A 288,358-nucleotide genomic window follows, 5' to 3' on the forward strand; every position below is an offset into this window, starting at 1 on the left:
ATTTCGAGGAGTGCATCGGTGTGATAAAAAATCCAGTTAATCTATCACCCTAACTAAGAAATCGAATACCGGGAGTAACTATAGGTTACCCTCTTACTGCTCCGTGAAATAGCACAAGCTGAAAATTGGATCATTCTAAAACTAACCTGCTATTTACTAACAAAACCGCATTGACTTCGGTAGTCTACACACCTACGCCTACGCCTAGCAGACGCCTACAAAATGAATTAACAAGTCAAATATTTTCCCCGAAGCCAGCGCACGGCCGTACTCAGGGGAGAAATGGGAACTTTAGACATAATTATTAACAAGACACTTAAAATTAGGGTAAAACTTAAGGCAACCCTTGTCACATTACTTGCAGGATTTAGTTTGCGACTGTTCAACTGACTGAATAGCTAACTTGTTTGGTACTCATAAGTTAATTTCTTGGGTTGTGTGGATTGGCATTTGATTAGGAGATTGGTATCAATAAAATAAGCATAGGTATAACTGTTTGATAACTCTTCTGGTATTCATGGACGACGTCGATTGCTTACCACCAGGTGATCCGTCTGCTCTTTTGCCACCCATTCCATAAAAACTACAAGTTTATAAATTAAAAGATTTATTCGACTCGCGGATGGTAGCATGTAGATGGCAGCTTGGCCAAGCGCATGAACCAAATGTTCGAAACTGCAGTTCCTCTTGTACTGAACAGTATTAAACACATAACATATTTGTGAGAAATCCGCCAGGATTCTGTCGTCAGCGAATAGGTAGATAGGTGAGTGACCAGTTAAGGAATCTTTACTACTGATTGTTATATATCTTGTGTGCTAAATTGTTTTGTATAGTAAAGTGCCTGACACAGAAAACTATAGAGGACATCTATTGGCTTTCTTTTTGTTTTACATCAAGTCACCCTGTGATCTAGCCTATAAACATTAAGCTAGCAAAAGAAAACATTTTCAAACGATCCCAAGATACTCATACATGTTACTCTATGCTCAGATAAAATTATATTATACATACATACCTTTGCACAAACTTCAAACTAAAGCCACATTGCTTACGTTAGCCGCGCATCAGTGAGCACCAAGTCACGCAACTCGCAGACAACTTCACTGTGCAAACAAAGCTGGAATTTATGTTATCTCCTCAAGGAGGTGTGAAATTTCTCGCAGTGTGGCTGAAACAGGGCATACTTAGAAGTTTAATTGTTGTAACAATTTGATTTTACTTAGAATAAGATGTTTTGATGAAATTATTATAGTAATGTCTGTTTTATTGGTTGAGAGGCCAATGTTCTTATAGAACAAGTTACAGAGACACAGGTAGGTCCAAAACTACAGTTACTGAAGTGTGAACAGCAGTGTTCTTTATGCTTTTATTATCCTCAACCAGCTCACCAAGCATGAAGAGAGAATTATAGCAAATCCAATCAAGTGTGTAGAGCCATGCTTTAGCACGAATAGGATGGCCATCAGGTGATCCGTCAGCGCGTTTACCGACTTATATCATAAAAAAATACCTCTGAAAGAGAGACTAACTGGGAGTGTGGTCTTTGGCAATCTGAGCGTAACACTATGTTAGATAATTTAATTGTTTCTTCAGGTGTAGTTTATTATTGGAGTTTCGAGCAAATTTTCGTACGTTTAGGCGTTTTTGGCATACCTATTACTAGCAGCTCACGCATAGGACCCACTTAGTTTTAAGTCAAATTTCCGTGGTGCTTGGCGACTAGGCTTACAGGAGTTGCAGAGGTACGGGAGGTTGTGGCGGGCTTGTCAAAAAAAAGAGAAACTAGCATCCTCGTTTATTGTAAATAACTATTTATTATTTTTTCCAAAAAAGTGTGGTGAAGTAGTGAATACGATTCATTGGCATAAGTATGTTTACCTCGTCATTTTCAATTTCACATTAATCAAGTAAGAAAACTTCAATCCTCCAAAGCAATACCTAAGTATCATAAATTGTGACGTTCGTTACAAAGTTAGTCTCTCGAAATCTCTCAATATCTCCCCTCGACTCAATCACAAGACTGCGAGAGTCTCTCAAGATGATTGTTCAGTCTCTCATCTCGTCTTGTTAGGTGCTTCACTTATTTTTATTATCAAGTTCAAATTAAATTGCATGGACTTTTATTATTGAGGTTTATTTTTGGTTTGGTGTTACTTGTTGGTACTCATTGCAATTAAACTATTATTTATTTATAATCTGTTTCAATGTGTTCACACTTGTAAGTCCAAATACCTTATTTGTCAAGTGCAATTGTTCAACAGGGATTTTAGTATGCTCGGTTTTCAAATCGAGGTATAGGTGTGAACCTATACCTCGATAAATTAAGACTCACTTCATATTATTATATGATGTTTATTGTAAGTGCTGACCAAAGGCCTCTTCTCGCACGGAGATGTTTTCAGCATTAATCAACGCACTTGCTCAGTGTAGCTAGTGATTTCAAACTTATAATTAGAAATTTTATTATAAGCTCACCGTTTGTCAGTGGTGTCTTAATAATCACCAAATACGGAAAAAGTCACATTGGTACTTTGCCGTTGGTAGGTTTCGAATCCTCATGCATCAGAAGTGGGCGTCTTAAACCTCCGAGCCATCACGACGTTCCCATATAATCCAGACGTTTCGATAGACATAACCCAATACAAATATTATCTACGTAATAAAGTAAGCGTAGATAACATAGTGACAGTTTTGCCAATATCATTTTTGTGGGTGAATGGCGTGGTTGAAGAAAAGAGATACAATGTGAAACTTATTTCCCAAGCGTGTTGGATTAATTGGGTTCTACGAAGCGTAGGTATTAATTTATTGTCAATAGACGCTGTAGGTACTCTTAATAAAAATTGCCCTATACAGTTAGTTATGTAGGACATTACATTATAATACCCGAAAGCTTCTTAATCCCTGATGGGATAGGAATGTGCAGGTGTTCAGTTAGTTATCCATAACGAACGGGATATTAATGTGCTTTTCCACCAGAGATGTGCTATGTGACCATTTCCACTGATACTCAGCCATGTAGCTGTGCTAAGAAGATGTCGAAAGTTCGAAACTCGAGTACGCGTACTCGAGCTTCGCACGGGATAGCATAGCCATAGCACACATCCATAGCATGCATCTTTCCATTTAAAAAACATAACTCAGCTGAGGCTGTTTCCACCAGTGCTAAGCTATGAATAGCTAAGATATGAATATGACTGGCGAAAGCATCCACAGCACATCTCTGGTTGCAAAGCACCCTTAACATTAACCTGTCTTCTGTCTTGTCTTTCATCTACCTCAAGCAAATGAAAAAGTATAATACCATTTCATTCAGTTTCCCAGTTTTAAAATATCATTACATAATTATCTACAAAACTAATTAACACATTTCTTTAAAATAGCAACATTGCAATTAAAATCTAATTCCAATATTCCACCGTTCTATTTCTAAAATCAATAGTTCGCACGTAGCCCGCGGGGCGCCACTACCTACGCTACCGACTACCGACACGTACAAAACAGCAACACGCCTTCACATACAATATTTTAATTAACAGCGTGGCTATATCAAAGCCTTACCGCATTACATTAATATCGCAGGTTATTATAAACTCGAGCTTGCAACAGATAACCTTTATTAACTGATATGGGAGCAGAGGGATTAATTACCGAGTGCCTTATCATGTATCTTATCTTAGCTTTGGTCGAGCTGTTATAAGTAAGGCTGCTGAGGACTAGGATCAAGACTTTTCATATATATTTTTTTAGTAATGAGCATTTGTAATCGTAGATTGGAATATTTAAGATAGTTGCGTCAAAGTTAAATTCAAAGCATTTATTTCAATTAATCTTTAATTAGGCACTTTTGAAACGTCAAAATGAGTTGACCGTCAGTTTGTCTGTCTGTCAGTGCAAGCTAAGTGCTCATTCTAAAGTGTAGCTTTGAATGGAGAAGATCGAGCAAGAAACTCCATATATACATAGCATACAGTAACTGTTGTTTTCCCATATATTTAAGACTACTTCTACGCGGTTTCACCCGCTCTGCTTGGCTCCTATTGGTCATAGCGTGACGTTTTATAGTCTATAGCCTCCCTCGATAAAGATACTATCCGAAACAAAAATAATTATTAAAATCGGACCAGTAGTTACGGAGATTAGCGCGTTCAAACAAACAAACTCTTCAGCTTTATATATTAGTATAGATAATATATTAGTATAGATTCTGTCTTGTTGAGTCTGTATGTAATGTATATTAGTCGGTAAGCCTTAATAAATAAATATATCCTCCATATGTATAGCAGTAGGCTCAACCATTATGAATAAGGGTAAATAGCTCTCACATACGACGTTTCTTTTTTGGCATGTCAGCTCCTGTTACGAGAATATATTTCCAGTGCGTTATAGTCACGCGAAACGCACATCGACGTCTTGGCTATAAAACTAACTGGAGAAAAGTGAGTTGGAGGCATGTAATTTGTGTACCTACCGCTACATAACATGTCAGTGCTTTAAAGTATAAGTTTAAATTTTGGAAGAATTGTGGATAGAAAACGTAAATAATTCTTACAGGAGGCCAAATTACTCTCTAATCTTTCCAGTCCCCGATTTTCCGACAACACTTAAATTCCTAACCACCGAAAGCAACGCTCTTGTAACGTCTCTGGTTTTTCAGGTGTCCATAATAGCAGCGGAGATTACTCTCCATCAGGTAAAGCGCCTGCTCGTTTACTGGTGTATAATATAAAAAAAAAACATATTAAGATAAACTAAGACACATACTGCATGCTACACTAAATCAGATAATTTTGGAATTACACAAAAATAATGCTCTCACCAGGGCACCCCGAGGCTATCTAGTCGATTAACTTTTCACACGTGATCTGTTAATAATGGACAAATTAAATTATAACGTTATAAGGGAATATATCATTGTCAGTAAGTACATTACCAAATGTGAATTTAATTTACTTTTAATACCCACTGAGCGCCTACGAATGGACGTAACAAAGAATATTGAATCATAGGTAGAGTTACGTAATGTCTAATTTTGATTGTTATTCGGTATTGAATAAAAATGAGCTAATCATTTCAAACATATTCATATAAGGTGAAATTACTCATATTATACCTACCTAAACATAAGCAGAGGTTTACAATATTATCAACATGTTTACGTTTTACTATCCTCAATTTCAGACTTCCATAGTTTTATTCAATTTGAGCCCTCCAAAATGTCATATATTATCTATTTCTAACAGCTATCTATATATAAACACAGTAGCCATACAAAATACAACACGCTCCGTGCGCTACACTTGCTTGGGTAGGCAGATGCTTAGGCCAGTCAATCAATGTCAATCATAGTGTGAGATGCATGACACCCGACGTATCGATCTCCCCCGTTCCTGATCACAATTTCGGATGTGTTTAGGGGAAAATCGCTAGCACGACATCATACACATGAACTAGAAATAGCTGTAAATTAAATTATACTTAAGATCTAATGTTTCATCATAACATCATCATATCATATCATCGGACGAGTACTTCGACGCCTAACCACGCCTGACGCCTTTATTTTAGTTTTAAGTTAGTTTTTATTCCTTTTTTTTGGTTTTTAAGTTGTAAATAATGTGTTAGTTAATATATTGAAATTTCATCATAACTGAATAATGAATGTAGGTGTCCATGGGCAGCGCTGATCGCTTACCATCAGGTAACTCGTCTGCTCGTTTGCCTCCTTTTCCATAAAAAAACAATACAAAAATGTTATTAAATGGACAATGATAAAGCAACCAATTTCAATCTATTGTCCCATTTAAGACGAATCCTGGATTGATCCTTCACAGATCATGACGACCCAAGATCCAATACGATCCAAAAAAGACCGACAATTAATCCGAAAAGATATCGCGACATGTCACGTTTTTACGCTTGTCAAGTATCTCAAAGTAGTTGGAGCGTCAAACACGCGTAAAGAAGACTTATGACAACCTATGTCAAACAGTGGGGCAGTACCGTAGGGTTGCTACACGAAAAACGTTTTACTTTTACCAGCATTTTATTGGTTTCAATTCCACCCGTCGCTCGAGTTGTCACGGATAACATCGCGCCTTTTATTCGCCCAAAGGCGTAGGCAATGTTGCACATATTGGTACCTAGTTATATTTCACGAAATATTGGCAAATCGAAAAAGATCAATATTACTTACACTTTGTTCGTTTCGAGATCGAAGCCCCGAAGATGCGCTTATTAGTGTACGAGGAGGATTTTCGTATGATGAGTCATGAGTTAATAATACGAGGATTAAACTGGATTAGGAAACTATCTGTAGGTATAAGTATACATACACATATACATGTATGAATTTGTTGGATATTTTGGTAATATTTTTTCCAGATAATTTTAGTCTACCGGATTTGGTTACTCATCTGGTGTCGTTTGTGCGGTTGCGGGTGATATTGACCACTTGATATTAGGTGATCCATCTACTCGTTTGCCCTCTATACCGTACAACATTTCTAACTTTCATCATCATCATCATATTAGCCACAAGATGTCCACTGCTGAACATAGGCCTCCCCGATCTTCATCACCTCCTTGTTCTAACTTTATGTATGACATAATAATGTAACATGTAAGTTTATGTTTTACCTTTATGTTGAATTTCAATGTAGTATAACCGTGTATTTACAGAATCAGAAGATAAATTGGCTGAACGCACTCACTGTTGCAAATATTATTAATTTTATCATAATCACATTGTCAAATGCATTGGTCACAACTGATTTAATTCTGCTAACATTTACCTATTTAAATATTTGATATTCAAAGTGCAAACTTATGTATTTCTGTTTGATCTTTTTTTTGTGTGGTTCAACATTAAGACAAAAATTCTATTCTAATACACGTACCAAGCATTTTTTCTACACTGAACCAAAACATTTACTTCAACTCAGGGGCGTAGCTAGCGCCATATCTGCCGTATCAATTATACGGGGGCCCCAACGGGCTTAGGCAAAAAATAAAAACTTCCGAAACATCAGTAAGAGTCTGACACTCTATCTCGCCTCACCCAGCGACAGGAATAGTCATTGGAAGATTTTCATACCTAATTTTTTTTATACGGAGCCCCACCATTGTACCCTACGTCACTGCTTGAATTCAAAACCGAAAATTGCAGAACAAAATCCTACCTACCATGGTCCCATATTGTTCTTTATCCCAATCCCGCAAATAATAGCTTTAAAGGGATCCGTAAGCGAGAGTTGTTCAGCAAGGCAGCTAATTAAAATGTATCAGTGTTGTCGCTAAGATAATCCTTACCAATCCACGCTAAAGTTAACTTCCACTATCACGGGCTCGGGCTAACAAGAATCCACTCTGTGTGAGACAGATCTTTTACGTAGTATAGGAAGATATAGTAGGTCAATATCAGTTTTTTTAAAGATATGGGGACTTTTTAAGATTAAATGTATATTTTTTTGGTAAGAACCGAAGATTTTGGCTCGTTATTGGTGAGGTCTTAGAAATATTCAGTAGAGTATGGTAATGGACCAATGACAATGAGCTGTGTAATGTTTGTGTCATCATAAGCCACAGTGAAATTCATTTAATGAAACAACCAATATTCAACAAGGCTATTAACAAAAAGTATAAAGGGTCCACTTCTAGTTCCGTGCAATTGCAAATGGAAAAAAGAAACTTTTCAATTGCTTAGTTCAATAACTACTTAGTTCAAAATTCTAAGTAATTAGTTCAATAACTTATTACTTAGAATTTTGAAATTTGAAAAGTTCCGTGCAAATCTGATAGTACTCGACCATTCCTAGAAATTGACCCCGAGTCCCTTTACTTGCTCAAATTATCGAGCGCATATTGCTATTATTGAAGGACAGAAGGGTAAGGGATAATCTCTATTTAATTTCTCCATAAGCACAATATCGTAATTTTCTCTTAAGGGCAGTTCTTACAAACAATCTTATAGACAGAATTGCATAAGATTCTTCCACTATGGGGGTTTGGATTTAGTTCCTACATCGATTAAAGACTATGGGGAGTGTTCCGATAAATTAACCTTTTTAATTTTTGTTGTTACACAGATTTAGGGTACTTTTCCATCAGAGATATGCTATATAGTTATGCTCGAGTATACAATATATTGATAGTAGGTAAACCCATCCATAGCACGCATCCATAGTACATATTTATCCATATAAAAAACATAACTATGGTTGACTGTCAGAGAATGCCTTAAGGATTAAGTCCGTCATTCACTATTCTTGTGATGATGACTAAATAAATAAATAACTTAGCTGAGTCCGTATCTACCAGTACTACGCTATGAGAACTAATGAATATGATTGGTGGAAGCCAAACGTCCACAGCAATGTAGTATAGCAAAACTCCAGCGTAAAAACACTCTTAACACATTCAACGCCGTGGTAGTCACCGGTGACCGACGTTAGCGGAGGATTTACCTTCAACAGTTTTCTATTGGCAGTCAAAGACTTATGTCCGAATACTCAAACGCTACTCAATTTTAAGACGCTTTCAAAACTAGTTCTGTCCCTATCAATTTTTTATAAAATGAGTTATAAACAGAGATAGCACGATATTTAAGTACAACTTAAAATTGTAAAAAGTCAAAATTATTTATTTCAAATAGACCAGGAAGGCACTTTTGAACGTCAAAGCGAATATAATAATATTAATAACGTCTGTCTGTTGGTCAGTCCTCTAGTGAAGCTATTTGCTCGTTCCAAAGTGTAGATTCCTATGTAGAAGAACGAGCAAGAAACTCCATAGGTTACTCTTTTTCAATCAGATTCACAATACAATTCTTGGTTACATTGTTTGTGTAGCATTTCAGTATTTGGGCGTTAAACTACTGTTACTTCTACTCTGTGTACTTGGTAAGTGATACTACCGTCACGCGGGAAGCCTGCCAGAACATGTCACCAAGTTACTCCTTGTGTAACTTTCGACTCGACTTGTCGTTAACTTATGAAATCTATTACCTACTATCGCAAGTTGTAATTATTATTGATTGATGTAATAAATTAATTAATTGTTTACCTGAAGGAAAACGTATTACCTTGAAGATCTTTTTTTAGTTAAGCACTTGCTTAACTGCTGCAACTCCTGTGTACCACCATCTATTGTAGAGATCAACTACAAAATTGACTGCCCGGTTGACGCGATGGCCGGACAAGTGATTCGATTCCTGCACGGACCAATATTTTGTGTGATCCACTAATTGTGGTTTCGTGTCTAGGTGTTTTGTGCATGCGAAATTATATGTTTGTAAACGCACCCACGATACAGGAGAAAATCCTAGCGAGGGTCAAAGTTTAAAAAAGAAAACATAACAAAAGTAAGTAAGTCGAAATTCCCAGGGACTTGAACTGTCTTGGATCCTGGACATAATAACCGATTCATTATTATAACTAACCGCGGTATCTCAAGTAGTACCTACTTCTGACGAAAAAAATATATTGTGAAATTCCGTAGAATACACTAGAAGTTGCTAGCACAGCTAGTTGCAAACAAATTTCATAATACTCCTCGAGTCCAACAAAATAACAAGAACAATTGTATTTGTCTAAGTCAGAAAATTGAAGAAATTCTCCATAATTATATTACAGGCTTGACTTGGACTTCATTCGTGAAATTTTCGTGACGTTAATTTAATTCAAAAATGTCTGCTCCGAGGTCAGTTTTCACAAATAAACAGAAACATCTAAGCATTGGGCGAAATTATTTCAAGTCTCATCATTTCTACAGCGAGTATACGTTGTACGGTAAAACTTGAAGGTGTTGGACGAAATAAGAAAAACCCTAAAAATAAAGAAAAGTCGGATGAGATTTTTAAATTGAAGTCTTGTAACTTAAACTTAGAGTTTGTAGTAAAAAATTCGCAGTTCCATCTGTATTTCAACTATTTCTTTGGTGGAGTATAATTTTTTTTATAGATAGCATGAGCATCATATAAATGCAAACACGTGCAAATGTTTTAAAGTTAAACATCTCCAAACAAACAAATTCTAATGCGATATTGAATAAAAGCTGAAAAGAAACATCAAAGTTGCAATTATACTAAACTCCCATACTTAACTCCAAATTACCGAACATTGACTGCAAATACCTATTTTCAACACCAGCGCCACTTAATTCAAATAGAAATAAAATTAGGCGTACGTACAACGGTATAAGGCAAAGGTAGAACGGTAGAAACCCACGCACTAAACATAAACTCAGTTCAAAGTTTACTTGGAAAGCCGGCCGGTACATGAATGGCTCTCTCTAGAACAGCCCACGCCACATCGTACGGTAGTCGTGTTAAAATTAAAATGTGTTTATCCGTTTTTGAGATGCATAGAAGTTTTCGTAGCAAAGTTGCTGAATGCATTATGGTAATGCTGTGTTTTTGTTTCGGTGCGAAAAATTCTATGGAGATTTTCGTGTTTGTGTTGCGAATTTCGTTGTGATGTTGTTACTGTTTTTTATAAAGGATTTTTATTGAATGTTTGGGTAGTTTCACTTTGGAGGAGATTATAGTGTAATCATTTTCTTGTCACCGATATTTTGTTTAAGTTACTTAACTAACATTAAGTTATTTATTTTAGCAGTATCTCAAATAAACACAGTTTTAATCAGGGACGTAAAAGAAACTAAATTCAAAGTCAAAGTTAAAATTATTTATTTCTAATAAACCGGAGAGGCAGGCACGTTTGAACGTCAAAGCAAATTATTATTTTTTTTAAATATCGATCTGTCAGTCAGACCTCTAGTGAAGTTATATGCTCGTTCCAAAGTTTAGATTCCCATGGAAAAGTCCGAGCGAAAAACTCCATAGGTTTATTAGTTGCGTTCTTATATGAATTATAAAACTGCGACGGCATTTAATCTGATTCTTTTCTGATATTTATTCTGACAAACAAATGAGTCACAATATTTTCTCAGACAACTCATAATGCAATGTTTTAGTTTCCATCACAATAGTCTGTCTATTGTCTAATCGAACTTTTAAATCTATACATATAATAAAATCGTAGAAAAGTGCTGTCTGTACATTGAAAATAAAAATAAAAAAAATAGCAAGGGTTATTGTTATGTCGATGTCGAACCCAAAAATGTAATTAACTTTTTTTTTGTCTGTTTGTCTGTTTGTCTGTTTGTCTGTTCGTCTGTGCGCGCTAATCTCAGAAGCGGCTGATCCGAGTTGGATGCGGTTTTCACGAATATATTGTGGGATGCTTAAATTTACATTTAGTGTTTGTTTCATGTCAATCGGTTCATAAATAAAAAAGTTATGTCAAATTAAAGAATCACGTCGAACATTCTATGCTTATACCATTAATCTCCGCAACTATTTGACGGATTTGGTTGAAATTTGGTACAGATATAGTTTAGAACCTTAGAAAGGACATAGATATATTTTTATTTCAAAAATCAAAAAATAAAAATAAGAAATAAATTATTTATAAATAATTCTATGTCGATCGTTACACGACTTCGGTTCATGTTATTGTTTTAATTCATCGAAAAAAGTAAATAAATAGTAAAAAGGTATGAAAAAAATAATATCAATATAATAAAACATTTAGTACAAAGAAAATGCTCTAACGGAGTATAGATAATTCTATGTCGATCGTTACACGACTTCGGTTCATGTTATTGTTTTAATTCATCGAAAAAAGTAAATAAATAGTAAAAAGGTATGAAAAAAATAATATCAATATAATTAAACTTTTAGTACAAAGAAAATGCCCGAACGGAGTATAAATAAATAATCCAAGTTGTCTTTATCCTCGATAGATGGCGTTGGGATCGAAATAGATCGCGCTATGGTTTCGTTACATTCATAACGTCGTTACGTTAATTCATATAATACAGTGGTTGGGTATCGGCCGAGCGCTTCGGTACTATCGTAGAAAAAGTGTATTATCAGTCGTATGATTATTTGTCTGTAGGGGTCCTGCTGTTTCGTATATTCTAAATTGGTTTCGTTGTATTTGTCAATTAATAAGTTTATTTGTTGGGTTTTCCTGGTTTTCTGGTTAAATTATTTAACGTAGGTTTAGTTTGATTGATATCGATTATTAGTAGTTACTGTAGTTAGTTTTTTTAATAAAATTGTAAGTCTAATTTATAAATTAATTAGATTAGATTTAAGTCGTTTCTTTTAAATTATTTAGTTTAAGCTTGGTTATTATAGCATAGAGGATAGGTTGTAATATAGTTTCTTTTTTAATTGTTATAAATTCGTAATTCGTAGCTTTCTTTAGTTTTAAGTTAGTTTAAGTCCGTTTTTAAACTATTTTTTCAATGCCCTAAGTGAGTATACATCTATTAAATTCAAACGCAGAGCTCATTATGTTGATTTTTGAAGAGTTCCCTGGAATATCTTCCACATCTCATTTTTGAAGAGATCCCGCGAGATCGGGAACTATGTGGTTAAAACCAAAAAATTGCCGGAAGTCACTATTCCACGCGAACGAAGTCGCAGGCAAAAGCTATACTGTAATAAAATAAGACTTCGGAAAAATCTTCAAAAGGCGTCGAGCTTTTTGGGGAGAAAGACTAGGGAATGTGGGATTTGTACCTCACTAAAACCACCCCGGTATCCACCTTCAGCTCCGATAAGGGGCACCGAGTCCTCTAATTAGACCTGCTGCGGAGTTCCTAGAGTGCAACGCCTGTTATGGCACAGCCCTTTTTTGAGGGGGAAATCATCCAATGACTTCTCTTGCCTTGGGCGAGGCGAGAGGGAGTGTCAGACTCTTACTGACTAAAAACCACCCCGTTCCTACTCCTACTTTTCGAACCGGAGCCCCGGTAAACCCGCTAGGTAGTGTTTCCAACGAGTCTTGCTGTGCAAGTTACACAGCAGCACGTGACCACTGTGCTAATGTCTTCCTTGAGGTCGCTGGATGGGCACCTCGAGTACCGGCTCTATGCACCCTCGGCCCCAAAGGTCCTCCTGCAGTGGACGCAGACGGAGAATAGGACTACCTACATAGTTATTTATTACAGTTAAGGATATTATTAGCATTTCGTAGCAATTGCTACGACTAGCTACGCAATTACTACGAGTGTAGCTACGAAAAAGGAAAAATCTTGTAAACACTATATCTGTTTATTTGACACGAATATTCATAAACAATCAAAATTCTTGAATTAAAAGCTTTTAGCTTGACAACCCAAGACTAATCATAGCTTTTATAATAACTATTGTGAGACATACTAAATTATTGCGCAGTTTACCGACGTTAAACTAAAGAGTCCCTCTGTGACTCGAAACTTGTAGCGTTTTCTCTGTATATTAACGTGAGTAAACCAATATTTTTAGTTACTATAAAATATATGCTGTTAAAGTTGCATTTTGAAATAATGAACTTTACATACCGCCATTTCTTCTAAGAGGAAATAAGCGTATAGTAAGCGAAAGTAAGTGGCTATAAGTAGACATTTAGATGAAACATCATCATCAGCAGCATACACCGCTGCTGTGCAAAAGATTTTTCTCACACGGAGAAAGAATGAGCTTCAATCACCAACTTACTACCTTATATGACGTGTGAAACTTGCGAAACTTGCTCAAGAGTCTCATTCTTAGCCACAAATCTAAGGGTCGCCGCACGCGGTCACACTCGCTTGAACTTTGGCTGTAACGAGCCGCGTGCGAGTGGCAGTATTTAAAACCAACTGCGCATTAGCTCTCACATGTCAATGCGACCAATGTCATAGAGGCGCAGTGTCGTGAACTTGTGGTATGTATGGGTTATGTGGCAGCCCTAACGAAGCGGTTTACACTACCATCATTGCCATTAGCCCTAATTGAAACAAAACGTTTTACCTTTCCCTTTGACATTATCGACCGATTACAAATTATTTGGACAAGCGTAAAGCAATTTCCCTTACGTCATTCCGGTTTCCAGTGACTGCATTATAATCGTATGGAGAGTGAAGTGTTTTTCGCAGCTTCCGGCACGAACGCCCACGCCGGAAATTGACGTCAGCGCCCTCTCCCGGAACAACTTCCGGTACATAATCGCGAACGACACACAACGGCCGCGTTCATTTTTATAATGACTTTTTATGAAATGGACACGTTCGTGATTGTACGGAATGAAATAGATTGATGGGTTACTGTTAGTACCGACCAAGATTTTTATTATAATACTAGCTTTTGCCCGCGACTTCGTTCGCGTGGAATAGTGACTTCCGGCAAATTTTTGGTTTTAACCACATAGTTCCCGATCTCGCGGGATCTCTTCAAAAATGAGATGTGGAAGATATTCCAGGGAACTCTTCAAAAATCAACATAATGAGCTCTGCGTTTGAATTTAATAGATGTATACTCACTTAGGGCATTGAAAAAATAGTTTAAAAACGGACTTAAACTAACTTAAGTAAACTAAAGAAAGCTACGAATTACGAATTTATAACAATTAAAAAACCGGCCAAGTGCGAGTCGGACTCGCCCATGAAGGGTTCCGTAACAGCAAGTAGATGACATAATATAAAAGTTGTAAAATAACTTGGTTTTACATAGTGTTTGTATGAACGACAAAGTTATATTTGCGGTTTTTGAAAATGTTTTATTTCTTAAAAACTAATAATGATATCTCGTTCAAACTAATTTTCGTTGTTAGTTGCCATTAAAATCTACAGCATATATTTTTTTCAGTTTTGTCCCACTCTTATTTTAAAAGTTAGAGGGGGGGGACACTCATTTTTCCACTTTGGAAGCGTCTAACTTTCAAACGATTGATTTTAACGAAAAGTGGTTTTAGGAACCTTAATGTCTTTTCTAAAGACCTATCCATAGACACCCATTACGGATATGTTAGCTGAAAAAAATTTTTTTTCAATTCCATGTATGGGGTGCCCCCTTTAATTTTTAAATTTATTAATTTTTATTCAAAATTCGAATAGCGGTTATCGAAATACATCATCCTACAAAGTTTCAACTATGTAGGCCCAACAGTTTCGGAAATAAATGGCTGTGACATACGGACGGACGGACGGACAGACAGACATGACGAATCTATAAGGGTTCCGTTTTTTGCCATTTGGCTACGGAACCCTAAAAAGAAACTATATTACAACCTATCCTCTATGCTATAATAACCAAGCTTAAACTAAATAATTTAAAAGAAACGACTTAAATCTAATCTAATTAATTTATAAATTAGACTTACAATTTTATTAAAAAAACTAACTACAGTAACTACTAACAATCGATATCAAACTAAACCTACGTTAAATAGTTTAACCAAAAAACCAGGAAAACCCAACAAATAAACTTATTAATTGACAAATACAACGAAACCAATTTAGAATATACGAAACAGCAGGACCACTACAGACAAATAATCATACGACTGATAATACACTTTTTCTACGATAGTACCGAAGCGCTCGGCCGATACCCAACCAAATGAATGTAACGAAACCATAGCGCGATCTATTTCGATCCCAACGCCATCTATCGAGGATAAAGACAACTTGGATTATTTATTTATACTCCGTTCGGGCATTTTCTTTGTACTAAAAGTTTAATTATATTGATATTATTTTTTTCATACCTTTTTACTATTTATTTACTTTTTTTCGATGAATTAAAACAATAACATGAACCGAAGTCGTGTAACGATCGACATAGAATTATCTATACTCCGTTAGAGCATTTTCTTTGTACTAAATGTTTTATTATATTGATATTATTTTTTTCATACCTTTTTACTATTTATTTACTTTTTTCGATGAATTAAAACAATAACATGAACCGAAGTCGTGTAACGATCGACATAGAATTATTTATAAATAATTTATTTCTTATTTTTATTTTTTGATGGCAGACGAGAGGGAGTGTCAGACTTTTGAAATAAAAATATATCTATGTCCTTTCTAAGGTTCTAAACTATATCTGTACCAAATTTCAACCAAATCCGTCAAATAGTTGCGGAGATTAATGGTATAAGCATAGAATGTTCGACGTGATTCTTTAATTTGACATAACTTTTTTATTTATGAACCGATTGACATGAAACAAACACTAAATGTAAATTTAAGCATCCCACAATATATTCGTGAAAACCGCATCCAACCCGGATCAGCCGTTTCTGAGATTAGCGCGCACAGACGAACAGACAAACAGACAAACAGACAAACAGACAAACAGACAAACAGCAAAAAAAAGTTAATTACATTTTTGGGTTCGACATCGACATAACAATAACCCCTGCATTTTTTTTATTTTTATTTCAATGTACAGACAGCACTTTTCTACGATTTTAATATGTATAGATAATAGTAAACCCAGTACGTATTTCCTTTTGGTCACTAAAAGGGCATTGGCAGAGATGGACATTCACAATATGAACTGAAAGACGATTGGAATTATTCTCAATGTATTTTCTAGGACACAATACCGAAAATTATTCATTATTAAGATTTTTGTTTAAAACTGAACCAATCTTATAGTACTTTGCTGGACACTGGTATCAAATCCGAGATTTCTTACCCAGGCAATAGAACTTGCAACCTCTAGATCTACAAGTCAGTCAATATTGACTTTTCATATAAAACTTTTATGTAAAACGCAACAACATATTTCCTACAAAATATACACAAAGTTACAAGCATACTACCATCGATTCAAAATTTCCGAGAAGGGAAAGTAACAAAATCGAACAGTTCAATCGAGTTCCGTCAGTAAAGTGCTAATTACTGGCGATGGCGATAGCAATCGCCCGGCGTAGGCTATCACGATCGGCCATAATGACTAATTTCACGAGCCTATTTGCATGAGCACGCCCATGTTTGGAAAAACACTCGATTTTTTTACAAGAAGCGATATGTGTGTGTAGGCAATGTTTTTTTTTATTTACTTTTTCAACAGACATTGTAGATATAGACATCAGATAATAATACGCAATACATAACGTCACGTTTTATAGTCTCTGAAGGAATTTATATGCAGGAGAGACAGCCCATTTGTACCGAAGCATGGCCGTCTCGACCGGAGTGATACTACGGCCTCACAGAAAATCGACGTGAAACAACGCTTGCCTTGTGTTCTGTTGTGTGAGTGAGGTTACCGGAGGCCCAAACAGTCCCCTTCCCAATCCCCGGCTCCCCAACAACCCCTAAATTCCTAACCCCCAAAAGGCCGGCAACGCACTTGTAACGCCTCTGGTATTTCGGGTGTACATGGACGGCAGTGATTGCTTACCATCAGGTGATCCGTCTGCTTGTATTCTTTACCTGAGTTAGGAATAGATCTGAAGAATCTTAGCTTCTCAACTGCATTTGTGACCCATCAACCAACGAAATTTCTTCTTTTTCGTCACATCAAAAAGTAACTCAATATACCTATACATAGGCACAAAATATTGTGTTTGAAAAAGTAAACCAGTGAGTAATCCCTAGGCATCGGCCATCGATTAAATTACATAGTTGATTACGTTTGCTGATCCGTCGCAATAAAGTTATAGCTTCGCATATGGCCGCCATAATCTCGTTATACGCGGCGCGATATGCCATAGATAATATTAGGGGTGTAAAATGTTGTCCCACTTTTTTAGTTGAATATTTTTACTACATAAATCTATGTATATCACACTCACACACACACGTGGCGTCTCGTCAGTTTGGCAGTCAATCTTTGTATATCGTTGCGTACGATGCGCGCCTGTAAAAAAACGGTACTAGTACTAAATAAAACAATGTCCATTTAATATGTACCTAAAAATATAATACTAATTTAGAAAAGATAAACAAAGAAAGTGACATAGACGGATTACTAACAGAAATAAGAGGCAGGTACATAAATGTATTGGCTACATGGAATGGGTGGTCCCAAGTGATTGATATGTTATTTCATAGAGCCAACTTTTATTTTATGTTTCTCTACATATTTTGTGAAGATATTACCTACTTTGAAAGAGATTAGATTATCCTTTTACCTCAAAAGAGATCTTGAGTACTCTTAGTACTTAGTTCAGGGTCAAAACAATAATAAATATCGTCATGCCTTTTATTCCCGAAGGGGTAGGCAAAAGTGCTACTTACAATGACAACTACTTTTTGCAATTTTTATTTAAGTCCCATGTAATAGAAGGTGAGTCTGTTGCCATATACCGGGCATATTTTCAAACTCTATTTGTACTGAGAAATGTTTGAAAACCCAAATAACCCAGCAATATCTTGCCCGATGCGGAAATCAAACCCGATAATACTTGAGACCACTCGACCAACGAGGCATTCAAACTTTATTTTAAACTGACTTTACAAAAAAGGTTTAAAACTCTAGTTTTCAAATCTGAAAGAAGATCTATAAATACTTAATACAATAACACAATCAAATAGAACACACACAAATTTTTCATAATAAAAATTAAATAGTAGGTAAAATTGTTCACTTATTACGTAATTTAGGTACTTCCTAAAGATACTGTTCATAAACAAGCACTTCAAAAGAAACCTAGAACGCTAGTAGAAATTCTACCAAACTAAAAACTTGAGTGCCTACACTAACAAGAAAAAAAAAACATCGCATCGTCAAAGGATATTTCAGATTCAACAAACATTGACTTAAAAAAACGACGAAGAAATTTGAATGGCTGTAAAATTGGCGACAGCTTCATGCGGCTTCAAAAAACAATTTTCCCAGCTCCCACTCCTTTTTGCGAATATTCTGGGGAGCTCCGTCCAATCAAATTCCAACTGTGTATCGGATGGGCTTCGAAGTAAAAATGAGCAAGATGGATGACGTGTCACCGTAGATACTGGCAACATCGCCTCTTCTGAAATATTGCTGATATTAAGAAATATTCGCGTCTGATAGCTGGCAACATTTGCTTACCTGTTGATGTACTTGTTTTGATCAAGTTGAAATTCGAATCGTGTTTTGAATGTGGAATGAGTTCTTCTTTTTAATTTCTTTTTTGAAGTAATTCCTTGAGGGTCATATGATGGAGGCGTACCTAGTTACTTGTGACGTAGTACATTTGCGCCTTTTCCGCTATTTAGTATTATCATACAACAGATGTTTATACCTATGTATATGGGCAATAGCAGTTTAGGAGCTACTTAAGGATTACCAATGATTTTTATATTCTTCATTTCGAGTGGGAAAATCATGCAATGACTTCTCCTGCCTTGGGGGAGGCGAGAGGGAGTTTAGAACTATTATTGACCAAAAACCACCCCGTTTTTACTACTGCTCTTCCAGCCGAAACCCCGACAACCTGTGAGATCATCCGCAGCTCCGTACCAGGCATCAGGCCTACTGAGATCCATCTGTAGTAGTCTGATTGTTCTTTGAACTGACACACAATAATGCTAACATCATAATGTTATGTAAGGAAGTAGATAACATTGATATTACATGATCAATTATTGTAACCTTGCTATCAATTTTACGGTCATTAACATCGGTTTGTTGCCAGAACGGTCCCTGTGAATCAAATGTCAAATGAGGTTAATTCTTGGTAAATGGAAGCCGAGAGTCAAGGCTTCTGATTTTATTTACTCTCAGTACGGTAGTAATTAGGTAATTCTGAGAAAATGTTATTGAAGGATCATTTTCTAAATTTTTCTGATGCTGCTCTGAAATTACTTAATTAAAAGTTGTTCACGACAGAACCAGTACTTAGAATTAGTACGAGTTTGCTTTACGTTGAACGAAAACGAAACGAAAGTGTGTTCGGCGCTCTGATTGGCCGGCGCGAATGAACCAACCAATCAGAGTGCCGAACGCGCTCTCGTTTCGATTACTTTTAACGTAATGCAAACTCGTACTAATGGTACTGATTGGCAGGCGCGAATGAACCAACCAATCAGAGCGCCGAACGCGTTCTCGTTTATTCCAAATTGTGTATGTGTATGCCAAATATTTTGATTGAAATTGATGACAGTTTTTAACAGGAAACGTAATATGAGCATTATAAGCCAAATAGTTTTAATTGCTACTATTAATTGTTATTTAACAATTGTAATGCGTGTTCTCTTGATTAGCAACGCTGATCAATTCTGGTCAAAAGCAGTTTCTATTAATGTATTATTTTAAGTGTGATGCAAATTACTTCTATATTACATAAGTCAGTTTAGGAATCAAACTACTTATAATTTCAGCACGGGATTAGTATATTTTTGGAATCGGTGGCAAACGAGCAAACGAGTCACCTGATCGTAAGCGATCAGCGCCGCCCATGGACACCCGCAGCACAAGAGGAGTCACTGGTGCGTTGCCGGCCTTTAAAAAGTAGTATGTGAAGAGATCACATTTTTACATTTGTAAATGCACCCAGGATTACAGGAAAAGTCTAAGTTTAAGACAAATAAAATAAATATATCCGATTTGGTTGTTGCTTTACGAAATTATATCAAAGTTACACTACTTCCACTTCCCCATCACTACGTCCATAACTTCCAAATTAGGGAAACCAACTAGAAAAAATAATAACATTACCAAGCCTCCTCTAAAAAGGGCTCTCTTAATATGAAAATATGACACAAAATACAATACCAAGGCTCAACGTCTTGCCACAATGCACCAAATGCTGACACAGCACAGTCCTAAGTACTATGATTTACCTATAATCCAATAGAGGTAAGGGTCTTCCTAAGATAAGCCCAAACAAACCGAGCCAAAGCCCGTATATCTGGTAGAAGAAGCCCTCAGATGCAATGTTACGAAAAGCGAATTTCTCGTGTGTTCCGTCGATCACGTTTTATGTAGCGAAGCGAAACGAATCGATGCGAATGAGGGATGTTAGCGAAATACAGAGATAAGTCACGTTCGCTAAGACCCCTACCATTTGATGGATTAAACGCTTACGGCTTCAACTAGATCCTATTAATCATAATTTTGAGGGAAATTTCAAGAATCACATCTTATTAATCGTTGTCGAATGAATTATTCAATAGGAAGATTCAATTTTCTGTTTAATTTTAATTAAAATGGATTTTAAATTAATTTATTTTGAATTTTTCATGCGGAAAATTTTTAATTTAATTTTGCCTCTTTTGATATTAAAGTGTATCAAAAGGTTCATCATTACCGTCATTTAAAACATGTATTACTTGTGTCACTAACACGCAACACCACATTCACACTTCTCTACAGAAAATATCAACCTAAAGAAATACTTTTCCTTCAACTAACCTAATAAATTGTATGAAAAGAGATCACAGACTCATGGTACGGTCACTAATCTCAAACGACAGCTGCTTACTTCCATCGCTAATGTAGTGAACGGGAACAAATCTGTGATACCCAGCTATCCAGCAACGGGCGCTCAACCAGATAAAGTGATACTTATCAATTTACAGACTCAATGGAAAGTGAACGAGGAATTTAATCATTTTTGTTGTAACTGACATCGGTCAAAAGGGATTCTGAAGAATATTTATTAACTTTTAGTTAGGTTTGCATTGCTGGCGAAAAGTGGTAGCTATATTTCATAATCGGTATAATTAAAACTGCACGTTTAGTGTGATGGATGAGCAACTGGCTGCCATGCAACGTATTGCAGGTTCGATTCCCGGACGAAACAATTCTTTGCGTGATCCACAAATTTTTGTTTCGGGTCTGAATAGGTATACGAACTTGTATGTTTGTAAACGCGCCCACGACGACACAGGAGAAAATCCTGGTGTTGGGTGTAAATCATCATCATCAGCCGAGAGACGTCCACTGCTGAACAAAGGCCTCCCCTTTAAATACATTAGGTGTAAATACGTTATTTTAAAAAATACTGAAAAGCTAGATGTGACATTCACATAAAGAAAGAACACAATAAATAACTTGAGATTAAAGTGAAATTATAAGATTAAATGTAAGTGATAACTTGTCCTTACATCTTGATATCAAATTCTTTTTCACAGAAATCATAAGAGTCATACAATGAGCTCATGTTCGCGTGTGTATTTAAAATGAAAACTATATTTTCTTTGAAATGTCACTCATTCCACTTAGTTCCACAAAGTGCTTGTAAACCAATCGACCTACATCGTGCACCTAACAATTAGGTAATAAAAAAATGGAACAATAACATCATCACGCCTTTTTTCTACGAAGGGCAGGGGTGGGTGGTGGGCAACTATTCATCTTTAAGTTTTAACATCCATGTTATAGGATATGATTGATGAGTCTATGATACGGATCTAGACTCTATCTAGCAATTGACAATAAAAAACCCAATAATATTTTTATAAGAACAGTCATAAGACATACTAAACCAAATAAAACAATCACGGTTTACTTACGTATAGATATTAATTTAGAAAAGCTCTACCAGCTAGTAGACTGAGCCACGTCGCCGCCGTTCTGTGACGAAATAGTAAACCAAACCTTTAAAAAAAATATACTAAAAGCATACCTAGTCAGACTAGTACACAGTTACCATCGTAACACACACACAAGCACGCACCAACCTTGCCATAACCTTAGCACATTTGCGTATATACATAACATATGTACATTCATGTATACCATCCATAAAACCGTGCCCACCCAATATCAGGTAATGCAGGCCCCCACACTACTTTTATTCCTTAATCCCCCAAATATGCAAGGGCCATATTTCAGGGGCTACGTGCACCTGTAGATAAGAGGCCATCAATCACACTTGGCTATAAACAGAGCAACACCATTACCCCCCCTAGTTGGAAAACCTTTGGGAAGCCATATTTCAAAGCGTGTTTATTATAGGAGGTAGAGGTAGTGTATTCTTTTTACGTTTATAGAGTGTGAAATTGATGGTGATGGGTTTTGTTTATGAATGGTGGAATGCAGGTGGTTATGTAGAAAAGGAATGTATGAAAAATATTTTTCTTTCTTTAAAAATGGTGACCCAAACTAGGATTTTCTCCTGTGTCGTGGGTGCGTTTACAAACATACAGGTTCACATACATATGACACTCAGACCCGAAACAACAATTTTTGGATCACAGAAAGAGTTGCTCCATGCGGGGATCTAACCCATTACACGTTGTAGTGCAACCGGTCGCCCAGGAAACATACTAACTGCCAACCGTGCAGTCTTAGCGTAAATAAAACCTTAGCAATAGACTTGTTATGCACGATGAACTTTGATAAAGTTACGTAAAAATATTTTAAAAATTGCATGATTAAACCACATCTGCTTATTCTCCGCTGAAAAAGACAGAGTTATTGTTAACACTTAAAATTCAATTAGTCAGGAAACACCTTCAAAATGAATCCACAAAGGAAAGTTTCTTTACGATATCTTTGACCATGAACTACATTTCTACTAAAACATAAAATACGTGACATTCATCTCCAATGCATATTGCAGGTCCCTTTGCTTGAACCTACATAAGAAAAATAAATAATTCCAGTGGCAATACTCTTGCCCCAAATATTTACGGCCAATAAAGAAGGTTACAGGTTAAGTCGACCTAGATACTCCAGAAGTTTCCTTTTTCAAAAAAGTGTATCAGTGCAATATAAGTATTGTCAAAACTTTTAGGTTTGCATCGGTCCACTGTCCAGGATGAATTAGTCTTCCGAATCCGAAGTCTGACAGAAAAATAAGTAGCAAAAGACTCTTGACAATTTTTTTTAACGTTGATAAGTCTGCATTTGGCCACCAACCCGCTTACTGCCAGGACGGCGAAGCGAAGATGGAGCCCACAGACTTAGATAGTACCTATTCACTATGACATTTTTTGCAAATTTTCTCGACATCTTCAAAACATTGATCGACTTTTTAACAAAACCTTACTTCACCAATCGCCACAAATCACAAATCCGAGTCGATTTCGTAATGCGAAAAATAATTCACAGCAATTCGAAACGGAATCGAGAGGAGCGGATAGCAGCGATGGATCTATCCGCATTTGCACGGAATTCCGCAAGATTAACGTCTACTGGATGGGAAGCACAACGTTCCCCCTCTTATTGGGATCCTGAGATCTCTCCCCTCCCCTTAAGGGAACGAGGATTCTTGCAGCCCTTATTGTGGTCCGTTATTATTACAAATGCCAATTGAGATGACAGATCAAACAATGGACCCTAACTAATTGCGATACAGAAGTAATTCGTACAAATACTAAAGTTGAACGTTATTGGCTAACTTTGTTTGGGGATTGTTTATAATATTTATTATTAATTGTCGTGCTTAAAGTTTATAGGTATGAATTTATTGATGCTGACATTCTATTTATATAGGGAGTCACTGAAGTCGATGTCCAAGTAGCTTTAGGTGATCGAAAGATTCCAATAATTATCAGAAAAATATGTATAAGAAAAATTCTAAGTCATACATTTTTTAAAGTACAATGACTTATGTGTTATCCACGATAAAGTACACCCATTACAATTTTTTTTTTTCGTCTATCCTTTTGCTTACGTTATCCTGAATAGTGCTTCAGTACGGTAATAATATAGAATGATAAAGGAGATGGCTAAATGACTGACCCAGGCATAATAACAAGAATACGAATTTCACGCTAACCCGTATCATTTAAATATTCACTTATGAATTATTTTGTGTTTAACTAATTCTTATAACTTGGTGAACATAAATTAACAAAAAATAAGTTTCATATTTGATTTTTTTCTGTTGTGATTTGACATGACAACAGGGAAGTAGGTACTGCAAGCTATTATTAGGACATTAGTTTCCCCGAAAATCAAATCGAAATAATTAAACGAACATCAATTTTTAATAACGGTAATATACTTAATGACTTTTTTCTGAAACCAAATAATTGTAAATGTTTTGATCGACACAAAATATATATTTTGTATAAGATTGCACAATCTTACTATATATTTTGTGTCTGTCCTTGGTTACTTTGTGTTCATTATCTAGTATAAGCAGAATTGTTTACCTGTCTACCTCATATATAAATAACTTTCGGCTCAGGTACATCAAAACGCCTTGGTAAAAGTTTACAGCAATATGTTATAGTTTGAAGTTTTTGTAACGTAGTTTGACGTAGGAACGCTACTTTATTTTCAGGATTGCGCAGATATGCCAAGTTTCTGGACCTTCTTAATGACAAAATATCAATTTTTAATTATGCGGCTTTATTTATTGCTAGGTACCATATTTATACAATATTTATTTGTACGGGTTACGACGTCCATACTTTGGTTTAGCCATGTCCTTTGTAGCATCAAGAGTCAAAAGACAAGGTAGGCACAGGGTATATTTTTTCGTGGACAACACATAAGTCACTGTAATTTAAAAAATGTATAACGTCGGCTTCGAGGGCACTTTGCATAGACATTATTTTACCTGGGACATTAATTCTATAAAGAAAAAAACAAATATTATTTTATATAAAGCTTGTTTATTAACGTCATGTTTTGCAAAATAGACAAATATACACTTTTAAATTGTCATTTCACTTAAAAAATCCGCATCAACATTTAACAATTATTTAATATAATACATAATTACACACGCATACATGCTAACTTTAATACAGGAGACACGTTTACCATATATTACAAGACACTGCATTTTCAACCTTATTAACTAGATTTTAAAAATAATTTTCGCTATGTGAAGAAAGTTAGTTCAGAGGCCGATGGTCTCGTAAAACATAGTAAATATGTTCTAGTTTTTAAGGTAAATACACTTTTTACAAACTCAGCTCCATATACATTAGTTCCATAATAATATTCGTTTACTGTTAATAAAGATTCAATAATTTCATAATAGAAAGTAACAGTTTGGGTTTAAATAAATGAAAATGTACTTAAAGTTACAAGACTAATTATTGTCGTGGGTCCTTTAGATTTGGTTTAATTTTTTCCACACGAAAAATAATATTTAGCGAAAGCATAGCTGATTTAAGAAACGTGGATAGAATTAGCTTCGTATTCGGTAAAGGACAAAACGTTGCATGCAATAATGAACCTTATTTTATCAACTAAATAACGTACAATATCTGTTATTTACATTTCTTGAATTCGAGGAATATTGCCACGTTAGTGTAGTTCCGTATTATTTGGTTTCTAATTGTAAATAGAACAGACTTAAGTTTGATTCGTGTACTCGATGTGTTAATTAAGTATACACCCATCAAATTAAATAAATTGACATCGCCTGCTATGACATCAAACGCAGGTCAGACAAAACATAATAACACAAAGAAATATTACTTTACTAAAATGAGTCTAAGGATGGACCTTAGATTCACCAAAAATTACCTGAATTTTTATAAACCCCTATGCCAAAATAGGTGACTATAATCGCTGCGTTATGTGTCGCGGAATGCTACTCATGATTATGGCCTGTAGCACGGCTTGAAATTAGTCGAGTTCCTCATCAAACAGTTACGTGAGAAAGCCGATAACATAATAATCAATTTAGCGATATTTTGAATTTCACCAACCTATAAGTGACACCTATAGAAGTACAAGTAAGGGCTTATGTCACGCTAGTAAATTTTAGTTAAGATATGATTCAAGGATGGTGACGGCCATGACTGTCTCAAATATAACTTTCTGAAGATTTTCCCTAAACGTGTTCAGTGACGTAATGATGCGCAACATTTGGTCCCGACCGACTACGACTTACATCATCTCGCTCAGCATTCTCCGTCAAACCTTACACATACATTTCCTTATCTACACGTAATGGTATTTTAATAACTCTATTACGTATTCCCGTTTCATTATTCATACGACCAGTCTTATCCAGAATATTATTTTAATTTAGTACCGATAACATTTGCAAGCTAGTTTTCAAAATAAATAAATAATTTTACTTCATTGAATCGCAATAGAATATAATAATAAACTAATATAAAAGTCAATAGGATGAGTTGAGTGTGAACATTTGTTAATTTTGCAGAATTTGTTTTGTTTTTTTTTTTTGGATTTTCTGCTCCTCTTTTTATTGTTAGACCCTTCGACTTTAGAAATGACGTCATCTTATCTTTGAGCCACCATATATGGACTGCTCGAGCAGTTAGCTAGTGATTAACATACCCGGACTGCTCTTGCATTTAGAGTCAATAGCTTGAAGCTGCCATTGCTAACTACTCGAACAATCCATGTATGTACGTACGTAGAAGTTTATAGTTCACTTTGCAATCACAACTAGGCTGTTTTAAGCAGTCCCTGTATGGTGACCCTTAATGTGATACTATCAATTCGAAACAAAACTAACACCAGATATGAAAAATTAAAACTTCATACATTTTCAGTACTTACGTACTTTTTTACAAAGTTACATAACTTCGTATATAGCTAATTAGAGCAACAAATAACAAAAAGTGTTCGAGAATTACCCAAAAGCGAATTCTGAATAGCAAATCATGTCAAATTAAACAAAAATCTTAAAACATAAATTATTTTCCTGTCCCCATTAATTATGAATGAGCATTGAACATTAACTTGTAAACCACGTTATTTATAGCATAAGGATAAATATTGAATAACATAAGTCAACAATTCAAAGGAATTTTTGTTTTATCTATTAGAAAATGCGAGAAACAGACGTGTTCTTATGTATTTCAACCTAATAGGACTAATGTTTTGTGTTTAGCAATATAAATGCAACAATAAAACAAGTTGACGTCATTTCTCTACCATAAGTGTCCTTGACAGCAAAACCCAGTATTTTGATACAAAACTGTACATGTACAATTCCAAAAATGTCCACCTTAATAATTATAATTACGAAAATAAATTAAATAACCTACTTGCTTATAACATTTATTAAATTTAAATTATGACTAGCTCTCGTAAAGGAAATAAAATGCACCACTTTTTAGTTCACTATTTTCTATCGTATGGCACTACATATTTTCGTCTATCAAGAATGTAGGTTCCGATGCAGAGGTCACATCAGCTAATGCTTAGATAAAATCATTAACTTGGTCATGTACGTTATAAAAATATTTAATTTTCTTACACTAAGTATTAACAACCATATGTTTAACAAGCGAGGCTGGGTTAGGCAGATCTTGGCCACGGCTGCCTTGAATAAACTCAAATATAATCAATATAACAATTGCATAAAATACGTAACTAAAATAATAAAGTAAGCCTTGTGAATCGTTGTATCAACTAGAGCACCCAGCCATAGAACACGGTAACTTAAACTCTTAAATTAACCTAATAAACAGTTTGTTAGTTCATAGTACGTACAATACACTTATTATAATTATCAAACAAACAATTCAAGCAAAACAATATGACGATAGAACTTTTGCAAATAATATTATAAACAAGTTTTAAGGCTCTATCACAGGAATGAAATCATGAATGAAGTTCATACACCTTTCACAGTTACTCCGCAATGCTTTGAAGATTTCAATGTGAGCGGTTTCAAAGCGAACCTTAATCCCATTTAAGGAAATGATTCAGAACTCAGAACATTTTATGGACTATTCGTGGCTGATGTTACAGTCAATTCAATCAAGAATTATTTCGTTGGGATTCCTTGCAAAATAACATTCAACAACAAGTATTATAACATAAATATTTACATCTAATTAAAATTTCTAATAGACTCGATCGCCTACATCTCAAACATCGTTGGTTAATAACTTGGACTTACAATAACATAAAATAATTAGTTATTTTGCTTTTATATTCGTATAGTCGAGGAGCACCACTCACCACTAAAACTTCAAAGCCAATAATACTGTTACCATTATCAGTCTCGAGTGTATTACCTTGAATGTGAACAAGTTGTTCACGAGAGGAGTCTTGTTCACTATCATTCACTTGATCACTGACTACATTGTCGTTCACTTCACTGCACTACACATAGTCCCTTCTCCCAGCGCCTGCGATGATACTATTTCTTTCACTCACCACAGATACTTCTGAGCCGTCTTTTTTCCTTCTGCAGGTCGAGAAGAGATGTGAGGACTGTTGGGAAAAATACTTATTTTAGTCAGAAGACTTTACTTACTACGAATTCTTTTATTACAGTCGTTTCAGATAAAATTGCATCAACACGTTGCAACATTCCACCACACCTTAAGCAAACAGTTTGCATATTTTTTATCTCTAATCAGAAATGATATAAAAATTCAATATAAGATATATGAACATGAAATTTTATTTGGTTAGCTCTGGGTGTAGCCCAAGGTGACATTCTAGGTCCAATATTACCTTTGACGATTGTTACGTTATTTGATTTATCATGATTGATTACTTACTTATAGTATTTGTTTAAGTCTATATCTGTTCTATACTGACCTTAACAAGAGAACGGACGGGTTGTTGTAACACAAATATAGCGAAGATGACGACTCCTTGCAGCGCGTTCACGAGGTCGAACACCGACCAAACGGACATGACATCAGAGCCTGCACCTGCCGCCCATGACACTACTTCCAGTACCCATGACAATCCCATGATGAACGAAAGGAGGCAACACATGCGGAACCTGGTAACAAAAGAGGTTGTATATAGAATAGAATCAGGCGTTGCTTTGCGGAATATTAAAACTAAAAATGTAAGTAATGTATTGTTAGAAAAGAGGTTATATTTTAGAAACAGAGAATTCATCTGTTAGTTAATATGTTTCGTCGATTGTATATATGTGTCGCAACAGTATTAGTAAAGAATAGAATGCAAAAAAATGGAAATAAGATCTTCTTTTCGTTTAATTCTAACCTCATTTTAATTTCTAAAGCACTTTAATTTTTCGATACTTAACTACGATATCGAAGTAAATCTTAGAACAGATAAAATTTTCAAACAAAATTATAAATAATATAGAACTCACAATTTCTTGTACTTCTTGAGCCTCTGATTAAAATTCGTGGGAGCTTCTTGCGGTGGTGAAGATGTTGTTTCTGGTACCGGCTGCCCCAGCACCGACCTGAGCCGTACCCAGTCATCTGATGTACTGAAGTCTGAGTGTGTCAAATCTAAAGCTATTGAAAAAAAAGGAAATTATAATCTAGACCTTATACCCTTTGAAACAGAACACAAACTACCTAAAACCTCGTTATATTTAATGGCCGACTAATTTAATTTAATCTTTGAGAAATGGAAGATAAGAATGTTTTTAAGGATAAATTTAAGGATAAACGACTAGAAACTTGTTTGAAATAACACGGAGATCATAAGTCAACAGAGACTGACGCAGGATAACAAAATAGCTGAAGAATGCATGCCAAAATAGAGCATTAAATCGCAAGTCACGATTCGTACAAGCGAGGGAAATAACTAAGAAAAGGACAATGACCGATGTGAATTGTCACTACAGCTGTTATTAAGCAGAACATTTTACAAGGAAGTAATTCTTCTTCTGTCCAAATTCTGTCAATATTGACAGTTGTTAGTAATTAGGTGCACTTGTCATTATTTCAATTAGGAAAACGGTTAACGAGTTTAAGCCTAGAATGGGCGAATTTTTTTTTTTTGAATAAGAATCTACATTTCTTATGATATCTGTAGTTTTAGCAATTTTTGTATGGATTATTTAGTCGGTGTCTATTATATTATAGCCAAAATAACTTTATTTAAATGTAGTCTTATGTAATTGGAACGCTTAGCGGGTTATTTTATCTGTAGCTCGAAAACATTGCTCCACACTCAGTTTTTCGTGTCAGTGGATGCGTTTAAAAACATTCAAGTTCACATGTACAGGACACCCAGACCCGAAATAACAATTTGTGGATTACACAAAGAGTTGTTCCGTGCGGGAATCGATCCCGCTACACGTTGCATGGTACCCAATCGTCCAGCCACCGTGTCAACCGTGCAGTCATCTGTCTCTTTGTTTGATCGGACTCTGTGTCACTTTTAGAACATATACTATGTATGTGTGTATTCCAAACTACAGTTTACATAAGACAGCAAACAGTATAAAGTCTTCAAGATTTAAACAATAACATGAAGATACCAACCACATGTCATGCTTTGCATACGAAAACATATGACTCGTCTATTAGGAAGGACAAACGTTTGAAAGTATTGAGTAATGAGTTCAAAACAAGGAAAATATACTAAGAATTAGCTAAGCTTTAAACAAAATTCCTAAACAAATGTCAAACAAGATTAGGTAAATGTTTTTATGTTTCTCATGATTCATCAATTATTATTTTACGACCGACTACATACAAGATTTACTGTTTCTTATTCCATTCATAATAAAAATATAATACTTCTTATCATTATAATGTTTCACTACTTAATTTTTAACCGATCTCAAAAAAAAGAAGGTTCTCACAGTTACAGTCTCAGTTTGACCTGTATGTAAGTTTATGCGCGATTATCTCGTCTTTGGCTGAACCGATTAGAAGTGGCAGCATAATATTTTTCAGACTTACTTACTGAGAACCACTATTTTTGATGTCGATTAAAAAAGTAAAGTAATAATAAGACTTAGTTTCAAACAGAAAGTATTTCATTCAACTACAGATACTCGTACCCACTCGTACCTATACCTTCTTCATTAGATCGACTAATATTAATAAAGGAGAAACATAATTTCTACTTACGCGTAATATCCTTTAGTTTATCATAATGTGTAGCTATAGCTCTTGATGTGAAGAAAAATATACATAGGTTGCTGCATAGGATCAGCGCCACCGGTCCATAGAAGTATGGTAAGGCTGCTTGATCCGCTGCGAAAAATACAATAAATTAATAAAACATTTTAGTAACATTTTTCAATTACTTAACTTAGTAAGGGAAGGTCTTGTAGCCATTTTGGATCTTTCAATAACAGGAACGATGACTTGGTATAAAAATTAATAATCTGTTTAGTGCTTTAGGATTGGGAGCTAGCTACGTCATTTCTAAGTATAAAAAGTACCTAGATGCGTCGTCGCGTGATATTTCAAGTCAATAAATCGTCGAACATATTTGTTTCAGTAAGAAAATAAAAAATATGTGTCTAAAGTTACGGGCGGACTTAAAAATAAAAAATTGTTATCTACACTATTGTTAATATCCTAAACAGCTCTATACTGATCTAAAGGAACATGGACATAAATAATAAAAACCTACCATTTATGCTTTAAGTAAGCGTTCTTTTCCACCAGAGATGTGTTTATATGCTTGTTATTGCAAAGTTAAAAAAAGACAAAAGAAAGAAAGTTATATTGAGTGCTCTAAACTATGATTGCAGTTCTTCGATAATAAATATTTATCCTTATAGCGAAGCCTTATCAAACGGAAAATATTTTTATTTGATTTCATTCAACAATCTTACTGTTAAACAAACAGAAATGCAATTGATAATAAACGGATTCCACTAACGAACTGAGCAAAAAGTTCACAAATATCTCGAACAAATATTGAATTTTATGAAGAAAAAAAATGTTGTGAAACGAATAAAAAGTAATACTTGTATGCATTGTAGATAAAAGATTAAATTATCTATGTGACCGACGAACAAACGTACTATAAAAAATATTGTTCAGACAATATTAACCTACGATATAAAAATATTCTCTAGAGCATAAAAAACGTACCTACATAAGTGGATACAACCCATGTTTCTTTAGTAATGTACTATACGATATTATTGAATAGAATTACTTCTTAAGAAATATTTCATAGTATTAAAACTATTCAAAAATCTCAATCTCAATAATACTCTCGACCCGACAAATAGAATTGTTACGAATTTATTATTTTATTTATTTATTCAATTTCCATATAATTACATTACAATATACTAAGCCCCACAAAACCGTTTAAAACCGAATATAATAATATATACCATAACCACATCAACAACAACTAACTAATCAAATACAAACTGACCAAAAAATATGTCTTATAGTTTTACAGCTACAAAATGACCAAAAAGTTAAGAGTAGGCTGAGAAATCATTGAAACTTAGGCTTGACATCTAACCTCTGGTAGGCAAATCTACCGATAGGTAGGTTATTGGAATGCGCCGTAAAAGAACTTACTTTTAAACCAGCATCCCTTGACCCCGAAGTTAGGCTTCAGGTAAGTGCTAGGGACCGCTGGTGAGAGGTCCATGGTGATGGTCACTACAAGCAGCAGGATTGGGAAGAGCACTGCGTAGACGCAGTACCACGCAAATCTTCGTCTCATGCTGCGTCTTGTTACTGATGCGTTGATGTACCTCCTGTTTAAGAGAATTAACTTGTAAGTATTTAATATTAAGTTTAATAAATATCACTTATTCGGTGACTCGGAAAAGCATATTTCAATCATATAAATCACAGCTATAACAATATAGCATCATCCTTCATATCATGTGATATTCATAATGAATATCACGTGATGAGACTAATGATTAGTCTCATTAGTAAGACTACATATGACAAATACAGTATGGGGCAAGCCCATTATCGTATTCCTATTCATTGCTACTGAAAACTGTATACAACTTGATCAGGAAATGGAATCAAAAATATTTTTTTTATTTGTCAGTCGCGCTTACGAGTTTTCTACCACTAAATCTCAATCAATTGTGAAATTGCGAATTCAAACCTTTGCATTATTTAAGTGCTTACAATAAAAGTCTTAAAAGGAAACAATTCAAGCGTCACAAAGCAACATAAGAAAATAATAATGGACACAATTTTCGATATTATTATACTCATATATCACTCACATACACATCACACGTAAACACTTAACATTATAAGCGTTAAAAGCCCGATGAAGTAACTCATAAAGTAACGAGTAATAAATGTAACAGCGATACATTTAATGTCGTTACATTTAACAACGGAGTACTTACCGAACATTCAGGAATATATCGAAACACATCACGTTCAGCCAGAAGAAACATGACACGAATGAAAACTGGATCAAGTATGCTGTAACAAAATTATTTGTTAGATACCATATATGAAGAATTTGTACCATTGTATAGCACGGTCGATTTTCATCATCATCATCATATCAGTCCCAAGACTTTCATCATCATCATCCGCCGAGTGGTGTCCACTGCTGAACAAAGGCCTCTCCCTTTAGTTCTCCACGTAGAAGACGACGTCGTTCACTGGTGAATAATAATATAGACCTATATCGACCATTTGCAGATCGTCCATTATGCGGTTCCATAATAATATCAAAATCATCAAACTGTAACACTATCTGAAAAGGGGCCTGTCACATGAAGATATGCTATAATGTACGTAGTAATTACAAAATTGTTATCTTGGCGTTCCACGTGGAGGACTAAGGGGGATGCCTTTGTTCAGCAGTGGACGTCTCTCGGCTGATGATGATGATGAATTACAAAATTTATAAATATAGTGTAACAAATACTAACTGTAACAAAACTAAACTAAAATCTTTGAGATAGGATCCATTTTTGTCACCTAGATCAATCCAAAGATGTCTTGATCGGTCATTAATTTCGATCAATAAAGACAGTTTACGTGGATATGAAGACGCGAATATCTAGTTCAATGGCGATTAAAGAGAACTATATCCAACATTGAACAAAAACAGACCAATGATAATGATGATTTAACCAACTTACCCATAACATTGCAAGCAGCTGCAGGGAATGCATGGCCAGCAAGCTGCGTGGCTGCTAAACATGTGAATGCAAGCGCCAGACACACGGTGTGGCAAGCCAGGGCTTTGCCATGAGTATCCCGTAGCTCCGTGATGAAGAGGTATACTGATGCCGTCGCCAGTAGAAACGGTACTGATATTAGCAACCCTGGAAAAAAAGAACTGGTTAGTTTTGGAAGATTATAACGGATCAGTTACATAGAATTTTAAACCGTAACATAGCCTTGCTTTGGCACAAATGGAACGGCTTGACTGGAGTAATATTAGTGACCCGTCTGCTCGTATACCCATAAAAAATGTTTTTTTATTGATTTTCAACCGCATTATTTAAAATATTAAGTTAAAATCTATTTAATTATTTGTGCAGTTTGAGATACCTTCATGAACTAAAGGCAATACATTTAAAATTATTTAAATAAACAAATATCAATAACAAGAGCAGGTAATATCTCTGAAGCTTTGTCTTACTTAATTCCATTTAACTAAATGTTTCATATTTGTTTTAATTTCAATAAAGATCAGAAGGATTGGAAAGTGCTCCTTACAAAATTGAATAACGAGATGTTATTAATTAAAATACTATTTATAATTCTTGCTCTCAACCCGGCTTTGGGGTACAAATTCTTCAATAAAACCTTTTATGCTATACTAAAATAAGTTTTACATAAAAGGTTGGGAAAGTTGTGAAAATCTTCGGAGACTATAACAACGACGATCAAATAGTTAAGTAACTCGGTAACTAGAGTCTTCGCAACAAAGTTAACAATTTGTTCTTGTTACCAACAACATAACAAAAAGTGGAATTAATTAATGATCAACTTCGTATTTATTTGGGACGGAAAACACAACATACAGTTGGTGATTCCCATGAGGAACACATGGAAAGTTACTTATTATTTTGTGTTTACACTCACCGAAATATTGTATGAAAAATATTTACCAATGTACAAAATAAAGTGAAAAAAAATCGGCAGTAATTCTGAACAAAATTGCTAAATAAAAGATCGCGATATCATGTTAGTTTAATCAACTTATAATTCAAAAACGGAATACCTTGATTTTAAGGATCTTCTAATCACTTTAAATCGGCATTTTATCATTAATTGAAAAGGAAGTCCTGATTTAAAGATAAATCGCTCCAAATATTTGCATATAATAAATTAATATAGATCATTGATAAAGAATTTGATAAAATAGCCAGCCGTTATTTCTAGTTGTGATATAATATTTCATAATAATAAAATTTTACTATCTACATTTTGGTTTCCGTGATATTTTGTTATTACCTATTCTTTAACTTTTTCACTGAAACTCCATTGCGGTGCAACCAGTCGAGCCACAATGTTATCAGTAAGCCACAAAACTAGACACCAGAATCGCCACATCACCCTGCCACCGTATTAAAATGGAACTCGAAGATATAGCACTGGCGATGGCGGCCGGACTGGCGACTGAGTGTGTGGCACACCATATAGCTCTATAGTAATTAGTGGTGGCGCGCCGCCACATTGGTTGCGCCACCTAGAGACCACGTGAGATACTCTCTATAGGACTGTATACGTTTTATTGTTAGACTAAATATAGCCTTTAGGTAGTCAGTCATAGATTCCTTAATACTACAACTCACTTGAATTTGCGCTAGGGTCTACAACAAATAATCAACTTAAAAAATAACAGAAATAATGAAGCCCGGTATATACATACATGCCATGTCATATAATTGCCACAAAATTTGCCAAAAGATGAAGAACAAAAAGAAATCCTATTATCGGGACATTAAAGTTTACTTTGACTCTTTGAATACAAACCTGTAGCATAGGCGATAAGTGTGGACGATGTCTTAGTGTCCTCCATAGGAGTATCAAAGCAGACAACTGGTAAAGTAACCCCTGCTGGTATCGACTCGTTCCAAAACGTCTCCATACAATAATCTCGTGTACCGAGAAGGTAAGGTCTTGAATACGGGACAAAGAGAGACCCATTCACCAGAAGGTAGAACTCATCTTCACTGCGAAGGTCTGGTTCTAATTTGTACCTGTGGACAAGAAATATTCATTAGTATTCATTTTATCAATGTATATTATTAGAAAACCTCCTTTACACTTTTAGGACCATAACTCTCTTGACGCAATGGCGACGTGGCCAGAGACGTTGCTAACTAGTTAATTTTGAGTGTGTATACTTGGCAACGTCGCCAGTAGGTCTCCAAGTCATATATCTCAAACGAACTAGTTGGCGACGTCGCTGGCCACGTCACCTAAGACTAAAGACTTAAGCATTTTATAAAACAAACCCAAGATGAAATAAAAATAAACAAACAGACTCGCAGATTCAATTAATTAAGCGATTTTTTCTATTGAATTTAGTACTACACATGTTTTGAAACCAGACTCACAATTTCATGGATGAAAAAATCGGTCTACATTTTCTAATGAGTTTCAGGCACTTAGAAACTCTTACACAAGATTACAAAACGTTGGACAAAGCTTATCACCATTATCGTAATTGGGTAGTCCCCAATCAAACGTGATTATTTATTAGTCATTTCTGTATAATATTTTGCTTATCTTTAAATGATAAGTAAAGTAAAGTTTTGAATAATAAATAAATCAAATATTCTCACAAAATTTAACCAACGAAGCAATGTAACCAAGAAATGTATAGTGAACCTATTTGAAAAAGACTTCAAAAAACCTATAGAATTTCTTGCTCGTTATTTTCCATAGGAGTCTATAATTTAGAACGAACAAATAGGTTCATTACAGGATTGATTAATCTACGTATAAATAATTCTAAAGACTCACTTTTCATAGCGGCATGGGTTCCCAACCAGGGTCTCATAGACATTAGTGTCATAACTGAAGATATGAGTCTCGTTTGCTTGATGGAAGATTGGCGCGAAGGTCAGTGTGGACCGGGCGCAGAAAGTCTTCACATTGCCATCCACTATCTCCACTGTGAGGTTCTGTCCGCTTGGACAGCATTTGGGGACCACTGCCACCTCCTTGGCTTCTTGCTCCTGTGGACAAAACATCAAATTAAAAACAGTTACCTATGTATATTGTTTATATGTACAAACAACTGTAATAATAGATTCATAAACAAAAAGAGGACAGGTATTTCAAGTAGTAAATTATACATGTAGCCTCAAAATTATCCGCCTTAAAAATAAATTATCGTAATTGAGTTGAGAATTAATAATTCAAGTAGTTTCCGTAGAAAATTGATGGGTAGCTATACTGAAGAATGATAAAAAAATGTCGACCAAGTAATATTACCCAAATTATGTTAAGTAAAGACCGTACTCAAACAAGAATCCAATTTAATAGTCATTATTTGAAAGCCCACTTAGAATTTAGTCACATAATGTTTTTTTAAGACGTGACGTCATATTTTAAATTGGGTCATGCCACAGATATAAGTAAGGACAAGATAATTACGGATGTCATTCGGACGATGATAAATTGCGACCCAGTGTAGCTGAGTCCCATCAAAATTCAACATACGCATTTGATCTTTGACGCACATAAAAGAAATTCGACTGAGGTTGATGACGTAAGACGTTCATTTAGAATCGGTCACGTCTTTCAGAATAGTTAATTCTTGAATATTAGTCGGCGAAGCAAAGCTAAAGACGAAAGGGTTGAGAGGAGGCCAACAAAAGTCAAATTCAAATATTGTAATGAAGTTTGAAAATATATCTACCCACTTAAATTCGAAATTTCGCTGAATAAACAAGTTTATTTATTTGAAAGGACGCTCCAATGTCAAGATTTATTCAACAATTAATTTGAATCTCAATAAAAGTTGGTGTTCTTGTTCTAATTACTCTGTTATATTGATCATCATTGACAACTGTATCAAAGTATATTACATGGGACATATAACACAGATGGTGAAAAGTGGTTGTATATTGTATAGCGGCTTTACGTGCCGTAATGTGCACCTCTGCCAACCCCTTCGGGGATAAAAGATTTAACGTTGCATCAATATCTATGGCGTAAACTCATCTACTACAAGTTAATTTTCATTTACGACTCATATGAAATGTTTGAAACTCACGTTTAAGAAAACTAATACTGTTATAATATATAAAATACAAATAATCACAAAAAAAATACTCTCGGCTTCGATTCTAATCCAATTGGGCTAAGGCCAGAAGATTAGTTTAGCCATTTTCACTTGTAAAAATAAAAGTAGGAAGAAGCAGGTACAATTATAGCTTCAACTAGTGAATAGTTGATAAAAATATCTGTGCACAATATTCCGATGTCGACGAATGCCAAATGTACTACAAACTCAAAGTGAAAAATAGAGTACAGTCTGGAATTAAAATGCTTTGTTTTATTGCAAAGAAAACCTAAATTTAAACTGACGTATTAGATATTCGATATTTTATTGTGTGAGAGCCATGCATTCAGCATGAATGGGTCGGCTCGACTGGAGTAATACGACGGCCTCGCAGAAAACCGACGTGAAACAACGCGTTGTGTTTCTTTGTGTGAGTGAGTTTACTGGAAGTCTAATTACGCCCCTTCCTAATCTTCCCAACCCATAAAAGGTTGGCAATGCACTTGTAACACCACTGGTGTTTCGGGTGTCCATGGGCGGCGACGATTGCTTACCATCAGGAGATCCGTCCTTTACTATAAACAAATATATTTTTCCTGCTCCAGTTCTCACAATTCATACATAAATTAAAATATATAGTGATATAAAAACAGTTACCTAATAGTAAATAGCACAACGTTTCTTACTTTCATCCACCTAACTAATCTGTAACATTTCGGCTGAATACAAAGCGTATAACAAATACCAAAATAGGAGAAAACATCAGCCTACAAAAGGTCGTCTACGTGCTACGGAGTTCGGTACATTACATTTCGTTCAGCTAAAATGTACGAGTAGTGAGACGGTGGTATCGAACGCTACGTCTGTCACGCGTCTTGTTACGGACGTGCCCGCAACGGTAATGAGACAACTGGTGACATTCAACATCCCGAGCCCGTGTGTAATGCACAATCTATGGAGTGATACATCCAGATGGAAGGAATGGAACATTCCACCAGATATGTGTTTCGTTCTCTATTTTGTTCTATATGTGACGGAGTACTAGAAGTCTTGGTAAAATGTTCATATCTTCTATGTTACTCTATTCGAGTTAGTTATTATTTTTGAAAATGTTAAAACGAGATGCGATACTATCATCACCGGTGTATTTGTCGTTCGTCGCGCTTACATTTCGTTATTATGAACCCCGATATGATTCGAAATTAGTCGATCATCTTGGAATAACCATATTATTGAAATATAATTTTACATTACACTCCAACCATCGTTAGGTTGAAGATACTTCCCTTCTTCTTTAATAATAGTTTTCAGTTTATCATTAATTATTATTAACGTTGTCTTCTACCAAGGCCCTCACCCTAATTAAACAAATATCCTTATTTCACATTTATAAAACCCTAATTACTTCTAACTACGAAGAAACAAAAGTTCAGAGCCACCCAAAGGGTTTCCAAATTTAGGCATATTTGTTCTTCATTTAGAAGATTTGTTTCTAAGTGGGTGATCACGGTACTGTGTTTGTGAATCGTATGTGTTTAGGGAAAGTTGTGATTTTTCTTGCAAACAGGCTTAAGTATCAGATTAGGTTGTTTGCCGTAGCATTTTGTGGAGTTCGGACCTTAGACCTCACGCGGTATTAAGTACGTTTATCGTAATTGGTACTGACTACACATTTCTCGTACGGTTCTATTATTTTATGTTAAACGATCATTGTTGTGGTGTAAGGATCTGTTATTTTGTGATTGATTTGTCATTAATTTATATGTGTGACAGCTTTGATATGATTCAATGAAAGTAAGATTGTAAAACTGTAGCAAAGAATACTGCTTACATTATTCACATCAATAAATAAGGAAAAAAAATGTAAAAAAATATAAAGGCGTTTATATTTATGAGTACACTGATTGCACACGCAATCAGTGTACTTTGTTTTACTCGATCTAAATAAAAGAACGGTAGACCAACACAACGGTAAACACATTAAACAAATAAATAATGTCTAGCATTTCTATGCCTTTTCAACAGAATAATACCAACTCTAGTACAGCTAAGTAAATATAATTACGAAACAAAAAGTCTCATTTGCCGAACAAGGGTTCAGAGAGCCATTTGAGTCGGGAACTCTCAGGCTTCCTAAATATTTAGAACAATTCCTTTCTTTCTAAGGATTCTTTATGGAAATATCCGGGAACTGAGGACCGTGACGACACAAGACAACTTCCACGAAAATTTCGCAAAGGAAACCCTAAAAAATAGTCGAAAGAGTTTTTACTCTTTCCTAGAAATGGTTTCCTGCTTGTATTTAAGAGCGGGGTTTTTAAAATGAGACTTTATGCCAAGGTAGAAAGGACGATGTTGTATAAACATTTAAAATTAAGTAAAGACAAAGCAATATTTATTCAACATGTTTAATTAAGAAAATATTTCTTAAACAAGAAACATTACTACCTACTGGCAAATATCTTTGTTTAAAATAACGTTGCCTCACACGAGGATTTTCTCCTGTGTCGTGAGTGCGTTTACAAACATATCATTTCACGTACACACGACACCTAGACCCGAAACAACAATATGTGGATGACACACAGAATTGCGCGACAGCCGTTCTGTATAAAAACATCATAATGAGGAAGGGTATGGAAATCTAAAATTCATTGCTGAAGCAATATTCTCTTGACCTGTACCTTGATCGAAATCATCATTAAAACTGACATTACCTAAAGATAAAACCATTTTCGATCCACCTCCAAACCATACCTAAACTTTGAAATTGCTAACAACTGGCATACCAAAGAGAGATCTCCTCATACAAGCACCAACTAGTAATATTATAAATGATCTCTGGGCAATACCTACTCCAGTAGTCAAACGGCAGGTCGTCAAAGCAAGCTGACCCAATTCCAGACGTACATAGGTACATCGGTAAACACTGAATATTGGCAACAGGTCCCTAGCGATCATCGAGAATTTGAGGTACGTCGACGTTCTGCAAATTATATACGAGTATACGTAACCTTTACGGTGAAAATGATTCGACGGTTGCATATAGGCTCGGTATCTGGCAATCATTATTTTACCTAACCTAAAGAATTTCTTCTATGTTGGTAAAATTTTACATTTAGTAGCATAGAAACGCAACGCCTTTTATCTCCGAAGTGGTAGGCAGAAGTGCACATTACGTCACGTAATGCCGCTATACAATGTACACCCAGTTTTCACCATTTGTGTTATAAGTCCCATGTAATAGGGCACAATTCCAGACTCCGTGGTACTACTGAGAAATTTTCGAATAACCGAAAAAAACCCAGTAATATAACATAGAAATTCGGCAGTGTTAAGACCAGAGAGGCTTCAGTGTTTCAAAACAGTCATCAAGAAAAATAAGTTGAAATAAAGACTATTCCTTTCAATCTGTCTTGCAACTCTTTGTGTGGTTTTGGTGTCATAATTATGTATGTGAAATTATATGTTTATAGACGTAACCACGACACAGAAGAAAGCCCTAGTGTAAAAAAAGTACTTTCAATGATATTATAATATTCTCGTGAAATGTAAGAAAGATTCATTTAAATAATAAACTGCACATCACGCGTGCACCAATAAAACATATTGTAGACTACATTACATTAATCCATCAAGACTTAGACTACATTATTATAATGTACCACTGAGATCAAATCCAAGGCAATTTGCCAAGTAATAAAAACACACAAAAATAATTTCATCAATTGCTTAGCTGTTAAATGATAAGTAGTTTGTTTTGCATCTTGTAAATGCATGGTATATGGAATGTGGAGCCATTGGAGAGATGCCGCAAAACTCCGATTGACCGCCAGATCAAATGTCGCAAGTGGGGATGGATAGGCCATACGATTGGATAGGTTCCCGACCATATTTCCAAGCTGACCTTGGGCTGAAAACCCAAAGAGTTAAGGAAGCATGGCTGTCCTTACCAAACCTGGCGGCGTAAAGTGATAGCAGAAGCGACGGGCATCGGAATGACGTGGAGCGAGGTGAAGTGGGAAGTTCAAGACCGATCGAGATGGAAGATTTATATGTTTAGGTCAAAATATAAATGGTTACGGTAATTAGAAATGTAAAAAAACTGTCAAACCGGAGAATAGTCGAGGGTAGTTCTACTTAATTCTATACAGGCCATGAGGCCAGGTGGCCAGCTGAAAACCTAGATTAAAAAAACAGTTTAGACGTGAACACAGTGCATCGGTTATTTTCGTACACTTTTCCCACGAATTGACAAACATTTCTTGGCACTTATCGCAATTTTTATCGTTACACAACTGTAACACGTCACAGTGATAATAACGGAATCCCGAAATGTTCTAAGAAATGTTTTGAATTAAATATTTCTTCGAATACTATATTAATATAGTATAAGTATCTTATCTACAGATAATAAGGTATTATTTTGAACAACAATTTTTATTAGACCATTTCTAGACCGATTATAGAAATCTAAGTCATAAAAATTTATTAAGTACATTTTGACAGGAATTTTCGCAAAATACATTGTGCATACACCTTTAGTTGTCTTTCAACAATCAAATTTGACTTGCCCGCTCAATCAAAAGCGAGGTATATCAAGATATATTACTATCTGAATGAAGTCTTATCATCGACAATGTTTTACGAGAAATTCAGAAGGAAAAAGTAATCTACCTTTAGATAATACATAAATTCGGGCACTGGGTATTTTAGGGATTACCTATTCTGATACTGTATGAAGATTATATCTATAGAACAAAGTATTGTTAGTTACATAATTCTTTATGATATTTGCTTTTTGGTATATATTAACAATAAATAAATGGTGAATTAAATCCCAATGTCTCAATGTTTCATAACAGGATTACACAATGTTTAGTCATTTATTTGGTTGTTACTTTCTGTAGAAACACCATAAACTTATTTGCTACAACATTCTTATACAAAAGACAAACAAGAGACTAAAAAGAATATCTGTTTCAAAGCAAAAATATTACATTCATCACATCGGATCCTGATGTAATGTAATTTGCTTGAAACTGATATTTCCTTGACAAGTATTAGAATTAAATTCATAAAGGGAAAGCTATCAGATACCAGGAGGACATAACACGCAAGCGGGTAACAGGAATGAAAATATTTCCACGACGCGAGGCACGTATTCGTTCCGCGTAATAACTAGGACAACGCGAGAAAGTAAATATGCCTGGAAAACCTCCTACATATTCTATTTACCTGGTTATGATAATACGTATCGATAATAAGTTGATAAGTATTCCGTGGGAGATTGGAAATGTCTTAAACACGTCAGCCCGCCTAGATACGTCTCATGCCTTTCGAATTTATGTTTCTACGTAGCTATATTGTCATAAAATATTCAAGAGCTACGTAAGAATGGTAGATCTGACGTTTATATTGCACTTTTCATATTCTTTATACTTTGAGGCTCTTACAGAAGGAAATATGAAAAGTTTAATATAGTAAATGAAAAAAAGCTTGGGAAAAGAAGATTTTGTGTTGGTAAAAAAGCAAAACTACATCGTAGTTCTTATTTATAGATTATATCGTGGTACTGTGTTTGGTGTTTTGCAAAAAGATAGGTAACAGCAAAAGCAGAAAACTCAATAATAGGTACTTCAACGGGGATCGAACTAAGAGCCTTGAGCTTAACATACAATCTGAAGAACAATAGCAATATTTTATCATACTAAAACAAAGTTACTTCACATCAAAGAAGCAAGGTTAAAGATAGTGGATTTATCGATAAAATCTGATATGTTTTGATAAAAACTGTAACCATGCAGTAGATGCAAAAACTAAACAACCAAGAAACGGTCAGTCATCATGATGAACAGCTTATGACCGTTCTTCAATGCAGTCCTCGACAAAGAGGTATAATTCCGCGATTGACAAGTGGGTTGAAGATCACAGTTGAACACATTGAACGCCGTAGTGGTCACCGGTGACCGACGTTAGCGGAGTATTTGCCTGTTTTCTATTGTCAGTCAAAGACTTAAAAAGTACGAGTCAGAAAACGCAGGCCTGTTTCGGTCAGTGGGTCGATTTAGATTTCTAAAATAAATGTATAAATCCTTGGTCGGATCTAACAGCACCCGCGAGAAGAATAGAGGTGGCAACGAATACATTCTACTCTACCGGCTATAAAGTAAGTAAGCATGACGTACTTATATTTTAGGTTCCATACTCAGGTTTTACGGTAGGTAGTTTGAGAGCTATTCTAGGCATTCACACCTTATGCGGCGTATTTCGGGTGAATACACTCCTTCTTCTTCCATTAGAGTCGAGAGCTCGAGAGTATGATAATTTTGAGTCAGGTAAAGTATTATTGAGTAAATTTAGGCATCACACTAATATTATAAATGTGAAAGTTTGTTTGAATGTTTGTCCGTCAATCATGTTGAAACTACTGAATGGATTTTGATGTTTAATATACAGACAAGGTATGAGCGGACTTAAGTGGTTTCAAATTACTAATTTGAAAAGAGAAATAACAATTTCTTTGACCCAACAGAGTCCCAACTTTGACCCAAATTTTTAGATCAATGACTTAAAAAACTAATAGGTATACGCTTTATTCTGAATTCCTATTGGTTATAAAATTTGGGTCAAAGTAACCCTGTTACTAAACCTTACCGGTATCGAAACAAAAGCACTGTAAAGTTATTCTAAACTTTTATATCGTATCAACCACTTCCAGCCTCAAGCGTTAGGATTAAAATCCACGCAAAGGCGGCAGACCATCAGTATTTGTTGAAGCAATCTGCTCACAGTAAGCCGTGGCAAGCCGCGGCTTTACCCGTGTATCACTCTCACTGTGCGGCCGGCTAGCTGGGAAAATATTTACTTTCTATTACCTGCCTTGAGCAGCTGGAAAGCAAAGCCCTTTGAATAATTCGTGATGATATCCTTCGTCTTATCGATAAGATAAAAATATACGCATACTTATTTGTATTTTCAGACTTGATTGAATACAGTTAATATTATTATGTACTAGTTTCCGCCAGCAGCTTCGCCGACAATCCTGCGTGATAAAAAGTACATACCCTATCACCCAAAGCAGTTAATACCTTTTCTGTATACCAAATTTCATCAAAATCCATTCAGTAGTTTCAGCGTGATTGACGGACAAACTAGTTGCTTTTTTCGTGAAGGTTTAAATGTCGTATCGGTTTGAAAATACTAAATGAATTGTAACAATAAAGCAAAAAGAAATATGGTAAATTACGTCTTTATTATAGTTTATTTAAGCATGATGTAGGTAATCTAAATATAGAACTAGTCGCTAAGATTCAAACCTTTATATTAGGTGTCAATATCATACCAATTGGTGTTAATATGCGCTCTAGGACGCTAAATTGTTGTGTCTGTCTGTATTTTAATAAAACATCAGGTATTGTATGTAAATGTTCTAGACTTTTGGTAACGTAATTATGTAATGACTATTGTTTATAACCCATCTCTTGTTCGCTGTGTGAATACGAAATCTGGAATTCGGTGATGATTGCACAAATATTTCCAGGAATCTGTATAACTTTATAAAAAAGAGTCCCTATTACCTTTGGAAGTAAGTATGCCTAACTTCAAAGAACAACTATGGGAAGAAATGATGTAACACGCACGAGAATACTAACGTGAAACAACGCTTGCGTTGTGTGCGTGAGGTTACTAGAGGCCTAATTACCCTCCTTCCCAATGTTCCCAATCTCCGATTCCCCAACAACCTTTAAATTCCAAACCCCAAAAAGGCTTCTTCTTCTGGTGTTTCGATTGCTTACCATCAGGTAACCCGCCTGATCGTTTACGGCGAATACCATAAAACAAACAGTAATAAACTACACATGAAAAATTGTTACGAAAAATCCTAATGATACACAAGACACTTTATTAAGTATTTTCAAATGATAATAAACGCGTGTCACATAATTCTCTGGTCGGACAATTCAACAACGTAACCGCAGGCTCACTAAGAATGTAATGTCAATATTAATCTAGGCAAGTGTCTTAGTGAAGGAAAACGAATCTTATTGGAAATTCAATTAACATTGGCACCTAAATTCGTTGATGATATTAGATTAGGAGGAAGACTCTCGACCGTGAAAGACAAATTAGGAAAGGAAAGGAATATTTGGACAAACAAATGGAACTCACTATTATTTTAAAGTAGTAAATAAATGGAAGTACATACCTTCCTAAAAAAATAATACTTAGTACTTCGCGGTTTTCTACTTAGTGTTATTTTTATCCAACAAAAATCTTTTAAACCAACAAAGCTTTACTTTACAAGTTCTATATTTAACTAAACTAGCAACAAAAACGCGAACAACACTTTAATTACACCAATTTGACTTAAGCGCATTTCGTGAAACCAGCTCTATATAATTACCCCTATTAGTTATAAATACCAACAAATTCAGCATTAACACAACATCATTTATTGTATTTCTTTCCACCACACACACATACATACACTCTCTTTATCAATGAGCCTTATCTGAAGAAGATATAGGTCCTTCTAAGGGGGTATCTGCAGCAGACGGTCCTGCGGTACTTAACAATATTTATTTCGGCACTAGGGGCAGTATATTTTTTGCGAAGAATGCTCATATTAACTGAATCCTATCTTGTGAGAATGAATGTGGTGCGTGGAGTCTCGGAGCAATCTCTTTAAGTGGCTCTTGCCACAATACAGGCAGGGTACAGTATGTGAAACTAAAATAACATTCCGGTCCTTCGAGACGTGCTTGTAATCGTTAAAGTGAGAGAGTATTTTTGGATCTCTGTCTTATAAAAAGTGAACTATTTTAGTCAAAATATTGTTTGAGGTTGTTTTTATGATTATATGCCTATGACCTACATTATATAAATACAAACTTTAAGTTAGCATTAGTTCATAAATGATCATGATGAATTCATCACGGAAGGTAAAAATAAAACACAAACTAATCCAATATGTTATGTTACACTAATAAAGTCCTGAACATAGAAATCAGTTTCAATTGAAACCACTTTAGGCAAATCTTTATAATACCCTAAAGACCAACCTAAAAAACCTATCCAAGTTCTTTCGCCCAAAACTTCTGTAACGTTCATTTCATTCTATGTCTACGTAAATACTGTCTTATCGAGCTTTATTAGATATTTATTCACTCACATCCCACGCCCTGTGTCCTCCATGTAACTTGCATTATAATATCGTTACAATTTGTCACTAACCCTGCCCAGTACCAGTTTGTTTTACGTTAACGCAAGCGACACATTTATGATGTTCGACGCTCTGATTGGCTGCTCCAAGTTAACCAACCAATCAGAAGGCTCTATCGCGGTAACGTAAAAATAACTAGCACTAGGCCCTTGCATTCTGCACAAGCTCGACCTAATTCCCTAGAAAAATTCCAAGGTCGTGCAATTAAGTTTTTTAAAAGCAATTTGCTTTAAGTCATGCGAAATGCAATTTTCTTTGTCTCGAGCGCAAAAGAAATTAGGTGAGAGCAAGTTATTTAAACAATTACTGAGCTACCTGTATTCTTTTATTTTATTTGACTTTGCAGTAGCAGACTTTGTTGGCTTTTTATACTGGAAGTCTCTTTTTAAGCGGATATTGGTTTTATTAAATATTCTTTCATCGTCTTTGTGGCATTTTCATTGTAGTAGTATTTTTTACTTTGTGCTAAGTTTGCATTTTGTAAAATTGTAACGTGTAAGTAAAATTTTGTGTCACCAGTCTTTTACGAGTGACGTCATTATGACAAGTCACAGTCGAAACTAATAATTTTAGGAATCCAAGATACGATATTTGAATTTCTTGCGAAATGTAAGAGAATGCAAAGAATTCCTAAAATTCCTAAGGGCATAAAAATAACCCAGTACGTACATCGTACACGTATCGAAAAGCAAACAGCGATACACTCACATTACGTCATAACAAACCATTATTATTTAGTAGTTGATAAAAATGGATGCTCATATTCTTTCGAAGAAATAATACCAATGAATACATGACTAACCTTTCCCCTTGTATCAACACGGAAGTGAGTCATATAACAAATATAGTTTTATAAACTATGTTACAGTATAGTAGGTAGTATTATTATTTAATCTAAAACCAATTTGTATAGCTCAATGACGTAAGTATATTTAATTATTATTTTTTGTTATTTCATGATAAAAATTCATTAAGTAGTGTAAAAAAGACCTTAAATGAAATAATCAGTTTTTAGTATTTATTTTTTTATGCGTCTACCACACGTGCATGCTTGACCGCAGTTTTACTTGCGCATGCCAGCTTGTACACTGAACACTGTGCGTGTAGTTGGTAAAACGGTAGCATGCGCAAACTCCAATGCTTGGCTTGATGGTTTTTAAACTTGATATTCTGGCATGCGCAAGCTATACTTGTACAAACTTGTCTGCGCGTGTGGTTGGTAGTTCAGTGTTCAAGCCGCTCTAAAGTCGAGTGGAGTAACTGTACGCGCACGGTCGTTAAAAATGAATAAAAATAATAATTAATTCCGCCAATCGCTTGGCTCATCTCTTAAATCCTTGAGTAGATGTATATGTGAATGAATTTTTCTATTCAACAGCCATTTTTTTGTCCACTTTGATCGTTTACACTTTGACTTTTGTATTTTCTTTTTTTTCACAAGCAAACACTTGAAAAATAATAGCAGAAGAAATAGTTCTTCATTGGGAAACATTGTTTCCACGCCGACAAGAATGTGGCTTGCGCGTACTTAACTGTGCCGTGTGGTAGACACATCCGTGTTCAGTCTTTTCATGCGACAAGCATGTGCAATTAAAACTGTGGTCAGGCATGCACGTGTGGTAGGCGCATTAGGTAGTCAAAATTTTTGTCAAGCACACTTATGCGTCTACCACACGTGCATGCTTGACCGCAGTTTTACTTGCGCATGCCAGCTTGTACACTGAACACTGTGCGTGTAGTTGGTAAAACGGTAGCATGCGCAAACTCCAATGCTTGGCTTGATGGTTTTTAAACTTGCTTGAAATTCTGGCATGCGCATGCTATACTTGTACAAACTTGTCTGCGCGTGTGGTTGGAGCAGTGTTCAAGCCGCTCTGAGTTTAGTCGAGTGGAGTAACTGTACGCGCACGGTCGTTAAAAATGAATAATAATTTAATTAATTTCGCCAATCGCTTGGCTCATCTCTTAAATCCTTGAGTAGGCTGTGAATGAATTTTTCTATTCAACAGCCATTTTTTTGTCCACTTTGATCGTTTACACTTTGACTTTTGTATTTTCTTTTTTTCACAAGCAAACATTGAAAAATAATAGCAGAAGAAATAGTTCTTTCATTGGGAAACATTGTTTCCACGCCGACGATGTAAGAATGTGGCTGCGCGTACTTAACTGTGCCGTGTGGTAGACCATCCGTGTTCAGTCCATGCGACAAGCATGTGCAATTAAAACTGTGGTCAGCATGCGTGTGGTAGCATTACTTATCGAGTGACAATGTAACGGGAATTATTTTCCACCTCTAGTGGTGGGAAATGAAAAACGTCTTGTCAGGTTGCATTCTTCAGTACTTACTAAGTCTATAGTATAGACTGATATTTGACTACTTAATTAGACTTGTATATAAGACTAGCTATTTCCGCGCGGTTTCACCCGCTCTGCTCAGTTCCTATTAGTTGTAGCGTGATGTTTTATAGCCTATAGCCTTCCTCGATAAATGATTTATCCAACACAAAAAGAATTATTTAAATCGGACCATTAGTTCCTGAATTACGCGTTCAAACAAATTTCAGCAAAGTATAGATATAGAAGTATTACAAATGTTACGCTCTATTATTAATATCTATAATACTATAATCACAATACGAATGTTAAACCTATTTTACCAAAGATTTAAAGACATGCTTACAATATGCTTATGTCAAATAATATTTCCTTATCTGCCACTCGTTAAAGTAATTGACTCCACAACAGCTTGCGTAATGTTTACCACCAGCATATAGTGTACCTACTCACTCTACATTTGCTCAGTCCAACAGTTGACTGTAAACCGTAAGCGAGTACCCATCACCGACCACACACGGCTATTTATTTGACTTGTGTTTTATACTACATATGACTCAAGTTGGACTGTAGTTTTAACTTTTAGCGCTAGGTTCAGTGGCTAGGCTCTTGTACTGCAGGCGAGTAATCTTTTTTTATGGTATAAGCCGGTAAACGGGTAGACGGATCTCCTGATGCTAAGAAATCACCGCTCCATGGACACCCGAAAGACCAGAGGCATTGTTACAAGTGCGTTGCCGACTTTTAGCGGGTTAGGAATTTAAGGGTTGTTGGGGAATCGGGGATTGGGAAGGGAGTAATTGGGCCTCCGGTAACCTCACTCACACAACAAAAAACAACGCAAGCTTTGCTTCACGTCAGTTTTCTGTGTATAGCTATCACTCCGAAAAATGCAGCCTCAAATTCGAGAGCACATTCACAATAGTTGAACACAACAGAAAGTATTGTTACGTAATGCTCCATATTATCATAGAGTACCAACGAAGTACCAAACAACCTACATTTAAACGTTTCAATAGATCTGGTAACTGAAAGCCTGCGTAAGTGCTAGATAAGGACTAGGAGTGACTGACTGTGAATCACTTGACATTCCAACTCTAGGAAATGTCCAACAAGTCCTACACTCATTTATTTATCATTAAGTACTATTGAGTAATAGAAAGAAAGGTATTTTCCGATTCAGAATTCGCTAATTAATGAAAATAAGCATTTTGTACCGGGACCGAGGAAGACTTAACGGGTTGTCGGGACTTCGGCTCAAAGAACAAGAGGAGATGGGGTGGTTTTTAGTAACTAAGAATCTGACACTCTCTCTATCTCGTCACTCGGGAGAAATCATTGGATTTTTATTTTCGCCAAAAATTAAAATGACGAAAAAAATTTACTAATACAATTATCTAACACAAATAATTATTTTGAACGGATAGGAAATAATTGTAGGTGGAACAAACATGTACGGTAAAATTATACCATAGTTACTGTCTCGTTATTTGTCAAACAGCCAACATTTTGTCTCATGTTCATCATGTTTATTGGATCAGGTAGTTGTACCATTTCCTTGTTTTGAGTTCGTGGTCGTAATTATTGTTAGGATATTGGTTGTTTTCTTAACAATAGCAAACGAGTTTGACTGCCTTGTTCACAATCAGCTACAAGGATTGATGAAAGCCACAAAATTGAAAGAAATAAGGTTGTATGTAGGTAGGAATAACATTGATATAAAAATACTTTTTCCAGAGATTCATTTGGAAATGTTTAACTTCAATAAAGTTACAAGTATTTACTCTTGTTAACCTACTTTTGAAGCCGAGAAACCTAGAAACTCCATATCGTTAATTAAGGATCTGCTCCTTACGTTCTGAAATGAGAGAATCCTTCAAGATAGCTTTGCGACTTGAAGAGGGCTCATCGCGGCGTCCGGGACACAGTCGAGTTTTGAAGATAAGTAATCCTTTACGTTCATATAATTTTCTTTTTATTTCAAAGCAAAATACATAAGATAGTTTACTCCGATCCCGTTTTTAGGTCAGCTAAGATGTCTCGGGAGCGTTGAGAAACTCTCTGATCGGGACGCAAATAAAATAGCTGGATAATGAACCTAGACGCTTTCTTGATTAACGGAGTAGGAAAATTAATTTACTTCATCCAGATGCAGCTCTGAAAATATGCGCTTGAAACTTGTATTTTTGTAAACGACGCTACTGTGACCCAGTAGCTACATCGCCTCTAACTTAAAGTATATTTGCATTAAAATAGTATTGCATCTTGAATCTTGCCTAACAATGTCCCTATATTTATTTTTTTGCCATTAAACGAGCTGACGGTGGTAAGCAATGGACAGAAATGGGGGTTAGGAATTTAAGGGTTATTGGGAATCCGGGGATTGGAAAGGGGGCCTCCGGTAACCTGGTTGTTTCACGTCGGTTTTCTGTGAGGCTGTGTTCACTTTCCGAAATAAATCATTTAAAAGCATTTCATATACAAAATAAACCGGTAGCATTCTTCCAAATGTACAGAGTTAAACATAGATACTCAATTACACGCAATACACAGTTAAAACCCAAACAAAACTCGTCTCGTTGCTTCCAAACGTTTCGTAATGTTCTCATAAACCGTGTATTTAATAGCGTGTGCGCCTTATCTGTGGACATGACGAGTAAGATATCGATGCACCGCGACTGCGACTCGACGGCGACGCGGCTACGGTAGCAACCCACTGACAGCCGAAGATAAGATCCACCCACGCGACAAACGCCGTTACACACCATTTATAAATCAACTCCCCAACACTACCGACTAAATTAATGTACAATTTATTTTAATTTGTCCGTAAAATTATTCCGAATTCCGTATATAACTTAATTCGAATCGATAAAATGTAATTATTTATCGGTTTATAAATTAGTGGTGTAATTAACGTAAATTAGTTTTCGGGTAAAAGCTTTGCGTTGTAAGGCGTGTGATGGGTAAGATGAATGCATTGAATGCTTTACATGGCTATTCATCAATGTTTTATTTATTATTCGTTAGAATTTATAGCGTATAAGGGCTAGAGTTAACACTGTCTGTATAAATGATACAAGTTAACTAAAAATCTTAAAGCATTAGCACACTTATCTTAATATGACTAAACAGTACGTAGGTACTGTGATTGTGATGACTGCACGATTGATGCGGGGGCTGGGCAAATGATTGCCGTACAACGTATAACGGGTTTGAATCCCGCACGGAACAACTATTTGTGTGAGCCACAAATTAGTGTTTCGGGTCTAGGTGTCATGATTATGTGAAGTTGTATGTTTCTAAACGCACCCTGGAGAAAATCCAAGTGTGGGGCAATTTAATAAAAATGGTATTTTAATTAACCATTAACCATTCAATTAACCTTAGCCCTCAAGACACAAGGTAAAGCAGCAAATTCTTTTGTCAAATAATCCTTTAGAAAAATCAGCTCCGACATCAAGACTGAACGACAGGCGACAAGAATTGCTCAGTTTTTTACATTTTCCAAGAGAACCCTAAAATTGCGAAAGCGGATTCTTGAAAATGATTCTCTTTTCTTTATTATATTAAACTAGCTTATGCTTCGTATTTTCTCCTTTAATCTCGTGGGACGTTGGTCCTTTGGTCGACATACTTTAGGATCAATATTGCAGATGGCTTTTTGTAGGTCTATTAAATTATCCATCCACTCTCTTTTGTCTGATACTCTTTTAAGTTGTGCGCCAATAAATTCTTTGTTAAAACATTTTTCTGTAATATTCTTGGAAGTCTATGGAGACTAGTGGGTGTATTATTTTTTCTTTACTCACATTAAAAGCTGGTCGATATAGAATTAAGTTAGTTAAACTTAATTCTATGTGATAATTGTGTGATACATTTATAATAGTCACTGATTGTTTTAGGTACCTATCTGGTGTTGCGGTTAGCAATGAGTTACAGGCAAATATACTTTCACATTTATAATAATAGTATAGAGCCATAGTTTAGTACATGTTCATAAGTCTTAAAACTTATTGTTATTTCATGTGTTTCCATTTAGAAAAATGGGGAAATTTACCAATAAAAGTAAAAGATAATCTATCATTGTCATTGTGAACTAAGTTCTTGAGTATTTACCAAATGGCTGTAGGAAACAAGACAATTATCATAATAGATCTGTTATTTTTATAGATCTGTTAAAATCGAAAGCACGACTTGTTTTGCTACAACTGGTCCCCCAGTCAATACACCAATTTACAGTAGTTATATGCTAAAATACTTCTAGGTTCAATCCAAAATTCCTAACTCAAACCTAACTAGCAGCAAATATTTCAGTAATAGCTATTCCAGGTCAAAGTACTCACATTTCAAGCTTTACCAACATTCTGGTTGAAACTAACTTCTGTTATAGAAACATTTGGGAAGCCGAAACGACTGTGGACTTTAATGCCGATTAACGGCCTTACTCTTAGACTTAGACTAGGTTCAGTTTTAGAGGTCTCTGGTGTAATAAATTGTTAGATAGTATCTATAACTAATTTAGTTCAGTTTTTAAATGTAAGAATACTAGCTAGATATTTTTCAAAGAACCCGTCTTCTTCCACTAATACATTCCAAAATTTTGCTAGATTTACGTCGGTTCTTTCGGTTTTTCCAGTAATTTCGTTTGTGTGCTGTGTATTAGTTAGTTTCCAGTAATATCTTTCATTTACACGAATATTAATAGGTAGCTTCGCACATCTTCGCTTTGCCGTTCTGACAGAAAGCGGCAGCAGTAGCCAAACGCAGATTTATCTACGCCAAAAAAGCTTGTGTTTTGCATACATTTAGGTAAAAGTGAAGAAGAAGTAGTTAGGTAGGTAAAGTAAAAGACTAACAGTTTCTATACTTTAAAAAAATGGAATTTAAGCTTTTAGCGACACTAACAAACATCAAATAATTATATATGTAATAAACTTTAATATGTGACCTACATATTATAAATCTACGTCCAATATAATACATAATACTCTAGAAGCTAGAACTAATATAATATTATCTTAAACTCATGTATACACAAGCCTTTGTACAGTAAACTGTATCTTCTATCTTATCCTTTATACCACCCATAATCTCAACTTAAAACATAAATTAGTAAGCAAGCTCTTAGCAAACTATATATTATATAACCAAGCTACTATTTTTCTAAAGAGGCGAGGCGACTTACTAGATAGATAAGTACCTAAGTGGTACTCAAGAATGGAATATAAAAAGGTTTTATAATAATGGAGTTATTCAAACCTTTTGTTCGAGTATTTGTTGAAAAAAGTAAGGTTATTTTTGATCAAATTATGTTTTAAGCCTTTTTTGGTATAATATTTTTCTTTCTTGTAATCGTACTTTTAAAAAGCTATTTAATTGTTTTAAACGAGATGTGGCCGCAAGAAGGACAACTCATTCTTTTGTCTTGAGTTTAATTCACGGGTTGAACAATATTAACAATAATACTTAAAGCGGTAAGTACAGTGTGCATCATAACAGTTAAGTCAAATTACCTTTATTGTGGGCGTGTGTTTATATGTATGTAATTTCAGATATCTATGGGCAATGACGATTTCATACTATCAATATGATCTGTCTAATCGGTTTACAAAAATTACATACCTAAGTAGTATTAAACAGTTATATACTTCAGAAAATAAAACTTATTATGTAACAAATTATAGTCAAAACATTACCTCTTAGTAATAAATCGTAAGCAGAGAACACTTCAAAATAATCCATATACTATAATCAACATTCATCACTACGACGCATCCCTATCAATATTCCAAATATTCATCACAACGATAAACATTTTGCTTCAAAGCATATCTTATATCGTCCTGCATGCTGGCCGCTTATAAAACGGTGTTTACATAAACAGCGAAGCGACAGCCCTAACGAATCTTATTTATAAGCTCTTCACGTCAGAACCGGCCCACAACATAAATAAACTGAGAAGTCAAGATGTGACAACCCGACAACCGGGCCTTTAACTTTTTTTTCCAAATTAAATAACATTTTGACATTTGACATCTATTTTAGTGATGACACGTGATAAGTGAAGTTTCTATTTTGACAAAGAATTTGGTAAGTTGTTGGTTGAATTGAATTAGGGTTGACTGACATCTTGAGTGCTTGTAAAATGGTAGAACGAACGAGTCGTTACCCATTATAATATTTTTGTTTATCATTTTCAATATGTGATAAATGCTACAAACAGACATGACTATAAGGTATCGTTCTCGACGAAACCCTCCCTGAAGGCATAGGTAATGTTTAGAGCTACCATTCTTATAACAAATATTAAACCAGTGTCCGTTCTGGTTATGAGACTTAAAGACAAAACTAAGTAATACAATATTTTTTAACACAAATAAAATAACATAGAACACCATTCTAACCAGTCTCAGTCAGGAGAGGAATAAGATAATCAAATCGTACTGCATCATCCAATAAAATGCAGGATTTTTATCCAGTCACTATCAAGCAAACATAATCTATTCCAAAGCATATCAACTAAGTGGACTTGTTTATTTCTAGTGTAAGATAAAAAAAACACAATTTACTAGTAAAAATAGGAAATAGTGACTATCATGTTCCTATCTTAACGAAACCTGTACAAAACTATCGTTTTATCGGCATTATTAGCCATTTGTAGCTGGCGTATGTCTAACAAAGTGTGATAAGGGCAGATACAACGCATAGATTTCAAGGTAATCTTTGAGTAGTACAAACATGTATTAGGCCGATAACAGCTTATTACCATTCGGTTCGGGTACGAATATTTTTACTCAAACATACAAATTCTTTGCTTATCAACGGATATTCGGAACGATAATACGTATCGGATTTGTGCCCAAGAAATATCTGAAAAATACAACGTAAACACAATCTTATTAAGTAAACATTATGAGTCAAAATTCGAGTAATAAAACGAAGTAATTCTCGTGAAACTAATCTTATTCTAGTCTAGAAATCGGTTTAAAGTATATTGTAAAACAATAACACTGTAACTCATTGCTACACGATTTCCAATCGGTTAAACTTTAACCTAGCCGAAGGCGTTTAGAGAATTCAATAACATTTTGATCGCTGCGCGGATTGCCCACACTTCCCTGCGGCTGAGAAACGAGGATTCTCGATCTGTTTAAGGCCTAAATGGGAACCGCCTACGCAAACTCGGAACTAGACTAGCCTTAGGCTAAGTACATAAAATAACGAAATGTAAGAATATTACCAAAATTTATTATGTGTGAGCTTTTTGAATATAAATCTGAATATGTGTCGACCTTAAATCAGCCACAGACACAATACGACAATTTTCCGTCTTCGTCGCAAATCTGTTACCGTCTAAAACGAAATAAACTTCGGCACAGACGAATCGCCTGAGGTTGTAAATGTAGATTAAACATAATTGGTTTACGTCGGGTTGAAATTGAGAAAATATTTATCATGGAAATGAGAAAACAAGGATCCAAGCTTAAGACAAACTAAATCAGCCGTTGTAATAAATTACGACGTCTTATAAAAATAAGGATTTTATGAAACGAGGGGTTGCCATTTCACAGGCTAATCTGAAAGTCAAGTGTTGCCTTGTAAAAAATAACTTTGCTACTAAATGGGGGCGTTCTCGCATAATAACCTTAAGAATTATGATTTTATGTTGACCTATTTACCTATTAGAAGTTTCTGAGAAAAATTAACTCTAGAGCTTAATTCCAAGCGAGCACAAAATTCTTTTACCGAGTTTAAACTTGTATTCTCTGTACAAAATTGTTTACTGCTCTCAAAAAGATAAAAGCGGTAGTTTTAAGTTTCATCTACTTGGTTATAGTTCACTATAGTTCTATCGGAGCACATTGTGTTGCCACTTATGAAAAATACCATTATTCAAGGAGAAAAAGATGACCACATCGATAAAGTTGAGTACGTGACTGCAAGAGGCAAAGTAAGCGACACTCCAACTTGCAGATGGCGTGAAAGATAATAGAAGGTAAACATTTGCTAAGGTTGGCAACACAACGCACTCCGGATAGATAGGGCTGTCGAACACTTACCTAATGCATTTTTCTATACATATTATGGAATAAACTTCAGAATTAAACCATGATAGTAACCTTGAGACATTTTTTACAACATCACAAATAAGTGTTTAGTACATTACGGATTAGTCTTATCATTATTCAGAGTAAGGTGTGTTTCCCTACTTATCAACTGTAAAAATAAATGCCAAAGAAGCAAAACAAATAACACAAACATTGGATAAATACATATATCAGCACTTATCGTTATCTCTGATAACGATATACTACTAGACTATTGGTAACGTAATTAGTAATAGGTATTACTCGGTCCAAAATCGATACAATATTTCGTTTTGTACTAAAAGGTTCTCAAGACCAAGGTTGTTGCATGTATAATACTTTTGTAGTTATATGAGCCAAATTAATCTTTATTTATATTAATATAAAAGTTCATCCGTGATCATGGCGCTTGCAACAGTGCGCGAAATATCGGAATCTGATAAAATCTAATAAACATGATAAATATCCCGTTTTAAATTCTGATGATATTGAATATAAAAGTGAATAGATAGCAATTACTATAGTAGCATCAATTAATAACAATAATATTTACATAACCAAAATTATAATTCATTAAAGCATAAAGAACTGAGAAGCAAACCATTTTTATTTTTTGTGAAAAAAGTTGTTTGCCAGCATAAGTACAGCCCTACCGTTAGGGGTGACACTCGGGAACTCGTTCGTTTCATTTCATTTCCCATCTGATGTTTGCTCAGTCAACACGTATCCCGAATGCGGCGTTCTTTTCAATCCATCCAGTCCTTGTGGGTGAAATGCTTTACCGTTTTGATTGAGAGCACACCTAAATGCGGTCTACCTTTTAACGGTCCATGTAGCACTGTAGAATTTTAATGAGACCAATTAAGTAAATTCGATTGTAACGGCAATTATTATGAGTGTTTTAAAAAGTTTTCGGTTGCAATTAACATATTTTTTGCGGCATAAATAACTAAATGCTTTTAATAAGGCCAGTTTAAGTCCACGTGTATTTTATCACCAATCAATTTCTTTTTATAACAAATAACAAGAGCCCACGCAAACAAAAAGAAAACAAACCAGAAGAGACGCCATTATAAGTAATATCTCATCACTCAGTACTTAAAAAGTAAAAGTGTCACTCAAATTATCGTATTTCAAACAAATTAGCGCCTCACAAAAAAGGCCCTCTTCCAAGTTCCAATAATACCCAAATAACATAATTAATTACTTAGACCGAGGGGCGAGAAAAATTTCTCGAAAGATTGGAGATTAGAGCGGTTAATCCAATAAATAAGAACAAACTGTAGAGGCTCCGGGAGGGAACTCATCAATCATTAAAACATTTTTTATCATCTCCCTCTACAGAGGTAGAGCTCAATGCAATTATCGATTTACAAATTGAATTATTTTCTGACACTTTTTTCATTAAAAGCGTTATTTATGAGGGTATTATGGGGAGGTTTGAATCATTTTAATGATTATACAATTTCATTGTTTGCGTTAGCGTTCATTTGTGGTGTTCTACTTTGTTCATTAGAGAGTTTGGAGACGTAAAACATTATTAGGGTGCTTTCCTAACAGATATGTGCTATGTAGCTATGCTACGAAGATGTAATAGCTAAGCTGTGATACTATGTGACCGTTTCCACCAATACTAAGCTATATAGCTGTGCGAGAAAGATGTATGATAATGCGTTGCTACAAAGTAACTGTGTGAGGAAGATGCGCAGCATACATAGCCATACACAGCAAATATTTATAGCACGCATCTTTTCGTATAAAGAACAACTTTGCTGAGTCCGTTTCTACCAGTGATAGGCTATGTGTCGATGAATATGATTGGTGGAAGCCAAACGCATCCACAGCAACATAACATAGCACATATCTGGTGGAAAACCACCCGTAGGAAGTTGAATGTGTATTGTCAAATGAGATAGCTTTATAAATATTTCTCTACAGTAAAACATTTTCACCTAAACATCTTTGAAAATAAACCACAATAAGATACAAAATCCTATTCTTATCGACACTAGCGTTGAATGGACCGTCCATTCTAACGTCTAACCTACGCAAGCAGCTTATCGTCATACAGGTGGATGTTACCATTCATCTGATATCGTATTAATTGTAATCCTTCAGCTGCCCACGCCGAGAGATGGACGTCTCAGCCACTTGATCTGGGCTTCAGATTCCATTCAAACTGGACATGGGTAAGCCTACCCGTTTTGTAAGTCTAGATACGACTTGACGAAACCAAAAAGCAAACTAATTTTCATTGGATTCTACTTAAAGTAGATTTTAGTGGCTTAAATACTTTCAAATAAATTAACTCTACAAGGTAAATATCAAAGTGCACAAAATAAATACATAACGGAAAGCTAACAAAGTCTGGCCAACATTTTCCTATTAATTTGGTTATTTTATGTCGCAAAACATATTTAAATGATACCTTTTTATAGGTTACTAAAGCAGTTCCCGGATCAAGTTTAAGTTCTCCCTTTAATAGTAATCAAAGGATGCAGAATTTCATTTCAAGTATCAATTTAACACTTAAAAGGCCTTCTTCATTTTCGTAAATACTAAATCCGATTATGTAAGTAAAAGACGTTCGATACACTAAAGGCACCATGCCTTTCCAGTAATAAGGTTAACCCTCAGACTGCTATCGCGAGGTACTTGAGGCACAACAGCGCGGAGTAGATAAAATCGAAGATAATGCAATTGTCTGGATATCCGCGATATTGGAGCAGAATGGATAAGTGACAATAGTCGAGACTGCGAACATGGTCCAAGTAGATACGTATGTGTATAAGTGTGCATAAAATGGTCAGATTTCCTATTCCTATTGTTTCCTCTTCAATTCTGAAGCAACTTCGATAAGTATGCCGAAGGGATCATGCTCCATTGTATTGTCTTCATATCTTCCGTCAATAATAACCTCTTTTACCATCATCAAACTGTCTTTGTTATCTTTTTTTTTAAACATTGCCCCACACTAGGATTTTCTCCTATATTGTGGTTGCGTTTACAAACAAGTGACAATACATGTCACCCGAAACAACAATTTGTGTGAATTTGTGAATCATACAAAGAGTTGCTGTGTGGGAATCAAATCCGCTACACGTTGCGCGGCAGTCGGTTGCCCTGCCACCGCGCCAACCGTGCAGTCATCTATCACTAACAATAAAAACTCAATGATGGTGGTAGTCGCTCACCTATAAGTTAGGTTGGTCGCTGGCTCTATATAATTCCACACCCAAAAACTCCATGTGTGGCTCAATATCAACCTAATATGACGATCCTATGACACAAACTACTCAACATCTACACAAAAATTTACCGTACACCCATTAAAAATAACATAACATTCCTAGTTTTTTGATCCCCATTCATATTTAAATCGGACATCATTTATTCATTTAAAGGCCTTATGAACGTCAAATAAGCATTGTGCATTGCTGCATAGTTTATTGAAGTTTAGTAGTTGCGGTGCATTGTCAAAATGTTCGGTACGCCTCCGTCACGGACCCGTGGTTGGTGAATGGAACTACTGTGACAATGTTTGGCTTGTTATTGTTACTTTGTTGTCCTACAAGTTTTACTACAACGTTTTCTTAGTAACTGCGGACATAATTGATATTGAATGGCTAACGGGAAACTGTCTGTTTAATGTTTATGTGAGAACTACGATTGTCAATTTGTGCGTACTACCTGTTTTATGTACTGTGGTAGTAGGAATGTGTTTTTAAAGTCCATTATTGTTAGCGTTAGTTAAGTTACTTTTAATATCCTTCCTTATGATTATTCCAGATTCTGCCATCGGAATCTAGTTCTTATTGAATATCTCGATCCACAGAACCGGACAATCCACTCTTTTTCCTGGCAATCACAAAGCAGGAAGCTTACATTTTTAACCATTGCCCGTTTTGATGTTTGAGCGAAAATCGATCGTGCAGCTTCGTCATACAGCCTTGAGCGAAAGGAAATACGATATTGGGATATTACAAATTTGCTCCCAGGCGTGTAATGGTCTGGTTTCCGAACGCATGCTGACAATTTATGGAATCCGTAGTCTGGGGTTTACTGACAGCAATATAACGTGAATTGTGGTTACACCTACAATGCCGGTTACGACTTAAATTATGTCAAAAGCCTATTACCTGCCATTCCAGTAATGAAAGAACATGTTGAAGATTGTTTAAACTTATAAAACATCGAAATGACAGCGTAATAACAAAGCAAACAAACAAACAAAAAGGTAAACAAAAGTTGGTAGCAAATGTTTGTAACACACGGCAAACAGTTGATAATCAAATAATTTGGTAAGAAGTCAGTTTGGGAGCGAGTTTGGCAAACACTGAAAACAGATATAATACCGTGTTTGCTGAGGCGAACAAACACACAAGGCGTTCGAACTAACAGCTTTAACATTAAGCAATTTGTCGTGGAACTTGCGAGGTAGCAACGCTTTGAATAAGAAATATTCTCGTGTGTTGAATGTTGCTAATGCTACTTTATGTATAGGTTGTAACTAAATTGTAAGCGTGTATTTGGATGTTTTATTAATAGTGGCTCTTACAATTTGTTTAATGGAATAAGGAGCAAACGATCAGACGGGTCACCTGATGATAAGCAATCAGCGTCGCCCATGGACACCCAGATAGATACAATACCAGAGATTAACCTAATGGCATTATCTATGAAGAATTAATTAAGATGATCTAAGTAAAAGACAACCATAAAACAATACCAACGATAAAGATAATTTATCTATCGGTGGATTATTTACAGACGATTAAAGTAAAAGTCTAAAGACAATAACAACGATAAACATAAAGATAATTTATCTATTGGCGACAAAAACCTAATACAATAGGCACGTCCTTCCCATTCAAATTATTTTAACAAAAAGAAAAACGAAAAACGCCCACAATAAAACGATTTAACTCGCATCTCATTTCGAATAATAGACTAAAAACTTACAAATATCTGATCTGGAACGTGGCCAAACTTTATACGACACTCTTGATTTCAAATGAACGCATGACTTCTGGCACTCTACAGTAAAATGCTAATAAAGTTTACTATGACGGTATGCACTCTTCATGAATCTATTCACAAAGAGAATATAATGAAATAGCTTTAAGAATGAAAGATGATAAAATGAGTCGATGAGATGTAGATATCGATGGCAAAGAAGTCTAGAGAGAACATTATTATATTCATTAAATTGACTATCAGAAGTATTATAATAACGATCGTGGTACATACAAAATTAACTAAAAATCACGGTTTGCATCAAAGTTAGTTTCGAGTCACAGAGGGACTCTTCATAATGAGCAGCGTGCGCAAACGTGGCGACCAAGGTCGCGCAATTTAGTTGACTATCAGAAGCTTCAAAAGAGATCACGATTAATGTGATCGACATGTTTGGAAAAGACATCAGAGTCAGTAAAGGAATTGATATCACATAAAATATATCACACTTACACTATCAATTTTTAACTACATATTATGAGTCCCATAACTTCCATCTAATAATTATATTTAATTATTATTAAATCTATTCCATAACTGTGAATTAGGAAAAACTGCGATCCTCAGAAATATTTATCACAATCCGATAACAGGATTGCGTTAACAAAACTGTGTCAAAAACAGAAAAAGTATAACAAAGTCCAATCCACAACAAGAGTTCACACCTTATAAAACTTTAAAACGTTCCACAAGAAATTGGACTTGTAGTTTCAAGCAACGTATACCGATGTACGATGTTTTGGTGTTAGTTGTAAGAACAAACAAACAAACAAACAAGTCGTTCCATTAGCACTAATTGTGTTAGCTTGCGTGCCCTGTACAAGGAGTGTAGAAGCTACTGAGATACGGCATGTGAACATGCTACGTTAGTACGCTCATAAAGTGTATTATTATGCACGTATTTAGTAGATGTATGTACATTGTACATTTATGCAATGTAAATAGGTGTGTTTGTTAGTAAGTAATTTAGCTGTTTTGTTTTGATAAATTTCTAAATAGGATTAGTTTTGTTGGTCAATAATATTACTTTATTTTTTACCGATGGTTGAAAGACTTAATTGATCTAAGCGACATTTTTTTCCACATATTCGGCGTCACCAAATTTTGGATATAACTCAATATCGCAAAAACATGTCTTTTAGGTCAATTAGCCTCTCACCCGTTGTTTTGATAGTATCCATTTTGTATATAAAAATGTTATGCTCCTATTCTTTAATCATTCAAAAACGTACCTATATCATAAATATTATACCAAAATTAATTCATCAGTCATCAAAATCTTACCATCGTATTATCAAGTAACCAAAAATATAATTAAGAGTATCCACTGATCTAGTTTCTACGATCGGTGTAGACTGCTCTTCCCTTTCCCCATACATCATTGGGTACAAGGAAAATATTTCTCCGTAGTCCTTCATTTCTGGTTCTACATTTTTCCTTTTGTACTCTTCAAAAATAATAGTTGTTTGTGGAGTATATAAGCATGTCGGGGAAATAGGTTTTCAATATACACTACAGATTTTTTTAAGGGGGAAAATCATCTAATTACTTCTCTCGCCTTGGGCAAGGTGAAAGGGAGTGTCAGACTCTTACTGACTAAAAACCACCCGTTCCTGCTACTGCATTTTAATCGCCACTTTTGCGCAAGCTGCTCTTGATGAAGAGTCATGATCATGATAGTTATTATAAAAATCTTTAAATTAAAAACACTTCAGTAAAAATATTCCATAATTTTAAGAAGCACCAAAAATATAATTATATACCAAAACTGTCGACGAAACCGTAAGTGTGACTCCGAAACTAGAACAACTTAAAGAAGTTATAACATTAGCTTTGACTAAAAGTCCCAAACAATATTAAGGAAAATCCAGAGAATACGAGCGTTATGAAGGATCATTTATCAAATTGGACAAAGTAATGTCATTTTCTTTTCTTATCATAACAGTTTTTCCTCGACACAGAGATAGCAACGACGCTTTATGAAAATTAGAAATGTCACCACTATGCCCCAACTTTACAAGCGACCGTTTTATCTTAAAATTCTTGACAACATTTCAGCTCTATCTTGCTGTCCAGAAAAGTGATTTAAAAAATCTTAGTTCTACAAGAATTTAGTTTGCTTTGTGTACTAGTTTTTCTCTTGTAGTTATGAAGAATAAACCTCTTTTCTAGAATCTCATGAACCTATTATCTTAGATTGAGAAAAATATCAGTCATAAAAGTATACCCACTGGTGTATAACTTTAATCCAAATCCCATAACATATAGGAATCTAGAACAAATCGTTTATTAGTTTTTCATTAGTCTAAAAGTTTGGGTCAAAATTACCCTGTAGGGTCAAAGAAATTCGATACGGTAAGCCTAAACTCGGCACAACACACAATTCTAAGAATTTATCTTAGAATCCAAATTGAAAATTACGTATGTACAGCGTGTTTTGTAATCTAAAATTGTTACTTCGTTCTCTTTCTTCCGATTCAAGCCAAACAGCTTATAACTCATCAAAAACAAAACAAAAGACGGAGCAACTCACGTAACCCATCACAGAACATTAAACACATCCATTGTTACTCGTTTACCAAAAAATACAAAAAAGACTGCACGGTTGACGCGGTGGCTGGGCAACCGTCTTCTTTTCCTTCGATTCCCGCACGGAGCAACTCTTTGTGTGATCCATTAATTGATTATTGTTTTGGGTCCCCAGACCCGAAACAATAATCAACCTTACAACCCATTGTAAGAGCACCCACGACACAGGAGAAAATGTTAGAAAAGAGGCAACGATTTAAACAAATCGTACGCCTAATTTTTGTAAGGTAGGTAATCTCTCATCAGGTGATTACAAAATAATGAAATAAAGATATTTATCTTCCTAAACATTGGACTTTATCTTTTACGTAATTGCCTTATTAAGTTCAGTCAAACAATTCTGTCATTACAGATTTTATGATTGAGCGTAAAAACGATCGGTGTATATTCAAGCGTTAGCTCAAATGGGAAATAAAAATATAAACTCCCTTTTTATTTGTTTTTAACCCGACGGAAATTTTATCAGAGCAATCAGTAGGCATTTGTTTCACGGACTTTTAAATCCGTTTTATAAATGGATTGGGAATCTCTTTATTGAGTGTTTTGCTTTATGTAATGAAGTTGAAATGTTGAATGTGATCCGTGAAATAGAGAACTCTGATTTGGTTAAAGTCTGATTGTACTTAACTTAACAGAATCTTAGAATCTTTGGGCAGGATTGGGGAACCGCTTGCCACGTAATATGTTGCAGTTTCTATCCCTGCACGGAGCAACTATTTGTTGTTTCAGGTCTGGGTGTCATGTGTATGTGAACTTGTATATGTCTAAACGCACCCACGACATAGAAGAAAATCCTATAACGTTTTTATAGGAAAAGAGAAGCTGGTTACCTCTATATGTATATCTCATATCTCCATCCTCATATTGTACATAGGATTATCTCCTGCGTCATAGATAGGTACTGTTAAAATAACACAAATATGGTTTCAGGTACATATTACACCTGGTATCACAATTTCACGGTCACACTGTACACAAACCAGGGAATACCGAACAAGGTATAGAATCGGACTATCGACAAAATGATGAAGCAGCTTGTCAGCTAACTACTATGTGGCCAAATGGCGCACTCAGAGTCATTTAATAATGATTACTTAATCCAGTCCTTAGCAATTGTTTTCGTAACAAAATTGTTACTAAGGAATAGTTTAAGTAATGATTAAACGTCTCTAACTGCCATACTCAGAGTCATTTAATGGTTACTTAATCCAGTCCTTGGCAATTGTTTTCGGAACAAAATTGTTACTAAGGATCGTTTAATTAATCATTAAATTTCTCTGAGTAGGTACGGCAGTAAGTGCGGCAACAAATGTCTAATTACACCATCAAAACTAAAGTAGATGAAACGTCTGATACATTTTTTTATCAAATACCAAATTACAATCTAATGGCTAATTTTCTATCCATTATAACATTAATGGATGACGTGACCAAATCAAACTTGTTGCCACCTGTCAATAGGCAAAGTTACCGTTATGAATCAGCGAGGAATTTTGCCCGTCATTTCTACCATAGCGGTATATGAAAAGCCGAGATCAAATAAGCAACATTAGCACTTAACAACACGTCATAATGTAGGTAAACAGAATATCCGTTTAGGAAAAAATCGTGTAATGTTATAATGCCGGATTAGTATTCTTACGTATCATTTTAAAGCAAGGATTTTACTCTCGTAATGTTCTTGGGATTGCCCGATTATAATTCGTGACTAATGTTGACTTTTTTACAGATAACAAGCGGTTATAGCCGTGTTCAAACTTAGTGTCAATGTTTCTTTTAGTGTGGCCGATAGCAAACGTAAGAAACAGATAGACAACAAAAATAGACCAAATTATACATATATCTCGTTCGGTTAAAAAGCGCTTTAATTTATTTAACGGGAGGTTTAATAAAATAATAGATGTTTGCATCTGCGTCTTCACCACTCTACTCAGCTTGTGTCGTAGCGTGACGTTTTATAGCCTTAAGCCTTCGTCGACAAATACTCTATCCAACACAAAACGAATTATCCAAATCGGACTAGTAGTTCCGGAGATTGGCGCGTTCAAATAAATTCTTCAGCAATATATATTAAGTAAGTATAGAAGTAAAGATATAGAAGTATAGATAATAAAGATATCTATAATATCAACAACATACAAAGAACTTTAATAAACTTTCAATAAACACAACCCGAAAATTAACCAAATAACGGAAAATATTTAAATTTTGACAGCTGTCATCTCGTATCACACTTCTGTCACTTCGGGACTAAACGGCCGCAAATTGGGGCGCGTTTTGTTTTTGCTTAATCAATTTTTGACTGTCCCGTCGTAATTTGGGAAATTCAATCGACCTGACGAGAGATCATTGGTCTGCGATTAATTCCCATCAATTTTGCCCATGAATCTCATTATTTTGAATTGGTTGAAATTATGTCATAATAATGATAAGAAAAAAAGATTTTTTGTATTTATAGTTTTTTTATAATGTATCCCACTCTAATATTTTTTCTACGTAAGTACATTTCTTATTTTTATAAAACACTTACATTACAATGTAGACACACGACGAAAACCTCTATGGGCTTATCTGTGTGAATCTGTGTGTGAAGATACACGCCAATACAAAATACTGTTTCAAGTTTTACGTTTTACTAGACTATTTTATTTTCTTTACAGAATTTAGTAATTACTCCATCAAATTGGAATAAATGAGCGATATAAGTAATATTATTCCGTTAAAACAGGCATTCGCCGTAATGGCCCCCAATAACATGGAACATTATTTACCAATTAACCGCAAGGTAACTAGTTCGTAATTGGTCCCAGAAGAGCGGAGTGAACACACAAATTACCCTACTCCTACTTTTTATATGGTTACGAAACACCGTACGAAGCTCATCCAGTTGCCCTATATTTATGACCTCATCAACTAATGATTTAGCCTTTCAATGTACTTACATATTTGAAAATTTCCTCGTGATTTTCCTAATGGACATCACGCTGTACATAATTTTTATGCCGCCATAATAAATTAATGAATGCGGCCACTATAAAAGCACCAAAAATAAAATTAAGCAACAATTTCATTCCGACGAACATGGACGCTACTTAGCTAATGACCTTTTAATATAACAAGAAGTTAACTATCACGTATTACCTTGGAGGCGCTAGATAAATAATACTATAGAGAGATAATCGATTTTTATTCCAAGAACTTATAAGTAATGCATGTCGATTCAAAATGCAATACTTTATAGCTAAGCAACAAGGTGAAATAGTCACAATTGCCTTGACAAACAAGTCACCTAATTGCTTCTCTGAATCCCAAAAATTCTCGCAAGACCTAGGTCGCGTAGCACTTAGACCATCAAATTTGACCCTGATGAATCAAGACTCGCAGAAATATGAGTCTGAGTCAGTTGTGCTATTACTCCCAACTCCTAACTAACAGGTTATAACCGTAATGTTTCTCCGAGAATCTTTGCTGTGACATTGATGTATCTACTTCATCTCCTGTTCGTCGGGATATAAAATTATTTTCTCGGAACGTGGATGATTATAATCCTATCAAATCCAGTAAACAATATTGGACGGATATTTTCTACTCACGATTGATGACTATGTAATTTGGTTTCGTAATATTCGCAGAAGGCGTTTAGGATGCATTTTAATATTGTAAGGATGATGTCATTTTGTAATCGGATGTGTTTTGAATATTCATTTCGAATGAGATTCATACTTTTATCCTTTTGAGTGATTTTTTTAGTTTTAAAAAAAAAACGTTGCCCCACACTTGGCTTTTCTCCTGTATCGTGGGTGCGTTTACAAACATACAATTTCACATGCACATGACACCCAGACCCGAAACAACAATTTGTGGATCACACAAAGAGTTGCTCCGTGCAGGAATCGAAACCGCTACACGTTGCGCAATTGCCAGTTGCCTAGCCACCGCGCCAATCAGTTATGTTATGCATTTGTAATCCGCTATAATGGGCCATTCGTTTTCACAATTTATTTGAAGTGAGAATGTTATTAATGTGACACACGTTAGGCCAAAGACCTCACGTGGACTATACTAATTAAGACCCAGATTATATGCTTGATATACTCTTAATATCATTAACAGAACAGTGAAAGAGTTCCGGTTGAATCAATCTTCTAAGAGCAACGTCCTAAGTAAAAAATACGCCTTCACATTTAGTGACAGCGACCATTTAATACCGGAATAATTTATTAATTTGTCTCTGTTTTCCCCTAATTACATGCTACTAATATTTAAATTTAAAACACGTACAATTTATAGCGTACTTCGATCGAAGCTTAACTCGAAAATAAACATAATTAAGACTAATAGACTGCATACAAGATAGTCGGTCGATAAGGCACCTGTTTTACTGTCGAACCCGAGACCAAGGGCTATTAACTAATTTGATAGCTGCACCTGTTCGTGTCAATAACCAGGGAGGTAGCTATTATAAAATTACTTAGTCTTAAAAAGTCGATTAAAAAGGTAGTACAGTCTAGTCGCTTGAATTTGATGCGTTAGTTAAATCGATATATAGTTAAGTGGTAAAATATTTTGACTGAGCAACCTGCGACGCAACGTGTGGTAGGTTCGATTCCCACAAGGAACAACTCTTTGTATGATGTGTAAGATGAGTTGACTTGCGTGATAGAATATAGATAGTAGACGGGCGAAGAAGCTGGCAAAAAATACTTTTAATATACTATAAGAATTTTTATTAAGAACTAAGTAAAAAATACTAGTAAGTAAATAATAACTGAGGACAATAATTTGATTAACTCTGCTTTGAAGTGACACAATTATATGATACAAATAAGGAAGTAATTTATTTGATAATGCTATTCTTACTACATATTTCAAATCTCACGTAGCAATGCATTATTGATAAAGCGATTGTTTAAGTAGTTACTTACCTACCTTTACGTAAAGTACATATAGCGCGTCATTGTATAGCGGCGTTAAGTGTCGTAATGTGCACCTCTGCCTATCCTTTCGGGGTTAAAAGGCGTGACGTTGCATCACGTTGAAACTACTGAACGGATTTTGATGAAATTTGATATAGTACAAACAGTATTTAAAGCTGACTTGGGTTATAGAATACTTTTTATCCCACGGGAACGCGAGCGAAGCCGTTGGCAAAAACTAGTTTCCTATAAAAGCAAAAAATGTGCGTGTTCTATCTTGCGTTAGAGAACGCACCCATCTACCGAGCATGTACTATAGTATCGAAGGTGCGTCGGCGCTCGACGGACGAACCAATTTATCAGACACACTTCCACGAACAAACTATCCGAACCACATTTGTTCACAGAAACCAACCAGTATACGCTGACCCACGTCGTCGCTACCATTAAACTAACATGCAAACAAATTACTTTGAATTTTTAAAACGTCAGGGCTCAAGGTGAATTAGTCAGTGGATAATAGGTGGGTATGTTCGGAAAGTAATGACGTAATAGCCCAGTTTAAGTTACATGTTTAGTTTTTTTGTAAAGAATCTTAATGAACGAATTTTGAATTGCCTCAGAGGCACTTTTTTTCTTAATGATGTGGCAACAATGTGTTAAGTTTTTATACGGTTCCATCCATGATGGTTATTCCTGATAAGCTGCTTGAATTTCCGATGGGTCTTTAAATAATGCTTAACAGGTTTTATTTGCTTTTGGAGTAATTTTAACTATCTAATGATACGACGCTAAATAGTAGTATGTTGTTTCATGAGGATGTTTGTAAAATATTGTTATAATTTTTGCCATGTCAAAAAAATGAAGGCTTATAAAGGTAAGCGTCCACAGGCTCGCATCGTACTCATCGCACGCATCGTACACATTCCGTATGACGTCATCAGTACGCATTGCATGTAGGCATTGCCGATGATGCGATCGGTATGAGTTTCTATACAAGACAAACTAAAATCCGTTACGTCCGTCAACACACAAATAAAAAAAAAAACCTTAAAAAACAAAACAAAAACGTCTAATAATTCCATGAAAAGTAACTATAATCGAATTTATTCTAAATTCAAATCATGTTTCGTCTATGAAATAACGATATTGGCCCAGTAGGTGGCCAGTCGACCACTTACCACGTACTCAATTTTGTTTTTAATACAGCTGTGTTACTGTGGTCAGTAATTAGGTAAACAGCAGGTGAATGATGTGAGTCATGATCTGAATATTAAAAAAGTTCTAAAATGGGTTTTAGATCCTTCTTTTAAAAGGTCTGAAAGTCTTGGTCTTATATACAACCATGGAAACACCGGAACACTGAAGTCCGGCGCGTCCCAAGGACATGAATGACTGTCTTGGATCCCGCAACGAAATAAATCAGAAGATATTATTAGAGGAGAAGAAAAAGAAAACTATCGTTTTCTTTCTATCTCTATTCTCTATTCTATCGTTTTCTATCTACATAATTATAATATGTATTTTGTAGTTACCTACTATTAAAATTAAAATGGAAAATGATAATTCCTCTAATGTTTTATAACCACTGCATTACCTTCCGACTAAAATAAACAGTAATATAAACGTTTTATTTGCCACCTCTGACATTGATTTGCATTGCAAAAACTATTATTTATTTTACAATATGCATTTAAATGGTCATAAAATACAGTTTCCTTAAAAAATACAGAAAAAACCATTGTATTTTGACGTACAAACGCAGCACATAGAGTTACCCTAAACTGTGAAAAATCTTTAATGGAATTTGAATTTAATTATCAAACAGTAAAAGTTGAAAATGTATTGAAGGGAATTGGACAAATTGAGGTAGGTAGAAACGATGGCCTCTGTACAATAGTACAGTCAAGTCGTGCGACACAAATCGTTGGTTCAAAGGGACCTTTTCCTATGTCCGCAAATAGCGACTAGGAACTTTTTACATTCACTGGTTCATCAAGGAAACATTTCTTTTATGTGTACTGCAAAATTGAGAATGAATAAGGTAAACGGAATCGAATTAAATTATCTGGAAATGTACGCAACGACATACCTTACATATTATAACAGAACTAATGTTATAGTAACTTAGATACTAATAATATGTCTGATTTCCTACCAAAACCAGGTAAAAAAATCGTATCGCCTTTTATCCCAGAAGGGGTAGACAGAGGTGCACATTACGGCACGTAATGTACGTACTACTAAGAAACTTTTGATAAACCAAAAACAGCCCAGCAATACTTAGCCCGAACCGGGGTTCAAACTATTAGACTCATGCGAGACAGTCGCATTTGCGACCAGTCAACCAATGAGGCAGTCAGAAAAGTAGGAAAAAAGTACTATCTACAATTCTACACAAATCTCTACAAACTTTTCCAGTCACCATAATTGTAGAAATTATAACAAGTATGGCCGCTATAGTACATGAGCCTCATAATCAGCCCACTTAGCCTTACCACGTGTACTTCCACAGTTGTTCGGTATGCGTCACGAAGGCCTGATTAAGCCCTTAACCCTTACGTGATTGACGTAATTTGAGCAAGCATTTGACGTCAAATTACCATTATCTAACGACATTTCTGTGCCTACTTCAATATAGTTTTTCCCTCTAAATGTAGTTTGGGAGTTGGTTTGTTATCTTTATTTGCATATACGTACGTAGGAGTACATGTATGTAATGGTTGTGTGTGTAGTATATTGTAACTTATATTTTAACAGTTAATTTATCCTTTTACATTTGTAGGTGTGAAATATTATGTTAAAGTTCATGGTTGTTTAATTTTTGTACACAGGCATTCGTACTTATTTTTCGCCAGTTAATATATGAGTCTTATTAGAATTTTACGGTAACAAGTGGAGTATTTTAAGTCAAATAAACAGGATATATCAAAAACTTATATAACAAAGACCAGGATATGATATAAGACATAGAATATATCAAAGAATTAAAAGAATCTAGTCTTCATTGAATCGTAAAATAAACATCTATGTTGCTTTGTACTAACCAAAACTGAATTAAAGAAAACTACAATACGCGTGTATTACATATTACGTTACATAGAGCATATTTTAACCGACTACAAAAAGGATGAGTTACTAAATTCAGCTAGAAGGTAGGTAGGTACCTATATTGACAAATTTTAGCTAGTAAGTATGACGCGTGAGTTATTGCTACCGTAGGTAACTGTGAACGGCAAAAGTGCTGAATATAAATAACAGCTGGTGGGCGTTTTGTCAGCCGTGTTTCGCGGCTTTCAGACAAATTGAATGAATTACTTTATTACTTTCTTATACATAGTTTAGTTCACCGAAGGGAAATATCGCGAGGTCATTCACCATATACTAATCTGGTATAGGAATCATCATCTTTACTCAACATGTCTGTATATCGTTTAAAAAGTAATATAACCTCTTTTAGGTCCATTTCCAGAGAAGGTAGATGTAAAATAACTAAGCTGTGAAACAATGTGCCCGTTTCCAGTTATACTAAGCCTTGCACAGCTCTAGTATACGATGTATCGATAGCAGGGAAACCACCCATCGCATACATTCATAGCACGCATTTTTTCATATTAAAAACATGCTTATCTGAGTACGTTTCCACTAGTGCTAAGCTATGTGTACCAATGAATATGATTGGTGGAAATCAAGCACATCCACAGCAACATAGCATAACACATCTCTGGTAGAAAAGAACCCTAATCACTTATTCTTCAGCTTATCAGTTACTTTAGATGCAATAAGATAAAAGGTAAAAATAAATAAATATAAAGATTATAGTTTAACTAAGCACTGAAGGAAGGTATAACCAGACCAAATCCAGTATTTTACGAGGGTATGATTTAACCTCTATAAGGAGACCGTCATAAATCAGTCGTATTACTATGAAATTCATATTTATTACCTAATTGAATCCTCTGCCTAGCTACCTACGTACCGGCTGTTGTAGTCGTCGTAGATTACTCCTAAATCAAAACCCTAAAATGCCAACTAAATACTTAGGTACCCTTTCTCTAAGATTTACTCATTATTAGGTAAAGATAATTTATGTTTGTCCTTTCAAAAGTAAGAAGAATAGGTAATAACTTTAAACAGCATTCAAATAAGTCTAAACTTACTTACAAAACTGCGTAAAACCGTGTAGAAGTTGAAACGTACCTGAAACCAAACAATAAAAGCTTATAAAACACGTATAAATAGGTCGATAGAGTTCAAAATCCAATACCATTAGAAATTTAGAACCCATTTTCCTCTTGTGTGTGAAATATGAATAAACAAACCTTCAGCCAACCCCTGACTGGGTCAAGAAGAATATGAAACCGCACGACAATAGGGAATTCCTAACACCCATCTCCGTCACCGTATAAAGTGGTTTCAAAGGAAAGTGCCTTTGTTTTGATAAATAACACTTTCAAACACCAATATTGATAGAACTGGAGTGTAATTTTAACGCCGAAATTACAATAAATTTTACAAAAATATTAAATTTTCGTGTTTACTTTAAAAAAAAACAATCAAGGAATATAATTGTGAATTCCACAGATAAAATACAAAACTTACGTTGTTTTTGTTAAAGTTCTATTTTCAAATTCAAATAAAAAACACAACTTCAAATTAAAGAATCATAATATTTTCGGCCATTGATACTGCCAACACAATAGCCACTGTTGCTGGTGTAGAAAAAAAAATAACAATAACACAAAAAAGGAATCACCACAGATTAAAAAAGTGTTTCTCTATGAAGTCAGTGTCCTCGAATTTTTTGTCATGACATTGCTATGTATGTGTAACTACTCTTTGGAACGAACCAGTCCAATTTGCATTGGCTGGTGATTCATATTGCCGATAATACGAACGCGTTACCATAGCCACAACATACGTTGTCGTTGACTAATGTTAAACTCGTTTGTCATAATAAATGCATCATTGCATGTTGTTATCAGATGCATTGACAATTTGTGAGAACGCGTTAAAGGAAAAAAACGGTCTTAATAAAACCTACTTGTAACGCGTATGGTGATGGTAGTGAAGTGTACATTTTATTCCCACCCCTACTCTTCTATTTTTTAAGGAATATTTTCTTTATGCAAACGAGCAGACGGGTCACCTAATGGTAAGCTATCAGCGCCGCCCGTGCACACCTGCGACACCAGAGGAGTCACAGTTACGATTTTTTTCGAAAACAATTACTAAATGACTCTGGGTATGGCGGATAATAATGGACTATCGCAGACTATTGATCATAATAATTACTTTTAAATGAAACAGAATTAGTATATTCATCATGCTAGAACAACATGAACAAAATAACAAACATTACTCATTTTAATTTCCCTAATATTAGGCACACACAATATAATCAGTCGTAAAGTAGACTAGCAAAACGCTTTGTAAACAAGTATCGAACGAGCGAAGCACATAATACCATTAATTCAGCCTAATTAGTGGAAACCATACATTACATTGCAAACGGATGATTAAACCCGCTTTAACTAATCCAGCTTTTGCACTCTATTTCTCATAAAATTATAAAACCACAAAATGAAGTGAATAAAACGAATTTGAAAATCCATTTCGCTTTTTGATTGCGGTTGTATTTTTTTTTATTGGCATTATGATCGTAAAATTATTATAGTCTGTGGGCTAAGGCTAGTTTTTAATCTATGGTTATAATGGCGGCCTTTTTTGAATAAATTAAACCAGTTAGTTATGTATCGAAAGTGTTTTCGTGCCTGCTTTCAAGTGCTCAAAAGGTCATACTCGAAGGTGTATAATAATAATATAGTGCTTGAGAAAGGTAATCCACATTTTCGATTTGATTTTTAAATTAGGTTATTCAAATTACGCAAATTTGAAATTTTCCCAAACCAATGTGTACCAAATGTTTAAAAATCGATTAATAGTGTTTTAATTTATTTAGATTTCAAAGTAAATCGCAACAAACATAGATTTAGGTACTTAAATACATTTATACATCTATATAAATCTCATATTAATACTACAATGAAATGGCGCTGATCAGGTGATACGTCTGCTCATTTGCACCCTAATCCATAAAAAACAATGAAAGTAGGAGTAACAGAATAAGAAAGACAACAACTTAATTACGTCTATTTAAACACATATCCTAGGGAAACCTACACATTACGCAGCCAACCTAGGTTTATTCGTACCTAATTTTGTCACCGAACCTGCCCATGTACCTACGTAATTAACGTGTGTGGGTGTAATTACTGATTACAGACACATAAATCATTTTATCTTCGACCCTGGGACACCGCAATTTCGAAAGTGAGATTAACAACCGACAAGAGCGATTAGCCAAATTTTGTTTACGAATCTGTCATAATATTTTACTTTTGTTACTACCTACTTTTAAAAACAATTATTTTTTTTAAAGGGAACTGCCTTCACTTTCTTTGCCGTCTCCATTTTTTAAGTCAGGTAAAACCTTCTCAGTCTCTCCTCAGTCTGAAAAATACTACGCATTAAAATCAGTTCAGTCAATCGCAAGATAATCGGGCACAAACATACATACAGGGCAAACTGAGAAGCTCCTTCTTTGAAGGCAATAAAAAATAGGTATTAATAAAGACTTTTTGACATACAGAGCAACGAAATCTCGTTAGGACTCGGAAAAGACCTTGACCTAACAATATAAAGGCCATAATTCATACTTTTGACACAACTAACGTTGAAAAATAAGTCTATTAGTTTACTATACTTGTTTCGAAGCTAGACTGGAAAAAACAGCGCTAAATCATAATAAAACGTCTAAGAACGTCACATTAATAGTAAAGAATTCCCGCTGTGCGACCGCTACTAAGTCATGGAGCACAGATACAGTTACTAGCCAAGACATAGTGGATTTATAAGTGTAAAAAATAATCTAGAATGCAGATAATATTGTGTAAACTGAATCAATATCGTGGCGCCGTATCTGAACAGCTCAAATGATCTTATCGTAATGTGTAACGTACGTAGTACAAGAGGTATTTTTGTAAAAACAACAAAGACTGGCAGAAAAAGTACCGTTTTAAGTGTATATAATATTGAAAGTGAAAAGTATACCTACCTATTATAAGTATATTTTAAAGAAGTAACCTAGTACTTCCATAACATTTATTTATTGTCTCGATAAGTATAAGTTATCGATTGAAGATGAATGCCATTACAGTTATTACACGATTAAATATGATAAATATATTGTTGATCCGATCCAATCTACAAAAGTAGGCATTAAAACACAAAAAGCATAAATAAAATAATATTGTAATAAGGATATCGCGCATAGTTTTATCAAAATCCTTATAAAATATGTAACATTCGTATCTTCGAGCAAATTGAATCGCCTTAGCACTATTTACAGAGTTATTTATTCGGACCTTACGACAAGTAATCCTAGTTTGTGTCGGTATCGGGGATTTTCGAATTTCCATAAGCAGTATTTTTTCCTTTCGCACCGAATTCTGATATATCTACCTCGCTTTTTCCTTGAAAATGTGAAGGTTTTTTCTTCTGATAGAAAATGTTGCTACATTTCCACGAAGATTGCGCGAATCAAATGAAAACATGATGGAAATCTGTTCTGTTAATTTTGGACCCGTTTTTGTTAAAGGTTTTTGTTGAACTAATAGGAAAGATCCTTCCTGCCTATTCAAACAAGATTTTATGAAACAATCATACCGGCACTACGGCCTGGTAGCTACGTAGTTTTAATTAATTCAATTTATTTGCCTGTTATTTTACTTTGGTCAGTTTACCACTATTCTGTAACTACTGATATCATACGAAATAGAAACAAATTATATTGCAGAGTTCTGTAGCAATATTCTCACCATCTATTACATGCTACTTATAACACAAATGGTGAAAAGTGGGTACGTACGAGTACATTGTATAGCGGCATTGCGTGCCGTAATGTGCACCTCTGCCTACCCCTTCGAGGATAAAAGGCGTGAAGTTGCATATATTTCAGACAATTTTCGATTCTTGTTTTAATCAAAACATCGCTTGCGAAACATTCCCTTAATTTATTCTACAGTCATGTCATGAAGTATATGACAGCGATCCAAAGAGTACTCTACGAACATGAATGCATTTACTTTATATACTTCATCGTTACATACGATACCCTTGAGAAATAGTGAGAAATGTTGCCACAGTATGGGACTCTGATATCTGCACCGAGATGGTTAATAAATCAAATGCAGGGAGAGTTATCGAGCGTCCGCATCGATACATAGCATGAATTTATTGCACCAACTTGTTTTACTGTTCGAGTAAAAGAAACTGGTAAATTAAGAGTTATTCCGACGCCTCTCGAGTATTTATAATCTGAAAATAAATTGCTCAAAGACATCTTTATGGATAAGAAGAAAATGTAAATATGATTCGCTTGATGTTTAATCAGAATGACGAAGTTCTGTGAAGAATTTCTGTTAAAGAAGCAAAAAGGTTGTGTTCTTAATTCAAATTTAAATTTTTAGCTATTTAATGTTTCGTTTCTTTTTATGTCGTGAAAGGTGCAAATTGCTAAATTCGATTTATAAACATGATGTTTTTTTTTTATTCTAATAAATAAGGTTACATTTAAAATATTTAGTGCCTTCAATAAGGTAGGTATACATATAGATATACCCTTAGAATGAAAGTGACTTAACTGTAACATTAGATTTTATCATAAACTGGCATTATAAAATATACTCTACAACCAAACCACTAATCCATAAATCTAGTAAATATCAATCGTATATCATAGAATACGGAAGAGATACTAAAATGTATTCAATACCAAATATAATTTTTTGAGACATTCTGGCTCATTTCCCACAACTTGCAGTTTTTGCGGTCACTTTCATTCTAAGGGTGCGATATGATGTTGTATAATAAATTATGCGAAGTACACAATGAATATGACGGAATGATCTGGTTTGACGTCGTGATGGTTGTGTCGCGGTTGTTCGCACAGAATGTGGGGCGGCTGCGAGGCTGCGACGCACTCCTTCAGATGACGAGGGTCGTCACAGCTTTCATTCTGTGCCGCTGCGGTACGGCCGCGGTAGGGCTGCCAACTTTAATAATGTTATGAATGAAATGTTACTTGGAAATTGTGTTCTCAATGTTGACAGGCATTATCTGTGTTTATTTATTTCCATACGGCTACTGAATTGTGGTTTGAGTGAGATTTTATGATTTAATTAGATTTGTGGGTCATTTTAACAAACGTAATATTTGTTGTGATTAGATATTTTTTTAATATCTAAGGTATCATCATTTTAGTGCTTAGGTTTCGTATGACTAAACCAAGAAATGTCAAGAATTTTTTATTTATAGGACACAAAAACCAGGACACAGACCTCATAAGATGCAAACATATTTTAAAACACTACAGCAAATAAATAAAAACATTTTCCCTTTCCATACAATATTCAAACCACGTAAAAATACACCACGATTCCGCGTAAAACGTTGCAATCGTTCAACCACGAACGAAATCGTGTCATACAAACATAACCCTCAAACGGCCAAGAGTACAAGAACAAAACACGACACATTTCACAGTTGAACAGTTCGTCTCAACCCTAAAACGCCGGGTGGTCTTTGGTTACGTAATCGTCACCGCTGCGGGCCATTGGGACTCTTAACTTCAACTTGACATGGCCTATTTCTGTGGAATTTGACATCTTTGCCAGTTCCAACAGTGTTTCTAAGTGTTTGACGGACAGAACAGCAGTTTGGAGTGGGACTTCGGTAAGATTGTTTGATAACATGCTGTAGGTATAGACTCGACGACGGACTCGGCAAAATTAAATGGAGGATAAATAAATAACTATTTAAAAAAAAGTTCATAGTATAAAGTTCTGTTGCGACGTGAAAGAAAGACAAATAATATACTACACGTTCGCAATATAATGTTAGAAACATTTAAAACTATGAGCGTGCTTTTCCACCAGCAATATAACTAATACATATAAGAAACATTTAGGGTACTTTTCCACCAAAAATGTGCTATGCTACGTTGCTGTGGATACGTTTGTGCGTCCACTAACCATATTCATTTGGAAACAGGTTCAAGTAAGATAATATGTTTTTTAAATGGAAAGATGCGTGCTATGATCGCATACTCGAGCTGCGCATCTTCCTCGTGCATATGGTGCTTTGCTACGCCTCGTCTTGATATCACATCTTACGCGCACCTACATAGCTTACTGTAGGTTAAAACGGTCACATAGTTTCACAGCTCAACTGTTATTAAATATATAAAATCAATAAAATCCAAATAAAATTTTGAAAGAACTTGTACTAAGTTATCAATATAAAAAGAAATTACCAATTAAGTACACATTAATGAGCAACTCGTTAACCTTGACTTGATTATTTTGTGTTCCCTCGAAACTTGAAACTTGGGATCAAATACCAACTTAGAAATAACAGATAAACTTTAACAACTTAACTTATCTAATAACAAATTCATAACTTAGTTATGACTTGGTCATAGATACGAAGTTTGTGTAATAAGTATCTAAAACATTGGAAATAACATAATAATTAATTTGTTGCGGACTAAATTGGTTATTGTTACATGATATTTCTTTATAAATAACTTTATATAGATTTTATTAACGGGGAATCTCATCCAATTACTTCTCCCGTCTTGAGTGAGGCGAAAGGCGGTTTCAGATTCTTACTGCCACACTCAAAGACATTTAACGATTAAACTATTCCTTAATAACGATTTCGTATCGAAAACAATTGCTAAGGACTGGGTTAAATAATCTTTAAATGCCTCTGAGTATGGCAGATACTGACTAAAAACCACCCCGTTACTACTCTTGCTTTTCGAGTTATATAGAAACGATTATATTTTATTGATAATAAAATGCTGTTATGTGATTCATGTAAACTGCAATCAGCCATTTAAACTAATTTTCCACTTTCTCTACTATTAGTATTTTGTCTAGCATGCCTACCAAATACTTATGTATATCTATCTATTTTAGACATTCGATCGTACATCATTAACTTATCGCATTCTATCGCTATTAATCTTTTACAAATCACTAATTATATCCACAGTCTATTATGGTAAACATAAACCATAATTGCTTCAAATAACTCATAACGAATTCACCATAAACACACGACAATAACCACAACAATACCGTAATACAACCGTCTTCATTCGGACGAATCTGGGTGTTAGTCCCTACGTCCCGTGAGCCCTGTCTAAAAGCCCTTTATTCCGATTCGAATGTCACCGCTTCATAATTTATGGGGACAAAAGGCTTAGTGCTTGTTTAAGTTATGAGTTATTGTCATATGGAATGCATTATGTTGGCAGTACTGCGTGCCAGTGTTTGTCGAATGTTGGCATTATTGAATTTACCGAGTCCAATGAATTTGATTAGCGCTGTATTCCATTGAATACAATTACGTTTGTTTTGTGATTGATAAAGCAGTATTCGTATTCGTGTATTATTTCAAACGATTGATACGTTAAGCTTATTCCAACAAAAGGTTTAGCAAATATATTTTGGAATTTAACATAATTGAGTTGTTACTTTAGGGATAATTGGAATTGGCGCGATTTGAGGATTCAGTTAAGCCTTTTAATTTAATTAATTCGATAATCTGTGTAAAGGTTATCTCCACCTACTTATTTGAATTAATTAAAAGTTAGTATGTTACCTAAATATTGCTAAACGTACAATTAATATCTGATCATTAAAAAACAGAGGAACATAGATCGCAAAATCAAATTTCCCTTTACGAATTGTCTACAAAAAAAAATACAGGCTGATTTTTTCCACAGCGTGTCGTTGAGCTGTTTTGATCCTTCATAAATATACGGGTCACGGGTTCCGAAAGGGTATTTACTGACACTTCCCCGTACCTTCACCACATCAAACAGAAAAATAAACAAAATAAAAATGTATTATTGTATAGAAAACATAATGATGCGATGTAGGTGTTTTTTTTTATCAGTAAGACAACAAATTACAAGGAATAAAAAAATATGTGAGAATGATAACTAAAATTACTTTTTTAAGATAAGTTAATGAATTAAACAATTACAGTAATGACAGTATAAATTAACACAAGGCGTATTGGTGGCCAAACAAAGGCCAAACGACCTAAGTATTGCTTAACTTTCTTCTTCTGTAGATGTGAGGAGCAAAATGATCTTAACTAGTTTAGGGTCTTTCATATCTGACGTAAAATACGTCAAGCGTATCATCGGTCGTACTGACGTATCATCGGTTGAGTGTAAACGGTCAATTGTTTTTCTATACATTTGTCTGTTCTGTACAAATCAAACAGCTTGCTACGATCAAGTGTGGTGCGTTATCGGTCATAAGCTTAAGTAGGCACACCTCTATATAAAAGGTTCTTATTTATTTATAATTGAACAATACTACAGTTTACGCTAATATATTGAGAATCGCAATATAAACAAACTAGCCACCCACCCCAGCTTCGCATGGGTGCAATGGTCATGAGAATCACTCTAAGTAAAAATCGTTTATTAAAAACCGCATTAGAATCCGTTGTGTAGTTTTATCGCCGTACTTAGAGTCATTAAATGGTTACTTAACCCAGTCCTTAGCAATTGTTTTCGATACAAAATCGTTACTAAGGAATAGTTTAAGTAATAATTAAATGTCTCTGAGTGCTGCAGTTAAAGATTTAAGCATACAAAGGGACATATTAAGGAAAGAGAAAATGACTTTGCTTTGTAATATGTAGTGATTGAACAATACTACAGTTTACGCTAATATATTGAGAAACACAATATAAACAAATAATTCATCGGGTAAGGACCGACCGTGACATTATAATGAATATGTTATCAAGAATACTAGAAAGCAATTATTATAAAACATTATACCAATAATTAATGATATGAACAAAACTGACCATCGCTAATTAGTGGCAAAACAATTAACTGGTTTGTTTATAGAAATGAAATGCAAACCACATATAAGTGCCATATTATTGTTTCCTATACACAAAACTATTTAGTTTAATTGCATATTAATTAGTAATGAAAGTGTTTTGGTTGATTACGTTAACTAACCTAATTATTGTTAGTACCATGTTTGTCAAATTGGTCGTCAAAGGGGTATGTGAACCTCTATACAATTTATAGGTTCAGATTATTATATAGTTACTTTGCTACGTGCTACACTGACAATAAGATGTGCATGTGAACTTGTATGTTTGTAAACGCACCCACGACACAGGAGAAAATCCTAATGTGGGGCAACGTTTTTTTAAAGAAAAAAAAAGATATGTTTTTGGTTTCTATCGCCACGCCTTTGGTCACTGAAGGCATAGGCAGAGGTGTAATAGGTGTAATATGTAATATGAAAATCCTCTATTCGCCAGTTTTAGCTATTATAAGTACCTACCATTATTATGATCAATCCAAGAAATACTCAGGGATTTGACAAATTCTTAATACATTGCCTGATTCGGTAATGATAACCTGAACAACTAATTCATATTCATTTATTTGCTTTCCACAATGTATGTACATGGATGTTCTTAAAGATAGAAGTAACAATTATGGACCCAGTTTGGCCACAGCAATTTTAAAGATATAAAAATTCAGGTTTAATAATTCAGCAGTCGCGCTTGCGTTGTGAATTCTTTACAAACGGATACTATCAAGGCTTTTGTCGAATAGATCTACCGACATAATACCTATGTCGGTACTCTCTACTCTATGTCATTACATTATACGTTTGATTACATTCTAACTAGAGTTTACTAGTATTGAAAGTCACACAACTATTCGACCAATGCCACACTCGTATTACAAAACCAAATAAACATTAATAAAGCAGGTTCCACAACTGATTAATTCTAGATAAGGCTTAGATACATGCGCGGCACAATCTCCAATAATTTCTAGATGATATTGCCCAGGCATTATTATCTAGAATCTAGTATTATTATCATAATACCGGTACTCCTACGTGTTTAATAGAATAACTTTATTACAGTGGTTTACTTAAAGGTAGAGTGGTTGCAAGCGCAACTCTTTAACACTAGGCTATAAGCCTATAAGCCTAGTATTCAAGAGTACGTGAATTAAAACAGATGTGTTTCTTTTTTTTTGTAAATATAGTGCAATTTTATTAAGTAACCTTCTCGCACTAGTTTTAACAATGGATATGTAAAATAGTATACTTTTGTGATGATTTTCCCCCCTCATAAAGAAGAGGCTTTCTTCATACAGAAAGTGGTATTTTTCCAGTTATAACTACACCACACTATGTCATAAATAAACTATTGTTTAATGTTTTGGAAAAAAATCAAGCCTAAAATTTTATCTATTACGTATTAAAGGCCTCTGTATGTGTTATTTTGCATTTCAAACATCGGAAGTAACTTTATCACAAGACTCGACTACACACACAGATTTATATTTAGACTGTCAAGAAAATAACATGTGTTGTTACTTTGTTAATATTTATGATATGAATCACTGTTTTAAAATAAATGAGATAACTATGCAGTGGATTGCTTACGTATTTCTATGATACATTATGTGTACAAGAAAGTAAACGCGTCGACTTGAAAAACTTCTCCGTATTTTTTGGTGATTAAATAATATTTTTCGGCTGTAAATTATTAGATTTTTTTTTTAAAGAGAACCTTTAAATTTCTTTACTGTCTCTATTTCTTTTAAGACGGGGAATATCCGTAAACTCTCCTCCTAAGTCTGAAAATCGGTTTACCCAAATACGAGATATTCCCGCACAATAAATATACAAGTCAAACTAAGAACCTCCTTTTTTTGAAGCCGGTTAAAAATCAGCGTTAACTACTAGAGCGAATAGCAAGTCATCAATGCATTGGATCAATCCAATAATTGTAAGTGGACTAAAAATAAAGATAGCGAAGTGTGATTGAAGAAAATTAAAAACAATAATTAAACATTGAACGCCGCGGTGGTCACCGGTGACCAACGTTAGCGGAGGATTTGCCTTAGTCATATGCACACAGTCATCACTCAAATATTGTTTACGCTAATCTATTTCGAATTCGTCGTAAAATAACATACGTTAGAATTCAAAACAACATATTATGGTTGCTGTTTGTAATAAAGTCGATTTTAGTCTCTTCAAACTCATAAAAAGAACAAGAGTCAGAACATTTGTTGGTAAATAATGCGTAGGAACGAATTAGAGCAGTCTCATTGTGAAGGAAATACTCGTTTACTTAAATGTTTTTGTCAATATGAACCGAGGTCAATGATCTTGGCGTATTACTTCTAAAGTAGATCTCCTAAACTCCTAATGAACTGGTTTTGCATCGTTTTGCATACATCGTCCATTTATTTTAATGTCAGATGTGAATTTAGTATATGTATAATTGGTATGCAACAAGGTCACTTTTTTATGTCTTTGCAAAAGTGAACAATGCGCACATACCTATTTTTAATTAGACATAATGAGTTCGTGATAGAAATCTGACCGCTGTACTCAAAATCATTTAATGGTTACTTAACCCCATTCGATTGTTTTCGATACAAAATCGTTACTAAGGAATAGTTTAAGTAGGCGATCTTTAAATGTGTCTCAGTGCGGCAGTGAGTCATTTTTTTTTTCTTATTATTTAGGGATTTTTATCTGGAAAGGTATGTCAATCCCATCGTACCTTTTACAATGAATATTACTAACAACTAGTAATAAGTATCCCCATTAATAGTCAGTAGCAGAACCCAGGCAATCGGAAAAAGTCTTCGAGTTCACAATATCAAATCAAAAGCCCAAAGGAAAGTCTAAAACAAATAAAACCCTAAGTAAAATAATGTAAAGAACGACAGTATACAAACTCGAGACTAATGTTCGCAAGAAAAATAACTCGAACAATTTGAAAATAGCTGCAAAGAATCGCCGGGTAAAAACATTAATCGTAGTCAACGGTCGCAAGCTGACTTGCATCTTAAATCGTCCGTCTGGAACCAGTGAGCGGTCTAAGTACACTATTAAACGTTAACAAAACCGCATTCAAGCATGTTACGTTAAAGGAAGAATTCACTATCCAACTCTTATTTGTTCCTCCCTTAATTACATCACACAATTAATGGTACGTCATTTGCAATGGCAAGAGGATGCTCAGCTTCTATTATAAAAAAGTTAATTTCCTTAATTTGGACGCTTCCCTTTCGTCAGGCCAGCCTTATTCTTTAGATTCATATAATGAGAAAACTCCTGCTCATTCACATTTAGGCATTCTCTTTTTACTTATATTTTCTTAAGACGAATTCCGAATAGAAAATTCTTTGTTATTTTGTTGGCGAACTGTTTTTTCAAGGCCTCTCGTTAACTCATTGGAATACATTAAATAAATGAGAACATTTTATGTCTAACCAAAATTTGGAGTGTTCTAATTGGTCAATTTAAATACAGATTACAGTGATTAGACCGGGCCTAAGTACCTAAGTTGCGTCCATTAGAAGGCATTATTATGTTATCTATACTTTTTACAGCGGTCATTGACTACTCAATGCGTAATTCCATTTGTAGAATGCATAAAAACTATACACTTGTATAGTAATCACAAGCATTAGTGAATACGAGATCCTGATCGGAACTATGAATTGACTATTGAATAAAGTATGGATACATTTTTAACTTGAAGTGCTTAGTAGTAGTATAGTATCAAGATTTCTATATTACGATTAGACTAAGTCTATGATTCCTATATTACGATTAATCTAAGGAATGCTGCTCATGAATATGAGCCTCTAGCATGGCTTGAAACTAGCCGAGTTCCTCGTCAAACAGTTACGTGAGTAAGCCAATAACATAATAATTAATTTAGTACCTATGTCTCACGAAAGTTATAATAAAATTATAGTCTGTTCATTTAGTTTCGTAAATAATAGATAATTTTTGTTCTTATTATATTCTAAAAAAAAAACATTTCATTATAATTATTATGTTTCGTGTTCCCTAACTTTATTTAAACCATATTCCTCTGATGTAAATCATGACAGATTGCTTTTAAAATAGAATTCTTTGGCTGTCTTATCTGACCCACCCTCTACCCGCATTTCAAACGTGATTGATATACTTTCCGTATACGTAAGTAAAGCATAATATACTATTAATATGTTAATCATATTGCGACCTCCCCCTTTCTCATACATGTACTTAATAGGGGCATAATTAATAATCATGAAATATTCATATAACATAAGCTTGTACCGCGAGTGTTGTACGGCCAAGATCTACGTATTGTAACTGTTACTTTTGCTGTTTGTTATACTGTACAGCATAAATTAGGCAATAAACCTCTTTAGTGACACGTATAAAACAAATTTTAAAAATAACTGGCAGTTTGTGAAAAAAGATTTTGAAAATAGAACGAATTTTCGAATGCTTTTCCCGCCTATTTATACCAGTGAAAAAGAAGGTTTGCACTTGAAAAATCATTTTAAAAATAGGACGAATTCTCGAATTAGTCCATTGAAATGTTACATGTGCTTTACATTTTTTAGAGGACGCAATTTTATTTTTTGATCATGTAGGGGGGGTCAATAGAAGCTTAACTTGAAGTTTGTGGGGTCGCCACCCTTGTCCCTCGGCCGCCATCTTGGAAAAAGGGATGGAAACACTTTTTTTGCTATATCTCGGAAACTATGCATCGTAATAAAAATTTTAAAATCATAATTTGTAGAAAATTATTTTGCCTACAAATATGTTTATATAACTTTTTGCCCTAAATTAACAATTAAAGAAGTTATAAGTAAAAAAGTGATTTTTTTTAATAAAATTTTCTCTTTTGCTCTACTTATAACTTTTTTTTTACATTTTATAAATAAATGACTTCAGACCAATCTTGTAGAATATTATTCGAGAAAAATTTTTCCCTACAACTGTTTTCAATTTCATTCATTAGAAACTCAGTTACAGCGCTCCGAAGCTAACCGGGTTCGTCAAATTAGTCCAGTCAAATAAGCTTAAATTAGGTAAGAATCTCGGAATGCGAGATGACCAGCTGTAATTTTGTAAATACTTGTATATTGACCCCCTAAAACTTGTCTCAAAACCATGGTATATATGGTAGGGTGTAAGCAACTCTTAAAATTCAGGGTCAAAGGTCCCAAAAATCGTTCTTTTGCGGTTTTTTGGAAATAACTCATTTCCTATGGGTTTTTGGTGTTTGTATTCATTATCAATATTGTAGAATACAAAATTCTCTACAACTTTTGTCTAAATTTTTTTTTATATGGTGAACCGTTGTCGAATTTGAGGGCGGAGAATGCACGGTCAATTTTCCACTTTGGAAGCGTCTATCTTTCAAACAATTGAATTTGACGAAAAATGGTTTTAGAAACCATAACGTCTTTTTTAATGTCCTATCCATAACCAACCATCACGGATAGGTTAGCTGAAAAAAAAAATGTCTGATGTGATGCAGTGACCGCGCGTTCTCCGCCCTCAAACTCGACAACGGTTCACCATATAAAAAAAAATTTAGACAAAAGTTGTAGAGAATTTTGTATTCTACAATATTGATAGTGAATACAAATACCAAAAACCCATAGGAAATGAGTTATTTCCAAAAAACCGCAAAAGAACGATTTTTGGGACCTTTGACCCTGAATTTTAAGAGTTGCTTACACCCTACCATATATACCATGGTTTTGAGACAAGTTTTAGGGGGTCAATATACAAGTATTTACAAAATTACAGCTGGTCATCTCGCATTCCGAGATTCTTACCTAATTTAAGCTTATTTGACTGGACTAATTTGACGAACCCGGTTAGCTTCGGAGCGCTGTAACTGAGTTTCTAATGAATGAAATTGAAAACAGTTGTAGGGAAAATTTTTTCTCGAAAAATATTCTACAAGATTGGTCTGAAGTCATTTATTTATAAAATGTTTAAAAAAAGTTATAGAGCAAAAGAGAAAATGTTATTAAAAAAAATTCACTTTTTTACTTATAACTTCTTTAATTGTTAATTTAGGGCAAAAAGTTATATAAACTTATTTGTAGGAAAAATAATTTTCTACAAATTATGATTTTAAAAATTTTATTACGATGCATAGTTTCCGAGATATAGCAAAAAAAGTGTTTCCATCCCTTTTCCAAAATGGCGGCCGAGGGACAAGGGTGGCGACCCCACAAACTTCAAGTTAAGCTTCTATTGACCCCCCCTACATGATCAAAAAATAAAATTGCGTCCTCTAAAAAATGCATTATTCGGCCCTCAAATTGTAACATTTCAATGGACTAAATGCTTTTCCCGCCTACCTATATTTATTTGAGTAAAAAAAAAAGTTTGCGCTACGATACTACGACATGACTACAACTTATGAATGGTCGTCGCAGTGTCCATGGAGACTAGCAATACCGAACGAGTTACAAGTACGTCGCCGGTCTTTTGGTCGGTGGTGGAGAATTGAACCACCAGTAACCTCATTCCCATTTCACATCACATCCAGAATCATACCCTTAGTATGAGTTTGCTTTGCGTTTAAAGTAATCGAAACGAGAGCGCGCTCTTATTGGTTGGTTTATTCAAGCCGACCAATCAGAGCGCCGAACGCGCTCTCGTTTCGATTACTTTACTCATACTAAGGGTACGGAATCGATGATTTGGTCACAGAATAACTATTGATCCTCTCTTCATGAAAAGGCATAATCCCTTACGATATCTTATTACAACAGCATTTACTAAATAGAGTAATCAACACACAAGCAATCTTCACGAGGCAGGGTGTCGTAAAAACAGTCGTATCATAAATATCACATCAGCTGAGCTTCATATTACGAGCCCCAAACAGCAATCATTTGTGAGGCAAATTACGCCGACCTCTAACCGCCTAATGTTGTTAAGATTATGCCTGATATGTTCCCGACTTTTCTTTTCTTTTAAGTTATGTAGAAGGAGAATGTTAGCTTTCCTCTTGTTTTGTGTATTCGTAAATGTACATAAATACTTCATGTTCTTGTGTATAAGATTAAAGTCTTGAGACTACGTGTGACAAATTTATTTCTATGATATTTGTTGGCATAGTAATGAGATCAGGTCAGTGTTTAAAACTCACTACTTAGTAAATAATAATTTTTATAGCTAATTAGAAATGCGTCAATCTACACCTACTGCTGTACTCAAAGACATTTTAATGATTACTTAAACTTTTCCTTGGTAAGGATTTTGTATTGAAAACAATTGCTAAGGAGTGGTTTAAGTTACCATTAAATGACTCTGAGTACGGCGGAACGCGCGAGTTCGCGTTGAAAAATTATTTTTGTTTTGGATAGTGTATTTATCAAGGAACGTTACAGGTTATATAACATCACACTACAATCAAAAAGAACTAAGCAGAGCGGCTGAAACCTATACATAAAAACATTAACAAAATCAAGCTCTTTCCTTGTTATAAACAACCTAATGAATACGACCCTGACATTGTAATAAAAACCTTTTTACATAACTACAATCCGAACATTTGAAACCTAAGTAGGGTTAGCCAATTAGTAGCTAAGTCGGAACCAACATTGGATCATGAATAATAATATGTACAAGTACTATAAGCAACCTTACATATATAAAGTGTAATTTATATCATCATTAAACACACGTAACATGCCGTTGTAATCACGGGAACCTAATTAGCCTACTTAAAAAAAAGTATGCAAAAGAAATATGTTTTTAATTATTTTAGTGACATTGTGTGATACTTTTTATGGTATAAGCCGGTAAACGAACACACGGACGAATCACCTGCTGGTAAGTAATCGCTGCCGTCTGTGGACACTCGAAACACCGGAGGTGTTACAAGTGCGTCGGCCTTTTGGGGGTTAGGAATTTAAGGGTTGTTGGGGAATCAGAGATTGAGAAGATTGGGAAGACGGGTAATTGGGCCTCCGGTAACCTCACTCAGTACACACAGCACGGTAACAAAACACAACGCAAGCGTTGTTTCACGTCGGTTTTCCGTGAAGCCGTGATATCACTCCGGTCGAGCCGGCCCAATCGTGCCGAAGCATGACTTTTCCACATATACGTACTCACGTAAATATGATTCAGCGTTTATTTAGAGCATACTTAATAAATACTGAATCATACTTACTTACATTTGTAATATACCTAATATACTTTAGTAGAAGCTAGCGTCGGTAATGTTAATTATTGGTTTTGATTGACGGTTAGCGTTTTAACGAGGCCTAAGCTTCCAGAGAAGAATGAATGACACCTCGTTATCATAGGTAATACCATTATCAGGTAATCAAAACACATTAACCACGGGAAATTACCTATCCAACATTCAAAGCAGATATAGTTTTGTTGGACTACACACTAGTTTATAAGTTTTTAACCTGAACCTTTTTAATAAATAATAATAAATAGCCGGTAACTTCGACAGGGCTTTCAATCTATAGTATACTAATACATTTTCCAATCAAAGAAGTAATTAGTAGTCAGTGCCAATTACCGGCAAATTACTTAGGACACATTACAAGATGGGCGCTGCCGTCCTCAATATATTATTCGCCTACACTCTTGGTGGGTGATTTCTCAAGGTGAGCTCCCTAAGTGGGTCGCCAAAAACACGTATTGCTAGGGCTGACTAAAATACTGGAATCAAATTAATATGCACTTCCAAAACCGATATTTATTTATTTACTTATTTATTTATAAAATGATCGAAAGACTGATTTAGGAATAAAATAAAACCGTTGAGAAATACGGTGATATGGAAAGTAATTATAATGAGTCATTCAATGAAAAAAAATTTGACAATATTTACTAACTAAAACTCTCTCGCGAAAAATGAGGGCGAAATACAAATCTGTCAAATAGTTACTGCATTTTTATACTGACATTTATTCCACTTGGTAGATTACAAACACATTAACTGTATGTAACAAACAGATAAGTACCTATTCTACTCACTAGCAATATAATAATAACAGCTAAATAAATAATTTTCTTGAGACACAAATGAAGCGACAATTATCAACTAAATACCTAACTACTTATAATAATACTAGTATTTCCTTATTTACATAAGTAAGTCTTCACACGTATGTGATCCAATACTCGTTGTCGGCTTCAAGTTCAAGTAGAGGAAAATAGTAATACTAGAAGTAATAATAGTATAACAGGTTATTTAATAAAGTCATAAAATTAATGTAAAAATTTTAATACAGGCAATAAATTAATAGAAAATTGCTTCTGGGGCTTAAAATGTGCATTATAACTACTCATACATTTATGATATTATTATCTACCTAATTCGAATTAACGAAAAAAATAATATAGAATAAAAACTATTTGAACAAACTTAATGACTATTGTTTCACCAAACACATAAAAAACTAAAATGAAATAGCAATATATAAACAATCAATTTCAAAATTAGAATAGAACAAGCAACATGGCGGCAAAACCGATTTAACGGTCAATACAGTGTTGCCAACGTTATCAAGGGCACAATGTTAGCAGCCCTCGCTATCTACCTAGGGATGGGGAGGTCCATTGAGTTCAGAAACTAATCGAGTCTGCCTATCCAATGATCCAGACATGTCGTACACACAATAAGGCCAGGTTATCCCACGGGATAGCAGCCGTCTGTTGAAACAATACGGAATTTCTGAACCAGTTTCGTGTGCCTGGTTTTGATGGGACCCTTAGTTTGAAAATTTACGAGTTTCCAAAGGTATATTGAGTTTAGAATAATTTAATTTTGGCTAATTGAGGCACTCACGTTTCATGTATACATATATGTATTCTATTCGACATGTATAACACCAGGTTAAGTCATATACCTACTACTTATATAATATAAGTACATCGATTTTCAACCAGTTTATTAGTTCTATCTTCGAAGTAAGCGTATTGTTCACAGTTGCCGTCGCGACCATTAATTAGATCAATGAGCTACTTAAAGTGCTAGTTACCTATTTTATCTTTTTTAAAAACAAAGTCTTATTCATCGGGAACTCAAGTGGATTCTTCCGTAAACTCGACCTTAACAATCGATTCCGTTGCTTGAGTAAACAACGATACGTGTTTAAAAAATTACTATGTCCTCTTGAATCATCGTTTCACGTTTTAACAATGATTCAACATTTATTCTTCATGATTTCGAGATTTTACGCGTAGAGAATATCGAAATTCATTCGCCTATTATGACGTTTTTATTCATTTATTTTTGAGTGGGAAAATCATCGAATGACTTCTCCCGCATTGGGTGAGGCGAGAGGGAGTGTCAGACTCTTATTAAATAAAAACCACCCTGATCCTACTCCTGTTTTGAGCCTCATTTAGGCTCATGCGCCTATGACGTGGCGTGACGTCATTGAGATACAAGCTAACGTGACTGACAAAATAAAGGTACTGTGTATCTTTCATGTAGTTAATAAAGGACACTTATGATAAATAAATATCAACATAAAAACACAATTAAGTTAATGCAAAAAGGTTTTATCTAAGTACTTATTTGGGTTAGGTACTTATTGCCGTACTCAGAATGATTTAACTGTAACTGAATCCAGTCCTTAGCAATTGGATTTTCTTATACAATAAAATATTTGAAAACAATCACACTTTTATTCATAGATAACCTACAAATTTTCAAATCTTTCTAGCTAATTTTCTAGTAACGAGTCCGCTATTTGAGATGAAAAGGCAATTTATATAAAATTTGTACAGAAATGTCGTTTATGACGTTTCGAAAAAACTATTGCTATGAGTAGTAAGAAAATAGCCTATTGTTTCCCGAACAAAATCGTTACTAAGGAATAGTTGAGGTAATTATTACCTAAATGTCTCTAAGTACGACAGTGTGTACCCAGTAGTAGGTACCTTCAGCTTTAATCGGCTTATTGCACTTTCTTAAAACCTCTAGCATTGAAATGTGTAAAATCTTAGTCCATATATACAAATCGGAGGAATTTTTAACGAAATAAACAGGAAAAGTGTAAATATATTTTATAAGACATTAAACAATAATGAATTTACTCACTTATTCAACCTTTACTTTAATGCAATCATACTCGTGTCTCATAACATCCTCAATCAATAATCATTTAGCATAAATTATTTAAATCGAAAGGTAAAATCCCTTAACATTGTACCATCGGCTTTCCCCAACACCAATAGCAATATGGATGACGTCAAACGAACTACATATGGATGACGTCAAAATATAACTTTTATATGCCATTCTTGACATTGATGTCAAGACTGATGAAAGCAGATTTACGAAAGAAGTATACAAGGCGAATATGAGTGGGACCGTCGGTAGAGGGCGCCCCAGACGAAAAAAGGGCCAAATTAAAAGTACCTTTAACCGATGAGCATGCATGAAAAGACTGATGACTGTTGATGAAGCGAAAGAAGTGTGTGAGAACCGTGGCAATTGGCGTTCCATTGTCTTTGCCTACCCCCATGGGAGACAGGCGTGAAGTTATGTATGTACATATGTATGTATGATATTGATGTCATCGGATAACATCCTTCATCCATACATCATGGTCAGAATGACTGAATTACCTTTTCATGAATACTACAATGTTACATGATTGCATTGTAGTATGTACCTCGAAATACATAATATTGACACAATATATGGATACGATGAAAAACATTGCGTCATGCAGCTAAAATGTTATAGGTAAGACGAATTCATCATATAAATACTCTAATTACAATACTTGATTGTGTATTGATCACCTTAAATATTGTTAGTGCAATGTGCACCTTATTACTATAGAATACCGGATTAGCTTCCGGCCTACAAAATTTCCTGTGTGGAATTTAGACTTCTCTCAAAAGAGAGAAATATTGGGACAAAAGGTATCCAAGGCCTTAGTACGAGTTTGCTTTAGGATTAACGAGACCGCATTCGACGCTGTTATTGGCCGGCTCCAATCAATCAACCAATCAGAGCGCCGAACGCGCTCTTGTTTTGATCTCTTTAAACGAAAAGAAAAGTCGTACTAAACCTCTGTACTACTTACTGAAAAGTAAACTTTACAATGGTAAAATGGTCTATTAATCGGAGCCTATTTAAATTAATCAATCTAATGTTTCTTTCCTTTTTATAATACAGTTAAGTACCTACTACTAAATGCTACTGCTGTAAGTTATCAAATAAGTCTCGCTGTTCATACCTTTTATCTCAGTCATATTATCAAAAAATACAACTTGTTTGTTTAATAATGACATGATGGGGTATACCGTCTTCCCTATTACATAAATAGATCAAGATCAAACTGATTGATCACAAGTCATACATTATTCCTTAATAGTTTAGATGGATGCCATTATGGGTACGATCCATTGAGCGTAAAGTTATACCTAGTAACTTGAGTAAGCCACGTAATTATGTAGATTTTGACTTGATTTGATATAACGTTGATTTTTTGGGTTCATTTAAAGTAAAAGTTTCTAACATTATTTAAGTAAGTTTAAGTCGTAAATAGTATTTTGATTAGATTTATCAATTTAGAAATTTCGTTTTTTTTTTTAATTTTTCAGTAGTAGCACGGAGTCTGGAAATGTGCCCGGTAAATGGCAATAGGCTCACCACATATTACATGGGACTTACAACAAATTTTGAAAAGTGGGTGTACATCGTACAATGCCGTAATGTGCACCTCTGCCTACCCCTTTGGGGATAAAAAGGCGTGACAATGTAGCGATGTCATCAATTTAGTTACCGTAAAAGTCATTGATACAAAAATAAAAAATAAATGTCATTATGAATTTTAATTTACTAATCATTGCTATGCATTTTAATGACGTTTTAAGTTAAATGCATTAAGAAAAAAAATATAAACACGTTTAATGGACTCGTTTGTTCGTCGTTTGTTATCGTTTGAGGAAAACGTTCATGTTATTCTTAAGACAGGTCGGTTTGTTTACTTCAACTGTTAGGGTGCTTTAGCTGTTATTTACTATGTAGATAGCTACGAATATGTAATAGCTAAGCTGTGAAAATATGTGACCGTTTCCACCAATGTAAGTAGTTGTGTGAGGAAGATGCGCAGCTCGAGAATGCGAAGTATCGATAGTGATATAAATATAGCATTAAGCAGTAGTATGCCGAGACGTAGATCTACACGAGACACAAATTATGTTCTATTGTGTCCTATATACGGCAATTAAGTGGTTAAAAAAGTATATACTCACTTGATACACCACTAACAAACTCTAACAAGACACGTTACACGAATTCCATTCACAAAACTCTTTGGAACAAAATTGAAAGTCAAAATAAACATTCTAGAGAACAAAATACGCAAACTAGTGGCCAGGTATTCCTCTAAATAGGGTTTCTGACACTCACTTTGCTACGTTTTCGTTGGAATAAAAAGGAATTTTCAATAGTGACCGGACTCAGTGCGAATAGATGGCGGGTTCGCGAGAACCAATAAAGAAAGTTAAAGAATTCTATTCAACACATTCCTTGCTCTCGAAGTCTCGAATGTCCGTGTCTTCTTGACTCCTTGTTACACGTACGATGCATATTCAACCACATTGGGTAACGTGTTGGAATTGTCAAGTTTTCTTAGGTCTTTCGTTTGTGTATTTTAGGTAAATTTAGGTATTGAGTATGTTCTAAAGCTGTTACGTGATTTGGTGACCAAACTCTGATCTCTAAATCACATGTATCTTGCTTTAGAGCCAAGCTTTTGTGCCGATGCGGATGATTTAAGGCTGATATTTAAAGATTATATAGGACGCCTAAATCCATCATTTTTATAATAACTATCGTGAGACATGCCAAATTAACGAAAAATCACATACATTAATGGAGAAAAGGTCTACTAGTTTCGAGTCATTTTCTAGTATACACCGTTGTTATTTTAACTATTCATCGTGTAGAGTAGACATTTATATTTTTTGTAATTAAAGTGATTTTATTTCCAGAACAACAGTGCTACGTATTGATTCAAGATTCGTTAGATATCTAAGCAAGCCAAATACTTCAATATTATTATTTAAAAAGTACCAGAAGATAATTAAAATGATAATTACGTCTCGCAGCCCTTAATGATGCTAAAAAGATTATCCGATCTTCGTTAAATTTTCCTCAGATTTGATTTCCGTCATTTTATAATAGGTATCTACTGAATTTTATAATTATTATTATTTTCACTTGCTAACTTACGGTTTTACTTAAGTTTGAGCCCTTATTATGAAGAAATCTCACACTATAAGAATCTTCTTAGTTACCTACATGAACATCTTCATAGAGTAGTTACAGAATAGATAGAGTTAGGCAGCTTGTTTGTATAATTTTACTTTTAAAAAATATTTTTTTAATTTACTCTAGTTGACAAACATACAAGTTCACACAACATACATACATAACATACAAGACACATGACAACCAAACCCGAAACAACAATTTGTGGACCAAAGTATAACAATATGTGTTGCTTCGTGCGTAAATCGAATCCGCTAAACGTTGCGAGGCAACTTAAACTTAATCTTGATGACTATAAAACATTATAATCAACTTTTTTTTATACAACTACCTTTATAACGGATATCAAACGGAAGGACTTTATTGGTACCTAGAATAGAGCTCATTTAACATTGTATGTGAAGTGACGTAACATAACATGCAACATTTGTCAATGTCGTAATAAGTATTATAATTATCACGTCATCAGAATACATTGTAAAGTGCGATTTGGAAATACCGAATGTCACGTAGGTAATATTGTTTTAATCACATGTGTCACGGATGTAACAAATATTCTATGTAATGTATGTAAAATAAGTATCGGTATGTATTGACTAATGAATAATCGATATTTATAGTTTGTATCGATACGATGTTGTGGTACATCACTATGGAATTTAATGTTTTATTGAGTTACAATATTTAAAATAATGTATCTAGAACGATATTTGACTTCTAGGCAGAAGATTTAAATCGACTTAATACACTTTTTGATAGATAATAATATGTAAAAGTATGTCTTGTATTAAAATATTTTTCGCTAGTTACTAAAAACAGAATTTTAAAAATAAGTTCTATTCAAAAAACAAATTACAAACCGTCCTAACCAAATCTACTGCTGTTACTTTCATGGGTTATTAAACTGTAGTTACAGTTACTTACACCAGAAAACGCTCAAACAGCTAATTCACCTCCCAAAACAAAACTACGAAAACATAAACAACCCAAAAAGGTTAGGACACATAAAATCCCCAAATCATTCTAAAATATGTTCGAATCCGCACGAAACAAACAAAAGACAAACAGGGGATAACTCAGAAAAAGGGGTAATACGAAACTTCGCCCTAAATCACTTAACAAAAAACTTTATTGACAACTAGCTTTTGCCCGCGACTTCGTTCGCGTGGAATAGTGACTTCCGGCAAATTTTTGGTTTTAACCACATAGTTCCCGATCTCGCGGGATCTCTTCAAAAATGAGATGTGGAAGATATTCCAGGGAACTCTTCAAAAATCAACATAATGAGCTCTGCGTTTGAATTTAATAGATGTATACTCACTTAGGGCATTGAAAAAATAGTTTAAAAACGAACTTAAACTAACTTAAAACTAAAGAAAGCTACGAATTACGAATTTATAACAATTAAAAAAGAAACTATATTACAACCTATTTTTTTTTTTTTTTTTTTTTTGTATCGCGATGGAAATCCTCATGGACTTCCCACGCCGTGGGGACGACGGAGGGGTGTGCCGGACTCTTACCGGCTAAAACCACCGCGGTGTTCCTCCACTGCCTGTGGCCGTGATCCGGGCTGCCCTCACGGATTCACCGCACCCGGCAGGCTTCGACCTACCGCTACGTTTGCGGCAGGTCCCGCCACGTTAGCGGCCCTGGGAGGCTGCTTCCCTTCCTCGAGTAGCGCGCGTGGAACACTACGCTAACGCCTTCTCTCGCCTATACAGCGGACGTCTGACTCCCCAGTCAGTCGCCCGCAGGCCTCTCCTATGGAGGCCGCAGATCGGCTGCCGCCTCACGGCGCTGACGATTAGTGCGTCTACGGCGGGAGGGAAAAGATCTTGATTCCCTCTCCTTTTAGCCGCTTCTTTTGCCAACATGACTTGTTCACAGAAGGAAGCGACTCCGTCCCATGCACTCTCACTGTCGACCATAGCTTGTATAACAGTCGACAGTGAGAGGTCTGTCCCGCCGAGTACTGCAATGAGTTCACGGCGCGGCTCTGCCCATGCAGAACATTCTTCGAGTGTATGCCGCGCCGTGTCCTCCAAACCACCATCACAGTGATGACACACCGATGTCTGCTCCCGGCCTATGCGACACAAGTACTTTCCAAAGCAGCCATGTCCGGAAAGTACCTGTGTTAACCGGAAGGTTAGGACACCATGCCCTCTGCCGATCCACGCCTCCATGACGGGACTTACTGCCGCTATAATGGCGTGCCCTGCACTAGGTTGCGCAAGTCGTGTTTTCCACTCCGTTATTGTGTCACGACGGAGTTCAGTCCTTCGTGCCTCAAGAACTCGAGGTGGATATCGCTCGCCCCGGGCAGCCAGCTCCCCGCGCCACCTATATAGTGATGCGAGAGCCTTTGCTTCCAAGTCCCAGGGTGGAGATCCAGCTAGGAGGCTTGCAGCCTCGAAAGAGATCGTGCGGTAACCCCTTATCGCTCTGATGGCCATCGCTCGCTGCGAACTTCGTAGCAAAGCGACATTGGGCGCCGTCAGTCCATCCGCCCAAACTGGTGACCCGTAAAGGGCCATTGACCGCACGATCCCCATGTATAACCACCGGCAAGATGTATTGGGATTCCCCAAGTTGGGAAGCAACCGCGAAAGCGCCGCTGCTGCTCCCCTCAATTTGGGAACCAGTTGCCGGAGGTGGGGTCCGAAGTTCCATCTACTGTCGAGGACTAAACCAAGATATTTCATGGTCGAACTGACTGCAATACGAACCCCTCACTGCAATACGAACCCCTCAACTATATTACAACCTATCCTCTATGCTATAATAACCAAGCTTAAACTAAATAATTTAAAAGAAACGACTTAAATCTAATCTAATTAATTTATAAATTAGACTTACAATTTTATTAAAAAAACTAACTACAGTAACTACTAATAATCGATATCAAACTAAACCTACGTTAAATAGTTTAACCAAAAAACCAGGAAAACCCAACAAATAAACTTATTAATTGACAAATACAACGAAACCAATTTAGAATATACGAAACAGCAGGACCACTACAGACAAATAATCATACGACTGATAATACACTTTTTCTACGATAGTACCGAAGCGCTCGGCCGATACCCAACCAAATGAATGTAACGAAACCATAGCGCGATCTATTTCGATCCCAACGCCATCTATCGAGGATAAAGACAACTTGGATTATTTATTTATACTCCGTTCGGGCATTTTCTTTGTACTAAAAGTTTAATTATATTGATATTATTTTTTTCATACCTTTTTACTATTTATTTACTTTTTTCGATGAATTAAAACAATAACATGAACCGAAGTCGTGTAACGATCGACATAGAATTATCTATACTCCGTTAGAGCATTTTCTTTGTACTAAATGTTTTATTATATTGATATTATTTTTTTCATACCTTTTTACTATTTATTTACTTTTTTTCGATAAATTAAAACAATAACATGAACCGAAGTCGTGTAACGATCGACATAGAATTATTTATAAATAATAATAATTTATTTCTTATTTTTATTTTTTGATTTTTGAAATAAAAATATATCTATGTCCTTTCTAAGGTTCTAAACTATATCTGTACCAAATTTCAACCAAATCCGTCAAATAGTTGCGGAGATTAATGGTATAAGCATAGAATGTTCGACGTGATTCTTTAATTTGACATAACTTTTTTATTTATGAACCGATTGACATGAAACAAACACTAAATGTAAATTTAAGCATCCCACAATATATTCGTGAAAACCGCATCCAACTCGGATCAGCCGTTTCTGAGATTAGCGCGCACAGACGAACAGACAAACAGACAAACAGACAAACAGACAAACAGACAAACAGACAAAAAAAAGTTAATTACATTTTTGGGTTCGACATCGACATAACAATAACCCCTGCTATTTTTTTTATTTTTATTTTCAATGTACAGACAGCACTTTTCTACGATTTTATTATATGTATAGATGTGATATTGACGGAAGACGTGCAAGCCTATACGGGCTATTACCGAATAAAATTTCATAGAAAGCTTTGCAAACAAGCCTGATGGAGCGACCCATTAGACTTCATGCATAAATTGTTAGTCGGTATAGTGACAACAGGCGGCGTCACCTCCGTTATGTGTCGCATTGTTTTTAGATCTCAATTTTCGTGTTGTATTTTTATTTTCTCTGTCGTACAGTACTGCTGCTTTTGTACGTTAATGTACTCAGGATTTTCAGTGGGATACGTATCGAGGTTTTATAATGTCGTGTGTTTTGTAATTTGTAATGTACTTCTGCATTGTTCTTTTAGAAGTTTTCGTAAAAAATCTGTGTAAACTTGTTTACATTGGTTTATATTTAAGATGCCTGCTTCTCATGCTTGAGGGCGCGGTTTCGAAATCTGCCAACGGCAAGTACCAATGTGACCGTTTCCGAGTTATATGTACTTTTTAAGATTGTTTAGACACCACTGACAAACAGTGAATAAAAACCTGGGCTTGTTATTTCTAATGATAAGTTTGAAATCGCCAACCCGTATTGAGCAAACGTGGTGATTAATGCTCAAACCTTCTCCGTGTGAGAAGAGATCTTTGGTCAGCAGCGGCCACCTATAGGCTGATGATTTGAAACTCATTTAAAAAACAATCCAAACTAAAACGATATTGCGATTACGGTCCTAAGTTTGAAATAGAATACGAATCATAATGAACATAATATACCAAGACCTTGAAACTTGCTAAACGCCTAACTAGACCGCTAATTTTGTTCTAATGGAACTGACAACACATTTTTCTTCGGCTCCGCAGTCGTTTCGTTCCGACGTTTGGCAAATGAGCGACAAAATCGTTTTTTTATACTGAAAAGGCTCTGAAGAAACCTTATAGTATAGCAAATCTGTATAACAACTGTTTAACACCACATAGCGACTGGAATAGACCGTAAAACTGTATAAAGGTCACACATAAATCCCGCTGCTCGATTACGCAACTCGATCGAAATTACCGTCGCCTTTTGAACGCTATCGTGACGTCAGATCAAGAAGTCGAAAGTTTAACGTTTATGGTAAGAAAAAAGTGAATTAGTTTGTTTAGATGAGACTTAGGCACGATGTTTTAGGCCTGGATTTAAACTAAGCATTTCTTTATACTACTGTATTACATACTTATCTATGTATCTAAGTACTACTAACAGAAAACCGACATGAAACAACGTTTGTTTCGTTTTGTGAGTGAGGTTACCTGAGGCTTAATTACCTAATTCCCAATCCCCGAGTCCCCAACAAGCCTTAAATTCCTAACCCCCAAAATAGTCCATTGAAATGTTACAATTTGAGGGCCGAATAATGCATTTTTTAGAGGACGCAATTTTATTTTTTGATCATGTAGGGGGGTCAATAGAAGCATAACTTGAAGTTTGTGGGGTCGCCACCCTTGTCCCCCGGCCGCCATCTTGGAAAAAGGGATGGAAACACTTTTTTTGCTATATCTCGGAAACTATGCATCGTAATAAAAATGTTAAAATCACAATTTGTAGAAAATTATTTTGCCTACAAATATGTTTATATACCTTTTTGCCCTAAATTAACAATTAAAGAAGTTATAAGTAAAAAAGTGTTTTTTTTTTAATAAAATTTTCTTTTTTGCTCTATAACTTTTTTTACATTTTATAAATTAATGACTTCAGACCAATCTTATAGAATACTTTTCGAGAAAATTTTTTCCCTACAACTGTTTTCAATTTCATTCATTAGAAACTCAGTTACAGCGCTCCGAAGGTAACCGGGTTCGTCAAATTAGTCCAGTCAAATAAGGTTAAATTAGGTAAGAATCTCGGAATGCGAGATACCCAGCTGTAAGTTTGTATATACTTGTATATTGACCCCCTAAAACTTGTCTCAAAACCATGGTATATATGGTAGGGTGTAAGCAACTCTTAAAATTCAGGGTCAAAGGTCCCAAAAATCGTTTTTTTGCGGTTTTTTGGAAATATCTCATTTCCTATGGGTTTTTGGTATTTGCATTCAATACCAATATTGTAGAATACAAAATTCTCTACAACTTTTGTCTATTTTTTTTTTTATATGATAAACCGTTGTCGAGTTAGAGGGCGGAGAACGCACGGTCAATTTTCCACTTTGGAAGCGTCTATCTTTCAAACAATTGAATTTGACGAAAAATGGTTTTAGAAACTATAACGTCTTTTTTAATGTCCTATCCATAACCAACCATCACGTCATTAGGTTAGCTGAAAAAAAAAAATGTCTGATGTGATGCAGTGACCGCGCGTTCTCCGCCCTCTATCTCGAAAACGGTTCACCGTATAAAAAAAAACTTAGTCAAATTTGTAGAGAATTTTGTATTCTACAATATTAATAATGAATACAAATACCAAAAACCCATAGGAAATGAGATATTTCCAAAAAACCACAAAAAAACGATTTTTGGGACCTTTGACCCTGAATTTTAAGAGTTGCTTACACCCTACCATATATACCATCGTGTTGAGACAAGTTTTAGGGGGTCAATATACAAGTATATACAAACTTACAGCTGGGTATCTCGCATTCCGAGATTCTTACCTAATTTAACCTTATTTGACTGGACTAATTTGACGAACTCGGTTAACTTCGGAGCGCTGTAACTGAGTTTCTAATGAATGAAATTGAAAACAGTTGTAGGGAAAAAAATGTCGAAAAATATTCTACAAGATTGGTCTGAAGCCATTTATTTATAAAATGAAAAAAAAATGTTATAGAGCAAAAGAGAAAATTTTATTAAAAAAATTTCACGTTTTTACTTATAACTTCTTTAATTGTTAATTTAGGGCAAAAAGGTATATAAACATATTTGTAGTCAAAATAATTTTCTACAAATTATGATTTTAAAATTTTTATTACGATGCATAGTTTCCGAGGTATAGCCAAAAAAGTGTTTCCATCCCTTTTCCAAGATGGCGGCCGGGGGACAAGGGTGGCGACCCCACAAACTTCAAGTTAAGCTTCTATTGACCCCCTACATGACCAAAAAATAAAATTGCGTCCTCTAAAAAATGTAAAGCTCATGTAACATTTCAATGGACTAAAAGGCCGGCAACGCACTTGTAACATCTCTGATGTTTCGGGTGTCCATGGGCGGCGGCGATTATTTACCATCAGGTGATCCGTCTGCTCGTTTACCGGCTTATACCATAAAAAAAAAACTTTCCTGAATATTTGTTGGATTATAAATATATTCAATATTATTAAATCGAAATCCTAATCATGAAAACGAGGATATATTTGTTTATTTGTTACGCCTTCACGCGTAAACCGCGGTTTAGCACCAATATAGGTACTAAACCACAATCCAATTAGTTTATTTAAATGAATTTTGGTATAAAGATAAATGGATCCCTGGAGACGGCAATAGGATATTTTACGCACGATATTGTATTATGTACTTAATTGTGTGTCTAATAGCAATGATCTTTTATCGTTGAAACTTGTCTCTATTCTGGCACAAAAGAATCAATGGAACAAGTATCTTTTTAATTACACTCGACTAGTTTCAAGCCATGTTAGGTTTTGTTCATATGATCATCAAATTCAAAGAATATGCCTCTAACATGGCCTTAAACTAGTCGAGTTCCTCGTCAAACAGTTACGTGAGTAAGCCGATAACATAAAAATTAATTTAGTATGTCTCACGAAAGTTATAATAAGGAATCTTGTTAGCTATAGGAAAAAATGTCAAGGGAATATTACTAACCACTAACATAATACCACAATATTATTCTTACTTTAAATATTTATTTAATTTTTAATGTACACAATACAGTTAAATAGTGGTACAAAAGGCGATCTTGCCATATGGCATTCTCTACCAGTCAAACTTAGAGTAAGTAGGATTCAAAGGGAAAGTCTACGCAAAGAAAGAGTAAATAATAAATCGTTTTATAAACCTTATACAACAGGACCAAAATCTTCAAAAATAAATCCTTCCCGAGCTCCTATAAACAGCCCTACAGCACAGATTAATTCAGCACTAAACTGGACACTGAACACTGAACACTAGACACTGGACACTTCAATCATGTTTTGATTGAAACAGTGTCCGTTGGACGGTGCATCCTCCATAAATATCGCTTACAAGGATTGACAGTTAGCTGGACTTTCAATTAGTGATGCCAGTACGTTTACCTCATGTGACTTACATTTTGCAAGAAACGGTACCTTTCCGTCCTACCAAATATGGAGCTCTTTTGTAATTCTCAGTTCTTTATTCTTAGAAAGTCTTATCGTAAATGTAAGTGTTTAGTCCTGGGAAAATAAGTCTAAGTTGACTAAAAATAATGGGTTACCCACGTAAATATGTTGAGAAAGCTCTACTAGTTTCGAGTCATAGAGGGACTCTTTCTCTTGAGCAACGTGTATGGACGCGACGGCGTCGCGTACTGTTTACCAGTCATCAGTATATTTACGCGAGTTATTCGTTATTCATAGGATGACGTTTCCATCATCTCGCCTGACAGTAAGCCATGATGTGGTCGACGAAGCAGCACGCCTATGAATAACCTGTTCATTCAGGATATACATACCCAAACCATATTTTTCGGGAAACACAGACAATGAATTCCACTCCTTAGTACTTCCTCTCAAGTCTTAAAGGTTTTATTGATGTTCCTACAATTGTTGTTATTTGAACACTAAAAACGATTTGTTACACAACAAGTTTGAAACCGAGCTTACGCATCGAATGATAAATCGATCAATAATATAATCGAGAAGAAGTTGCGTCACCTTGTTACTATTATTCAAAACAATAGTGAAAACAAACGAGTGTATTGTAATCTACATTGGTTCCATTAAAGCTTACGATCTTATGCCGGAGACAATGATAAATGTATTATGTTTCTATTGGCATTTTTATTTTTATTTTTGTTCTTCGTTAAGTGATGGTACTTTCGATGCTAGTATTGTTTGTTTCTTTAGTGAATTTTGTTGTATATTTATTTAATTAAGAACTTTTATACACGAACTTATATGCCAGTTTCACTGTACTACTCCATAATTTAAGTGTATATTAACTTAATTGTATATTATTAATAGGTATTTAGTGCTTGAACCTCTTTTATACCAGTAGGTACATGAGACACAATAGAAAACACATTGTGTCTCACGTAGATCTGCGCTCCCGGCATACGAAGGGATAATTTAGTTCAAACAAATAGGTAGGTATCAATATAAAAAACTGACAGCCAACCACAAGTTTACATAACAAACAAACAAACACGATGATATCTTCAAATCATCAATGTTTGTAAACCACAGAAGCCAAGGTAAGATCCATACGGTACAAAAATATGGTAAACGATTTTCATATCATAGCCAAGTCAAAGTGGAAAAAATAATATTTGTACAATATTTTTCTGAACGCTACTACAGCAAACATAGTCTGTCAATGACCAGAGCCGGTCGGTTTACACATAAATCGTGGTAAGTAAACATGGGTAAGGACAGGTAAGAACACAAGCTTTGACAAATTGTTCGCTCGCCGTGCGTATTGTTTGAAAACAAAACTTAGAGGGCGACTGTACATTGTTCTCTAAAATTGATCATTGTGATTTAAGATGCGCCGGAGTCGTACTGGAGGTCCGGTAATTAAGACAGTTTATGATATGCCTGTAATGGATGGGACCCTCCTATGAATACGGTTGCCTGTATTATTCTCATTGTTTACACTGACTATTTACATAGATATAAAACGTGTTCGAAGCCGGGTTAATGTCAAAGCGGTACTTGAGGAGCATGTGTTTAAAATTATTACGTCATTCAGTTAAAAATTAATTCTAGAAAACTACTGATGAATGAATTAGGAATGTGGTTGGGTATTTTTTATTGTCAGTGTAAGTCAAATATTGAGCTGTAAGGAAAACGATACCCTCTTTAAACTTCAATGATCATGACTGAGATGATTGAAGATTTTGGAAAGACAACATCATAAAACCATTAATTATTATTATTAGATACTTAACCTGCGAATAGAGCTCGAAACCTCTTGCCCCATATTCGCGCTAACTACACATAAAGCACTCAGAGAAAAATGTTTCTACGACACAAAATTCAGACTGAAAGACTGCATAATTGGCGCGATGGCTGGGCAACTGGTTGCTGTGCAACTGGTTCGATTCCCGACTGGAGCAAATCTTTGTGCGATCCAGAAATTGGTCTTGGTGTTATGTGTATGTGAAATTGTATGTTGGTAAACGTACTCACGACACCAGAGAAAATCCTAATGAGAGATGTCAACGTTTTTAAAAAATAAAAAATTGTTGGCTATCACGATATCTTGTGTACATTTTACGGTATATAAGCAAGAACAACTAGGTACTTACATAAACCGTCACCGTATAATAATTTTAAGAAAGCATTACTTATTGTACCAAATAATTTACTAAGAACACAGAGGGACCAAGTCTCGCATGGCCCATGATCGACCACTATGATTTAAGATCGTTACCAGGCTCAGCGGAGGTCCTATCTAATGCACTATCATAAACTATACACTAGAATATTACACGTAAATACTAGAATTGAAATATAGGGCTTATACCTGTAGCCTAGATCTCGTTTAAGTTTATAGAGAGGATATATTCAATTTTGACTTGAGTAAAAACCTCATGGTAAATTCAGAATTTAATTTTTAAAGTATTATTTGGAAACTAACTCTAAAATGTAAAATTTGATCGATTTGAATAATTCTAAAGGGCCTTATAAACCGTGATAGAAAGTTGTCGATGTACACCATTTATTTTTGATGAGGGGAAAACCTTCGAAATAGCCTAGCGATTTTGGGAGAAAGATTAGGAAGTGTGAGATTTTTACCTCACTAAAACCACCAATACCGGACCGAGTGCTCTTATTAGATCTGCTCCGGAGACACACACAGGCCTAATAATACCTAGGCTCACTTCATACTTAGTATTTTAGTTACTAGTTCTTAGTATCATATTTACCAAATATACACCAATTCAGTATAATCACAAAGCACTCATAACAGAACTAAACTTGTCATCGTATAAAATAAAATAAAAAACAAAAGACGCCTTTAAATACAAACCGCCATAAATTATACAGCGCCATACAAAGCCTTCGTTAAAAAACATATTTCATACAAGACTTTTCATTAGCATTATCAATTATTAAAATAGAGTCAGCATTCACCAACTAAATATTATGAATTTGCATAAGAAACTTATAAGTTTGCCGCGGCACAATGGAATAATAACGTTATGATTGGAGGAATAGAGTCGGTTTTGTTGGTGACAGTGAATTCCTGGATCGTTAAGATGGGATATCAGTCGCCCACGCGACGTCCGAACTCACAAGAACTTAATTAGTTACTTCTCAACGAGAGGCTGAATGTTATTTATTGTTCGACAGACCATTCTGATTGTACGCCGTAATGTATACCCCGTGCTTGATAACTATTTCAAAATAAGACGAATGTACCGCATTCAAATGAAGAGAAATAATTATAAAACTTGTATAACTATATAAGGTGTTCTAAAAGTATGAGACGGCTTTAATGGGAGGTAGTGTTGTCGTTGAAGATTACAATAGTGAAGAAATTTCGGACCAAACCTTGATTTAATTTAAGAATATAAAATAGGTAAATAAACATTGACAAAGTGGTTCACAAATACGCACGATCCGTCAACTTTCAGACAATGAAAGAGAGATAACTCTTTCATAACAAAATACATACGTAGATTTTTTGTATGAAAAAAAAATTCAAACCCAAAATTTATATTTACTATTGTAATCTTCAAACACAACACTACCTCCCATTAAAGCCGTGGCATATACTTTTGGAACACCTTATACACATTATACCCATAACACATCCCCCTAACATATTACTGAAGAAAGTCAATTTATAATGTGTATCGGATGAAAATTTACCGGATTAAAATGGAGATAAATCTTGTAATGAGTAAACTGATATCGTATAATTAGATAGTAAGTTTGTGACGTCACTAATTTATAGAGCTGCTAGTTTCGGAGATAGTTAATCTTAAACTCGAATTATAACTTAAGTTTAAATTACACGCGTACGGTATCTTATGCTTAGTGGTATTTATCATCATATCCAACCTTAAGTTTGATACTGAAATTTATACCAAATCATGTTATAGATGGTTGATGACAGATTTATTATATTTTTTGATTTTTAAAACTCATTCTAAATACCTACCTGTGTTTAGTACAATAAAATTGTGTTTGTTGAAGCAATTAGGTTTTCTATTACAGAGTACAACCGGTAAAACGTCAGTAAATAAATATTATTATGGATAAAAATTAATAGGTAGGTCTAAGTTCATTAATTAGACAAACAAGTTATGGCTGCAGTTTGCATCTTTACCATTTCGAACAAGTAATACATAAAAATATGTTTTATGTTAATCGGTTTTAATGGGCTTATATTGTATGGTCATTAAGATTAAGAGTGTGTACCAAAAATCAGATTGATCGGACGTCAGAAAGGCTGTAAAATTCCAATTATTAAAGACCCAAACAAACAAACTGGTCAAGCTTAATAAAACCGTTTAAAAACAAAAGAAGTTACGTTAATTATGTCGATATTAAACTATCATCTGCATAATAAAAACATTTAGCTTCAAAATATCGACTCAAAACAGTCAAGTTTTAGTGCATTTTTTTAGAAATAACACGCAAAATAATATCGATATTATGCATAGATAACATGTTTTGTTACATTTTTCTTAAATATCAATTCAATATTGCGTTCCATTTTTAAATGCTGCACTAAAAATCCGGCCAATAAATCGTGCACAAAAAACATGTTTTCGTTCTAAATTTGTAAAAAAAAGAATTTTAATTTGATATTTAAAATTCCGAAAACAATGTTACATTTAATATTAAGACGTAGGTTATCAGACGGGTAAGCTAGTTCGGTTATGAGTTGCGTGATACAGTAGCGGGTTACTATTGAAATGTCAAGACTTCTGACATTTTGACGATACTGTCTTGTCTTGTACGAACTACATGACATGAAAGAAAGAACGTTTCACATGATTGTATTGAACATGTTCATGTCTTATGTTAGAAAATCATTTCGATAACTTTTTCTAAGTTTCATTTATGTTTGCAGTTAAGTAAGTAACTAGTCTATTTTTAGGTCTACCAATTTTGACAAAAACGGGTCTAGACTTCCAGGGATTAAAAAACATAGTGTTTAAGACGAAACAGTCAGAAAAACTCAAGTAAAGCCACGCAAATATCTTGTACTAGTTACTTCCGCGCGGTTTCACCCGCTCTGCTTGGCTCCTATTGGTCATAGCGTGATGTTTTATAGCCTATAGCCTTCCTCGATAAATGCAGTATTCAACACAAAAAGAATTATTCAAATCGGACTACTAGTTCTGGAGATTAGCGCGTTCAAACAAACAAACTCTTCAGATTTATAATACATATATAAATATAATATATATATATATATATATATATATTAGTATAGATTTTATTTAACTACAATAATTGCCTCCGCCATAAAGAAATACATGGACGTAGCAAAAGCGGTTGTTTAGAAATAAAAAAATAAGATTAAATCAACTGCAACAATTGACTACAGCATCAGATGCAGTGATATGTTTAGATAACCCGATAACACAACTCGATAAAGCAATGAAGAAACCGTTGAAAAGTCACGTACCAATTTTACCTATAAAATATATTAAACTACAAACAAACAACCTGCTTACTTACTTCTATTAAATACTAGAAACTTTTGCGCAGTTACCCCCACTCTGCTATTGCTTCTAATTGATGGGTAGCGTAATAATCTATAGCCTAAAGCCTACCTCGATAAATGGACTATCCAACACAAAAATAATTATTCAAATCGGACCAGTAGTTTCGGAGATTAGCGCATTTAAACAAACCAACAAACTCTTCAGCTTTATATATTAGTGTAGATATCTACATTCCTACCTTTAGCTAAATCATATAATTAACATTTAAAATAATCAAGCCTCGAAAGAAAACATTAAAGTGTACATTTTATCGGCCCAAGAAACCAGTTGACGCAGCAATTATAGAATGAAATAAGACGAGGAGCTGTAAAATGCCGCTAGTTGAACCATTACGTGCATATATTTTCCAATAACTAACTTAAAATTGCAAAATCTATATTTATATCTATACTAATCTATATACTAATATACTATAGGTATTAATTTTTTTTTTTCATATGTAAAGCTGAAGAGTTTGTTTGTTTGAACGCGCTAATCTCCGGAACTACTAGTCTGATTTGAATGATTCTTTTTGTGTTTGATTGTCTATTTATTGAGGAGGGCTATAGGCTATAAAACATTACGCTACAATCAATAGGAGCTGAGCAGTGGGCAATAAATTATATAAATACGAATGTAACTCACGTCTTTGTCTCTTCTTTACGAATAAACCACTATACCGATTTGAATAATTTGTTTTTGTGTTGATAGTACATTTATTAAAGAAGGCTTAAAATAATACAGGCTATAACACATCACGCTACAATCAACAGGCGACAAGCAGAGCGGGTGAAACCGCACCGAAATAGCTAGTGTAAGATAATGATCGAAATAGTATCGGAGGCTGGCTCCTGTAGGATAATTCCCACATAAAGACTGATGACTATCTCAAGTACAACTAACGAGTGTTATTTACTATCCCACGCATTATATTAATGCTACCTATCTTACGCTAATTCCGCGGCAATAACCAGGGATGGCAGAAAAAACAACATTCTTGCAATAGGCGGCGAGAACATAATCTTAAGTACACTGTCTGTTAGTTTTATCTCAGAAGGTGTAAGAGATAAGAAGCTGTATTTTATTTGTTTGCTCATAATTAAGCTGAGTCTTAATATAAAAGTACGTAGTAGATATCTAGTGTAGGTAGCCATTATAGATTAATTTATTATTGGTACGTCTACATAGCAAATTAAGAATTTTATAACAATAATTATAATAGGCAAATTCCAAAAAAAATACAAACATGTAAAAATTTGAGAGATTACAGATTATAAATGCATGCGTAACTCGTAACTTTGCTACGAAAAGCAATCATTATAAAACATCCACATCTTAAACATCCACCCGCATTTACTTCAGTTCATCCGTGATCATGGCGCAATAGTACCGAAATATCGGAAACTTATAGAAATAGATAATCATGGTAAATATCCCGTTTAAAGTTCTAATACTTGTCTTATAAAAACAATTATTTATAACGATGTATTAGAAAAAAAAGAAAGAGCATTTATTTCGTACAATAACACCAGGCACAAACAGTATTAGTAGTATATAAATTAAATAAAAAGTTAGGAATATAAAGTTCCAAGTTTAAATCTCTCCGGTGTTGAATATTAACCAATGGAAAATAATCGACATCAAAACGCTACCTGATTATAATCCCGCGTAAATGACATTCAAATAAGGAAGGCTTGAGACCAGAGACAAGAGCGGCTATGGCTACCCGTTAATAACCTGCCAGTATTTATGAATAAATAAACACGACTTATGTGGTGTTTCTTCACACAATATAATGCCTAAGTTGCAAGACAAGTTGTAGGTTGAGGCTTGTAATTATAATTTGAAAGTAACGAGTTACGGAAAGTATGTAAAGTTAGTGTTAATTAAAAGGAATATTTACTTATTTAGACATTTCAGTTTATTAAGAGACCCTTAACTTACTAGGTACGGTTTGGCACAAATTACTTATACCTCTGAACTCTCTGTTGCTTATACAGTTCCAAAAATTAAACCCAAATACATTTCTTTTTGAGAATGATATATGATATGATAAACATAAAATTATAATATAAATAGTAATAGGTAAAACAAAACGCAACACAACATTATTTTTTAAATCCTTAAAAAGTTCCAACAAAAGAACAACCAATGTTTCTAAATTCAAAATTAATTACGGCAATATTTTACTAGCTGGCAACCCTGGTATAACTTATAACTTTTAATAATAAACCCGCCGTTAAAGGCATCACTCCCAACAGGTTCCATAAATAGCCCGTTTTTTTAATAACTTAATCATTTCACTTAATTTTAAAGTACACTTTAATGGTATCCCTTGTGTTACCTTGTACCTTATTATTGTAACAAATCGTGGTTATTAATGCAATGACGAGAATATGTAAATGTGAATTAATTTATGTATGGTATGGTGTGATATTCAACATTATAAAGGACTTGCTTCTGCTAGCGGGTTCACCCGCATTCCCGTGGGTTAAAATGTAGCCTATCACCCAAGTCAGCTCATACCCTGTCTGTATACCAAATTTCATTAAGATTCGTTCAGTAGTTTCAGCATAATTGGCGGACAAACATCCAAACAAACTTCCACATTTATGATATTTGTGCCATACCACGAAAGATTAATTAAAGTAAAAGTTAAAATTATTTATTTCAAATAGACTAGGAAGGCATTTTTGAACGTCAAGCATATAAAATAATATTAAAAAAATATCTGTCTATCAGTCGCTCCTCCAGTGAAGCTACATATTTGCTCATTCCAAAGTGTAATTATTATTGTCATGTAATTATCAGTCCAAATCTCTAGGCTCTAGACCCATCAAAACATAACATCCAAAAACGGATGTCAATCCTAAAACTGCACCTCTATTAATACAACAACAGTCTAAAGAGGCTAAACTCTAAAGCCTGTAAAATACGATAGTCTATTTAAATTCATATTACAGAGATGCGTGGGCGCCGCTATTGTTTGTACCTTGTTAACATGACCGGCATCCCACGTGTCTATTTGATAAAGACATTAAAATGGACGCAAATAACTAGGTATGATCCTATTTTGGTACTACGTACTAAAGCGATCTCTAGAATTCCTACTTAGCCTAAATTTCAGGTAGACATTAACTATTTATAGCATCTAGATGAAAATAGAAGCTACCTTTAACGAAGATTGATGTTTTTTACCTTAGGTAAAAAACGAATGCCCTATTTTTACGAACTGTGATAAAAGGTCTCGGTCTGACTATTACATAATATGTACCTAACAGAATAGAATAGATACATAACATTATAAAGAGTTCTCAATAAAACTTTTTTTACAAAAATAACAGTTGTGTTGGAGAAAAAAAAATATAACGTATAACAAGTATAAATAACAGTCTACATTTCTGACCAACAAACAATCACTTTGGTATTCATAAGACTAGTCTACACACCTAATTTTAGTATAAAACGTAGAAAATCCAGTTTTGTACAAAATAGCTCCATATTTACATAGGTTTTACGTACATACATACATATGTACGACCTAACCTACAACCTAACATATTTGACCACTCCGTCCTTTATGTGGTCACCTTTATTTTACATTAAAGTAATGGAAGGGTCGCCTAGTTTATCAGGCGTTTATCGGCTGTGAAGCGAATATATTATCCTTCCGTGTAACTGAATAAAATAATCTCTTACCGCCGTACCCAGAGACTTTTAACGATTACCTACTTAAACTATACCTAAATAAACTATACAACAACCCAAATTCCTAACCCCCGAAAAGCCGGCAACGCACTTGTAACGCCTCTGGTGTTTCAAGTGTCCATGAGCGGCGGTGATTGTTTACCATCAGGTGATACGTCTGCTCGTTTACCGGTGTTTCATTAAAAAAAACCTTAGTAACGAATTTGTTCCAAAAACAATTGCTAAAGACTGAGTTGAGTAACCATTAAATGTCTCTGAATACGGCAGTTAGACATTCAATTGATTTATTACGACTTATTGAATGTTATCTATTATTCTTATAATTGATAATGGTTCCATTGAAATTGGTGATAAGCGGAGAAAGTAATTAATACGTAGTAAAGATGTAAATGATACTGATAACATTTACTTTATGTACTAATCAGTCATGTACATAAGTCGACCTTATAATCGGTAGGGTATCAATATTGCCCTCTAATACAAACACATCAATGTCTCATCTGATCATTATTTACTTAAAATACATGTTAGGTCACCTTAGTAGATATACCGACATAGTTATGTAATCCACTACATTTATTATATTGAATTTTATTACATTATATTAATTATATTTTGGTGTATATTTTTCCACTTGAGCTTTTCTTAATTTGCTTGCTCCATGCACCTACCACTGGTTCTTCATTGCACCACCTAAAGGTTTGGCTGGTAGAGAATGCCTACGGCATTAAGCCCACCTCATGTACACACTCATGTGCATAAAGAATTGAATAAATAAATAGATAGTTTCTTTTTACTTCACCGTAACTTACTCTACTTTCCTACCCATATTAATCCAGAACTAACTTCAGTATATCCCCCCGATATACTAAATTCCCCCGATCTCGTCCTCAATCTTTCTAAGACATATTACGTACTTTACATCGCGCGTGATACAAGCAATCACTTAACGTTTCTCCATGCATAAATCTCGAGGAACTTACTGCATGACACAGCACGACTATATTAGCTGTCTTCGGCGATAATCCCCAAACGAGTAGCACCACTACACATAAAACTATACATAACCAGTATAAACTGATCTTCGAATGTATAGAATGATTATACAATGCGAGACCATCATAAACTGGTTTTGTATAGCTCGGTGTGGAGCCGTGTGTACGTGCATCCGACAGTTTCATCAGAAACTCGAATCGAAGTTATGAAAATTATGTGTTTCTTGTAACTATGTAGAGAAACATGCCTTTTGCTTTTACACAGGTCTTTGAAGATACGAATTCCCCTGTTTATAAACAGGAAGATGTTTTTATATTATGATATGCAATATTGGAGATGAAAAGGTGAAAAAATATTACATTAACGTAATAAATTGAGATCAGTTCCTTGTTCAGAGATCCTTTTTTGTATATTCCGAGAATTGTGTATAAGGAAGCCTTATCTACATTCTTTACTGATTTGAGTTTGATATATTTATGAACGAATTCTTGAAGCCCCTTTATTTAGGTCACGGTTTACTAAGAATCTAAAACTTTATGTATAATAGATTTACTTACACTATAAACAATTTCAGGGGAAAATATAAACATACTATCAATTTTCCTAGGCTACTTTGTAGTTAAGTTAAATAATGAGTCGATTTCAAGATTCACAGCTACCGTCAAAGTCAAAGTCAAAATCATTTATTTCACTTTAAGAACAATGAAGAAAAAAAATCCATAGGTTACTCTTTTTTTAATCAGATTCACAATACATTTCTTAATTAGCATTACCTATTTTTCATTCCGATACATGAGACTATCAACAAAATTACCAAAAGTTTGATAATTTACACCCAAACCCAACTCACACGGGAATAAAAGGTGCGATGTTATAATATTATAACGTAACATTGCCATTATAACGGCACTCCCACACCACTCCTTGCAAACAAACCATAATAACAAAATATCAAAATGGAAACCACTTTCCTTTGTCGCGAATATCGAAGCGAAACATCGGATAAAGATAAATTAAATGATAAATGTCATAGAAACTGATTTATAGTACAAGCTAAAAGCATCACTAATTCTGATTAAGTTGATATCTTTGCTCCTTCCATGAGATTTGTTGAACTTTCCTTTGCATGTTGTGTACAAAGTAAATGGTATTGATGTAATCCTTTGCATGTATTAAAGCATACATACTATATACTGCACCTGTTACAAATATAGCTACGTATGTAGGTACATTTGGTAGTTTTTTTTAAGGGGAAAAATCATCCAATGACTTTTCTCGCCAGGGCGAGGCGAACGGGAGTGTCAGACTCTTACTGACTAAAAACCACCCCGTTCCTACTCCTGCTTTTCGAGCCGGAGTCCCGGTAAACCCGCTAGGTAGTCCGCAGCTCCTGACACTTGGTAAGTAGTCAGATTTGAATTCGGTTTGCAGAAAGAAAAAAGGTATTTCTGAAGTGTTCCCTTGAAATCAGAAACATGACGTTGCGTTTTTCCCGAAATAGAAGGTATAGGTGTATGCCATTAAGAACACCCACGTTTTACTAGTAACAGTATGTGTCATAGAAGGTTAGACGCAAGTTATATAAAACGATTAAAATTCTAGATTGCATGTTCTTCGAATTTAAAAAGTCATACCAAATACTTCAGTACCCTTAGTATTAGTTTGCTTTTCGTTTAAAGTCTGAGGCGCTCTGATTGGCCGGCTCGTATAAACCAACCAATCATAGCGCCGAACGCGTACTCGTTTTATTTTTGTTTAACGTAAGGCAAACTCGTACTAAGGCTACAGAACTCTTGCTCATAATACGTTTACCCATCTAAAAATAATTAACAATTGCACGTTTTTCAATACATACGCATTGTAAGTAACAAAATCTTACATTGTAAGAGGACAAAAATAACAATGGACTAAAAATATCAACGTAATACAATGCAAGATGCTTTCCGGTAGACAGAAATACTCAGTACTATTATATAGCGAAGGTTACCTAACATTCACAATGGGAAGGATATCTCTAATCTATACATTCAAAATTATACACAGTGTGTAAGGGGTCAAGGTCTGTTTTCGAAATCCACGCGTAAATCTGATTATGTGATACTTCAGTACTTGTAGAAGAGCTATTAGAACGCAGAGGTCATTGGTCTGGTTTTTGCAGTTTCATGTTTTAGAGTCTAACGCCCGAATACTCAAACGCTAATCAATTTTAAGTTGTACTTAAATATCGTGCTATCTCTATCATTTTATAAAGAATTGATAGTGACAGTACTACATTTGAGAGCGTTTTAAAATTGAGTAGCGTTTGAGTATTCGGGCATAAGTTTTATTTTTATCATCGTTTCATATGGCTTATGAATATATGGTTTGATTTGTCATATCTATAACAAGCCTTTCTAGTGTTATTGGAACAGTAGCTGGTTATTCTGCTATTAAGGACAATAAAAGACAAGACTGTAGCAATTTGCTTGATTACTCGTAAAATCGTACAATTCTGGATAGAATTAGCCGGATGGCTACTCACTCTACAAGTAGAAAAACTTCTAAGCGATTCAAGGTGGTAAACTAACGCATTTATTCCATACTCTCTTACACATACACAGAGATAAATAATAGATTTCCTGCGAAAAATACCAACAAACAACTACATGTACCTATAAAATGTAGAAAAACATACATTTCCGTGGAAATCGGGTACATTTACCTAACACATCCTGGATCGGTACTCGCGTATATTTTCCCGTTAATCAAAAGCACTTTTCAAGTAAATTACCATTATCCTTCGATTTTACTTCTCAACTACTGATCCTCGTTAAGCCGTTGAGTGCAAAATGTGGTCAGAACTCGGAACCTTTCAATCAGAGCTCGTTTATCTAGTAATCTATCGATCAACGTCCGAATGGCCGGCAACCACTAATTGATAATAATAAAAAGTAGGAAGCCATGTAAGATCGAACTGTTTCGCCTAGACATAAACACTGTCTGCTAAAAATATCTAGAAGAACAGATAATTAACTTAATACTCTTTTTCTGGATTTTCAAAGTCAAAGTCAAATCATTTATTCCAATTAAAAACCATAAATACTTAGGTACTTTTGAAACGTCAACAACGAAAGGAAGAAATAATATTCAGTTAGTCTGTCCGTCAGTAAAGCTAGGCACTTTTGTAGACAGAGGTGAATTAAATAAGTCAATATGATAAAGAGATAAGTTCAATAAATAAAGGAATAGCTATACACCATACGTGTCATATAAGGAGCATAGCTAAACTAATCCCGTGCAACTAGATTCAGACTAAAAATTGGAATCGAAATAGTACTTTGAACGGGTCATCCGGAAATTGTACTCATCTTTGATTTGAAAAGGACCCCTTTGCTCAGCAATCACATCGACGCAGACTGCCCGTATCAGGAGACGCGATTGCAGTTTTTCAGATCTGAATTCCTACTACAAAATAAGTCCTACTCATACAGTGTCCCGGGGATTTGATTAAACCAAATCGAATGTTGTTAGTGGGGAGTAAGTATGGCATTCTAATTTATATTAGGTACCTTTTAGGTAATGGTAATTTATTTATTTAAAACTTTATTGAAATTGGCGGACTTAATGCAAGGGGCATTCTCTGACAGACAACTTTTGGGTGGTGCAGAACGATGAAGTGGTAGATGCAAAGTTACAGAAGAGATACATAATGTAAACCATTAGAAGTTAAGGTAATAGACAAAATTGGAATAGACATAATTATTATAGTCGATTCATAACTATAGTATATAGGAACTGACAATAAATATACATCTTAACCATATACATACAATAAGATACAAATACTATACATAAATAAATAAATACAATACATTGTATTGAAACTTCGAACTCGAACCTCGAACTCAAATGAGCAGCGGATAATTTCAACGTATCAACAAACAAGATTTGTAAAGGCAAGTCTTATAGGTAACATATTAGGGTTTGGGAGTTATTTAAGGTTAGTATTCCGGTCTAAAGTTAGACACTACATCGTAAGCGTAACACACCTATAAGGCTATAACGTATCACAATTTGTGATTCACAGGGGACCTTACCATCAAATTATACTAGACCATTAAACCAAGCGGGGTTTTAACACTGCTTATGACTAAGCGTACAAGGCTTTAGGGGAATTTTTCAAAACGACTACCTAATTGCATTTTTCGTCACACAACATTTTATGCGCCTCTGTCGTGTGAGCGCATTTTTTGCCTTGAAATTATAATATTGTTAGTGTGGTGTGGTTTCGTAACTTAAATCCGTATCATGACATGATATGCCAATTTGTATAATAATTGTTATATCAATTGAAATATAATGCTTACTCACGTAAACTATATACAAAAAGAGAACCTATTTTATTCGATGTTTGATGTCTCACGATAGTTAATAATAACAACAAAGATAATATAGCAAAGTCACGCCTTTTATCCCGATAATAATATGAGGTACATATCACTCGTTTGTATTAAAGTCTCATGTAATAGGTGAGCCTATTGCCATATATGGACACTTCAAACTCAATGACTAACTTACTGGCATTGCAACCTACGAGGCAGCCGGCATCCAACAAAGATAAATAGTTTTTTAAACAATTACGCATAATAATATGCATCATATACTCGTATGTAGGTAAAGTTTCAACTTAGGTTGCCTCACATGACACTTCAAACACAATGACTAACTTATTACATTGTTTCTCATTGGAAATACGATAACACTAAATACCTAATTCACTTACAAATATCACCTAGCGTTTGTTTAGTTAACTTAGTATTAAAATAATGCCTGCCTGTCGCCTGCCTATCTTTCAAGTTCACTGGTATACATATATACCAGTACCTAATATTAACTTACTTTTTTACCCGACTGCGCGACAAATATTTATACCTATATAAATAAACAATATCTTTATTTGTATATAATATCTATAGAAATATTTGTACTTACAATATTTATTGTTTAAGTAAATAAGTCTAGTCGTCTAAGTTTACTTAATAAGTGCTAAGTCAATAATAAGAGTGTTCTACTTACTTTTAATTTTTCCGAAATCAAGTAACTAACAAAAGAGGCAGTGCCAATGCCTGATATATCTGAGAAGATTACGGGACAAACAAACAAAAATCTTCCAACACAAATTTCCGTAATCTTTGTAAAAAACGGGAAATATTATTGTCAGAAGATATTGTTTATATTAAAGAAAAAATATATTAGTGTTCACAGGTGCAGTATAAGGGTAACACAGTACCAGTATACGGAAGTTAAGCCATCGATTTTCGCCATAACACTCGCCTCAACGCTCCTAACGATCAGGGGCGCGAACCAGATAATTATTTTGGTTGACGACTGAATATTTCAAAGGCAGATGCTTGATTCACTAAGGAATTACATCTCCCCTTTTTACAACGCCGTCACAAAGATCGTAGGAACGTCATTATTATTACTTTTTGTTACGCTTTTCTTATAGCCGTCTACATTTCATAAAGATTTTTATAGGAATAATAAATTTAAGGAGGATAATTAACTTTTAAGCGTCGCCTATGGCTCGTTTAGGACAGGCAGCGGTAAGAAACAAATTCAGAATGAAACACGCGGAAATTACTTCGTATTTAAATTGTAATGAATAAAGTTTTTAAAGGTTTGCTTTAATGGTTTCTACTTAAAGTGAGTCGCATACTTTAGTTAGTAGAATTTTGTAACATAATAAAGTCCTTTAGTACTGGGTTACACGGAGAAATTACTCTTTGTAAGTATTAAATTCGTATTCTAGTGTAATGAAGACGGAGGGTGTGTGGAGTGAGTTCGCATTACAGCGCGGCACAATAATATGTGGGGCCAAATGTGTCCGTGAGGTGCAATGCGGTACACTTAATTACACACCTGATCCCTACTTTACAAATTAATTAACATTTGAATGATGTATTTATTCATAATGAAGTGGGTTTCGTAGATAATACCGAGCCCCTTTTCCCTGGAGAGGTAAAGGACAGTACACTGAATTTTCGTCAGATAGGTATACCTACGTTAAGTATGTACTGGTAGAATACAAGTACCTCTAATAATTTATTTTTACAACTCATCATCAGCCTATAAATGGCCACTGCTGACCAAAGCCTCTTCTCACATGGAGGTTTGAGCATTTATCACCACGCTTGCTCAATGCGGGTTGGCGATTTTAAACTTATAATTAGAAATTATAAACCCAGATTTCCTCACGATGTTTTCCTTTACCGTTTGTCAGTGGTGTTTAAATAATCTTAGAAAGTACATATAACTCGGAAAAAGTCACATTGATACTTGTCGTTGGTAGGTTTCGAACCCGCACTCTCATGCATGAGAAGCGGGTGTCTTAAACCTTCGGGCCACCACATCATTTACATTATTTAGAACTATTTCTGTAAAACTGACAATTTCGAAAAATAATTTTGCAATGATAATATCTTATTCCATCTCACAAAGGAATGAGTAAGAGCCTTCAGCTGACACATAGGTAAAGTTTCGTAATATTATACCTAGATACGTATGTCTTAGGGATAATTTCTAAGAATTATATATTAGTTGAGTAACTAACTAACTCAATTTTCCTGTTATTAAAACTCTTTGTACGCTTTAATGAAATATCTTGGTATTTCAAGTGAACATATTGTTTCTAGATTTATCTATCTATCTAATAATTCAATAGACACCTATGTATGTATTCATATACCTATTACTAGTAGGTAACTTTGTTACCTGTGTAGGTAATTTAATTTAGGCTCCTAACAATTTAATTAAGTTATCTACATTAATTATGTTACGTCAAAATCCTCAACAAATTAGTTTCGATAATATTAATTAATTCTCTCATCTGAATGGTCTTTTGGTATTTGCACAGACGAGTTAAACAAATACGTTTAATTCTATAATTATGAATGACAAGTTATTTGGGATATGTATTGTACCTACACCTACTCAATACAACATAGGTATTATTCTCATAACACATATGTCCCTCAATACATAATGTACAAGACAATTATCTTATTTAGTATTCGTCGTACGGAAATAAAACATTTGGGGAAAATTACCTACGCAAGCAATTATAGAAATAATATCGAGTAACTACCTATGTAATGACGACGTCTATACCAAAACATCATTGGATAAAAGGAACATTTTCAATCACGTTGCTGACCGATGCTGATTGAAATTTCACATCTGCCGAATATGAACGGTAGACGAGTCAATCAGACTCTATTAGCGACACCGTGTAGTGGACAGTATCGACTGGGAAATTATTGATTTGTGCCTAATTTCCGGTTGATTGGCGCCGGCCGGGCTGCGGGCAACGGGCGTATACGCGGTCTGCCCCTGTAACTTAGCACAGGTGAACGATTAACTCGCACGAAACGAGATATCGCCCCATCCGATTGGAAACGTTATCGATATATCTACGCAATCGATTTAAATTGAAAATCTCCTCACTACAGCAGGTCTAATTTAATTTGTTTCGGGATGAATATTTTAGTTTGGCGAAAATATGGTTGTTCCGGAAGGGCTAGGGGTCCGTGAAAATTAAATCACAGGAAATGGTTGTAACAATGTAACAAAATGGACTCAAATAGTCGTATATGTTAAAACAGGAAACATGAGGACTGAAAGAGTAATAGCGTGGACCGTGGGGTAGCAACCCTATGTCGGCCGCATGACCCTCGCCAAGTTTAACGAAAGGTTAACATTCTAAAGGTCGAACACTAAAAATCAGTCGTGTGTACCTAATTTAGTTCTCTAGGGACTGGCTATTGGTTCCCGTCGAAATACAGCACACTCAAACTTTATAGTTTAGTAAGTTTCAATCACATATCTGTGAATATAAAAATAATCTGGCGAGTATCCTAAGTGCATTTGCACCTAACATGTTAAACAGTTTAGCGGTAAACAATAAAAAAATAAAAATTTTGTACCTATTTAAGTAGCTACCTAACTCAAAATCGGGTTTTCTACATAACATAATATGTACAAGACAGGTTTTAATTTGTAATTACGATGGTGATGGTATTTGTCATCTCACTAACGCACAATCAGGCCGATGTAATTTGTAATACGAGTGCCGTTAACCAATTACCTGAACACAAGAGCAAAACGGACTCGTATAGATCAGTAGCAGCACGTTCTTGATAACGAAGTTATTCCAAGCGTTATTGAAGTATTTAATTAAATATAGCACAGCAGGTATCGGAACATAAACATCGGCGCCGCTGACAACAAACAGATAATCCGCAAAATATATCTGACTGATAAGGTACCGGTGAGCCAATCTCCCCTTGAAAATTATTTTTCGCTCGCGTCCGCGCAACGTGATAGGATCTACATACAGCGCGCGAGAAAATATTTTAAAAACAATGAAGGGCATTCACTTTTATCAACGCATCGTCGCCCGAGGGGTTATGCTGAAAAGGAGCGGTGAATAGAAATCCCTACGGCAATGCCGGCAGCCTATCAGTTCTGTGAATGGCTATTAACCACCTCGGGGCGACGATAACGATGAAAGGCGACGTTACAGTAATGTATACGGTGTTTGCTCTCACTCATTACCTCGTCCGGAGGCTGACGCAGGTGCATGGGGGGCCCCACGTCCCGCGGCGCATTCACAGGGGAACTGGCACTCTCACTCACTGCACTGGTATTCACCATGGTCCCGCTGTCAGCCTCGATAACGTCCCAGGGCACATTGTCGTCGTACACTGCCACGTTCAGCACCTTGTCGCCGGCGTGGAACCGCCACGGCAAGTCGGTGCCGGTCTGCCGCGGCCGGCGTCGCTTGTGCCGCACTTTATGTCGCGTGAACCTGCCGAACCCTCCGTCGTGGCCCTCCTCCAGCATAGCATCGTACAGCGAGTCCAAGTTCACTTTCAACTTGTGGCGCCTGTTGGAGCGCAAGCCTGGCGTGGTGGTCGGAGCCGGCGTGGTGATGGGATCCCTACTGAGACCCTCCGCATCCCACAACTGTATTCTGAGGATGTTGTCGTGGGAGGGTATGTGGGCGCGCGCGTACGCGAGCGCGAGTACCGCGAGTGCGAGACCGAGCGCGCGCGCGGACCCGTGCATGTCTGGCAGCGGCCGCGAGCCAACTGATGCGAGCGCTCGTCGCCGCTGTTTTCCCGCGCTTTCCCGATAACGCTACGAGGCGCGAGCCACAGTACTACGACTGCACGCATTCGACATCAACGCCGCGCCTCCCTCGCCGCGCTACATTACATATCGCGTACTCTTTATCGCGACGTGATTAATTTGATAACAGCAAACATTACACCTATCGTGTCGCGCCCTGACAGCGATTACGACACGCAATTACCAAAGAAACGAGTAAATAAAACAAAATGTTCAACTAAATAAATTCTATTCCCATAATTTAACACAACTGTTGTGACAACTACAAATTAATCATTTTGTACTACAATTATAATAGCATTTGAAATGCAGCGAATCACGATACACTGATACGGATAGTTAGGTAACTGATAAAATCTTTATCACGTGATATGGAATTTTATAACATTTACACAGAAATGCAATAGCAGCTAACGTTAGGTACAAGAGATACAAGAAACTTTAAATGTAGGTGTTCACTTAAACACCTAGACTGCACGAACTACAATTAGTAGCGATTAAAATGTGCAAGTTCTTTATAATCCATTCAAGTAACTTCAACGTTAGCGAGGATTGGTATCTGGAAGAAAATCGCGAGAATGTTTGCACATTAAAATTGCTACGAATTTGCGTAGCCCGCGTAGCAGCGTTGTAGGCATGTAGGCGTAGCCAATATAACAAATATTTCAACAATTCAGTGCTGTTACATTATCATAATAAGCTGTATACACTCAACTGAGTTAAATATTTACATTTTATACGCATTGAAAATATTTTTGGTTTATTTTATATGCTGTTGCTGTTTTGGTAGGAAATTCTGTTTAAAGAAAACTGAAGGAAAATGATGTTGGTAAATAACTACTGATACCATTTCTATGTGTTTTATAAACTGCAATTTATTCTTATAAGTCACATGTGCTACTTAAAGGTGACCTAATTTAAAGTGCTTCACTCTCTTTACTATACAGTAAACATATAGAAAAGTTGAACAATGATCGAATACTATATAGTATGTATGTCTTTATGGTAATATTAAGGCTTTATCTCATAAGACCGATCTCTATAGACAAGACAACCTAGATAGACAGGAAAGCTAAGATTTAATTCTAAGTAATTCATATATTACCGTACTTTGATATATGGGAATCCCCAACCGATATAAAATGAATCGAAATCAATTAGAATTCTTGGTATTCCCAGAATTAAAAAGATGTTATACATTAACATTTTAAACTTTTTGTGAAGTCTGCATTGATATGGAATTTAATTAAAAAATGTCTGCATCGATAAATAAAAAAGTAATAGGTACATAATTTATTACTTTTTTCTTAGAACGAACTTCTTTACCAAAGTGAATAGAACACTTTTTTAAATAATAACGGTACACTTTAGAATAAAACTGAAGTTAGCAACAAGCATCGAAACGTTCCAAGTTCAAAATACATATTGAATGAAGTGAGTCGCATTTCGCATACCAACCTCTACGTTTCCCGTCCCGATATCCGTTTCCGTTGCCGTATCGGCGACCAAAAACAAGCCTCGCAACACAACTGAATAACATTTATATTTTATACGATTTCCGACCGAAACAGCAACAAATATTTTGTTAAAGTATTGCATGGAACAATTTGATCTAAAACCTATCATAAGTACAAAGTTATGTAGTGGCAAGTAAATAGGAAAGGCCTTAAGATTATATTATTAGTGAATTGTGAGTAAATAATCTCTACATTTGTTAAAATATTTATACATATAAGGAGCTTTAAAAGTATCTGCCACGGCTTTAATGGGTAGTGTTTTGTCCCTTTAAAGCCGTGGCAGATAACTTTAGAACACCTTATATACAACTAAAGTAACTATAGTACGGCCCTGTACTACTTTAAGTAATGAAAAAAAATGTTTCATATTTTCTTTTGTTAATATAAGTAACCGTAACTTAGATATTTTATCTCTGTCTGATCTAGGTAAGCAAGACAGCAATAGAGTATATTAAAGTCTACTTCAAATTAGTTTCTTAGGCGCGTACTATAGGCTACCTGTTGAATGAATCTCTAAGTACAGTCATAAACATACTATGCAGATACATATTGATAACAATATCTATGAAGGAATCGAATATACATAGTTATATAATATAGAACCAAACAGTATTATTTTTATAATAGCAACCATGTCATAACCTCTCTTTGTGTGAAAGAGGCCTTTGGTCAGCACTGGCCACTTATAGGCTGTTGATGTGATTATCATAACACCATAATTGAATTAAAAAATGTACATATACAATCTTTAGATATAGAGCTATTTATAGTACTTACAATGGCGAAAGTAATATTGCGAAAAAACAAAATATTTTAGTTTTTTTTTTAATTAAAGAATTGCTTAGCTACCTGTGTTTATAGAAAAAATAACTTAATTGTTTTTAGTTTTGAGTAGATTTTTTAATAACAACATTTGATGAAGTAGTCATCAATGTCTCTAGAATAAGATATTTTAACCCATATATCATTGGTTTTTTAATAAAATTTTGTGACAAGCCAATTTTGTGTAGTCTTTAGCAATTTGTTAAGACAGTAATTTAATTTGAAAAAGACTGCAAGAATAATATTTCAGCTGCGTGAAGTAGTTCTATGTAGATTTAATTAAGATATATATAATACAATAAGCATTAAGACAGTATAATATATAGACTCAACCATAATTAATTAATATACAGTGCTACTGAAAACAGATTAATCACCGTATTCAGTCATTTAATGGTTACTTAACCCAGTGCTCAGCAATTGTTTTCGATACAAAATCGTTACTAAGGAATAGTTTGAGTAATCATTAAATGACTCTGAGTGCGGAAATATGACATAATATAATTATAGTTTTTAATTAATATATAAATAGGCCATTATAGTTAACAATACATATTATTATAATAAATGTATTAAATATTATTGAAAGCGAGAATGTCATATAAATGTTTCATATACAGTTTAACTACTTTTATAAATATACAATAACAATTACTATATTCTATGGAAAATACTCTAAATTCATACAAACAGTGGTTACATATCATAAGTTTACTTTTCAATAGAGTTTATGTACAAAAAGGTTTTAATATTATTCCATATGGTGATAAAAATCGGTGGTTCTTAAACAGTACCCTTAGTACGAGTTAGGTTTAAGAGTTCGAAACGTCTAACGAGCGTTCTACGCTCTGATTGGTTGTTTCATTCGCGCCGGCCAATCAGAGCGTCGAATGCGCTCTCGTTTCGTTTTCGTTTAACGTAAAGCAAACTTATACTAAGGGTACTGGTTCTATTTCTTGTCGTGACTATTAATATTTTTAGTATAATTGTTACTTATTACTAGAAAATTTCAATTGCTGTGCCCGGGTATGTGAATAAGAATAATACATTATACAGTGACGGATTAATCGCGGGGCCCGTAGCAAAGTCTATTGGAGGGCCCATGATCTTGTACAAGGTATCCCTGACTGGATGGATTAAAATAAACAGAGGGACATGGGGAAGGTTATTTGCAAACTTTTTAGTTCCCAGACCAGTAAGTCTCATTAACACATTGAACGCTGTGGTGGTCACCGGTGACCAACGTTAGCGGAGGATTTGCCTTCAACAGTTTTCTATTGGCAGTCAAAGACTTAAAAAAAAACTCTACAAAGATGAATTTGGTTACACAGGGCCCGTAGTAAATAGTACTCATGCTACGCGATTAATCCGGCACTGATTTCATATAATACAAACGCGTCAAAAGTTATACAACAATTTTTCTACAATGAACATACTTCTCAAAAGACTTGTATCCAAAATTTGTCATTGAGCATGCTAAAGCGTAAAAAAAATATAAAAAAATAGGGACGGGCTCTATTTACGTTTTAAAATAAAATAAAATATATATAATGGCAATGTTTTATGAATCACAACACTTAACTAACAAGTTTATTGTCATTATAGACTGAGCTAGCATTTGCCCTACAGGGGGACTACATAATAAATACTTTTTTAAAGAAAGCATAAATAAAATATGGTAGGTAAGAGTAACAATGCGAAAGCTCACAAAATAATTTCGAAATAATGGTAATAATTTCAAATATTAATTATTATGTTATCGGCTTACTCACGTAATTGGAATACTGCTCAGCCTCTAGCATGGCTTGAAACTAGTCGAGTTCCTCGTCAAACAGTTACGTGTGTAAGCCGATAACATAATAATTAATTTAGTATGTCTCACGAAAGTTATACTTTTAAATATTTTATAGGTAAAGCTTCACCGAGCCATTTTAAGGACTGGTCATGGAATCATACGTATGTTTCTATAATACTGCCTAAAATTGTGTCAAACCCAATACCTTATATCGCCTCCCAACATCCGAATAATATATTTTATTATGTAATATTACACATTATTATATTAAACAACAATTAACCAATGAACGACTTTTACAATGCTATAAAAATTACAAATTGTACTAATATAATCACATAATGAAATATAGATATTTATTATTTACATATTATATCAATTCCTGATACTAGTTAAGTAATATTGGTCGCATAAAGCCGATTATACACCATAACCTCGTAGATATACACTAATAATCTTACATAAGGGTCAATTTACTCTGAGACGCGACGCGACAATACTAGAATAGGTTACTAGAGCAGCCGCCACGCGCAAATTTATATCTTATCGTGTTGAAAATAAAGTTGTATTTTGAGCCTTTCTTTTAAAACGTGCGCAGTATCACGTCGCGTCTTGGTAAGGACTGACCCTATGAATCAATGACCCATTTATAGCTTACACCTTTTTAAACCCTACCTCTATCCAGTAATTGTATAAACCGACCTTTTTGGCTAAAAGCTGTTGTTTTATGTATGTATATTCAACTAGGAAAAATGCAATAATTAATTTGAACAACAAACATGGCTTGCTAACAAATGTTATTAGAGAGCAGACATTAAGGGTGCTTTTCCACCTGAGATGTGCTATGTAGCTATGCTACAAAGATGTAATAGCTAAACTGTGAAACTATGTGACCGTTTCCACCGATACTAAGCTATGTAGCTATGCGAGGAAGATGCGCAGCTCGAGTATGCAATGTATCGATAGTAAGGAAGCCATCCATTGCACACATCTTTCAATACATAAACATATCTTAGTTAAACCCGTTTTCACCAGTGCTAAGCTATGTGTACCAATAAATATGATTGGTGGAAACCAAACGCATCCACAACAACGTAGCATAGCACATCTCTGGTCGAAAAAACACTCTAATGCTCTAACAATTAGACCTACGGCGACTAGACACAGAGAATATGCCTAAACAATGTTAAGTGAATAATATTATGCATAACCTTCTTACCGCATACATAAACCTTACAAAACAAAAGAATTTTGCGACACCAAAACTTAAAATTTTAACCGCGAACATTGTATAACACATTGAGCTATACAAAACCAATTTATCATGGTCTCGCTTTGTATGACTTTACCGTATATTCAACGTTCAGTTTATACTGGTTTAGTATAGCTTGATGTGCCGTAATAAACAGAAAACGTATACAATGCTCGCAAGTAGGCCTTTTATAATAACAATAATATAAATTTGTGACGTTCCGAATAAAATTTACGCTTAAAGCTAGGGGTACACCGACAATAGAAATCTAAACACCGTTATTGTTCTTTCTTAGGTTTGCCGGTGAACCGGGCAGGTAGGTTTTTAGTCAGTCAATGCTGAGATCGTTGGAGAAGTGTCGCGACAGCTTGGCAACATCAAGGCCTGTGAAGTCGGTGAATATGTCCGTAGTAGCGGTTGAAGGTTTGGACCTCCCAGGTGAAGAACTGCTCGAGGCCGCCTCACAAGGATCTATCACAACTAAGCTGTCCTCTTTGCTACTTACTTCGAAAGGCTCCGATATACCTGTGAAAGATAGTGGGTCTTAAGTATTTGGAGTACGGTTTAGTTTTGAGTAACTTTGATAATTTGTATACTGTGTTGAAATTGAGATTTGACTAAATATGAAAAATGAAAAAAAAATTAAGTTTGCAAAGACAACGAGAATACTTGAAAGAATTGATAATTATAGGTCTTAAGTTTTAACCCTTTTACGTCCATTACTAAGATCTTAAAAAGAATTAAGCAAACTTTTGAAACAGTATTTAATTTAGAAATTATCTATCTCAAAATGCCAGAGAAGACAATATACAAGTATGTAAAATATACTTCTTTTTTATGGTATAAGCTGGTAAACGGGCTGACGGATCACCTGATGGTAAGCAATCGCCGCCGCCCATGAACACCCGAAATGTTACAAGTACGTTGCCGGTTCGGTATTTAAGGGATGTTGGAGAATTAGGAATTGGGAGGATTGGGAAGGAGGGTAATTGGGCCTTCAAAAATACATTTCATTTTAAATCCACTCACCCAAAACACTCCTAACATCGTTGTTAGGCTGGCTAAAGTATATGAGCCTGTAGAAGCCAGGTGTCCTGACGCCGCTGCCGACTGGGAAGCTGAGTGTGATAGTGCGAGGCTGGCCGCTGGCCGTCGGTGTCTCGGGGAGGCTCACCTTGGCCAGGTACTCGTACGCTATGTAGTCATCTAAGCTGTGGAAGTTGGCCTGGAAAATGTATAACATTGGTTATTTTATTTGTGGGCTGATTGATGAGACAAATATTTCGTGGTGTAGCTGTGTAGTGTCGTTGGTTGTCACATTAATTAGGAATTATATTTATTGTTAGCATTGTGTCCCATCAGAGAAGGCAGAGATAATGATAATACCAAATATCACTGTTCTAGCATACCTCTTTCGCTTGTTTTACATTCATCAATATTTTCGTGCATGCTCGTCGATGGAGGGATTTTGCCCGTTTTCAAATTCCAAAATTCAAAGATATCCAAAAAGGTACTCTTTTTTACGTATCAAAACAATGCTGACAACAATTTCTTACTACAAGCTCATTTACCAAGTACATGAATACAATGTTTATTATATTGGTAGCAATCCTATAAGCCTTTCGATTTTTTTCTTAGTCTAATATAAACATTGAATGTCAACTTACATCGTAAATACCAATCCAATCGTTAGGATTGACTTCAATATCAGGTGTGAGCGTACACTGCGTCCTAAAGTCGGCATCACCGATATACCAGATCCGTGTTATTGGCGCAAACTCGACAGTCTTCTCCGTGTAGTTTGAAAACGTCTGTGGACAAAAAGATATTGATAAACTACTAACAAGGAAGATAAAGAAAACATATTTATTTATTTATTTATACTTCATCACAAAAAAAACAGTGAATGGCGGACTTAATGCCTTAAGGCATTATCTAAACATATGTATATATATTATGTACTAGTGTTATAAATTGTCACTTATTTATATAGAATAAGAGACAAACGAGCAGCCTGATCACCCAATGGCAAACGATCAACGCAGCCCATGTAGACTGGCAACACTAGAGGATATATCAATGTGTTGCCAGACCGTTAAAAATAATAATAACCTTTATTGTACACCTTAAATCAATTTGAACATAGGGCGCTTTTTAAAAATCAATACTCTTTCATTTCATTATAATACAATATTAATAGGAAAACATCTATAGTTTTACTAGTGAGGTGTGTTGCCAATAACCGTGCAATACTACTACCAAATAGCATGCAAACCATCCAATACATAATGATATTATTTTAAACACTACATCTATATGGGGTCTTCTGTTAATAATATTCTTTTTTATCTATATTACTAAGCAATCATAAAACTTCCTTACGCGTCTGTCAATAAAAATACTTTAAACTATAAACCATCGAACAGATCTTCATATGATTTTCACAAAATATGCACTAGAAGATTTAAGAGTTTACTACATTTTTCTATGAAATAGTTTAGCTCAAAACAGCTCCACCTACATTATATTACTCACATAAGACCCCAGAACAAGCAATTAAGATCAACTTACCTCTGTATTATCAAACCCATCTGTAGTATCGACCCTAGCGGAGTGGAATGCTATGGGACCGTCAGCAGAGTCGGTGGGTGGTGCCATCGGAGCACTAAACATGGCCGCCTGTCCTCCTTCAATTACCTCAGATGAAGCGACGATCATAGACCGCATTCGTATACCAGGAGGTCTCTGCGGCCGCTCCGCTACAAGCTCGCGAGAGAACGATTTCCGAACCTACCATGCAAGCGTGCAAAATTAGGGGTTAATACAAGCTACAATAGGGTATAATGTTGGGTAAAGGTTGTGTAAAATGTACAGCTGGTGCATTGCAAAGATTTACTAGTTTAAGGAGTTAGATTAGTTTGAAAGGGACACTATAATACAAGGATTTTTTATGGTATAAGGCAGTAAATGAGTACGCGGATCACCTAATGGTAAGTCAATCGCCGCCACCCGTGAACACTCGAAACACCAGAGGCATTATAAGTGCGTTGCCGGCCTTTTGGAGGTTAGGAATTTGTAACACCTCTGGTGTTTCGGGTGTCCATAGGCGGCGGCGATTGCTTACCATAAGGTGAAGCGTCTGCTCGTTTACCAGCTTATACCATGTACAAAAACTCTTTAATGGTTAAACAGACACCAACATCAATCTAAAACACGGATCCAGTCAAACAGTTAGTGCGATACACCAATAATAAAAATAAATACAGACACAATGAAAATTAGCGTCGACACGCCAACTGAATTAAGCCGACTGTTCGTGCAATGAGAATAGCATACCAAACAAACTACCGTATTTGTAAACGTAATTTAATAACGCGTGCATCAATAGGGTGATAATCAAATGTGAATGCTGCAGTTTCCGACCAGTTTAGGGCCCACCGTTTGTAAACATTGTAAAGGTAAATCTTTGTGTGGAGTTATGGTAGATACAACAATATTGACCTTAGAGAATATTTCACATAGAAATATAAATATTTCTATGTGAATTTAAGGCGATTTTTTTTTAGGTTTATTTTATGTACTAATAGTCGTAATCAACTGCTTAAGGCTGATGCTGCAATAACATAAAAACAAAAACGATAAAAATTATAAATTAAAAAAAAACTCGTAGCCTTTTTGGGAGCGTTTTGTTTACACCCGGTATAGTGGGAAAGTAATCATTTTACAAGTTTTTAGTATCAAATACAGTATGAACTATTAAACTAAATGAAAGTGGTATTACAGTTAACTTGTTGGCACGCCTATTATCTGTGCAAGCCTTAAATCTCAGTAGATAAAGCTACATAAGTCAAGGTTACTACTAGGTAATCATATTATTACCTAGCTTATAGTGCGAAGATACATAGCTATATCTATGTTTGTCAAACACAAATGCAGAATGTAGATAAATACAAAGGTACAAACAGGTCAGAAATAAGGTCACTACGACTAATGGTGATAAATGTACTTAGATAACCTTGAATTCGCTTTTAGTAGAACTTTGGGTCACACAGAAAAATATTACCCATATCGTATTAAGATACGGACATTACTAAGCTAATGTTTATATTATAACTTTCATGAGACATAATAGATTAATTACATATTATGTTTTGCGGCTTACTCACGTAATGATTTGACGAGGAACTCCACTGTTCAAGTTCAAGTTAGTCGCCGCGTCGTGTGTCGCAGAATGCTACTCATGAATACGAGCCTCTAGCAAGGCTTGAAACAAATCGAATTCCTCATCAAATAATTGCGTGTGTAAGCCGTAAAACATAGTATCCTACTAATATTCCAAATATGAAGTTTGTTAGAATGAGTGTTTTTCGCGTGACAACATTACGTAAATTCTACTGAATAAATCTGAATGAATAGATACAGAGATATATTATAGTCTGAACTATCACAAAGGCTACTTTTATCCCTAGATCGCGAGCAAAACCGCTGACAGAAGCTAGACCTACGTAATAAAATAGGTCACATATCTATCATAGTACATAATATAGGTCGTTCATAACACGACTAATGGGCGTTCCAAATAATATTATTAATTGCTTGAACTAAGTGATTCGAGACATGGTCGGCATCGCGTCAAACGAATTGGGTCAGTATTTATGAGTCCATGTCTAGACTAGACCGACAAAAATATTAGTTTCTTGAAACCAAATACATATTTTACGTAGTACAAGGCGCCTTCTAACTAGGCTTTGAAGTGTGGGAGAGCCATGCTTCGGCACGAATGGGCCGGCTCGACCGGAGTGATACCACGGCCTCACAGAAAACCGACGTGAAACAACGCTTGCGTTGTGTTTCGTTGTGTGAGTGAGGTTATCGGAGGCCCAATTCCCCCCTTCCTAATCTTCCCCATCCCCATTGCCGAACACTAACCCTTAAGTTCCTAACTCCCAAAAGGCCGGCAACGCATTTGTAATGCCTCTGGTGTTTCAAGTGTCCATGGGCGGCGGCGATTGCTTACCATCAGGTAATACGTCTGCTCGATTACCGGCGTGTTTCATAAAAAAAGGCGGAGTAGCGATATTCACAAGCCGGCTGGTTAAGTTGAAGAGATGAAGATCAAGTTTAGTACAGTGCTATATCCAGAAGAGTGGAGAATCAGCAGGAGGTCTATGTATAGTCAGTAGTGGTCGGAAACGGGCTAAACTAAATATCTATTGAGAGACAAGTATTTAATGGCGTTTGTTAGAAATGCTATTCTTTCATTGACAATTTTATAATTTAAAAATCTAATTCTAAACTTATATAAAAGAGTACGACTTAACTGTTAAACGCTAAAAAGTACGAAATAGTATATGTTTTTAAACTTATTATATGAACACAATTATTTAGCGAATATGTAAGATGTAAAGGCAAGATACTGTGTTAAGGCTCTACGTATTACCTGTGGCATTACATTCATCAATCAATGTTACTTCAATCTAAAAGTGTTATACAAATACTACACTCTACGAGACCAAGTATGTAATGCAATGTGGCCGATTCGAATTCAGATACATTTGAAAGTATATTGGAAAAAACAGAGTACCTTCATATTTTTAAACCGATTTCCATAAAAGGAGGAGGTTCGCATTACGATAATATGATGATGAAGTAGTAAGATCATTGAGGGAACACCTCAACGGTTACCTTGTATTTGGACTAAATTAATTTGTATTAATAATAACTTCTCACACGTGTAGATTATAAAGTAGTATAATGGGTCTGTAAATATTAGGGCTAAACTAAAAAGTAAAAAATAATGAAACTAAAATAAAAAACCAACTTCAAAAAACTAAATACAAATAAAAGATAAAACCTAACTATTATCGATCAAATGTTACAATAACAATCTGTTAGGTTACCAACCCACTTATAGGTTACAAGTCGGTTCCACAAGCCTTTAACATACTGTGACTTAATATTCCTAGGAATAATCTGTAATAAAATTGTGATAAAATTAATAGTTAAAAAGTTGTCTAGGCTACGAAGGTTTTAATGGATAATTTTCTTTAGAATTTAATTACCTATCTGTGATTTTCTAATCAGTGGATTACGTTCGATTTTTGACAGAAACTCCATACAACTAATAAATCACTTACACTATTACTTGCGTAAATTAATGGAAAATAGCTCTACTAGTTTCGAATCACAGATGGACTCTTCATCGTGAGCAGCATGCGCATACGCCTACTGTCAGTAGGCTTTGCGAGGTCTCCACGTCTCTCTGTGATTCGAAACCAGTAGAGCTTTTCTCCATTAATTTACGTGAGTAAACCGTGATTTTTTAGTTAATTTAGTATGTAACACGGTAGTAGTTATTATAAAAATACAACTAATGTCAATAATCGATCCTAATCCACAGATTTTGGATTGAGATGGGTTACTAATTTCGGTCGTTCATCGGCTCTTACGACACCTAACGGACGAGTTGGGATACTGACAAATGTATTATTTCCTCCTTTCACCATATATATGGTTAGTTATTATAATTATGAATCCAATCCGAATCAGTCACAGTGCAGTACCAACTACCCAATGCCCAATATGTACAATCGACAAAATTGGCGGTTGACCACATTAGGCGATATTCGCAGTAAGCAAATATCACCTAATGTGGTCAACCGCCAAGTTTGAACACGGTGCGTGTGACCACAGGAAAATAGCTCGGTGGATAGCAAGTTTGAAGCAGGATTTTGTTCACAAAGTGTACTAGTTACGGTAAATTTTGCCGATAGTACCTTTTATAGTCATCCAACACCTGACATACTGACCTTTATATTGAAGAACGCAACCACTGGCTTGTGGTCGCTGACTGTGTAGTGAGCCATGTGGTTATACGACACCACCTCAGCCTTCAGAGTCACGTTCTCATAATTATTCGCGTTCACTTTGTATAAGATTCTGTCGGTCCATGATGGTTTTCTCCTGGGAGATAAAAAAGAATATAATTGAGTGGGTGTTTTTATTTTTGTACATTTATTATAAACAATTATCTACTATATCTATACTAATATTATAAAGCTGAAGAGTTTGTTTGTTTGATTGTTTGTTTGTTTTTTTGAACGCGCTAATCTCCAGAACTATTTAAATCGGACCAGTAGGGTCCGATTTAAATAATTCTTTTTGTGTTGATTAGCGCATTTATCAAGGAAGGCTATAGGCTATAAAACATTACGCTATGACCAATAGGAGTCAATCAGAGCGGGTGAAACCGCGCGGAAGTAGCTAGTATATTATAAACAACAATATATTAAAAAATAACACAACAATACTTTATAAATAATCCTTTTCTTCATCGTCTTTACCAGTTATGTTATCCCTGAGTAAAAGGGAGTGAGTCTATGGCCATATACCAGCCTTGACTTGAGATTTCATAGTACATTTCACCTGGCAAACTAAAGTTACAATAGCAATCGCTAATGCGCCCATAGGTGCAATAATGAGTTCTAAAATGGTGATGGTACCTATTAAAAGCCGTATAAAATTACAATAGGTAAGACTAGAATAAATTATGACTGGCTTGGCAATTTCATTTGTATTTTCCTATTAAAATACATGGTACTATTCCTTGCCTACATTAGTCTTTAGGTTGATTTTATACACATTATATGAATGTATTTAATTATCAAGCATATTAAGGTTTCTTTAAGGTGCGGAATACAATGTTGGTATCAAATAAAACCACTATTATCATCTCAGAATTGAAATCCACATACAGTAGTGTTAACGATAAATATATTTTGTATAATACTTATTTATTTATTTTATTTTTAGCCGTAGTCGTCCCACTGCAGGGCAAAGGCCTCCCTACCCTCCTTCCACTCCTCTCTGTGCAGAGCTTCCACACATATAATACTTACACAAATTATGACAACAAACATACATAGAATCTTTAAGATTCAATTTCACGACATTATACCGAAGTATGTAAAGTTGATATCGGTAATTACCCATGATTTAATACAGTCGTTGTAACTGTGAAATTTGCTAACCATACGAAGTCACGTTTTTGAATTTTATTGACCAACTGATAATTTCTGTTTTGACTGCTGAAGTCTTAGTACTTGGTTGATTAAATGGCGGAAAGTGGAACTACTAAATTAAGTTAGATTTAGTAATTGAACTGTTTTCAAACAAATATCTTCTAATCAATTTACACAAGAGACGGCTAGCAAAGAGTTATATTTCTTTCAACTGCACGATTGACGCGGAGGCTGGGCAACTGGTTGAGGGATCGATTGACTAGCGGGATCGTATCCCGCACGGACCAATTCTTTGTGTAATCCGCAAATTGTTGCTTCGGGTCTGGGTGTCATGTGTATGTTTATGTAAACGCACCCATAACATAGAAGAAAATCCTAGTGTGGGGCAACGTTTTAAAAAAAACTACCATTATATAATTAGACTAACCATTAAAAAATGGGCATCATACTTATCTGTATTGTACATGTGTGCATATTTGTAAACTCTTTTAGGGACAAAAAAGACTGTTCAGAAAGATACGTACTTAACATCATATTCATCTCCTCCAATGATGAACTTATACGTCGGTGGGAATCGTATATCATGCTCGGTGAACTCAGAAAACGCTTCACCGGAGTCCATTACCGCAATGAGCTGATCATGAGCGAGAAGGGAAGCATATTTGTCCTTTTCTATCTTCTGTAATTGAGCGAGAATCTCTTCTGAAGTCGGACTGCTGCCCGCTGGATGGTCCGTTCGGAAGTTTAGGTCGCCCAACCAGATCACGTAGCTGGAATAGAGAAAGAGTTTTCAATAAGTTAAAGCTAAGCAAGTGTGTTACAACACCTAAGATATTGTACTTAAATACCTATATTTATTTAGAAACTTAGAGATTCAGCGACCCCACAGTCAAACCATTACAACGGTTTTGTGGGGCTTAGTCTATAATAATGTTACCTGTGTTGAAGTGAAATAAATAATAAAAAAAATAATTATGTGTGTATAAATACTCAGGAATGTTTACGGAAGCGTACACAGACGGTTTTCTCGCAGACTTAAGAAAAAGATACGCACCATAACACCCTTTTTTAATATCTTCATTAATTTATGAACTTTTGGTCACACAAAGACCATGCCAGACCCATCGGGTCCTAAACATAGTTATATTTACTTAAACACTATCCAGAACGTACAAACAGACGGATGGGACTCTAAATTAACTCAGCTTTAGGTGAGCCTACATATTGCTGTTAGGTAAAATAGTAACTATTTTATTCATCTATACTGTTAATTTATTTGTACTTATTTTATATATCGGATTTCTGCCTAACGTCTGAAATAAAATTATTATTAATTAATTATAATTATTATAAATGTTTGATATTGGTCATAATAACATGTGGCTTTCACACGCGTTTTTAGAGCTAGCCTAAAGTTGTAAAATACCTATCTATCGGTCTAACCAAGATTGTAGTACGTATCGCCCATTGTGATATCGCCGACCACTCCTTATCTTAACTACACAATTAACCACGGGTGTTACCGCAGCCTTGATCATGTAGGTACGTTCCATGAAAATTACTGACATTCAACTGAATCTAAAGACTCAGAGTAGGCAATAAAAGCTACAAAACTTCCCTAAAAACGGTTTTGAGCAGATTTTTTTGTCAATCCAGAAAAAAAATAACAACATATCCTTGAATTAGAATAACAATTAGTATGCCTCTACCATGAGTTTATAATGTCTTTGTCAATACTCGATAACGAAGATAATTTTTTGTATGGCAAATTTTAGTTTCGTAAGTGACCAGTTAAGAGGCGTTGTGAAATTGGACATACAAAAAAATTATGTTGTCACTATCGACTATTGACAAATACTATTGCGTCAAACACATGGTAGAGGTTCATATAATAAATCGGCTTAAGCTGTAAAATTAATGCAAGAATTTAAAAATAAATAACTAATATTTTCATCAGACCGCACCATTGTTTTGATCTTCTTATCTTAATACGAACACAACAATATGTTGAAACAATAGGCCATTCACAAGTTGATGTATCAATCAAATACGATTATTAATGATTAACTATGTTTCAATTCAATTAAAATGGCATGTTGCATCTATTGGTTTTAAATACCACCTACAAATAATCAACATCATATCAGTCATAAGATGTCCACTGCTAAACATGGCCTCCTCCAATGATTTCTGTATTAAATATATACAGTAAAGTAAGCTTAAGTGTGAAAGAGCCATGCTTCGGCACGAAATGGCCGTCACGACTGAAGTGATACCACGACCCCACAGAAACCCGACGTGAAACAATGCTTGCGCTGTGTGTGTGTGATTACCGGAGGCCCTATCTTCCCAATCCCCAATTCAAACAACCCATATATATCCTAATCCTCAAAAGGCCTGTAACGCACTTGGAACGCGTCTGGTGTTTCGAGTGTCCATGGGCGATGGCGATTGCTTACCATCAGATGATCCGTCTGCTCGTTTATCGGGTTATATCATAAAAAAACAGTAACCAAAAAATATATAAAATAGCTACAGTAAAGTAGCAAATTCATAACTACTTATCTTGAAATGCATAAAAAAACATGAAACCGTGACTAAATTCGTAACACTAAGCAACAGTTAGTTCAAATAAAATGCGCCACGTGACGTAAAGTTCAATATTTGCCAGATAAAGATTTATTACGTGGAATCCCCAAGGGCTATATGCTATAAAAAACAGAAATTTTTTCCTGTTTGATAGGAATTATTGGATATACTTGGAAGGGCTATGTAAATTAAAACAAATCGTGTAATTTTCCTGCTAGATAAGGAATTTTAAAGTATTGAATGAATCACTATCAAGCTCTGTCATACCTATATACCTATAGTTATACCAACTTTTTAAGTACTTATCAGTAACCTTAGTATGAGTTTACTTTACGTTTATAGTAATCGAAACGAGAGCGCGTTCGGCGCTCTGATTGGCCGGCTCGAATAAACTAACCAATCAAAGGGTTTAGTACGAGTTTGTTGTACGTTTAAAAAGATCGAAACGGCAGCGCGTTCGGTGCTCTGATTGGTTGGTTAATTCGGGCCGGCCAATCAGAGCGCTGAATGCACTCACCTTTTGAATACTTTAAACATAAAGCAAGCTCGTACTAAGGGTACAGACACGCCTGATAACTAGCGTAACATTTGATTGTTTGTATTATCTATGTATTTTGTTACAACATGATAAGAATTTTATTTCAATTTAAAATACCTATCTATTGATTTTCCCGATAACGCGTTAAATACCTACTATATCTATGTTCGGTGGTGATATATCTGTGATTAAATTGTGCTACTGTTTAGATTTACACTAAATAGAGTAATGTCATTTTATCTTTTGTGTTTATTAACAATAACAAATTAAATAATATAATTATGTTATAATCGCTTTTGTTTTACTAATCTTTGCTGTAGATTAGTATTAGAAATTACGAACATTTTATATAACAAAGCAGCTTTTATTGCTTACTAGGTTTGGTGCCGCGGGCTAGCTGCCGTTCGATAAAAAGAAGCCTATGTGTTATTCAGGATCACAATCTATCCCTGTTCCATATTTCATCCCGATCCTTTCAGCCGTTTTGATGTGATTGAGTAAGAAACATACACACAATCTCACTCTATTAGAGTCAAAATAGTAAGATTTGTCTCTCATAAATGTAACCATGAATGAGAACTCAATTTCAATCAATCAAACCATTTTTGTATGATGCTGCATAAGATCCGGATTTCTAGAGAATATAATTATGTCCGCACGAAGTAAAATGTTTTCAATCTGTGACCAATCGATGATGAGTTTTATTCCGCTTAACATACAGTTTATTATCATTTACCAAGAAAATATACTTCTCGTTTTTATCTTCTATGTGTATACCGTAAGTTCTAAATAAAAATACAGTGACACTACAATTGAAAACTGAGATAAATGATATTGGCAACGTACTAGTAATTTTTTCAATAATTTCATGAGAATTGTGTTTAAAAATAAATTCGTTCGTTGAATAACAACTACGGTTGAACATTACGACCTAGTTAAATGATATATTTCACACCTTTTCGAATGTTACAATTGACTATGTTAATCCCGATTTCCGATTCGTTTTACACAATCGATAAAACGAGAATAAAATCTTGTTATCAAGATGTCCATTTATGGCAAATCACACACATTTGTTGTGCCTATCAGAACAATCAGAATGAAAGTGATAAACAGGTAACTTTTTTATTTTAAGGGGGAAAATCATCCAATGCTTTTTCCCGCCTTGGGCGAGACGAAAGGGAGTGTCAGACTCTTACTGACTAAAAACCACCCCGTTCCTACTCCTGCTTATCGAGCCGAAGCCTCAGTAAACCCGCTAGATAGTCCGCAGCTCCGCCGGATAAATAGGTACATAACAGGTACATTAAAAACATACAAATACTTACTCATGGTACAAAATGTTGGTGGTCTCGGTGACATGGTACATGTGCTGCTTGATGATAGTGTTGTAGTCATTGATGCGATCGGCCAACAGGTGCTCGTGAGCAGTCAGGTGGGAATTCACAAGGCACACCGATACCCCGTATATGTTGAACCTTATACTAACAGCGCCTTTGTTGCCCTGAAACAATTGTGTTTTATAATTAAGGGAGACAAGAAAATAGAAGTTTTAATAGTAATTATATTTGGGCTAGAATGTAATTTGCGGTAAATTAGCCTTTGCTTCAAATTTGCAACGCTAGAAAAAGGCCGTTAAGCTGTTCAAAATATTTAAATTAGGACCTGTGTAATAAACCTTAACATGCAAATAAAGATTTTGAGTTTGAGATATTTAAACTGTTGTAGGAAATTAATAGAGATGTACAACGAAAAATAAGAATGAGGGTTCTTTGCATTTTAATCAGCATTGGCTTTACAAGTTGCGGAGTCTTTCTAGTCCAGTTGGAATCAGATTTTTTTTTTGTTTTAGATATAAATATTGCGTGAATCGTGAAATCCGGACAATAGTAAAACTATAGGTACAACGTTATTGAACACATATTTAACTATTATCCTGTCCTTCAATCAGTTTATTTACCCGGTAACAATCTAGTGATGTGATCTATTTCGATATTTTCAACTTATCATACAAAAGATAAATTCATAATCACGACAATGCTAACTTATAAGGTAAAGAATCCCCTCAAGAATTTAGTCGAAAAAGAGAAAAAATGAATATACGAATATGATCTTTATGGACAGCAAAATTGTAACAAAAATGTAAAGATTTTTCTTTGCGTTCGTGTATGATTGTTGTAATTAAATAAGTGCGTATTTAGCCAAGCAATCAACACAATAAATTACCTACAAGTGTTATGTACAATTGTACATACCTACATAATTTTTTACGACATTAATCATGACGTTTCTGTCATGATCAAAGGTTTATGATGATTAGGTACCTACGATCTCAGGGAAATTTACTGTTTACAATTACGTAAGTAAATGGGTGCTTGCGTAAAAAAGCAGGTTGGGTGGGCCAGTACCGATCGCCTGCAAACATGTCTTATCTACATGAATTCAAAAATATAAGGAAACTAGCAACCTGCCCAACTTCGCATGGGTGCAATGGTGATATGTTATACATATAGGTAAGCCTTCTTCTTAAGTGAACAATATTCGAATTTGGCGCCAAAAATCCGCCATTTTGTTTTTTTCATTATTTTGATATATCCAGTGTTACTCTCACAGTAAATCCGAATCTAACGAGACCTCTTAAGCCAAAATCCATCGAGCCGTTTAGGCTAGCGTGCCAAACAATTAGACATACTCTCTAAAAAAAAACCGCAACAAAATCGATTCCGTAGTTTAAAGATTTAAACATACAAAGGGACTTAGGGACAGAGAAAGCGACTTTGTTTTATACTATGTAATGATAAAATTAAATAAACCATTTATTCTATTACTGGCCAAATGCGCCCAAAATGTCATTTCTATTTATACTAAGGCGTTTGAACTCTAGACAGCTCCTAACTGGTCACTCGGCAACCTACTTCAAATTGAGGGCAAACACATAGAACCACGATAACGATATGTACCTACTTATATACGAAAATCCCACTAACTACAAGCCTCATCGATACAGAATTATAGTATCAGATATGCAAATAAATCGAATTGCTAATAGTTAGTATTTTATTTCAGTCACTCATGCAACCACTTATCGTGATTACTTGTCTTATCTGGCCTATAAAACCTATATCAATTGTTTAGGTATTATTCATAATAAAATGTTTTTTTTTACAGTGTTCAACTCTTTTCTCACGTTTTTTTTTCTATTGTATTTACGCGATGTACGACGAGCATGATTGATGGTACGACGAATAATTACGGTAGGTACTCACTGTCACGTTAATCTGTCACCAAGTGGGTATTAACAACGATTTATTTATTAATCAATCATATTCTATCTACTTAAATAAATAAATTTTACATTAACAAATATTCTTGTCAAATACATATTACCTACACTGGCAGTAGATATATTACGAAGTTCCCATAAGAAAGAGCATTATAAAAAAAAAAAACTGCACACATTTTTAAAAAGAAACTAGTAGATAGTAAAGTACTTTTAAATTGCATGTAATTGTAAGAATGGCTATTAGTATTAGTTCCATTCTACATACTGGTTTAATTACGAAGATCTGTGAGTAACAACTGAGTAACTGTGTGAATGGAATATCAAAAGTCCCAGTTTGAGTATGAGCAGTATTTACCAGGAATACTGGCCTACATGACTAGGTACAGCTAGTTGTAGAAGTGTTATTGCAAAGTCATGCAACCTCCTTTAGGGGTGACCTGAATTGTCAATTTCTTATGAGAATGCAATAATTCATAAACTAAACAATTTACTTACTGAAGTCTTAATGGGTGAATAATGGGGCACTTATATAGATTATAAATGACTTTGACCTGAATGTAACAGTGACTTTAGTACTTTACACAGTAACATGTGTTGTTGTTGAACATGATTTTCTTGTGTAGAAAAAATCTTTAAAGTTTTAAGTTAAAGCTTAATTCTAGAACCTTTATCCTGTGTTACCTTCTTCTAATTTGCATAAACCCAAAGGAAAACTAATGAAAATGGAATGTTGCACTGCACACCAAATGACCAATATAAAAATATCTTCAGTAGTTTTGTAAAAATGTATCACGAAAGACAGACAGCCACAACTCATAGCAAGGCACTTCCTTATAATAACTACATATGTAAGGACATAAAATGAAGATAAATTGATTTACTCACCCACATGCCTCCAAGTCCAGTCTTAGTGTACTGAGCCTCAATATCCCTCAAATGTGTGACATGCTTCAACTGAGTATACACTAACAGAAGTATACCTTGTAACCTAGTACTTTTGGCAATAATAAACCCTTGTCTACATAGTATTTTGTTAAAAGAGGATGTCCATGCATCAGTAAACAAAGAGTCCATAACCAAATTCTGTGGCTGAGATTTTACTTCTTGCAGTCTGTAAAAAAAAAGTTAAAAAAGACATAGACACATTTTGTTTGTCATTGGAAACTTATTGAGTTGTTCTTGCATAGTTAAAAAAGAAAATGTTTTGGTAGCTATTTAGTCCAAATGCAAAGATGTTTTGCTTGACTTATTTATCATGTGTGTTTATTAATATCTATTTTATATAATAAATATGGTTAAAACATTTATGTGTTATATTTTTCCTTATTTTCTTATAATATTTATTGGACTGAAAACAAGTTTCATTCTCATAACTATCAGTAACTAGTTATGTACCTATTTTATTAATAGCAAATAAAAAACAGTGTTTATAAAAAGAAAAACCTACTGTTTATAACAAAAACAGCATATTATATATTCCTTAACCTTCAGTTCTATTGCGAAATACATAAATATGATAAAAAATATTGTTACTATAAGGTAAATTTATGATAATACTTTTTTTGTGTTGATATAAACTATAGGATGTACTTATTACTTATTGGTGACATCATTATTTATATAAGGTGTTGAAACTATGTTCTATTCAACACTTATTGGACAAAATAACTCTTATAACAAAATATTATATACATACATAACTTCATGCCTGTCTCCCATGGGGGTAGGCAGAGACAATGGATTGCCAATTAATATGACTCACATACTTCTTTCGCTTCAATGATAACAAAATATTAATTTGTTATTATAGTTGTTTTATCAAAGATAAAGGATTATGTCCTTAAAGCTGATAGCTGATTGATTCTAGCTTTATCAAATATGGTGATAATTACAGAAATAACTACTATTTTATATTTACTCATCATTCATTACATCCACAGCCTATAACTGGCCAGTACTGACCAAAGGCTTTTATTCATCATTAAAATAGGTCAAATACAACAATAAATTAAGTATATTTTACTGTCCCAAAATAGCATTAGATTGGCAAAATTAGATTGAAAAATCCTAAGAATATATCCTGCCTAAAAAAACAACTTTTCTAATTCATACAGGACCAATTCAATATATATTTTTTTTAATTAACTAATCTTGTTTACAAGACTAATCATTTAAAAAAACACAGAATAAATATAAACATAAAATCACTACATCTGGCATAGTATCACATTGACCCAGAAATTAAGTAGGATACAAGCACACATTATGCAAGAACATAACTCATGAACTACATAACAACTTACCCAATCACAAAAAAGTCTGGCAATGGTTTGTTTTTATTGAACTGAGATGGAAAGTCCAGTAGGGCATTCAAATCCTGCCCTGGATTCTTGGTAGCCACATTCCAGGTGACAAAATAAAATCTGAAATACGTATTTCGAAATTAATTAGTGTAACCATGAAAAGTCAAGAATAACAAACGCTTAACCTTGACTCCTTATGACGCAAATCTGTTAGTACTTAGAAAAAACCCTATACCTTGATACATACATACATAACAACATCAATAATTATGCTCTACTCACTTTAATGTATCCATTTTTCCAGCTACACTGTAACTATCCTTAGGACAACCTGGTATCTATAAACTAACACCAAAAGATAAAAACGCACTTCAGGTATAGATAGATAAGATAGGATTCGAATAAATTAATTAGGTATATTCCACAGTAATTTAATATTACACCATATTGATACACTTAAAAAGTTTCTACAAATGTTTATCATATAATTATACACTGTTATTTTGTTAAAGTGTTATATAAATAAAGAATTGATTATTTTCTTATTTTTATTTCACTCTCACAAAACATCTCCCACCAAGCGCAAAGAAATAACTGACAGAAGTAATATCTGTCAATGTCTGGTTTATTCAAGTGTCATATTGTCAATTAATTTCACAGACATCATACAAATGTAAAGAGTATGCTTCATATTCGAGAAAATTTTTCGTTACTTAATTATTTAATTTTAATTATAATTGCTTGTAATTTTGCACGTTTTTTAGACCGTTTAATTTATTTAAAGTTCTTGATATCTATGTAACAGCTTTCAATTTGGTTTATAATGAACGCAACTTACAAATGGCGGGAAACGTATCTGTCAAACTCGAAAGTTGCTGTCATTAGTGTCAAATCACTTTGTCGTTGTCGAGCAATGCGTGTGATTTGTTTTGTGAACTAGTAAATAAACTAAATATCATTATATTTTCTAAATATCACCGGTTCAGTTATTGTTGCTGAAGATTATTAAACTCCAATTGCTAAAACCTACAGTATTACAAGAACATCATCATGAGTACTCAAGAACAACAGGTAAGTGAAATTTAGCTGTTATGGCATTACTTACTAGAGAACGCTAATGGATTTCTTATGATGTAGACCAGCTTACTACGTGGTATTAAAATGAAATCTTCTATTTTTAAAGGAGACTTCAAGAGTCACGAGGAAATCCCTCAAAACACTTCAACATACGGCTGCAGACCGCGAAAACTTGGTGGGTAGGCCATCAAAAAGTTTGAAGCATCAACTGAGTCAGGAGTCCCCTGTGTATGTATAATTTCTATTTACTAACATTGAACAAGTTATCTGTTTACAGAATTGAAAGTAATAGTTACATTTGTTTTGATTTCAGGGATGTTGAGGTTAAAAGGAAGAACTTATCTACCAAAGAAACTCAAGCAAACTTGGATACAACAATAACTGTTGATGATTTGACAAATCCTGAAGGTCCATCAGAAAAGTATTGGCAACTTCTTGCTGAGAAGCGTCAGTGAGTAAAACTTATTAGATAGATTCTCATGTAATACTGGATTTTAGTATTTGGTCTTAGGAAATTGGATCAAAATTAAAGTGTGTGCAAATGCTAGAACTTCTTCTGATAATAGTGTTATGTTATGTTCCCTAGTCATCTTCACCTAAACAGTTTGAGGCAGTTCACTGCTAAATCATAGGCCTCCTAATATGTATATTAGATTTCTCTATAAGAAGCATTTGGTGTCTTCTAAAGTTCAAATTTAAATTTAGTCAGCCCCAATACTTACTTATAAACTTTTATGCATGATTGAGACCTTTTTATTCAATTCCAGAGTTGCATTACAAGAAGCATTAGATGAGAATGAGAAATTAAGAAAAATAATTGAAGATCTTAAGGAAGAAAACACTCTCTTCAAACAGATGCTGGAAGAGGCTAACAGCTTTGTTGAAGTTATCAAGGTGAGTTACTTGTTTACAATGATACAAAGAGGTTTCCTGTTGTTTTTCTATCTGTATGTGCAAGATAACATGAAAACTGCTAGACAGATTTCTTTACATTAATTATTATATACAAGGAACTCGATTAGTTTCAAGCCATACTAGAGGCTCATATTCATGAACAGCATGATTTCTGTAGTTTACACTAGTAGATAAGTTGAATTCTTGAGGAAAGTTAGGTTCATGAGTTTATGGTGTTTTAACCACAAGTAATGATCTAGTAATAATAGAACTAGCTAATTAGCGATTTAAATCATAATTAATTACTTAATCACTTTCATTATGTACTAATTACCACATTACTTGCAGGAGGAACTGGCCAATAACTCCAACAATGACACTGGCATTGATGTCAATGATGTCAGCACTGCTGATGAAACTACTGATGATGTGGAGACCAAGACTGCCAATCAATAATAGAGTCCTAAAGACCTAGGTTAGGGATGGCTAACTAATGGCTACATTGCCATTGATGGCACGCAAGAATATTTTGGGCATGTCACTTATCACAAAACTAACAGCCTACAACATGCTTATATGTCGATCTTTGGTGTTACCGGGGTACTTAGACTTAGGTGCCACTGACCATGAGCGACACACTAGCATTATAGCTTCTAATAGCACAGTAAAAAATTATAATGAACAAATATGGCAGATTGACATCTAAACTAAAGCTTTGCCATCCCTGTCCTAGGTTCTATATAACTACATGCCAAATGTGTTTCCTATATTATTAGTTGAATATTGTAATAGCAATAAAACATACTATGTCCAATGAACTTAAATAAATCGTAATATTGGTTGATATTTGCATAGTGTGCAATGAATCATAATATTTGTTATTTACATAGTATTTTTTGTGTGAAACTAGACTAAAATGAACCTGCCCATATTGTTTATGCAACTAATAAATATTAAAAGGTGGCATCAAATGCATTGCTTGATTAATTTATTACATTATATTTGGGCAGTGAACTAACACAAGTTAGTTTAGTAAACCTTCCTTGTTTTATCTTTTAACTTTTTTTTTGCTACGATTTACATTTTATTATTTGAGTTTGAAAGTTCACTTAGCATTAAGAATTGCATTTCCTGTAATGTGTAATTTTCTTTTTGTTTGTACTGTAGTAAGAATAAAACAATTATTAAACTTTAATTTGTAAAAAATGTAAATCTTTATTTGATTTCATTTATACATTTTCAGGTACAATTACTACTAAAATATTATACTAAAGCCCCAATAATTTACGTATATTTATGATTATGTATGTACAGTACAAATATCAAGTATAAAAAATAAGGCACAACTAGCAACACTCACTGTTGTTGATATTTTAAGAAAGCCTGAAATTGTGTATCAAAATTAACCTCATATGTCCATGGCATCAAGTCCGGATACATTGTGATTCGTCTAAATAGATCAACATTGGCATTTTGTGGCAACACACTCCTCACTTTCTTGTTGAGGCAACCCGAGGCATGAATGTAGTTGTTTACAATAAGGTTATAAATAAAATTTACATATTTATGGTCCAAGTTATCAGATGTGTTAGGAACAGTTGGATTGTGGGACTTGATTTCATCCAAGTAGCCAGGTGTAATGATGGGAATGATGATATCTGCCTGTAAATAAAATAAGAATTTAATTAATTCATGAACCATGAGTCTCATCTCTCAATAATATTGTGTATGATCTCTCAATTTACTCACTTTTTCAAAATATTCCCTAATAAATTTCTCTGGATTTTGATACAACTCTTCCCTTTTATTGTTCAAAGTGATGACTTGAACATTTGGTATTTCAGTCCAGTTTTCAACATATTCTTGAATATTCACAGCAGTTGGAAAACCATCTTGTGTATAAGTCAAGAAGAATATTGGGCTATCATTAACTACAGGCTCATTCGGTGTAGAAGGTATCTTCAAAGATGGTTGTTTTGGTTTCTTTGGTTCCTTATCTTGAGAAACCACCTTATTGCTAAGAGCTGCTGGCAAATTGTTGGGAATATTTTTTGGCCTAACTACCTCTCTTTGCCCAGAACTTTTACTTTGATAACCACTGTCATCCTTATTGAAGAATTGAGCTATTTTGCAAAGAGGATCTTCCAAAGATTTCAAAATATCATACCGCTTCATCTTAATGAAAGCATCGATTATTTTGTCAATTGTTGCATTTTCGTTTTGTCTAAATACTTTAAGCACCATGTCAACATGATCCTCTTGGACTGAGTACATTATATACTGAAAAAAATGTATGCAATATTATCAATCAGGGTCAACAAAAGTTCACTTAGATTACAAAGTACCTAATTAAATTGATACTCACATTTAATTTATTACTGTCAATCCCTAAAAGAAGGCCAAGTTCCCGCCACGTATTGGGACTACCACCAACTTGAGTTAGTATCCTCTTCCACAGCTCATAACACGAAGAACCCATTGCAGAAGTTGCGTGACGATAATATAACAAATCAGCATGAAGATTACAAGATTTTTTACTCAAAGAATTCAATTCAGTTATCTCTTTGGTCCATTCCTGCTTTACCATGTCTTCTAAAACCAGTGTGTCAATAGTGATCGTGTCAGGATCAGGATACATGCTTTGGGTTTCCCTGTAAAAGTAGGTAATCAGTTGATCAATATGTTATAAATTCTATACTGAAATATTTCATATTATATTGATTTTGGTGATTAAAACTTACATATTTGTACACTATTTTGGTCTAATTTCGTATTTAAAACAATTGAAAGCACTCAAACAGATAGAATTTCATCGGACACTTCAAAGTTCAAAATAAAAGTTAATGAGGAAAAAGTCACACAAAAATATTGTTGTCTACTTGTTCATCGGATTTCCTCGTAATTCTCGTAACTTGCTTGACAGTTAATTTGACAATGACAGATGAATGAGATGTTACTTATTCTTTTTTTGCCTCTGCGTGTGCGCATGATACTGTCTACGGGCGGCGCAGAACGTATAATTATTTTTTAATCTCTGATTGGTTTGTGATTAGGAATGGATGATTTTTCGGATAAATGCTCAAAATAGCTGGGTCTGAGCTACTGGGTGAATACTGTGTATTAATTCACTTTTTTTCATAACACTAAATTAAAAACAGATGATTAAATACTCAGTATTTATGAATTTTGAGTATTTATCCGAATAATCGCCTATTACATATACTATGGTAGCGGTAAAACAAAAGCCTATAAAATACGAAACATTAAAAAAATACAAAATATTTATTAACTTAACAAAGCATAATATTATTTCGACATTATGACATTTTGAACGCGGTACTCGCTACTCTTACATCTTTAATGTAATAAAATAGAAAAATTTCGTCAGCATGAACGTTGGGTGAACTTATATTTTATTTTCCTTACTATATGACACTGCAATTATCAATGCTGTGTAGTACCGCCTTTATTTTTTATATCGATGTTGCCATCTTTTTTTGTCACTGTCATGATCATCTGTCACTTTTGTTAGCTTAGTATTTTGGCGGGATTTATAAAAGTTTTCTTAAATAAAAATAACAAACATTTTATTTGTTAATTAAAGTTTATTGATAAACATCAACAATGACTAATACTCTGTGAGTTAAATCATCATCAGTTTGTTTATTTTTCTGTACAAAAACAGCTAGTTACATTAATATTTATGTATTTTTCAGTGAAAGTTTTACAGATGTTTTGGGCGATGAAATTGGTAACTCCCAACCTCTGTCTTTGCCGTCATCTACTGAAAGTAGAGGCTTGCCTCTGTCTGTCAATAATCCTATTAATGTTGGAGTAACAGAACGCCCATCTAAATGTACTGGACAACGTGGACAATTCAGGAGTGTGGAGGAAATAGGTAAGTTTAAGTTTCCTATTTGACTTTAAAAATTACCGTATTCCAGATACTTACCTGTCTAGGTGTATGTGCTATAATATACTTACTATACCAACCTTTTGACTGTCTACTTTGATATAAAAATTCAATCATTACACTTATTGTACCTGTCTAATAATGATGTTTTTGCAGACCCTAAATACCGGGATGTGTTTTCGTATCCATATTTCAACCTGGTACAATCTAGAGTTATAGAAGATGCCCTATATTCAGGTAACATGTTGTAAACTTTTTTAAGGTACCTAATCTATGAAGAACTAGGTATGTAATCAAATCTATGAATCTGTATTAGGTACCTAAGTATACACACACCTCTAAATATTTTGTCTAGTATATATATATATAATATATGCACCTCTTATTTATTAATTTTAAAACTTAACTTGATTTTCTACTTCTACAACTAACTTAGATAGTTTTTCTTCAGTACTTTTTTTTTTAGATAATATGAATAAAAAATTAAATAAAAAAAATCTAAATAATAAAAATAGTAAAAAGAATGAATGAGATACCTCTAATTCAGTTCAACATCGCTAGAAATTATCTTTGTCTAAATTATTTTTTAGACAAGTCCATAGTTGTATGCGCTCCGACTGGATCAGGCAAGACAGTTGTGTTTGAAATGGCCATAGTGCAGCTTTTGATGGAACTGGAAGACAAACAGTACTCTGAAGATTTCAAAATTATTTACAGTGAGTGCTAATAACTTGTATTACACCATTTTAATAAAATTAGGTACTTATTTTTAAATATGTAATTTAAATAAGGTGGTCACCTTAGTGATTTTTATAACAACTATTATGAGATTTAACTAAAAAACTCATGGTTTACTCATGTACACTAATAGAGAAAAGCTCTACTAGTTTCGAGTCACAAGGGGATTCTTCATCATTAGCAGCGTGTGCAGACGCGGTGACGTCGCGCAGCCTACTGTTTTTTAGTTAACCTTGGTGATTTCATTTACAAAAACTTTTTTTTTATCTTTATTAAATAAATTTATAAAAACTTAATATCTGTAAGGCAACATCATAACTACGTAGCTTGATGTCAAATTAACACTTTAACCACAGGCGCCTCGCATTAATATGATAAAATTATCATTTCAATCCTTGCCATGTCAGTTTTAAAGTCTACTTTTCAGTGGCTCCAGTTAAAGCGTTATGCACAGAAAGATTGACCGAATGGTACTCAAAGTTTACGAAGCTTGGTTTGATGTGTATCGAAGTTACTGGCGACACTGATGTTGATTTCACACAGTTAAAACCTTACAAGTAAGTTTTTTTTTATTAGCTCTCTGATTTTCGAATCTTTTGAATGCCTGGAGTATTGTAGATAAGTGTACGGGTCTTCGGACGGCGGGCAAGTGTAGTTCGCCGACTCGCCCGACCAGAACCAGACGCGTGCGTCTCAAAGAGCCATCAGACCACCACAGCAGGGTTGACGCCTACCTAGCGGATTTACCGGGGCTCCGGCTAGAAAAGCACGAGAAGGAACGGGGTGGTTTTTGTCAGTAAGAGTCTGACACTCCCTTTCGCCTCGTCCAAGGCGGAAGATGGCATTAGATGATTTTCCCCCATAAAAAAACTATAGGTACCTACTTCGCTGAAAGATTAAGAAAACAATGTTCTACTTACAAAATTGGTACTTTTCTTAACTGCAGAATAATAATAACGACTCCAGAGAAATGGGACATGTTGACGCGTCGGTGGCGGGACCACCGCGGTTTGGTCGAAGTGGTCAAGTTGTTCCTGATAGACGAGGTTCACATACTGAACGATGAGACGAGAGGACCCGTGCTAGAGGCTGTTGTAAGCAGGATGAAGACTATTGAAGTGAGCTTTTTTATCTAGGAATTATTCTCCTCATCAATTCTTATTGTTTGAGCCTTTTCATGTTACGATTTTTATCAAATAAAATAGCTTACTCCCGGCAACGCAACTGTGACTCCTCTGGTGTTGCGGGTGTCCATGGGCGGCGCTGATCGCATCAGGTGACTCGTTTGCTCGTTTGCCACCTATTCCATATAAAAAAATATAAAACGTCAAGTCGCCACCTGCATTCCACTGACACACAGCGTTTTCTGGTCCGCGATCAACACTCAATCACCTTCTTAGCCCAGCGGCCAACAATCCTTCGGGTCAGTAGAAAGCATTATAATTATTATTTCGCAACTTCTTCAGAGTTCAGCCCAATCAGTCCATCGTATAGAACAATTGCAAAAAGAGATGCAAGGTGAAACAGTATCGTACAAATCACCTCCGAGGATAAGGTTCGTCGCAGTATCTGCTACCGTTAGCAACCCTGAAGACGTCGCCACTTGGCTGGGAAGTAGTGACAAGCCTGCTGTGTTTTATAAGTAAGTGGATATACCATTTTTATCCCTTATTTGTTGAAGTCTTAGTATGATCTGATGTACGATGATGATAGTAGGTGGTTAAAGTTTTTAGTCTGATCATGACCACGGCTTGGCCCTTGTCAGCCCTTGTGACCTATCTCGTTTTGTCTCTCATAAGGGTTGGTCTAGCTTTGAAAATGGCTGCTGATTAGTTGGTGTCAGAAGCCATTTCCATACTATATTAGGTATCATATCAACATAGCAATGCTACTCCATACTCCATTCATAGCTGAAAGCATGAGAGCGAAATCCAAAATAACACATTACCTGACATTACGTAAAGTTGTTGTATCTGTACCCTTAGTACAAGTTTGCTTTACGTTAAACGAAAACGAAATCATAGCGTGATCAGCGCTCTGATTGGTTGGTTCATTCATGCTGGCCAATCAGTGCGCCGAACGCGCTCTCGTATCGTTTTCGTTCAACGTAAAGCACACTCGTGCTAAGGGAACTGATAGAAAACTTCTTTAATCACAGGTTCGGAGATGAATGTCGTCCTGTAAAGTTGAAGCGTATAGTGGAAGGGTACCCGTGCGCTGAAGGTACCAGTATATTCAAGTTCGACATCATTCTTAACTACAAACTCTGGCCCATTATTCAGAAGTACCATTGCGGGAAGCCTACTCTGGTAAGTTTATAAAATCTACTTTTGTACTATCCTTTTACTGTTTTTCTTTACACTCTGCTGCGCCTAGAGCTGACAATAAAGTGTCCCCAACTCGTTTCTCCAGATATTTGTGGCTATTGTGACTTATCCATAGCCACGGTAGCCAGTCATTGGGTGAACTATATCGTAAAGGATACGACTAACAACAGCATGTCGTATGCTATACGAATCTTCCTACCTATCTAAACATAGAGAAACCAAGTACCTAATGATTCATCTAAATTGGAGCAATTCCTCCACAAAGTTAGTCTACCTTTATGGAGCATTGACGCAATAATAAATAGTTTTGGAGGTACAGTCAACATGATATTCAGGATAACACTAGTGCAAATATTCTAAAATCTGCGATGCATAATATGTCTCAGCTTAGCCCTTTATAAGGCATAAGTAACATTAAAATAAAACTAGTTGTGGTTTATTAAAATATGCGTTTTATAAGATTCACAGAATTTTTCGTTGAAGTAAACATGGTGGTAAAAATATTCCCTTCGTCTTATAAAGCTTAGCTGGCTAAATGCTGAATGTATTAATTACTAGTATAATTTTACAGTAAGTTTACTGATGATAGACTATAGCGGCCATGATATAATAGGTACTTGAAGTATACTATATACCTTACCTAATTGGAAGCCATAACGACATATACAATGATTTTATATGGTCACTTGGGACTTATACACCCATTTCTGAGTACTACATATCGATTTTGTTCTAATAATATTCTGTAACACCCGTTGAAAAGCGTAAATATTGACGGCGGAACTTTATGGCGTAGCTTTAATTACAACGGTGCGCTTGATACTTTATGTGATATCAAAGGCTGTGTAGCTTTAGAAGTCTAAGAACAAGGCTATTCATCGTATAATTAAAATATTGTTGGCCTACTTGGGCCTTATAAACATTTAGGTGTATATTTTATAATTGCAGATATTCTGCAACACCCGTAAGAGCGTAATATTGACGGCGGAGACTTTATCCCGTGAGCTGACAATTAGCTTCAACGCGGAACAAAAGGCGAAGCTAACTGCACTAGCTTCTACAATTAAGAACAAGGCATTACAGGTAAATTAAAATAAAGATGGCTCAGTAATTGGTAGAGTTTCAAGATGCTTGTGTTAGGTCACAGAAAGTTATTTCAAACTGTTTAGTAGTTGCTTTGTATTGAAAACGAAAGAATTATCTTTTTCAAACATTTTGTACTCCACACCATATCTCCTTATTTGTAATATCTATGTATATCGTAATAGGCTCACTTCCTTAGGATGCATTAGATACACTCATAACTGGCGGAATAAGTGTTATTCTATATGGCAAGAGTGTAACTTTTGTCTGCGCTTTGGAGAAAATTATATTTTTTTGTTTGATTATAATAATCTATTTAATCGTACAATTTTTGCTCTTCAGTTCTTTGACTAACTTTACTTTCACAGGCCTTAGTAATGAGCGGTGTTGGGTGTCATCACGCGGGGTTATTGTACGAGGAGAGACAGAACATTGAGTTCGCTTTTAGGAATAGAGACTTACCAATATTAATCACGACAACTACTTTGGGTAAGTTATCTTTCAGATTAAGTACGATCAAGGTAGGCTCTTTTTTAATGGTGAAAATCATCCAATGGCTTCCCCCGCCTAGGGTGACATAGAGGGCGTGTCAGACTCTTACTAACTAAAACATAGGTAAGCTCTCGGATTATGACTTACTATGGCTTCAAAAGTGCTTTCCACAACTTCATGATTCTTATAATGATCTATTTGAATGTTTCAGCAATGGGCGTTAACTTGCCTGCACATCTGGTCATCGTTAAGAACACACAGCAGTATGTCAATGGAGCCTATCAGGTAATTTGACGTCGTACCTTAACTTAAACTCTATACTCCTTACCTCTCCTCCTCTATACTCCTTACCTTAACTATAACTCAAACATTTAAGAACATAAAGTTTTGCATGGATGATGTTGGCGTAGTGGTTATAAGCAATCGGCAATGTGGCGGGTTCGAGCAAGGAGCAACTCTGTGTGATCCACAAATTGTTGTTTCGGGTCTGGGTGTCATGTGTAGGTAAATGAACTTGTATGATTGTAAACGCACTCGTGACACAGGAGAAAAACCTTTTTTTTGAGGGGAAAAATCATCCAATGACTTCTCCCGCCTTGGGCGAGGCGAGAGGGAGTGTCAGACTCTTACTGACTAAAAACCACCCCGTTCCTTCTCCTGCTTTTCGGTAAGCCGGCTAGGTAGTCCGCAGCTCCGACAGGAGAAAAACCTAGGGTGGGCAAACGTTTAAAAAAAAAATATTTTGTTGTCCCTTAGGAGTACAGTATAAGCACAGTACTACAGATGGTGGGTCGCGCCGGCAGACCGCAGTTTGACACTGAAGCCACCGCCGTCATCATGACACGCCTCGTCGACAAGGTCAGCCTATTTTAATACTAATTGTCTAAGAAACAGAGTATTATTTTGGCTGCTTCTTGAATTAGATATTTTGGTAAAGTTTTGTGAACAACTGATTACATTAGGTGCTAGATAATTAATCTATAGCTCAAAGCTTAGGTCCACTTTCAGTATCACAAAACTGCTTATTGATATGTTGCTGTAGTTTTTTAACAGGTTGTGAAACAAAAGTTAGTAGGTAGGTCTTGTCCTTGGCGAATGTCTACAGTAGGCACCATTTGAGAGTGCCCTCTGCTTAACTCGAAACTAGATAGAGGTACGTCTCCATTAATGTAGGTACGTGAGTAAACCGTTTTATGTTTCATGATAGTTATTATAAAAAATTGCTGCAACATTACCATATTCTAGGAATAGGTACTTAGATACCTTACCTACGTCCTAACATTGATACTTTACTAAAAATAACTTTACAAATATATACCTATAAATCAGGAATCGATCACATTACCTACTAATGTTCGCGTAATATATTATTTACGCTAAGACCCCTGTGGTCACAGTGCCGACCGCGACACGCGTCGACAAGGCCAACCAACCAACCATCATGTAATATTATACAATACTTCAGGTTACTGCCGCATCCTTTATAAAAACGACTGCAATTTAAATTATTCAGATTACACGACGGACTTACATAAATTATTAACACACAAAATGTAGTTGTAGGTACTCAAAAATTTTAAGTATTTTTTTATTTAATTAAGTACTTATCTTACTAGTTTTTGCTTACGACTGTACTTACTGGGGCAAAAATCCTGTAAAACTGTAGAAATCACGCTCTATGCCGTTCCCTTAGGCATAGGATAGATGACTAATTTTTATTATAATGTCCATCATGTAGATTATCTTAAAATAAAAGACACGTATTTTTTTTACGGAAACAAATACTTTCGACAATAAATTGATTTGAAATGTCGTGCGACGTTGATGTTGCTCCCACTTCTAAACTTTGATTAGTTTTTTTTTTGTTTAAGTATATGACAGAATAAAAAATACGTGTCTAATATTTTTTCATTACCTATCTGACGGACTAAATATTAATAGTTTTCATACCTCGTCATCATACCTATTATGGGCAACCGTCTCTTGCTTAATAGGTACTCTCTATACTACTTAGACATAACTTAATTTTCAGATATCAGGTTCCTACAACTAAATCGTATTCCACTTTCTGAGATGAAGGTCGTCGTTTTTGGGTTAAAGACAAATAAAACACCATAAAAAGGTTTCAATACAAAAATATTTATAAAAAAAATATCAAAATCTACTTCTAATCGATACACATACAAAATTACAATCTAAGTTACAATTTTATGTCGAACATGGCCTATATTAGAATCGTTCTAATTAATCACAGTATCGGTAACTCGATATTTGCGGTACGATTTATATTAGAAATCGGTGACTGTACACATATTTATTACCTTAAAATATTGGCGAATGAGTTTTGCCTACACCTAGATTAATCATACACTTAATAATGAGAAAATCAAAATTATTTTACGTATACAGTATGTATGGGAGATTAATTATACTTAATCGTGAAAAAAGTTACTAGTGCTTTCGGTAAACGAATGTTCTCTTCAAGCCAGTGCGCCGATACCTAATTCGTTTCATAAATTACGTTTATCATCTTAAGGATCCCTGATAAAATAATTTACACACATTTATTATACAATCTAATGAAAACTGAAGTAACTTTTTTCGGTTTCGACTTCTGAATCCTATGTAGGTATGTAGTGTAAGGTAAAGATGTCTATTAATCGAAATAAGTAATTAATAAAGAAAAAGCAAATGTTTTACGGCATAGAATTCAGAAATCAAAGGTTATATTTGAACTAGTATCAATTGATCGCGGTACCAGTCTTTGTGGGCGTCGTAATACGGTTTACTTTCCTTTGCCGAAGGGGTTGGCGTTGTCTTCGAAGGTGATTTTGGGAACGAAACCGCTTTCTCCCTCCACACTGTACTCGACGGTCATGAGACGACCGTCGGGGAGTAGAACTCGGTATCCTCCGATGACTTTGCCCTGTGCATCTCCTGCTTCGTTGGCCCCGAAGTAGAGAGCTTTCTCTTGATCTTCAACGTCGTATTTGTACTCGTACTGTGGAAGAAATAGTTGTTAGTAGAAGTAGCATAAATTTTCATTTATTAATACTCAGATTTGGTTGAAGTATGAAGGAAAGATTGCTCATTATTTCTGCAATAGCCAAGGAAAATCTTTAATTAAAAACGATACAGACACCATGGCATTACCTAGGTACATCAAATTGTTCTTTAATTCCTTTGATACTGAAGGACTTTATAATTGAAAGTTCGTTTTCATAAAAAAAATGTATTACATAATACTGTGGATTTTGGAGTGGATTCCTATGTTAGAGAACCATTTAGTAGCATTAATGTCTACTTTCGATGCATAATCAGCGGATTTACCTAACAAGCAGACCAATTAAGAAACACATGTATAAACTAATTGCTTGTACATTGTACATAAATAAGATATAACAAGTTGAATAACATTGACAATTAGTTTATTCAGTAAAACGAAAACTTTCTACAAAAATTCACGATGACGAAAGCATGCAGTCATGTTTTTAGATTTCGAGATTAAAAATGCACGTAGGAGGGTTCTATATTGCATTTCTTTCTTAAAATATTTTGTTTAGTAACTAAGGTAGAAGGGAAAGTGTATAACATTGGTACAATCTGATAAAACGTGAATATTAAATGTCCGCAGTTTTGTAGTTCGTTCCTAATTATAATAATTACTTAGATAATGACCCGTGACGTATTTACTCGTACTTATGTAATTGTGTTTGCAATGCCACTTTATTATTTTAAGAAAGTCTTAACTGTTTTATTTACCCGTCTATTTATAAATTACATGTTCATATATTTAGGTGCGATACCTAGGAACTTAGTTATTAAAATACAGTAAGAAGGGATTGATATCATTATCATTTTTAGTGGTTACTGGTACTTTTTTTGCCCCGATGCCCGTTAAGTACTAATAACGAACGATTTAAAATGCGTTTGTTCTTAGTTATTTTAATAAATGATTTGTTTATTATTAGAACTTATGACGGGATATTTACCATGCTTATTCACTTTGGTGAGTTTCCGATATTTCGGCACTGTTGCAAGCGCCATGATCACGGATTAACAATTTCAAAGATGGCTATGTTCAATTCGTATACAAATTGTAAACACGCAATACTCAATAGTTAAGAACGTTTATTGAAAACGTCCTTCAGCACAACGATGTTACTGTGCCAAACTATGATTTATGCAAAAAGTATGACGGTAAGCTATTAAATATTTATATTTTATTCTTCATATATTTCGTAATCGTGTCCGTACATGGCACGAGTAAACGTATGACTAAATAATGGGACCCTTTTAACAGCATTGCAAAGCAACTAAGTATTACTTTAATATTAGGAAATTATTTAATATCGCACACTTAATATGAAAACATTTAATAGTATTTAAATGCTAAATAAATTTCCCCACACCTGTCTATGCATTTTGCAAGCCTAATTCTTATGCAAAGACAAACTACTTGAAATAACGAATAATTAAATTAGTAGTATACACAATTACGTTTATAAAATATATGTATTATGAGAATAAAATTACAATATTTGGTGTGTACGTTCGCATTATTCTTCAGTACAAATTACATGCACGTGATTCAAATAGGTTTTTATTGTGTAGTGTTTGCAATTAATCGAGATAAGCCGTATAGTGCTCACAAAGACGGTTAAACGCAATTGCGTCCAATTAGTAGAGTTTGCGTTGCAAATGTTCACATCGTTAACATAATCGTCGGCTAGATGCGTCCGATAATGCACGGACGTGCTGGAAACTGTACTTCAGTGCGGGCGAACAATACTTAATCGATGGGATGAGGGCGATGTATGAACATGTCGGATGAACATATTAAAGACCGAGGACATAGGAGATATCATCTGTACAATGTACATCTCTTGCGGCTACCATTTAACTATGGGTACTTAAAACTACACGCCAAGACAATTATTTGATAGACATCTATGATAAACTTAATCCGACATCTCGTAGACTCGTAGTACAAGAACATCTAACGAGTTAATGTTCACTTACAAGCAATTACAGATTACTTACAAAAAGAAACAGGAAACCAAAAAAACATAGAATTGAACGATTAAAAACAGTTTCACGCATACATCAGTGACCAAAAAAATGTAATCATTATTTCGATCTTAACGTTATCATTACATTTTGGGACCTTGGGAATCTAATTGTTGACGTTAATTTGGGCTTAGAAAAAATTACCTGGTTTACAATCTATACATATAATAAAATCGTAGAAAAGTGCTGTCTGTACATTGAAAATAAAAATAAAAAAAATAGCAGGGGTTATTGTTATGTCGATGTCGAACCCAAAAATGTAATTAACTTTTTTTTTGTCTGTTTGTCTGTTTGTCTGTTCGTCTGTGCGCGCTAATCTCAGAAACGGCTGATCCGAGTTGGATGCGGTTTTCACGAATATATTGTGGGATGCTTAAATTTACATTTAGTGTTTGTTTCATGTCAATCGGTTCATAAATAAAAAAGTTATGTCAAATTAAAGAATCACGTCGAACATTCTATGCTTATACCATTAATCTCCGCAACTATTTGACGGATTTGGTTGAAATTTGGTACAGATATAGTTTAGAACCTTAGAAAGGACATATATATATTTTTATTTCAAAAATCAAAAAATAAAAATAAGAAATAAATTATTTATAAATAATTCTATGTCGATCGTTACACGACTTCGGTTCATGTTATTGTTTTAATTCATCGAAAAAAAGTAAATAAATAGTAAAAAGGTATGAAAAAAATAATATCAATATAATAAAACATTTAGTACAAAGAAAATGCTCTAACGGAGTATAGATAATTCTATGTCGATCGTTACACGACTTCGGTTCATGTTATTGTTTTAATTCATCGAAAAAAAGTAAATAAATAGTAAAAAGGTATGAAAAAAATAATATCAATATAATTAAACTTTTAGTACAAAGAAAATGGGTATAAATAAATAATCCAAGTTGTCTTTCGATTTCGGATCGAAATAGATCGCGCTATGGTTTCGTTACATTCATTTGGTTGGGTATCGGCCGAGCGCTTCGGTACTATCGTAGAAAAAGTGTATTATCAGTCGTATGATTATTTGTCTGTAGTGGTCCTGCTGTTTCGTATATTCTAAATTGGTTTCGTTGTATTTGTCAATTAATAAGTTTATTTGTTGGGTTTTCCTGGTTTTTTGGTTAAACTATTTAACGTAGGTTTAGTTTGATATCGATTATTAGTAGTTACTGTAGTTAGTTTTTTTAATAAAATTGTAAGTCTAATTTATAAATTAATTAGATTAGATTTAAGTCGTTTCTTTTAAATTATTTAGTTTAAGCTTGGTTATTATAGCATAGAGGATAGGTTGTAATATAGTTTCTTTTTTAATTGTTATAATTTCGTAATTCGTAGCTTTCTTTAGTTTTAAGTTAGTTTAAGTCCGTTTTTAAACTATTTTTTCAATGCCCTAAGTGAGTATACATCTATTAAATTCAAACGCAGAGCTCATTATGTTGATTTTTGAAGAGTTCCCTGGAATATCTTCCACATCTCATTTTTGAAGAGATCCCGCGAGATCGGGAACTATGTGGTTAAAACCAAAAATTTGCCGGAAGTCACTATTCCACGCGAACGAAGTCGCGGGCAAAAGCTAGTACTAAATATAGTTGAAAATGTTTGTCATGGTACGATTGTATTACTGAAAATTGCTGCATATGTGTACATAATAATTATGTTAGCCATCTAAGTATACAGAAACGAACTAATACTTAAAATCATCGCTATTGATTTGTAAAGACTGAGTATATTGCAAATTAACTAAAAACAACGTTATATTCTAAGAAAAGCTCTTCTAGTTTCGAGTCATAGAGGGACTCATCATGAGTAGCGTGCGCAGACGCAGCGACGTCACGCATTGTAATGATCATTGATTTCATTGTAATGATCATTGAGATATGACAAACATATTTTTAAAATAACTATTGTGAGGCATAAAAAATAGGTACAAAAAACACGCTACTCATGATGAAGAGACCCTCTGTGACTCGAAACTATTAGAGCGTTTCTCTATTTAATGCACGTGAGTAAACCGTGATTTTTTAGTTTTTCTCTTCGTCATAAACTTAAAGCTCCTACATAGGTATTATCCTAAATTCAAATATTTAAACATTGTAGTACCTATGTATGTTAATTAAGAATACCATCATATTGATTTAAAGATGTCAAAGTTCGCAAGAGGTCGTACTGGCGCATGGCTGTGTAGCAAAATTATTTTCGTAAGACTTCGTTAGTAGTTAGTTTCATTCTCGTCTTCGTGAATCCTATAACTATTAATTTACATTTTGTCTAACGTAACATGCAAACTATTTACTTTTCGAATAGGTAAGTAGATAAGGTTCCTATGTGAATTTTTAAAGATGAAAGAAATTGAAAAAAAAGTCTGAAAAATGTTAATAAACAAACGTAATTCTATCTTTTACTTGGTGAAAAATAAAGTAACTTGAACATTTAATTTTGTAATGAGTAGCCCGTAGGTACACTAGCTGCAATTTCAGAAAAAGGTGTAATAGATAAGTGACGATCCTTATAAATATTTAAAGATCGATTAAAAACAGATGCCTTTATAATTGGAATCTCCGTTTAACTTATAATGAACATTTGACAAGCATTGTTCTATAAGATTTATTGACTTGCAATCGTTTAGATGAGCGTGATAATCTGCGGTAGCTATTTTTCCCCTTTCAACAATGCATCAGCCATTTAGTCGGTAATGATTAACTTCTTGGTAGTTATTAACTTTTTCATAACCCTATCTACTCTTTCTTTTATAGATAAGTACTTATTTTACAAAGAGAAGCCTAATAAATCACATCGGAGTTCCACTTTTTTATTCAAAATTATACATACCTATATCTAGATTGGCCTGATTACAACTATGAACGGACCTATTTACTATTACGTTAAACGTAGACTTTAGAACAGGTTGTGTATGTATTGTACAGTTTTTTGTAGAAGCTAAGGTGCTCAAATTACCCGAAGACAAAAGAAGCCTTCTCTCTTCACCTATCCCTATTATGCATTACCGATACAGACGCACCCTTCAAGTTATTCAAACTTTATTGTTAGCTTGAATATGTCGTAATTTAACATCTGCTAGACTTAAACTTGCCTTAGTCATAATGCCGTAGGTCAAAGGTATTCACGTTTTGTTTAAATTATTGCCGACGTACGAGCATCCTTGCGTCTCGCTTATATGTTAAGGCAGACAACTTTTAGTTTGTATAAAAACAACTACAATAGTATGTAGGTACACTTAATGACACATTTTAATTAAATGTAAGATGAGTTACAATGTTTTACGTATAATAAAGTATTTGTCGTGAGTCTTTATTCATATTTGTCATACCTGAAGATTACGGCAGAGTTGCTGTGGTCGAGTCTGACTTAATTAAGGAGATGCATAATTAATGTCTAAAATCCTATCGCATAATACATTATAATAAATATATTTTATTAATTAATAGAGGCCCAATAACGGACAAAAGATAAGAGGTAGCTAACAATAAGCTTTCAAAAGCTCAACTTGAATAGACCGCGTTCGGCGCTCTGATTGGCCGACTCTAATGAACCAACCAATTAGAGCGCCGAACACGCTCTTACTAAGCCTATCTGAGAAGATAGATGACGTCAAGAGACAGACATATTTAAATATAACAGAAATATTTTAATATAATATATTTGAAGGATAAAACAAATACACGAGACATTACCATTAAAATACAGTAACTAACAACACAATATTCTCAGAATCTCCTATACTAGGACATGAACACTATAAATAGCATTAAAATGCGAAGATGTTCTCTCATTGTCATTTTAAAGGGCGCGAGACCTTACATGGGTGACTTATTCTATAAACAATTATGTACAGTTGCATTCTGTAATTATATAGAGTTGTATAGTAATTAAAAATGTTGCTTTACTTATTATGTATTTGATCTACATAGAGATAATTATTGGTCATGTAATCCTAGTATGGGTTTAAAGAATTTGTGTGATGATCATTGTCACACAGGTGTCATCTGCAAAGCGCTATTGAAATGCTTTGGTAAATTCTGTAGAATACGAATAGGGACTGAAGGCATTTTAATTGCATATTTCAGTTAAGTAACTGTTTTGTGTATTGATTTTTAATTACATACCTTTAACCTGTTTACATTGATACTTTAAATATGTTCTAGATTATTTAATCTTGTATTTACAATTATTTTAGTTCGCGTTTCCAAATATATTTTTAAGCAAAGCCAATCCAAGTTCAATGACTCATTATTTAAAAAAAATGGCACAAAAAATAAACTAACGATTTTTCAAAGCATTCATATAAAATAAGTATTTTATAATAACTTTATTCTAGTTTTTATAAAGTCTATATTAATAACAATATAATAAAGTTGGAAACTTAATAACGAATTGAGTTAATAAATGTTATTTTTTTTTAGGCATTTTTTTACATAGGTAATAATCTGAGTTCTGTGATTGTTAGTCACTACATTAATCCTGACATTCGATGAATTATATTAAGTATAATGTCTATGTAGGTATTAATATTTTTTATCAAAATTTTTGGTACGGCTTGAATATTAACTTTTGAGAAACATACAATTTAAACTTGAAGACTTAAGTTTAAATTGTTAGTTTTATTCTTACAATTCTGTTTGTAAAAACTTACGGGCATAGGCGGGTATTCTTGTTCCTGCGGCGCCGGCGCAGACGACGCTTGCCTTACACTCACGCACACCACCACGAGCGCACACACCAACCACTTTGTTGACGACATCTGCGAAACAAGCGTTGTTACATTATTTATTGCTAGAAAACGGCAAAGTTCAATAGATTTTGACTTGCCAGGAGTGATGGATGTACGAATTATAGCTGTCTTCAACCCTGTAATGTATCGGTGCCTTAAGGACTTTTGGTTTGCTAAGAAAGTTACTGTAAATCGCTGTATCATTGTGGGCATGGGTACTAAGCGTAAAGTACGTATAAAACTCGAGTCATAGTTGATCCTTACATTTATTCAGTTGTGAATTTACTAAACTACTATAAGATTGTCATCCTGATATTCTTCTTTAGGATAAGATAATTATAAAGATATTAATCTATTCTGCCTTCTTCCATAGTACTTGTTATGTTACCTACCAGTATGATTATATCTACCATAAACTCTTTTTCGTGCCCTTACTTTGAACTTCTTGGACCCCAAGAAGCAAAGGACAAGTAAGTATCTGTGTATGTACTAAATATGTCCTATTTATGTCCTTTTATTTTATTCTGTTAATGCTTTAATTACTGCACATAGACACAATATATGCAGAATAAAAGAAACTTCGAATAAATCTTTGATTTTACTAATGTAGGCACCTAACATGTTTTAAACATTAAGTTATCTCAGCTTATTTATTGCAATGACTAATGTTTTGGACGTAAGAACATTAGGTCACTTAATATGGGTGCAGTGTATTGTTTATTTTTCCTAAAGTTATCTTATTATGGTAATAGCGAAATATTTATTGGTTTACGTGGTACGCCATTAGATGAGAATTATGTGTTTAGAAAAACACGCTTGTATGTAAAAGGACTAATATTTATTTCTACTTAATGCTAATCTATACTAATATATAAAGCTGAAGAGTTTGTTTGTTTGAACGCGTTAATCTCCGAAAGTACTGGTCCGATTTAAAAACAAAATATATTTTTGTGATACATAGCGAGGAAGGATATAAGCTTACGCTTATAAAACATTACGTAACTGTCAATAGAAGCTGAACAGAGCGGGTGAACCCGCGCAGAAGTAGCTAGTTTAGTCATAATTCTTGTAAGGTTTTTTGGGACCGCTTCGGTACACTTAGTAGGTATGTTTTATGGACCCTTTTGAGACACCAGAGGTGTCGCTAAAACTTATAATATAACATACGTCTTTTTTTCAGAAACACTTGATTTGTTGGCTACCTAAGTGCGTAATAAATTGAATAAAAGGTTCAAAGTGACGTTTTGAGTAAATGGCTTATTTATTTACATAATGTAACTTGATATGCACTGTATAAAGACATTAAAATAAATCTTATTTTCGGAATCTTTTTAAAATGTGCGGGTAAACTACACAACAGATTTAAATAATTTTAGCACATAAGTTTAAAATAACATACATTGAAATTAGGTACACGGGTACACCTCATGTACTTATTATTCTGTGCCCAGGCTACCTTCTCATCCCAGTAACGTTTGCCCATTGGCAGAAGCAACTATTTATGAAATAAGTCAGATAGTTATTGTATCAAATACACCTATTGTCTTTTAATCAATATTTATAGTACCTACTACCTATGTTACACACTACAATTAAACCTATTTAAAATCAAACGCTTTAACCACACATCGTAACGTAATTCTCAACACAAATTAAATCATTACCCGACGCACGGTAATTGCCGTTATATACCATAATCGTGTATCTAGTATAATTTTAATATAATAATGTTTAATTACAATTATTTATACGATGTTCAGTTTCTTATTTCCGTGGATTCTTCAATCAAAACAATAAGCAATTAAATAAGCTAATGTGGGTAAAGAATGTCAACGGTCGATGTTTAGGTCGTAAATCTATCGTGTTTGTTTTATAATGGCGTGGTTAGGTAGGATTCGAAGCACTAGTTTTAACAAGGACATGCTTATTATATCGATGATGCATACTAGCTAAGTATCGCTTTTGTCCGCAAAGATAAAAAAACACTGAATACTTCACGGGTGAATTATGCATGCATTACCCTAATTTTACTTTTTTTTTTGTTGAGCGGGGAATATCATCTAGTAACCTTGGGCAAGCCAAGAGAGAATGTCAGACTATTCCTGATTAAAAACCACCCCGTTCCTACTTCTGCTTTTCGAGCTGAAACTCCAGTTAATCCGCTATTTTACTTGCTCAGGCAAAAGTTTATATCTTGTATTCAATAAATTAGGTACCGTAACTAATAAAGTTAACAAAATATTACCCACTTATGTCTTTTAAAGCGGATACTAAGCAAACTAGATATCCTATTCCTAATCAGATACATATTTTTTTCAAATATCCATTTAAATAATGTCACAATACAATATCTTCTTTAATAAAAACGTGTATAACCGCAAGATATCGATGATTTATCTACGGAGTAAACAGCTAGTTATCGACACAGCTATGGAGTGACAATTACTGTAATTATGTTCAGTTTTATGTTTTTGTAACACGCACGCTTTGTGGCCTTTCCCACACGCCCGAGAATTAAGTAAACAGGTCTAGTCTAGGTATTTCAGTATTTACCTACTAATTAAGGGTCTCCTCGCATTTATCAAGGTGCATACTATCAACAACTTTGCTTCCTTTCGAAAATAAGCTATTGATAATGACTGAAACGTCAACGCTTAGCTTTTTGAGGTATAAAAATCATCCAAAGACATCTCCCACCTTAGGTGAAGCGAGAGGGAGTGTCAGACTCTTACTGACTAAAAACCACCCCGTTCCTACTCCTGCTTTTCGAGCCGGAGCCCCAGTAACCCGCTAGATAGTCCGCAGCAACTTACGCTTAGCTTAAGGCTAGTTACAGCTACGAAGCTAATTGTAACTATCTATATTACATCAACTAGATTTTTCCCGAATGATTTCTTTTTCTTTTTTTGTACTCAATGTGAATAAATAGCTACAAATCAAGTCTTTATTATGGAAGATCCTTTTCTTTTTTCTTTGCAATAATGATCTGAATAGAAATAAACTTGATTTGTATCATATTTTTTTGTAAATCATCTTTATTTTTCACATAAGTAGTTTAAATAAAAATGGTCACCGATTTATAAGAAGGGCAAAACATAGATATTTATTTATGTTTTCCGAGTCGATGACATAAAAAAAATATCTAAGATTTTTTCAAAACGTGTCACTAGAGAACACTTTAGCTAAAATCGTATTGCATAAAAGCAACATTAACAAATCTTATACAAAATTTCACTTGATTTCCATAAATCTGAAGTTAATTAGCAGTAACAAAAAGGCTAATTACCATAAACAATACCTGATAGGGAACTTTGGCGGCAATCTGCATAAAACATTGACACAGGTATGCCAATAATTGAGATTTGCCTGGCCTCGCGTGATCGATTCCTGTGTGGAATTGCTTTGTCTTGTCGCCTCGCCTCGCCTCGCCGTCGCAATCTGTTGCGGACGTGTGATTGCGCACTTATTCGGCGGTTTTTACTCGTGAAAAGCCAAGGAAAACACGCGGTGACTTTGAACATTTCGCTCGCAAACATAATGTATTGTGTGAATTTTTGAAATATTTCGCCTCTGTATGGGAATTATTTGGTTAGGAAGTTGTAGCAATGTTTGTAAATGTATAGGTACGGAATCTATCCCTTCGGTATGTACATAGATTTTCGCGACGCGAAGAAACATGGCAAGCCAAAGGAGGACTTCCTAAATTCGATTATTATCGATTAACATATTCCTGCTTTTATTTCCTAACTTTTTCATAATATGTCATCATACTGAATTTAACCGGGTCGTTGTAAAATAATTATGTAGAAGTCGTGTATCGATTAATACAAGAACCATACCTAATTGTTTAAAGTCTACAATTAACCTATAATACGAGCTCAATATCTAAGACAATACAGTACACAGACTCCATCATACCGTTACTTATCGGTCTATCTTTCACATGGCAATTGAAACTTTTTATTTCACGACCTTTAAAGTCGTGGAATCTCATACACATAAAAATTCCATTTACGTTTTGTTCCGAAAATTGTGAGCATTCTTTCTCATAGTCTCGGTAACTGTATTAGGTAGTCCTTGCTCTCAATAAACAATATTATTAGTAAAAAAGTCTCATGGGTCAGAATGCTGTTATCACATGTGTTAATCGTTCGATGACGAGAAACAAAATGTCATTCTCACTGTTTCTAGGTTTACGATAGCAAAGTTAACGAACTGCGCGTGCGACCCGATATTCAACGCCTCGCTTCACGCGTGATTTTGGTTAACAATCTGGCGAGGCGTACGCAATGTAATTTTCCGAACACACCGTGTAATTTTCGGAAAGACCAAGCATTAAATAGCATACAAAATTATTATTTGTGTCAATGTGGCAATTTACAAAAAAGTCATACATATTATCATATGACTTGTATGAGTGTCTTTTAGATAGATTTACTCATACAAGTTCTACTATAAGTTTCAAATATAATTGGTTATTTGAAAATTACGTAAATTGCCAACGGAATTGTTTATTATAATCCCAGTTGATTTAACTAGAATTTTGGCAGAGGGGACAGAAGTTCTAAATAAAAGAGATAAAGTATACTATGTAATCTTTAAATACAACATTACCTGCCTTTAAAGCCATGGCAGATAATTTTAGAACACCTTATATACTCAGATTTCGAGATTTACCTACGATTAAAGTATAATGGATTAATAGATAATTTAATCCGAACCTATTGTCAACATGAGCTGTCACATTTTTTACATACAACGCACTTTATGCTCTAGTTCTATCGTGGGAAATACAAGAGCCCTGCAGCCTCTCAGTTCGGAAGAAATGGCAAAGGTGACGACATTGCATTTTCGCAGTCACTCGCTTAGTTACCAATGATAATAGTATGCAGTAAATCAATATTGTAATAAATTCACACGTTTTTTTTTAAAGAACAATTGATTTTCATGTCAGTATGCAACTGATAACGTTTTAAGATAATCGACTTGAATGGGTGTCGAAGAAGAAGTGATGATTGTAATGAATGAATCGCTTGCAAAGTTCTGCGTGTTTTTTTTTTTGGTAATGTACTGAAATATTGTAATAAGTAATGCTTACCTATGTATTAATTTAATAAGTATGTAGATTATGATATTTTAATTCAGCATCTAGAAGTTAATGAATAATTGTAATCGAGTGATGAGTAACTAATACGGAAATAATTTACATGTTCCAATTTATTTTTGGTTTTGGAAAAAACTAATCCTAATTCAATTTTGAGCATAATTTTAATCTTAATTATGTTTTTATATCGTAGGTGGTTTTTGCTACCACAGAACATACAAAATCACAAATCGATATATGGAAACAGTCTCTTCTTTTACCCGACTGCCAAGGAAGGGTTATGTTTTTAATCAAACGTTTCTATTGCTACCTAAATCCCATTGTTTTTATAGTCCCATGCCAATTAAATGCATATTTTATTCAAATTAGTAATATATTAACTAAGTAGACTTCCAGAAACAAGCCTGGCTGATATTAATCTAATATTATTTATTTTTCTTAAATATTTTTTCATATTAAGGGTCCACTGTGTGTTAAATAATGAACTATGGGTTTCCCATTTGCAGCAGTAGTTACGAAAATACCGTCTATCATCTTTAAAACTAAAGAACCCACATGGCTCACAACTACCATCTCTTCATCATCATCTTAGGGACTCACCTTAGAAGGAACGTACACACAAATAGCACGACACTGCACACAACTTGTAACAATCGGTACCGATGACAATGATCGTTGTTTAGCGTGCAAAGCTGACTGGTGGCGCGCCCCGGCCTCGTCCGCGTCTTATATACGCACCCCACGACTCCCCGACTAAGCGAAGATGCCGCAATGTCGCCCTATCATGATGGATGTCTCTCCAAACGTACGGATCTTGCCTCTGATAGTGCGTCGATAACCGTGACTAAATAGCAACAGTATACATTGATTCACACACGATGGCATGGCTTTACGCACAATCCCATACATTGCTCGCTAAACATACACCAACAACATCTCCCTATACACAGAACCATCAATGAGCTTAATTGTATCGCGTGATCAAACTTCACAAACTTGAAATTTTCGTAACACATGTGTTTCTACCTTTTCTCGGCATTGTACCGGTAATTATTTCATAATGTGATGACTTTTGTGTCTGCCTTCTCGGTTATAAACCAATTAAAAATATAAAATTAAGCGACCGTGAACCTTTATTTTAATTATTTTAAGGCTCTATTGCGTTGGTCTTAAGTCCTTGTTTCGTAATATTAATTGTGTTATCAGTCATTAAGTGTTCCGGACCGACGTATATTATGGTTTATTTGCTGTTGTAATAGATAGGTATCATCAATTTTACAGGTAGTCAAAGAATAGAATAAAATTAAATATAATATACGTACACAAGCATATGTAATACATTTTCTCATAACTAATTAACTATTTCAGCCGTGTACTACTTCGCAAACATTAATTGAATTATCCTCATTATATTAAAAATGTGCTACTGTAGAATGATGCACAAACCAGAAGCAGCCGCTAGTCACAGTGTAGATGTTATCTCAATTTGAACAAGGAAACTGCGGAAAATGTCGTAACGTCTTATTTTGAATCTTTGTAACATATAAGGAGTGTCGTGATATAGATAAATACAAAACCTGTAATAAGAGGGACTTCTCATGATAGGTACGAATATGATGTTTTATTGGGAGACCCGTCTACCATGAAATTAAAGCACTTCCACTGAAATATACTATGATCTAGTGAACTAAAATATGACTAAGTGTAAGCTTGTACTTTTACATAAAATTCATCATGATATCCTAATCATTATAAATTAGTTAAAATAGTGGGAATAGACGCGTGCATTATTCGTAAAGCACAATATAGTTCGTTACACTAAGTAGGGCAGAGCTTCTTCCTTGTAGTTATCCTTGCTTCATCACGTGGTGAAAGCGACTATCTGTCAAACGTTCATGATGAGGAAGTGGATCATACGTGGGCTTTGTGTTCTTTCACACGCTCTTCAAATATCGATAGGCAGACATTAGGCAAGTACCTGACTGAACCAAGTTATTTACTTCACAGAACAACGACAATTTAAATTTAATCCATTAATGCAAAAATACTTGCGTTAATACAAGTTTTGTGTAATATTACTTTATGAATTTAATTTAAAATAAACAGTTTTAACTTAGCACGTAATATTATTCTCGTCTTGCGGAATAATATGTGGGTAACGTTGTGTTATTATGATAGGAATCAATGTTCAATGGTAATTTTATTGTCCCAAGATTTATGCATTTCGTTCTCGATATTCTCTTAATAGCGAGCGGCATTTATAAAGACTGCGCCTAAATTATTCATGCGACTTGGGACGAACGCGATGCGACTGCTACAAAGATTTGCATTTGTATAGTATTTTATCAAACTACGTAACATTTTACTTTATTATATTCGTGTGTGGCGCATAATTAGATATTTTTAGATACCTTGAAGTTAGTAGATAATGAGATTATGAATATAGATAATAAGTAGCGATTGTGAAACAGCCTAAATATTTTTGAATAACGTGCGAAAGTGGTTATCACAATAGTCGTTTAGTTCACCTACTTCAATGACCACATACGAAGTGCAAGGTCGACTGTGTATGTAGCGGTAATAAGTTTAAAATATTTTAATATACTGAATAAACTGTTAGCGCTTAAAGTCAGATAACAGTCGTGCATTTAAAGATGAGTCAGGTCGGGTTAGGTTTATTTATAAAGTGCAGCTAGTTACAAAAGCGGGGCCAAAACAAGAAACAGGTAGGTAGGTACTTACTTAATGTCAAAAAAGCAACGCGTAATGTCGATTTTTATTTTCAAATTTTGCTATAAATAACCTACAGGTATTCCAATGATATCATAAACAAACATAATTGAATGAAAATTAAAATAAACTAACATAAATTATAATTAAAATACACAGAAGCTTTAATCGTAAATACATAATTCGTATTGTCAATAGTATTTCTTGACTACGTATTTAGTCAAACTTGAGCCAATACTATATTTCCGCTCACCAGCCTCTACATGAACCACAATAAAAGAAGTAGGTAATGTCAAAGTGTCATCGTTTGCGCCTCGCAAGGGTTTTGCGTCATTACAACAAGCGCGCGACGCTTGCGCCGTGCCGTGATCGACGAAATACCTAAACGTCACATGGGACTCCTGTGAAACTGCAAAATGTTATGTCATTGTTAACTTCGACGGAAGAGTTTAATGAGCATCGTGATGCACAAACATGAAAAGAATGTTTAATAAATATTCCAATTATTTTTACATCTTTCTAAATATACATGTATAGCTTTCGTTTAAATATTCATTTTTGATTGACGTTCCACTTTCGTTGCTTCTAATCCTCCGTCTATAGCGACCGGATGCTCGGATTTTTGCAAAAGTAGTTTCTGGTCAGCATTAGGTTTTGTGCAAATACATTTCTCGGGGTCGATCTTCATTTTTTTGTCACTGTATTCTTGTATCTTGCTTAAAATAAGAGCGTTTTCTTGTTCTAACAACTGTTTCTCACGATATAGTGCTCTTTTTGTCAATTCTGCTTTGGATATTCTGTGCCAGAGTCTTGTCAAACCACTTGTTGTTGTGATTGCATTTAAAACCAACGAGTCATCTGATTGTTGTTTACGAACGTTCATTCTTGATGCGGTTGGAGAATGAGGCAAATCCGAACCGAAAGGTAGAACTTTTTCCCGTCGTGTCTCAAACTTTCGACACAGCCCTGCCATACGCAAAATTTTATCTACTTTTTGGAAAGCTTTTTCCAACCATTCTACAGCATCATCAGACACTTTAACCAACAAAGCTAACTGTTTAACATCTATAGCAACTCCATTGTACATTTGATGTTTTAAACGAAAACAAGCTTCTCTATGCCTGTTACGACGTTCTCGAAACACAGCCTGTTTGGTGCCAGACTCATAAGCCATCAATTCCAAACGTAATCTTTTAAGCATACCATCACTGTTAGCAATTTTCTTTCCTTGAGAGGCAATTATATCAGCCATCATATTTTCCTTGCGCCTTAGTTTACGTACTGCTTTTTGATTTTCAGCAGTACCCGTAACGTATGCCTTGAGCACGGCCTTATATTCATCCCAAATTGCATTGTAACTGTTCTCAAGAAAAGAGCGTAATTTTTCTCGTTCATCTAAGTATTTGCTGCGGTCTTCGTCTGCTTTTACCATGTTTTCACCCCTTGTAGTCCAAGCTAAAGTGTCAGATATATGGTGCGCATGGTACAGAAGGAGCTGTAAATGTGTTTCAGCTGCAGTGTGGTCAGCCATTATTTTCGCTGCTTCATCTTCAGCTCTTTTTAGTAATTCTCTAGTTGTTTCAACATTCTGTTTTGACATGTTCTCCAAGTCAGCTAAAAATTTATTAATCATTCTATCGATTGTATCGCAAAAGCTAGCCACTGTTCGTTGGAACTGGTCATCAGCGACGTTCATAAGCTTAATGGTATGATTTATGTAGTGATCTTTTTTATCGAAAACCCTTTCAAAGACATGCCACATGACTTCGACATCTTGTCTAAATACGGGTTCTTTTATTTTAAGCATCATCGCGCGCCAACTTTTATCAAGTTCTCCGCGTCTTAAGGCTTGTGCAGCAATCTCGCGATTTAGCTCTTCGCGTTTGAGTTGCTTTCGAGCTTCAATTTCTAGCCTTAACTTTTCCTGTTTTTTTGCCTCTTTTCTGGCCTTTTTCTCTTCTTTAGACAACCCCATTTTTAATTATTGTATTATTCTGCTTGTAAATATTAAAATGTCGTACAAAATACTTCAAATGTCAAAGTAGTACATGTCGTCCATTTTTATTGTCTATTTCCAAAATCGTAGTTTTGTCTGTGTGTCAGCCTGATATAGGTACTCTTAGTAAAAAGTTTCATTTACAACAACTATCTATTAAAGAAAATAATAAACATATTAAAGAAAATGTATTTTATTAGAGTTTGTTATCTTATCTTGATCAAGAATTAACTAAAATTAACGATTTATTCACGTAAATAGGTATACTGTGCTCTACTAGTTTCGAGTTACAGTCACAAAGATTATTAATAATTAGCGACTCTTTCTCATAGAGATAAAGCGTATGCCAGATGCGGCGACATACTTGCACAACTCTTCATTAATGAAAAGTGTATTAAATTATATTATTATGTTTTCCAATAGCCTCGTTACCAAGCGCTGGTGGGTGGATGCGAGCCCTTGCAAAGCTTTTTGCACAAACGTTTGCCAGAGAACCTGAACAGCGAGGCGGCTTTAGGTACAGTCGGGGATGTTGCCCAGTGTGTGCAATGGCTGCGTTCTACCTTTCTTTATGTACGCGCTGCAAAAGATCCTAAGAAGTAAGTTGTATACGTATAAAACAATCAAAACATTATTTATACTGATTTGTGGAATATTTGGTAATTTTGGATGTATGGTATGTTCTTATAGTATTACCTAATAGAGTTTTATTTTTCAACAGGTACCTTGGATTATCACAAAATTCACCTCAACACTTGATATCTAAGAAAATTGAGGGTAAGTTCACATGTTTTAACTCCACGCTATCAAATGTCCCATTACAGATAAATATACAGGCTTCTGCGATACCCAGGGAAACATCCCAAACTCTTATTACGTTGATGACCCATGTTACTAAAAATTATAAATAATTATACAATAAGTCCGAACCGAAAATGATCAACAATACGATGGTTCTCTTGTTCGGTAGTCGCATTTGCGTTTTTCGTTCGTTAGTCGCATTCTCGTTCGTCATTGGTCGAGATTATTCTCAATTTTAGAAGTTCTGTGTCAACATACCTACATTGAATTTTAACATAGATGTATGTATAATTTTAATAAACGTTTGTTTATTAATAAGTACCTCACTCGGTTTACTCACTTTCAGCGTTACAGGATAATCGCGCTATTTATCTCTATTGTATAACCTTTTTGATCTTATCTCAACGTTCATAATAAAATTACATTAATTAAAATTAATTACTCGACCCATTAATTTCACAGTAAATTGTTCCTTTTTTACATAGCTATCACAAAAACGTTAGGTATTTATTATTATTCGTTTTAATAATTTTATCAATTAATCAAAATTGTAATCTGTGGTCAATTTGTTTATTTGTTTAATCCAAAACGGTCTGTTTGTACCGTTATTTTCATTTGCATACTTTTTTGTAAAGATATCTAGCCGTCCGGGTGAACTTCGTACCATCTAACAAACGTCTTAATCAAAATAAAATTAAATGTCGTAATAGGAGCTTTATGTGGGATTTTCCGATAGTTTCGATGTAGTTATTTATCAAATTTTGTAATTCGTTTATGATAGAAACTTACCGCCGCTGTACTCAGAGTCATATTACAACCCAGTTCTTAGCATTTATTTTCGGAACAAATTCGTTTCTAATATACGGAATTGATTAAATAATCAGCGAATAGGGTGGAATGCGCTAAACATAATACTGAATATTCACGTTTCGCTAGATTTGTTATAGGTATCGTAATCTCCTTTAATGAGCCCTGAAATGAGCCTATTCAATAAGATTTTGTCTCAGTAAGTTGTTTGATAGAATCAGCAAATTATTATATTTCCGACCCTTTAGTAAAAACAAAAACGTTTAATGATGGCCATGAACGACTCTAAAAATAAAAAAATATTTTAAACAATTCCTACAAAATTACAAGCAAATTAAGTACCAAGTACTTAGCTGGTTCACGCAACGAGATTACGAGTAAAACCTTAAAATAAAACAAGTTCCAAATCATTAGTTTTGTCGGAAGAGTCCATCAAAGAAAAACAGATATAATTGTTAAGATAACAATATTTTATTGCACAAAAAACATTGACCATTCAAATTATAAAGGCCTCTTCATTAAAGTTGTTTATTTAAAAACATCAACGATAATTATTCCTTAACTTTACTCAAAATAAACTGTTCAATAAAGTAATATCATAAAAATTACCTAATACAAGATGAGGCCTTCAACCCTTCAAGCAAAGAGCGTATTCCTTTTTAAAAGGCCGGCAATGCACCTATGACTCCTGTGGTGTTGCGGGTAATGCGGGTGTCTATGGGCGGCGCTGATCGCTTACCATCAGGTGATCCGGTCAGCTCGTTTGCGCCCCTATTCCATAAAAAAAAACCAAAGTACTTTAATAGAATACCTAAAGAAATAACTGCTCGTAATAAAGTTATCTATTTGTATTATCTATATTTTAATATATTCATAACAGATTATACAATAACTGGCAAGAATCCAGTGGCATCATCATTGCCATATAATTGCTACATTTTATTTAAAAAAATAATTTATTCAATTTATAATTGCATTAACAGTCAACTAGATACTACGGTGGATACCAACTAGATAGGTCATATCACGCATGCATTAATAATAGGCTATTATTTATGTATAATATGACATATATTTTTTCTATTAATTAACTAAGTCTGTCATATATGCCCTTTAATTTCCGGAAGGATCTTTAAACAGCAGTGTACATGTGTAAATGTAAATCGCCCGTTGTTAAGTAATCACTACTGTTCATCAGTTACAATGATTCCCAAGGGGTTATCTCTTACAACTATCCTTACCCACTTATTGCCGTACTCAAAGACATTTAATGATTACTTAAACTATTCCTTAGTAACGATTTTGTATCGAAATCAAATGCTAAGGACTGGGTTAAGTAACCATGAAATTACTCTGTGTATGGCGATTAGTTTCTTTAGGTACGGTACTGTTTGTGTCTGTACTGGGCCCCATATTATTAAGTACCTATTTATTGTGTGTACTCCCACATCCACCCAATGAAAACACTGAAAGACCTCTGTACCCTTAGTACGACTGCGCCGAACAAGCTCTCTTTTCGATTACTTTAAACTTAAAGCATACTCATACTTACTAAAGGTACTGATAACACTGAACTTAATAGTAGGGCACGTTCAGAACTTTTTAATTGCTTCCTATTTTAATATTATGTCCTATATTTTCTATCTTCATGGGTACATATCTTATCTTCGATTGTGTCTACCATGCCAAAAACGCGTGTCAAAATCTTTCGTTTTCACATAACCGTGTCTAATCATCATGCTGCAACCGGCTAATCACATACCTTTGTTAAACTGATAGCCATGACATAAGTAATAAGTATTTGTATAATACCTATTCAATTATATCTCGTCATTTTATGTCAATATTTACCTATAAATCTATGACATAATACCTGAAGATTTATATGAATGTAAATACTTTTTAAGACAAAGATTGACCGCAAAAAGCTTTAAACAGAGAGGAGTGGAAGGCCTTTGCCGTGCAGTGGGACGATCATGGCTGAAATCTAAATCTAAAGTCCTTTTTATCCTTCAATTGTACAAAATACCATTTTTTTTTGGTCTGGGGTTGAAGCTACGTAGATTTATAACTATTCACCTGGTAGGCATTAAGTACTTAGATTTTAAACATGTCTGAGTCACGGGGATATCAACCTTATGGAATTCTTAATTTCTGAAATTCTCATAATAAAAATAAGCATCTAAGTATTACATGGGGAATATCACAGTTAATTGAAAGGTCGCTTATACGTTGAACGCCATGGGGACAACATATAGACCAATAAGTGGAGGATTTGCCCTCAACTGTTTTTTGAGGACAGTTAATGCTTATGTCCATATTCGTATGTGGACTTACACCTTCTGCAAATAAAAGGTTCCTTTACCAGCCAGGAGTCTATACTTACTAACGACATTGAATCCTTGTTCCTACAATCAATCATCAAGTTAGTTGACGCTGCATGTCACTCAGGTTGCTATCCCCGGTCCAGAATGACCTCGCTTGAGTTCCGGATCGTGATTGATGGATGAGCGTCGTCGACACGCGCTGATCCTTAGCATTTGTCGATGCACGCGATCCTCTTATCCTTGGGTCAAGTGAAGGGCTGATGCGTAATTGTAATATGTTAGATTTTTTTCCTTTAAAGTAGTTATATCACGTGACATCACCATCACTATGCACAAGGCATTTCCCCACATGATAAAAATAATCATCCAATTTGGTGCAGTCGTTCAGGAGTATCCAATCTATGCATTAAGGTTCAGGACAAGTGGTGACTTATTAAAGTAACAGTGTTTACTATTACTGTAATCGGTACTACGCCAAGTGCTTGTACCTTACAGCCTATTTATTAAATGCCCTTTAAACGTAAAGCTATTTCTGATGTCGTCGAAGACACTTAATGTGTGTGTGCTTGTGCTAAATCGTAGTAAACGCTTGTAAATATCACGTCATTGGAATGGCAATTATGTTTATTCATCTTCACTTTAGTTATAATAATTGCTGTTTTGATTATATCTTGTTCGCCATAGCTACGTTGTCATTATTCAATGATGCCCTTATCTGGAAAAGTTGAAAGGCGGGCGATGCGTCTTCGCACCATATACATTTGTGCACCCTTATTAATATTGCGTTGTCATTCGTGACTAACATATGGATTTTTTTATAAAGAACATTAGAAACGATTTGATCTCTTCGTAAGGCACAAAGTATAAAAAGTACCTATAACTAACTACCTAACTTTGGAGGACCTACTACATTTTAAATCTGATGGAAGCTCATTATTGCTGTTATAGCGTTTTCTCAACCAGTTTCGATAGACATTTGCTGGTTTAAATCGAAAAGTTTTATTATGTATGAACATTTTTCTCCATGCGTTTGATATTTATGCCACTTGCAGTTATAGCGGCGGTTCGTATCGTAAAAATAATGGCCGGTTTCTTATTTACTAAGCTTGGAACTATAGTAACATTACGTTATGTGCTATCTCTGTATCAATCCAATTTATCAGGAACTAAGTTTTCAAATAACAAGAAAATAAGTTATCTTTTGTCTACCCTCTCCGGGGAAACAGGTGAAGTACCTACCCACCTATTATTACATCGTCGATACACGACATGTTGTCATTACCTATGCCTTTTAAACACAATGCTATCAGCACAATTGATCGAAATCCTTTGTTAAATATCATGCTTTTTGTCCACAGAACTATGTGTTAAAGCAATGAACAGTTTAGCTTCTTCAGGACTTATTACAATGGACGAAGCTAGCTGTATCCAGTCAACGGAGGCTGGACGACTTATGTCCATATTTTATTTAGATTTGGAAACTATGAAGCAGATTATGAAGGTATGACTAACGTAGATAGATATGCTGATCCGGTTACCTACAGAAAGTTTTAGTAATGATAGTATATTTCTGGAGCTGCGGACAACCAAACGGGCTCTGGTTCTAAGCAGGAGTGGGCGTAGGAACGGGTTAGTTTTTACACAGTAAGAATCTAACACTGTCTCGCCATAATCAAGGCGGGAGAAGTCATTAGTTGATTTTCCCCTAAAAAAACACAATGTCTTTAAACTTTCCCTAAAGGATCAAGGATGTAACGAAACTTTATTTTAATAGACAAATTGAATGCTCAGTACTAATTTAAGTAGTAATCCACCTACGTTATTGCATTATAATTGGTAATTTTTACTCTTTGTATCTACATAAAAGATTAAAGTTTAATTCGAGGTCTCCATTGATTTCCAATCAAATCATGTTGGCCAGAACCCACAGTAATTGTACCTTGTTAGGGTAAACATACACAAAATTATTATCTAGGTAACTACCTGCATACTGTAAAGTTCAGTACTGGAAGTGCCATCATGTGTAAGTTTAATTATTGACCTTTTTGTAAAGGTCGAAATGAGTTCTTGAGCTTAATTGAAGAATAATGAAGTAGTACCTGTAATGTGATGAGTACTTTTTGCTAAAGGCTAACTAACTTAGGTTTAGCGGACGAGTAAAAAACGCGTGGAAAAGTCAAGATCTCGTGTGGCTACTAGCAGTGGAATTAATTATGCTAGCTGGGTCTGGTGTTAGCCATGGTTAATGTCAATAAGTTTAACCTTCTCTATTTATCGTTGTTTTTGAAGAGGATTGACTATGAACTGTGGTTCTATAGTTCTTCATCCAATTGGAAGGGTTGTGGCTTGGGTGAAGGCTAGTGGTGGTAATCTACAGCTATAATTAGATACCTACATAGCTACAGTTCCTGATTGGGTATTAAATACAATTACCACTTTTCGCCTATTATGCTAATTGAGTCTTTAGTTTGTGGGTATAGGAATCCCTATCCTCAACTAGTTTCGTTAACAAGTAGGCAACTTACGTAATAATAAGAGTCTTATTATACGCTCTGTTAACGATTTCTCTTCTACTAAGTACCTATCCAATTCTTTTTTTGACAATAACAAGAATTATAATGAAGCCCTATAAAATACAAGAACTTTTTGATTATTTACAGCTATATCTTTTCCTTTTGCTTCCCTTTCCTTCAGGTTGAAGGTTCAGAAACTTTAGAGCGTCTTTTAACATTAATTTGTGAGAGCCACGAATTAGCTGACATGCATCTTCGAGTGGACGAACGAAGATGTTTGAACCTTCTCAATAGGAACCAAGCGGCAGCCACTATACGGTTTCCTATGAAAGGCAAAATCAGCACACGGCAGATGAAACTTAATTGGTGAGTGAATATTCTTAACATAAGGCCCGATACCTACTTATAGTTTTACTTTAAGGAATTTTCATCTGTATCGTTTTGCACATAAAGTCGTAAATCTAACTCTCGTCATTATTTTATTTTTAGTGCTTAAATCAATGTAATAACACAGATATGTTTTGATTATAAAACTAGGCACTAAGAATTATTTTATTCATTTGAAATAAACGACCAATGATAAGTAATAGGTAATCAACACGAATAACCACAAAACAGACGGTGGCGCACCCTATGCAGCTTTAGAAATTATTGATTGCAGTTTTATTGCATACACATAAAAACATATAATGACGCCAAAAATTCATGATTTACTTCAAAATTTTCTAATTTTATTATTCATTGACAACGCCTGAAGGCAAATTCATAACTATAGGTACGATACCTAACCTATGCTATTCGGTTGACAAGGCCAATATTAAATCTTTCGCAACATTGAAGATGCATTGCAATAATGACAAACATAAGGATGCCGTCCCACGCAAATATTTTACTTCGAATTTATTGGTGGAAATAAATATTGCTATTTATTATTAACAGCATCATTCAAGCCGTCCTCGGTTGTCTACCGATTCCCGATCCGTCTCTCAATCAAGAGGCTATGAAAATTATAAGAATTGCTGAGAGAGTTTGTAAATGTAAGGGTTTAAATTTGTAATCAAGTAGATATGACACATTTTACGAAAAAGTTGTGAAGGAAAGTAACCCCGACGTCATCATAAATAGATACTTATGGTAATTGTAGTTTATAGCCCTATTCCAATGCTTCAGAAGCCATTAATTATGTACTCACTACCCATATTTTTCCAACCACAGTCTGTGAACCAGGATCAATACTTGAATAATCAATGTTCTGTACCCTTAGTACGAGTTTGTTTTACATTTAACGAAATCGAAACATGACTGCATTGGGCACTCTGATTGGCCGGTGCAAAAGACCCAACCAATCACAGCGCCGAACGCGGTCTTGTTTAGTTTTCGTTCAAAATAAAGCAAACTTGTACTAAGGGCACTGTTGTCCATTATTGTTTCTTTCTATAGGTCTAGTAACATACGTCACCCGCCCAGACCTAGTAGCTCAACAGCCGATGTTCTACTCAGCTATTCTGAACTCGATACTACTTGCGAAGTGTATAACAGCACATCTTTGGGAAAACTCGCCATATGTAAGCAAGCAACTGAAGGGCATTGGACCGACTTTCAGTACATTACTCGCAACTGCTGGTAAGGTCAACTTCATTCTGCTGGAAGAAAGCCATCCAAGGGATTTGGAACGGGTAAGAGACATTAATATATGAGTAGTTCAAATAGATGATATTGATGCTAAGTAATCTCGTTTTTTTATAGATAATGAACAAAGGAGCCCCAGCAGGCAATGTTCTTCGCAAACAAATTAGTTTGCTGCCAAAGTACCAACTGACAATGGTACCAGTAGATGAGAAGACCGTTACCCTCCAGCTCTTGCTCATCAACCAAGCTTACTTGGCTGAGAACATGGGGAATTTGACGGCAGGAGAAAATCATAAAAGTTACATCATTGTGGGTGATTCAAACAATCATCTGTTGCTGTTGGCTACTTTCAAGTAAGACAATATTATGATCTGTTTTTATATTGATCTATACAGCTATATTAAATTATTTTAAAATTATCACTATACAGGGACAAGGACTTAATAAGCGTTTTCGATGGCATTATTAGTCATGAAATAAGGCGCAAACACAATTTTGAACACAAAATATTTGCTCATTGCGTGAGCTCCTCCTTTGGTGAGTAATTATACTACATTTAATACTGATGTTTATTATTAATTTGAGAGAAATTTATTTTTTGTTGATTTTTTTTTCAGTGGGCATTGACGCTCAAGCAGAATATTTGTTCAACGATTTAGAACCCTTTCTGGGAGGGACAAATACACAAAAGAATAACAGTCAAAAGAATTCAGCAACTAATAAAAAAGTTACAGAACGCCAAACGTGCATAACGGATACATTTAAAGAACGTAAAAGAAAAAATACTGATGCCATCGAAAAGTCGAAAGAAAAGAAGAAACGTGAAAGTGCTATGATTGAAAGTTTCAAATATCTCAAACAATCGTTTGAAACAGCGTCTAAAAATGTAAATCAAAATGTTCAGATGAATACCAATAAAAAGAGCACAAATAATATAAATTTCGGGCACTCAGAACCAAGTAATTCGAATTGTAACGACGTTGGGAATAGAAGACAGGATGATACACAACATTCTACGTCAGTTCTTAATATGTGTCCCGAAGAAATGGATAGTGATGAGTTTATAGATGAAGGAAAAATAGACAGTATCCTCAATGAAATTGAAAACGAAATGAATAAAGGCAAACCAAATCCTAACAACAGCAATGCACGTTTTCGTACTAATATCAATACGCCAACTTTTAACAAATCGACAACACACAGTCTTAACACTATGACTAACTTATATTCCACTACGAAATCTACTAATTACTCTACCGGTCCCTTAAGAAAACGTAAACCTGTGACCACAAAATCGAATTATAATTTCATAGATTTGTTAGAAAGGAAACTAAGTTTAAGTGACAATGAAGACGTGATCGAGGTTCCACAAAAAGACAATGGGTTTTCAGACACTATAAAGAGCCAAATACAAAAATATTTGACCAAAACAAAAACTACAATACCTGATAAAAATGTTGAGATTTTGACAATATTAGATGATCCACAGACCGAATTACCGGATGATACAGAACTAAATCAAACTCTTCTGGTTGAAGAATTACCAAAAACTGTACAACATGAAGATGTAGGACATGAAACTGAACATGTAGGACATGCTACATATGAAATTAAAGAAATATTAGGCCCGACAGATAGTACAAATGTACAAAACAGTCAAGTTCGTGGTACAAATAACATTACATGCTACCAAGATGATAATGATGGAACAAACGAAAAAGATGTATCTGAAAGGAATAAGAAAGTTGATGATAACCATGAATTTGCTGATTATAATACAAATATAGAACAATTGACCGATTTTAGTGACAAAAGCACCATAGTGTTAGATGACGAAACGATAAAGCCTATCGATAAATGCCATGAAGTAAAAGATAATTTCATGGAAGTTATAGAAAGTAAGAATGATACAGAAGAAAATTTTAATGAAATGGGTAAAAGGAACCAAAATGACATACAACTCATAGAAAATGGTAATGAGCACCTTGATGAACAATTAATCAGTCCTACAACTGAAAATATTCAATGTATTGATACAAATAAAACAAGGTATTCCACTATAGATGAGAGTTTAGAAGTAAAGGAAAGTGACTTAACTACACAAAATAATGACACTGAAAGAGTTGAAGATAACGTTGACGAGCCCCTTAGACAAATAGTTCCACTAAATATTAATCAACTTGTATCAAATAATGATACATTAACTACTGATGTTCTAAATAGAGAAGAATTTGCTCCTGATATATCTTCTGATCCGATAGGGATAGATTGTAGACAGAGTAATCGTGCTTCAACTGCGCCTACTTTTTTCTTACCACCTTCTTCCGCTCAAAGCACATCAAATTATTTCTCAAAAACTATAGAAACAGATCAAAGAAAAACTAAATTCGTTCAAAGATTCACTTACGTTGCGAGTAAGATAGACGTTTGCACAAAGCAAACTCCAGAATATAGTATGCAAGTTATCAAAAAGATGAAAATGGATGTAGACATAACGGCGATAGTGTCCCGTAAGAATGATTGTTTTAATTCTAATGATTATGATCAAAGATCCAATAAGAACATTGAAATGATTGAGGTTCTAAGATCAAATAATACTACAAGAGAGGATAATGGACTTATATCCACGTATAATAATGAAAGAAATGATACACCTAAAGTAATCTTTCCACCTATACATTTTTCAACGTCAACTGATAGTTCAGCTATGCTTCCCAGAGAGGGTAGTGTGAATGAGGTTGTAAACAGTCATGTGAGAAGTACAAATACTAATGAAACTCTTCCTAATAATACTAAAAATGTATTAAACGATAACACGAATGAGATACTATCGTCCAATCATTCTGAACATTTAGAGGCAAAGGATAAATGCGAAAATTCAAGCAAAGATATAAGACAAACAGATTCTGGAAATGCTTCTGTTGGTGAAAATAAAATTCAAAATATTTTACAAAAATATAGCAAGAAATTATCGTAAGTTTTAAAACATTTTTTTATACGTAGATTTAATTGGGAGTACTTTTGCGAAACTTTTGGGCGTCCACTAACTTGTTATTAGTTTGTAATTTAAATAAGGAGTCCATGCTTCTAGAATTTGATAACTTATCGGCTATTTTGTGTCTTCCAGGACAAATACAACTATACCACCAACGCCAAGTTGTTCAAACATCATTAGACCTAGATACAACAGTTCACCTAAAATTAAAAGTAGAAAACCATTTAAGATATCCGATCTACACAAATTGCATGCTAGTATACCTGATACTATCGTAGAAAACAAAACAGAAGTTCAAAAAGATTTATTACAAACGCCTAAAATGAACTTGATTGTAGAAGCTACAAAAAAACTCGAGACATTAAATAAAAGTGAGTTGACGCAAAATGTCGAACTGGATTTAGAACCTATAAATGAATATGTATCCCCAAAAATAGACCTAGAACCTAAGGTCTGCAATATAGATCAGTCTATGTTTAATCCTAAAAAACTTTTGCAATGTGTAGCTGACGATGGACCTGAGATAGTTCCTCCACCGCCAGAATTCTGTGATGAGATTTCTTATTCGCCTGAAGGGGATTTGGTAGCCTGTGGCAGAAATGAAATGCTTACATCGCAGCTTCATGATTTTACAAATAATTATGAGGAATGCAATGAGAGTATATTCGACGATAACACAGGTTCTGATCTAACTCCCTCAAAAGAAATTGAGACATGGGTCTTATCTCAAGAAGACGACGATTGTGAATCTAATATGTCTTTGAATATAAGTCCTACTAAATCGTACACAGTGATGCGGAAAAATTATAGCAACAACAGCAATTTCTCATACAAGAATATTATGTCGAGACATGCCAAATTAGGAAAGTTTAGATTCAGTCAAAAAGATAAATTTAGACCAAAAAAATGATACAAAATAAATGTAAATGTTTGAAGAGGTGTCTGTTGTTTTATTTAAATCCAAGCCTCCTATTGACCGTAGCGTGGCTTTTATATCTTTCCTCGATAAATGCATTATCCAACACAAACAGGATTATTTAAGTAGCGCGTTGTCTTCAACTTATATAATAATATGAGAGTAATTATACAGAAAACAAGTACAAGATTAATGTTACGATTATGTATATCTTGTTTGCCACGTTACGTGAGTACCATGGAATGGAAATCAGAAAAAAATCCAGTTAAAGGACCCTCAAGATTTTAACTCGAGTACCAACCCCAAAAAGCCGAGTTCCATCATGAAGTGTTGGGAAAGTCATTTGCGACGCCAGTAGGGGTTAAAAAGTAGTAGAAGTGGCAGCCGCCCAAAGATAAAAAAATTGGCTGCCTCAAATTTTAATAGTAATCGTATCGTACATAGTAACTAATCGAATTCAATTGTGCCCTCTTTCTGTTAGAATTTAGTAAGGAATCCGATTTTCTGATGTTTGTGTGAACATCGACTTCCAGCCCCGGCTGCAAGGGTATTTTACAAGTTTAATATGATTTTTTAAGTCCGACTGTATGTTTAGCTCCATACAAAAGTAGGTGAAGGGGTTTACAATAACAATACAAATTTGGATATAAGCAACATCAAATTTATTTAAATTAGCGCAGAAATAATTCATAGCAAAAATTAAAGTTAGTCTATTATAGTTTCAAAAAAACTGTTTCACATAAATAGGTGAGAAGTGTGATAATGTCATAAAGTTGACAATAATCTATAATTACTTTAAATCTTGAGATTAATCACAAGAACATGTAAAACCAAGACTCACTAAACATAAAAATAATACATTACGTTAAATGCCACGACGCTCGGACATTTCAATTTTATTTAGTTGGTCTTGGTTGAACGGAACTCCAATCCTTTACTCGAATAGTCTTTTCTAACTTGAACAGTGCGATGTTTTACAAGGGCAGGTTGAACTCACACCATTCAATTTAAAAGAAACTGGGTGCGTGCAGGATCCTCGTCATTGCCTGGCATACAAGGCAAAGCACCGACGACGACACTGTACAGTTAGAAATGTTACAACCTCTATACTTTGCATTAAAATAATGCCCATTTTCACAGGCAAGGGATCCTAACTTCGCAACCACTAATTCCAGTGATAAATTCACTCTAGCACGTAGTTCTCAGCTTCCCTGCAAAGTTAACCATCTTGTATTCAAAAGAAAACCTAGAATCACTGGTTCAAATTCAAATAAAATCACTCTGCAATCCTGCCTCACATGATTCATCCACAAATTCCAACCCTTGCGTTTCAAAACAATTCATTTTAGGTTCAAGTTAACCGCAATGTTGGAGCTTGGTACAAAGCAAAGGTCGGGCAGTTCGTCAACAAGACATTACTAGCTGAGAATATTTTTTTCCGTTTAATGCTCAGCATGTTAAATAACTGCTTAAACACACGACACTTAACTAATTTTTATGTAAATAAGTATATATCTGGTTTAACAAAATGAAAAAATATGACTGGCTATGCCATGATTATAATATACATTAAAAGCTAAGACTTCAACTTTTGTTTGATAAGTATACATTTTATTAATATGAATGCAAAAATCATGCCTAAATAATGCTGAATATTAAACTGGAAATATCCACACGTATTTTTTTTTACATTTTATTATTTTATATTTTTTTTGTATTTTTTTATATTTTTTTTAAGTAATTTCCACGCTGGGAAAATTACACTAATTCTATGCAAAGTATAGCTTGTATTTGTTATGTAACCACTCCATACTTTGTTTCATTTAAATTTACGGGCTATGCCATTTATCCTCGCACGTTGGCAGTAATAGTACAAGTGAAAAGTCACTTGCCGATGGTAGAATAAGGATTAAAAATAAACTTAAAGATTATTAATAAGAAAAAAAGAATGCAAAGATAAGATGAAGAAGAGGAGCAAATTGAAATAAAAAATTGGTGAAAAGAATCACAAGTAAGATACTGCAAACATGCCAGTTATAAAGCATAGCCCGAAGTGCTATTGGCACACAGGCATAATGCCATATTCAAATGGGAAGTGGTGATAAAGATAAGTATAGGCTCAAAACCTAACGACATCAATCACCAGCTTAAAAGCCAGGTGTCCATCACAAGAAGTTATTTGTTCAAATAACTTATTAAAATTAATATGCGTGATGAGGTTCACCAAGCAAGTGGCGTTGATGTCGCAAGATAGTGAGACATTCACTTTTTAGTCATAATCTTCAGATACTCCAAAGCATTCTGGGCTGCAGATGACTGCGCATCCTTGCTAGTAAGTCCTGAGCCATAGCAAACAGCCACTGGCAATGTGGATAGCTGGACAAGGCACTGGCAACGACCAATCATGGACTTTTCTTCAATATCCACATAAGTAACTTCAAATGATTGCTCAGATGCAATTTCTTGCAAGAATTGCACAAAGTTGAAGTCCTTGTTGTTAAGAGGTGTTACCTGTTACAGAAAAAATATTAATTAACAATTATAACCACAAAATTTTCTTATCCCCAATATTCCAATCACCACACATCAAATATTAAAAAAATTCGTGCACACAATACAATATTCATTCCATTTCATAATTTTAAATTCATGCATAGTAATCCAAAGTATAGCATACCTGCAACTTGGCCAGGTTAGGGCCAACAGATTGTTTGAGATGTTTGTGAAACTGCGACACCTTGTGGCTGTGACTTGTAGTCAAAGTGGAGATTTTACTATCTTTCAAGTCGGCATAACGGGCCGCGACTCCGCCCTAGAACACAACACGAAATATTAAATCAGATAGTCACTTTTAACGCGAGTGGCCCTTCTGTCCATTCATGCCTGCAGATGCCGACCGAAAGATAGTAAAACACCTGGCCAAGTGCAAACCTCTCAGGGAATGATACAAAAGAGCCACTCACATGGCTGATGTTATTTTAGGGATCTGTTAATAAATATATCAGGTAAAAAAATAACAATCTTTAATAAAAAAAAATATAAGTGTATACAACAGTCAAAAAATATTTAGTAAATGCAATTATTATTCACAATCATGTTATTTCTTTGGCACAAATCAGTAACTTTGGTAGTTAATATGTATATTATACAAGGCACTTGTATTTATTCAATCAAATTGGGACAAAAATATACCTCTTCCTCGGGTTGGAATGATTCTGGTGGGTTGTCCTGCAGAGCTTGCCACATCTTGTAAGCAGCCTGACGCTTAGCAAGTTTCTTAGACTTGCCAGTTCCCACTTCACGACGCTTCAGCAGAGTGCACACAATGGTGAACTGGCGTTCATGCGGCAAACCTACAGTAACAACAAAAGTATTTATTTAAAAAGTATATTTAAAAAAAAGAAACTGTAAACATATAGAAATAGAAATAGTCAACTTACGCCTATTAACATTATCATCGTTCTCAGCATGGTAAGAAGGTGGCGGCCAGAATCTAGACATGCACAGCTCTTGCAGCCATCCAACGGGATTGCCCATCAATTTATCTTCAAATGACGACACCACAGTTCCACTGTAAACATTTGTAATTGCATTTTATTATATTAATTATAAAAAAGTAACAAAATTATGAATGATTAAACTAGTTGAGTTTCTCATCAAACAGTTATGTGGGTAAGCCAATAACATAATAATTAATTAAGTATAGTAAATGTTATAATTGCATTAAAGTACTTACGTCTCAGGCACATTGCCATTAGTAGACTGATCAGCAGGAGCAGCTCCGGTAAGTTTGTCGAGTAGAGCCTTAGCTGCGGAATGCTTAGCTTCCTTCTTAGAGCGTCCCGTACCCATAGCTGTAATTACATCTGTTATTACATGGTCGTAAATGCATATCAAGTTAAGTACATACTTTCATGCCCTTACCAACAAGATCAGCGACTGTCACACGGTAGCGGAAGGTGGGTTCGTGAATCATGCCCTCAATCTGCACCAGTTCATATTTGGGCACAGTTCCTCGACGAGCAAGTAGTTCTTGAAGCACAGACACAGGTGTCTTCAACGGAAGAGATTCCATTTCCTGTAAAATAACTTGAATTTTATAGACACGAACTATAAATTATGATGCAAAAAAAGGTAATTTAAAAAACTAAAAATCCCGACCTGCTAAGCAGTCAGGACCCATTCTGAAGACTTAGTTACGGCTGGCTTTCTCAATTATTTTATTTTCTTTTATTATTTATTATATTTTGATTTATCTAGTGCCACTCTTACAGTAAATACGAATCAAATGACTCCCATCAAGCTGAAATCCATCAAGTCGTTCAGGCTAGGGAGTGGGCAATATTCGAATTTGGCGCCAAAAATCCGCCATTTTCATTTTTTTATTATTTTGATATATCCAGTGTCACTCTCACAGTAAATACGAATCTAAGGACTCCTCTCAAGCCAAAATCCATCAAGGCGTTTAAGCTGTAGAGCGTGCCAAACAATTATACATACATACTCTCGAAAAACATAACCCTCCTTCTGGCGCAGTCGGGTAAAAATAAACAATTCAAGTTGCTTTCTAAACAATCAGTGCAGTTATGCAATGTAATTATTGCAGCCCAATTATTAGCTTTCAATCAAGTTACTAATCTATTGCATTGTTACGTACATGATTAAACAACTTGTTGACTAACTCAAAATGTAATTTCTCTATATTTAATTTTATTTTAAGTCTTTGACTGCCAATAGAAAACTGTTGAAGGCAAATCCTCCGCTAACGTCAGTCACCACAGTGTTCAATGTGTAGAACAATTTTAATTTTTATGAAAGTAATATTGGGAATGCCATGTGAGAATCACATTAATTTATTTAATCTTATTATGAAATCCAGTCATGAAAAATAAAAATCATTAAAAGTTTAAAACTTGGGTTGAAGGTAGAAAAAAATAATATAGAATAATCATTGGAATGACATGTGAAATAAAATATTTAAATCTTCCTGTAGAACCTATTACCTATTACATCTCCTGTGAACCTAATACACCCACTACTAAGAAACAGCTGATCTATAAAATACCAACATCTTTGACAGCTGCATGTCACTGACCCCAAGGCATGTCAACAAATGTAAAGAACAAAGAAGTAATGTGTGGATCAATCATAAGTTATATCATAAGTAATTTTAGGGTGCTTTAGTATGAATAAAAAGTAGTACCCCCCATTTAGTAAAAAATCTACCCATTTTTAACAATAGATCTATTGTATATCAATTATAATATTCATACTAGAACTAACCCGTTTAGCAGCTTCATCCAGAGGCAAGCGCTCCAAGTTGCTTGGAGGCTTGGGCCTGTTTTGGTAGCGGCGGCGCGGTCCGTGAGGAGCATGCTCGCCATCAGGACCTGCACCATGCACCGCCATGCCGTGTACCACGCCTGGGATGCCACCCGGCACCACTCCCGGGTGAGGATGCACTACATTTCCGTCCATCTAAGCAAAAATAAACAACCTTAAACCACTTTCAAAACAGAGCCACTATGCAATGCAATTATCGTAGCCTAGTTAAAAGCTGTCAAATAACGAAGTCACATTGCATTGTGACGTGGCTAAGTACTAGTAGACTAACTCAAGATGTTTATGAAGTCTTTTGTCTTATTGAAAAACGTACCCCAGTCCTAAGAACATACATGATAGCTATCACAAGATCGTATTGGTATCACCACTCCCACGAGACCATAAAGTTACTTTAGATCCTACTAAAACTAGACTTGAATTCTTCAAAAATATTTCTCAATAGCTCCGATCGCAAAAACAGTATTTCAATGCACTAAATCAATTAAAATTTCACGGGTTTATCAACTTCGTGATCTAGTGTTCACTTCTGTGACATGGCGGCCGCCGCTCTCAAAATGGCTACACCACATGCCGGTATCCGGCGCGGCAGATTCCGGTGCTTATTTTCATAATAAACTCAGTTCGATACGTGAAACCATTAAATAAATATCGAACTAGAATGATTTAAATGCTAATTGTAACTGGATTACAATAAAAGTCATATTGGAGATCTTTTTTCGACTTACCATTTTGTCAACGAACTCTTCTGAAGTATTTGTTTACAAGACAACACTGAAAATATTAAAACAAACGATTAGATACTTATTTATGAACTATTTCAATGTATTTTCTTCCAGAAAGTTATACTAACCAAGGAAAATTGCTCTAAGCTGCTTCAACGAGAATAGGTATTGAAATTATTATATTTACCGGTTGTCAGAGTAAAAATAAATAACTCCCTGTCCCTGAGCAACCAACCAAAATGACAGGGTACAAAATAATACTTTTTTATAATTTGAAAATAAAAAGAACAGTTACTAGTATTTTTTTTAGTTATTAATATATTTACTATAAAGTTTAAGCAATATAATTTTATGAATAAACATTTCATCTGAAGAAACTAAACCATGTCGATATTGAAGTTACTATTAGATCTAAATTACAAGGTGACCACACAATGAGTATAATCCAGAATCAAAATATGAACTCTGCTCAGGAATTAATTCCGATAGCGTTTGCACGCATAATCGCCAATATTATTTTTAGACTATTTGTCGATTGAGACTAGTATCCATATTCAATACCATCCACTAAATCACTCTGAAATAATTGTATTATGAAATATGATTTCTTTTCCGTATTTTATAATGTCTTTATTACAAATTATTGTCAATCGATGAAGTCGGTTTGTATTTAGAAATCCGACAGTGTAACAGGTGGTGATAATTCCCCATTTCTGGGATAATTATTTAGACTGGCAACTTTGAAACAGATGATGCCTAAAAATATTTTTGTAATCTCGCAATCTTATAGGACACTACTAGCGCCGTAGCACAGGTAGTGGTTTTGTTTAGAATAGATAAAAATGTAGTATTTCAGTTATTTCCGGTGTGCAAATGCATTCTTGAAGCCGCGAATTATGAATCACTAGTCCGTATACAAACTCCACTGCACAGTCATTTAATGAGGTAATACATATTTCTTCTCAATTATTATTTCGTTTACATGTTTACATACAATTAATAATGATTAAAATGTTTTTTGGTAAATAAACACAAAATTCTTATTCTTGTTAGAAGATTTATTAATGATTGTTTATTTTGTTACAAATGTGTACACATTTATCATTGTATAGATATATATCACAAGTTTTCATTGTATAAGGTATTTACTTTCATGGTATTTACTTATTTACATAGTATTTAAGTAGATTTTACAACATTTTATTTTGTGTTACATGTTCCTCGTCGCTCGCGACAGAAGCGCTTCTAGCGGTACTAGTACGGAAATTAAATAAAGGCATAGTCGTTCCGCTAGAGGCGCTTTTTTGTTATGGCTTCATCGCTCCTGACAAAGTTAGTTAACAGTTTTAAGCTAATAGGTATTAGGTATTGTAGATCAATTAAGTTACCCCCAAATATACTTGTATATTTATTTTATTGTATAATATTTAGTGTCTAATTTTCATTAACGTTGATGTTAATTTCTCTAGTACCTACATTTTAAACATTAATTTGCAGTAGTAAAGTAAAAACCTAAAGTACCTAATATTGATAGTTTGAGGGTAAATAACATAAAAAAATGTGACGGAAAGAAGTTTCAACTTAAATCCGTTGGTACTCTGTTCATTAGGTACTGAATATGGGTAAATATTGGGTAACTTCTTCATTACTTGACTAGTTGCAACTCTGTTCATTATTGAATTGAAACTTCATTTCTTGTCGAACTGCACCACAATGGTTAAGTACATAGCTGACGCGGCAACAATCTGTTAGAAGAAAAAAAATATAATATAGTAGTAAGTAGTATAAAAAAAAAAAAACAATTTAAATTCTGAGTTCAAAATTGATGGAGTAGCCGTAAGTGCCACTACTGGGTTAGATGTTCTATTATATTATTGCTGGATATTATTTTACTTATTTCTCCTGGTATAAAGGTAATTTTCGATATTTTTTAAATCGCAGAAATAATACGGAGTAATGTGGCAATAGAATAGACCCATTCCCTGTTACATGAAATTCTTAACACGACTGGTGAACACTGGGTATTTCATTGTTTATATGATCTTAGGGCTTAGTACGGGTTTGTTTTACGTTCAACGATATCGAAATTAGAACGCGGTCGGCGCTCTGATTGGTTGATCCATTCGATCCGGCCAATTGCGCTCTTGTTTGGATTACTTTAAACGTAAAGCAAACTCATACTAAGGATACTGATTGGCCGGCTCGAATGAATCAACCTAAGTACTTAGGGCGAATCCACAACACTGCGTTGCGGCGACGCATCGCAAAAATCTACGACGCCGCAGAACGTATCGTGGAAATGTCTGTTTCTTTTTCTTAATAAGTACGTCTTAACGCAAGCAGAAGTAAAACACGCGTAGTGCGGTCCATGTCTCACTAGGAACTGAACCGATGGTTAGCGTCTTGTCGTATCCGATGAAATTTTTGCGTTGCGACATCGCATCGCATTGCGGTTTGACGTCGTTTTTGCGAAGCGAAGCCGCAACGTAGTGTTCTGGATTCGCCCTTAGGGTACTTAATTCCGTGGTGAGTTCCGCGGTGTAGAGTATTTCCTACCAATTACATTAGTATCTACTCAAGTAGTCCTAATAACATCATGACAACACAAACCCTTGATAGAAGTGCGGCATCCAATGTAAATAGTCCATACGCAGTTATACTATCACCGTGGAATAAAATTAACGATGAAAAATGCTGTATCTGAAAATTTAGCAAAAGAAAATCTTTTAAAAAGTGCTTATAGTCCGGTCAAATTAGACATTCGGTGCTACATAAATTCGCAACAAGCTGAATTTCGGTACAATTGTTCAAAACACGATTTTAAACAATATTTGAAAGTTCCCCATCATTCCCGTGTGTGGAAAAAAAGTTATTTAAGTTTAAATGTCAAAAAAATGAGTTTTTCGCGATTTTCAGCAAAACGGTAAGTTTTATCAGAAAAATACCTGAGACTAAAAAAATTGTTGATCATTAAATTATCTGTAGTGTTTATTAGTATTTGGAGATAAATAAAATACTAGACACTAACTTTAAATTGTCTATATTGATAAAATAATAAAATATACAGTATTAGTAGTGAGATCAACGAAATTATATAAAGTTAACGCGAGAGTAAGTTTTCGATGCGCGCGCGATCGCTAGCCGAGGCGGACTGACGTCACTGACGTGGGCGAGCGAGGGGCGCGAGTGAAGCGCGGGGTGGAGGCGGCGGCCGCGCCGCGTGCCGAACGGCTCCGCGAACTCCCGAAGTGTCCCGAGCATGTTGTCAACGCGGGCGCCAGGGCTCCGCTAGCGGCCGGACGGTGTGTAGGTATAGCTAAGGGCGTGTACATACGTGCGCAGGCATAAGGCCGTGTATAGATGAAATAAAGTTATAAAGTAGTATGTATGGTAAGAATGTGAATGTAATGTATGTAGTATGTAGGTTTGTATGTATATGTATTTGTGTATTTGTATGTATGTAAATGTTTATATTTATTTATGTATGTATGAGTGTAAATGATATGTTTATGTTTGTTTATTTATGCGTATAAATGTTTGTTATTATAATGTACCTTAGCTATACCCTACATATCTATAAAAAATATATCAATACTTTTTTTCTCACGAGACACCGTTTCGGAGATATCGCAGTGTAAAAAGTTGTAACAGTTGTAATTGTCATAAAATGCACACGTTTATTTTATTTTATTTTATTTTTCTGATAAAACTTACCGTTTTGCTGAAAATCGCGAAAAACTCATTTTTTTGACATTTGACCTTGAATAATTTTTTTTCCACACACGGGAATGATGGGGAACTTTCAGCTATTGTTTATAATCGTGTTTTGAACAATTGTACCAAAATTCAGCTTGTTGCGAATTTATGTAATTTCACCCTAATATTTTGGTCTAATTTGACTGGACTATTAAGTGTTTTCACCAGAAATGTGCTACGTTGCTGTGAATTCCTTTGGCTTCCACCAATCATATTCATTGCTTAGCTTGTACGTATAGCTTTGCACTGGTAGAAACAGACTCAGCTAAGCTATGTTTTTTTTTATGGAAAGGTGCGTGCTATGGATGGGTTCCCTCTTTTCGATATATAGGTACTCGAGCTGTGCATTACTAAAGCTGTTCTTCGTCGAGTGTGTGAGATTTTAAAAAGTATTAGAAATATATTTGATATCTATGGCTATTTTAAATTAAGTCAAGGAATGCAAGTTACTTTACCTCCAATAACAAGCGTATATCGTGTTTCGCTGTGGGTATACTATGTAATGCTTGTCCTATTTTACTAACCTGTAAATTAACACAAAAGTTATCGACATTAACATCGGTTATCCATTAAAATTACTTTTGCATAGTCAGCTCAATACTTGCCTCGTGTTTCAACAAATGCCCTGACCTGGACATGATATACAATTTGAAAATTTGATAAACGACCCAAACTGAACAGTTTACAATGTTGTGCTGCGAAAAGTCCTTCTGGACAACTAAGCCGTGGTATATAATGTGAGACTCGCTTACCATCGTGTGGAAACATTGCACAGTGGTAAACAAAAACGGCATTTGGAACGCATCATTAATATCTTTCTTAATTTCAAAAGCTATTTCGTATAAAGACTCCACGTACTGGAGTGTCAAAACTTTGTCCTCGGACTTCGCGTAATGATCCATCACTATTGTCTTCGCCATCGATAGGTTCTCTATATGAAACCTAATATTCTTGAGTAACACGACCAGCATTAAGATGAGAACGTAGTAAAACGCTAACACCGTGAACTGTATCATTTGCGGCAGTAGGAACGTCATATGTACTAGTAACGCCTTCCATGTTGAATCGTCCCGTGTCCAGTTCACAGCTATCTGGAGTAACGTTACCAGCATCAGGTAGACTAAGGCCATGTTCGTTTGAAAACGGAGCCTCTTCAAGTTACCTTCCATACTTGTAGTATCGGTGTTGTTAGCTATTTTGTTAATTATTTTCACGTACGTGTTTCTGTTTTTAAACGCACAGAAGTATGCAGCTGCGCAGAATAGTAAGAAGGTAGCCATTTCCACGTTATAGTTCAGTTGAGTCAGTAGCTCTCTTGTCATCTCCGTGTCTCCGAAAGAGTCCAGCACGTACCGCATGTGCAGCGCGCCGAACGTGAACAGAAGAAGTATGTACGAGACTGAACATAAGGAATTTATGTAAATCGACTTCTTGATTATAGTTAAACCACGTTTGTTATTATTGAACTTAATGCTATAGGGGAAGAGACCAAAAAACGATAACATAAAGTAGATAGGTTTAAATATTTGGCGTACATTAAGATTTTCGTTCGCGTCTGCATAAAAGTAATTCTTAACATTTGAAAACATTGTCTAAAAAGTGTTAGGAGGTAGTCGTTTGTGCACTATAATACGAATGAATCCGAATGTTGTCAACTGGTTACTGAAAGCGCGATTACTATACAGAGTGCTACATTGCTGATTGTATCTTTGCACATTATTTATTCAGGGTGTAGTTCAGGTGTATGCATGTAAAAAGTAGTGATTAAATGTCTATCAACGATACAAACCTTTTCGCCGATTGTCTTATCTCCGATCTGTTACGTAAAGCTAAACATAGTGTCACCGTAACACGAATGCTAACTGTAACTAACAATTACACGTACGTAAAATTGACGCCCGTCGGCTACCCGTGTCATTATTTTGAAAATAGTGGGGGTAGCTACGGTAATCTAACTACAACTATACCTTACTGTTGAATCTACTGCTATATTAAATTTTGAATTTTATCTAGGTAGGATTTGATTGTAGCAAATACACTCACAATTTTTATAAAAGTAAACAAGGATTATAAATAACATTATTCATTATTTTATTTTGAACTTTAGTAAGTAGGAACACATTACATAATTTCAATGCAATTTAAAAAAATCAACGATTCTTCTTTGCGTCCGTCTATTATGAACCATAAACACAGAATCAAAACAGATTTAAGACAAAGATTTATTCTCTTTGGATGAAAATGAAAAAAACATACTTCAAAATCAAAATTGAAAAATTCAAGTCATGTAAAGTGCTGATAAATTTATATAAAATATATTAATTTAAAATTATTACAGAAAAAATATGCCAATTTGGAGACCGTTATTGAAAAATCAATGATTCTTCTTTGCTGTTGCGTCCGCCCAACACTCGCTACTAACCATAAACACAGAATCAAAACAGATTTAAGACAAAGATTTATTCTCTTTGGATGAAAATGAAAAAAACATACTTCAAAATCAAAATTGAAAAATTCAAGTCATGTGAAGTGCTGATAAATTTATATAAAATATATTAATTTAAAATTATTAAAAAAAATATGCCAATTTGGAGACCGTTATTGAAAGGATGCCGTGGCTGTAGGCGGCAGTTTCTGTTGGGGGGATACAATGGAATGTGTTACGGTAGGGTGTTTAGTAACCGTAGACATGTGAGGAGACAGTACAGTACCTGTCCTGCCGGGATGAAAGTCACTATCTGCGGGGCCGCTGGATGCACTGGTTAGCTTCATACAATTCGTACTCTTCGCGCATGTAGACTACATAATCGCATTTTTGTACGTTTGATTTATTACAACTTAGCTATGTGGGTGTTGCTGGCATTTCTTATTGGTTACTCTGAGAAGGATCATCGAAAGTATAGGGTCATCAGCAGTTTCCACAAATCAAAGGGTTTATAGAAAAAAAAAGTCAACTTCGCCTATTATTTCTACTCATATTCTGTTATAATATAGTTGAATAATTATGATTTTAACCTTAAAGTTTTTACTTAATCTACTTACTGTCGCACTCAGAAACATTTAATGATTACTTAAACTATTCCTTAGTAACAATTTTGTATCGAAAACATTTGCTAAAGAGAATGTTAAGTAACCATTGATTGACTCACTATTAAATGACTCTAAATACGGCGGTAAGATTTGAAATTTTAATAACATTTTTTATATATTTGTAGGTCAACCTCTAGCCCTACTACTGAAGCAGTGCCCTTTAATAGACGAGATAGCTTTGTACGACATGTGTCCCACCTGTGGGTTTGCTATGGAACTTAGTCACGTAGACACTAAGAGTAAGGTGACTTCGTTCTCCGGGAAACATATGCTATGCGATGCACTTGAAGTAAGTAATATATTCAATATAATTTTGCCCCCATCCGCCCTTTAAACATATCCTGGGTGGATTTTAAGAAGACGAAAATTCTAAATGAATAAGAAATAAATGAACTGGTTACAAAGTAGACATATTGAACTAATTAAGTAATTAGAGACCTATGGAACTTTTCAATTCAGCAGTATACTCGTATCAGCTTCGCAGTATTACTACGCCGCCGTAGCAATTTTTCGTAGTATTTTTTCGTAGCACTGCTACATACGTAGTCTCCGCCCATAAACGCCTGCGACGGTAGGTTATCAATTATTATGCAGACGTAGTACACATATCATAATAATCACCCTTTACAAGTTTACAATACTATACAAAGAAAATCTATAGATATTGTGTAATATCAATTACATGTTACTTATTTACCTCCTACATCTAAAGCTTTTACCCACGGTATTACCCTTGTTAATAAACCTATGTCCTTCTCTTTCAATTCCGTTAAGTATACTTTGACACACATAAAAAAGTAATGTTTATTTTATGTGACGAAGCTTAAGTAATTAAGTTACACAATCACATCAAGTTACACAAAACCAGTGTATCATGGTCTTGATGTATATAGTCTTTCTGCGTATTGAAGGGTCAGTTTAGAATGGTTTTGTAATTCCGTGTGTTCGTTCGTGATTTCAGGGTGCGAAGGTAGTAGTGCTAGTGGCACGGAACACAGTGGACACATTCGAACAGAGTGCACCCGTCATTACTGAAATAGCTTTACAAATATGCAACACTTGCCCGTCGGTTAGTTCATTGTATTTCTATCAATAGTTTTTAATTAAAGTGTGGGAGAGCCATGCTTCGGCACGAATGGGCCGGCTCGACCGGAGTGATACCACGGCCTCACAGAAAACCGACGTGAAACAACGCTTGCGTTGTGTTTCGTTGTGTGAGTGAGGTTACCGGAGGCCTACGCGTCTACAGGCGCGCATCGCACGCAACAGATTTTAGTTTGTCTTGTGTAGAAACTCGTACAACTGCGTTCACTGATCCGCATCGCACGCACTGCATTAACAGCAATGTCTACATGCGATGCGTATTGACGTCATACGGAATGCGTGCGATGCGTGCGATACGTACGATGCGGGCCTGTAAAAGCTTGCCTTAATAGATCTATGGTGTTGTTTGAAGTAAAATTAAATTAAAAACCAAGTGATTTCGATGTATACATGTAATACTTGATGGCTTAAAATGCTTAGTACTGTGTTTGAGCAAACGGTTCTGCCGTCTGTAAGCAGGTTACAGGTGCTACTAAATGTAGGAGTGGGAACGGGGTAGTTTTTTGTCTGTAAGAGTCTAACACTTCCTCTCACCTCACCCTATGCAGGCTTCTCCTGCCTTGGGTGATTGAATGATTTTCCTCCCTTAAAAAAATACTTCGAAATAGTACTTGTTATCTTAATTTTGTTTTACTTCAAACAACACCTTAGATTCCATTAATGAGCAGACGGTTAATGATTTTATCTCCTAACTATAATAAAATAAAAATTTACACTATAAAACATTAATACCACTCCATCAGGCATTTACAATAGTAGCAACAGAACCAGTGGATAGCATGGTGCCTCTAGTGGGTGAGATCCAGCGTCTCCGTGGCAACTACAACCCTCGGACACTCCTCGGGTGTGTCGAGCTGAACTGTGTGAGGGCCAACACAGTGCTAGCTGACTTCATTAAGGTCCCGCCCGAAGCCGTCAAGGTCCCAGTGATAGGGGGCGCCTCACCAGCCACTATGGTGCCTGTACTCTCAGCCGCTGTGCATCCCTGCCATATGACGCAAGAACAGGTATTGGTGATGCTTCATTTGTTGCTTAAGATTGATTTTCTTAAATTTTTGTATGAATCAGCTCTTTTTATTTGGTGCTAGTTTAGTATATGTAAGACTCAGTTTCTGTGGTTGAAGTTATATGAGACTAATGTAAATAAGAGGATAAGTACTCCAATAATACTAAACACGAGCTATCTCGGTCAAATTGGAAAAATTACAAAATATCATACTATTTACTTACGACTAGATCTATAAGTACTATTCTACTATTATTATATACTATTGAAATAATTAAGAAAACAGTTTTTTTAAGTATATTTCTCCTTAGAACCTAGTCAGGAACAAAATTTGTACCACAATTCCAGATTGAATGCGTAACGTCCTGCATAATGAGCAGTAATGAGGCGGTCTGTGCGGCGAAGGGATGCGCCAGCGCGACCGCGTGCCTCGCCGGCGCGTACGCAATCGCCCGCAACACGATCAACGTGGTTAAGGCGTTGCAAGGCAGGAAGATCAACCAGTGCGCCTACGTCGACAGTCTTGGAACATGCGCTCCTGACTGCCAGTTCTTTGCGAGCGAAGTAAATTATATTATACTACAGATTTCGGAGGCCCAATTCCCCTCTTCCCGATCTTCGCAATCCCCCAAAAACCCTTAAATTCCTAAACCCAAAAATAAAAAGCCGGCAACGCACTTGTAACGCCTCTGGCGTTTCAAGTGTCGCCATCGGTAGTGAAATGGCTCTTATGTAAAAGGGTATAAAGGCCAGTGTCATATTAATTAATTAATTTACACTCGTTTAAACTACGTGCCTAAATATTTTGTATTTTAATTGTCATTTTATTTACTTATCCTTATTTATTTATTGGAATATTAATTTCCAGATAGTTCTGGGGCCTTCAGGAGTGGAGAAGAACATGGGTATACCTGAGCTGACCAAGTTTGAGAACTGCCTTCTAGTCAACTGTTTGCCTTACATTAGAAACGAAATCGCTCGGGCAATCTGGCTGGTAAGATTTTATTGTTTTGATGATGAAAGATGATGAGGTGATGTAGTTTAAATTTTTGTTTGTTTTGAATTCTATTTTATAAATTACTAGCGACCCGCCCCAGCTTCGCAGGGGTGCAATGGTGATATAGGTATTATGCATATATACATATAAACCTTCCTCTTGAATCACTATCTATTGAAGAAACCGAATCAAAATCCGTTGCGTTGTTTTATACTATGTAGTGATGGGTAAATGTCAAATTTGATTGTCCAGTTTCTTCCTACACATATTTGACAGCACTAATAACCGCTGTGACATCCCCCTGGCTCCCAGGTATACACGATGTGCCAGCAGTGTTGCTGTCCGACGTGCAGCCAGCACCCCTGCACGTGCTTCCAGCAGCCTTCCATCCCGTGCGTACCGCCCACCAACTGGACCTGCGACTGGCCTGACGCTTGCCGAGACGAGTACCTTGCTTCGGTCAGTATATATTTATTTACAAATTTACATATATAACATTACAGCTTACGCCAATACGTTATACAGCCAATAGAATAGTTAAAGTTAAGATACAATTAAAAATAAAAAAAAACTAAATAGTAATTAAACATAAACACAAACATAAACACATCTTTACAAAATACATAATATTAATTTTTATTACCTAACATCCATCCTCTTACAAAATCTCAAAAATTTACGACTCACATCTATCCATCTCATTGCAAACAAATCACACTCCGGTGCTGATATAAACTGAACATTTTTTACGTTACTTTATCTTATCTTTGCAGGACAAAGGCCTACCCTTCTTCCACTCGTCTCTATGCAGAGCTTTCTGCATATCATATTTTATCTTATTACCAATACTAATTTGCTTTAAATAATAGCAGGAATTTGGTAGGGGATGATTTCGACTGGCTCCCACTAGTCCCATCTTCCAGTGTAGTCACGACATGATTTCTTAGTCCAGAACAAATATAATTGATTTATTCAGCAATCATCTTACTCATACCTAAATTTAACTCATGCTGAACTGAAGTTCATATTACCGTAAAACGGGGTGAATAGAATTCGAGGGGTGAATAGATATAGAAGATTGAAGAAAAGTTCTGACATCTATAAAATGATAAATGATATTTATTTTGCAAATAGGTTACAATGTAACTCTTTTACACGTCAATCTCTTAAATAACTAGATGAGGCCGCATTCATCCCATTTTCTTGTCTATTCCACCTTTGATATCTATTCACCCCGTTTTACCGTTATCTATTTATGGCCATGCTCACTTTTTACAAATTAATTCCAGATTTGTCGAGAGATGTCGTGCAAATGTGGCGGCACATCTCTGTGCTGGACTCCTCGAGATTGTGACTTTGACGCGGCTCGTGCAGCCAATATAAGCCACCAGATGCCCGTCCGACTTGCTTCGTGTCACGACAAGATGCCCAGGAGCGTCCGCATGGCTGCCGAAATCAGAAAGAAAAATCGAAACCCCTGCTTTACAAAATATTAAAACACTTATGTATATCAAAAGAAACACAACCCTGTATATACTGGTTCAAGTCATGGACAAGGAACAACTTTTGTTTTGGAACTTTTGGGAAATACGAAAATGCACCTTCCTTATATATTAACGCCATGCATTCGCGAAAAAATTTGTTTAAAAAATTGAAAGATATAATGGTTAAATAAAAGTTGTTCCTTATTACCATGACTTGGACTAGAACTGGCAAGGATTTGTGTTTATGTGATAACTTCGTTCAAAAGCTAACTTAAATTTCACAAAGGTCACACAGTGTGGATAAGGACACGGTAGGGCTGCGGCACGGCGTTTTTGGCTTTGGAAATGTCAACGGCGGTTGATGTTATGCAATAAAATTCGAGCGGATTGTGCCTATCCATGAATGAATTGTCCACAAACCATAAAACAAAAATTTGTGCCAACAAATGTACCTTTTTGTATGTTGTTTGCAAGTTTCTATTTTATAATTATGAGTTAAAATAAAAGTACTTATGTAGTATTATAAAAAAATATTTTACTCATAAATTCAAACATCAATAACAAAAAGAAAATCTGAAATAAAGTAAAGGTAATTAAAATGACTGGTATCAGGTCATTTTCGGTTCAAACCGAGGGTCATTGAAGGAAGCCTCTGTTCAGCAGTGGACATCCTGCGTCTTGTAGGTAATATGAGAATGAAGTAAAATAAAATAAAAAAGAAATAAAAAAAAGGTGCTCGTTACAGCAACACTACATGTGCAGCGCATGTTTTATCTTCCCACGCAAGTATTCCAATTTTCCTTTAATGTTACCAAATATGTCACAGTGGCCTTCATCAACCTGAAAATTTATAACATTAAGGGCCAACTCACACCGAAAGAGCGGCGAAGGGCAGCGGAGCGCAGCGACCCGCTCGGTAGAGAAGGCGCGAGGATTCCCGTGACTGCTCGAGAAGTCGCTGGAATGCGCGAGAAGTCGCGGGACACCGCGCGCCATCTCGAGCCCGCACGCGATGAATTCACGGGTCGTTCTATGCGCAGTTCACTTTCAATAAAACTCGAGGAAACTTGTGTTTATGCAGTGAAAATGAGTATTTTGGATTTAATTATTATTGCACATATAAATAATTATTATTGCGAGGGGCGGGATATTGCCAGCGCCCGCTCGTGACTGCTCGAGCATTCTCGGGAATTCCCGAGAATGCTCGCGCAGGCGCACGGCTCCGTTTATGGAATTCGCCGGAATTCCTGCGGCTCCGCGGGCATCCGCGCGCCTCGTTCGAGTTTCTCATGCGATAATAGTATTTATAATAATAAAAATTAAGTTAAAATTCTCATGACACTGAAACTGCGCTCCGCTTCGCTGCCCTTCGCCGCTCTTTCGGTGTGAGTTGGCCCTAACAGATGAGACCTGATGATGATGATATTGAAACATTAACAGACATATAAAAATCGTAACAAGTTTAATGCCATTCTTTGTGCAAATCAGGAACTATCTTTTTTAAATATAAAATCAATTGCTGTTCGTTAGTCGCGCTAAAACTCAAGAACGACTGGATCGTTTTAGCAAATGTTTGTGATGCTGTTGCAGGAAAGTTTTAAAGGTCAGATTTTTTTTTTAAGGCCGTACCGAAGTTTACCTAGCCAGCTAGTTAGAAATAAAATTTTCTTTTATGCACGATAGGTACAACGGGTGGACAACCGGCGTAACGTGTCTAGGGTTTTATACTTGCACGGAACAAATTGTTGACCCTGGTCTGGGTTTAGGACCCAGGATACACACCCATCGGTGAGTGAAAGTGAATTATTTTAACGTTAGGAGAACTACCTAGCGTGCGAAAGTTCGTTTATTTTTAAAAGTAAAGAATTAACAAAATAGCTAGCTATGCTATTCTATTGGCTGATTATTTAAGCAACTCATTATATGATACGGTATCTAATATTAATATTATGTTATTTACTTTGAATTCAATATTGCTCTTTCTTCTTGAATTTTTAGCATGATCTTTTGGGATATCAAATTCCATTGCTTCAAAGTTTTTCTGAAAAATAACAGTTAAAAAAAGGTAATTTAAAAAACTAAAAAACCCGACTGCGTTTCTTTATAATATTAAAATGAAAAACCCTAAAACAAGAAAGTCATAAAATGTAAGCAGTCGGGACCCATTCTTAATATAAAGACTTTGTGAAGGCACATAAGGCTGGCTTTCTTGAATGGGTCCCGACTGCTTAAATTTTACGATGACTTTCTTGTTTTAGGGTTTTTCATTTTAATATTATAAAGAAACGCAGTCGGGTTTTTTAGTTTTTTAAATTACCTTTTTTATTTTATTTTTTTAGTTTTATGTTTTTTTTATTTTGATATATCCAGTGTCACTCCCACAGTAAATACGAATCCAACGACACCTCTCAAGTCAAAATCCATCAAGCCGTTTAGGCTAGAGAGTGAGAAATATTCGAATTTGGCGCCAAAAATCCGCCATTTTGTTTTTTTATTATTTTGATATATCCAGTGTCACTCTCACAGTAAATACGAATCTAACGACACCTCTCAAGTCAAAATCCATCAAGCCGTTTAGGCTAGAGAGTGAGAAATATTCGAATTTGGCGCCAAAAATCCGCCATTTTGTTTTTTTATTATTTTGATATATCCAGTGTCACTCTCACAGTAAATACGAATCTAACGACACCTCTCAAGTCAAAATCCATCAAGCCGTTTAGGCTGCAGAGCGTGCCAAACAATTATACATACATACATACATACATACATACATACACTCGAAAAACATAACCCTCCTTCTGGCGCAGTCGGGTAAAAATGACAGTAATCTCTTTAGTGCAATATTTGTAATTAGGTTCTGAATGTACCAAGTTCATCAATAAGTACCTTTGACAAAATCAAACTGATACCCGATTTTACAAAAGTAACATTCTCTTTGATACTTTTCGAAGATTTCTGAAAGATAAACACTGCAAATTAAAAGAACTAATTAAAAAGCTTTACGTCAAAAAAGGTAACTTTTTTCTTCAACATATTGCCTTTCTACAATCAGATCACGAAATTTATTTTAATTTAAAATAAAAACATATAGGTAGCAGGGCGCTCACTCTCGAATTTCTCAATTTCTCTTCTCGAAAATTCAAGGTCAATGCAATTTGAATTCAATAAAACCTAAATGATTATATAACTATACAACCCCAATCGTAGCTGTTAAAATAGCATTCGGAGAACAGAATATCAATTTAAACTTAATAAGTTAATACCATTTAGTTTATTCAATATCTACGCAATATTGATGCAATGGGCGCTAGTGTTGCAACTCAAGAGTAGGTACGAAATTTTACGGTAATCGGAATTGGATTCAAGAGTATGCGCCCAGGTAGAGGTTTTTTTAATTCAAGGTTAAAATAAACAAATTCGACTGAGATGTAATAAATCTCATTCTGTCTCTCTTTATGATTTAAATTCCGACCTTAGGCAAAAATATCGATATTCCTGATGGCTCTCCAAACGGCAAAGTTTTTTTGTAACACGGGCCTATCGAAGCTTGCCGCTCCAATTCCCACGCACTTCGAGTATTTCGAGTTTCAGTATTCAAGTCCTAAAATAGCAATTATAAGTTTTGCAATGAAATAAATTAGGTATTACAATTACTGAATTGCATTCTCCGCAAATCGCGAGGGTAAAGCACATTTTGGACATATCTAAATTAAGTTTTACTTTTAAAAAATAAAAAAATATAACTTGTTAGTTTATACTTATCAAATAATTAAGCCAAAACAGAGAACAGCAATGACTGTACGGCAAATGTAGCACGGCAACATGTAGAGCGTGTTCGATTCCTACACGGAACAACTATTTGTGTCATTTGTAAATGTGAACTTGAATATTTGTAAACGCACCCACGGCACAGGAGAAAATATTAGAGTGAGGCAAAGTCTTTAATCAAAAAAAGACTCTTTGCTATCGAAGATAAAATGTCAAAAGTCCTATAAGTCCTATATCTGTACACCTATATATGAATAATAAAGTTTCATAACCTGAATCTGTACTTTGTCCAAATACGTGGAATCATTCCAGGAGATTTGTTTCCTCTTTAAATCGTGAGTACTTGTAATCTGAAAATTGATATGTAGGTATAACCTTTAAAAATAGTTTAGTAGGTATTATGAGCTTTACATCAACAGCCTATAAGTAATTTTTTTATAATAACTATCCTGAGATATATTAACAAAAAATCACGGTTTACTCATGTATTATTAATGAAAAAAAGCTCTACTAGTTTCGAGTCACAGAAGGACTCTTCATCATAAGCAGAGTGCGCAGACGCGGCGACGTAGTAGACTGCGCGACGTCACCGTGAAAACTTGAAAGGAACTAGCTTTCCTCCATTAATAATACGCGAGTGTATCGTGATTTTTAGTTAGCCTATATAAGTCGGCCACTGCTGATGCCTCTTCTCGCACGGAGGAGGTTTGAGCATTAATCATCACACTTGCTTAATACAGGGTCGCGGTTTCAAACTTATAATTGGAAATTGTAGGCTTCCGCTCGATGTTTACGAGCTTCATTTAGCAGTCAGTTAATAAAAAGCCAAATTTTGTGAATATAACTCAAAGTATATAAAGTAGCAATATCTATAAAGTAACATTTTACTCACATATTGATTTACAGTTTCACTTTTAGACTTTCTTTCGGAATTTCTTTCTATGTATTGAATATGTATTGAATTGTTCTCAGAAATATCCTTCTTTTCTAATTCATTAACCTAGAAAATCTTAATGACTTACTTTTCACAAATATGTGAAAAAAGAATTTAAAAATGGTTTAAATCAATCTTAAAAAAGGAAAACGATTTAAAAGCCTTGAAACATCTTAAAAAATAGCTCTAGTCCTTTCCATCATCAGACAACAAGACTATCGGCGAGCCCGTGCACCATGCACCATGAAGCGAGCCCGCTTCATGGTAGATATCCCACAGAGTCTGCGTTTCCTGATGTGTATAACCAGGGTGTCTTCAAAGCCGGAGTGAATAGGTTGCTTATGGGCAGACGTGCGTCGACCATCGTAGGCCGGATCATCACTTACCATCAGGCGAGATAGCAGCCAAACATGGACCCATTGAATGTAAACAAAAATAGAAATAAGTAAGAGTAAATCGAGTACAAAGTGAATGAAAGGTGACTAGTTGATTGTATTTTTGTAGCTGGTAGTAAACAAAGTCTGAGTGAATACACTACTCGTTTAAATTCATATTCCAGATTAAGTGAAAATAGACTTACACTTTTGCTAATAGTTTCGCTCGCAAGTTTTCTCTGCAGTGGAACGGCTCCTTCAGTTTCCTGGGTTTCAGTCACATTATTTTGTCTACAATTTTCATTGTCCTAAAACATCTTTTTCGTTCAAAAACAAGGGAATGCAAACTAAGTACTAGTAAAACAGAAAGTGGTATTTTAATTGATACTTTAATTTGTAATATTCTCACACAACTGTTGAATGGACACTGAACATTATTAAAGATAATGTAACTATAGGTATAATATATGTACCTAAATTATTCTTATGAATATACATCTATTTTTAACCCAGTCAAATAATATCATACTCTATAATACTCGATAAATCAATAAGAAGTATATTATATCTTATTAAAAGCAATAGTTTATAGGTATGCATATTAAACAGCATGAGTAAAATTGCATTTGTAAATGTCACATCTGATACTAACTATGCTTTGGACATACTGAAATCTATATGCCAACTCCATAAATACCCAGAACCTTGTTAAGTAAAGTACATAATCTATTTTTATTTGTAATTTTATATACACAGTAAGTACATACGCAATGTTTACATGATGAAAGTTTTGTTCCGCTTTTTGTTCAGCTGGCCATTCCCGATCCCAGCCGCCTCCAAGGTTTTTAGTATCATTTCAGTGACAATCATTACTTTTTTGGTAAACTGTTCATCCTATATCTTGTTGGATTATCTGAACATCTTACCTTATTCGTTAAATAAATTACTACGCAAAAGACGGGACAGTCGGAAATGGCCAGCTGACGTAATGTAACTCGCGAACACATTGTAAGCTTTATCTTGTACAGTGCGAGTGCGAGTGCCAAAGCAGGTTTAGATGCCGCTGGGGAAGTCGCCACGCATGGTCGACACGTTTTCCTCGGAGGGGGCGTCGTACGGCACGCCGCAACAGAACAGCTGGCGCACGGCGCGACTGACGCGGGACGCGCGAGAGTCGCTGCGCGGCAGCCCGCCCGCCTCCTCTTCGTCAGACTACAACCACAACAACACGTTACCGCGGCCCAGTACGATACAAGCCGCACCACTGCTTCCTACACAATCATGGCCAACGTATTATGGAAAAATTTGCATATCAAAACTTTATTTGACTTAAACAATAATTTTGCATGAGGTTGAAGCACATCGGCTATGTGGCGTGCGGGCTGCCGCGTATCAATACTACGACAGTTATAGCCGGTCTATGTTCTAATGTACTGCTCAGGCTATCATTAATATCCGGAGCTGCGGACTACCTAGCGGGTTTACCGGGGCTCCGGCTCGAAAAGCAGGAGAAGGAACGGGGTGGTTTTTAGTCAGTAAGAGTCTGACACTCCCTCTCGCCTCGCCCAAGGCGGGAGAAATCATTGGATGATTTTCCACCCTCAAAAAAAAAAAAAGGCTATCATTAATAATATTGTAAATAAACAAATGTTTTCTAGTATATGCAATGCTATGGTATTAGTTAAATGCATCCCATTAACACAATGCAATAATAAATAGTATCAGCAAGTAACATATAGGGAATAGTAATACTCGTACCCATTCTGCAGATTTTTGTGTGGGATCTGGCGTCCGCAGTTCTGCAATCTCTGCCGTTATGCTGTCTTCTTCATCTTTTCCTTCTGTTTCCTTTTTATCTGGTAGTTCTGAGATTTCGGACGCTTTAGAGCCCAGGCCAACTGGTATGGGTTGCATAGGGTGCAATGCTGGTGTAGCGATAATTTCAGTTTTCTAGAACAAGATTAGGACGTTAACACGGGCGCAACACTGTACAAATATAACAATGTCGCTCGGCGTCATGTAATTGCTATCGTTTGCGATGCATTCAAATTATCATGTATGATACGAAGCCGCTATCACACGACAGTGGCGTGTTACAAGAGTGTTCGTGACAACGGACGCGAACTGATTCATTGACCTCACCTTTACTTCAACCTCTATTGGAGTTAGTGGTATAGCTTCTGGTGTAGACGGTCGCTTTTTACTAATAGATGAAGATACTTTTGTGTCGATATTCGTGATCTTATCGACGGACATCTCTAAAATAAAGTTATTTCTTGTTATATCAATTTGCAACCATTCATATCAATTCATCTAGCAAGGTATTCTCACCGCGCTCGCCTTCCTTTGTTGTTTCTAGTTGTTCCTTGATTTCAGCACTCTCAGGTGAATCTTTGAATTCTTCAGCTACGGCTGTCAATATTAAAGTTGAAGCGTACTAAAAACGTACTAAAAGGCATATAGAAAATACTTATGTACACAATAATACATGTAATACACTATACACAATTTCTTATTTTAGTATTTCATAAAATACACGTCATATCCTCTAATGTTCTAATTTACACGTTAGCCCATTTTGCCACTGAAATCCCATGCTACTTAACTAAAAACAACAAGAATAATTCAATAAAATGCAAGAACTTTCCCTTTGGAAACCAATTTAGTCTTTCCGCACTATCCAAAATTTTTGAAAGGTGTCAATTTGGAGTGATTGAGACTTGTCAGATTAGATTGCAAGTGGAAAAATACACACATGGGACTGCGGGAGCGCGTGACCGTTTGTTATGGAGCTCGCCTGAGGCGTCATCTTGCAAGTCAGTGGGCCGGTAGGGCTTGTGTGACGACACCGTCGATTGTTCTACCATTACTACTTTCGACCCACCGGCAGGTGTTGCCCCAGTCTCATTCTCTTTATCCGTCATCTTCCAAGGTCACAGTAATTCAAGTATCCATACGTCCAATGACCCTAAAACCTTACTAATTTGTCACCAGAATAATGGCTAACAATTTTTAGAAAAGTAAAAATGGGTGAAACGTCACGCTTTGTAAATTTTGACGCCTAACTTTCTTGTTTTTCAACATTTTCCATTTTCGAAATGTATCCGTATGAAAAAGTATGGTAGTGTTTACCAACAAGGTGAACATTTTATAACTTCGGTTCGAAGAAATTCCACTGAAGACTAATTTCTCTTAAAAAAATTAACTTTTTAAATAAAATAGATATCAAATTAAAATACATACATAAGAAATACATACATTCATTAACATAATATATTTTATTCCAAGACCGGGTAATGAGTCTTTCGTTCTTCGCCAGTTAACGACATTAGAACTCATTTGATAAAGCGGTATACGAACTTCTAAGTTGCAGTACCATAAATAAAGCAATGGGTGAAAGAAGAAAAACATTTCTAGTCAAAGCATCTGTCAGAATAATGTAAAATTTTTTTTACTAACATTTAAATAAATTATTGTTTTAGTCACCTATCATTATAGTTCAGGCGGGTTGATTTTAGAACTATGCATGGGAAGAGGAAAATAAAATGTGATGGAAAATAAACAGTCTCCATCCAAGAAGAAGTTATTGTCCATCCAAGAAGAGAAATTGATACGTGAGGTTGATTACAACTGTTTCGCAGGAGGCTCAGTCCGCCTGCCGAAGAAACCACTTCTTCTAGGTAACGCTCACCTTGCAGACGTTTATTGGCTTTGAAGTGAATATTAAAATACAATTTGGTGTTCCCAGACTTAGAAATTCTTCAAAAGAGTCCAACCAGCCAGCAGGGGTCACAAAGAGTTCTCGTATCCATAAAACCGAGAGCGCCCGCCATCAAAACTATATACATTGCCGAGAAGAGCCGCTTCCAAGCTAAAAAGGTAGATGCAACATATATATTTCCAATGGAATTATCCGCCATGGTTTATTCTGTATTCACGATTAATGTATTATGCAGGGTGGTGATACGTCAGGTTCACGTCTCGGTATCGGAGACCATTCGTACTTTACATCCCGTAAGTATATGTCTGAGTACATAACCACGGTTTGGTAGGCTTATTTGTAAAATTCAACGTTGTTTATTTTCCAGATTTTACTGAAGATGATTCAAACTTTATAAATTCGATCGCGTGTGGTTCAGAAAGGCCTTATACGAAAAGTAAATTAGAAGCAAATAAAGTCTCCTCGGTCACTATTCAGGTAGAAAGCTCTACAGTTGTTTCGAAATGTTCTCAAACTAACAACATACCGAAAAAGGTAAATGTGTATAATGCAAAACAAAGGTCTGCGGAAAAATGCTATGTTTATACACAGCCACAGTTAAATATGAACATTCCTAAAACTGATGTAAAAACTAACAAAAAGAAGGCAAATTTCAAAAAAGTTGATATTGCCACATTAATCACGAACGCGTCGTCTGAAGATTCTGTACCTCGTTCCTTTCCTGCTCTCAGTCACTTGTATAAAAGAATAGACCATTTGGAACGTAAAATTTTGAGACAAGAATTGGTTTTTCGTTCGATCGATCCTAATATGCCTCTGTCTTCATCAGATGAAGAGCCTAAAGGTACCATAATGAAGACCACGTCTGTGACCGGGAGGCCAGGGTGTAGCTATATTCAGCAGTATAGCCATGTTCCTGAAACATCAGCGTTCCAACGCTACGCGCAGCAAGCGGCGCCGCTTTCTCCAAGTAAAGCTACCACCATAGAGAAAGAGCATAACTCTGAGCAATACGGTCGTGACTTTACTGCATACGATGGCATCACCGCCCGAGGGCGGCGGCAGTGTGCCTCAGTGCCATGTAAACGAGATGATATCCCTAAGATGGCAGCCGAGAGAGTCCATAAGATTCGACACAAACTCAATCCAGTTCGTGACTACCGGCTGATGGATACGGTCCACTATCTAGCGCAAGGTGAATTCGCTCCACGCGATGACGGCATAAAACTAACACCGTCACGAGAGGCTGTTCTTAGCGATATTATTTGGGAAGATGTATGTCGCACGCATTGGCCCAATGCTAGACTTGGGCGGCGAGTGGCTCACTCTGAGAGATGTAGCACAAGAGGTGAGCTGCAGCGACTCATTGACAGCCTGCTGAGAGAGCGCGTCGCACACGTAGAGCGCAGGCGGCGACGTCACTATAGGATAGTCAAATTAAACCATCGACATGAAAGCTGTAGACCTGTTGGCAAGACTGGAGATATCATTGTGGCCAGTCACAAAAACAGGCAAGGCGATGAGGTTGCAATAAGTGATCACAATGCAGCCAGCGCGATGATCGCCGATAGACGATGGGATGAGCGAGGTTTGCGCAGAGTTCCTAGAAGTCATGACCGTTTGGGAGTAGAGACGCGACATAATCATCATAACTTGGATCGCAGACATGGATACGAAGATTGTTCTCCAGGTCCAAGTTACGCGGTCAACAGGTCTCCAGCTGGGAGAGAACCAACGTGCTGCTATCAGGCATCCAGCCCGATGAAGCCAGACAGACGTTGTACAACTCACAAGAAGCGACGCACTGGAAGTCGTGAATTGACCAGTGGCAGTAGTTCTACGTGCAAGCCACGGAATCCTCGGTTGGTCGTCAAAAAAGTAGCATCCCATCGGAAGTACAATAGAGATGAGCCCAATCTGGAGCATTACATCCTACTGCCGACGTTAGTAGTACGCACGCCGTCTAATATGAAGCGTCAGAAGAAGTTCAATGAATTATATCATCGCATCCTGAACGTTCAATTGAATAACGGTATGTTACAATCTTTTCTTTATATTTTTATGAAGATTATCTTGTGTTTACCTCATTATTTCTGTTACAGTTCAAAACAGCACAGCTCGTAACAATGCAGAGCCAAGTACTTCATCTTCGCAGAGTCCTAACAAGAAGGACGTTGGACTCAATATAAACATCACCTTGTCGAACAGTAAGCCTCATATAAAGGAATAGTCGAAACTTGAAGACGTGAATAGAAGTAACACCCGAAAGATTATTATGAAATAGTAAAATTTTCATATAAATTCTTTATATGCAATTTAAATATTTTTTAAATATAGTATATCTTTGCAATTTGGTTTTTGTTATTGTAGATTGTTTTACACTTGCCATCAGTAAATGGAAATTAAGAATTTGTGAAGAAGCTATACAAATAGGATAACTTAGGCATCATAAAAAAACGTATGCGTAAAACGTAACGTTAATGATTCAGGGTAGAAGAACCTTCTGATTTTTAACTATACGTTAAAAATACTCATCATTGTTATCAGTATCCTCAGTACGAGTTTGGTTTAGTTGAACGAAAACGGAACGAGAGCGCGTCAGGCTCTTTGACTTTGATTGGTTGGCTTTTTCGCACCGGCCGATCAGAGTCCTCTATTTTCCATAGGATTTCGCCTTCTTCTACATATCCTTTGATTTGCAAGCACGGTTTGTGTGATCCAGAATTTTTGTTTTTGTTTCGGGTCTGAGTGTCATGTGTATGTGAACTTGTATGTTTGTAAACGCACCTAAAAAAATATAACCAACCCTTCTTATATACCTATGAAAATACACGTGTATCTAGTTTTCTATAAAAAATACGTTTTACCATTAAACGTACCAAGTATCTTCATTTAACATAGCAACTCGTGTTCAATAATGTATAGCCTGCAAGGCCGAGCTCGAGAACCGGACCATTCGTTGCACGTGCCGTTGTTTACATAATGGCCGCTACTTGGCTGCATTTCAATTTTTTATCACAATGTCAGGTCGCCGTTGACGAACTAGACACTAACTGCCTACGACCTGAAAATAACTAGAATGAAGCAATTTATTATTATGTAGTTTGAAACTGAATATTGTATTTATTTGTACGACCTCTGAATAGGGTAGATGGCTAATTTTTATTTTAATGTCTGCCTTGTAGATTATTAAAAAATATTAGACACGTGTTTTTAATTTTCTTACAGAAACAAATACTTTCGAAGATATATTGATTTGAATTATCGCGTGACGTCATTTCTGCGTACGTTTTATACGTAGAAATGATGTATTTGCTCCCACTCTTAAACTTAGATTCGTTTTATCTTGTTATCTTATAGGACAAAATAAAAAAATACGTGTCTAATATATTTTTTATCTAATTAACAGACTAAATAGATTTAAATTTCATACCCCGTCGTCATCCCTATTACCTTTTGTAAAAATAACATCAAGCCTATAATAATTCGGTTGTGTAGTCTTGTAGTTCCAGGTAAACTACACAAAACCTGGGCCACCTGAAAAAAAAAAAACAATAAGGTTTATGTTGACAATGTATTCTACAGAGAACTGTTATTTAAATGTTTATCGACCAAAATCACAATATCTGAATAAGTAAAATATAAAGACACGTGAAACAAACCTTAAATTGTAACTGCATATTAAGTAAAATGTTATTTCCCAGTAACATATATTGATTTGATAATCATGTCTAGTGTAAATATATAAGTAAAGGTAAATTATCTAGGGCCGATGCCTAGCAATTTTCTTTAAAACGCGTCATACGAAGGAAGATAATTAGCAGAAGAAAGGGTAGCGTGGTGTGATCATTAATATCGATGTCAGCTGCTTTTGTGTCATCACATTATATATTTATTTTTTTCGCTGAATCACGTACAGTCACGAACTAAAGTTTCGAACGTAAGTTGCTATAGTTTTTCCTTAAAACTTATGTTTTTCTTGAATTTAAAGTCTATCTATATCATCATAGAATATTTGTGCAGCGCTGATAGCTGACTATCAGGTGACCCGACAGGTTTGTTCCTATTCCATAAAAAAACATGCTATTAATTCGCGAACTGGGAAATAATATTTTTAAATATATTATTTTTTATGTTATTTCATAGCTGTCTATAGATGCCAACCTATTGCTAACTTCGATAAAATCTACACACTTAATAAACTTGTCTCGACCTAGCAAACAAACCTGAAAACCCTTTGCGAATCAGTCCCGACCGTTACCACTTTACTAAAAAGTTCAGTCACTTGATTAAAGTCAGTAATTTTCTTCAAATAAAGATTGGCAGCAACTTGTAGTTTTTTGTGTGAGGGGGGGGGGAAATCATCTATTGCCTTTTCCCGCCTTGGGCGAGGCGAGAGTGAGTGTCACACTCTTACTGACTAAAAACCACCCCGTTCCTCCTCCTGTTTTTCGAGCCGGAGCCCCGGTAAACCCGCTAGGTAATCCGCAGCTTGCGATAACTTGTAGGGTTGGGTGTACGTATTGTTGCATCGCTAAACACCACGTCTGATGTGAACTGAGGAGCGCGTCCAGTTGATTATACACTTGCTATCACTCCTGTCCTATAGCCAAGACTTTATAACTAAATTGTAATAGGGAACCTGTATATGTGTGTGTATATGTGACAACGATGTGTCGCCATCTTGACCATAGTGTATAAATTACATTAACAACCGTTTTGTTTAAAGCCTAATTGAAGTTTTTGTTTTATCTGTGGTGCAGTTTATTTTAGAATACTGTGGGATATTCAAATTTTAATCAATTAATTATCTTTTTTTGTACATCCAATATTAATGTATTATAGAATACTGTGGGATATTCAAATTGTAATCTATTATCTTTTTTCTACGTTTAATTTTATTTTACATGTAAAACAGTTTGTCCCGTATTTCATAAAGTAAATATGGTTTTGTGAAAGTAATTTACCGTATTAAGGTTTGTAGAATGATGTTAGTCGGACATCGGTAAATATTTTATAGGAAACGATTTCCATCGTCCACCGCGGCACGGTATCGATTGATTGTTACATTTATAGGAATAGACCGTGACATTTTGATGTGAAGAACATCTTTATTTTGTATCTATATGTATACATAGTACGTTGTTTTTAGTGAAGACTGAAGGATAGATATAGGAAATGCTGTAAGATACGATTTTAATTATCTACTATAACTAAATAAATACCTTAATCTGCATGTAAGAATAGTTATAGACGTTATAGTTAACTAGACCATTAATCTAAATCTAAGTAAATTCGTTGGGACGTTCTAGATAATAGATAGATAGTATTCTGGTGTTGCGGGTGTGATCGACGGCTGAGGCGACGCTGATCGCTACCATCAGATGATCTGTCTGCTCACTCAGGGGGCAACCCATATTCCATAAAAATTAAATTAAATTGTAGTTCCATAAAGATAAACTGTAAGAATTTAAATAATCAATAACAAATTACCTTAATTGAGTTAAAAAAGTTATTTAAGGACAGTAATTGCTACAAACAATTATCTTTGAAACTTGAATCAATTATTAACATCAGTTAATTACAAAAACTATACCTTGTATGTGGATTGGACCTAAATTGTTGGTTTTCAAAGAAAATGTGACGTATCTACTCATCTTCGTTTACCATGGAAGGCGTGAAGAAATGGCTGACAGAAAGAAACCCAAAGAAGAATGGAATTTACGTGCATTATAGTCCACCTAAATGTGAGTATTTTAGAAATAAATTAAGTAGTAGTAATTCTAGTAATAAGTAAGTAGACAATAGGTTCAACCCCTATTACATGGAACTTATAACACAAATGGTAAAAAGTGGGTGTACATTGTACAGTGGCATTACGTGCCGTAATGTGTACCTCTGCCTACCCCTTCAGGGATAAAAGAGGTGACGATATTTTTTTTTTAATCTAATGCCGGCGTCACACTCTCCCGTTCACACTCTCTCCCACACATTGACGTTATTCTAAAGTAGTAGTAAGCCTTCTCTTATTATAAGACTGTAATGTACTTCGACCTCGTGTACGCTTGCGCGAGAGTGTGTTGCCGGTATAAACACATTATATTTCCTATTGTGCTCTTTTTATATAAATATGACTTGAAGAAAATGGTTTCATTAATGGCAGTTTTATTCCAAATGTTATTTTTAAATAATAATTAAGTATTAAGAAATAGTCAATGCAGTTTATGAAAAATCATTTATAGTTGTATTAATTTTGTTCGTAAAAAATCTAAATACATCTATAATACCTAGATAACAAACACTATCTTAAAATTGTATTTTGAACATACAAAAAACAGAACCAAGCTTGTTTAAACAGGCCTAACGAAAACACTGGGTAAACAACTCGTTTGAAACATGTCTGGAAAATGTACAGGAGGTTGCGTGATCGCCAGGAAACTACCCGCTCACCTGGCTGCCGGGGCGCTCGGCGCTCCATCGAACGAATGTAAACGTACCAAATTGCTATATAAAGCTGAAAGCTTTTTTCCTATGTAATTTGTCTGTCTAACATTATTTTCAAATAAAAAGAAAAACATATTTCAATTTTGCACCTAACAATTGTGCTTACCAACTTACTAACACGTAAGAATACGGTAGTTGATAACTGTTTAAATTCAGTACGTTTATCGAAATGTCAAAGATACTTTTCTGTTTCTTTGAATTTTGTATGAGAAGGCCACTTAACTCATTATATTGTGACGTCATAATATGTTTCCGTCGAATATCATACTTATTTCTTTAAAATTGGCAAGAAAAAATCTCTGGTATTTTAGAAATATCATCAAATAAAGAAATAAATAATAGTTTGTCAGTCTGTCTATCAGTGAAGCTCGTGCTCATTCCAATGTGTAGCTTCAATAATTAGATAATTAGATGTATCGTCAAATCACTGAATGAGATTATGATTATTTTTTAATTTTTTATTGCATTGAAAAGTCGAAATAATTTATTCTTAACCTAGGAAGCTATCCAATTGGAAGACATTTTTTTTATTCTGTACAATTTGTTTAAGTAAAGTCACTTAAAGACTAAACATTACAGAACTAAAAACCTACCGGCTTATTTGAGGACTTCCTCCTTTTTGAGGAGTCGGTCGGTTAATAATAAATAATAATAAAATCAGCATTTCATGCAACGACGTCAAGGCACAAACTCATGAGTATCTAGTGCAAAAATATATAACAAACGAATAACATAATTATAAACAATAATTATGGTTTATATTGTAATTTATTTCAACAAGTGCTGGTTACGACGTGGGCGCGATTCGACCTTAGCGTGATGTCGTGAGTCCGGTATTTTTTGCAATAAATGTCACAGGCATTGCAATCACATAAATAGGTAGGTACAACATAACTGGACTACCCACGTTAACCAATAAATAGTTTCTAGAGAAATTATTAATTTCTAGTTTCTAGTGTACACTAGAAATTATTAATTGGTTAAAGTTGTAGGATAACAATTTAATGTCATGAAAGTTTGATCTATGTACGAAAATAAATTAAAAATAATATTGTTTAGTAAAACATTATCTGGGCATCTTACAACAATTGTATATTTAATCATTATTTAAGTGAGGTTTAGTGAGAATTGGGACTATGCCAGCTTTGTAATATTATGAGATGTTGTTATATGTATGTTGCTGTTAAAATACAAATAAACATACATATTATGCTTACTAGTATAATAATATTTTGAATAATACTAAAATATATTGAATAATATTTATGTCCGTTTAGATTTTTTAGAATCAATTAGGTGCGTCGAATACAAAAATATCAGTAACAATTATTGAACCTGATCACAAAATTATATGTACATGTCATATTATACTATATGTATATGTACTGCTTATATACGATACATGTTTGGAATAAAGTATTGTCTTTTTTTAATCAAAGCATTTTTAAATAAGTGTTTGGATTCCAAATATAAAATTCCACCCAAATAAATTAATCATTATTGAACTCTTTTTAAAAAACAATTACACTATACAATTATACTTTTAATCGGGAATCACTATAATTGCTTTGAAGTGAACGAGCAGTGTATTACAAATTAGTGTATATGTCTATAAACACGGCAGAAGGGTGTCGGGTCCGTTAATATTGACGGGGTTCGATCACCCGCGACTGTTCACCTATAGCAGGGATGGGGAACCATTGGCACTCGTGCCATTGATGGCACGCAGCACAATATTTTGGGCACGCTATTGATCACAGAATCTGCCCTATATGCCTGTCGTTATTTTCACATATGAATAACATTAAGGATTCAGAGTTACACAAATGATTCCAGTTCAGCGTGAATTTTTAACTAACTTCCCAAAAAGGAGGAGATATTCTCAATTCGGCCGGTATTGTCAATATTAGTATCAGAGAAATAATGTATAAGAGATATTGTAAAAAACATTTAAAAAAAAAGTTATGATGGAGTTTCATGCTCGTTCTTCTCCATTCGAAGCTACACTTTGGAACGAGCGCCTAGCTTCACTGACAGACAGACTGACGGACAATTCAATTTGACGTTTCAAAAGTGCCTTATTTAGGATTAATTGAAATAAATGCTTTGACTTTGACTTTGGTTATTATCAATTCTTATTATATTGATGGCACATGTAGCACCTAAAACAACATTCCTTTAAAAAAAATGTCGCGTGAAGGTTCGCCATCTCTGACCTATAGGTAACGATCCGATAAATGGTGTCAACACACGTCACACCATGGGTACCAATATGTTATCACTCCTAGTACTTAGATACGCATATTATTTTAATGGGTAATACTGACATAGTTACGTATAATACGTGGCTTTTATTTTTGGAATAATGGATTATTTTTATAGTATCTGATAGAGGAAATGTAGACTGCATCGTTGGTGCGGTGGTTAGGCAACCGTCTACCGAGCGACGTGTAGCGGGTTTGAGTCCCGCACGGAGTAACTCTTTGTGTGATTCACAAATTGTTGTTTTGGGTCTGGGTGTCATGTGTATGTGAACTTGTATGTTTGTAAACGCACCCACGACACAGGAAAAGGTCCTAGTGTATACACGTTTAAAAAAAATGTTATCGAAATGCTATAATATTTTTAAATTGAGTATCGTTTTTATATTTAGAGACTTGAGTCTTTATTTGCATTTTATTGTAGTTTAAACTAGTGGTAATACTAATTCAAGATACTTTACATACATAAAATTTTCATGAGCGCCACTAAACACCTAATACACTTAGTTTTTACACCCACAAAGCACTTTCCAATCGGGGGTTTAATTAAAAACACTTAATCTTAATTAACCCAGTTTCATGCAAACACTGAATAATGCTAGCATGAACTTGTCGCATGTCATTATATGCTGTACTGTTTCATGTGCTTGGCACATAACAGAATACACGAATAAGGTCGCACACATAAAAAAAATACAAAAGAATAGACAATATTCTCCACGATCCCACCTTTTTGAGTATAATCTGTGGTGCGAGTATTAATAGGGATGATGACTGGGTCAAAAATATATGATTTTCACTTTTCAATACAATAAAATATCCCAATGTAATCGTACTACTTCATTCATTAATTAATTTGTTGACATACTTAATTTTTAATTTTTTCTTGCTAAAATTTTTTGCGAAATAATAAGCTATTTGAAGCATAAAAATTGTGACGTCATAATTTGTAACCTCAAAAAAACAAAATTCATAGAAATGTATCGTTTTTGACATTTTTATAAAAGTATTGAATTTGACTAGTTGGATACAACCGTATTCTCCACGATCCCACCTTTTTGAGTATAATCTGTGGTGCGAGTATTAATTAATGTTTGGACAGGCTTTTTATTTTCGCATGTTGGTAGTATGTTTTCGCCCTAAGATTGTGAGGTCAGCAGATGTCTTGATAAGTCCTACAACCAACTGTTAACACATAAATCTTGTAATCTAACCGCTAGGAATAACCACACCGTGCACAGGATGTTTTTATTCAGTCACGTAATATGAGTAAAAATAAATCGTATTAGAATTTACTTAAGTGAACTTATTTTTAAATATAGCATGAATAATTATGCTGTATGTATAATATTATTTACATATACATACGTTATAGTATTGATCAAGCATTCTAGTAATTGTATCTTGAATCGTTTAGAAATTTATAATAGGTTCGTATTCGCTTTGTATAGATTATTAAATAACGTTTAATTAATAATTGACTATACCCTTATATTAATAATAATCTCTCTCTCAACGTTACGCATTTTATCCCCGAATCCCCGAAGGGGTAGGTAGAGGTGGATAATTACATTGCATTACATCACGTAATGCCGCTATAGAATGTACACGTGCACTTTTCACCATTTGTGTTATAATATGTCTCAGTAATAGGGAGTGAACCTATTGCCATATATTGAGCACAATTCCAGACTCCGTGCTTACAATATTATTTTCAAAAAATCGAAAATAACATTAGCCCAGTAATACTTTGCCCGACCCGGGAATCGAAACCAAGACCCCTTGTCCGGCAATCGCAACTGCGACCAACGAGTGAGGCTCTATATTTATAATTATAAAAAAATTTGGGGTAAAGCCTACCCCAGTTTCGTCTTGAGAAAAAATAATATTATGATGTAAAACCTCGTAGAAAAATGTTTCAGACTGATAATATTAGCTATTCTCAATATGAGTATCTACTATCAATCTAGGACGTCGTAAAAAGCTTAGAATTGATACTAAAAGAAACGCGGATCGGGCTAGACGGAATAATAAAACCCCTGATGATAGCCTTTCAAACAAAGTACATTTTTACTATAAATTTTATCTACGTATAATAACTCTATCTATTGTTGATGTTCAAGGTTACTAATCCTATTAACGGCTGATGGATTTTTAGAGTTACTTAGATTGTTATACGTAGCGATATTTTATATATGACATTCCAGTGTCTCTGCCTACTCCCATGGGAGAGAGGCGTTAGGTTATGTTAGTATATATGGAATCGCCATCAAATATTAAAGTGCGATTTTTTTACTTGTTTAAAGCTCAATTTTTCGATGCCTCATTTTTTTAAGTCGGTTAATATACCTAAAACCTTCTCCTAATTCTGAAAAATACTATGCTGAAAACCGTATCAAAATCGTTTCAGCCAAACACGAGATAATCCCTCACAAACTTAAAAACATCACATCAAACTCAGAACCTCCTGATTTTTTTTGAAGTCGCTTAAAAATTCAAAGCCCTAATACAATCACTCTGTATACAGTCAATCAGTAAATCACTGGTGGCAATATCAACAGAAGACGATCGCCTCACCAACGCCGACAGTTCGTAACTACTTCCAGTTAGTTTTCGCTACCGTCAACTTAACTACTCTCCACTTAATTAAAAAAACGTGTTTCGCTAAATTGGATATTATCGGTCGAATACTCAAACGCCACTCTATTTAAAGACGCTCTCAAAAATTGTTTTGTCGGTACAAATTCTTTGTAAAATAAAAATAAGATGGCACGAGAACTGGAAATTGAGTAGTGTTTAAGTATTTGACCGTAAGACTATCTTGTTAATAAATTGTTTCTCAAAATGTTGCTAAGTTAATTGAACATCGAATGATTGCAATAGACTGTGTTTTTAAAAGTTGAACGATAAAGAAAATACAATATTATTATCATCTCTCCTGTGTTGGTAAGACGTATACATATTGATACTCACAGTTATTTTATTCTCTGAATACAAAATTCGATCAAGGAAAGTCTCTAGGAAGATTTCTGTTTATATTATAAATGTAAGGAATTAACATTTAAATAGCCAAATAATAAGTAGTTGTTCCTATTTAAAATAATAAATAAATTATATTGTCTGTTTGTAATATTTAAATAACCGCTATTAACTACATACTTTATATGTATTATACATTCGTATGTACATATACACCAAAATTTTAATTATGTTTTTAGTTTGTTGTCTGTTTGTTCTGGCTAATCTCTGAAACGACTGGACCGATTTTGACGGGACTTTTATTGGCAGGTAGCTGATGTACTAAGGAGTAACTCAGGCGACTTTTATTAGTTACAAAGTTTGTAATCCACACGAGCAAAGCCGAGAGAATAAACTAGACTAACATAAAATAAATTCTTATTTCTTATCTACATAGACATCGTTATTAATGTGCTCATGAAATAGTCAATCACTGAAAGTTTCCAGACTCATATAATATAGCAGAATTTTTGTATTTCTTTTTAAGTAGCATAAGTTGCATTTGAGTTACAGTGTACGTGTAGACTTAGCAGTTTTACATTAATTACGAAGTATTTAGTATATCTTTTAATCAAATAATTTAGCTAAAAGTATTCAGACTCATATTTGTGTAATGTACATTTATTTTCGAAAGGGTAGGCACAGGTATAATACGGCATTATTAACATGCTTTTTCAGACTCATATAATAGCAGTCTTTACGTGTTTCTAAAAAAATAATAAGTTGTGTAAGTTGCAAGCAGTCTCTCAAGGCCACCTGTACACTTATCAGTTTCACATAAATCACGAAGCATTAAATATAACTATTAATCGCATAATTTATAATAAATCGACCTTCACATTTCTCATTAGTGGTGGGCGTAGTATCAGCAGCTCAGCTTCGTCAGTGGGCACGCGGTGGTGCTGAGAGCAGGCTGGAGCGAGCAGTCCTGGCTGGCCAGGGTCGGCGCCTCCTCGCCGAGACCGAAGGCCTAGCGCTATCCAACCACTTAGGAACATTAGTGGCCAAGTGTGATGCCCTCCATGCAGCCGTCGAGAAAGGCTCCCTGCTTGAGCTCCAGGTATTACTGGTAATGTACCTTGAATCTGTGTTAGGATTCTAGATAAAAATCATAGATATAACCAGGTCGTCGTTAGTTTACTCTACCTAAGTAAAGGACATAAATATACTACCTAGTACCTAGCTGTTTAAACTATGTGCACACTTCCGAGGTACTCCATTCATCATATTTCACAGACAGGCTCAAATACAAGCACTACGCAAACACTGTAGCGTGTAACTCATGTAACATCAAAGTAAATATTTAGTTTTAGGTACCTACATAGAAATAATGGAATAGCAATACCAGTTTCATATCACTAAAATACAACTACAAACTTTAAACTAAGCTGAATTTCCACTCAAACATCTCGTAGCAAATTGCTACGCCGTAGCGCTACGAAGCGTAGCACGATAAGTAAAGTTGTTTACGTAAGTGCAGCGTTGTTGAATGTTTTACCAGGAGTTGTTGGAGAGCGACTACAACCGGCGTAAATACGTGATGTGCAGGGACGAGGCTGGCGTCGGCTTGCTGCATAAAGCCGTCTTCTACGACTACATGGACATCGCAGAGTATCTCGTTAAGAATTACCCGCAGCTGGTGCATCAGAAGGATTCTGTGAGTAGTTTTGGAAGCTTGGTAGTAATTTTTAAACGTTTTAGTACCTGTATAACTTTGGGAGTGTATGCACGTAGTTTTTGGTACCTATACGTGAGAGGATACCTTAGTATCCTGATGGAAGAAAATCTGTATTTTTTTAAAATAGTTAAATAGCAAAATGTTTTTCTAAACTCGAACTAGAAAGAAATACACGCGTAGCTCCTGTTAATTATCTGTTATTCCTTCCGATTCTTCTAAAAGACAGAGTAAAAGTGCCAACTATACCATTAGTCCCGTTATAAAAATAGCGTGTCGTAGGTAACGTGACAATCTCGCAATCTCAGTCTAGAACCGCTCCTAGTTGGTCTACGTCATACATTGTCACAGGAAGGTCGTACGCCTTTACACTACTCGGCGGTGAGTCGGGACTCTGCTTCGCTGGCCGCGCTGCTGGAGGGCGCGGGGGCGGCGCGGGGCGCGCGGGACGCGGCCGGCCGCACGCCCGCACATTACCGCGGACAAGCGCGCGAACTGCTCGCGCTACCCGACGCCATGGCGCGCGACAACAAGAACGCAGGTCAGTTGAGCATTTTGATTTTTTTTTTTTGGTTTTTTTTTTCTTTTTAGGTGCTTTGGAAGTAAGGGTGTTGATTGTTGTGATGGATTGTGAGGCTAAAGCTACGTTTTAGGTTTAAAGATTTTTTGGAAAAATGTTTTTAAAAATTTTTTTCCTAGTGGCATTTTGAACAAGCTTCAACTTTACTTGATAATTTTCAAAATAATAAGTTACAAATTGTTTTCTGCGTAAAAAAAAGTTTGACATATTCTTAACTACGTTGTAAGAAACGAATAACAAATAACCGAAGACTAAGCCCGAAGAATTAAGCCTTTCATTGCCAACAAAAATCTGTTAAAGGCTATTCCTCCACTAGTGTCGGATAACGTTGTCCGACATGGCGTCTAATGTGTTAAAAAACAAAATAAAATTGCAACTAAAATAATGCAAAAGAATTTATTTAAAAAAAAACAATTTTGTTTATATTCAAGCTCACCACTGAACTAACGCATGCATTTACATCGCCAGCCGTCGGCTGTTAATAAGGGTGTCATTTATAAAAGCTAAGGAAATTGTGTCAACCTTTAACTACTGAAAGAAAAACAAGGAATTATCACCACTATTAACCCTGTAATAGGGTTGATAGTCCTAAGTTGTGCCTATTAGGATAACGCTTTGGGTCATTGTCTCCAAGATTAATTCAAAAATAGAATAGCTGCTTGTTGTTAATTCTATCACATTACAACAACGATAGAAGGTCTTAATCAAAGTTATCTTTATATTACACGTAGTAGATATTTTGGCAAACATCCTCCTATATATTTACTTACCTATGTAATATTATGAGGGTATAAAATCTATTAGAGTTATACAACCTAGACCCTTAATCTAGAACTTTAAAAAACTCGTATCGGCACGTGTTTTATCCTTAAAGAGGTAGGCACAGTTGCACATACGACACGTAATGCCATTGTACAAATGTACACCGACATTTCACCATTTGTGTAAGTGCCATTTAATAGGGGGTAAGCTTGTTGTCATATACTGGTCACAATTCTAGACTTCGTGCTACTTGACATGATGTGACGTCACATCACGACAAGACGTGGACGCAATTTTAGAAGAACCAAAATCTTCTCAGTATTTGTAATTTTTCAGTTTACCTTAAAAAACATAGTGTTAATACCAATTTTAACATAGGTTCGGTAATGTAACTGAGTTTAGGTACACTCACTGCTGCCTGCAATCAGTTGTAAAAAAGAATTACCTAAGCTACACAAACCGCATCAATATGGAATCCACAAAAACAAAACCATTTGAAATAAAAACAAAAACGATAGTTTCCAAACAGCCTTCTAAGGGTGCTTTTCCACCAGAGATGTGCTATGTAGTTATGCTACGCAGATGTAATAGCTAAGCTGTGAAACTATGTGACCGTTTCCACTGATACTAAGCATCGATTATGTATTAGTATTATGTATCGATAGTAGGGAAGCCATCCAATCCACAACACGCATCTTTCCATATAAAAAACATAGCTTAGCTGAGTCCGTTTCCATCAGTGCTAAGCTATGTGTACCAAAGAATATAATTGGTGGAAGTCAAACGCATTCACAGCAACGTAGCATAGCACATCTCTGGTGGTGAAGCACCATAACACATATAGCAGTCAGAAATCACCTTTAAAGTTTCCAAGTCATTGTAAAAGAAGTTTCACATTGTATTTCACTGTTTGCACACGAAACTCGATGCAACTATCGAGAATTGAAGCACCCTGTATAAGTCACGAGCCCATAGGCAATGAACCTATTAGTCGTATGAAGTTTTAAATTTTTACGTTACGAATGATGAGCAAAGTCAAAGTTAAAGTCAAAGTCAAATCATTTATTCCAATTAAACCATAAATAAGCACTTTTGAAATGTCAACAAATAAAGAAATAAATAATAGTCTGTCACTCTGTCAGTCTGTCCGTCAGTGAAGCTAGGTGCTCGTTTCAGAGTGTAGCTTCGAATGGAGCATAAATATTGCAGGAATATGTGGTTAACTTTAATGACTTAATACATCCAATTGTGTCGTTTAAAATCGTTTTTTTTTTATGGACACAACTACTAAAAAAAAACTAGCTTTTGAAAAATACACTTATTTATGACATAGCCATTAAGTCTGTCCGAGCTTCAACCCCAATTATTATGAAAGGCAGGCAAAATTATCATGTTTGACATAAATATTATCACAGTTCATTGCTTTTTATAACATAGCATGTTTTTCAAATACTAATTTAATCCTATCTTGATAATAATAAATAATTTTAAGAAACAATTTCAACAAACCCTTTTACCCCCTACATGGGACTTATAACACATTAATGATGAAAAGTGATTGTACATTGTATATGTAATGTGCCTACCCCTTCGGAGATAAAAGGCGTGACGTTGCGTTGCGTAATTTCAACAAAAAACAAGTCTATTCGTAACGTAAAGAGTAAATAAAAAAATCATACATCTCTTACCGCCGTACTCAGAGTCATTTAATAGTTACTTAACCCAGTCCTTAGCGATTGTTATCGGAACAAAATCGTTACTAAGGAATTGTTTAAGTAATCATTAAGTATCTCTAGCATACAGCAGCTAATATGCCAAGTGTTCAAAAGTTATGCATTACATTGTATTCTAGACGATTGTAAGAAAATATACCCAAGCGCGTTTACAAAATACAGTAGCAAATTTCCTTTGACAATTACAAATTGTGCGCCTTGACACATCGCTAATGAGAAGTTGAACTATTTTGTCGTTCTTTGATGAATAACTCATTCGAGTATAGTCGTTAGAAAAGTTATTATACAACTACTACTTAACTTAGGATACTCTCTTCCTAGCTAAACTGCGGCTCCGGCTCGAAAATCAGGAGTAGGAACGAGGTGGTTTTTAGTCAGTAAGAGTCTGATACTCCTTCTGGCCTCGCGAAAGAAGTCATTGGATGATTTTCTCCCCTTAAAAAAGCGACTGTTTCACCACCTTCATAAACATAATATATGCCCGATAAACTTATGTTACAGATAGTGCATACAAATAACGTTCTTAATTAAAGTATATATGATACATAGCGGCCATCCAGACATTGTGAAACAAGTCCTTATAATATGGAAGATGTATTAAACTGTACGCTAATTATAATAATTGAATCTTATCCAAAATTCTTACAAAACTTTAACATTACAGCTCATTTACTAATAGGACCATGAGACCATATGACAATTAATTACTTATTTCACAAATTATCTCATGTGTAGTCTATAGTCTATCAGTCGTCGCTAAACACCGATTTTGAAGTCCCAATCTGTTATTTTTGTAGTAATAATTATTATTGTGGTTAATTGTAGTGTGTAACATAGGTACCTACTATAAAAATATATTAGACTTCTTGTAAAAAAAGAATATGACAACGGCACGACCACGAGTCTGTGAAGATCGAACATAAAACGAATTAAAAAAAAATCTCAATCTTCTTTCAAATTCTAGAACAACATACAAATTCAAATACCCTTTTAAAAAAATAAAAACAAATAATAAAAATAAAGAGTTGAACACCGAACGTCCACCGCACTGACAGATTGTATCATATCGATTACATTTTCCCATAAAACATGCAGCCTGGCCGGTGACACAGCTCCACACGACAACAATTACTGGCACATCAAACAAAAATACTGGCCATATAAAGAAAAAAAAAAATTCTATTTGAAATTCGAACATGAATATAATGCAAAGAATTTAGTTAGCATGTGATGTGGTATGCAATATGCATGCAAGTTCGTTGCTTACTTTAAATTGTTTATATCACGGAAAACTAAAAGTTAGGTCTTAGGTCATTTTAAAAGGAATTAATGTTTGATTGTAGTGTCGACCATAATGAAAAAAGATAATAATTCTGGTCAGAAATCTGGTTAAGATAGCATTGAAATGTCTTGTAATTTTCTTTATTATATCATTGAAATGTAATTTACTTATTATCTTGGAATTCATTGAAACAACGATCTACTAGACGGTAAACTAAATAATTTACAGCAACTATTAATTGATTTATTTCTAAAATCATCCAATGACTTCTTGGGCGAGGCGAGAGGGAGTGACTCTTACTGACTAAAAACCACCCTGTTCCTACTTCTGCCCTTCGAGCCGGATCCCTGGTAAATAAGAAAACCTAGCCCTCCTTCGAATAGCACTAAAACCAATTCACTAAAGTACAGAGGAAAATTCAATCTTAAGATTATATAATTTTAAGATCGTCTTTACGTTAACAACAAAAAGCCTCGTTCAAGCCTAATCACTTTATCTCTAAAAGCTCTCTGTAAATTGTTACAACAAATTATTGAATGTGTCACAAGCTACGCGTAAAATTAGATTGACCTAGATTCTAAGCTGTATTTCTAGACTTAGGGATGAGGACATTAGGTACAGACCTATTTCAGTACTTTAGGGTACCTAAAGTTATTTGGGGCGTAAATGGGGCGCTGGGATTAAGGTTAAGGGAACTCTTTACGTCAAAGTGTAGGATTTAATATGTAATAAAAGTTCGTCTGTCGCTCTTTCAACGAGTTTAGTAGCTCTAGTCATCAATCATTCGCTTAATCTTGTTAATGCAGAATGGAGCTTCGTTGTTGAAATAAATGTTTTTAAACAAACATTAAATATTTTAAAGTAAGAACATTTTAAAATTATATAAACTCCTGCAGTACCGTTACCGAGTCAACTTGGATGGTAAGCAATCGCCGCCGCCGAAGGACACCCGGAACACCAGAGGCGTTACAAGTTTGTTGCTGGCCTTTTGGGGTTAGAAAAGTGGGGATTTGGGGATTGGATAAATTGGAAGGGGGATAATTGACTCACTCACACAACAAAACACAACGCAAGCGTCACGTCGCTTTTCTGTGAGGCCATTTGTGTCAAAGCATGCCTCTCCCACACTTATACCATCCATCTATCATCACTGCATTTGTTCCTTAAATAAAAACATTCCCAATTTAAACGTAGTTATAATATAAGCGTTAATAATACCCCTATTCGTATACTATCATACGAACATATGTACATTTAAAATGTGCAGACTAATAAATTATTTTCAACCTTAGCACATATAAAATAGGTACGAGTTATTAGATTGGTTACCTACCTACTATTCGTGTTGTGCCCTCTACAACTACATAGATAAGTATTTCACCACTGAAGTACTGTCGGACGTAGCAGACATATTTATGGTAGTCAAATTTAAAAAACCCTACAATTTATGGTCTTGAAATTGCATTAATTTATTTTTTGGATTATACCTTGTGTTACATAATACATAATAAAAACCATGTTCAGGCACGTTTTAGCTATGATTTATATCCAACTATAAATCAAATGATTAAAATTTTAAATGGTTTATACAATACAGAGTTTGCGCATTTTATATAGACTGGGCAACCGGCTGCTGTTTAACGTATAGCGGGTCCGATTCCCGTACGGAACAACTCTTTGTTTGATCCACAAATAGTTGTTTCAGATTTGAGTATCATGTGCATGTTAACTTGTATGTTTGTAAACGCACCCACGCCACAGGGGCAAATCCTAGTGTGCGGCAACTTTTTCATACAAAAAAATATACAAAGCTGATGTTCAACCCAATCTAATAAAAACTTAAACAAAATATATAGGAGATCAGACATTAGTAAGGATTTGTTTCACAATGTCTGATTAGCCGTTATGTATCAAATAGCTTTGAATTAAGAACGTAATTTGTATGAACTATTTGTCACATAAGTTTATCAGGCACCAATAATTATGAAGGTGGTGAAACAGGCGCTTAGTCTGTTCGTGTTGAACCGTAAGATTTCAGCTGAACAAATCTGCATTTCTAAGTAGTTTATTTACTGTATCCATAATTTATCAGTTTGGCAGTCCCTGGACGAATAAATTAATTTAAATATACAAAACAAGTACCTAAAACTTTTAAATGAATTGAAACTTTCATCAGTAGTATTAAAACCTAATTTTGATTACAAGTTATTGATTACTAGAGTTCTGAAAATGTAAAGTATGTACGTTTGTTTCATACACCATACATGAACATGCACTTAAATGTTTTATAAGACTCGTATAAGTACACTACGATACAATACATATTATATTGTACCATTATTTTTAAACGTTACACCACACTATGATTTTATTCTCTGTCGTAAAGAAGTAATAAACTTACAAGTTGCCATACACATGACATCCAGACCCGAAACAACAAGTGTGGATCACACAATCATCAATGTGTGATCCACACAAAGAGTTGCTCCGTGTCGGAATCGAACCCGCCACACGTTACGCGGCCGGTTGCCTAACCACCGCAAAACGGAACATTACTATTTTGAGTAAATTCGTAAGTAATACGGGAAATTTACCGCCATCAATAAATATTTCACATATTCCATTCCATTAAACCGAAATGTGATAATTATAGCAACTCACAGCACACATCGATAATGCTTGCATGACATCTCTGGCACGACACTGTCTGTCATCGGCTTGTCCATTCCGATATTACAGGCGTTCATACATTAATTTCATTAACGTGAGGCTCGGCTACAGGGGTGTTGCGTGGTCATGAATATTTATTTTTATGGAAGCCTTTCTACTCTGGCACACCCCTTTTTACATAAGTAGTTTAGTGTTGTATTTATAACTCCCAAAAACGATTGGTCATTCTGCCCTGTAAGCTATCCACGAAGGTCATCGATTCACTATGTATTACAGTTTACAGTTACAGTGCAGTACTGACGTAACCGTTTTTTATTACTTACGAAAGAAAATGTTCGTTTTCCGCCGTTAAATTAATAAAATTACACATTTCGTATTCATGAAAGTCTAAAGGAAATTGCGGGCGATATACGTTGAAATTAGAAGGAATAAAATTCAGAACAAAACAATAAAAATTAATTCTTTATAGACTTTTTATTATACTTACTGTGTTCCTAGACATCATCAACATTGGAGTAGGCAAGCACAATCGACGGAATAGGAATTAGTTAATGATTTTAAACTTGATGTGACCGGTTTCGATTCCTATGCCGGGCAAAAAATTACTTATTTTTTCGGTTTTTAGAAAGTTTCTCAGTAGCACGGAGTCTGGATATGCCCAGTATATGGCAATAGGCTCACCCGTTATTACATGAGACTTTTAACTCAAAATTAAATGGTGAAAAGTGAGTATAGAAACTTATGTAACAGATAGTTCAAATATATAAAAATAACATACAAATTATGTTGTCTATTCAAATACATCTGGTATATAGCGGCTATCCAGACATTGTAAAAGGGGGCCCCTAAATATATCAAACCAAACACAAAACACAACACTCTCGACAACTTAATAACGTGCTAGGAACTTGAAGAATTTCATAATTAATAACAATAATAGCATTATGCGTACAATCTACTTTGTTTTAGGACTGTTTCGTTGTTCGCTCGAACTATAATCTTGGTCGGAATGGTCTTGCACGCAAACTTGTTGCTCGCCAATTTCGACGCTTCATATTATTTTGTACGTAATAAAAGCTGACACGTTTCGTGTTGTACGCGGATTGGAACAAGAGGTTTTCGGTCATAAATTATTAGTATAGCTCTTTTATTTTAGTTTCGTTTAGTTTATGGATTGTTGAGTGGGTTTGATAAGAGTGTAAGCGACAGTGCTTGTATATTAAAATAAGCGGAAAGTGTGTCTTCTCAGTAGTGTATGTCGTGTAGTGGGTACCCTTCCATATGAGACTGCCATAAATACTGCAGTTGCCAGTCTCAGTTGCTTAACTACTTATGAGAGAGAAAGAGTAAAAAATATTTTGACTAAAACGCAATCAAATTGTTTGAGATCCATTGAATTGTTCTACATATACCTATAGGTAACTTTCTGTGTAGTGTTGCTTACTCATACTTAACTACATTGTCCCTGTAATAAAGTACAAAAATCGATTGCAGTCATATTGACATTTCAAATTATTTAGAAAACGTTTTATTATTATTTGAGTCATGTCATTACTAACTTCCTTTTTAAACTAGGTGGCCTTGATCAAGTTTAGTGCACGAAGTTGACTGCATGGGTTCCTAGATATAATTCCCACGGCGTTCGACTTTCAAATTCAAATTAAAAAACTATTTTTTTCCATATTTTTTTTTTTACTTTTGGTGTACTTGTCGAAGTAAATGATCCATGAGGTTGGATTTTCTCAACACATGGTGTAGGTATAAATCACCGATTTGCAATTTACTTTGCATACCACGTTACATTTTAACTCATTTTAGATAATCCGATTTTGAGAAAGATTCGTGATAGCACAAGTTTAAACTGTAGTGGATTTCGGTTGCTATTAAATATGCAAAACCCTGTAATTATTGTAAAAAATATGAACAAAAAAAACTTAACCTGTGGAAGCTATGTAGACGTACTAGACAGTCCTTGTACAGTGAATAAAATTTTACACCTTATATTATATCAAATTTCACGATAAACAATGAAAAAGCCTTGCTGGGAACCAACAATAATCTAACATATTATAATTCCATAACTCAATAAACCTAAAATTCAACCTCATTGGAAACTTACATACGAACGAAGTATACAAAAGAATATATACGAGTACCAAGCCGATGATTGTCCCACATTGAAAGGAATGGGGGGGTGAAGGGCACAGGTGTATGTGATCGATCGATGCCAAGTCATTAAACATTAAAACCTATCTGTCTGACTTTCAGTCTACCTGAATAATAGAACACATTGTCCTTGACACTTCAGGTCGACATACATGTAACTAGCCTTCAATATTTATTTAGATTCCTACTTTAAAGACTAGACTTTTTTGTTTTGGACAATGCAGTGGGTTGTTTAAAAGGTATATTGACTTGCCTTATTTAAACAACAGTTTTTAAAGTTAATTAAGTAGCTTTATGTTATTAGTAAGAATCTATGAATGCCTAAGTTTAAAGATTCATTAAACAAATAAGTCAATTGTTTAAGTGTAAAGTTATTTTAAAGTGTCTTGTTTACACTTATTAAAAGGTTATTTTTTTATTCATCATCATCATCAACAGCTTAATAATAGCTAAAGCACAGAATAATTAGTATAAGTAAAGCCTCTCTTCAAACGGACATTTACGCTTGCTTACTGCGGGTTGGTAATTTGAAACTTACACTAAGCCCAGGTTTCCTCACGATATTTTCTTTCACCGTTTTTTAGTGGTGTCTACATAATAGTTTTTTACTACAAACATTAATATCTACATATTGTGTTACAATGCTTAAAAAGTTTATATTTCTAAATTATACTTTATGTTTTTGGTTCTAATAAAAAGTGCTTTGTAACCTAAAAACAAACAAGCTTTGTAGCTTTTTCAGAACTAACAAGAAGTTAAAGTCCGCTTCAAAAAGCATGACGGTATCTTACATAGAAAAAACAAAATACATAAATTAACGCTTTTGTAAATTAGGTCATATTTCTGAGTAACACACGACAATAGAATAGGTCATGTGTGTATTTGTATTTGTATGTACACATTTTCCATAGAACCCATATTGATTTTATCGAAATAGTCTACCCATCTATCTACACACCATTGTTCCACGTCAGCGATGATGTTTAAATATTACATACTTACATAGGTACTTTATTATCAGAAATACATTAACGTAAGTACATAAAATAAAATAATTAAGTAAATGGAACAATATGTATTTGTCACTTTGATGAAAAATTTCGTAAATAAAGTTGTTTTTCAAATTGCCCTTTTTACTTTACACTCTACCTATGATCAAGTTATTATTTTATTGTTAAGATTTTTGTAAATAATTTGACGTTTTTGGGTAGCTAATAAATAAATAAAGATTTTATAATAGTCTGTACGCTTAGTGTTATATATATTTTTTTTAATAAATCCTGTTTTCTATTGACCAAATTAGTTACCCAAAACAAAATTTGATCATTTTAAAACGAAAGATATTTCTGTCAGTATCAGAATTAATAAATGCTTATTGATGTATTGGCAACTAATAAAAACTAAAACCACTTAAATCAAACCAGTAGCTATTACCACACTATTACTTTTTTTTTTAGTGTTTTTCTTCTTGATGTTTTTGTAGTTCGGGAGTTTTTGACCAAAACCAAAAATGTTGAATATATCAGAACTAGCCACTTTCGGACCAGACACCTAGTAATATAGGAATAGGGCTAATATTGTAGGAAATGAGTTGTATTATCACCTACCGAGACGAATACGTCGAATTACAAGTCACTCTGTAAAAATATTTGGTAGAAATTGGACGCAAAATAGCGTTCGCAACTCACATAAATTATATCAAACACTGTACAATATACAGCCTGATTTTTTTATCACCAGCCAAACCTTTTCTGAGAGTTAGGCATATCATTCAAACATTCCATTTCTAAATAAAAAACAACTTTTTACAAAGAACAAAATCTGTTAAAAAGGTGATAATAACTTTTATTTCGGAGGTCGGTGTTAAATAAGAAACATACAATAATGAGAAACATCGACTTTTGAACTCAATCAAAGGCAATTTTATCCTTTTAATGTTTTTTTAACCGTCTTTCTTCAATGAAGTCGGTAATTCTTTTTTTTTTGGAAAACGTTTTTTTTTTATTTAAAAATGGAATGTTTGAATGATACCTAACTCTCATAAAAATTTGCTGGTGAAAAAAAAACAGGCTGTATACCTAAAACAAAGCAAACTCAGAATCTCAGGCATGGCCGCATAGATTTATCGCATTCGAACACTAGACCAAAAAAAAAAGAGATATTTACGTAACTTTTAATTGGTTTTCTTTGTAGCAAACTAGAATGTTTTGTCGGTATTGGTGTTTGCTACCATCCAATCAGCATTCGGTAGATTTCACTCTGATTGGCACGTGCCTCGTTAATCGTTCTATAAAACTTTATTATTTGTTCAAATAGCCAATCATTGTGTTTCCATGTGGGCTTGATCACTGTTATTTTCTGATAACAATCAAATGTAAATTAAACTTAAAGATTGAAGAAAATATATGGAAAGTATGAAAGAGAAAAAAGTGCCGTTTTATTTCGTTACATACTTACATAAAAATGTAGCGTTTATAATTATAAGTATAGGAAAACCTGATAAAATGCTTATTCCCTTGTTCAAATTAAATTGGAATACTGTAATTAAATGGATTATTAAAGGCCAGTCTGGCATTTCAATTGCTGTAATTATCTAATTTAATATTCATGTTACAAAATGTGGCCTTAGTTTTATACAAGTATACTTAATATTCAATAAATAAAAGTTTTAAGAATTAGGTATAGTTTCCAAGGACTCCGAGTCTTTTAGGAAGCAACTGTTAGATTTTCTATTTGAAACATTCTTTAAATAATACACAGTACCCTTAGAACAAGTTTGCTTTACATATAAAGTAATCGTAATGACAGCGCGTTCGGCGCTCTGATTGGTTGGATTATTCGAACCGGCCAATCAGAGCACCGAATGCGCTCCCATTTCGATTACTTTAAAGGTAAAACAAACTCATACTAAAGCTACAGTATAAATTGAAGTTTAAAACTACCAGCAAAAAGTCCATTTCTCCTGAATTATGTCACAGTCACTAACAAACGTTTGACCTCTGCCCACCCTTTCGATCAACGCTATCCAAAAACCTAATTTACTATCGGACGTACTGACTCAACTTTATCGCGGCTTTAGACATTATGTATATCGTGAACCGACCCAAACCCAGTAGCCGTTTACAAAAGTTAATGAATTCCGTCTATTCAAAAAAAAAGGGAAGCATTTTTCACTATTTTTCTTGTGAATGGCGATCACCTTGAACTTTTCCATCGATTGCAATTCTAAGTATACCTAAGTAGTTCATATTGACGGTTCCTTTCAACTGGCGTGTCGGTAACGCTATATGCCTTATCTTACATGCTACTTCTAGGCTATGACATGTAATACATACGAGTAAATATAGGTTTGATATTACATGGTGGTTTAATGGTGCAGTTTTACATAGGTACTGGCTGACGTAGACGATTAAAAACATATGCTGTTTGTTTGAAATGGTTTTATAAGAAGTAGCATTTCTATTTGGATAATAGTTATTGAAGGACTAGTATTGTTCGTAGTAGTAGTTTGTGATTACTCAAGCTTTACTGGAAACATTCGAATTGAGCTCGATCGCGGTCTGCCATGTCACCAATTGATCTCAACCAATGACGGGCGACAATGTGATCGCTCACTTTTAATGTTTCGAATTGACAACGATGACATAAAAAAAACTAGACTTAACAGCACCTATGTCCTGAAATATCAAAGAACTGCCCGTCGTATACAAAGTGAAAAATATTTATGAAAGAAAATGCATGAATTCTCCTGACCCAATATACAATATTAGATTGCTGCGTCATCGACATTACTAATGGCTGCCACGTGCCTAATTACACATAGAGGAATACGAGTAATTGTACAATTATCTATACTTATATACATCTTTAATAAAAATAAATAAATTTAAAAAATTAAAAAATTGGCACTGCTTAAAAAACACTTTAAATAAAAACTGAAGTGTTCAAAAAACAAGCTTAGTCTAAAAGTTAGATAGCAATGGTATTTACCACAAAGATTAAATAATTTCATAATCAATAGACAAAAAATAATAATCTTATGCGAAACATAATGTGAGTGCAACAGTCGGGACCCATATTAAATGATTTTAGTCTAGTTTATTTAATGGGTCCCGACTGTTACACTCAATTATGTTTATCTAAGATTAATATTTTTTGTGGTATTGATTATGACAATTATTTAATTTTGTGGTAATAGCATTGCTATCTACACTTTTAGACTAAGCTTGTTTTTTACACTTCAGTTTTTATTTAAAGTGTTTTTTAAGCAGTCGGGTTTTTTAATTTTTTAAATTTATTTATTTTTATTTAACACTTTTTAGTTAGTTATAATACGGCTATGTGTTTTCTTTAAGATAATAAAAAGTAACACACGTCGATCCAGTTATTTTAGATTGATTGCGTAACACAAAGAGAGTAAAGGAATTAGATAATAGTATTAATCCTTATCCTTTTAAATAGTCTATTAATTTTCTACATTAAATGAAGATAAAATTTGCTCTTTACACTGTTTCAAAATTTCTACTAGTTTTAGACAAAAAACGGTCTTTACAGTTGACGCGTCGCATGGGCTATAGGTAAACGACTATGTAGATAGATTCCTTATTTAACGTTCAGCAAAGCGAGGGCGGGTCGCTAGTCCTTTATTTATAAATAAATTCATTGTAATGTAATTTACTTAAGAGTACTTTTATTATCACTTTTCACTTTTAAGTTCAGACACCATAGTCAATCGCGTCGTGTAGTACTTATACGAGTATTTATTTTGGATAATAAAGAACATAATTGCACATAGAATTTTTTTCTATATGTCAGTGATATACTCATAATGGACATCCTCATGATCAGCTCTTTAATTTCTACCCATATTGTAGCAAATATTCTCACTAAAAAAACCGTGCTCGAGCTTTTTTTTTTTACTCCTATCTAGGGCGCCTCACGGCCGCCATGTTGGCTTTTGTTTTACGTCACATATCTAAGAACACTTGGGTAATTAAGACGAATCCAACGATACCCTGATTGTCGAAATCCATCAAGCCGTTTCGAAGAAATGAGGTAATAAAGAATATTAGGCTCATACATACAAGATACGCCGAAAAACATAACCCTTCCTTGGCAGTCGGGTAAAAATATGTATTAACAGAAAGATAAAATTAATCACACTATGCATTGTGACTTATAACCATTATCTGAGTTGGTTATTATAATAAGTAGGTATTAAAAATATTATAAACCAAGAATGAATGCAAGGGTATGTCTCAAATTGTTCCAGCTTAATTCGCTACTTACCAAATTCCATTCGTTCTCATAAGAAAATAAATCGAGCAAGATTATAAAAATACAAACAATTTCACATGTTTCTTTCCATTCTTCCACAGGTCTGGTGATTAAGCGACACAACATAAGGATATGGTGCCATGACTGTGACATGGCGCGTCTGCAGCGCGTGGTCTGGGAGGGGCACGGCTCGCGACTGCTCAGCGAGGTCTCCAACCAGCCAGTCGTGAAGAAGTTTCTCGAAGCTGTTCCTTATATCATGGTAAGCGTATGTTTAACTTACGTCTAACCGACGTACTCAGTCATTTAATGGCTACTTAACCCAGGAATAGTTTAAGTAATCATTAAATGTCTCAGATGTTTGAGGATCATTGAATGTCTAAGGCAGTGAGTTACTCTAAGTATTAATTTCTCTATAGTTAATTATTATATTATCGATTTACTCATGTAACTCTTTGACGAGGAACTCGACTAGTTTCAAGCCATGCTTGAGACTCATATTCATGAGCAGCATTCCGCGACACACGACGCGGCGATTGTTGAGCTGCTACTGGTCTATTCTGGTATTATCTTTGAAGTTAATTGTTTCCAAATGCCCCTCCATTCTTAATTTCATTTAATATGAGACATTTATGAAAATGAAATTATACAACATCTGAAATCGCAAAACTAATCATAGCTTAAACGGGCGCACGCTAAAATGAACTTAAAGCTTAGTATCTACAAGGACCATATTACCATACAACACCTTAAGCAACTAGGTATTTTAAAGCAATAAATTTTTAATTTCCAGAATACCATCAGGGACATTCACCAAGCTGTGGTACAGAATGATCTGGAAGGTCTGATGAAGCATGCTGGCGATCCTGTTCCCCCACAAGCCCTATCAAGTAGGGATGCGAACAATATGACTGTCATGCATAAGGTACACATTATATAATCCAAATAAAATATGTCTGTATGAACGCAGCAAACTCAAAAACTCCTGGACGAATTTTTGTACGATTTTCACTAGTAGATAGTATGATTTCTGAGGAAGGTTTTAGTACATAATTTATTATCATTTTTATGTGAAAAAACGTACGGAAAGCTTACTTACGTAGGTACTAATTATAATAACCTAGGACCTAGGTAGGTTAAATAACTAATACTATAATAACAGGCAATTATGTCTGTTACTATAACCTTGTAGAAGCTGTCTTCTTTGCCAGCTGTTGGTTTAACGACAGCTTATAGATATTGATTGGAAGTAAATCAATAAATAAGTAATTGTGGATAAAAGAAAGTGGACAGGTGAAGTCACTTTTACCTTGATATGAGTAGTCAGAAATACTTTTTATCGTTTGTTAATTTCTTACTTCTGTGAATAATACAGAAGGTGGATAATATTAACTATAGTTTCAAATTAGATTTTCTGACCCAAAACATGAATGTCACGTAATCATCAATTAAATAATTAAGTAAATAGTTAAACCTGTTTCAATTTATTTACCAAATTCATTTATTAATGTTGTACGCCAAATAGAACTTGTAAAAGTATTACTCTTAAAACTGTGTGAGTGATTAATTTAAAAACAACTAACGAACCTGATAAACAGGCGGCAGGTTTAGGCCACGGCGGTATCTTGAAGTACATTGCTGAAAGGTATCCACAAGGTATAAACGATGTAGACAATGATGGCCGCACACCACTACACTACGCTGCAGCCATGCGAGACGACCAGCATACATACAACACACTAGTCAGTCTTGGGGCTGATGAAAGTGTCGTCGACAACGTAAGTATTGATAACAAAAACCTACGTACTTACACTTCAATGACACTGCATGCTCAAATCTATTGGGCCAGTTTCACTACAATCTAATACTTTATTTAATCGTCACTACTTATAACTCATTTTCTGATTTCTAGAAAAATAAAACACCAGGCTATTACATAAATAGGCCCCAGGAAATTGATAAAAATATTTTCAAAACACTGCCTGATGCGCCCAGAACTCCATCAAGTGCCTACCCAAGTTCTTGGGACTGGAAGTTACTGGACACTGAGGTCATAGCTGAACTAAATAAAAAATCTAGGAGGAAGAACCACAAAGCGTCCAATGAAAACATTTCGTCAAATACTAACACTAACACAATTTCTGAGAGTACAGACAATCGTATTGGTGGGATGAAGGGCAGTAGCACGCATGAACTCATTAATAATTTGCCTGAACTAGATGATGCAAAGCAAACGAAAGATGATATTGAGAATCACATTGCAAATGTAGAAAGTAACAAGGTGAGCATTGCATGTCACATATCACGGAATGTTGTTAAGTTGCGTCGCTTTTTTATGAACATCTGCATGAATTTTTATTTTATGCATTTTAGGAATCAGAAGTAGGGGAAGAAAATCATGAACAAGAAGAACAAGAAACTGAACCAAATGCAGAAGAAGAAACTGAAGAACAACAAGAACATGCAAGTGATGCCGAAGAAGCAGTAGAACACGCTGAGGAACATGCTGAGGAACATACTGAGGAATCAAAAGAACCTGACGAAGTAGCAGAAAATACAGCTAACGAGTCAACTGATCACGTAAACGAACCAGCCGATGATGAGAAATCTAATGAACATATTGAAGAAACTCCAGCAGATAGTGATCAAGTTGCTGAAAATAATGAACATAGTCATGAAAATTTAAACGAAGAAAAGAAAGAACCTGAGGCAGCAACAGAAGAAACTGGAGAAGTTGTAACTGAAACCAACACAGAAAATGATAATGAGGAGAAAGTCGAAAATGAGGAGACCGAACACACTAAAGACAATGATCATGAGCACGAACATAAAACTGACGATGACGGTGCAGAACAAAAGTCTGACGATAAAGAACCAGATGAAGACTCACATCCTGAGACGCATGATCAACCAAAAGAAGAAACTCAGAATAATGAATCGCATACTAATGAACATGAAAATGATAATCATAGAGCGGAATCTGCAAAACATATTTCTCCACATAAGGAAGGGAATAAAGATAACGAATCCAATCATGATGACAATGAAAGCAATGCAGATGCAGAGGATTTCGGTGCTGCTTCAAACGAAGGTAATACCAATGGTGAACACACAGAAGATGATGATGATGTTCAAGTGCAAGGAGAAACACAGTCTGAATATAGTGATTCGAATCTTAAGAGCACAGCAGAACTGCCTCACTTGGGAAGTGCCAAGAGAGGTAAACCCGAAATCTCTTCTGGCACTATACACGAAACAATCAAAACATAGTCCTCGTAATTTTAATCAATTATAAGGGGGTCCCTGACAAGTTCAATATTTTTGATTATTTTGCTAATTAAGGAAACGTGACCGACGGCCGAAGCACACAGGAAAGTCTTATAGAAGGTGTAGTGAATGGTGAAGCTGAGATGGACTCACAGGATGCAAGTATGACGCAGAGAGATGGATCAGTGCACGGAGAAGTTCTCGTAGTTGTGAGTATATTATTAACTTGTACCATCAAGTAAGACAATCGACCGACTAAAGAAGGTAATAAGTAAATTGATTAGTTGATTGTGGTGTTTATTAGACTAGAAGCATCATTGTAGCACTGTGTATTCTCACAGACACCTCGTAACACCACTGTCATGAATTGATTTGCCGGCTTCTTAGATATTTGTACTTTCTCAAGTAATTCTATTAGTCAGCGATTGTAGTTTCTAACACCGCCACAGGACAACGGATATTTTTCTACGCTACTAATATTACTTTTTGTAATTTCGCAGGACAATGAAATAGATCCAGAAGTAACTGATTTAATTAACAATGCAAACATGGAAATGTTAGCCACATTAGTCTTAAACGGGGAAGGATCTAGGCTTATAGGAAGGCATTCTAGAAACTCTGAACTGCAAGCGTTCCTTGATAATGTACCAACTTACATGGTAAAGTTTGGTTTCAAAAACGTAACGTTTACATTACTTAACATAAGAAAAGGATTCATTAATATTATTAAATTTCAGCAAAAAATAAATAAAGTTCACGTAGCAGCTAGAGAAGGCAATATAAGAGATCTGCAAGCAGCTCTGGACAGACGAAAATTTGCAATAGCTCGCGATCCAATATCACCCAATGGAGCAACCCCATTACATGTGGCAACTATATTCGGGAAAACCAACATTATCAAATATTTGGGCGGCAGGTTTGCAGAAATAGCACTCTAAATTATTTCATAGGGAAAGTTTAAAATCATCAACGACGTGTTGACCTTACTAATATATTTTTCAGATTTCCTGAAACCCTGTCTGCGGTAGACTTTGAAGGAAGAACAGCCTTACATTATGCAGCCGTCCTACCAGATAATGGACACTACTACAATCTACTTCAACAACTAGGTGCCAACTCGAAAGATTTAGATGATGTAAGGAAAATGTTCATACATGACATTATTTATAATATTTGTTGTACACAAGATACTCAAAGACGATTTGTTTTGTAGAGCGGAAAATCAGCTGAAGAATATCAAAAAAATCCAACTCTGTTACCTTTTCATCAAATGTTAGCAGATTATGGCATAAGTGAAGACGCAGCACAAGAAATGTTCTCAGATAAAGGTATGTAAATATATAGGGTGGAGGTCGCTTCTGCAAGTGAAAAACGCACTACAAATGAAGAATTTCACTTAGCATTATTTGTTGTAATAATAAAATGTTGCTTGTTCTAACTTGACAATGTCTAGTGCCCGAGGATCAAGTCTCAGCCCGTCGAGCTCTGGATACACCTGAAGCTTTGGACACCTTGGAACGATGTTACCACCTGTTAGCATCTGCAAGACCAGCTCGCACACCGTTATCTGCATCGTCCAACAGAGCTACACCACCACTCGTACTTGCACGGTTCCTAAAAAAGCCAATTTTCGATGTAATAAAATATAGAATTACAAAATTAGACCACGATCTCTTCGATGTCATCTGGCCTGCTGTCAAAAAACTCCCAGATAGCAGAAATATAATTCAAACTGTTGAAGAAGACTTTCCCGGAGGAGTCACAGCCCCTGATTATTATGTGTATGACGTATTCAATGAATTTTTGATACCACTTGTGAAAGATCTTCATAATATTAATGTTAATTCTGAATTGCCAACACACCCCACATCAAACTTTATGGGTACCTCATCAGCCAAACTATCTGCTGAGCCTCTAGTGGAAATAAATATTGACCCCAACGACGAATTTGTGCTATCTGGAGTAATAGAATGTTCGCGCAATTTGGAAGGATTTGAACTTCCATTGAATTTGAAAGTGGGTAAATTGGAAACAATAGAAAGGATTGTAACCACACTCTTGATGAAAGACGAATTTTCGAAGTTTAGCGAATTTTCTAACCCTGAATCCGACCAAAAAGGTGGTACATACTACACGTTGAATGAAGTTTTAGAAAAACCGTCAGAGATATGTGCCACATTAGCGTCTTGTGGTCTCCTGATAGCTCTTTGCGATAGAGATGAGATTGATGACTGTGCGAGGTTACATGGCAAGCACTGGCCTTACGGTCGTGGCGTATTCGTCACTGATGACAAAACCGTGGCCGTGTGGATAAACGTCCATGATCATATTCGTGTACTTGTGTCCTCAACACAAGACTCGCCGGGAGAAATCGGCTTGCCTTTCAGCAAACTTTCTTACATTATGACTTATCTTCATGAGAAGCTAGATTTCACATGGGATACAAAGTTGGGATATCTCTCTGCGAGGCCGACGTTCCTGGGAGTAGGCATTCGGTTTAGCCTAATTGTCAATTTTCCGGGACTATCAAAGGATCCAGATAATATGAAACATCTTTGTGCCATGAGAGGGTTGCAGTACCGAGAAACATTAAGTCCTGATATTGCTAGAATAAGCAACTATCAGTGTTTAGGAGTTACTGAGACAAGTTGCTTCAACGATTTTGCTACGGCTACATCAAATTTACTACACCTGGAAAAAGATTTATCAATGCAAAATTCAGCACACATTGCAACGATGTTAACAAATATTTTCCGTAAAAAACGAAATAGTATAACTAGTCACGATAGCCCAGAGAAGAGGGAAAAATATTAGATGTAACATAATGTACAAATTACCTACTTATTTACTTTTCACAATCACATATTGTTCACATACCACTATTAATTTATCGAATGTTGGAAAGATTGTAGGTACTGATAACGTGCCTATGTATGGTTGCAGCTGAGCAACATCTAGATAGCTATTTGCATCTATAAAGTTTTAGGTCAGTACTAAATAAATTACTTGATATCCTTGTGAGGTGGCGTGTTCGTGTGAGTCTACACCAGTGAAGTCACTGCAAACATTCACACTTGCACATCAAATAGTAACTAAATACGCTTTGGTCTAACTGCACGCTCACCATCAACCATTTCTGTCTTTCCAACATTAGATACAGTGTGACGTTGAAAATGTACTGTCCTGTCTTTAGTTTGTGCTTTCTAGAAATTAAGCGTTGTAGAAATATAGTTATTTTTGTATCAAAGAGTTAAACTGAACTTTTGTACCCATTTTCCTTATTGATCAACATACGATTAATAACTCAATCTGTCGATAACTTTTGTATCACAAAGCGGTTTATATTGTGTACGTTAAACGTTCGATCGATAACAATAGGCCATATCAATTATGACTGGCAAATGCTAATAGTAGCTTCTGTCCAGTTCCCGCTACCACCACCTACTATAATCGTCTCCCACCCACTGCCCCCACCAGATGTTCACGTTCGCGTAAAAACCCACGTGTTTGATGTATTCTCGCACCCTCCCCCTCCCACGCAAACCTATTGAAGGCCGGCACTGAATAATTGATCGGTTTCAGGCACAAGCCACCCCGACAATGGCCACATGGACATTCCCATCTTTCGGACCGAAGAGGGCAGATACCTCGCTAAGTGTAAGCTTCTATTTAAAGTTTAAAATAGTTTTTAATAAATTCGTCTTTGGTCAATGACAAAATGGAATGGAAGAACAACAAGGAGGTTGATTTGAACGATGTGTTCACAGCTCTCGGCGATCCTTTGATCAAAGGTCTGACCGAGGTGGCTAACATAAAGCCTAAAGATCCGGTCGCGTTCCTGGCAAGCTTTCTTCATAACTTTCCTGAACAGGAGAAATCTAATTCAGGTACGCAGGTGAGCATATATCCATCACATTATTATTGTTTTGTCCAATCAATGTTTTTATATTGTCACAAATTTTTTTGCACTTTGTTTTAAATTGATTTGCCATCAAAATAACAACATCATTTTGTACTAAGAACTTGAACATAGTTTTTAAGTTACGTATGTGATTGAATTGGAGTCATTTAACACTAATATGCAACGAAACGTCAATTATTAAAAAATGTGGCAATACCGGTCCAGGTATCCGAAATGATAGTGACACGAGAAGCAGCAGAAGTAGAGAACGAGCAAGCGGCGCCGGTCGCAGCCGCACCAGCACCATTAAACGCGGTGACCGCCGTCCGCAACCGCACGGCGACCAAACAGCGGCCCATTGACATCGTCACCGTCGAACCACAGCCCGTCACCAGTCCTGATGCTCCCGAATCTGCCTTCAGTAGTGCCACTAGAGTGAGTTTACATAACCTTTTCCACTTAGATAATTGCCTTTCTATTCGTAACAACTTTGATTGCTTCAGGCAATTACTGCCCTTTCTGTCTCGTGCCATTAAGTCGTAGTCCGTGGGTGGAGAATTACAGCCGTCCATATCGACTCGATTAAATTGTCTCAGTTATTAATCGAACTCCTTTTTTCTTTCATTGACCCAGTGGCGTAGTTTCCTTCTCTTTGGCACCAAAAACCCTTTTTTAATCACTATTGTGGAGGACTAAGTTGGAGGCTTTTGTTCAGCAGTGGACGTCTCTCGGCTGTTGATAATGATTGTTACAAATATCCAACCACCAATAAAAATACACTGCGTTACTAACTTTGAAACAATTGCTCAATCAGGATGAACACGGACAGTCAATGCTGCACTTCGCAGCAGCTCGCACACACACACGGAACGCGCTGTTCCAGCTCTTGCAGGAGTCTGACATCAGTTTGGGATACAGGGACGAACTGTACAGGACTGCTCGAGATGTCTCCATACAGGCCAATGTGCCTGAGAACACCGTAGAGATCGACAAATGGCTGTTACACATGGCTGCTAGAGGTAACATTCTTCTGGATAAAAAAAATATGACTAAAGTCTTAGCTGGTACTAGTTTCATAATAATTTTGTTTACAGGGAATACGGAAAAGATAATGGAACTATTAATGGAAGGCTACGATCATATATTGGATGTGGTTGATGAAGAAGGAGTGCCTATTACCGAAGTGATAGCACAGCGCGGAGACACAAATATGAGCAATTTACTCGCTTCTATTCCAGCTTTTGAGGTAATTCATACGCAGATCACTATGTTTGAAATAATAAATGCTATATTTACATATATGTAGTAGTAATCCGATTGCTCGTTACTACATCGCAGTGCCGTACTTGCAACTTAGGTGTTAATGTACTTAATCAGCAAATATTAATCAATTATACCAATTATTTACCAAATTGTTCAATAACTACTCTTAGTGCAAGAAATACTACGATACATGCAGTAGCAAGTATTACTACAATATGTCGTAGTTCAAATATATACGACACAATACGCCGTAGCACAATTATGCTACGATACTACAGCGTAGCTGAAATATACTACGATACCACGGTGTGTGTGGCTCTAATGTGCGGTCATACTATAGTGTAGCTCAAATGTACTGCAATATTACGTTGTAGTACAAAATTGCTAGTTTACTACGACATAGCACAAAATTACTACGATACTACTACGTAGCACAATATTCTACGCTACTACAACGTTGTACAAATTTGCTACGATTCTTCGACATAGCACAAAATTACAACAATACTACACCGTAGCATCATAATTACAACGATGTAGTGCCATAGTGCTATCATTAGTACATCATTACACCGCAGCGCCAAAACTAGGTACTACGAGTACGTTTTTCCACCGTAGCGGTTATGCTACGACAACATAACTATCGAATTGTTTTTACGCTGTCATGCAATTGTTACAACAATACTACGCAATATCAACACAGTAGTGACAGTAACAACAATACTACGCCGTAGCACAATAGCTGTAACAACAACTACGCCGTAGCAATTATTCTTGACCAGATATTTCATCAATAACATACCTCGTTCATCAGGAATCTCGTGAATCGCTTCACGGTGCAGTTCGTCGTGGGGACTTGTCAGCGGTACAGGCAGCTTTATCAGGTGAAGGTGGAAGGACCCTGGCTCGCTGTCAGAACACGTTCGGCCGTACAGCGCTGCACGTCGCTGTACTAGCTCAGCATGAGGACGTCGTCTCCTATCTAGCGCAGACCTACCCCGAGCTACTGCGCATTGGAGATAATGTGAGTCACAAACAAAGGCCAACTTTTTTGTTTTAAACGTGGGTCACTAGGGTTTACTCCTACGTTGTGGATATTGGAACTATAAATTCAATAGACGTTTTTTGTAGACACGTGACTTGATCGTAATTTTTTATCTAATTACAAAGTTAAGTGCTTTTAATGGGGGCATTTCTGTATTTATTTTACAAAAATAATGTTTTATTCTTCACTGACGTGAAATAATTAGTCGAATTGAGCGAACTAGAATAAAAGGTTAATTTTTCTCTTTCTCTTACGTAACAGTTGGAGCGCACACCGCTACATTACGCAATGGGCGTAGAGAAGATAGAGTCGCTGAGCAGGGTGCTGATCAGGGCTGGAGCTAAGCGCGTACTGAAGGACCTCAAGGGTCGACAACCGACGTACTACTTCATGAACAAATCAGAAATACTGCGGCTCAAGGAAGAAGAGGAAGTTTACTGATAGACCACAACAAACACATTAGAAAAAGTTAAAAACAATTAGAAATAGGCGTCAAAGATGGCTGTGGCTTGTATTAAAACTTTGTAAAGGGCTTACGATAGATCAGTATACAAGTAGAATAATTACTCGCTTCTTATTACGCACATTTTGCAATTAGCAATCCTTAAGTTGTAATCATCATCGTAGTTATATTAGGAATAGGAAAATTATCGCGTGCCGAATAGTAGATATTTGTGAATTTTCTATGGTATGTATATTATACTTGATGGGACCCTTACCTTGAAAATTAATACTAAAATAAAACTAAATGTGGAAATAAACAATTCGTTTTATTAACGAGCGTTCAGCTTGTCTAGTATTATTAGCATAATCACCCTGATGATAAAATATATAATGCGACTACAACAAAATGTTAATCTAAAAATTGAAAATTTATTCTATAAAATGAAGTACATCGATTACTAAATAATAAGAACAAACATTACAATATATCGATATATGTTACACAAAATTGTGATTTTGACGCGCGCACAAACAATCAATGTCCATAATCAGTTAATTTTAAAGTACCTACAATTAATTATAACGATATCTCCTTAGATGTTCATGTGGGGAACTGCCAAGGTATGGGATTTATATACATCTGTGATACGGTACCACGCATACCTGGAAAGAATCGTCATGTTACGAGTGAGTAAAACGTAGAACTTTTACAAATTGGCAGGCATTTGGGTTACGCATATTGTTTCATTTTTCAGATGATCACCGATCACATATTATACTTTAATTTAACTCGTCGTAATTATACACATATACCTACACTACATTTTACGATACACAAGGTTTAAAGTTTGATTTCAAATTATAACTACTACTATTATCTTTTTATAGTAGTTTTTTTTTATTTGCAACAAAGTACCTATGGGAGAAGTCGAGTAAATACCTAAAATAAGTATATTATTACTAGCGGACCCGACAGACGTTGTCCTGTCTACACGTTAATTTGAAAATTTTAAACTTTTTTTAATAAGCTAAAACATTCTGGACCTTTTTGATGAAAATTATGATATTCAAATGTTATGACAATATCTAACGTCATTAATATTTGACACTGCGATGGTAGCGCCGTCCGTCGGATCCGATGTAAAACATTCCAAAATCAACAACTACTAATAAATTAAAATTAATTAAAAAAAACATTGTCCAGCGGACAAAATTGTGAATCTAAACCATTCTCAGATCCCCTTGAACACACAAAAAAATTCATCAAAATCAGTCCAGTCGTTTAAGAGAAGTTCAGTGACATACACACTTACAGAAGAATTATATATATAAAGATAAGATAATTAAGAAAAAGCAGAGAAAGAATTATTGAATTATTTTGCCGTCATTATAATCATAGAAAACACCCTGAACAGAATTAACACAACCGTTTACGAACTAACAACACAAAATTTCATTTTCCAATTAAACATTTAATAGTTGAACCAGTTAGCTACGTTGTTCATCATATTGGAACAACACGTCAATGCTCGACCATCGTAAACAGTGAATAATGGATGTCAACACGACGGTCAATAAACGGAAAAATGCATGTCGTTCCATTTCAGGTCGACGTGTATTAAGCGTCACGTGCGATGTACTTGTACGTTTAGCCTAGATAATATTTATTACCCGAGAGGTCGATAAAATAGGTTGCATTGTTTCTATGTTGATAGTTGTATTTTTGCCGTTGCACGATAAATAAATATTATGACGCGTATTTTTAGGGTTCCGTAGCCAAATGGCAAAAAACGGAACCCTTATAGATTCGTCATGTCTGTCTGTCTGTTTGTCCGTCCATCCGTGTGTCACAGTATTTTTTTATTAATTAAAAATAACATATTTCATAACGTAGATGCGTACGAGTACTTCCACGCCTAAAGGAGTTTTTTTTGTCTTTATTTTAGTTTTTATTTCTTTTTAGGTATTTTTAAGTTGTAAATAATTTAGTCATAGTTATTATTAGATAAAAGTAATTAATATTTTGATTAGACGAAAATCATCCAATGACTTCTCCCACCTTGGGCGAGGCGAGAGGGAATGTCAGACTCTTACTGACTAAAAACCAGTTTTCGTTCCGGAGCCCCGGTAGACCCGGTAGGTAGTCCGCAGCTCCGGATCAGGCATCAACCCTACTGGGCCCCATCTATTTTGATTAGACGAGACGGGTCTGGTTCTGTTCGGGCGGTGAGCTACCCATCGCCGCCCGCAGGCCCGCACTTTCGATTTCTCTCCGCGACGGCTGGGGCGTGAATTTTATCTCATATTTATTTCTTCCGGCAATTTTATCTCTAGCTGTCTTATCTAAAGATTACATTAGAAATCCTTTTTATACTTAATCTTGTCCTTCTGGACATTAATATCTAATTACCAACTCTATATTAAGTACAATAAAGTTGAAATTGCCACACCAATGATATAAAGTGGTACTAACTTAGTTCTCCTTGGTTGAGTGGCACGGGGAGCGGCTTATTCTTGCTGGTACGCAGCCAGTCCCTGTACGCCCGCTCGCTGTTTGCTCGCCTACGCTCGTCCTCGATAGCAGCGCGCGCTGCTCTACGCTCTTCCCGGGTTTTCATTGCTGCAATATTTATTACGAAGATAAACACTTATATTTTGTCATAATTAATTAAGTATTATCATCTTTCCACGTAAAATGTCTTTAGACTTGTCGCAAATGCTCTTGAGTTCAATTTGTTGTATAAATCTTGAAATTTCCGTAACCTTTCGTAAAGTATTTGAGGATCTTGGGTGGCTGTTAGGTTGTTCCTAAGGAGATTCTCAGGAATAGATAAGCCCACAATGAAATGACAGGGGCAAAGTTACATATTTCAAGCACATAGTATGTAAGTACAGTACTCTCAACGGATCTTGGCAGGTCTGAACTACGTGCAGAAGGCTGCGCAGTAAGTATTTTTAAGAACCAAATGGTGGCATGAGGCGAGATGCGGGGGCGGCGATCTGGGCTAAAGATCGACCATTTCGTACCGTACCTAATATTGTTAAACAAATTGAGCCTCTAGCATTGCTTGAAACTAGTCGAGTTCCTCGTCAAACAAGCGTGCGTAAGCCGATAACATAATCATTAACAAATTGGTATTTAATAAAATTACCTTTTAATTCTTCTTCCTTCCTACGGATCCACTCTGCTAGTTTCTCCTCCTTGTCTCTCTCGCGCTTGTTTCGTTCTCTTTCTAATTGTTCGTTGTGTCGGTACTGTCGCATTATGTCCTCGGCTCGCTGCCGCTCCGTTTGGGTCCGTTTTCGCTCCAGCCACCGTCGGTACGACTCCTCCCGTTGCTCCTGAGATGGCGTGGGTCCAGCCTGCCGCTTCATCTTGTCAAGACGAGCTTTATCACGTTTCTAGAGATGTTGAACATTGATGTAGGTACATTTTTTCGTAGTTCCGATTTATGTAGCAAAGTCCAAATGTTAGAATACTAAATAAATTAATAGGTAGGTAGTATAGTAGAGTAGTTAGTTCCGGAGCTGTGGACTACTTAGCGGGATACCCGCACTCCGGCTCTAAGAGCTGGAGTAGGAACGGGGTAGGTTTTAGTCAGTAAGAATCTGACGCACCCTTTCGTTTCATCCAAAGTAGACATTGGATGGTTTTCCCCCTTAAAAAGGGGTAATTAGTTACCATGTAGGTAACTAATTACTATTTAAAGGTAGGTTAGCTACCATTAACTACTTACCTGCCAAAGTAAAAGTCACTACCTTCGTCATCACCAGCTTATTATCCTCCACTGTTGAACATAGGCCTCATCAATAGCACACCACTAAACTCGATATTCAGCTCTTCGAATCAAGGCACTGCTAGCCACTTTGCGGATTTCGCGACCTCATCTAGCCAGAGTTGTCTTACACTACGAGAGCTTAGATGCGGTCATAATTCAAGAACACGTCTACCCTAATGGTCATCGATTCTTCGATAAATATGACCATTGCAGTCACAACTAACATTAAATGGGTGTTTAAAAAATCTACAAAATCATCGAATCTACCTCTTGGTCTTTCCGTGCCAGCCATTGTTTAAAGGCTTCCTGCTTTTTCTTTTCATTGCGCTCTCGTTCTTCCTTAGTTGTAGTAGTAGTCGATACGGACGCCACTGATAACCGAAACGTGTCGGGTCTATCTTCCCGGTAGGTGCGGTCAAACCGTGGCGTTTCTTCATCTACATCTAAGTCTTTCACATTCGCTGGACCTGTCAATCGACACGACTTTCTCTTCACACTACCTGACGAGACACTCGAGCCGCGGCCACTCAGCAGTGGGGTTGAGTTACTCCTATAACTACTATGTGGGTGCGGCGTGACGTCAGAGATGCACGAGTCTGTATGCAGAGATGTCACGGAATGCGTCGACTCCACTGGTTCAATATAAATGGCCGGATTTATGTAACGTGTTTTACTTTTTCTCGAAGCAACGGATTCTGAATCACTATAGTATTGAATATTTTCACCAGCACCATCGAATACATGATTGGAATTTCTCGATTTCAAATCGTACACGGTTGTATTACGGGCGCTGTCGCCAAAGTTCCCTTTGTCGATGTCGCTCGCCATTGCATCAAAAACCTTTAACAATTTATTACCATAATTAAATAAATCTATAACACTAGAGCAAAATCTTGACAATGCAAAATAAATCTAAAAAATATATTGTTGTAGAAGTAGACTGTCAAAATGTCTTACCCCTAAAAGAACGTTACGTCAAAATACCCAAGTATGGATGGTTCTGAAAACGAAACTCGTTTGACTTTTGTTAGTGACCAGTAGCGATTTGGTTTAATAACTTTTCTACAATTAAAATAAATTATTTTTAATGCTTATGTAACATAATAATCGTAAGAATGATCGACAATAGTTAAAGTACTGAAACCATCTAAAGTATACTCACCACGCCAATTGTTCCATGGCTGTAGACAGAAGAAACTACGGAGCGCCAAGAGCGCCACTTAGTATGATCCTTCTTTACCTTTCATCACATTTATTTAGTCCAAAGACTATAGCAGAGTATATGGGAAGTACTTACGTATTATGTAAAACATAGATGGTCTTATGTACCTACTTGTCATAGAAGGCGGTAGATAGTATAGAGGTGGTTTCAGTTTCTATATGACTAAAGCCTCGTCTCCAAGAACATTTGTCGAGCGACATGTGTCCTCAGAGACATCGGGCGATGTCGGGCGACATCGGACTACACTGTTGACTGTGCGACAAGGAACAGTTTCAACAATGTCGCGGCGTTGTCGTCAAATGTTCCTAGTCGGGACGAGGCTTAATGATCATAAAAATGACACAGTTCCGATGTCCTGTGTTCTGATTTCTTTGAAGTTAATACGGCATAAGATTCAATTTTCCTTGGCCGAAGTTATAAATTCTGTTTCGATTTTACATTCATTGATACATTGAGAGATTTCTTGAAGAAAAATTGCACTCAAAATAAAACTACAAGTTTACACATTCATAGAAATGTATTCATTATTATTATTATCGACATGGGTATATTATTTAAATTAAAACTGACTGACAGATAAGCCAATTACATCACTTTTCGATAAATTTCAATCAGGAATACTTATGTGATAGTTGTATTATTTAAAAACCGAAATTTTTAGATTCCATTACTTGCTTGTATTGTAAATCATTAGGTTTATTGAATGTCATATTAAGTAACAATATTTTAGCTTAACTAAATCCTATTTATGAATAGTTTTGGAACAACTGACGAGATAATTATATTGCAGTGTCATAGCAAGTTGTCAGTGTAAATATAAATACAAAAAGGAGTGATTTAAATATAAATAGGGCCTGCTTCACAGTGTCTAATTAAATTGCTGTTAATTTTACTGACACACTCAATCAGACACTGTGAAACAGGCCCCTTACCTTTTGTGAAAATTAAAATAGTCATAAAATGTCATTGTCAATATAATAACCACAATATTAATACACAAATAAGAAATGGATTACGACACAGCACTCAGTCTCACATATAATACGAGTCTTCTGCCTCTCAACCTTGCTATAAAACTACAACACAATTAATTAATTTTTACTCACTAGACAAATTAGCACCTAAAATATAATAATACAGGAGTTATAATCACTTGTAACATATCGCGTAAATCTATAAAGAAGTACTTGAAAATGTTACGTTCATGGGTATGTAATAACAATTTATAGAAGCATGTGTCGACATATGCAAATAAATATTTACATAAATAGCGCCTAGTGAGTAAAAATCAAGATATACGAAAGCCAGTTACAGTATTACTCTTAGATCCACAATGTATTCTTACAATCGCATGTGACTAAAGAGATACTACTTGAGATTTAAATAGTGCCTAGTACAGAGACTCTGCGTTTGAGGAACGTGGCTTTTTGATCTTCTCCAAGTTCTTGATGACAATGTCGTGAAGTGAACAGTAACGGTTACGGATTTCGCACATCACAAGCCATAGGGACAGGTACTCCTTCTCGTCCAGCTCCTGATATACAAACAAACAAATTATTGTACTGGATAAGGACTAAACACACTTTCAACAATGCTTTTCCACTAGAGATGTGCTATGGATGCGTTTGGCTTCCGTCCTATGCATAGCATAACACAGGTCGAAAACGGATTCAATTTTATATGGAATAATGTGTGCTATGTTGTATTTCCCTACGATCGATTCATACTCGAGCTATGTAGTTGTGCGAGGAAGATGCGCTTCCTCGCACAACTACATAGCTTAGTATCAGTGGAAACGGTCACATAGTAGTAAGCTGTGAGCTTAGCTATTGCATCTTCGTAGCATAGCTACATAACACATGTCTGGTGGAAAAGCACACTAAGATGCAAATACTTTTGTAGCTGTAAATTCCTACACACATGATGTTGTATCATATTATATTGCTACCACATGCTACAGATCATAATTATAAATAAATATCTTGCATGTGGACTTGTATTAAAACATTTATGATCTTGTCTTGTCCTAATTGACTATTAATTTATGTAATTTTATTGTAAGCTTCCGATACGAGTGCGCGCGCATGATAAATAAACAGTGAACAAAACTGCATAGAGGTGAAAGACACATTGATTAGACAAAGACATGCTGACAAAATGTGGTGTTGTTATATTTTATTTTTGTAATGGCTTGGCTAAGACGCAACTACGCTAATAGTTATTAATTAGGTATTTGGTTCCATTACGTGTGCTGTGCCAAAAAGCACATACAATCAAGTCAATCTCCATAATGTACTAAGAATGAAAACAAAAACCATTTTTCCTGTGTTATTGAAAATATCCTACTAATATTATAAACTAGCTTCCGCCCGCAGCTTCACTCGCGTTCCCGTGTGATAAAAAGTAGCCTATTTGTTTGTTATTCCAGGCCATAATCTACTCTTATTCTAAATTTTATCCTGATCTCTCTAGCCGTTTTGACGTGATTGACTAACAAACATACATATGTACAAACTTTCTCATTTATAATATTAGTAAGAAGTAAGATGTGAAAGCTTGTTACTCCTTCACATCTAAACAGCTGAAGGGATTGGGATTAAAGGAACAGGGATAGATTATGGTCTGGAATAACACATACACACTTTTTATACCACAGGAACACAGGCAAAGACACTGACATAAGCTAGTTATACATATATCAAAATTTTACATTACTTCAATAGGAAGCTTTTTTTGCAATTAAGGAAAAATATTTTTGTAGGTAAGTTCTGGGTTTTCCTGTTCATAATTTACTCGGGTCATGAATTGCTTTATACCTAAAATAAAACATAACCACCTGCAGCTGACCTGCTCACTTAGGTATTAGGTAACATGATGATGTCAAACATTATTATAATTTTATTGTCATAGTTACTGCTATAGAGGTGCATCAGTCTGAATTAATACAGCATTATATCCTTATAAGCAGGAAACACAAGTTAATACTCACTCGGACAGCTCTCCTGTAGTCTTCAATGTGTGGGTATTTGGCGACCTTAGACACGATCTTCGCTCGCGAAATAAAATATCGTGAAATTTGGTCAAAGAAAGCGGCGGCCTCCGACTCCACCGACTGTATCTCGGCGAGTGTGTCTTCCTGTATTGATACTCCGAAGTTGTTGCCATCTTCAATTTTAGGAATCATGAATGATATCCACATTTTCAGCTGGAACAATGTTAAGTATACAATGAGAGGTCTACAATATTTACTGTGTCATACATCAATGTTGCCTGCAAATTATTTGAAGTTGTAAACAATATCGTTAACTGTCGTATCTCTTGGTTTTGTCAATTAATGTGGATTGCTGACAGCCACCTGCAACAAGCTCTCGGTCACTAGTTTCGACTGGACCTAGACAAAAGCCAAACGTCACCCCTCATACTAGGTGGGCGAAAAAACTGACGTGACGCAAAGGAACGCAAATGCAACAAAAGAACTCAAAATGCAACGAAGGAACGTAAAATGCTAATATTGCACAATATGACGCAACAACAGAAAGAACAGAACTGATTAATACCTGTGACGCAGGTTACGCTACAGCTGTCTACAATGTAGGTAGCCCACCTAGTAGGAACAGCAACCGCTTCACAATCGGCGACAGTTCGCGTTATTCCATTCATTACCCACCTCGAACATTGGGTTAGCCAAAAACCACGCACTAGTAAATAAATGAAGAGATAAAACGCATATTTCTCCCTAGAATTAAACTCACCCAATTTGTGAGGAGCGCAGGGAAAGAAACGTCTTATCATTGGATGCTGGCGTCGCGTCATACGGCGTAGTTTCAATTGGCGACTGACGAGGCGACATACGCAGTGTTTGGGCAGATGTCGATCGCGATTGAGTTCCATTAGGCTTAATAGCATATAATCAGAAAGATCTATACACAGGTTTCCAAATACATGTAGGCATTTGTGTTAATCAGTGATATACAAGTAGGTTGCATCTCCAAATATCAATTACCTAATGGTTATCTCACAAGTGATGATATAGTTGAGTTAAAAGGTAAAAGTTTTTAACATAGGCCACTTTCAAAGCACACCAGAGTATAATTTAATTTTCAATTAAGCTGCATAGTCATTGCCATTAGTCATAGAACATTTCGTAACACAAATAAAAAGAAATGGACAAAATCAACCTTTAATTTTCTTCTCTTCCTGAATATGATGTAGTGAGATGGTAAACGGTTTCAAAACAACTCCTTCTATTTCTAAGTAGAATACAATTCAACTTGAATGGCAATCACAATACGACTCAATCAAATTGGAAACATTTGAGAGAGGCCTATGCCCAGCTGGACACCACCAGGCTGTGAACTGATGAATTATGTAAGCTTCACCTTCACAAAATGAATCCTCTTGTAGCTTACTTGTGTTCCTTGTCAGTCCTACCATAATGTATCTTTAGAAAATCTTATTGCATTCCCAACTTTTTATTAATAAAACAACTTACCAAGTTTGAATCTTCGACCAGTTCCCTAATGTGTGGTTTTACAAGATGAATGAGGTCACTAAGCGGCTTGTTGCATGGCACTGTGCCATTAGGCAGGGCATACACTCGCGTGCCCTCATGAAGAGTTGAGTTGCTTGACACCTCTGATGAGTCCACTCGAGGACGTTTGGCATTTGGCTCATTAGCTGCTGATGCAGGAGGTGGCACTGGAATGTTTAAGTCCTGAAATAAAAAAAGTATTGAACACATTGTCATAAAGAACAAAGGAAGGTAGAGAGTATTGATTAGTTTTGAATAAAGTATGAAGCCATAGCCTTGTAATAATAATATAGCAAATCAATTCACAACAGATTGTGACAGTTCAAGAATAAAGCTTGTGCAACATGATTTCAATAAGAATATTATAAACGTGTTCCAAATTCACATGACGACAGTAGTTATAAGAATGTATAATAGTGTACGTACCTGATGTACATCAGCTAAATCACGATTCTGGAAATTTGATGTTTCTAGAAGTTCGTTCAATTTCACGATTTTCTCTGGAAATCCTTTGATAATCAGGTGCTCGGCCTTCTGCTTGAGAGAATCCTTGTAGTCTTGTACCTGAAAGCATTACACGTGCCGATTAATATGAGCCATCCGACAACAGCCATTATTCGTTGCTACGCCTATGATCCCCCACGGTCGGCTCGGGTCGCACAATCTGTTGAGGTTATGCGCCCTTATAAGCAATACATACAGCTCCCATTGTTACAATTACACGTTCCGGTATATTTTCAACGTTGACCGTAAGAGTAAAGAGAGATTACACTGTAAAACAGTATTATTCAACCGCACTCCTGCAGAAAACTGAGGTCACACACACACTAATCAAAGAACGTTACTCGTGTCAAACAAAGCGATGAACCACGAAAATTTATAATGGCTTTACCTTTTTCGCGACGTCTGTCATTGTGCTAGTGTTAATTTTAATGAGACTTTAATTGAAATAAATCCCTCTATATGGTTCTAATACAAAATACTTTATTTTCCACACAACTTTTTACGCTAACAACTCGTGTATGAATGAATGAAGTGATTTGGTTGTAGGTCTCGAAGCGTTCATTCGCCATAGGACAAAACGAGTTACTAAACTAAAAAAAAATACAATTACGTCAATACCGATTTCTTTAATGTTTCGCTTTCCTTTGAAGTTATATCCATTGTTTTCAATTTATTACAATATTTTTACTACGTTATGGCAGTGTGACATAACAACAACTTTTTAATTTTTTCTAAAATAATATTTGTCATGTTTTGGCCTAACCTCACATTTTGAAAAAAGGTGGCAACTGTGGCTAACTTGAATTCCTATGCACTCTGTGGTGAAACCTGACAAAGTTAAACGATTTAATACTTTATAGGCATGAGAACAAAGTTCACAATTGTTACTAATAATGTTTCGCGAACTAGATTTGACAAGTAAAATTAGAACTTTGCAAAACTTGTAAACAAAAACACGCGGTATCGTAAATCGTTTTCCATTGTAACAATTTATACATAATATTGCGATTCTTAAATAATAAATTTTACAAGCAGACTGTATTACTACGAATTTATAATATGACTACCTTTAGATTTAACTTTTCTGGTGAAGAAGATAATAACAAAATAGAAGGTTAATTTATTTTAATTCATTGTTTTTATTTACTTTTACTAGCACCAGTTAACATTACTTATACACTAAATTCATGATTAATTCAACAGAAACTGAAAAAGATGAACCTATTGTATGGCTGGAGAGTGAAGAAGTAGTTCCAGATAAACAAATAAAAAGTATTGATGAAACAGTTACTCGAGCTAAAATGTTTGCCTGCGGCGATGTCGAGATTGGGCATATTGTAGTAAGCGAAGCAAAAGCTAGTATTGAGGAGAGTGGACTGAAAAATGCAGTTGAACTAGCAGAAAAAGAACACAGTGATCTTATTGCTGGGAAATATGAAGGCAAGTGGAAGAGAATTATTTCATGCAACCATTATTTATGATCTTTTGTACTTTCATAAAGATCAACAGATCTTATAAAAAACAAGGGTTCGTAAAATTATGAGTTAAGGTTCCTGTGATGTTGTAGGTTGTTATTATTAGGTAAACCAGCTACTGGTATAGTGCTCTAGGCCATAAAAACTCCTGATCCGGAATTGGTTTTTAGTCAATAAGAGTCTGACACTCCCTCTCGCCTCTCCCAAAGCAGGAGAAGTCATTGGATTAATTTCCACCTGCAAAAAAGGCCACAAAAAATATATGTTAGAAGTTTATCTATTAAAACAAGTATGTTAGTTTACTTAATTTGATATTTCTTTCAGGTGGACTAAAAATCTGGGAGTGCACTTATGATTTGATACAATATTTAGAAGAAAACGAAACAGAAATAAAGTTTGAGAGTAAAAATGTTCTAGATCTTGGCTGTGGTGCTGGAATTTTAGGAATCTATGCTTTTTTAAATGATTCTAAAGTTACATTTCAGGATTATGTAAGTACTAGCTTCTGCCAGCAGTTTCACCCACATTCCCATGAGATAAAAAGTATCCTATCACCCAAGTCAGGTCACACACTGTCTTAATACTAAGTTTCATCAAAATCCATCAAGTAGTTTCAGCATGATTGACAGACAAATATCCAAACAAACTTTCACATTTACAATATTAGTATGATTGTGTAATCACTTTTTGCTTCATAACTAATAACTTTTAAGTAAACTCTTCAAACATCCCATTAATGATCATAATACTGAATACATTTGCATGTATTACTTGTTTCAGAATAAAGAAGTGCTGGAATATTTCACAATACCAAATGTTTTACTAAACATTGAAGATGAAGAGAACAGAGAAAAAGAAATACAAAAATGTAAATTCTATTCGGGTGACTGGGATTCCTTTAACAAGAAACTGGCTAGTACTGAAGCATTTGACATTATCTTAACATCAGAAACTATCTACAATGAATGTAACTATGACAAACTTATCTCGTTGTTCGTGGATAGATTGAGCAAAGATGGAGCAGCATATGTTGCAGCAAAAACATACTACTTTGGTGTAGGTGGCGGTGTAAGACAATTTGAGCAAAAGGTTCAACAAAATGGTAAACTAAACTGTGAAGTCAGCTGGAAAAGCACAGGAGGAATACAAAGAGAAATATTGAAAATCACACATAAATAACTATAACAAACTTTAATAGATTTATTACATTTGATACAATAAATGGTTTAAATAAAATTCATATAAATTCACTAAACACCTATTTTGTCTTACAACTACGAAGTTTCTAAGGAGATAGTCTTTCATAGACCCATCCATCTTCTCCTTGATGCAAGAGCTTCCCATCAGGAACCTCTCCCTCCTTGGGCTTCCTGAATTTAATTCTATCATGAAGCCGATCTCTTTGGCCTTGCCAAAACTCAACAGCTCTTGGGCGAATTATGTATCCTCCCCTGGAAAAATAAAAAAATTATCAAAGGCTAGAATCTAATAGGATATATTGCCATAATTCCCTTGAAGGTATAGAATACATGCTGATAAAATGTCCAGAATTTATTTAGATTTTTTTAAATTATAGATTAAGTAATAGCACTTAAAACTCATTTGATTTCATAATACTATTAACAAATTGCACAACTAATAAGAATGTCACAAAAACAACTAAAAATAACATTGAACAAACAAAAATGAAGGTCACTTATTTTTACACCAACATGTTACCAATATAAAATAGCTTGGGTATAGATATCTAATAAAACCTACCAATAGCTTGGTTTTGGAACCTCTTTTTCTGGAATCAAATATTTTTCTTCTAAAACAGATTCCCTCTCAACCAAGACATCCCTTGATTCAATGGGAGTGCTTTGGAAACTTGCACAGGCAGCTATTTGACTGGGTGCAGGTCTTGAGTGGAAATATTTTGTTGATTCAGCTTCATCTAATTTCTCCACAAATCCCTCAATCCTAACAGATCTGTTTAGGACTTCCCAGTAGAATGTTGCTGCCACATTTGGGTTCCCATCCTGAAAAAAAGAAAAAAAGAAAATGAGAGACTCAGAAGTATTTTTAATTTTGGAACTCTAGTTTTTTTAATAGTCAACAAACCATTTCTTTAGCTTTTCTGCTTTCATAGTTAGTGAAGAATTTATATCCATCCTTTCCATATCCCTTGCATAACACAAATCTTGCTGATGGGAAACCTTCTCTGTAAAAACAATAGGTGATCGAGTCAATGATACAACAACTGACTGATAACAATAGTGGAAAACTATACCTATTATAGTAAAGATAAATGTGTGTTTTGTTGAGATAAAAGAGGTACTTACTTGGATACAGTGGCTAAGCACATAGCATTGGGTTCTAGAATCTCCTTCTTAGAACAAGCTTCTTCAAACCATGCCTTGAATTGCCCAAAAGGCTCTTTGGACACCAAATGTTTCTCCAAAAAGGTGTCATTCTTATCCTTATATTTAATTCTCATACCTACAATCGAATAAAATATTAGAATAGTGCTATATTTTTGTTCATAATTTACAGTAAATTAATTTTAACTTACCTCCGATATCGATGCTCATGTTTCTCAAGTTATTTAAAGCTAGTTTACTGCAAGAATACGATGAACGTAGCAAGCTCTTGAGAGCCATGCAAGTATATAAAAAAGTTAAATGCTGTCACGCTAAGTATAATCAATTTCACAGAATGGTATTGAATGAACTGCTCATTTTAATTTACTGTTAATTATTCAGCCTTGTAACTAGATAATGACCGAAAACTACTGTTCAATGATCTCGATCTTCATAAGTGATAACAAACGCTGATAAGTAAATTGTGAGCAGTGTGTAACCGGTAGTGACTTATATTTTATTGACGTGCGTCTATTGCGTCTAGCGGATTCAACAGATAACAACTGCTAAAAAAATATAAAAATAAATACGAATAAAATGGTATAAAAATATAATACTTTGCGTAGAATTCCAAGTTGTTGACATTATATTTGACATTGACAAAGAAAATAGTGACATTAACACAATAGAGGATAGAGGTGGGCGCAATAGGTGGACGATAAATTATAAATCTAAACGACTGATTGATGATTAATTTGCTACATATTAATAACTTAAGTTAATCACGTTTGCATCACAAGTTTTACAAATAACAAGAAACCTAAATAAAAAAAGGCTCTCGCATATCGACTATTTAGTTATAATCGACTAAACATAAAAAAAAACAAAAATAACTCTAATGTCAATGACCGAATGACTGGTTGACAACACGATTGACATTTTGACATCTCTATTTGAAAAGTTGTGTGTTGGAGTCTTGTTGGACAATATTTTTACGTCGAAATCTTCATATATCTACAAAATATTTACACATTTAATTGAAAAACTTTATCATGGAGTCCGAAGTAATAAAGGAAAAGATTCATACAGAACCTATGTTGAATGATCCTCGGTATATAACCTTACTGAGTGTAATAGTCCTACTTTTTACCCTAGGTAAGTTAATTATAATATAACAGAATATTTGAATATTAATGCTTCATAAGTGTTATTGAAATATACTAGTCATTTTCCCTGTTTACGCCTATTCACCTTCTTACAGAATCTTGGTATGTTAGCACACTTTTCTGAACATAAAATATGTGCCAACATTGCAAGACAACAGCATGGCACATAAATATTCAGTGATTCCTTATTATGTAAAATTAAACCTTATTACTGTCTTTATTAAGTTTAGTATAGTCTATTGAGCTTTGCCAATAAGTTGAATAAGTTCGTATTAAACATTTTCTCTCATTCTTAAACTTTTTTGTTATTTTTTCAGTGTTTTGGTGGTTCTTCTCAAGGAGGCGTCAAGTTCGTAAGTCTGTGTTGTTAATGGGTCTCTCAGACTCTGGCAAGACACTGTTGTTTGTGAGACTTGCTTACTCTCAGTACAGACAGACATTCACATCTATGAAAGAGAATGTTGAAGAATATCTTACTTCCAATGTAAGTATAAAGAGATTAAAATATAAAATAATTATTGTAATATATAATTTCTGGGCCTCGGGCAGAATTTCATGTACCTGTATGCATATTGAAGAAAAACACTCAGTCATAAGTTTGAGTATATTTTTTTCTAAGTCATTTTATTACAGGTAATTTAAATGTATGAAATATTTTTTCAGGATGCATTGAAAATAGTGGACTTGCCCGGTCAGGAGAGATTGAGGAACAAATTCTTTGACCAGTACAAGAGCAGCGCCAAGTCTATTGTCTATGTTGTTGACTCTGTTACCATCCAGAAAGAGATCAGGGATGTTGCTGAGTAAGTATTTATTGGCTATTCCTACAAATTATTAATAAAATAAGCATTTATTTCAATTAAACCATATTGAAATATCAGCAAATAAATAGTCTGTCAGTGAAGCTATTTGCTTGTTCCAATTGTAGCTAACAATGGAGAAGAATGAGTATGAAACTAAATTCATTCCTCCTTTAAAAATATATATGTTTTTAAATCAAATGGTTATGTATTATATTTCTAGCTCTATGTGTAAAATCAATTTCTCTGGGTTCTTATATAGCATTTAAACAAGAATGAAAAAGCCATTCTAGCCATTCGTTTGATTAAGACTTCTGTTTATTTTATAATATGTATGTTTAATATAATTATGTATTGTTCTAATTTCAGGTACTTGTACACAATACTGTCCGACCCAATGGTGCAGAGCTACAGTACTCCAGTTCTGATCCTGTGCAACAAACAGGACCAACCCTTGGCTAAGGGTGCTCAAGTCATCAAGAGTCTGCTGGAGAAAGAAATGTAAGAATACTAAGAATGTTTTCCTTTTATTTAAGTATAACTAGCTTTCATAGTATATTTATAGGCTATAAAAATCACGCCACGATCAAAAGAACCCGACCAGAGTGGGTGAAACAGCGCGGAAGTAATTATGCTGTTTTTTTTTTACTAATGCTATGTAATATTGTTTTCAGAAATCTAGTCCGTGTCACGAAGTCCAGTCAACTGCAATCCGTAGATCCGTCTCAAGGCAACAATTCGACGTACCTCGGCAAAATTGGCAAGGACTTTGAGTTCTCACATCTTAGTAACCGAGTGGAGATTGCTGAGAGCTCAGCCAACACTGGTGATGATGACACGCCGGCCGACATCAAAAGTCTGCAAGATTGGATCTCCAAACTTTAGTTACTTTACAACATACTTCCTAATTTTCGCATGATTTACATTTTTTGCTTCTAAGTTGTTAGTTTTAAAAATACTCAAGATCAAATAAATAAAAAAATCTTATAAAAAGCAGGCCTTATACGAATTTCTGAACTAGTATAAGTAATAAAAAAAAATAACTGTCAAGTCAATGTCAAAATCCTGTTTGACAGCTCAAGCAATCACACACTACTTAAAAAATTGGCGGGAATCACGTAGAGAAGTACATAGTAATTTTAGATAGGTGTTTAAAATATCGCAATAAAAAGAAATACTTCGTTAATTCCAAATTAAGTTGAGTATTTTTGAAAAATTCTTGTCAATTTATGGTTAAGTTTTTAATTTTGTTTCTTTTTTATCTAATAAACTTGTTAAAAGTGTCGCTTAGTGATGTCCACTGTACTGAAACTTTAGTATTGCATTTGTTACTGATGTTATAAATGTTCGAATAATGTTAAACAGGGGTATCCATGTATGTATTCTCAAAGAATTGTGCATTTGATGATGTGATGTATGTATTTTATTATTGTCAAGGATTTTTTATAAATAAAGCTTGACTGATTTTTTATATTCACTTTTTTATTTTTTTCATCCTGAGCCGGCGCGGCAGTTCCGAAGTTCCGACATTGACAACATAAGTGTGAATTTGTATGTTAGTAAACACCCTCGCCCACGACACAGGAGAAAATCCTAGTGTGTGGCAATAAATTCGAGCATTCGGTCTCTTTTTAAGTTGCGAATTTCCACTACATTTTAAACGTTCTTGTTTTCTAATAAATAGAGTTGAAAAAAAAAAATTACTTCCGTCACTTACGTGCATGATCTTATTAGATACCTACTAACACGCTAGTTTTTACAACATCCTACTAACTAGTGTAAAATAGTGGCCCCTGGGAGATGCCACTGTCGATTAGGGATTGCAATCCGGTATCATTTTCAATCCGGCCGGATTTCACCGGATTGATGCTAATCCGGCCGGATCCGTCCGGATCCGGCCGGATTTTAAAGTTACTTAGGGCTTAGTATTTAGTGGGTTTTAGTTTTGATAATAATGTATAAAAAGAAAATAAAATACGTATTTATGGAAATTAAATCACTTTTAATTATATTTTTTGGTATTAATTGTAATTTTCGGTACTATTTGTACTAAATTGGTACTATTTGGAGAAAATTATGAAACTATTTTTAATAATAAACTAATCAGTCTGACTCTCACTTATTGCTGTACCTATTTAAGTATCTGAAAGTACTTAAGTAATAATAATACTATTAAACTCTTATTAATAATCTACACAGTTACCTATATAACAAAACAGTCTTTTAAATTTGTACTAATAAAATCAACAACTTCAGTTCATAATCCTAAGAAACAAAACAAGAAGCATTTATTTTTTGCAATGCAAAATTCAAATAAAAATTATTTCTGTGCCTGAAAAAACGATCTAAGAAAACAAATAGTGTGTATTGTACTGTCTCCTAGTCTGCTTCTGATGGCACTACAAATATAGCCTCTCTGCCTCAACACTAGTTGGCCTAATCGCCATCAAGTAACTGTTTCTTGCTTTACCGGATCCGCCACCGGATCCGGCGCCGACTCACCGGATCCGGTAGGTCCTAAGACACGCCGGATCCGCCGGATTACCGAATCCGCCGGACCGGATTGCAATCCCTACTGTCGATATGCAACTCCTATGGAAACTTTTGTGTAAATTATGCTTAACACAATCATTTCAAACAGCTTCTCACAAGTGGTATACAATTACCTATCGCAAATCCTAAATAATCGTAGTTTCCTATCTTAGTGATCTGGTAATTATTATTTACAACCCATCTAACTTGTCTATTCATTGATGTATGGTATCGTTTTTTACTTTCATTGAGAACCATGCAGGTGTTGTGCGAATCTACCCCTTCCTTCCTATTCTTTTTTTCATATGTCACAAAACGATTAATGAATGCCACATGACTCGACTAAAATTCAAGATCAAAACCAATATTGATTACCTACCTACCTATATTAATTGTCATTTTTGCATATTCATGAATTTAAAATTAAATCTATTGATAGGAATCGATGGCTTTGTTCTTTTAAAAATGTATTAAAAAGGGGTTGTGGATTTCAATGCATTTTTTGCGCGGTAACTTTAAAATCATTATTCGTTCGTCCATTTTGAGAATCGATTAATCGATATGCATATTCATAATTTTGTCATCAATAAATTGGTATTGAATGGATTGACATTTTTGAGCACGTGCGTTAAATTATGCAATTATTTACGCTCAACTGCTAATGTAGGGGTTCTAAAACATAACTTTGGTAGGTAGGTATGGGTACCTTATAATTTATTTGTTACTATTAGACCAACCGTTATAGCTCATAGCCATACCTGTTAAGTACCATGTTAAACTAAAGTTAAAAAAGACCATCGAAATGTGAAAATCATTTTTAAGATGTGAGCAGGTAGGTAATTCAACTACCTACGTCTTACCTGCTTAGAGTAACATATCTATAGGTACTTGGTGGGTACCCTAAGACACGCAAAAACCTTCCTAATGGGTATATCCTTTGAGCTCAAAATGTCTTCTTAAAACTGGTCTGTAGGTAGATGATTACAGTACCTACCTACATAACTCAAGTACGGCATTGCCTCAACAATGTTGTCTCATTAATGACAACACAAACAATTTCCAGCTTAGTGAAAAAGTCAAAAAATATTGATCAAAGTAAAATGCGCCGGCGTCGTTAAGGACACTGGCTGCTTGTCATAGCGCGTTCCTACCTTATAATGGACGCCATTTCTCGAATGAATGATAATTTTACCTTGCGCTCGGTAAATAGTGTGTTCTCTAAAGGGGGAGTCTTTTTAACATCATAAAGGACTAGACAAGAGCCATTAAGGTTATTTTAATGACTATACTTGGTTGACAAATGAGATCGTGGAAGACGCTCGGTGTTCGTGGATTCGAGTTCTAGAAAATCGTGATTAGAAAGCAATTATTTGTAGAGAAAATTGTTTCTAAGTATTCATTTAAGTTTAAAAATATATCTAGGTACTAAATTATTTTAAGAACATGGCAGAAGGTAGGAAATTAGTAGACAGACTCTTTATTTTTACTCTAGTCTAGGTACAATTACCTATTAGGTACCTATAGGTACCTATCTACCAAACTATTTTACCATTTATGTGGGAGAGCTATGCTTTATCACGAACCAGTCAGCTCGACCAGAGTGATACCATGGTATCACTGAAATCCGCGGCTTGAAACAACGTAATTTACAACTGACATTTGAGAATTTGGATAAGGAAGTACCGTACCCTTTCTTATTTAGTTCTATCAATATATTATTATCGATATTATTCATATCATATCTGTTCACAATGTAGTGAGCGATAAATTACCGTTGAATTAACGTTATGCCGTCATTACTAAGTAATTGCCGGTGCATATTCACTTTACGAAAAAGTAAGTGGGGGCTGCTATTAAATTAAATTATGATTACGCTCATCAGACAAAATGAAGATGCTTAAAAAACTACACGTACTTATTTTTGGTATTAAAAGCGTCCAGTGAATGTGTAAATCGTTAAATTTTGCATCAAAATGCCCTTCTGTTAACTATACATACTTTGGATGGAATTAATGGCTGATCTTTTATCGCGGTACCCCGTGATGCCATGATGACTTCTTTAAATATTGTGCTTAAAATAAAAAATGGCGTCAAATAAACGTGCGTATCGCGGTAGACTGGAATTTCTCTGTGTAATGAGCTATTAAATACATGGCTCTATGCGTAAGTGAGGTAAAGGTACTTCAGATATTGCCAGTGTTAACTGCAAAAAGGTAAATTTTTGGAAGTCTTAAGATAAAAAATCTGTTAAATACTTTGCTCTACTTTGCTAAAATAGGTACATGATAACTAAAAATTACTCTGATTGTTAGTGAATTTTGTTTTATTAAATTCTAATTTTAAAGAAAATCACGAAATTATAATAGGTATGGATTACCAACTAACATTATGAACTACCTATTTACCTCTATCTTAGTTAAGTCTTGCTAAAACTATTATATTCCAAGAATATGCAAAAACCAGACTATCCACATGTTCCCACGGTAAAAGGCTTGTGGGTGAGTATCCCACAGTCCCACGCTCACACAAGCCTGCCCACTTGTCCTGCCTTTCTTCAATATCCTACAAATCAAAGTACAATAACTGGCAACTTTCATACAATGTCTGTGACGTTTCATTGTCCTGTTTGAAGACTTCATTTTAAGATTACCTACTGTGTTTTTTAGCTTGCTCAAGTGTTGTATTATTACCTATGAATGGCAATTGCGTAGTTTCCAACCTAAAAAAATAATAGTATTTTGATACTTCAATACAATTAAATATCCCGAAATAATCGTGGTTTCATTATCTAATTTGACGATTAGATACACTTAAATTCATGAATTTTATAGCCTATGTTATAGCCTATAACCTTTCTCGATAAATGGACTATATACAAGTATACAACACAATACATCATTTAGAGACTTTCAAATCGGACCAGTAGTTCCGGAGATTAACGCGTTTAAACAAACAAACAATCTCTATATTTTAGTATTGATAAAAATATCTGCTGTAGATTCAATTAAAAACGATGGGACCTAGCTACACCATTAATATAGATTTAAATTTATAACTAAACAGTAGTTAAGTAATTTGTAGTAAAGTACTTAGGTAGTTTAGACATAATTAAATTCCAACTATCTACTAACTCTAGCATAATAATAGCTCGTTAATGGACTCTCTACTTTACTGTAATAATAATAACAAACATTTTTACTTGCGAACTAGAAAATATTGGAAGGTTTCATTCAACTTTTATCGCAACGCGTTCTTTTTTTGTGGGAATTTAGAGTAACCATAGCCAATGGAGTGAAAGGATCAATCAATGAACACCTTTTGCTCGGCTGTGGTCGCCATCAATGGAGTTTGGTTAAGGGGAAGTAGTACCTGTCGAAAATATTATAATTATTTTTATTTTTATTTCAATTAGAATCACATGAATTTAATCTTTAGGGGCATGAATATGGTTATTAAAATAATAAATTAGAAAGAATTATTAAATTATTAAAAATATGCCAAAAGTGTTAGATTTTGTTGATCACACGTACTCCATGTTTAATGTAGGTATGTTAAGAAGGGAGTAAGTAAGCTTAAGGGTCGAGAAAGCGCATGTACTGCCCGAAGTGTCAAAAGCGTTCATAGGCCACGGTAACTACTAATCATCAGGTGGACCGTGTGCTGACTTGCCACCTTCGTAGAATAAAAAACAAAATGTTTGTGTTTTAATAATAACTAAGTAAATAGCGAAGTCTCATCCCATCAAGGGTTAAGTATCACCCAAGTAATGGTTAGTACTTACATAGGTATTACTTAGCATCGCCGTTAATAAACACTGCCGACAACAGAAGAGTTGCTAGTACTTTATCGGTTTTATGTTATAAACCCAATATAATAAATAATCTATCTTCTACAACTTACTACTACTTCTACAGTTACTTAAATCATCATTTTATAAGCCTTCGCCTTAACACAGGTAAGCGTGGGAGAAATGCGATCGCCCTACAAGTGCATCGGTCCATGGGAATTTACTTCATAACACTTTTTGGTTTACAATAACTATAACTTAGTTGATATTTTTCCCATGATCGAGATAAATATAAAAAAATGCGTGTAATAAGCTAAATATAAGGTAAGTTTTATAATTTTACGGAAAAGCCAGGAGTTCCGTGTAGATATAATCAAATTGGAATCGTCTACTCGTAATTAGTACCAGTACAGATAAGTACAGTATCCTTAGTATGAGTTTGCTTTACGTTTAAAATAATCGAAACGAGAGCGCGTTCGGCGTTCTAATTGGTTGGTTTATTCGAGTCGGCCAATCAGAGCGCCGAACGCACTCTTGTTTCGATTACTTTAAACGTAAAACAAACTCATACTAAGGGTACAGATTAAAAACGAATTACATTATGATTTTATTATCATCTTAACCTTTATCTGTGAATTTTAAGTGACTGTTAATTACGTAGCTCGGGAAGCTGAGCTAATGGTTATGTTCTCAATGCATATTTATGGTAAGCAATAACTATGTTTCATTGCATTCTATTGCTACCGCCATTGACAACACCCGTGTTCCAGAGAACTGTATTTATAAGCAGATAACGCAGATATCGACTGGTTTTATTTTAAAGTTTGACGTTTAGAACTATTATGTACTTACAATTATTTTCTACTAGCTTCTGTCAGCAGCTTTCCCCTTGTTCCCGTGGGATAAAAAATGGCCTATGTGTTATTCCAAACCATAATCTAGCCCAGTTCCAAATTTCATCTCGATCCCTTCAGCCGTTCCGACGTGAAGGTTTAACAAATAAACAAGCAAACTTTCGCATTATTAGTAGGATGTATTTCGTCGTTTGTACTGAAAGATTGTTATTTAGAAATTATACCAATAACATGGGCTAACTGATTTAAATAAGGAACTTATACTGCCATCAACATTATTATCACAATTACAAACTAACATTGATACCATAATATCACGCCCTGCACCCGTAGCATAGGTTAGCTGTCACGTAAAATAAACTGTATCATTGTATCCTCACTAGAAAGTTATATTTTTATACCTTCTTTAATACTTTAAATGGCCGGTTAATGTGCAAATAAAATTAATAACATTAAAGCTAAGATTTCAATTGAAATTTTATGTCAACATGCATTCATAATTGATTGTTATCGCATTAATTTTTCGCATTGGTTCGAATGGTGGTCCGCTGTCGGCTGTCGGCTTGTACCGCGAGCTCCATAGCGAATGGCTAATTATTTTAATCAAGGATTAATCGAATTCTTTGTTGGAGAGATAAAGGATGCTGTGAGCCGTCGTCACATGTCATGTACTTTATTAATATGCGCAATAAACCGTTAAAATATCGCGCGCTCTCTGTACAAACGCGCCGCGCCGTGTGTGGTCCGGTTTCCTAATGGAAATCAACGCAAAATTTCAATATTTATCAACAAATGTGCACTCATTGCGCCACTAAGATATGCAGTTATGCAAAATACTTGTTAAGTGGAAGTTATTAAGTTCAGAATTGAGTATCTGTTAGGATTACGTGCCTTTTTAATGTATTGCATTTTGCGTTATATTTTGTTGAGAGCTCGTGCCTTAAGCTTGCAGCTGTAGTTCGTGAGTACTTTGTAGTTATTTGAACAATGTTTTTGCTAGTTTTAGTCATTGTTTCTTTTAATACATTGTTAAAAAGCTCAGTTTGTGCTTCAAGGTCAGATTAAAATTGTACAGGATATTTCAAAACAAAATTAAAATCCTATGATTTTAATGAAGTATTTACCTTATCTTAGAAAGGCTAGAGATTATAAAGCTACAATTTTATACGATGACTAAGAAACCCGCCGAATTCCGTTTCGCCACCAATTATTATCTCTGTTTTCCTGTATTTCTCTTGATTTTTTCCTGAAGAACTCATGGACATCTCATGGGAAATCGGTTCATGAGTTCTGGAGTTAAAGCGTCAGGAAGGAAAACCCGACTAATTTTTATATTATAAGTTTTATATGTATCACAGTCGATTTATAACTGTTCTCCTCAGAGGTGGCTGGTAGCATGTCCAATAGTGGCACTCGTTAAGGGTGTACAATTAACCGATGACTGTGAAATAACCGCGGCAAGCCTCGAATACCCGACCCCTGCTGCACTCGCAGGGTTGTCACGACACGGTCTTTTAAACACTAAACTTAACTGAAAATCGTCTACTCGTGCCTCAATAAGTACTTAGAAGATAACCAAAGATTGTCTATATTGTTCCAATTTTAACCAACTTTAAATAAGAAATAAAGCGGTTGATTAATGATGGTGGGTAAGTGCAAAAAGTACTAATGCTAAGATTATTCGGGATTGCAAGGGAATTTCATTGTTTAGGCACACAAATTGCAAATTTTCTTTTAGATTCGTTCTTTAAATCAATAAACAACTTACTTAGGTAATCTGTTTAGCGCTGACGCGCAGATTTCATTTTCGCACAGATTCCATTAAAAGTTGCAATAACTTCTCTTTCACGGAATAAGGAGTTTGGATACTATACCCACTTTGGTATGAACGTCCTTTAACTAAATATCAAGCGAATGAATCTTAACTGATGTTCTCAACATTACCTACTTTATTTATTTTCCCTTCCTTTATATTTTGATGGTAACCCAGTATGACAGTCGAGTGGCAAGCGACAACCTTGGTCTCTGGCTCGCCTCGCCTTTGTCGGTGACTCGGTGCAGCGTCTTGTTGACATTTTGTGGGGCAAATCTTCATTCCGCGGCCCGTTTGATCCCAACCACTGTATTATTTAATTTTGATGTAGGTCTTATACTTATAAATAATGTAATTGGACTATCCTTCACTTGTTTTCTTGTCAGTGAATCTTACCTACGACGAGAAGAGTTGAATTGATGTTTTTATAGTTTCATTGCAATAAATACATACAACAAATAATGGAGGAAATTAATTACACTTCCTACCAACTATGGTGAATCCGTTGCCGTTCAAGCTAACCAACTGCTGCTGTTGGTTACGCGATGCTTGAGCGTGTTTCATGCGTGGTTATGGTGCCCATAGCGTTGCTTGAAACTAGTGCTACGCCGTCAAAGAGTTACGCGATTGTTAAACATAATTTAGTCTCGAGCTGGCCTATCCAAGCGTCCTATGTGGAAGTCTGGTCAAGCTACCCCGTCAGTTACGTGATTGTTAAACATAATTTAGTCTCGAGTTGGCCTATCCAAGCTTCCTATGTGGAAGTCGTCGGGGAAGGCCTATGTTTAGCAGTGGACGTGTTAAGGCTGATATGATGATAACTAATCTTGGGCTGCAGAAGGCGAAGCACTTGTGGACGATGGCGAACCAACAAACCTGGAGTCTGTCAAGAAGCTGCCAGACAAATATAATTTTATTTACGTGCTCACTAAAATTCCACCTCTTCTCATCTCTACATGTTTTTCTACTATACACTATATCTGTCAAGACATTTATGCAACAAAATAGAAAAAAAGGATAGTAACCTAAATGACTGGAAATGCATTTAATAACCGCACCTATTCGTATACCAAGATACACGAAAATGGCATCAAAAACAAGGTTTATATGCAATAAGGTTGTACTTACAAGAAATAAGTAGTAATCCTTGCGACACCTGCTTGGTTCCGCCTACCTGGCAGCCCAGCCTTACTATCAGCTCATTGGTCTACAGAAACATAATTATTTTACTATCTAGACTACATCTGAAGTACACAAACAAGTTTTTCAGTAAAAACATAACCCTCCTTCTGTCGCAGTCGGGTAATTATGACTTCGGTATGTTTCGAACACATTCAGAATTGTAATGGCACGATTTTATTTTATTTTAATGAAAGGATGTATAAATGAATGGTCATTGCCAATAAATGATTGTAAAAATTGTCGATGATACAGTTTTTGTGTCATTCGCGAGATGTGATTGTAATAAAGTAATGAATTTTGATTGTTGTGAATACATAGTTAATGCGAGCTTGAAATACGAGTTTTGATGGATGTTTTTTTTATTATTATACCTAGATAGAATTTATAATACCTAGATTTTTCTTTTTAAGTAAATAAATGTCTATTTGCTTAGTTTAGAATATTATACAATGTGATAGGGGCGAGACTTCTAACCCGTTAAGGCTGAGTTCTACACCTAATTTTATCGACAAAAGTCGGGGGTCGAAGTGGTCGAATCCCCTCCCCATAAAAGTTATGGCTATTTTAATATTTTTTTTACTTTTTTTGATATCAAAGGTTGTATGCGTCGTAGAAACAAAAAAAAACAACAAACGGTAGCTAATAACCTTGGCTAACTAATTCATTACTTTTTTCATATGTTTGATAATGTTTTGGTGAGAAAAAAAATAATTTGTGAATTATTTTTACCGAAAAAATTACTATTTTTCAATATTTTCAATTAGGGGTTCAACCCCCCATATTATTTTTTTTGTCGTTAAAATTAGATGTAGTACTCAGCCTTAACGGGTTAGAAGTCTCGCCCCTATCACATTGTATATTATAGTTTAGAATTCAGAATAGAATTAAATCGTTTAATTTTGCCAATAGATCATGCCAACATCATCATGATCATGTGAATTTATATCAGAAATATATGAATAACATTACAAACGTGTAAAAATGGTAAATCGAGCCATCGCATGCTAATGGCACCAGTATATGAAACTGGAAAGCACTTATTTAAAAGCCAAGCTCCAAGCAATTAGTATCACGAAACGTATTCAAAGAACAAGCTACGTTACAGAAATAACAAATTTGATATTTATTAATTGATCGCCGAAGCAGAGCAATCATGTGGCAGCTAAAAACAACGGCTCATACATCTGCCCCATTTATTAATGCAACTGACAATAAAACATTTGAAACACGTTCTTGCGAATCAATACTCGGGTCTGCAACATGAATTATTTATATATTTTATTGTCGCTTTATCGCCTGCATCGTGCTGCCCTCTCCCGGCGGATGCCGCGTCTTGAAATAATAATCAGAACATAATTTTATTTTTGACAAATAACTGGTCAGAGCGTATGTGTAGGCAGGTTTTTGTTGAGCGGGCGCGGCGGCGGCGGCCGGCGGATTCCGGGTCCCTCGCTTTATTGCCTGTATAAATATAAGAAGATGCTGTCGGTATTCCGAACTCGTGTAATTGTCCCAGATGAATGCGACGCAAGAAAGTGCCTTGTACAAAGGCCAAACCTACTACGCCTAGCCCACCAGTTTCTTCGCGATCGCTGGCCCATTTATTTATATTGAAGTGCACCTACGCTCGTAATGTGGAATTAATAAATCATTCCACTGAATATAAAGGATTACTGACCTCCCGGGATCTCATTCCAGAGGTTTAAAAATATGGTTCATTTTTCTGGATGTCTGAATGTATAGACTAAATATTGCTACGAATTATATGTATTAAATTGGAAATGTTTGCCAACAGAATTCCTCCTCTTGAAGATAACTTAAAGTATTATTGATGAAAAAGGTGTATCTATAAGTCATACAAGTCTTACTATTATCATCAACGTTTATTTAAGGGGGGAAAATCATCTATGACTTCTCCCTTGGGTGAGGCGAGAAGGAGTGTCATACTCTTGCAGACTAAAAACCACCCCGTTCCTTCATCTGCTTCGGGCCGGAATCTCGGTTACCTGTTACGTTGTCTGCAGCTCTGCAATTGTTATCATCCTCAAAGGAATATAAAATATCTATTTTTAACAATCGTAATCTTTATCGATATAATTCGATTCATAAATCTAGAACAACGAGACTACAACACAAACAAACAGACACTTAAACTTAATACTTAGATATCCTTACACATCACACACATCATCACACGTTACCTCCAACCATATACAACGAATCAATCTCCACAAACGATACTAAAAAGGCTATTGTAATAAAGTTAGTTATCCGAACGCAACGGGACGTGTTCCAGACAGTTATTAATAGTAGTACTGCGACTGTCAGCTCGTTACTGTATAGAAAGTAACGCCTGCTTGGAACACCTCGCTTGACAATGTATAAATCATTGTCATATCACCAGAGGCGCTTCAAGTACGAGCCATACTCGGCCGGCTCATTTGGTCAGTCTAAATGATGCCTTCAGTTCGTGTTGCAGGGATGATGTATTGTGCAGGCGATTTGTTTGAAGCTCTTCCATTAGGCAGGCTTTAGGTCCTGTTTTGATGTTGTAGCGGTTTGTGTTTCGGTGGTGTTTATCTAAAAGATGAGTTTAGTAGGTGCCTTATTTATTTATTTGAAACTGTATTGCACATATACTGTGAAATTAGTAGACTTAATGCTGTGGGCATTCTCTGATAGTCAACCATTGGGTGGTACTGAACGATATAGTGGTAGTTGTAAAGTTACAGAAGAGAAAATATAATGTAGAGAACAGAAGTTAAGGTAATAGACAATAATAGGAGTAGACTTAATTACTATAGTCTCATAAGTCTCATAACTTTTATACCTGATACCTTTTGATCCAGAAAAAAATATTATATCTATGCAATAGCTTTATATGACGTACGTAGTTACAAGTACTGACCACTACAAAGGTAAAACAATATTAATTTAACAGTCGTTTTGAAAATGTCTTGATACTTCTTACTTCTTAGTATCAATTCTAGTTGGTTTCTAACTTCATAGATGATGTGTTTCCAAAACAGCAGACACTGATCTAACTGAGATTAACGATAAGCGCCTGGAGTCACAAACTTATTTATTTACAATAGGGTTTTCCCTTCAATCATTTCTATGTAGAAGTTAAAACAAAAAAAAAAACTAGCACAACCTTTACTGAGGTCGTTCGAAACAAATTCTATTTTTAAACCCAGTAACTTTGTAAGTACGTATATTCAAAACACTACTTTTTGTCGTGTCCTGCGCAAAGATTCACTTTACATTAAGTTATGCGAACGTGTTCAGCCAGTCAGTTGGAAATTTGATCAGGTCTCGATCGATCTTTTGACTTAATGAGTCGTGGTTGTCAATCGTCTGTCCCTTCCCTACCTCCCGACCGAGCATCGTATGCAAAATGCACATCACGATACGTACGAGATACTTTTGTACCTGAACCTTTTTGTTGCTCTAATTTGGACTTAATTAAATAGAAATAAAAGAAATAATCGTGTGCCCAGTGAGTTTTAATGCATTTCGATATTTAAATTAGTTTCGACGTCGTCGTGTGGACAGTGATAACATGGTTCTCTGCTGTTTATTTTCCGATGCATCGTGATATGTTAAAACTTTACCGAACAAAAAACAACTTGCGATGCACTGCCTAATTGATTAGTCAGTAATGACGGTAAAAGTGGTTGAAAAACTATAAGACTACTTTATGCATCTTCGTAGCTATGTGCCTGTGCTACATGAAAAATAAAAAAGTTCTGTTCAATGGACTCGGCCAAGAAAATATTTTAAGCCCCCATCATCATACTAAAACAAGTTCAATTTATAAAATCGAAAAAGGATTATAACAAAAACGTAATATGACTTTTATGTTCGACACAGCAGCAACAAAAAGGTGGACAAAGATTTATCGGACGCTGTTAACCTTTATTTTGTGCAAACATTTTGTTTGTAAGGAAAATTCGTCGCAATCGGTGTTTTTATCAAAACTTGCCTTTTAACAAATGCCCGGGACAGATTGCGGTATGCCCGATGGCCGCGCAATGGCCACAAAGTATTTTAATTAATGCCACACCAGGGCCACATAAATTTCCAGTTCATTTTGCTGATTAAGGTTTTCTTGGCCACCACTTACTGTTACTGACGAGTTCTGTGACTTCCTTACAAATGAGCTGCATTAATAGTCGATAGTGTTTTTATGGTACACAAGTAATCAATCTATTTCTCCATCTCCTTCCAACATTGCCACGGTAAGCCAGACATTAATTACTGGTTCAGATAATAAAATGCCTATTAAATAATACCACGTTATTTTTCAATTATAAAAATGCTTTACAGAATCAATAAACATTAAACAAATTGCGGTAATATCAGGTCACGTTCAGCTTTTTCAGTAAAAGCTAATTAATAAAAAGATATTAAATTACATTTATGCACCATAAAAGGAAATTGTTCAAGTAATTTATTGTTCACTCATTTTAGACGAATGTGTATTATGTTTATGTGACTAAATACGATTCCTAATTATTAACAAAAATAAAACGCTAGAGATGTAAGTGGTTAATCAAAAAACAATGAATTAGGTTAGTTGTCAACTACCGTAATGTAAAGCCGCAAAAAAAAAATGTTATAATCGATAACATCGCGAAAAAGATAAAAAGTGAAAACACCAGGAAACCAGACGGCCATTGTGAACGTAATGTGTGCTAATAAAATCGGCACGTAGTGTACCGCTACCGAAATCTGGTAGGCGCAGGCGCAGGAAGCGTGCGCGTGCTCCGTACAGCGCTGCGTTCCGAAGCGTGCATTATTCAATACAATATTATCAATAAATTAATGCTCACATTCGGATGCCGCCACACATACTAATGGCGACACGCGGCGAGTCGCTTTTTGTGTCGCCCTCCAACCATTCAGCTCCATTGATACTGACTATACAAAAACTGGTCGGTGATCATGTACGCGAAACTAACTAACACTACCACTTTTTGTTTACGTATCGACAAGGACGTGATCCGTTTTTGTTTTGGCAAAGCGACGTGAATATTTAATGGGGTATCGCTCAGGTACTTCTGCAATTGCTTTGGTATTTCAGTTCTGAGAGCAGCTATTTTTAGGTAGCGTATGTTGGCTTTCCTTTTTGTTTTCTTGTATCGCCATTTTATATATATTGATCTATGATATACGCACGTATGTATGTAGTATGAACCTACTAGTCAGTTTTTACTCTGACATCGAACGATGAGGAATTTATGTCGAAAGCATTCCTTAGGTACTATAGCCGTCGTAAAAATAAATATAAAATAGCTATCTCCAAAACAAGATAATTAAATTTTAGCACCCGAATAAATTACAAACATAATATTCATAAAATGGTTGCCCCAATCAACATACGTATCCTACACCTCTTTGTTTATGTCAGTTATAAATAATTAAATATTTATGCTGATTGCAAGTTTATGGACGAAACTTGCGATATCGAAGTATGTGTATTATACTAATCAGTATTTTATGTCAAGTGTACAAGTGTTCGTTGCCAAAATGGCTGACTGCAATAAATGAGTTAGTGCGATAATCAAAGTTATCGGACGCGGAATAAAATAACCATCTCCACATGTTGTATAAAACACATTAAAAACAATTATTATACTTACTCGTAAGTAACTGAAGTTAGTTAACATAAAACTTACATCGCTTAACTGTTTATTGCTTGTTAACTAGGTATATTTTCAATTAAAAGTATTAACTGCACTCCTGAATAGATATAAATAAACTATCTAGATTCTAAGGTACTGAGTTAAGAGTTTGAATCTCATAAAACGTGTGTTGCATTCGATTTTAAATCTTAAGGATAATCTGTGAGGCATTATCAGGCACGGTGTACCTGCAAGTGTCTGTGTATTATTTCTATGCTTCAAATTAAAGATATGAGCTCTGCTAACGATCTGTATTATTGTACTTATTTGCTTATTACTTCTGACATCCTAATCATTTCAAATTTTAATTTGTTGCAGTAAGAGTCTGACAATCTCTCTCACTTCACCTAAGGCGGGAGAAAATGGGGAAGTATTTGGATGATTTTCCCTAATCAAAAAAAGTTGTTGCAAACGTTTATCGTGAATTATAAGTTACTATATTTTTCCTGTATTGATAAAAATTGTTTTACTCTAATAAAAACTGAATACCGTGCAAAATTCTTAATTTCGTAATTGAAAAGTTCATAATATCATGTAAAATTGTATCGTCCATCAAAATTCATTGCACATTCACCATACATTTACTAAATGTTACACGCAACGCGAGCATCAAATGCGTAGGGCGTTGGTACTTATCATAATCGCTTTTTCCAGTCTCATTAAACACGTTGGTCGGTACTGAGTTCTGACAAATGCTGTGGTTCAGGAGCAGGAATATTAAGGTCGATCCACACTTTACAACGTCTTTTACAAACACATACAGGTGATCTGGCAAGGTAAGAACACTTTTTTAAGGGGGGAAATTCATCCAATGACTTCTCTAGCCTTGGGTCAGGCAAGAGGGAGCGTCAGACTGTTACTGACCAAAAAGCATCCAGTTCTTACTACTGCTTTTCAAGCCAGAGCCCCGCTAAACCCGCTAGGTAGTCCGCAGCATCGCAAGAACCCGCTGGATGAACGTTCTAGCCGTTTCTAGCTGACCTTTTTGGAAGACATTGGGGAGCCTGTGCGTCTCCACTGCTGACTAGAATGGAAACTCAACAGAATTTCCACAAAACATAATGTTTAGCAGTCAAGAACGTCTTGTATTTTATATAATGGTGATCTAAAACTTCATTGAAGTGCGGATCACATTTCGTTCTACTCGATGTAGTCTCGGTCGACAGAATTTTTGATATAAATACCTCACTTTTCTCGTATCGTATAGTAATACTTTCAATACCAAGACTGGACCGAAGACGAACTAAGTACTGGAAGAAGAACTATCATTCGGCAGTGTGGATCGGCCCTTATTCCGTGGCTGAGGGCTCCTCTCGGGGCGTCTCATTAACTTACGTTATTATTCCGCGGCCATCTTGTCGCGCGTCAATTTGCACGTCGCGTGTGACGATGGTGCGCACGCGCCGCCACAGCTGTTGTACCTTATACCCGATGCAGCCTGTGCTTAAGATTGTACGAATTTGATTTCGTTTTACTGTTATTTTTTGTCTTCAGGCACTCACGATTTTATGCCGGTTTTTTAATGTGAAAGAGGGAAGAATTTAATTTTTATTTTATTTTCCATGCCTTTATTGAATACCTAATTAGGGAACATCACTTTTGTATCTTTCAATGATCTCAAGCTTCTGTAATATAAAGTCAGTGAGAATGTGTTTAGAAATCTTAAATCAGTATATGTACCGCGTAGCACGCCGTAGTCGTTCACTTCGTCACTCCGTAGTAAAGACATCAACGATCGTACTTAGAGAGACCATCAAAAAGCATTCAGTTATGCACACGAAAGTTGTGGCTCGTTTAGTCACGTTTTAATAATATTTTTATTTATTTATTTAGAGATTGTCAAATGACGATTAAACAAACTGAAGTACCAAAGATACCTTCGTCACAATGATGTGTCCAAATACCTGTTTTGCTCGACTCGATGTTTACTTCAGATAAAAAACTGCGGAAGCACCGAAGTGCAACATGTCCTCCACGGAACTAATGCGTGTCAGATCGAAGGCCTTGTTCGTGCTTAGCATTAAAACGTGTCTAACGAGCGAGTCGACCTCCATAAAGACGTCGCTTAATTGATAAATTCTCGAGAATAACAGCATTGTATCTAATTGAATAAGTTGAATTATTTCAATGAGAAAGGGCAGGCGGCGCCGCGGCAAATTGTGCCTACCCGAGCCGTTTTCCTTTTGTAGTTGTTGCCGCGCCGACGCCCATTGGTCCATTTTAATGAGCTCCGATCAATGGGCGTAATTATTTTCTTGTATCATTCTTTGTCCGACGCGAGCGCGCTGTCATCCTGTAAGGCTCGCCCGCCTTACATACGCACTTGTGCAAGTTTTTGCAACGGTTTTTGGCGAATATCCATATAGAGAGGCCGGTGTAGGGCCTGCGGCGGTATCGAAACGTGGCGTCCGCGTGCCATTCACTACTTATCGGTACCCGGTACGACACGGGGAAACAATCAGTCACTTGATTTCTATACGTACTATCACATTTTGGTGTATTTTCTCAACAAACTAGATGAACCTATTTTGTATGAAAAGTCACAGCACTAAACATTTTCACGTCATTCAAGTCTACCAAACTCCCTTTAGGAAGTAAAAGAGGTTTTAAATCTTCTCCTTCAATTTTATCGATAGAAAATGTGATCGATAAGCGTTGAAAGCGAATCG

General features: G+C 35.1%; 19 protein-coding genes across 33 annotated transcripts; 8 read left to right on the forward strand and 11 right to left on the reverse strand.

Annotated features, from left to right (window-relative positions):
- Positions 1–25,309: 25,309 nt before the first annotated feature.
- On the reverse strand, positions 25,310–125,657 carry LOC118268899 (G-protein coupled receptor Mth2). The gene is made up of 10 exons (XM_050703825.1): positions 125,026–125,657; positions 37,279–37,493; positions 36,283–36,509; positions 34,437–34,622; positions 33,687–33,765; positions 32,884–33,065; positions 31,459–31,584; positions 29,736–29,886; positions 29,204–29,393; positions 25,310–28,870 (listed from the first exon to the last, which is right to left on the reverse strand). The coding sequence occupies exons 1-10, from the start codon at positions 125,536–125,538 to the stop codon at positions 28,760–28,762; spliced, it is 1,980 nt and encodes a 659-aa protein (XP_050559782.1). The 5' UTR covers positions 125,539–125,657; the 3' UTR covers positions 25,310–28,759.
- Positions 125,658–129,732: 4,075 nt separating this feature from the next.
- LOC118269157 (inositol polyphosphate 5-phosphatase K) lies at positions 129,733–148,321 on the reverse strand. 2 transcript variants are annotated; one of them, XM_035584110.2, is made up of 10 exons: positions 148,004–148,321; positions 147,722–147,841; positions 146,304–146,529; positions 143,464–143,639; positions 139,533–139,778; positions 137,797–137,950; positions 133,559–133,777; positions 132,655–132,798; positions 132,017–132,212; positions 129,733–131,512 (listed from the first exon to the last, which is right to left on the reverse strand). In XM_035584110.2, exons 1-10 carry the CDS (start codon positions 148,015–148,017, stop codon positions 131,316–131,318), a joined length of 1,692 nt encoding a protein of 563 aa, XP_035440003.2. In that variant the 5' UTR covers positions 148,018–148,321; the 3' UTR covers positions 129,733–131,315. The 2 variants fall into 2 exon arrangements, with proteins under 2 accessions (XP_035440003.2, XP_035440004.1); XM_035584111.2 differs by lacking the exon at positions 133,559–133,777.
- Positions 148,322–148,605: 284 nt separating this feature from the next.
- LOC118269270 (geminin) lies at positions 148,606–150,285 on the forward strand. Its single transcript, XM_035584291.2, has 5 exons — positions 148,606–148,792; positions 148,905–149,026; positions 149,112–149,249; positions 149,566–149,692; positions 150,041–150,285. Exons 1-5 carry the CDS (start codon positions 148,772–148,774, stop codon positions 150,146–150,148), a joined length of 516 nt encoding a protein of 171 aa, XP_035440184.2. The 5' UTR covers positions 148,606–148,771; the 3' UTR covers positions 150,149–150,285.
- A 588-nt stretch (positions 150,286–150,873) lies between these two features.
- Positions 150,874–152,631, reverse strand: LOC118269269 (uncharacterized). Its single transcript, XM_035584290.2, has 4 exons — positions 152,434–152,631; positions 152,058–152,343; positions 151,442–151,972; positions 150,874–151,354 (listed from the first exon to the last, which is right to left on the reverse strand). Coding segments are annotated over exons 1-4 (1,125 nt in total). The 5' UTR covers positions 152,436–152,631; the 3' UTR covers positions 150,874–151,048.
- Positions 152,632–153,316: 685 nt separating this feature from the next.
- LOC118269035 (uncharacterized) lies at positions 153,317–189,904 on the forward strand. The gene is made up of 22 exons (XM_050699488.1): positions 153,317–153,330; positions 153,409–153,590; positions 153,762–153,842; positions 154,196–154,321; positions 154,771–154,900; positions 155,290–155,461; positions 155,810–155,985; positions 156,502–156,652; positions 157,619–157,753; positions 158,122–158,242; positions 158,457–158,530; positions 159,002–159,103; positions 178,304–178,479; positions 178,602–178,657; positions 183,174–183,316; positions 184,510–184,694; positions 185,268–185,365; positions 185,769–186,004; positions 186,075–186,310; positions 186,388–186,494; positions 186,575–188,930; positions 189,085–189,904. The coding sequence occupies exons 1-22, from the start codon at positions 153,317–153,319 to the stop codon at positions 189,860–189,862; spliced, it is 5,835 nt and encodes a 1,944-aa protein (XP_050555445.1). The 3' UTR covers positions 189,863–189,904.
- On the reverse strand, positions 160,364–173,922 carry LOC126912414 (cuticle protein 10.9-like). The gene is made up of 3 exons (XM_050704368.1): positions 173,755–173,922; positions 167,973–168,080; positions 160,364–161,246 (listed from the first exon to the last, which is right to left on the reverse strand). The coding sequence occupies exons 2-3, from the start codon at positions 168,078–168,080 to the stop codon at positions 161,031–161,033; spliced, it is 324 nt and encodes a 107-aa protein (XP_050560325.1). The 5' UTR covers positions 173,755–173,922; the 3' UTR covers positions 160,364–161,030.
- On the reverse strand, positions 175,950–177,932 carry LOC118269480 (dynein regulatory complex subunit 2-like). The gene has a single exon (XM_035584608.2). The coding sequence runs from the start codon at positions 177,857–177,859 to the stop codon at positions 176,429–176,431; it is 1,431 nt and encodes a 476-aa protein (XP_035440501.2). The 5' UTR covers positions 177,860–177,932; the 3' UTR covers positions 175,950–176,428.
- Positions 189,905–190,507: 603 nt separating the features above from the next.
- LOC118269071 (interferon-inducible double-stranded RNA-dependent protein kinase activator A homolog) lies at positions 190,508–196,179 on the reverse strand. Of its 6 annotated transcripts, none has more exons than XM_050704342.1 (9): positions 196,062–196,179; positions 195,937–195,982; positions 195,152–195,346; positions 193,793–193,946; positions 193,605–193,722; positions 193,309–193,439; positions 193,061–193,221; positions 192,546–192,680; positions 190,508–192,379 (listed from the first exon to the last, which is right to left on the reverse strand). In XM_050704342.1, exons 2-9 carry the CDS (start codon positions 195,937–195,939, stop codon positions 192,131–192,133), a joined length of 1,146 nt encoding a protein of 381 aa, XP_050560299.1. In that variant the 5' UTR covers positions 195,940–195,982; positions 196,062–196,179; the 3' UTR covers positions 190,508–192,130. The 6 variants fall into 6 exon arrangements, with proteins under 6 accessions (XP_050560299.1, XP_035439883.1, XP_035439880.1 ...); XM_035583990.2 differs by having other exon boundaries at positions 193,605–193,734; XM_035583987.2 differs by lacking the exons at positions 195,937–195,982; positions 196,062–196,179 and adding an exon at positions 195,525–195,747 and having other exon boundaries at positions 193,605–193,734.
- Positions 196,180–196,728: 549 nt separating this feature from the next.
- On the forward strand, positions 196,729–207,817 carry LOC118269324 (malate dehydrogenase, mitochondrial). 3 transcript variants are annotated; one of them, XM_050704372.1, is made up of 9 exons: positions 196,753–196,878; positions 202,314–202,450; positions 202,905–203,068; positions 203,741–203,848; positions 204,627–204,890; positions 205,238–205,453; positions 205,758–205,883; positions 206,199–206,345; positions 207,176–207,817. In XM_050704372.1, the coding sequence occupies exons 1-9, from the start codon at positions 196,874–196,876 to the stop codon at positions 207,380–207,382; spliced, it is 1,374 nt and encodes a 457-aa protein (XP_050560329.1). In that variant the 5' UTR covers positions 196,753–196,873; the 3' UTR covers positions 207,383–207,817. The 3 variants fall into 3 exon arrangements, with proteins under 3 accessions (XP_035440273.1, XP_050560329.1, XP_035440272.1); XM_035584380.2 differs by lacking the exon at positions 202,314–202,450 and having other exon boundaries at positions 196,729–196,878; XM_035584379.2 differs by lacking the exon at positions 196,753–196,878 and having other exon boundaries at positions 202,171–202,450.
- On the reverse strand, positions 197,485–201,656 carry LOC118269326 (uncharacterized). The gene is made up of 4 exons (XM_035584384.2): positions 200,295–201,656; positions 200,145–200,213; positions 198,544–198,633; positions 197,485–197,678 (listed from the first exon to the last, which is right to left on the reverse strand). Exons 1-4 carry the CDS (start codon positions 201,276–201,278, stop codon positions 197,622–197,624), a joined length of 1,200 nt encoding a protein of 399 aa, XP_035440277.2. The 5' UTR covers positions 201,279–201,656; the 3' UTR covers positions 197,485–197,621.
- A 151-nt stretch (positions 207,818–207,968) lies between the features above and the next one.
- LOC118269325 (uncharacterized) lies at positions 207,969–215,545 on the reverse strand. Of its 2 annotated transcripts, XM_035584381.2 has the most exons (11): positions 215,202–215,545; positions 214,778–214,858; positions 214,589–214,704; positions 214,205–214,396; positions 212,653–212,754; positions 212,031–212,138; positions 211,411–211,488; positions 210,843–210,971; positions 210,257–210,325; positions 209,331–209,411; positions 207,969–208,210 (listed from the first exon to the last, which is right to left on the reverse strand). In XM_035584381.2, the coding sequence occupies exons 1-11, from the start codon at positions 215,368–215,370 to the stop codon at positions 208,121–208,123; spliced, it is 1,215 nt and encodes a 404-aa protein (XP_035440274.2). In that variant the 5' UTR covers positions 215,371–215,545; the 3' UTR covers positions 207,969–208,120. The 2 variants fall into 2 exon arrangements, with proteins under 2 accessions (XP_035440274.2, XP_050560346.1); XM_050704389.1 differs by lacking the exons at positions 207,969–208,210; positions 209,331–209,411; positions 210,257–210,325; ... (2 more) ...; positions 212,031–212,138; positions 212,653–212,754 and adding an exon at positions 212,817–213,658 and having other exon boundaries at positions 215,202–215,532.
- Positions 215,546–215,851: 306 nt separating this feature from the next.
- On the forward strand, positions 215,852–218,517 carry LOC118269426 (uncharacterized). Its single transcript, XM_035584532.2, has 5 exons — positions 215,852–216,126; positions 216,195–216,325; positions 216,403–216,460; positions 216,535–218,199; positions 218,270–218,517. Exons 1-5 carry the CDS (start codon positions 215,997–215,999, stop codon positions 218,395–218,397), a joined length of 2,112 nt encoding a protein of 703 aa, XP_035440425.1. The 5' UTR covers positions 215,852–215,996; the 3' UTR covers positions 218,398–218,517.
- Positions 218,518–229,490: 10,973 nt separating this feature from the next.
- Positions 229,491–250,190, forward strand: LOC118268982 (uncharacterized). Of its 2 annotated transcripts, XM_035583840.2 has the most exons (13): positions 229,491–229,607; positions 229,977–230,166; positions 244,197–244,357; positions 244,889–245,020; positions 245,694–245,873; positions 246,008–246,376; positions 246,469–247,315; positions 247,438–247,571; positions 247,863–248,021; positions 248,100–248,278; positions 248,365–248,497; positions 248,576–248,690; positions 248,816–250,190. In XM_035583840.2, exons 1-13 carry the CDS (start codon positions 229,491–229,493, stop codon positions 250,174–250,176), a joined length of 4,077 nt encoding a protein of 1,358 aa, XP_035439733.2. In that variant the 3' UTR covers positions 250,177–250,190. The 2 variants fall into 2 exon arrangements, with proteins under 2 accessions (XP_035439733.2, XP_050554988.1); XM_050699031.1 differs by lacking the exons at positions 229,491–229,607; positions 246,469–247,315; positions 247,438–247,571 and having other exon boundaries at positions 230,010–230,166.
- A 10-nt stretch (positions 250,191–250,200) lies between these two features.
- Positions 250,201–254,335, forward strand: LOC118268979 (uncharacterized). Of its 2 annotated transcripts, XM_035583836.2 has the most exons (8): positions 250,201–250,348; positions 250,945–251,019; positions 251,130–251,257; positions 251,489–251,698; positions 252,078–252,282; positions 252,358–252,509; positions 253,341–253,550; positions 253,833–254,335. In XM_035583836.2, exons 2-8 carry the CDS (start codon positions 250,971–250,973, stop codon positions 254,010–254,012), a joined length of 1,134 nt encoding a protein of 377 aa, XP_035439729.2. In that variant the 5' UTR covers positions 250,201–250,348; positions 250,945–250,970; the 3' UTR covers positions 254,013–254,335. The 2 variants fall into 2 exon arrangements, with proteins under 2 accessions (XP_035439729.2, XP_035439730.2); XM_035583837.2 differs by lacking the exon at positions 250,201–250,348 and having other exon boundaries at positions 251,001–251,019; positions 251,130–251,249.
- Positions 254,325–258,807, reverse strand: LOC118268981 (trichohyalin). Of its 2 annotated transcripts, XM_035583839.2 has the most exons (5): positions 258,752–258,807; positions 258,062–258,634; positions 257,168–257,417; positions 256,489–256,635; positions 254,325–254,678 (listed from the first exon to the last, which is right to left on the reverse strand). In XM_035583839.2, the coding sequence occupies exons 2-5, from the start codon at positions 258,620–258,622 to the stop codon at positions 254,617–254,619; spliced, it is 1,020 nt and encodes a 339-aa protein (XP_035439732.1). In that variant the 5' UTR covers positions 258,623–258,634; positions 258,752–258,807; the 3' UTR covers positions 254,325–254,616. The 2 variants fall into 2 exon arrangements, with proteins under 2 accessions (XP_035439732.1, XP_035439731.1); XM_035583838.2 differs by lacking the exon at positions 258,752–258,807 and having other exon boundaries at positions 258,062–258,745.
- A 707-nt stretch (positions 258,808–259,514) lies between these two features.
- Positions 259,515–264,790, reverse strand: LOC118268860 (proteasome activator complex subunit 3). 3 transcript variants are annotated; one of them, XM_035583619.2, is made up of 5 exons: positions 264,670–264,790; positions 263,974–264,111; positions 263,509–263,730; positions 262,006–262,221; positions 259,515–260,550 (listed from the first exon to the last, which is right to left on the reverse strand). In XM_035583619.2, the coding sequence occupies exons 1-5, from the start codon at positions 264,709–264,711 to the stop codon at positions 260,407–260,409; spliced, it is 762 nt and encodes a 253-aa protein (XP_035439512.1). In that variant the 5' UTR covers positions 264,712–264,790; the 3' UTR covers positions 259,515–260,406. The 3 variants fall into 3 exon arrangements, with proteins under 3 accessions (XP_035439512.1, XP_035439513.1, XP_035439514.1); XM_035583620.2 differs by lacking the exon at positions 264,670–264,790 and adding an exon at positions 264,440–264,608; XM_035583621.2 differs by lacking the exon at positions 264,670–264,790 and adding an exon at positions 264,248–264,411.
- Positions 264,791–264,920: 130 nt separating this feature from the next.
- On the forward strand, positions 264,921–266,781 carry LOC118268858 (histidine protein methyltransferase 1 homolog). The gene is made up of 4 exons (XM_035583616.2): positions 264,921–265,165; positions 265,255–265,491; positions 265,851–266,017; positions 266,307–266,781. The coding sequence occupies exons 1-4, from the start codon at positions 265,111–265,113 to the stop codon at positions 266,703–266,705; spliced, it is 858 nt and encodes a 285-aa protein (XP_035439509.2). The 5' UTR covers positions 264,921–265,110; the 3' UTR covers positions 266,706–266,781.
- Positions 266,699–268,519, reverse strand: LOC118268859 (pyridoxine/pyridoxamine 5'-phosphate oxidase). Its single transcript, XM_035583618.2, has 5 exons — positions 268,081–268,519; positions 267,851–268,007; positions 267,630–267,729; positions 267,288–267,547; positions 266,699–266,977 (listed from the first exon to the last, which is right to left on the reverse strand). The coding sequence occupies exons 1-5, from the start codon at positions 268,166–268,168 to the stop codon at positions 266,812–266,814; spliced, it is 771 nt and encodes a 256-aa protein (XP_035439511.2). The 5' UTR covers positions 268,169–268,519; the 3' UTR covers positions 266,699–266,811.
- A 279-nt stretch (positions 268,520–268,798) lies between these two features.
- LOC118268861 (signal recognition particle receptor subunit beta) lies at positions 268,799–271,305 on the forward strand. The gene is made up of 5 exons (XM_035583623.2): positions 268,799–269,023; positions 269,352–269,518; positions 269,698–269,837; positions 270,204–270,335; positions 270,509–271,305. The coding sequence occupies exons 1-5, from the start codon at positions 268,921–268,923 to the stop codon at positions 270,717–270,719; spliced, it is 753 nt and encodes a 250-aa protein (XP_035439516.1). The 5' UTR covers positions 268,799–268,920; the 3' UTR covers positions 270,720–271,305.
- Positions 271,306–288,358: the final 17,053 nt, after the last annotated feature.

Source organism: Spodoptera frugiperda, chromosome 2, assembly GCF_023101765.2.
Source record: "Spodoptera frugiperda isolate SF20-4 chromosome 2, AGI-APGP_CSIRO_Sfru_2.0, whole genome shotgun sequence".
Taxonomy (NCBI): domain Eukaryota; kingdom Metazoa; phylum Arthropoda; class Insecta; order Lepidoptera; family Noctuidae; genus Spodoptera; species Spodoptera frugiperda.

Excerpts from the sequence above, each read along its gene's own strand:
- LOC118268899 (XM_050703825.1), bottom strand. The coding sequence starts at position 125,538 with ATGCACGGGTCCGCGCGCGCGCTCGGTCTCGCACTCGCGGTACTCGCG. Across the intron at positions 36,510-37,278 it reads AACCCATGCCGCTATGAAAA|GTACAAATTAGAACCAGACC; the intron begins GTGAGTCTTTAG and ends TCTTGTCCACAG. Across the intron at positions 29,394-29,735 it reads CTCAAGAAGTACAAGAAATT|GTTCCGCATGTGTTGCCTCC; the intron begins GTGAGTTCTATA and ends TTTTGTTACCAG.
- LOC118269157 (XM_035584110.2), bottom strand. Across the intron at positions 132,799-133,558 it reads ATGGGTTTGATAATACAGAG|ACGTTTTCAAACTACACGGA; the intron begins GTAAGTTGATCT and ends TTTTGTCCACAG. Across the intron at positions 131,513-132,016 it reads CGATGTTAGGAGTGTTTTGG|GTATATCGGAGCCTTTCGAA; the intron begins GTGAGTGGATTT and ends TATCTTTCACAG.
- LOC118269270 (XM_035584291.2), top strand. The coding sequence starts at position 148,772 with ATGAGTACTCAAGAACAACAG. Across the intron at positions 149,027-149,111 it reads CTGAGTCAGGAGTCCCCTGT|GGATGTTGAGGTTAAAAGGA; the intron begins GTATGTATAATT and ends TTTTGATTTCAG. Across the intron at positions 149,250-149,565 it reads CTTCTTGCTGAGAAGCGTCA|AGTTGCATTACAAGAAGCAT; the intron begins GTGAGTAAAACT and ends ATTCAATTCCAG.
- LOC118269269 (XM_035584290.2), bottom strand. Across the intron at positions 151,973-152,057 it reads TTGACAGTAATAAATTAAAT|TATATAATGTACTCAGTCCA; the intron begins GTGAGTATCAAT and ends CATTTTTTTCAG. Across the intron at positions 151,355-151,441 it reads TTAGGGAATATTTTGAAAAA|GCAGATATCATCATTCCCAT; the intron begins GTGAGTAAATTG and ends TTTTATTTACAG.
- LOC118269035 (XM_050699488.1), top strand. Across the intron at positions 153,591-153,761 it reads CAGGAGTGTGGAGGAAATAG|ACCCTAAATACCGGGATGTG; the intron begins GTAAGTTTAAGT and ends ATGTTTTTGCAG. Across the intron at positions 155,986-156,501 it reads AAGCCTGCTGTGTTTTATAA|GTTCGGAGATGAATGTCGTC; the intron begins GTAAGTGGATAT and ends CTTTAATCACAG.
- LOC126912414 (XM_050704368.1), bottom strand. The coding sequence starts at position 168,080 with ATGTCGTCAACAAAGTGGTTGGTGTGTGCGCTCGTGGTGGTGTGCGTG. Across the intron at positions 161,247-167,972 it reads AAGAATACCCGCCTATGCCC|TACGAGTACAAATACGACGT; the intron begins GTAAGTTTTTAC and ends TTTCTTCCACAG.
- LOC118269480 (XM_035584608.2), bottom strand. The coding sequence starts at position 177,859 with ATGGGGTTGTCTAAAGAAGAGAAAAAGGCCAGAAAAGAGGCAAAAAAA.
- LOC118269071 (XM_035583987.2), bottom strand. The coding sequence starts at position 195,545 with ATGTATGTTCTTAGGACTGGG. Across the intron at positions 193,735-193,792 it reads GACAGTCGCTGATCTTGTTG|ATGTAATTACAGCTATGGGT; the intron begins GTAAGGGCATGA and ends ATGTAATAACAG. Across the intron at positions 193,440-193,604 it reads AATGGCAATGTGCCTGAGAC|TGGAACTGTGGTGTCGTCAT; the intron begins GTAAGTACTTTA and ends AAATGTTTACAG.
- LOC118269326 (XM_035584384.2), bottom strand. The coding sequence starts at position 201,278 with ATGTTTTCAAATGTTAAGAATTACTTTTATGCAGACGCGAACGAAAAT. Across the intron at positions 198,634-200,144 it reads ATATACGCTTGTTATTGGAG|ATACAGCATTTTTCATCGTT; the intron begins GTAAAGTAACTT and ends CTAAATTTTCAG. Across the intron at positions 197,679-198,543 it reads ATGCCGCACTTCTATCAAGG|ATTGTTGCCGCGTCAGCTAT; the intron begins GTTTGTGTTGTC and ends TTCTTCTAACAG.
- LOC118269324 (XM_035584379.2), top strand. The coding sequence starts at position 202,270 with ATGCCAATTTGGAGACCGTTATTGAAAGGATGCCGTGGCTGTAGGCGG. Across the intron at positions 204,891-205,237 it reads GCCATATGACGCAAGAACAG|ATTGAATGCGTAACGTCCTG; the intron begins GTATTGGTGATG and ends CCACAATTCCAG. Across the intron at positions 206,346-207,175 it reads GAGACGAGTACCTTGCTTCG|ATTTGTCGAGAGATGTCGTG; the intron begins GTCAGTATATAT and ends AATTAATTCCAG.
- LOC118269325 (XM_035584381.2), bottom strand. The coding sequence starts at position 215,370 with ATGACGGATAAAGAGAATGAGACTGGGGCAACACCTGCCGGTGGGTCG. Across the intron at positions 211,489-212,030 it reads GTGAAACTGTAAATCAATAT|ATTACAAGTACTCACGATTT; the intron begins GTGAGTAAAATG and ends ATCAATTTTCAG. Across the intron at positions 210,326-210,842 it reads TATCGATATTTTTGCCTAAG|AAATCTTCGAAAAGTATCAA; the intron begins GTCGGAATTTAA and ends TTTATCTTTCAG.
- LOC118269426 (XM_035584532.2), top strand. The coding sequence starts at position 215,997 with ATGGAAAATAAACAGTCTCCATCCAAGAAGAAGTTATTGTCCATCCAA. Across the intron at positions 216,127-216,194 it reads GAAGAAACCACTTCTTCTAG|ACTTAGAAATTCTTCAAAAG; the intron begins GTAACGCTCACC and ends TGGTGTTCCCAG. Across the intron at positions 216,461-216,534 it reads CCATTCGTACTTTACATCCC|ATTTTACTGAAGATGATTCA; the intron begins GTAAGTATATGT and ends TTTATTTTCCAG.
- LOC118268982 (XM_035583840.2), top strand. The coding sequence starts at position 229,491 with ATGTGCAGGGACGAGGCTGGCGTCGGCTTGCTGCATAAAGCCGTCTTC. Across the intron at positions 246,377-246,468 it reads CAAATGTAGAAAGTAACAAG|GAATCAGAAGTAGGGGAAGA; the intron begins GTGAGCATTGCA and ends TATGCATTTTAG. Across the intron at positions 248,691-248,815 it reads AGAAATGTTCTCAGATAAAG|TGCCCGAGGATCAAGTCTCA; the intron begins GTATGTAAATAT and ends GACAATGTCTAG.
- LOC118268979 (XM_035583836.2), top strand. The coding sequence starts at position 250,971 with ATGGACATTCCCATCTTTCGGACCGAAGAGGGCAGATACCTCGCTAAG. Across the intron at positions 251,020-251,129 it reads GGGCAGATACCTCGCTAAGT|CTCTCGGCGATCCTTTGATC; the intron begins GTAAGCTTCTAT and ends ATGTGTTCACAG. Across the intron at positions 251,258-251,488 it reads AATCTAATTCAGGTACGCAG|GTATCCGAAATGATAGTGAC; the intron begins GTGAGCATATAT and ends ATACCGGTCCAG.
- LOC118268981 (XM_035583839.2), bottom strand. The coding sequence starts at position 258,622 with ATGGCGAGCGACATCGACAAAGGGAACTTTGGCGACAGCGCCCGTAAT. Across the intron at positions 257,418-258,061 it reads TGGCACGGAAAGACCAAGAG|AAACGTGATAAAGCTCGTCT; the intron begins GTAGATTCGATG and ends CAACATCTCTAG. Across the intron at positions 254,679-256,488 it reads ACTCAACCAAGGAGAACTAA|GTATGCGTGGTACCGTATCA; the intron begins GTTAGTACCACT and ends GATTCTTTCCAG.
- LOC118268860 (XM_035583619.2), bottom strand. The coding sequence starts at position 264,711 with ATGGATATAACTTCAAAGGAAAGCGAAACATTAAAGAAATCG. Across the intron at positions 262,222-263,508 it reads TGGTCGAAGATTCAAACTTG|CTGAAAATGTGGATATCATT; the intron begins GTAAGTTGTTTT and ends ACATTGTTCCAG. Across the intron at positions 260,551-262,005 it reads ACTACAGGAGAGCTGTCCGA|GAGCTGGACGAGAAGGAGTA; the intron begins GTGAGTATTAAC and ends TTTGTATATCAG.
- LOC118268858 (XM_035583616.2), top strand. The coding sequence starts at position 265,111 with ATGACTACCTTTAGATTTAACTTTTCTGGTGAAGAAGATAATAACAAA. Across the intron at positions 265,166-265,254 it reads AGATAATAACAAAATAGAAG|AAACTGAAAAAGATGAACCT; the intron begins GTTAATTTATTT and ends TTAATTCAACAG. Across the intron at positions 266,018-266,306 it reads AAGTTACATTTCAGGATTAT|AATAAAGAAGTGCTGGAATA; the intron begins GTAAGTACTAGC and ends TACTTGTTTCAG.
- LOC118268859 (XM_035583618.2), bottom strand. The coding sequence starts at position 268,168 with ATGGCTCTCAAGAGCTTGCTACGTTCATCGTATTCTTGCAGTAAACTA. Across the intron at positions 268,008-268,080 it reads CATGAGCATCGATATCGGAG|GTATGAGAATTAAATATAAG; the intron begins GTAAGTTAAAAT and ends ATTCGATTGTAG. Across the intron at positions 267,730-267,850 it reads TGCTTAGCCACTGTATCCAA|AGAAGGTTTCCCATCAGCAA; the intron begins GTAAGTACCTCT and ends TTGTTTTTACAG.
- LOC118268861 (XM_035583623.2), top strand. The coding sequence starts at position 268,921 with ATGGAGTCCGAAGTAATAAAGGAAAAGATTCATACAGAACCTATGTTG. Across the intron at positions 269,838-270,203 it reads GAGATCAGGGATGTTGCTGA|GTACTTGTACACAATACTGT; the intron begins GTAAGTATTTAT and ends TTCTAATTTCAG. Across the intron at positions 270,336-270,508 it reads AGTCTGCTGGAGAAAGAAAT|AAATCTAGTCCGTGTCACGA; the intron begins GTAAGAATACTA and ends TATTGTTTTCAG.